We start from the raw sequence: 253,571 nt of genomic DNA, 5'->3' as shown, positions 1-253,571 counted from the left end.
AGGTCCCACAGTGGCCACCCCCCACCCCGGGGCCAGCCTCAAAGATGTCGGGGGGAGGATGGATCCCAGGCAGGTGAAGACTTCCCCACAATTCCAAGGGCTGTGAAGGCAGCTGAAGTAAGAGCTGCAGGCTGCTTAGAGCTTGATCAGACATTGTAGAATCCCAGCCCATCTTTGATCATCCTGACTTGTCTTGCCCTCTTCGGATTTCAATGACACTGGAAGAGAGAATGAGACATGACTGTGCAACTCTGCCTCACTTCGATTCACAGGAGTCAAGACATTATCCCATGATGTCTTTGGTCCTCTTGGAAAATGAAGGACAAACCACAATCACTACTATAGCTACTGCATTAGCCAGTTTCTTATACCTAATAGGTGCTTAAGGACTGTCAGTTGAAGTGAACTGCTTGCCTCCAAGTTCTCTGTAAGATGTTTGTTTGGGAGCCTTTACCCTTAGAAACCTCTGAGGAACAGAGCCCACTGGACAACCTGCAGGCTCTTCATTCTCATGGCCTTTTTGTTAATACCATTGAAAATGGCATTTCATTTCATTGAAAATGAAAGACACCCCTTTCTCCCCAATATGTTTCTTCTGTCTTCATCAGCTTTCTGTTTACACTATTGTCCCAGATGTTCTTTTTGGATAAAGAACAAGTGGTATATCCAGCTGTATTCCCAAAGACCAGCTGGTATAAGACCTGTATTTTTGTTAAATTATTATTTTAAAGGACTTCTTGTCAATGTGTATGCATGCCTATGTGTGTGAAGAGATGACCTAAATATACTTCCTCACTTGTTTAAATACAAAATAAATCCTATGATTGATAAATTCTTTTGATAAGCAAACTGTTCCCTGAGTGAAAGACATGAAAATCAATAGATCTTTTTTTTAAAAAAAAAGGAAAATGTATTTAGAATGTTCCTGTGTTAGCTGTAAGGACCTTCTAAGATGGACTAATGTGTTTTCAACAAGTGGAATAGAAGGAGGAAAGAAAAGCTTTCTTACTTGTTTTTGGTACTCTCAATAAAATCCCTTCAAAAGCTAAAAAAAAGAAAAAAATAAAATGAAAGACAACAAGGTTTTTATCAATAGCCAGAAACAAATTGAGTGATGACTATCCCCCACCCAAATACCTTCTTTAAACATGAAAATGTAATATAGGAAAATTTGGAAATAGCCAGAGCACCGTTGATTGGACAAAGAATGGGTGATTGTATGTGATATACTAATGTAATAAAATAGCATTACCCTGTAAGGAAAGAGGACCAAGGAATTCGGAAAAACATGGGAAGACTTGTATGAGGTGATGCAGAATGAAGAAAAACCCAGAACAACATTCAGAAGTGATCAGGATAATGCAAATGACAGCAGTGCAGAGTTGATCTTTAAATGCCATGACCATTCTTGGTTCCAGGGGATAGGTGTTGAAACAGACAGGTGAGGGATGGTGGGTGCAGAATGTAGTATACAATTGAGATGCGGTCATTGTAATATTAAGTTTGTTTTGCTTATTAGTTTTTATGTGTTGCAAATAATTGTAGGAGGTGGAACTGGAGCTAAACCTTGAAGGAAAGTAGCTCATTCTAGACTTGTGGGGACATCCTGTGTCATAAAATGGAGACAGAAAGTAAGTTACATGTTACGGGAACAGGAAATAGGTCAGTTTTAACTGTGATAAGGAATGTATGAAGGGGAGTAATGTGAAATTAGTCTGGAAAGTTTGGCAGGAGCCAGACTGTAAAGGTCTTTAAATACCAACCTGAGGAAGGAATTTATATTTTGTCCTGAAGGCAACAAGCCAACACTTAAAATTCTTGAGTAGGGGAGTGATGACATGCCTGTGCTTTAGGAATGTTATGTTGGCAGCTATGTGGAAGACAGATTGGAGGGTATATTGGAAGTATGTCAATTAAGAGGCTATTTAAATTTTCCAGGCAAAAGGTGTTGAAAGCGTGAACCGAGAGTGGTAGCTATATAAGTGGAGAGGGGGGGACAGATGCAAGGAGGAAATGAGAGTTTAACAGTCAAATAATTTTTCTAGGGTCACAATAAATGTCAAAGGCCTTATTGGGACCCAGATCCTCTATCTCCACATCCAATGCTCTTTTTATCACATAGTGCAGCATCAGTAAAGAGAACCATCAGGCTTTTCCTTCCTTCATTTCTACTGCTGTTGTCACTTCAGTCCCAACTCATGTCTTCCTTCACATAACTGGCTATCTTGCCTCCAGACTTACTTCTTCTGATCCATCCTGCAGAGTCATCTTCCTAAAACACCATTTTTATGAGGTCACTCACCCTTCTCACTGATGTTCAATCCCTCAGTTACTACAGAATATCAAACCCTCCCCCCACCACACACTATTTCCAACCTAGATCTCCAATCTTAGTTCCCAATGCTCAGAAAAGGTGTACCCCATTACAGCCCAATTGGTCTTCTCAATGTCCTCCAAACCTATAATACTTATTCCTTTCTCAATAATCTTGTTCCTTTATCCCATGAATTCTTTTATTTTTGTCTGTCCCTACGATCAGCAGCCTTTTAAGGGAGAAATGTCATTTTAACCAATACAAGCTACTAAAGTGCTACATTGTATTACATATATATATACACATACTTCTAATATTGATACAAATAAATTTTCCACTAACCTCATCTGTTTGACATCTATATATTCATATTATTTTATTTGATTCACAGATGTGTTGTTGCACTCAAAGAAGTCTATGACTTCAGGAAAGTGATGTCATGACTTGCAAGTGAACTGCGTTTAACTGAGGGGGAACCATGCAAATTCACCAGCCTCACTCTCTTCTCCAGAGCCATTTGGGTCCAGTGGTGAAATATAGATCAGGATGACTGGAGATGGCCCTGAATGTACTGGGAGACCTTGGCCTTTTTAAGCCAAAGTCTTTCCCTGGTCTTAGTTTGACTGAGGCACTGCCTATTAAGTGTTTAAGGTTAGGTGTATGTTCATCCTTCATTGCCGAAGAAGACCATGCCATCAGAGAAATGATGACATGACTTGCATTTGACTTTGTTTTGAGAGAGGGAGGGCTGTGCAGATCACCAGCCTCACTTCTCCTCCAGAGCCATCTGAATCCAGTGACCAGATATTCACCAGGATGACTGGAGATGACCCAGGATGAGGCAATTGGGGTTAAGTGACTTGCCCAAGGTCACACAGCTAGTGAGTGTCAAGTGTCTGAAGTGAGATTTGAACTCAGGTCCTTCTGTCTCCTGCACTGGTGCTCTATCCATTGCACCACCTAGCTGCCCCTTAAGGCTAGGTAAGAAATGAGGCAAAGAATGGCCTCATTTACCTAGTTTAAAAAAACCAACCTAGGAGTAGAAGACCCTCAGGGTTTCTGGCCAAAATAGAAACAATTGTTATGCACACACAAGTTATTACAATGTACTAGAAATATCAAGTATTTAATTTAATCTCCAGAATGCATTTCTTTTCTAGGCCTTTCTGTAACATAGGAACTAGTGGAGGTCTTTGAAGATTTCCTGTTGCCTTCTCTCAGAACGCATTCTTGGAGTGAATCAGCAGAGGTCATCTAGTCCATTTCAACAGGAATGAACAAGGGGATATCTAGTCTTCACCTGAAAACATCCAGTGATGGAGAACTCACTATAATGAAAACCCATTCAAACTTTTGAAATGCTCCGTTAAGAAGCTTTTCTTTATATCAGTTTGGAATCTGTCCACAACTTCCACCCAGAGTCCCTGGTTTTGCCCTCTGTGGCTAAAAAATCCAAATCCAATCTCTTTTACAAGACTTTCCTTCAAATATCAGAGTAACATAATCCTGCTCTTCCTAAGTCTTCTCCAGGTTGAATACCTCCAATTTCTTCAACTTTTTTCTGATATAATTTTGAATAACTCTACTATACATGTTCCAACTTCTCAGAAGAAAAACCTCCTATACAGAATCAAACAGCCAGAGAACCTAGGAGGTGAAGATGAAGAGAGAGAATTCTGGGCATGGGGGAGAGCCAGTGAAAATGTTCAAGGTAGATGGAGTATCTTGTGCAAGTATATCAGATAAGTTCTGACAGGGGCAGAGAACTGTGAGAACATCAGGGGATCATGGGTCTCTTTAGATCTGGAAGATTTTCTAGACCAGTGATGCCCAACTCAAATGGAAATGTGGCTCTAAACCACATATAAGCATCCCTGCCAACTGCATATTGACTTAGAAAACCAATGTTAGCTATAAGAAATAACAAGTGGGATGATTTCAGAAAAACCTAAAAAGACTTACATGAATTTCTGTAAAGTGAAGTGAGCAGAACCAGGAGAACATTGTACATAGTAACAGCAATATTGTAGAAAGAAGAACCGTGAATGACTTAGCTATTTTCAGCAATGGTCCAAGACAGTTCCAAAGGACTCATGATAAAAAATATCTACCTCCTGAGAAAGAACTGATGGAATCTGAACACAGATGGAAATATACTGTTTTTTACTTTATTTTTTCATGGGGTATTTTTTGTCTTTTTTTCTTTCACAACATGACTAATATGGAAATATCTTTTGCATAAATGCACATGTGTAACAATATAAAATTGCTTACCCTCTCAGGGAGGGGAAGGAAAAGGTGGGTTAGAGAGAATTTAGAACTCAAAAAAATTTTTAAATTAATGTTAAAAATTGTTTTTACATGTAACTGGGGAAAAAATAAAATATTCAAAAAGAAAAAAAAGAAAACCACATGTAGTCTTATCAATGTCCTACTGTCACCTGTGATCTAGACCTGATTTCTCATCTTAGAAAATCAGAGTTATGTCAAAGAGTTAAGTTACATACCCTCAGTCATGCAGGTAAGTGATAAAGACTAGCTAAAGTCAGGAAGACCTGAGTTTAAATCTGACCTCAAACACCAACTGTGTCATCCTAGGCTAGTGGCTTAACCTCTGCTTCAGTTTTCCCAACTGTAAAACAGGGATAACAGTTTCCATCAGTGTTGTGAGAATCAATGAGATAATGCAATTCCTGGCATTTAGTAGGCACTTAATAAGTGCTTGTTTCCTTCCTTTCTTTGAATATGTCTTCAGCCTCCAAATTCACATCTCTTTCCACTATACCACATTACCTCTGAATATTGTGCTTTTCTTGATGCAGCCTAAAATCATATTAGCATTTTTGGCTGCTATGTTGCATTCTTGACTCATTTAATTTGTCTTCCAGGCCTTACATATGGACTATTGTTTAGCCACGACTCTCTTATCTTGTACAATTCAATTTCTGAACCTAAAAATGGATGTTGAATTTATCCCTAAGTGCAGAGGATGCAAGAACAGCAAAAGAGTCTCTACTATCAAGGAGCTGACAGTCTAATGAGGGAAACAATATGCAAACAACTGTGTGCAAACAAAATATATACAGGATAAGCTAGAGACAATCTCAGAAGGAAAGCATTACAACTACAAAGGACAAGGAAAAGCTTCCTATAAAATGTAGGACTTCAGCAGAGATTCTAAAGAAGCCAAAGAACCTAGGAGGTGGAGATGAAGAGAGAGTTCTGGGCAAAGGAGACAGCCAATGAAAATGTTCAAGGTAGATGGAGTATCTTGTGCCCGGAATAGCAGGGTGGTCAGTGTCACTAAATTGCAGAGGACATGAAGGTGAATAAAGTGTAAGATGACTAGAGGGCAGATTTGCATTTGATTCTGGAAGTAATAGGGAGCCGCAGTGACATGGTCAGACATGCTCTTTAAGAAGATCAGTTTAATAGGTGAGGGGAGGACAAATTGGAGTGAGGAAAGACTTGAAACAGAGAGACCAACCAGCAGTCTATTGCAGTAGTCTAGGTGTAGGTTAATACCAAGCCAGTAAGTGTAAGAGCAAGTGTAAGAGCAAGAAAGGGGGCATACTCAAAAGATGTGAAGGACTTGGCAATAAATTGGATATGGGGTGAAAAAAGATCAAAAAGTCAAAGATAACATCGAGATTTTGAGCCTGGGTGACTGGAAAGATGGTGATAGAGAGTAATAGTAATAGGAAAGTTAGGAAAAAGGAACATTTTGCATGGGAAAATGATTTTCATTTTAGACATATTAAGTTTAAAATATCTACAGAACAATCCAGTTCAAGATGCCTCACAGACAGCTGGAAATTCAAGGCAGGAGGTCACTTCCCATGAGGTAAGGCACTAGTGAGATAGTGTATGCAAATTATTTTGTAACCATAAAGCATGTCATAAATGTAAGCTTGTTAGGCAAATATGCCAGACCAGACATTAAAAAAAAGAGCCCTGGAATCTAATCAAATCAGGTTTCATAGGAAGAAGTTGAGACCTTAGAGTTGACTGAATAAGGTTTCAGTGACTACTCCTGAGTTGATTTATCTACAATGTGAGTCAGTACATAGTATCTAAAATGTGAGTCAATACATAGTAACAACCTAGAAACTGACCACCCGTGATTTTCGGGTTCTGAAATCACCACATTTGTCCATAGTTAGGATGTTGCTCAGCAGGTTACAACTGGGCTAGGTTCGATGTCTCACCTCTTTCCTAAACACCAGAGCTTCCTCACATCCTTTAAAGGAAATTTCTGTTTCCTTCTTGATATAGTTATAATGGCCATAAAAGGTGACTTAAGATTAATGTGATTATGTAACTTGTCTAGACTTAATTGTTTCAATCTGGCTACAGTTGATTTCACTTTGGAAAGAAGTATAACCCATCCCTGGAATTTAACACCTCCCCAAATTCCACATTTCTGGCTGGCATTTTCTCTGCAAGCTAAAAAAGAATTTGGTTTTTTTCCTTGGCAATGGAGTTAATCCACACATCACCAGCTGCATTATAATACCACTTACTTCCCCTTTTTGGATGAAATCACAGTTGCACAGAATTTTAAGGTTAGGAAGGGACCTTAGTGGTCATTGGTCAAGCATTTGTTAGGATTTCTTAGGTGCCTACTATGCCTGTGTTAGGTACTGATGAAACAGAAGTTAAAACAGTCCATGCGCTCAAGAAGTTTACAATCTAGCCACAGGAAGCAAAATGAATATATGTAGACATATACAAAGTAGGTATAAGGTAGTTTTGATGGAAAGAGGAAACACCAGCAGCTGCTAGGGGAGAGAGAAATCTCTAAAGGTATTATGTAAAACATAGCTTGACCTGAAACTAGGTGTTACAGTGGATAGAATGCTGGAGCCACAGTTAAGAACTGCATTCAAATCTAGCTTCAGACACTTAGTTCTGTGATCCTGAGTAAGCCATGTATCCTCTGTTTGCCTCAGTTTCCTCATATTCAAATTGGGCATAATAACCCTACACCACAGATTGTCAGAAAGATCAAATGAGATATTTGCAAAAATGCTTGGCAAAGTTTGAAATGCTACACAAATATAAGCTATAATTAATAAAAAAAAACCAGGATTCTGAGAGAAAGAGGTGAAGAGGGAGTATATTATGGTCATTGCATTATTTTAGCCTTTACCTCCCAAATAATCTCACCTGCTATACAGTGGGTGTTTAATACATGTTAGTCAATTAGCTGACTTCAATATACAAAGGTCATCCAGCCTTTGCTCAAAGACCTAAAAAGATGGGGAACCCACAGCTGTGGAACTAGCCTATTCCAATTAAGGGATAAGTCCAATTGTTGGGAAGTTTTTCCTGGCATCAGGACTATATTTTCCTCTTTTAAACTACTACCCATTGCTGAAAACAAGTCATAGAATGGGGGATGAGAAATGGCCTAGGCATATCAATCAATCGATCAGTAAGCATGTATTAAGCACCTACTATGTTCCAGGAACTATACTAGGAACTAGAGATACTAATACATGAAATAGATTATACTCTCAAGGAGCTTATATTCCAAATGGAATTTTATATATATGGATACAGAATACATATAAAAAGAATCGTTACAAATACATAGTAGTGAATATAATAAATTCAAGATGATTACAGAGGAAGGGAACTAGCAATTAGGATTCGGAATAGTAATAGGAAGTAATAGGAAGGGTTTGAGCTGTGTCTTAAAATAAGAGGATTTGAGGAGGAGAGGGTGATGATATATTCACATATCTAGATTTCAATTTGGAATTTTTTTAGAACAATTACCAAGCTTTCCCTCTGCCCCTTTGTCATCTGGACATTGTACTCCAAGGAAATCAAAGATAGGCTCTCTCTTGGACCATCTTCTCTTTTCCTTCTTACTTACTGACCTCATCAGCTCCCAAAGGTTTAATTATCATCTCTATGCAGATGACTCCCAGATCTTTATATCAAGCAGTCAACAAGCATTGATTAAGCACTTACCCTTTGGTCAGGCTAGTGCTAAGCACTACTTACACAAAGGAAGAGAAAAGCAGTTCCTGCACACAAGTAGCTTACATTCTAACAAGGGGAAACTGAAATAAATAAGTACAGAAAAAAAGGTACATTCTGAATTGATAGAAGGTAACCATAGAGAGGAAGACTCAAGCATCTAAGAGACCCGGAAAGGCCTCCTGCAGAAAGTGGCATTTAAGCCTGAATTTTGAAAGGAGCTAAAGGATTCTGAGAGATGGAAGTGAAAAGGGAAAGCACTCTAAACAAGGTGGACAGCCTGTGCAAAAGCAAGGAGGTAGGAGATGGAAGACCATGCGCAAAGAATGACAAGTAGGCCACTTTGTTTCTGTCAGAGTTTTTGGAGAAGAGAGTGTAAGAAGACTGAAAAGGTGGAGAGGGGTGAGGTTTTGAAGAATGTTAAGTGACAAAGGACTTTTTTTTTTTTTAATCTTGTTAATTATGGAGAGCCACTGGAGTTTTGTTTTGTTTAGTAAAGGAGTGATGTGATCAGTCCTATGCATTAGAAAAATCATTTTGACAATTGAATAGTGGATAGAATAGAATGAGGAGAGGCTTGAAGCAGGGAAACCAATTATAAGGCTATTGCAATAGTCCAGGAAAGAGGTGGTGAGCATGAATTTTTGTTGTGTTGATACATGTCCAACTTGTCATGATCCTGTTTGGGGTTTCCTTGGCAAAGATACTGGAGTGGTTAGCCATTTCCTTCTCCACCTCATTTTACAGATGAGGAAATTGAGGCTAACAGGGTTAAGTGAATTGCCCAGCGTCATACAGCAAGTAAGGGAGCTTGTAGTCACTCTATCGCTTAGAGATAGTGAGTTTGTATTCATTCATTCACCAATCTGGACAACTCAGTCCTAAACTGGAGTTCCAAATCTAAGTGGATTAATGTTACTATGATCTCCAGAGACTATAATTTAGTTACTGAACACCTTGAGAAAGGAAGGAAGCCAACCTCCCTTTTCAGCTTTATTATATATGACCTTCACAACTTTCTCAATCTAGTAAAACTGACTTCCTTGCTGTTCCTCACCCATGAAAGTCTATCCTGTGCCAGATACACATTCCTATGTTTTTGCAGAAACTGCATTATAACCACTTACTGGACCCATTAGTCCAATATTGGACTAATAGATCCAATAGTCTTTGAGAGACTACATCCAGTTTCACCTTCTCTGTGAAGACTTCCATGACCACAATAAACTATAGTGATCTCTACCCCTTCTGATTTTCTACAGTACTTACTATCTATACCATATACTTATCACTTAAGATATTATGATAAGGCAGAGAATATATAAATTTATATAGTCTGTCTACCTTGTGTAGAATGCTTTCCCTTTTCACTTCCACCTCTCAGAATCCCTTAGTTCCTTTCAAAATTCAGGCTTAAATGCCACTTTCTATAGGAGGCCTTTCCTGATCCCTTAGCCACCTGAGTCTTTCTCTCCATGGTTACCTTCTACCACCTTAGCATGTACTTTTGTATATGTTGTGTGTTTTAAAGTGCTTTTATTTGTATGATCTCATTAGATTCTCACAACAGCTATGTAGACAGGCAGAGAATGTTTGATTATCCTCAAATACTTCATATTTTCAGTTCTCTTTTAATTTTAGTTTATTCATACCTGAATAGGCCTTAGCTGAAAAAGGTCAAGGTCTCCCATTGCATCTTGGACCATCTTCAGTCATCCTGATGAATATTTGGTCACTGGATCCAGATGGCTCAGGAGGAGAAAGTGAGGCTGGTGACCTTGTACAGCCCTCCCTCACTCAAAACAAAGTCAGTCTCTGATGGCATGGTCTTCTTCGAAGACAAAGGATGAACATAACACAATTCATGTAGATGTGGAGTGTAGCATGGTGGATAAAGCACTGGACTTTCAATCAGGAAGACCTGGGTTCAATCCTGACTTGAATACAAGTTTTGTAATTACAGGAGATATTTTTATGACATTCCTTTCTCTTTCTTTACACATAGTAGGTAATCACTTAGTAAATGCTCTTTTTTAAATTAATTCATGCTAGGTAGCACTGAGAATGGAACACTAGGCCTAGGGTTAGGAAGAACAAAGTTCAAATCCCACTGTGTAACCCTAGGAAAGCCACTTAACCTCTGTCTGCCTCAGTTTTCTCAGCTGTAAAATTAAGATTATAACCTTATAGGTTGTTGTGAAGATCAAATGAGATAATATTTGTAAAACACTTAGCACAGTGCCTGGCGCATAATATATCCTTAATAAATGTTTATTTTCTCCTTCTTCATTTCATTTATTCTTTGTCTATTCTCCTGCCTGTCTGACCACTCCTCACTTTCCTTTGATGGATCATCATCTCAGTCATTACTCCCAACTGTAGGTAATAAAAATCAATAATAACCATAATCACCTTGATCTTCCTTCCTCTATATACTCTCTTTTGCTAATGTCATCAGCTCAAATGGTTTAATTAATCATCTTGGTGCTGATTACTCAGATTTATGTACCTTAATCTTAGTCTCTCTCCTGATCCCTAGTCTTCACATCAATAACAACTATTGGACATTTTGAACTGGATGTTTCATAAGCATCTGAAATTCAAGATGTATAAAATCTAATTCATTATCAACCCTCACCATCAATCCCTGCTTCCCAAAATAAAAACAACATCCCCCCCCCCCAAAAAAAAACAAACCCAAAGCAAAAACAAAAACTCCTTGGTTCTGAATTTTCCTATTTCTATCCAGAATACCATCATTCTTCCAGTAACCCAAGTTTACTTTATTTTCATCCTGGACTCCTCACCTTCTATATTCAGTCTGTTACCAAATCTCATCATTTCTGTTTTCACATCTCATATCCATTCTTTCTGAGGAGAAAATACATATATGTGAAGGTTGATATGGTAAGATTGGACAATGGGTTGGACATGAGGAGTGAGAGACTGAAGAGTCAAAAATAATGCTCAAGTTATAAACTTGAACATGCTGACTTTGAAGTGTTCATTGAAATGTCCATTAGGCAGTTAGTGAAATGAGACTGAAGTCCAGGAGAGGAGGGATTAGTTTGACACAGGAGAGTAGAACCCAAAGAAACAGGTGGAAGTTTCTAAGAGGCAAATGTAGGCTGCATGTACAGGAAAGCCTCTTGATGAAGCTATCCCAGAGTGGGAGTCTTCAAGCAGAGGCTGGGTGATCACCTTAAGGGTATGGTGGTAGATATACCTAATGGTATACTCCAAAGAAAGTGGAGATTCATTTCATGTACAAGTTGGACTGGCTGGTTGTTGAGGTCCCTTCCAACTCAAATTCTGTGGTTCTGTGAACCTAGGAGACTGAAGGGATGGTAGCGCCTTCAACAGTAATGGTGAAATTTGGAAGAGGGATAGGTGGATAAAGAATTCTGTATTGGTGATATTTAATTTGAGATGTTTATGGACCATCCAGTTCAAAATGTAAGTTATTCATTTTTTCTGACTTTACTCTCTCTTTACGTCCCATAAACAGAAATGTGATGATTAGTCACTGTTGTTTCAGAATCTTTCATGTCTACCTTATGTAAAAAAGTGAATGCTTTGGCAACTAATGAACTCTGATATGTAGCACTTTATCTCTTTGGTTCTTTTACATGCCTTCTCAGTCTTTAAATCTTTATAGGCAGATTCTTCTTCCCCCTACCCCTCTGCTCATTTTGAAGAATGACTTTTCTGTGACTCATAAGTGACATCTACAGGATAAAATCTAAACTGCTTAGTCTGGTATACAAGTTACCTCAAGAACTGTTTCAAATCCCTATCTCCGGTCTCATTTCCCATTACATTCTGACGCAAATTCTTTACTTTAGCCAAACTGGTGATTCATGATCCCCACTTTCATTTCTGTCTCATGCCTTTGCTCATGACTGACCATCCCTATTCATAGGGTTAGTCATAAGATCATGTATTGGGAGGGATGTTAGAGGTCATCCAGTACACCCTCCTCACTTTAGAGGTATAGAAACTAAGACCCCAAAGAAATTAAGCCACTTGACTAAACTTACACAGATGGTTAGGGGTAAAGCCAGGTTAAGAACTCAGGTCCAAATCCAGTACTATGCAACAAACTACATTTCATTAATTCACTTATTCATTCATTAAACAAGTATTGATCAAGAACTTAATAGATGGGAGGCATTGAGGTGATTCAGAGATAAATAAGACATAATCTCCGCTCTCAAGGTCTAACATGTACCTGAAGATATAAAATTGGTACCAAGTTCTATAGGTGTTTGTTTAGAGGAGGGAAAATCCTATCTGGTTGGGCAGGATCAGAGATTTCATGAAGGTGGTGGCAACTGGACTAGCCTTAAAGTATGGATATGAATGACTTCAATAGGCAGAAAAGGGGGAGAAACCACTCAGCAAAGGAAACAGCATGAGCAAATGTGTAGAAGTGGGAGAGGGTGGGTTGTATTCAGGGAACAGGGGAATAGACCAATTTGGCTCAAGTATGGGATGGAGAAATATAGATGATTAGCAGGGAGGTTAAGTCTAGATAGACACATTCTCTTTCACCAACTAGATTATAAACTCTTCAATGGCAGGGACTATATCTTCTACTTTATTCCCCAGAGTAACCTAGCACAAATCTAAGTACATGAACAAACATTTGTTGAAAGAACATTCTGTCCTTGTATATGGATTGAGATATATCTCCGTTGTCTCCATATTGAGTCAATGAGCTAATTTGTACTTTCTGTAATAAAAATTTTTTGAGAGCAATAAAAGGAGTGTTGTCTGACTTCTATTTATATTTAATTTGGAGAAGTTTAAGGGCATACTCATAGTCAATTCAGTGTCAGTTTCCTCATCTATAAAATGAAGGGTTTCAAATCACCCTTTTAGATCCTTTCCAGCTCTAAGTCCCATGATTCTATTTTCCTAAAAATGTTGGAGCAGGAAGGGACCTTAGAAATGTATACAGAGAGCCTATATAGGCACAGGATCATAGATTTAGAACTGAGAAATGACCTAGAGGTCATTAGAGGTCAATCCTTTCATTTTACAGAAGAGGAAACTGAGGCTTAGAGAGGTTGTGGCTTACCCATAAGGCATACACAATGAGTGGCTGAGGCATTGTTCACACTCAAGACTCCTGACTCCCAGTTCATCATCCAATCCTGCCACAGAAGAGGGAATGGAGGATCAGAAAAGGGCTCTGACTTGCCCACTGTCCTGCAGCTATTTAGAAAACAAGATGACTTCTTTCAAATGAAGAGCTGTTATTCGGAAGAGGGAGCTCCGTGTTCTCTGTCACAGGACCAGAACTATGACTAATGAGTAAAAGGTACAAAAGCAGATTTTGACCTGGTACAAGTATAGCAAGACTCTGGGCTTAATCTCCCAATCAACTCAAGCATTAGCAGGTTGGATCCCCAAAGCAACCCAGTGGGCATCTAAGGAAAAGAACTTTCTAACATTTAAGGTTGCCACATAAGGTAGTAGATTCTCTGTCACTGGAAGTATTCAAGAAAAGACTGGAAAAACTCTCAAATAAGGAAACTGTTACAAAAGGGATTTCTTCATTAGGTGGGAAGTTAGACTATCTCCTATCAGGAATATTATAGAGAGGATTTACAGGGAAGTAAAACTAGAGTGACTACCTCTACATTTCCTTCTAATTCTAGACTGCAGGATTTGTGTATTTACTGTGTGATAGATTTGACTATCTTTTCTTTTTCCTCTCCTTAAGGATCTGTTGATCTATCCCTCAGTCTCTGGGCTTTGACTTCATACCATAAGCAAAAAGGCCAGTCTCAAAGTGACTCATTCCCTTTGGTAACATTCATCTGCTTCATTTTTCAATACTTTTTTGAAAGATGTCTTTACAATCATCCAAATTTGTGTGAAGGTCTGTTTCAATAGAAGATTAGCCCCCTAGTCTGCCAAAGAGCAAGAGGGATGGTTTGGGCCATCTGCTCCAGGACAGTACAGCTGAGTTTGTAAATGCACTATTTATCAGGGCCCTCTTAAAGGCCATCTGGACCTCTCTACCAAAAAAGTCGTCATTAGCCATATGATTTCAAACTTTCATGAGGCCACAGAGCAGAAGCCCAAGCAAGAGTACATCTGTGTTTAGGCTTTCTCAAGTAGGCTTTCTTGATTTGCTGGGAATCACAAAGCTAATTAATCTTTTTCCCACTATGATCATTTACATGAGTCCACAAACATGCCCAGTACATGTTATTCATCTTTCTATTTGTCAAATACTTATATCATACACTTTTCAACTTAAATCCAGGCCTTAAAGTTGAGTTGTTGGGGAACAGGATTGCGAATATTCCTCCATTGAGTTTTCATCCTTGTCAGGTATGGTGGGTGTCCTGTCCTTATTTTTACAGCAGGTTTTTTATGGATAGGACAGCTATCTATTCCAGCATGAGAGGAAGAATATAGAACTAGATCAGAGGAAAATCCTCTTAATAAAAGAATTTGTTTGAAGAACTTGGACTCAATTTAAAAGGCCACACTCATGGACCTAGAAGGTCATATGTGGCCTCAAGGCCACAGTTCCCTGTCCCTGAGCTAGATCATTGTGGACATCAAGAGACAATTTGGAAGTGGGGGAATTGAGAGTTCAGGACATTGGGGGTTGGGGATGGTGATTATAATTTCCTAAAACTTTTGGAATTTAGAAATTGCTTTAATGTTGGATTTTTAATAATTCCCTGGCTTATTATCTCTACTGTTTATGCCTTTATGACATTGCAACTAGATAGCTAAATGTTGTAGGCAATTCTGTTTTTGTTCACAAAGTATGGTGGGCATCTATAGGATTTCATATGGGTGAAGTACAATGAGTGACAACGGAACGTAACGAATAGAGAGTAGTCTTGGATTCAGGATCCTCACCTCTGACACATACTGGCTATGTGACCATATATGAAACAACCTCTCAGCGCTGCAGGCACTTACGAATTGCAAAAGTTACTGATTTGCAACAGGGGAGAGCATTTCCTTACCAGGATTTCTCTACATTGATGAAATCAGAGGTCCAGACAGAAAAAGAAAAAGCATATATGAAGCCTTCAAAGGTGGGATGTTTGGGAGTACTTCAAGTCCTGAGGCACTGTTCTTGGCAATATGTTAAATACTTGGACTGATCTATTGAATTAAAATCAAATTATCCAAAGCCAAATTTTGTTTCCTGTTGCAATATGGAGAAAAGAACACCTTGATTATGGAGGTAAGACTCAAAAGTCTCACCTTTGAGAATTCTGAGATTAGTCTTAAGTCTGGGTTTTGGAGTGTTGTCATTAACAGTGATAGGAAGATAGATAACCAAGCTCAGGAATTTGTGAATTTTTCATTCCTCAGTATGAATATCTCATTATTTATTAAGCAATTAAGAGGCCTTTGCAAATGATATTATTTAGATATTAGGAAATGGGGGGTGGAGGTGGGAAAATCTAGTCATTAACCTTTTAAATCAGTGAACATGCCAACTGTTTACCATATCACAAACTTTTTAATGCATATTATCAAAGCATTTATTGACTAAGCATTCTCTCTTCTGTGATCTTTTTATTTTATAAACCAGAGGAAATAATTTCCTCAAGTAAATCAGTGAGAGGTTAGAACTAAGTTCTGGGCTTGTATTCAGTACAAGAGGTTGGACATGTCCTCTTTAGAATGCATTCTTTCAGAGAACTGGCTATGGCATTTTAATACAATGAACAGCTTAGTTCAATGCTTTCAACTGAATTAAGATCAACAGTGCAGAGGTTAGAGTGAAGAGCAATGCCAAATGTAATCTTTAGCTAACTGATGATTCAATAGCTTTCTGCCCCATGGGAAAGCCAAACTGCTTATCCCATTACTATAGTCATGAAACAATTAGCTATTTCCTAATATAGGCATAAATTCTCATTTCTCATTATTTTTGGAAGTGAAGTCCTGTAAAAATATTTATACTTGAATAAGGAGCCGCTGGTTTTTACAAACTCCTTATATATCCTCTGTCTGTTGGTGCTGCATTGTGACTACTCACATAGCATGCTGCAGTGAAAGACTGGAGGACTTGGACACAGGGGACTTGGGTTTGAATACTGCCTTAGCTACTTCTTTCCTATGAGACCCCTGTCAAAATTATTTAGCTTCTCTGGCTAAGAATATAAATGATGGGACTCAGAGGAAGAAATTTTTGTTTACTTTGCCAATTAGTGCTAATATAACATGCTACAAAGAAAGATGCTACCTTAAGACAGTCTCACTTAAGGCCAGAGAGACCAGGAAGACACTCTGGGTCTGTCTCCTCATCTGTTAAAATGGGGGATGGAGAGTGGTTTGAGGGTTGGGCTAGCAGACACCTAAATTCTCTTCCATCTCTACACCTTAAAAATACCATAATTTTTAATATTACTCTCCATGCCACTGTATGCCTAGACTTCTCTTAAACAGGTGTCCCCTAAATCCAGGGTGGTAAAATGGATAGAGCTAGCCTTTTGTCAGGAAGACTTGGCATTTATACTTCACCTGACACTCTAAAATTATGAATCGCAGAGGTGCCAATCTGCCCTGGGACAGGGAGATTCCCCAACTAGGAGTTCCCTACAATCACAGATACAGACCCTGTCCCCTTTAAAACTCAATTCAAATTTCATATCCCTATGTAAAACATGTCCTTAACTTTTTTCCTTTGGAGTTCAACTTTGTTCTGCCTTTTCTGGTGAATTTATCATGTAACTGTTAATGACTTGTTTTACCCACCTAAATGGATCATACTTGAGGACAGTAAGCACTTTGTTCCATTTAGCTTGGCATCAATGTTGTTGCCTAGTTCAAAGCACTATGCATACAATGTTTGTTCAAGGAATGATGTATACTATTCCTATTACATTGACTTGGAAAATTTGGATGTATGCTAGAACTTGTAATTTATCTCAAGTAGGACAATTTCCTTTGTGGAAATTAATCACACATCCGGGAGTCAAAGGAAAAGGATAATCAGGAAGAACCCTTTTAGCTTTAGGCTCAGACCTAATTTTACATCAGGGTTAGCCAGCTGTTTATCAGAAATAATAATTAAAATTTTAAAATCCCCTCATAGGTTCTAAAAGTATTTCTTGAATCCTTAAAATGACTTCAAATTTTCATGTAATAAACTTAATTCTTTTAGGGGGGAAAAACATCTGTGACACCCTGCTATAATGGTAAATGTAGGCCAAACAGTACTTGTATTAAGGTAAATTGAGTCAGGAATTTGATTGGCAGGATACGAAAGACCATTTCCCTGCTAAAAGGTAAGGTTAAGGAGCTAAATTTTACTCCTTCCTTGCATTTATAGGGAAGCAGCTCAAGGAGTAAATACATATAATATCTAGAAAGAAATAGCTGGTTTTATCACTCTGGGCATTTTAGTGCTTCAGGTAACAACAATTTTATTTTGGCAGATTTTATGTAGGAATTAAAGTAGAAACTCCAAGGCTTAAGGCAGACCATGCACAAGTGGAATTTTTAATTGCAGAATTTTTATTTTGCATTAACAGAACAATGTTAATTACAGTTCTATTCAGAGCAGTATTATCTCCCACAGTCAAATCTAAGTTCCTGAAACTTCAGATGGCCAGGAGCAGCAGCACAAGCACATAACAAATTATTAACTTATCAACAAGACACAAAAGTTAAACTTGTAGTGTAAATAATCCACTTCTATTGGTATATTAAATGTATTTAAAAAGAAAACAAATATCACAAAAAAAATCAAATAAATAAAAACTTAACGGAAGGAGCTTTTCATAGGCATTTTCACAAACATTTGGTCCATTTGTGGTCTATGTAAACAGCTGACCTGACACATGTACACCTGCAAGTAACAAGGATCAGGGAATCAATAATTAATTAAAAGCATTTGCGGTGGACAATAGAAGGACCAGACTCATCATATTCTTGCTTGCTTATCCACATCTGCTGGAAAGTAGAGAGAGAAGCCAAAATGGAGCCTCCAATCCAGACAGAGTATTTTCTTTCGGGTGGGGCAATGATTTTGATTTTCATGGTGCTTGGAGCCAGGGCTGTGATCTCCTTCTGCATTCTGTCAGCAATGCCAGGATACATAGTGGTACCACCGGATAACACTGTATTAGCATATAGATCCTTTCGGATGTCAACATCACACTTCATGATGGAATTGTAGGTGGTCTCATGAATTCCACAGGACTCCATTCCCAGGAAAGAAGGCTGGAAGATTGATTCTGGGCATCGGAATCTCTCGTTGCCAATGGTAATGACTTGACCATCAGGTAGCTCATAGCTCTTCTCTAGGGAGGAGGAAGAAGCCGCAGTAGCCATTTCTTGCTCGAAGTCCAGGGCAACATAACACAGCTTCTCTTTGACATCCCTCACAATCTCCCTCTCAGCTGTTGTGGTGAAGCTGTAGCCTCTTTCAGTCAAAATCTTCATGAGGTAGTCGGTGAGGTCCCGACCAGCCAGGTCTAGACGCAGGATAGCATGTGGGAGAGCATAGCCTTCATAGATAGGGACAGTATGGGTGACCCCATCCCCAGAGTCCATCACGATACCCGTGGTACGACCAGAAGCATAGAGAGACAGCACTGCCTGGATGGCCACATACATTGCTGGAGTGTTGAAGGTCTCGAACATGATTTGTGTCATCTTCTCTCTATTGGCCTTTGGGTTCAGAGGAGCTTCGGTGAGCAGAACCGGGTGCTCCTCTGGGGCGACTCTGAGCTCGTTGTAGAAAGTGTGGTGCCAGATTTTTTCCATGTCATCCCAGTTGGTGACAATGCCATGCTCAATTGGATACTTCAGGGTAAGGATGCCCCTTTTGCTCTGGGCCTCATCACCCACATAGCTATCCTTCTGCCCCATGCCGACCATGACCCCTTGGTGCCTGGGGCGACCCACGATGGAAGGAAACACAGCCCGAGGGGCGTCATCTCCGGCAAAGCCAGCCTTGCACATGCCGGATCCGTTGTCTACCACAAGGGCAGCAATTTCTTCATCAGCCATTTTCAGATGCGCCTGTGAAACTAGGGTAGAGACGGTGGAGAACGCGTTAGGTTAGAGCCGAGGCTGGCACTTGCTCATCCGCTCATCCGCCCATCCCCTCCATCCCCTCCATCCCCTCCATCCCCTCCATCCCCTCCATCCCCTCCACCCCCTCCACCCCCCCCCCCACCCCCTCCACCCCACCCCCCGAGACAACGGCTGCTCAGGGTAGCTACCCGGATTCCCTCCCCCACCCTCCAGCTAGCCTGGATCAGAGGCCTGGGCAGAGGCCGGGGCCTCTGCTGAGAGCGGCCACGGAGGGCTCGGGCCTAGCGGCCCTCCGTGAAGGGGAGTAGAGCGCAGGCCTCGGGCTTGCCAGCTCCGCAGCGCAAGGCTGATGAGTCACCGGCTGCGGTGGCAGAGAGCACGCGAGCGCCGAGAGCCGGCGGAGCGGAGCTGTCCATTCTCGCCCTCCGCCCTCCGCCCTCCGTCCTCCGTCCTCCCACAGAACGTTCCTCGCCCTTCCCCTCCTTCCCCGGCCGCGCCCCGTCTCGGCCTGGACCCGTTTACCTCACGCTGGCACAGCTCTAGCTCCCCGTCTCGCTTCCGACTACGTCTGAGACTGGTGTGTCACTAAGCTAGGGCGCGCGCCCCGCTTTTAAACTCACCGCCGGGCGCGCTCACACCGGAACCGGAATTCCACCCTACCCGAGCCTCCCATTGGCCGAAGAATTTACCGTCCATTTCCTCCCTAGACCCCGCCCCCGTCCTGCTTCTCCCCTCCCTTTTTTCTTTCATTCCCTCCGGAGGAGGAGTCACTTCCGGCCAAGCCTCCATCTGCCCCCCCCTTCCGGCCTCGGGCCCCGCCTCCCCCCAACCCCGGTTCCCTCACTCCCTCGCCACGCCTCGCTCCTCCTCCCCGGCCTTCCCCTCCCGTCTTCTCCCCTTCCCTCTCCCTCCCTCTCCCCCACCTCTTCCTCCCTCTCCCTCCTTCCTTCCCCCGCCCCGCCCGCCTGCCCCCGCCCCGGCCCCCGGCGCCGCTTCCGGTGCGGGCCCCGCCTCGCTGTCCCAGCCGCCGCTGCCGCCTGCGGGGCTGGAGGAGGAGGTGGAGGAGGCAGAGCCCGGGCCGCTGCGGCAGCGGCGGCCGGACCGGGGTGCGGAGCTGCGGCAGGAGCGGGCCGGGCTGAGGCCGGAGCCGCCCGAGGTAACACCGCCCGCGGACTCAGTTTCCCCATCTGTAAAATGAGCTATTTAGAAGAAGTCAGGTTCAAAGGCCCCCCAGCCCCCTGCGACGAGGGAGGGAGGGAAGATAAAGGTGGAGCCTTGGGGAGTTAGCGGGGAGGGGACCAGATTGGAGGGGGCTGGAGGAGTAAGCGGGGAGGGGGGACCTTTAGGTGTCGCGGCGGGGAGGAAGATGTACACGGTAATTGCTTTAGGGATGAGGGGGAGATGAGGGGAGGGGAGGAGAGTGAATGGAGGATTTCCGAGACGGGTTGAGGGGGCAAGTTGGGGGGGCAGGGTTCAGGGGGGCGAATGAGGAAGGCTAAGACAGATGAAAGCCTCCTTCTGGAAGTGTGGTCCCAGAGACAGGTCTTCCAGGTCAGAACTATTTTCATGATACTACTGAAACTTGAAAATTTTTAATACAGTGAATATCTGTTGATATAACCCACAAAACAGTGGCTCTTTGGAGAGGTCCTCGGTAATTTAAGTTTTGTAACCACTGGATTAAAGGTTGGGGTATATGGGGGTGTATATTGTGTGAGCATTAGGGGTGACAGGAAGGCAGGGAGATTAGGAGAGTAAGTGGGGAGGGGCTGATGTAAGTTAAAACAGGGTTTAGCTTTAATTGTGAGGGGAACGATGGTGGAGATGTAGGACTAAAGGTAGGGGAATGAGAGGTATTAAATGGGGGGAGTCACACAGTAGGGTAAAGATAGGGCTGAGGGAGTCAAAGGGATCGGTAAAGTTGGGGTCCTGGGGTCAAAGTTAAGGTGGGGTGAGGTTATTAAAATAGAGGAGGATTGGAGGAGGGCAGGATGTGTGGGGGGGTCCAAAAATTCAGAGGTCCTCCAAGGGCTGGACAAAGAGAGAACGAAGTGGCTTAAAATGGGGGCTTCTGAGATTGTGAATTTGAGGAGATAAGGGAGTAAGAGGCTACAGATAGAATTGGATAACAGGATATAAGTGAGATATATATGGGGGTGGGGGTGGTGAGGAGTTGGAGTTATAAAGGGTGGGAAGGACCTGATGAGGAAGGACGTTCCCAAGGGTTGGGGAGGGTGGGGGTTGCCATGTAAGGAGGGATCTAGTGGGGGGGAGTGAAAGGATGGGTTGGAGAAATTAGAGGCTAAAGAATGGAGTAAAAAGATCAGTCAGAAATTAGTGTGTGTAGTGTGGGAGTTGGGGGTAAGGGGAAATTATGTGAAAATGGAGGTATTTGGATGTATGAAGAGGGTTTTGTTCTTAGATTTTAGAGCAGAATAAGTTCCCTAAATACAGTCGATATTGTTTTTCTGGACAGACTGGTTGTTTTCAAGGTGAGGGCTAGTAAAGCCTTCAGGCATCACAAGGCATCTACATTTTTTGTCATGTGGAGTCCCCCTCCAGGTGCCACTCTGTGTAAGGTGGGAGTTGTTAAATCCTTAGTAAGATGGAATAATTGAGTGGCAAATGAAGACAATTGCTTTATGGACAGTTCACTTGTCATTTTCTGCTGATATTAAAAGGAAATTTGAAGCACACCAATCCCATAACTTCTCCCCCCCTCCCCTCCATTGTTGAAGTTACTTCACTTCTGGATTTTAAATATCTTAAATCGCTTTTGTCTCCCAGATTCTGATGGGAACAGAAAACTCGTCATAATTATTTTTTTAAGTGAGAAATGAAGTGAAAACGATTATGCTTCTTTCTCTCTAAGCACCCAAAGCGGTGAGGGCTACGAGAAGCCACTTGGAATTTAAAGGCTCCATAGAATGTAAGAAGCAAAGGCACTATTCGTAAAATAAACGTAGAAAATGAGGATTCTTAATCCATCTCTAATCTTTTGCTTAGCTTTAAACATCCTCTTTTCTCACTCTAATCCATGAAGAATGCTTAGTGTCCTAGAAGGCTTCAGGGTTTTGGGGGATGCTAAAGACTTTGATTGGCCTGTCCAGCCCTCAAACATTAGCACGGTATCAAGTCACGACCTGTCCCAGGCTAACATACATGTGGAAGCAATGGTATGCCATCATGATAACTTTCATTTGCCTGAAGTGTCCATTATTCACTTACCAAGGCTTAGGTGAAGCATTATCCCATCTGAGGCTTATGAGCCTTTGTGTATCAGGACTGTAACCCATACGGTGTGTGTTATGGGGCTAGGCTGGGGGAATGGAGGGCGTGAAAGGGGGTGTGTGTTTGAAGAATGATTTGTAAAAGGAAGAATGCTGCTGAACCTGCCCCAGAAGCCTTTTTTCCTGAAAGGGCCCTTCATTTTGGGGCTGATCCTGCAGCATGAGAACAGTCATTGTGATTCTCAAAGAAAGGGAATGTGATGAAGATTACCTGGCAGTTATGACAAAAAAGGAGAAATTAGCTTGTGCTCTTTATAGACAATATTGATATTTGCTTCAGATTAATTAACTTTAAAATCTCCAGAGGAGTTTCTTCTCATTTGTTTTGAATGATGATTGCAATTTGAAACTCCTGCATGTTTCTTTCATGCTGTTGAAATTGGATTCTTTTTAAGGACTTAGTGTCCAGTTAACATTGTTCAGTCCACTGAACAAGCATGCTATCGCATCGTTGGCATTTTGCGAAGCTTAACCCCAAAGAGCAGCTTGTTTGGTTTTCCTTTCCTTCCAAAGGTGGGGGAGGTGGAGAGGGGGGAGTGGAATTCCTCTCTGCTTCCTATCTATATATGTCCACCTTGGCTGAGACATTCCTAGGGTTCTTTCAATTCTCTCTTCTTCAGTTTCACCCGCTCTTGCCTTCATGATTCTGGTTTTAAGAGTCACGGACTTTGTATACTACAGATCTAGATGCATTCCTGCCAATTAAAAAATATTAATATCTGGAAATGTTGAGGGGAAAAAGATCAGAACCCAGACATTAGGAGAATGGAACCTTTCGGAATTTATTTATTTTTAAATGTTTGGAAGGGAACAACTGCACTTCCCTTTCACCCTTGCTTCCCACCAATTAAGGGCATAATCTGAAAGCTCAGCGTGAGAGACTGAAAGTCTGCATTTACATTTAGTGTGAGTTCAGATATCAGATCAGGTTTGGATTTCTCATGGTCCTTTGCTGGAGAAAAGCTGTAAAGGAAAGCCTGTCAAGACATGTTTTATATGATTGTTTTTCCTTTGTAGCCAACCTGCAGGATTCAGTGTGGATCCCGTGTGCCTCCTTGGCAGGGCCCACCTTCCCAGCCATGCCAACCGGCGGATGAGGCTTGAGGCCCTGATGGAGCAGCTGCAGAAGCAACAGCAGCAGCAGCAGCAGCAACAGCAACAGCAGCATCCAGCTCCTGTACAGATGGATTCCCGAGAAAGGCAGGAGCGGCAGATGAGAGAAGCCCAGCTGCTGTATGCTCAGCAGCTGGCAGCCCAACAAGCCAGTCTCACTTCCCCATCTACCAAGGCTTCCGGGAGTCCCGCTCTGGGGTCGCTGGCCAGAATTCCACCAGCAACAGCAGCCTCTCGGGTCATGAACTCCGAAGCTGATGAAGAAGAGGAAGGTGCACTGGAAGAGGAGGACGGGGATGGGGAAGATGCAGAGATCACTGAGAAGGAAGCCCAGCATTCTTCCAAATATTTCCACATGCAGAAAGTGACTCGTCACGATCCCAGAGCTACCCCCACAGCAAATCCTCCCCCTGTTCTGCCCCCAGGGCTACAGAGGGGGATGCACATCAAAGATGATCATGCTGTAGATACTTCAAAAGCCCCTCCTCCAGTCTCAGCATCCGGCCGCCCAAACTGGACCCTGGAGGAACAGCTTAAGCAGGTCAGTGTCTATTCTGCTGGTGCTGTCCATGTGCCTTTATTCAGAGGGGCCCCAGACAGATTATTTGGGGGCTCCATGTTAATTTCTTGGATCTAGTGGTTTTCAGGTCCCCCTTCTCTCTCTCTTGTCTCCTCCTTTTGAGAAAAGAAGGAAAACCAACCTTTAGGGACTCTTTAAAGGCAGAACAGCAAGGCCATTTCTTCTTCTCTGCTGTAGTGAACAAAGGCTGGAAGTGTAAGGGCTATACGTTCGAATCCCATGTCTCTATGGACTTCCTTTGTGACCTCTCTTTTCCCACCTAAAAGGGAATAATGATAAATTAATGCAAGTTAAGTGACTTGTTAGTGCTTAAGAGGGAAGGGAATGGCATGAATGGTTGCCTAGGGCCCTCTGTATGCCAGGCCCTGAGCTAAGCATTTAACAAGTACCATTTCTTTGGATCCTCACACCAGCCCTTAGAGGTCAACACCATTATTATCATTCCCTTTTTATGGCTGAGGAAACTGAGGCAGACAGAGGTTAAATGACTTTGCCCAGGTCATAGGTCTAAGATGGGATATCTAAGATGGGATTTGAACTTGGTTTTTTCTGACTCTAGGCCCGGTGCTTTATTCACTGTACCCCCTAGCGGCCTCTAACAATGGATTCCACGGTGAAACTAGTAATGTTAGCCAGGTTCCCCATTCTACTGTATTTTCTTTTATGCATTCTTATAGAAGCATATTCAGAGCTGGATGGAACCTCAGCCATCATCTAGTTCACTCCTTTTATTTTACAGATGGGGAAACTGGACCTATGGAGGCTAAATGACTTGCCTGAGGTCACACAGTAGGAATTAGAGGCAGGATTTGAACCCAGGTCCCTTGATTCTGGAGCCTCTTTCTGCTGTACCACAGTGGCTTTCTCAGATTAAGTCGTATGTTGATATTTGTACACTAATAGGGAAGGACATGTCTTTGTGTAGGGCCAGGGATGGAGCAGAGGGGTTCATAAAGTTGGATCCTTGAATCACAAGCTTGTTCTGGATTTGGAGATGACTTCCTTTCCTGCCCCAACATTTCTGGACTGGTCTGTAGGATAATAGAATTAGAAGGTCTTCAAGTTCATCACCCTCATTTTTCAGGTGATAAAATGGGAGCCCTGGAAGTGATGGGGCCAAACCAAGGTTGCACAGGTCATAGCTAGCAAAGTGGAGATTCTAACCTAGGGAGTCCAGAGCCAGCATTCTTAAGACAGCACCTGTTGGGCCATCTCTTTCCTCTCCTTCGTCCACACACCATGTGAGAGAAATAAGAAAGGAGCCAAGGTACAGAAAGGCCAGCCCTCAAATCACTAAGTGATTCAGTAGCAGAGCTGGGACTGGGGCCAAGGAGTCTCGGCTCCCACAACAGTACCTTGGCCGCAAAGCCAGACCCTCCCAGTTGATTTAAATGTGATTTAGCACTCCATAGTTCTGAATTGCTAGCAGCCCCTCCATTACCATGTGGTTGGCAGAGTTCCATGTTGAGTCAGCATGAAAGAGGGATCCCTGACAGCAGTGGGGGGGGAGTTCAGGCAGGAGTCGACGGGGTCTTGGCGGCTGGCCAGCCTCTGCGCATGAGTCCTTATTCCTCGAAAGTAAAGCTCTGTGTGAGGAGTGGAGCTTCCCGTCCCGTCCTGGCCTGCTTGCCTGTCTGTCTTCAGGAAACTAGGCAGGTGTTGATGTCAGGCCACTGGGGTTTTAGAAAAAAGGCTCTTCAGAAGTGACTCATATTGGCATGGGAGAATTAATCAGGTGCCCTTGTGACAGGGCACCAGAGGGCACACAGTGACCCCGCTCCTGGAGTCTAAGACTGTTGGCCTAGATGTTCTTTAGGCTCCATCATTACCAAACCTAAGTCAAGATGTTCTTTGAATATTGGACCACTTTTCTAATTAGACACCCAAAGGGGTTGAGTTCCTTAGACTAAACCTCTCCCTTCCCTGGATTTGGACAGGAGTAGAATCAGGAAACAGCAGTCTTACCCCGACCAGTTTTACTTATGACTGAAAGAATTACTGACTTGAAAAACCCTGGTTTGTGTGTATAGTGCAGGTATAAAACCCACCTGTTTTCACATCCACTCCTCTTCTCATTTCTGATCATCTGAATAAAACTGGTTAGTATTGATCACTGTCACTTGTACCCTGCCAGGAGTAAAATTGTGTGTGTGTGTGTGTGTGTGTGTGTGTGTGTGTGTGTGTGTGTGTGTGTGTGTATGGGGCATAATAGTTTGGGGATATTTAGAGAAGTCTGTCTCTTGTAGATCATACAGAAAAGAACCACAAAGCCTTTTCTAAAGTTGCTTCACAGAGGTCATGGTCTTTTCTCCAGTGTTGTTAATAATATCTTGGAGATTGGGTGAAATTTGGGGGGGGGGAATGTAGCTGTTTGGCCTTGCCCTCTCTGAACTTGCTTCCTCTTTGTACACTGGAGAGAACAATGGCTGGGTTACCGCCTATACATGATTGTTTGGCAACTCAAATGAAATGATGTATGGAAAGTGACAGGAAGATTTAAAAATCCTAGATAAATGTCAGTTGTGATGTTTGTGTTGTTATTTCCTGGCTGCCAGCCAGGATGGTTTTTCCAAATCTAGCTCATTTTGTGGAGTGTCAGCCTAATTTCTGTTCAGGTAGGAGAACAAACATTATAAAATTGACTTTTGTTTAAAAAATATGCATAATGATCCACTTGACAAGTTACTTGTGTCTGGAACACTGAATAATTTGATAAACAAACATACCTGAAAAAACATTTCGAAAAGCAAGGTGCCTGCCATTGGCAACTGAACAAACATTTGGAAAGATTCTCGGGTTGTAGAGAAGGTGATTGAAAGTATATGCTGTAGAACATGGGGAGCCATACTTGCTTTTTTCTGCTTCTCTTCTCCTGAAAAATATTTGCTTCTCCCAAGTTGGGTATTTTTCGAGTAGAAGTGTGTGTGTGTGGGGGGGGGGGCACAGGGGAATGGTGGTTGTTTTGTTATTCCCAGTAACAGAGTTAGGAAGATGGATGACACCATTGAGCCTAGCTTTTGCACCCCATTGGGCTTGGATAGCTGAGGAAGTAATTGTAAAACCAGGCAACAGAGACAAAGGCCCTGAGCTAATTTTGACAACCAGAGGGGAGAACCCTGTCCACACACACACACACACACACACACACACACACACACACACACACACATATACACACATATACATACACGCAGCAACTGGGAGGTGTGAACCATTTGGAATGAGGCTTCAGGCTTCATTGTATGGCGGGGAAGAAAGGGCATTCCTGGTTATAGTTAAGGTATATAAAAGAACAGAAGAGAAGTAAGATTTTCAGACTAAATGTAGCAACTGAAGCCCCATGGGAACAAGAGGGTCTGTGTCTAGCGTTTTGCATCCTTGGACAGTCCCTTTGGTTCCTGGGAGTGGGGCACAGCTTGTACCAGCTAGCCATCACCACCTTGATTTCCCTGGTGTAGGACTGTATGGGAGAGATAGGCCCAGGGACCCAATAGAGAGCAAAAATTGCCCTTTCCCAGACAGGGCACTTTAAGAGGCAGAGAGCTTTCCTCACAACAGTTACAAGTGAGGTTATCTAAGCCATGGCAGAGCCAGCTAGTTACTTAGTTCTGTGGGCTAGGCCACTACTCTTTCTACTTTACCATCAACTGGATTTTTTTTCATGGGTGTTTATATTATCCATATTTGTGCAAAAATACTACAGAGAAAAGATGAAACTACCAAAGACCTTTTTTCTTTCTCTGTCCATGCTAGGGAAAGCGTGGAGGTCCCCTGGCTTCTGTATGGACCTAGAGTACTTCAGAAACTCTGGGATGGATGGATGGATGGACAGACAGTGTGCTAAAGCATTTGTTAAGCAATTTCTTTGTTCCAGGCACTGTGTGAAGTGCTGGGCTCACAAAAACAAGCCTCCAAAATGGTCTAGAGTCTCAAAGAACTTAGGTTCTAATGAGGAAGACAGTTCATTAGTGGGGGAGGGGAGTAGGAGAGAAGCAAAGGGACCCCTTAGATCTGGGGCAGTTCTGGGCCAGAACTTCCTGATCTCCTAATCCACCCCAAAGTGAAATCACCCTTAAGGGGCCAGATGGTCAGTGTGCAGGGGACAGAGCAGATCCGAGAGTGACCTTAGATTGTTTTGTCAATATTGGGGAGATGTGTGACTGCCTGTCTTTTATATATACTGACCAGAACAAGATAAGCTTCCTACATGCACTGACCCCTCAGAGCTACTCTGGGATGTCAGCCTCCTACCTCGCCCCCTTTTGCTTCCAGGGCGTGGAGCTCAGGAACAATTTGAAAAACTGGACAGGTTTGTACTTTATTGCTGCTATTGTCCACTTTCCCATTGAATTCAGTATGTCCCTTCAGCGGCTGACCAAGTAGACAACAGGAGAAGAAATGCTGAGATAGAGAGCCAAAGAGATGCTGTATTGAGTCAGACGAGTGGTCTTTCCATCCTAGTTTTCCATCTTTGATAATGCCACCAGGGGGATGGTTTAGGAAAGAGTATAGTTGCCCAGCTTTTGTGTCAGCCTGTATATGATCTAACTTTCTCCTGATAAAGTACACATAGAAAGCTGAGCCTCCCTTCCTTATGACCAACCTAATTAATTTCTTTGATCTAGTCATGCCATCTTTCTGAGCCTCAGTTTTCTCATTTGTAAGAAGGGGATTGGACCAGATATTCACTGAGATCTTTCTACTTCTAGAGCCTTAAGCCCTTGAAATCTGGTTTCTGTCCTAGGCCATTCTCTAAAAGGTCACCAATGTTACCACTTTACTTCTCATCATTGGCTTTTTTCAGTCTTCATCCATCTCCTTTTCTTATCCCATTTGATGCCTTTGACCATACCTTCTTCTTGGATTATCTTTTCTTCTGTATGTTCCAGAGTGCCACTAGCCTGTCCTCCTTTCTGTCTGACCTTATTCTCCTTTCTTGGTTCATCAAGCTTTTTCTACTGTCCAAGTTTGGGTGTTTCCAATCCTTGTTATATACCATGTTTTCTTTTCTCTTTATACTCTGCTGTGGTGATAGAGTTCCTTCATATGGGTCCAGTGACCACCTCTATTCAAAAGATGTCAGTCTCTTCTTGAGATCTAGTTCTGCATCTCCAGCTAAATGCTGAGATCCTGTTGCACTTCAAACTCAGCACTCTTATAGATAAATAAATACACCATCTATCCAAATGAAATATCAATAGAGAGGGGTTGAGGAAGTTTTTAGTGGCAATGCCTCCTTTAGGCTATTGACTCTCAGTAGACACACCTTTAAGAATCACCTGTATAGAGGTGGGAGATAAAGCCACAGAGCTAATGAGATTGCTAAGAAAGTAAAGGACAGCTTGGGGGGGGGGGGGACTTGGGGAAGCACAGAGAGCAAGCCTGACTGGAGGAGCTCTTACCTAAATGGGCTCGGGGGGGGGGGAACAAAAGAGAGTTTTAGAATGCTTGTGACAGAAGTAAAAGAACTGAGAGAATGGGATGTCTTTGAAATGAAGGGAAAAGAGAGCAGAGAATGTCCATAGTTGCCCTGCTATTAAGTGTTATACAGAACTCTAACCTGGATCTCCTGAGTGTGAAGGAAGAGGTTTAGCATTGAAAACAGGCCATTGAATTTGTTGATTGGCCTTCCATTGGCTATTGGTCCTGGAGGAATTGGTGACCTTTGAGAGAGCAGCTTCAGTGTGGTAGTAGGAAAGGAAACTGGATTGCAAAGAGTTAGAGATAGCCAGTCTTGTAGTGGATCTTTCATTTGTAAATTTATGTAAACCTTTTTTTTTTAAAAGCTGTTACATTTTTGGTCTGTCTTGCTTCTGGATAGCAGGTTTCATATTACACACTGGTAGGTTGTTTCAAATGATTGAAAGAGCATTTGATTTAGAGTCAAAGAATTTGGATTTGAATCCCAGATCTGTGGTTTTCTACTATTGTGATCTTAAGAAAGTGCCTTCTGAGCCTCAGTTCCCTCATTTATAAAATGAGATCGATGGACTGAATAATCTTGAAGATGTCTTTCAGTGACAGTCCTGTGCGTGTTTCCACTCACTGAGTGAATTCCTTTTTATTTGCCCTAAAATTCTTTTTCCAACGATGCATTTTGTTGTGGAATCTTGGAATTTCATGGATAGATTCCCTTCAGTGTAGCCATACATGTCATAATTTTATAAGCTATCTTTTCAGGACTGATAAATATTTGAACTCTTCAAACTGATTTGAAAATATACCTTACTGGTTTTTATAACTATTCTTCTAGGCCTGTGGTTTATTTGGTACAAGGAACTCTGATGAGGAAACTCCCTCTGCCAAGCCTGGTGACTGCAGCTCTACCACTTGACAGCTGGGAACCCTGAGAGGTTCAGTGACTTACTTAGGGTCACCCAGTTAGGGTATGTCAAAGATGGGGCTTAACCCTGGTCATTCTGACTTTAAGGCCAGTTCTCAAGCCACTAAACTGTGCTGCCTCTCCCTCTCTTCCTGTCCTTCCCTCTGTTACTCATTGATCCCCTTCCTCCTCCCTCTGCCTGCCCATCCACACCTTTAAAAAGTTTTATTGATGCTTTCACAGAAATCATAGTTGTTTCTGGAAAGAGCCCTGCCTCCCAATTCAAACCTTTCCTTGTAACAAAGAAAATTAGTTACAGGTTAGCAGCGCAGTAACCACATGTGACACCATATGCCTCATTATACCCTTAAGTGTCCCTTCTCTCTGACAAGAGGAAGTCAGTATGTTTCAGGATCCATGTGGGTTCTTGGGTTCCTCAGAGTTCTGCTTACGTTTAGTGGATCATTTGATTTATGTGGTTGTAGTCATTGCCCTCATTTCCTTTCTTTGTGCTGCATCAATTCTTACAAATCTCATGTTTCTCAGAATTTTTCATGTTTATCACTTATAACCACACAATAATACATTATTTATATTCACATATATTGAACCATTCTTCAGATTAAAAAAAAAGTTAATGTCCTTTGTTTTTATATTACCTTCATTTTCCCTTCTACCCAGAAAGCTACTACCCCTCATAACAAGGGTGTCAGGTTGGGGATAGGAACAGTTCAGCAAAACTGTCCAGCACATCCACGGAGTCATGAGTGCACAAGCAGCTGTCCACATGCCAAGTGTGGATCAGAAGGAAGTGCGTCACTGTCACTGTGGCTGTTGTTTTTCTGGTTCTGTTTACTTCATACTTTATCAGTTCATGTCAGTCATTGCATGCTTTTCTAAATTCTTTGTATTCTTCATTTCTTATTATGCAGGAAATATTCCATTACATTCATGTACCGCCTTTTGTTTAGCTGGTCCCTAATCAATAGATATTTACTTTGTTATAGTCCTTTTTTACTGCAGAAAAGAGCTATTATTGATTTATGTAGGACCTTTCTCTCTCAGACCCCCTGGGGATATGTTCCTAGCACAAGGTTCTCTAGGGCAAGGGATATGGACTTTTCATCAGTTTCTTAGCATAGTTCCAAATTGCTTTCCAGAATAGTTGGGCTGCTTCACAGCTCTACCAACAGTGTATTAGTGCTCCTGTCTTTCTTTGGCCCCTCCAACCCTGACTGTTCTTGTATTTTGTTATCTTTGCTAACTTACCATTGGGTGGGGAAACCAGTTAGTGTGAGCACTTTGAGCAGAAATCACCGTCTGAACTTATGTAGATTGCCCAGTGCCCATATCCCTTCTCCATCAAAAACTTGAAATTTGTAGCAGACCAAATAGTGGTCAGGAAATCCAGTGAGAAGTCTCTAGTAAGGGGCTTGTTTCACCTCCAAACTGTCCAAAAGGTCAGCGGAGGCCTGGGAGCAATAATAAAGGAATCTTCAGCTAGGCCAGTACAGGCAAGTAAGCCAGCAGCTTCCCAGCTTCTCCGGAGATGGAACAGAGACACATGTACCCTGCAGGGCTTCTGGCTCTGCAGCAGCAAGAGTGGATGGCTCCCTCTAGAAAGCCCCAGGAGGGTTGGAAGAGCCCCACTGTGGGCCTTGGAACCAGGAGAGCTGAAGGGACCAGTAGAGCAGGGTACCTCTTAGTCATGGACAGCCCAGAGGCACAGGGGCTAGGAGGTCCCTACCCTTCTAAGGCCCAGTGCTTTGAACTTCAGAGATCCAGGGGGATCTAAGGAACTTGGGGCAAGACTGCTCAGCAGGGGCTGAGGTGGCCCAGCACAGAGCCCCAAGTCTGGAACTAAAGCCAGAGACAGGAATAAACCAAAGAAGAGACTGACCAGCATAAATAATTATTGTAGAGCTAGAGATGCCCCATAATCTCGTCTAGAAAGAGACAGTAGCTTTGTGACAGCACAAGCCAAGACTCCAAGGAAAACATGCCTTGTAGGCAGCACAGTGAGCTGAGTGCCAGGCCTGAGTCAGGAGGGCCTGCTGGCTTCAAGTCTCAGTGCAAATCCCGATCGCTGTCAGTGTTAGCCCCTTCTGCTCTGTCGAGTATTTCCACTTTACGTTGTATATATCTTGTCTACACATAGTTATTTTCACATTGTCTCCCTTGTTAGATGATGAGCTCCTGAGAGTAGCAAATATTGTTTGCCAAAGCTGAGCACAGTGCTTGGCATATAATAGGTGTTTAATAAATTCTGAGTGACTAACTGGCCAATCAGCTGAGCTTCTTATCTAAAATTGTGGAGGAGGGGGAGGAACTAAACTTACACACTGTTTGGTGTAGAAAGAGATCAGATTCCAAGAGCATGATAAGGAAGGTGTGGTTTACTGGGAAGGAGAAGTCAAAAGCAAAACTAACTTCCTGGTCCCAAAAAGGAATGAAAAAGGGGAAAAAAAAAGCAAAGAACTAGGCTCCTACCTGTTGCCCATCCAGTAGGGACAGGCTGAACAAATTAAGTTATGTGAATATAGTGCAATATTATTGCATGAGAAACAAGGATAAAGATGATTACAGAGAATCTTGGGTCTCATGATCTGCTGCAGGGTGACAATTTCTACAAAGATGACAACATTATCAAGAGAAACAGCTTTGAAAGACTCGAATACAAGATCTGATGGGCATGGTGGTCAGCCATGTCTCTGCAGGCCCTGGGATGAAGAAGGTCGCCCACCTCCAGATGGGGCGGAGTCACCGTGTAGAAAGGCAGACTCAGCCACCGGGCTTATTTGTTCCTTCCTCCTCATTTTTAATTGGGTGGGAGAGAGGTTAACCATAGTGATGATTTTTTAAAAAGAGAGCCATTTAAGCCATTTTTAAATGGCCAGAAGAGAACAGAAGGAGGCACAGACAACAAGAAAGAGAGTTTTAGAAATAATGTGTGAAATGTATCCTATGCTTTCTTCATGAAACAGGTGGGATGAAATGGAGATTTCTCATTTTATCCACAATCCTCTTCTGATTTTATTTTTGTGGAAATGCTCATTTTGGGGAACATTGAATGTCAGAGTAAAAAAAAAATGGAAAAGAATTTTCATCCAATCAAGAAGCATTTATAAAGCAACTGTTTTGTGCCAGGCACAGTGCCAAGGGCTGGGGATCCAAGAATCAACCATATCAAAGGAACTTACATTCTAGTAGGGAGACATTATATACTTGTAGGGATGTGTAAAACATACAGAACAGCAGCCAGATAGCTTGAAGAGGGAACACGCTGGCTCCTTGACAAAGAGAGGACTAGAGAAGGTGGTGTTTGAGTCCAGTCTTCAAGGAAGCCAGAGACTCTAAGAGAGGAGCAGAGTTCCATTCCACGTATGGGAGGTTGGGGGCGGGGGGGGGGAGAGACTTGGCAGAATCAGGAGCTAGAACTGTAAAATGTGAGAAACAGCAGGTAGGTCACTGTGATTTTACCCTAGGGCAGAGAGGAGGTCATTGGGTTTAACAGTCGGGAGAGTAGTGGGTCAGTCTGAAGAAAGCAGTTTCAGTTTGGTGATGGGGTTGGAAACCAAATTGGGTTTGGAAGAGAGGTAAAGGATAGCAAATGGTGAATGTGGATAGTTTTTTTCCAGAAGTTTAGCTAAGAGAGGAGGAAAAAAGGAGGACAATGGCTACTTGGGACCTCTGAGGGTGTTTTTAATTGCATTAGTAGTTCCCTGTCCCATTAAAGTGATTTCCTTCAGTTCACTGGTATAAATTTCTCCCATACCTTCCATTTTTAAATAGCTATTTCTGACAGGGAGAGTGCCTAGACCTGTGATTTCCTCAGTGTAGGGAACTCCCAGATGAAGGAACTCTTACTTTTCTGCAGAAAGTTGCCTGAAGCACCAAAAACTTAATTGACTTTCCCAGGGTCATTTAGTCTATGTGTTAGAAGAGGGCCTTGAACTCAGGTCTTTCTATCTCCAAGGCCAGGTCTATATCTACTATGCTATACGGTCCCTCTTCTCCAGCTGTATTTGCTCTCAGGTAGAAGTCTTCCATCTCCTGAGTCTTTTTTTGGCCTTTCTCTTGACCTATTTCTAGAGAGAGTCACCATCAGTCCAGATGCCAAAGACACTGAGTTGTCCTGTGTGTCCTAGTGTTGCCTGGGGTTTCATTTGCTTTCTTGGCCATCCCACTGCACTGGTATCTTTAGGGAGTAATTCATGGGTCCTAACAGCCTGGAAATAGAATCAATTATTTTTTCCTGAATGCTTTATCTTGCACTTGCCCTTGTTGAAGCATTGACACTCCTGACTGTTCATACGACTGCCAAAGGTTCATCTTTAGACGTTTGGCATTTGGTTCCTGGCCATACTTTTGGTTCACTCAGATTTTTTTCTTTAAAATTTTTATTTTGCATTCCAAATCCCCTCCGTCCAGCCTCTCCCCCAGTCACTGAGAAAGCAAGAAATGACACCCATTACACACATAAAGTTGTGCAAAACATATTCCCACATTAGCTATGAGCAGCAGTGCCTTTTAAATAAGTTACAGTATTTCACCTCTTATTTCATCTGTGAAATGAGGAGATTCCATTCAGTAGCCTCTGAGGGCATTGTAGACCTGCTTTGGGTCTATAATCCTATGATCCTGAAGGTCCTTTTCACCCCTGAAGTTTTAGGATGCAGAAAAGATCTTTATTGTATGATGGCATATGCCACTATTACTTGTTGTTGGTAACCAGACGGGCAGGTGAGCTCTCTCCTGTGGCCTAGACGTGCTTCCCCCTAAAGAAAAGCAGCAGTGATTTTCCTGTATGTGGGTGGAAGAGTGACTTGTTGCTTCTTTAATTGGATCTCCATGTACTGATTCACTTCTAGGTATTTGGTCTTAGCCCCATCCTTTGCTTTAGTCTTTAAATGCAAACTCAGAGGAAGCTCCTCACTGTAGCTGCTAGACCTAGGAGATCCCAGGGCCAGGCCCTTTCTCTCTTTTCATAGGGGATCATCGAAGGAACAGGAGTTGCTTAATGTGAGGCTCCGAGAGGATGGGGTAGCTGTGTTCAAAGATTTGAAGGGGTTGCTGTGTGGAAGAGGAAATAATGGATGGATTTGATTTACTATGAGGGAACAGAACCAGGAGCCAACAGGTAGCAAATACTGAGGAACAAATTGTGGCTGGACATAAAGAAAATAAATTCTTACCAATTAGGGTTGTCTAAAGTGGAATGGGCTCCCAGAGGTTGAAGGTCTCAGAGCAGAGGCTAGAGGGGCCTCTCCAGGGGAATTCCTTTAGGGTCCATGTTGGCCTGGATGACCAGCTAGGTCCTTTTTCAATTAAAAAATTCTGTGATTGTGTGTATGCACTTAATGTAGTTGTTTGTGCTAAGCTGAGTTCCAGGAGAACAACTGCTCTGCTCCAGGGCTCTGCACATGGTAGGTAATTAAACATGTTCAGCACTGCTGTAGATTTTCCTGAGTAAAACGGAAGTGTTTTAGAAAGGCTGTTATCATGTAATCAAAATACAGGTTGTTTGAGCTGCCTGCCTTCCCTTCCCCAGCCCCCACCTGCTCATTTCTACCCCTCAGTTCAAGTGGTATTTTCCAAGCCACAGACTTTGAATTGATCTCTTGCTGGTCAAAGGTGGGCAGGATTGTTGCTAGTTCCTGCTTAGGTTACCTGACAAAGGAAGGTGTGCATCTGCTAATTATAACTCCTGTCCTCCCAAGCTTCAGAGCCTGCAGCAGAGCACTAAATCCCGATCTTATCAGGAGGCTTTTGGAGTCCTCCAGAGTCAGTTTATCAGCATCTGTTTCACTTCCTGGGCCTCCACTCCACCTACAGAAGGAATTTCTGTTGATTGTCCTGTAATCCCCATTCTGGCCCCTTTATACATCTCATTAACTCCAAGTGTTTGTGGTTGGAGCTGGTGGGAGAGCAAAGAGCATTCTTGTTTTTCTCTTCATACTAAGATTTGTAAAGTGGACTTTTGACATTGCAACATCAGACCAAGCCTGGGAGAACTGTAATAGATTAGACTTCCCTAACTATGTGCCTGGCTAAAGGCAAGCTAGTTTCTGAGCATCTGTAATTCCAGACATTCATCTAAGATATTAGTGAGATTTTAATTTCAGAGTTAATGCTCATCTTTCTAAACTTTTAGAGCCCCTTAGAAAATAGAAAAATAGAAAAAAGATAGAAAATAGAAATCCAGAAATGCTTTCTTTTCCTTCTGTCTAAGGGGGACTGTCCTGTAACTGAGGTTTAATGCCTAGAGATATTTGTAGCCTGGATCACAGGGTTTGAAAACTGTTTGTCTGAAGGGGATAGAAAGGAAGAAACCAAGCATTGTTCACATAGTGGCTTGAGTTTGGGATAAGAATTGCCAGAATGAAACCCAGTGTGATGACTTTTTCAGGATAGGGCAGGTTGATAGAGGTTGACAGACTAAAAGGAGATGACAGAAGGCACAAGAACCTTGAGTTGGTGACCTGTTTCTTTTATTTTCATAGAATTCTCGAGCTGGAGGGGACTTTAGAGGCCATCTAGTTCAGCTGCCTGCTTGAGGAATAATTGCCCTCGATATCAACATCCCCAAGAAATGGTCATCTCCTCTCTACTTGAATACCTTCACTGAGAGGAAACCCACTTGCTAAGGAGTCAGCCCATTCCCTCTATTAGACTATTCTAATCATTTAGCAACTTTATTCTTACAAGGATCCTCAAAGCAATCTTGTTGTTATTCGTCGTTTTTCATTCATGAGTCAAGTAGAAAAATACTAACCATGCTTCCAAATGTCAACCTTTCTTATACTTAGAAGAGAAGGATTGTGTTACCTCTGGCTTCTCCCTTTCAAATCAAACATCCTTTTAAGGAAAGGGTTAACTCTGTCTTGGGGAGAAGTGGGGAATGGGAAACTGAACTTGCTTTGGACATCTGAGCTGTGCTTTAATAAGATATTCCAGGTGGTCAGAATAATCCTAAAATAGGCTGGATTCTTAATTGCTTTTAAAGTCAGGCCCTCTTGTCTCCAGGGAGAGAGAGCTCTAGGGAATACTGACCCAGCTCCTGAGATTCTCAGAAGTATGGTAAGAATTTTTTTTTTAATTTTGTTTTTATTTTTAAATCACAGTAAAGAATAAGAACTGGAGGAATATTTAAACATCCATAAGCCGATGGATTTACTGCCAGCAGGAATCTAAGTGCCCATGTAGTCCAGCCCTCTCATTTTAAAAATGGGGAAACTGTGGCCCAGAAAGATGGAGCAGTTTGTCCATAGTCACACAGCAAAGTGCGTTAGAGAGCTGAGATTGGAATCCAGAGCCATTGGTCCTAAGCCCAGCATTCTTTCCACTGCACCAAGCTCCGGTAGAAAGCTATTAAAGAGAGGACTATCCTTTTACCACCTTTTCATGCCATTGGAATGTTGACACATCAACGTTTTAGATTCTCCTGCCAGATCCTTTCCAGTGCCAGAACTTCAGCTAACTTTGGGGCTGTGGAATTAGTTTCATCATCTTAGTCAGACAAGCACTGGATTGTGAGTGCATGTGTTCTTTTCTACCTAAGGCTTCCTGGGTGGACCATCTCTCAGTTTTCCTATTTTGATCACTGGCAGCAGCATCTCCCATTTTCCCAAGGCTCTAAACCTGAAGTTAGAATTTCTTCTTCCCTATTCTTCATCCTTGTTCCTTCAAAATGCCCGTTCTGTCCATCCCTCCTTTTCTTTTCCTGTTGTCCAGATGATGCTCTTTTTCCTGGCTAGCCTCCTGATTAGTGTCACTGTCCTTCTTCCTCCCTCCCATAAAATCCATTAGCCCCACCAGATTCATCTTTCCAGAGCAGCACACCCGTTTCCTAAGAAATCTCTACAGTAACTCTCACTGAACACCAGTCTTTCAGTGAACACGCCATGCTATTTCTCTTCTTTCAGGCCTTCATAATGTGTCCTGCCCTTCCCCATCCCAAATCCTCCACCCTCAAATGGCAGCCTAGGCCCACATCCAGAGGAGGCTGTGATGGCTAGCTTGCAGCTCTCCTTCCTGTACCCTGTCCTAGAACTTGGGATGGTATCGGAGCTGCTCTGGAGCTGAAGGGGAATGTTTTTTACAGCAGAGAGGCCTGATCCAGGATCAGGGCTCTTTTTTTTTCACTTAGCACAGGGCTGAGACTGAAAAAACCTTGTGTGGCTTTGGTCATGTCAGCCTTCTCGAGTCTCAGTTTTCTCATCTGCATAGTGAGGGAGATGAACTTGATTTCTACATCTCCTTTCCAGTTCTTCCTTCTAACATTCTGTGATTCTGTGAATAAGTAGTGACTAAAATTTAAATCTACGAAATTAAGGCATCAGAGTGCTAGGAACATACTTAAAAAAAAAAATACATGTTTTTGATAGCTTTTGTTTTTATACTGCCTAAATTTCCCCCAGGATCCCTTTCCCTGCCCTGTTCCCAGAGAGCTAGTCCTTATAATGACTTAAAAAAAAGGAAGAAGAGGAAGAAGGGACAAATCAGCAAAAACACCCACTACACTGAAGAAGTAAAAATATTTGCAATGTCCTGCACTTCTGCAAAGGGGCGGAGAAAGGAGTTTTCTCTTCATTGTGGCCAAGCTGGTTTTGGGACTTTTGTAACATTCATTTTCAGTTGTTCAGTGGTGTTGGTATTTTGCACTTAAATTATTGTCATCCTGTTTTCTCTGCTCTGCATCACTTGTAGGTTTTCCATACTTAGAAAAGCGGTTTTAATCAGGAGCAGTATTTTCATGAAAGATTTCCTTGACTAACTGTAGCATCATAATTAGTGAAACAAATGTTTGTACTTGTTAATTGTACTTTAAACACATTTCTAACATGATTTTTCAAACCAGGCCTCTCCTTACTTGGTGGGTGGGAGAAGCATTGATTTCTCCAGTTCTGCTAACACAAGAGTCATTTTCCCAGCTGGTGTGCCTGGAATAATTGGACTTTTCTTCCAGCAAAGTAGATTTCCCCACCTCCCAGCTGTAAAGCATAGTCTCATGATTTCACTCTCCCCAAACAAGAGTATTTGTCTTGTTGGGGTCTGGCAGAGAGGATTAAGGTTGGGTTCTGCTGAGGTAACTCTTGACCACAAGCCATTCTTCACTTATGGTTGAGTAAGAACCTTATTCCTGGAGTCTAGAAATTTAAAAGGCATTCTTGAATTCTAAATGAAAGAAAATAGGACCTCTGGATTTGGCCTGAGATTCACAAACTTTCTGGTCTCATATTCCTCATCTGATGAAGAGGTCAGACCCAGCAAGAACCATTAACCTTCTGATGTTCTGTGATTTGAGCCACTGTGTGGGAGAGACTCCCACTGACAGCCCATTTCTGGTTTGAATATTTATTTTGTGGAAAAAGCTGTTGATTCTGACTCCTTTCAGAATGCATCTAGATCCCCCAAGACCATAATGCACTCCCCACCCCCCAACACACACACACACACACACACACACACACACACACACACACACACACACACATTCCCTTGCCACGCGTGAAGCCTTTTCTTGCTGCATTATTTTGGAAAACAGTTCGTATCTCCCCTCCACAAACTAACTCTTGGTGCAGCTGAGCTGAATGGGCATACAGAAGCCAGGCCCAACTGCAGCTGGGGCCTGGGTGGGTATTTAGTGACAAACTGTCAGTTTCCTGTGGACTCCTGGTGAGATCAAAGATTTAGGAAGGGAGTTCTCAGGGAGGGAAGGCCAAAGGGTTGTAAATGGCAATAAGAGACCAGTCGGCGCTGTTGTTGGCTTCCCTCCTGCATTTCTAGGGTAATTCAATATTCTTGCTGACAGTGCATGAAAGGCTATTCCCTGGACTGGTTATACCTTGTGCTCAGTGGCCAATTCAGCTACACTCTCCTTCTTTTAGACCCCTTGATCTTTACAGTGTCCAGAGGCTTCTTGAGATTGCTTTTTCCCCAGCAGACTGAGAGCGAGGTATTTTGTTCCCTCTGCCTTCTCCACTACCCATCTGGCCCAGTCATCCTCATTATTCACTATTTCTCTGAGCTCGTAACTTTCTAGTAGTAGAATGTGCAGATCAGCCCCTGTCAAGGATTCCTCTTTCTTGTAAACTTGCATTGCACAAGTAGACCAACTCTTGTAAAAGTTGATCAGGGTGAAGAGCCAAGCAAATACTTGCTCAAACCAGTCATCCAGAAGTGGGGAAGTGGAATGGGGGGAACAGTCATAGAGAAGCTTTGGCTCTGAGAGGGTCCTAAGCCTTGTCTTTGCTCTTGGAGGTCACTGTTAATCCCGAGCTAGACAACAGCAAATATTTCACTGAGAATCAACGTTTATCCATATACCTAGTTACCTCTGAGGAAGAAGTTATACCCCCTCCCCCTCTACTTCCATCCTCAAACAGTGAAGATGATACATGGTGAAGCTTTTCCCACTATCTATTTATAGTATTTGGAATTTTGTAATATACAATCTTAGGATTTCAGTTGTCCATAGCCATGAGCAGTTACTCCTCTGTTTTGCTCTAGGCAAATAGCAGGCTGTTTTTTACTTTTCCTGGATGGGGCAAACAGTGAGATCATTCACAGAGCCCCCACCTCCTATTTCTTTGCAGTTGTTCTCCAGGCTTTGATAGACTGATTCCTGAGCTTATGGCATTTCAAGTTAAAAAATCCATTGTTTGACAGATTTTTAAGCCCCATAAACAATTGGCACTTAGTGGTGTATATTCAGGGACCAGACCATTCTTAAGAACTGATGCCATCCTAGGCTTAGGTGAAGCGGGGGGGAGCCATTGACTCTTGGGGGTCCAGGTGCCTCCAGCTTAAAGGATCTTCCCTTTCTGTCTCTCCTCAGCCAAGCCCTCTCACATGGGTGTTTGTTTTCTCACAAAGACCTGCAGCGCTCAGTCACACATACATGTTTATTTTTCTATGCAGTCTCCTGCTGTGGAAAGCTAGGTAGAAATATTCCAGTTTGTATATTGTGATCCCTCAACCCAGCTGAGTATTAAATGGTTTCTAAGTGGGCATTTCAGAGCAGCTGGAAGTTACTGTAATTAGCAAAAAGCTGGGTTTTAATCTCTCTTAGTGACAGCCACACAGAAAAATTCTCTTGTGAACAAAACCAGTGTTCAGGCCTCTTGCTAGAGCGAGTTAGAAATTGACCAGCCACAGTAAACAGCTGACTTAACAGAAGTGGCAGTAATCCCCCATTAAATGTCTTTCAGCTGATGGGGGCTCACAGGGTAATTGACTTTCCAGCAGGAATTACCAGCTCAACCAAAATTACTGGGCATTAGAGCAGCCCCCTGCCCTCTTGTGAAAAGACTGCTGCCGTTCAGCCTGCTTTTGCTGATGCTGTCCATCTTTATTATTCACTGTGTTTGTTACTACCAGATGACACCAGAATGCTGGTGACTGTGTGTATGTGTGTGTGTGTGTGTGTGTGTGTGTGTGTGTGTGTGTGTGTGTGTTTATGGGTTTCTTACTTGCTTAGTCATTGTCTTTCCTGAGCTTAGGGTGCTACAGTGGGGCTTATCACTAGGCCTGGCCAGTGTGATGAGCCACTTGAGCACATTTCATTCTACTAAGGGTGGTATTTGGGGCACTTTTTGCCTTGCTTTTTGTCTCACCACTACCCTGCCAGAAAGTGAGTGTGTGTATGTATGTATACATACCCACATATGTACTTTTATATGTGTATGTATGTATGTATAATATATACATATATCACATACATTATATACACAATGTATATATTTATATACATCTATGTATATATACAGATATATGCACCCCATATCTATATTTGTCTATTTCTCTATATAGCTATGTCTGTATGTCTCTCAAACTAGACTTCCTTTGAGGAGGCCAGAGAAGCCAAGCGACGAGAGTATCACCACAGGCTAGAATCTGATTCCTGTTTAGCATCTTAATCTCTTCTCACTCCTACTCACCTCACATTCGCCAATCTATTGTCAAACCTTGTTGTTTCTATCTTTATGACTTCTCTCATTTCTGTACCCTTCTCTTCATTCACATAGATGTTACCTAGTCCAGGCACTTGTCCCCTCTCACTTGGACTGTTATATCATAAATAGCATTCTTATTAATTAAACTTCCTGACTTCCAGTCCAGACCTCCTTCAAAAAACTGCCAAAATGATTTCCCAGCAGAGGCTACATGCCTCTCCTTCCCTCCACTCAGTAAAGTCCAATGGCTCCCTATTTTCTTTAGAATCAAATATAAAATGGAATCTCCTCTGTCTGGCCTTTCAAGCTCCTTACAACATGGCCTTCTTCTGTGTTCTTACACGTTTACTCCGTATGAAGTAACATATGAAGTTCAACCACATGAGCTTACTTGTTATTCCTCACACATGACACTATCCCTTCCATCGCCAAGTCTTTTCCCATGCCTAGAGTTCTTTCTCTCCTAACCTCTGCCTCTTAGAATTCCTGATTTCTTTAAAACTGGGCTCAAGCACCACCTCCTACAGAAGACTTTTTCTGGCCCAAGGTTACCCCATCCTCTGTATATATCAGTTTATCTAGATGTTCTGTCCTCCATTGGAAGGTAAGCTTTTAAGGATGGGATTTTTCTTGCTATCTTTAGGATCTAGCACAGTACTTGACACAGTGAGCACTTTTAAATGCTGATTGTTTGATTGATTGTCATGGTATTTACACCAGGGTTGTGGAGCTGCTCCCACTTAGAGGCATTTAGCTTCTCCCAGAAAATTCTGCTCCTTCCTCATAGATTGTATCACAGGCAGCAGCAGCAGTCTCTTGAGTGTGTGCCTGGGGTTAGTTTCGGGGTAGGAATTGCGGACTGGACAAGACACAGGAGAAAGAAAAGGAGACTCAGTTCAGCTGATCAGAATCAGTTAATCAGCATGTATTTATTAAGCACCTGTGGTATGCCAGGCATTGTGCTAGGTGCTGGGGAATCCAAATACCCCCAGCCCTCAACTTACATGGTACCAGAGGAGATGTGGATAGCACTTCTGACAGTGTGGCCAAGGTGCTGGGTTTGGAAGAAGGAAGCTTCAGGCTGGGGGGTCCTGGGCAAGTCATCCTCTCTGAGTCTCAACTTCTTCATCTGTCAAGTGGGGTTGATAATAGCACCTACTTCCCAAGGCCATTGTGCAGAACTAACAAGAGAAAATTTGTACAGTATTTTGCACATCATAATGCATTACATAAATGTTGTCATTCATTGTAGTTCTTCTTAATGATGATGATGATGATGATGCCAACTCCAGCCATTTTTGAGGAGGACTGCCCTAGCGCCTGGGGGTTGGGGTGAAGGGGGTTTATATGTGAGTGGAGAGAAGGGTGCAGAAATGAGAGATATCATAAAGATAGAAATGACAGGGTTTGATGACAGATTAGCTGCCTGAGGTAAACAAGAGTGAGAAGAGGAAGATGCTAAACCAGAAATCAGATTCTACCGCATTATGTTAGGGAAAGCCTCCTTTAGAAGGAGGTGCCCAAGTGATACTTGGAGGAGACTCAGGATTCTAAGAGGCAGAGGTGAGGAGGGAACCTATTCTAGGCCCAGGGACAGAAGATGGTGTGTGATTTGAAGGAACAGTGAGAAGTCCAGTATAGATAGACCGAAGAGTTACATGAAGGGCAGTATTAAAGGGAAGTTGGGGTCAGGTTATGAAGAACTTTGAAAACCAAGCAGAATTTTATCACTTTGGGCAAGTCACACCCCCACCCCCAGCCTCAGATTTCTCATCTGTAAAGTCAGAATCTCAGAGTTGGAAGGGACATCAGTGGCTGTGTAGTCTAATCTATCTTCAAAAATCAATCTCCTGCAAGATACATAGTATTGATCCAGCCCTTGTGTGAAGACCAACAGTGAGGGGTCTCCCATCACTTCCTGAGCCATTCCACTTCTGGAAAGCTCTAATATCTGACATCAGATGTAAATCTGCCTCCTCACAACTTCCTCCCATTAATGGCTCCTACTTCTTTCTCTGAGGCCAGGCAGAACAAGCCTATCCTCCAGAAAGGATAGAATCCAGGGATTGTTTTTCAGATTACACCCCCACCCCCAGTCAGCTTTTCTCCAGGTGTTGCTTGGGCTGATTCTACTCTAGCATCCTCCTGGTGCTCCTCTTTTGGATGCTCTTCTTTTTGTCAGTGGTCTTCCTAAAAAAAATTGTGTCTAGATCTGCTCACCTTGCCCTAAATGTGGTCTCAGGAGAAGAGAGGACATTAGAACTGGGGCCCCTTCTTTCTTCTTGCAGCTGATGACCCCACCACCTCCCCTACCTTGCACTTTCACGTGGAGATTTTTAATCCAATTTTAGGATTTTTTTTAAATTGAACTCTATTTAAATATTTGATTCTGACCAATGTTCTAACTTAAAATCTTTTTGAATCCTGACTCTTGTCATTTGGTATATTAGTTATCTTACCTAATTCTGGACAGATTTGATAAGCAAAGTATCTGTTATTAGTCCTTTGTTTTCAAAGAGGGTGGATACCTTCACAGGTGATGTCTTGACTAACTCATGAATTGGATTTAAGTGAGGCAGGACTGAGCAAAGTTGTCATCCTCACTCTCTTTTCCATTGAAGTCCAGTAGCATTGTAGCTGTACCTCTCTCCAAGTTTGTTACAGACTGAGCAAAGCACAGATCCCTTGGGCACTCCACTGAAGAACTCTTTGCCTGGTACTGATAGTACTACATTGAACTATTCAAGACAACTCTTTGGGGCTGGCTGTTCAACCAGTTCTGAAGGTACTCAATTGTGTGCCTGTCTAGTTCACATTTCTCTTTTTTCTATAAGACGAGTATGAGAGATTGTATTAGCTTCTTTGCTAAAATGTCACTAAAAGAGCATGTGATCATTCTCCTGATCTGCTAGTCTAGAAGCTCCATAAAAGATGGAAGCAGTGTTAGCCCAGCATAATCTGTTAGGATTCATTCCATGCTGGTTCTTTTTGCGTGTTACTTCTCTAGATGGATTTGACCTTAAAAGGTCAGCAAGGTGCCCTCTCACTGTGTCCTCCCTTCTTTTAGGCATCAACTCCCTTGCAGTTGTTTGTGTGGTGACCTTTCCAACCCAGAGATCATTCTCCTTGGCAGAGAAATGAGAATTGAAACCAAAGTGGAGCCACTCTGCTTTGTCTCACCAAGTTCAGAGTTCTCATCCTATCTGCTCTAAGCATTGATGCTGACCCTTCTTTGATATATAATTATATATATATATATATATATATATATGTATGTATATATATGTATGTATATATATATATATATATATATATATATATATATATATGTATGTATGTATGTGTGTGTGTATATATTTAGAACCCTTTGATGACAGATTGGCTATATATAGTTTTTAAAACCCTTTTTCTTATCCTTGGCTTACCTTTCCAGTTACTGGTCATAAACCATCTTTGAGCTTCCTCTTTCTCCTAATAAAGTGTAAAAACTAAAAAAATTTCTCTTTGTCATCCTGACTTTCCTCACCTTATTCTGACCCTCATGACCTGCTCTTATGGGGTTGAACTACATTTATGTTTTTTGTACCTGCCTTTAAAAAAAATTTAAATTGGTCAGTCATTTCCCTGAGCATCATATTCGTCTTCTTAAATATAACTCTCCCTTTTCCTCATTAGAGTTGTATCTTCAGATGTTCAACTTTGCACGCTCCCCAGGCTAACGTCTTCCTCATTTCTCAAGTTCCTTCTGGCTTTAAGATCCTGTGATATAAAGAGATCATAAACTCATGGATAGAGATAGAGATTGGGTGTATAGGTCTGTAGATACACATTGTTGTTTATAGACTGCCCATATACAGAGGATGACAATTTATTTGGGAAACATTTATTAAACACATTCTATGTACAGAGCACTATAGTAGGCACCAGGGAAGAGAGAGAATTTAGAAAAACTCCTTTTGAATGGGGATTCTTTTTCATTCATTGTATTTTACAACATCACCAAGTGCCTAGCTAGTCTGGAACACATTAGGTGTTTAATAAAGGCTTGTTTATGAAATTTATAATCTAGTAAGGAGATAAAAAATGCTTATGCAAATAACTGTAATGTTGGATAAGTGCATTAGAGAGGTACAAACAGTGGTTTGTAAGGTCCAGTTTGATTGTTCCTTACCTACCTTACCTTTCCACCCCTTCCCCCCCAAACTTTATTAAGAACAAAGTAATGGATGATTATCAGTTCTTTAAATAATAAAAATAAAATCACCTATATCTAGTTTTCTTTAAACTACAATGAACAGTTTCCACTGTAAATAGAAAGTGGATTTTAGCCTTACTGGTACCAAACAGATCTGTTGAAAAATGCAACATGTATTTAAATACTGTCTACTTGAAGGATAGATCACAAACCCTCAAATAAAAATTTCAATCACCACTGCCTCTTCCGTGGCCAGTTCTATGTTTCCTATTTGTAAATTCCCCCAGAGTCTCTTTTCTTCATTTCAAGATACATGATAGCCTTCTTCAGATCCTCTGTAATAACTCTGAATTTCTGTATCCTCTACTTCCATATCCCCTTCAGTAGGAGTGGAGTTACTAATCAGTCAAGTCAGCAGATGATGTAGTTTTACTTTCCCTGTCCTTTTAACAATGACATTCAGTTAGAAATTGAGAAGAAGCCCATCAATTGGGGAATGGCTGAACAAATTGTACTATGTGATTATGATGGAATACTATTGTGCTATAAGACATGATGAGCAGGATGCTCTCAGAAGATCCTGGGCTTACCTGAGCTGATGCAAAGTGAAATTTTCTATATACAAAGTAACAGCAATATTTTGCAGTTATCAGCTGTGAATGACTTAGCTGTTCTCAGCAATACACTGATCCAACAGAACTTTGAAGGACTTAGGGTGAAAAATGCTCTCCATTCCCAGACAAGGAACTGATGGTATCTGAATGCAGATTGAAGCATACTTTTTTTACTTTATTTTTCTTGAGGTCCCCTCCCCCCCGGTCTACGTTGTCTTTCAGAACATGACTATTATGGAAATGTTTTGCATGACTACACATGTATAACCTATATCAAATTGCCTGCTTTCTCAGTGTATGTGGGGGGGTGGGTAGGAAGGGAGAGAATTAGGAACTCAGAGTTTTAAAAATAAATATTAAAAAATTGTTTTTACATGTAACTGGGGAAAAATAAAATAATAAATAAATTAGTTTTAAAAAAAAAAACCCAGTGACATTCAAGCATAGATACATATCACCTTGGAACTGGAAGGTGCCTCCCTCAGTGGTCATGTGCTCTAACTTAGTACCTGAGTAGGAATCCACTCCCCAGCAGTTGGCTAGCTAGCTTTAGCTTGGCCTTAAAATGACCTTGAGACAACTCATTCTTACTTTTAGACAACTAAGTATTAGAAACATTTTCCTTACAATGAAAGGAAATTTATGCTGCTGCCCTATCTACCAGTTGCTCCTCTTGTGTCCTCTGAGGCCAAGTAGAGTAAGCCTTATGCCTTTTCCATAGCTCTTCAAATACTGAGAACAACTATCTTGTCTCTCCTAAATGTTCTTTTCTAGTTCCTTCGCCTTTTACTTCAGTGACCCAGCCTATCATCTCTCTCATTGACTTTCTCTACACTTACTCCATCTTGTCAATGATTTCCTAAAGTTTGGCACCCAGGACAGAACCAGGTCTCCAGATACAGAGCTTTAGGGTCATGTTCTGTGGGACTGATAGCTATGCACACTGCCTGAGATTTCAGCTTTTGGGGCTACTGTGGCACACTGTTGACTCAGCTTGAGCTGGTACTTCACCAAAAGCCAAGTTTTTTTTCTCATAAGCTGTTGCTTACCTGTGTCTTCCTTATCCTATACCTGTGTGGTTGGTTCTTTTAAACCCAAGTATAAGATTCTACAGTTGTCTGTTTTAAACTTCAGCCTATTAGATTTAGCCCGTTTATTCTAGTCTCTCAAGATTTTTTGGACCCTCAGGCTCCCTCTATCACATTAGCTGTTTTCCTACTTTTCATTTGAGTAATTGATGGCTTCCCTGAATTATAGCTTTTTTAATGAGAAAAAACTTTTCATTTTAGCAGCAAAGGCTGCTCTCTTCTTTTAAGTAATATAACTAGAAATTTCATACTTCCTAGGAATCCCGGCACTAGCTTCAAGGGTCTGACAGACTGGGTTTGAAGAGAGACGCCAGTTCCAGCTTCCTTTTACACCCTAGCCTTTTCTCTCCCATCTTTGTTCGTTTACAGAGATGGGTAGGAGGGCAAAGTGCATATTTTCCCAGGCTGCAGGATGATGGTGTTATTGTGATGGTGATGGGGGAAACAGCTAGAAGGATGTCTGGCTTCTTCCATGCGTTATACAACCTTTCTTGCCTTTGTCTTTGAGAAGCCCCCAGTCCTTTGATAATCATGTGTTACACCACTATCCTGCTGCAGTTTGAAAGCATTCTTTTCACCCTATTCCTTCCTATTTTTTTTTCAATCATGCCATGAAAACTAAAATGACTTCAATGTTAGATTTTAATGAGGAACTGTTTATTTTGGATGCTTTCTGACCAATATTTCATGTGAGCCAGAATAACTGAATTGCAGAAGACCTTTTTATCCTTACCTTAAATTATACCTTAGCCTTTCTACTTATCATCTTTCCCTTTCCCTTGTAAATTTCTTCTCTTTGTTCCTTTTCAGAATGGTGGTTTGACCTGGAGTGATGATGCTGATGGAGGACGGGGAAGAGAGATCTCTCGAGATTTTGCTAAGGTCTGTGCTATTTAGTATGGTGACAGAAATTCTTTGGGTTTAGAAAAAAGTTTATTTTCATGGATCATTTCTCTGGTATTCTACCCAAATCTCTCAAAGCTAAGGATAGGGGTGGGTCATGATTCCTAATTAGGAGGGTCCCCCAAATGGAAGCAGGTAACTATTTGTGTCCATGGCATTGTTCTACCAGCATGATGGTATTTGACATCATTTTTTTTTCTTGGGGGATGGGATTTGCAGTTGTATGAACTGGACAGTGACCCTGAACGGAAGGAGTTCCTGGATGACCTTTTTATCTTCATGCAGAAGAGGGGTGAGTACTCATATTGACCAGTCTCCTTCCAGAGTCCTAGCTCCAGAGTCCCACTGAGAGGGTCCTGCTGATCAAGGCTGGGAATTGTAGTAGAACCAGCCACCAAAGTAAGTATACAGGAGTCTTGGAGGAATCTGAATGGGACGTTCATACAAATCCTTCCCTGTCTGTTTTCACTCCAATTAACTGGTCCCAGGAGTCATTTCAAAATCGAATGTGGCCTCCATTTTATCATCCCAGCTGCTCTGTTGTTCGCTCTGACCATCGCCAGGGCCCCCTGCAGTCTCTCGTACATCCTGGAGAGTGAGAAAAGTAAGTGGAAGAATAAAAGCCCCTTAGGATTTGTAGCAGAGATCTGAAATAATCCATAGAAAAGAGAGGCCAACCCTTCTCTCTGTTCTCAAATGGCTCTTTGATCAATACTTCCATTCTCTTGGTTAGCACATTGTTACAGTTCAGTTGTGAAATGTGCCAGATTCTCCCTGACTCTTTATTCCTCCTTGCTCTCCATCCCTCCCCACCCCCTACCACTAGGGACCATGGCGTGACTGAGCCTGGAGCCTAGTGTGTTTCCTTCCTGCTTTACATCCTGTTAGAGGAACTGGGTCACTAACAAGGTCAGCTCTCAGGAAACACGGGCAGGAATCATGAACTCCCCACCATAGAGCTCCTTAGCTCCCCTTGCACTATCACCCTCAGTTACTCAAAGCCACAGGAAAGACTTATGCCTACCATGTTTCTTCTCATCCCCTTGCTTCAGTGCCACTACTGGGGTTCATCCATCAGTCTTTTTGTGGGCAGAGAAATCAGCATTTCCTGAAAACGGGAGGTTAAGAAATGCTGGTTCAGCCTGGGCTAAGATGTGTTAGCCATTCTTCCTAATTCTGCTCCCCTCGTCATCTTTTTTGCTTATGAGAATCATAACAGCCGCCTGGCTAGGATGTATGTAACCACAGGATTGTTTGAAGGCATTGGAAAGTTTGGAGTCATATTTTTCCCAGCCATCAATTTCTGTGAAAACAGGGTCTAGGAAGGCTAACTGGTTATGTTATCTGAAGCTGCACATATCAGTGTAAGTGAAGAAAGAAGGATATAATCCTGAAAATGTATGTGACTGCCAGCAGAAAACCTCCTGCTTACTCAGGGAGAGAGAGAGAAATCCACTTAATACTTTGGTCTCTCCTTCCAATTACCTTTTAATTATTTACAAGCTCCACAGGCCCAGCTGGTGCGAGCCAGGAGCTGATCCTGCTCGAAGGGGCTGCCATAGCAATATAGATTTTAATCAGCAGTGTATTTCTACTGTTTTATTTTCTTCTTTATTGCTGTGCTCATTTCCCAGAAGGATTTTAAAGGGAAATGGAGGAGTAGTATTGGCCCTGCCAAGACAGAAAAACAGTCAGGACAGCCTTACCAGACTATGGAGAAGCTGAGCAGGGAGACTGGAGACCTTGGGCGGGTGGGCCTGACTTAAACAAATCATCTCCTCATCAGAAGGCAACAGTGAAGAGTCAAGATTAGAGTTTGTTGGATTTCAGCTGTCACTTGGCAGACCAGGTTAATTGGCAACCTCTTTGGGTTTAGTGTAAAAATCTCAGCTTGGGTTGTTGGGAATTTGAGGCACTCTAGGGGCGGAAACACTGGATGTACTCATTTCTGTATGCCATTTGTTTGGGCAGTCAGTATTTATGAAGCATCTATTATATGCATAACACTTTGCTATAACTTGACTCTACCACTCAACTTGATCTGTCTAGCCTGGGGTCATGTTAGCCAACTCATGGAGTTGTTCAGCAAATTAGTCAACATGCAACATTCAATGCTTCTCTGTGCCAGGCACTGTCCTAGGTGCTGGGGATAGATACAGAGACCAAACATGAAACAATCCTTGCTGTCCAAGAGTTTACATTCTATCTGAGGAGGGGTGTGTGTGTGTGTGTGTGTGTGTGTGTGTGTGTGTGTGTGTGTGTGTGTGTGTGTGTACACACATACAGAATTAAGATGTACAGGGTATTCCAAAAGCTAAAAGCTGCACTAAGACACTTGGGACAGCCTATATAGAATAATACAAAATGCATATAAGAAAATTAAGTACGTGGTAATATAAGGGAGGGTGGCAGAGACTAGCAGCTGGGAGAGATCAGGAAAAGCTTCATGAGGAAGGTGATGCCTGAACTGAGAGGGAAGAAGGGAGACAATGCCAGACATTGGGAATGGCGAGGGTGAAGAGGTGGCAACTTGTATGTGAGGGACAGTGAGAGGATTGGTTTTTCTGAATCCCAACGTGCAGGGTGGGAGCCGCAAAGATTGATTGGGGCCAGGTCTTGAAGGGCTTTATAAGCCAAACAGGAGGTTAGTTTCTCCTAGAGGGAATGGGGAGTGGTATGGTCAGATCTGTGATGAAGGAAAGTCATGTTAGCAGTTGTGTGGCCGCTGGATTGGAGCCCCAGCAGCATCTGCCATAATGAGCACCATGATGACTGAAGCTGGTGCTGTACATGCACATAGAAGAGGTCAGATTTGAAAGACATGGAGGCAGAGACAAACTTTGGCAGTAGTGGCTTTGTCGGGGAGAGAGCAGAGGGTGTCCTGACCCCAGGCCTGGTGAGCAGGAGCTGAGACATCCAGGAGACGCAGTACTGGAGCCCAGCAGAGGCGACATTTGGTTTGTTCCATTTGGGCTCCAAAGGGTAGAACCAGGATTGGGGATAGGAGTTGACTTTGTGTCAGGACAACTTTGTGATTCTGGGGGATAGGCTGCCTCGAGGGGGTGGGGTCTCCCTCTGGGGAGGTCCTCAAACAGAGTCCACTTGTCAGGTGGCTCAGAGGAGGGATTCCTTTTGGATTGGACTAGATGGCCGTTGACATCTCCAACTGTCAGATTCTGTGACTGAGAGAGATTGGGGCGGCATGTAGGGAGATCTGGAGGTTATCCACATGAAGATAGGGAACCTATGGGAGCTGCTGAAATGACAGGAAGAGAAAAGAGGAGGGACTGATGAAGCAGCCCAGGGGACGGGGGCAGAGGCCTAGGAGAAAACTGGCCCAGAATGCCATGGGACAGAGTACTAAGATGAGGAAGGTGGTAGCAGCATCATGTAGGGTGCAGGCACCCAGAAGGAGAGCCCTAAGGAGCAGCTAGCTCCCTTGAGAGGCCTACTCTGACTCTTCCAGACCATAGTGACATCATCTTCTCTAAACTGGAACATTTACCTGTACATTGCACAAGGAGGCAAGAGGTCATCTTGCTCTGCAAGGTCCCTGCCTTTGACCAGGCAAGGATGTGCCCCCACCCAGCCTGTGAGTGGGCTGTCCCCAGCTGCAGGCACTGAGAGCAGTTCATCTGGTGGAGTTCCCTGCCAGCCTTTGTATTCCTCTCTTCCCTAGCTGCAGCCTTCACACTCTAATCTTACAGGATCTTGGTATCTTCAGATTGTTATGAGTTATCAGATGAGAAAGTATGTTTAAAATACTTAATAGACAGAGGGCACTATATAATGTGAGCTCTCATTTGGAAGGGCAAAGTGGTTGTATTGGAAAAAATGTAAGACTCAGAGCCATTTGAAGTGGGCAGGGTCACTTATCTTAGGCATTATCCTTATCCTTATATAAATGGGAATAATGAAGCTTGAATTGCCTGCATCCTAAGGATGTTTGGAGGAAAGTACTTGGTGAATGGTAAACCTGAGCTATTCTTACCTGAGATCTCTGTGATTACCACAGGTACCGGAGCATTGACTTTATCTGGCCTTTTTTTTTTTTTAAACTAATCTATGATTTCTTTGGTATAGAGAACTCCTGGTAAGGAAACTCCTAGCTATGCAAATTAACAGCTATTCTGCAAATTATAATCTTAGAGATTTGTCTGAGGCACTGAGAAGTTAAAGAATGTGCTCAGGATCCTCAACTAGTAGGGCAGAGAAGGCATGTGCTCAAGGTCATCAGCTTAGTAGGGCACAACAGGCATGTGCTCAGGGTCTTCCTGTCCCCAGGGCTGGCTCTGGTCCACTCTGCCAAGTGGCGTCTCATCCCTTTCCTAACCCAGTTACTCCTACAGTGGGGGTTGTTTTTCTGCAGCATCTCACCTATTCCAGCTTCTGTCCCTGTATGACAGCTCCCTCTCTCTTTTCAGTGCCAATGGCATGACTAGTACAGAGCAGCTCATTTATCTTTTCCTATCCTAGTAAGGGAAGAAGATGGTGATTACCATTATTCTCATTTTACAGATATGGAAACTGAAGTGCAGGATATGCAGGGTACTTTTGTACAAGGTGATGAGGTGAATCTAGGACTAGGAGCAGATTGATTCATTTAGTGGATATTTCTTTTTTAATTATTTTATTTGTTTTCAGTGTTCTGCAATCACTTCCATATAACTTAGATTTTTTTTTCCTCCTCTCTCTTCCTCCTTCCCCCCTCCCTCCTTCCCCCCTCCCTGATATGGCATACAATTTTATTTAGCAGATATTTCTTGAACCCCTGCTCTGGTATGTGCCAAGCTCTCTGCTGCACACTTTGAGGGGGCAGGGGCAAGGGTGCAAAAAAACAGATAATGCTCAATGATCCTTCACTTGAGACATTGACATTCTAGGTAGGGAGATGAGGTAGAGGCTTAGGAAAAGTTAGATGACATGAGACCTAGCATAATAAAAAAAAAAAAGAACTATATGGAAAGACAAGAGAGTTGAGTTCTAAACTCTGCCATTCACTAGCAATGTTTCTTTAACCTCTAGACAAGCCTCCATTGTCTTGCCTGTAAATGGGGCTGAGACCTTGCCTAGTCAAAGTGATTTCCTGACTCTTTGGTTAAATTTCGTATGACTATTTTATTGATGTTGGTGTCTGATCCTTCTGCTATATTGTAAAGGCCATGAGGAAGGGAATCATGTCTTATTTAAACTTGTATTGTCCCCAGCACCTAGCACAATGAGTGCTTTTATACGTATGTACACATGCACACACACACACATATTTTAGGGGAAGGGTATTCTAATGGAGAGTAGTAGGAGAGAAGTCTGGAAAGGAAGGTTGACCCACCATTATGGCAGTTCCTTAATGATGGGCCTAAGAGTCCTTTGTTCTATAGTCACACAGTCTAAATCATTAGAAAATTGTAAACAGGGGATTGACATGATCACTTAAAAATCATTTCTATAACACTTTTAAGGTTAAAAAAAAGTTTTTGTCTCATAACAACTCTATGGGTCAAGTAATAGTATTCTCAATTTAAAAATAAGGAATATGAAAATAAAAGAGGTTAAGTGAGACAATCCATAGGGAAGGCAGTGCTTTAGAAACATAACAACCAGGGGTATAAAGGACAAATTTGAGTGGAGAGAATGGAAGCCCAGTCGTGAGGCTATTTCCATTCTATTTGCCATGCCTGCTTTTTGAGAAAATACTCTCATTCTGAAAGTCTGTCAAGGAGACTGGGCATTCATTGTGTATCTTAGATGTGTGAAGCCTGGAATCTTTACATTTCACATGTGAGTGAGAATAAGGGCCCCTGCCATTTGTGACTTTCTTGTCATTTTAAATTGAACTTTCTGAGGTCCATGGGATAACACCAGCTCTTGGCTGGTGGGAAGAATAAATGGCAAATCTCACAAGAAGCTTCCAAAAATTCCCAGAGCTTGAAAGGTTGCAGGTCCTTGTCACTGGTGTCAGAATGCTGGGGCACAGTCTTAACGCAGGTTGAATAGATGAGGTTTATTTGCAGCAGGAGCACAGCAGGCTATCCCTGAATGATTGCAGCTGCAAGTGATAAAATGACTTTCCTGTGGCTAGAATGCCTAGAGAGGTAGAGAGAGGCTGTAACTCCCTTTTTGTGTTCCTGTATAGCTCTTCCCCTCTTTTAATTGTTTGGGTGAATTGGCTTCAAATGATGGATTTTTCAGCCTATAATCATTACCTTTGATTTCTAGGACAGACTTGTTTCTGCTTGTTTTTTCTTGCCCTCATGCTACTGGTCAGTTTTCTTTACCATCGGGGCAGCCTGCTTTTACACATTGGAAACTGGGCAGGGAGCCCCTGGGCTGTGGATCCTGCACTGTTCTTTCAACTTCTTGGCCCTTCTGGGGAGACCACATACCTCCTGTTCCGAACAGCCATGCTGTAGGGGAGTCTACATGGCTTAGTGTCTGGGGAGTTGAATTAGACTGAGAAATAGTGGATTCTAGGAGTGGAGCATGGACTGGAGGGAGGAAGAACAGTCAGTAGGCTTGTGTTCAGGCATGTGGTGACTGGACCTTCCTTGGTGTGGTGGCACTGTTGGAGAAGAGAAGGCAGTGTACTCGAGAGATGTTACAAAGATATACTTGACAAGGATTGGCCATAGATCACATAAGTTGGGGGCAGAGAATGTGAGGAGTTGAGGATGAAATGTTAGGGCTTGAATAACTGGGAAGATGATGGTGCCTTAGAAAGTAAGTAATAGGGAAGTTGGGAAGGGGACAGGGTTTAGGGGAAGAAATCATGAGTTCAATTTTGGGCATATCTACTGGACAAGTTCAAGATTTTTTTTTTAAATAATATTTTATTTTTTTCCCCAGTTACATGTTAAAATAATTCTGAAATGTCAAGCAATCTGATAATAGGTTATACATGTGCAAACATGTAAAACATTTCCGTGTTAGTCATTTTGTACATGGAGACTCGAACAAAAAAAAGAAAGTGGAAAAATAATATGCTTCGATCTGTATTCAGACAATATCAGTTCTTTTTCTGGAGGCACATAGCATGTTTCATTATTCATCCTTTGGGATTGTCTTGGATCACTGTATTGCTGAGAATAGCTAAATCATTCAGTTTTTCATCATGTACAGTATTGCTGTTACTGTATACAACGTTCTCCTGGTTCTGCTATCCAGGTTAGCAGAATTTTCCCAGAATGATAAGGTCTGTAGAGAAGGCATCAGGAGTAAAGGAAGTGGAGGCACTGACTGTAGAAGGCCTTCTCAGGGAGTTTAGCTACAGAAGGTAAGAGAGATGTGGGTGATAGCAGGGATGGATGGATGAAGTGAGGATGGGAGAGAAAAGGGCATGTAGGTAGTAGGGAAGCAGTCAGTAAACATGTATTAAGTGCCTACTTTGTGCCAGGCATTCTTCTAAGTGCCACTAGATAGGGAGAAATTGAAGATAAGGGAGAGAATGGGGATGATAGAGGAGACAATCTGTAGAAGAAGACAAACGGAATGAGATTACTTGTGAGTATAGAGGGAGTAGCCTTGGGAAGAAGGGTCAGTTCATTGTATGAAACGGGGTGAGAAGGAAGGTAGGGGCAGAAGGCTTCTATGTGATAGATGAGGAAGAGGGGATAAGGGGGAGCTCTTGACAAATTGCTTTAATTTTTTTTTGTAAGATATGAGACAAGGTTCTCAACTGAGAGGATGCAGGGACGGGGAGTCACTGGAGATTTGAGGACAGAGGAAAAGATTTGGAAAAGGCACTATGGTGAATGAAATAGTGAGTTAGTTAGGGAGATGTAAAAAGATTGCGTTGCAGCCGTGAGGGCTTAGTCAAAGTCAGGCAAAATGAATGGGATATGAAGCATGGTCTGTTCTGGTGATATGGGAGCAAATTGTGTACAGACACTTAGCAGTTAAAACAACTTGATCCAGGGTCGAGGCTGAGTGGATTAACTCCCCTGCTACCCAAGGTCATATTTTGTGTGGTGTAGTCCAGATATGTTTTTCCAGGTGGGGAGAAATGGAATAGCAGCACATCAGAGGGCAAGATGGCAGCAAGGGTGAGGAAGAGACTGGAAGCTATGTGAGTTATGAAAGCAGCGTAACCTGCTCCAGTGTATGCAGGTCTTTGTCATCGTTAGGTCCATCTTGAGGGGAGCTTTATTGGTAGTATCACTACTAAAGCACATTCTGTGTATGGCATTTGACTCCACAGATGCCAAAGCTGAAGCTCTCCCCATCCCCCAGGACACTCTTCCTCAGTTACTGGAAGCCAAACTGAGTTAAATAAGTCATTCTTGATGTTAATTATTTGAGAAGATCGTTGCTGGTTCTTAGAACCCTTTACTTTCTCAGCCCCACCCATACTTACATATATACATACACACACATTGGCTAACCAGTTCCATGTAGAATCCATGGGCTAATTAAACTCCCTAGTGGTTGTTTGTAAATTATTCCCTAACTTCATCAGCATGCATCTCAGGACCATCCAGTGTTCTTGTGTCCACTGAGGAGTCCTCTCGATTCCAGTGCCCTGAGACTGGTATAGACATAGAAATATAATCTCTTTACCTCTTTGTAAGGGAGAAAAAAGAGGGGCCTGTTCTTTTGGCAGTGGAGCAGAGCCTAAGGGTATTCAGGAAGCCTGGACTAGGGACCTCACAGCCCTATCCTATCTCAGTGGGCTAATCCCATGTAAATAATCTGAAATTACTTGTCCCAGTACAAAGACCTGGAGGCCAGACATGGTGCTCTGTGGCCTGTGAGCTTCATCCTTGTGTACAAGGAGGGTGTGATGAAGAGCCCCAGAGAGCATAAGGAAGTCTGTGCATGCTACTGCATTTTGTACTTGGGTTTCACAGCATTTAAAGAAAAATGTGCCCTTTGCCCAAAGGTCAGAGCAGGAACATCAAAGGCGCTGGTCCCCTGTGTAGGACTCTCACTGGCATTCTCTCCAAGCCAAAAAGCTTTGATGTGATTCATGTTCTACCAACTAGCTCTGCACGCACTTTGTAAGATAGTGGGAGGAGAGGGTCCCCTTATTCTGTTCAAAGTTTCAGACCAACATTGGTTTTCCCAAAAGGGCTGAAGGATCTGCTTTTGATGTGTGTGGACTAAGGCTTGACTGTGGGAAAGGGGCTTGGCTGAGGATGTTTCCTTGTGTTGTACGTTTATCAGTCCTTCACAGCCAAGGAAATGCTTGCTTGCCTGTGGCTTTGTCCCCGTGGCGGGAAAGTGCTTTGTGGTATGTCCTGTTAACACACAGCACAGCTCTGGCCCCAGAGGCCCATCAGCCCAGACTGGAACGGAGAGTCATCCTCAGGAGAATCCTTGTCTCCCTTCTGTTCTGCTGTAGCTTCTCCCAAAAGTTTAAGACGCAGACTTTGTGGCCTCAGACTCAGCCACTTTTTTAAGGGCATCAAGAGCTCAACTCTTGACTTGTTACCATTCTTCAGGCCACACAGCTGCTATTGCCACAGCATGTCTTCCTTTTCTGTATTGAGCAGTTATTTGATATCCTACAACTGGCTGTCAGTTATCCTTGGTGATGGGAGAACATGGGCCATTGAAAAACCACAGATGATTTAAATGATTCATTTTAGCCATTATAGTCAGCCTTCTCCCTTCCAAATCTTTTACCAGGGCTTATAACAAGTAGGCAAATGGGTTCATTTGAGTTTCCTCCATCTCTGCCAGTAATCTGGCACAAATGAGGAGGAGGAAGGCCAGGGGAGGGAGAACGAGCTCAGCAGTGCATCCATCTATGGGAATGGAATCTGGCATTCTGCTAGTGGCTTCAGTCAGAAAATGCTTGGAAGGGAAAATGTGCTGCAGGTGTGTAGATGTAGGGGAATGTTAGGATGGAAAAAAGGCCACTGTAACACACTGTGAGAATACATTCCAGTGCTGCAGATTCCAGAAGGCTGGTGCTGGAGAATCCAGCAAAGAGAGACCTGCAGAGAGATCTGCAGCTCCTGATAAGAGTCAGCTCTGCCCTAATGGTACAAGGTTCAAGTCTATGCTCCCTTGCTCGTTGGGTTTGTGACTTTGGGTAAAAATCATTTGGGATTTCTCTGACTCAGTTGCTGCCAACTAGCTGACAGATTGGATGGAGCTTTAGATTTGGAATCAGGGAACTCTGAGTTCAGAGGCTGCCGTAGACATTTTACTAGATGTATGACCCTGGGCAAGTCACTTACCCTTCTCAGCCTCAATTTCCTCATCTATAAAATGGGGATAAGAATAGCACTTTAAAAATGAGGAAGCCAAGGGTCCCAGGAGAGGGGACTTGCCAGTTAGTCTGTGAGCTTCTGCAGTTCAGGATCCTTTGGTTCTTTTTTTTTTTCTACTTTCCCCACCTTTGTGTCCTCAGATCTGAGCACAGGGCCTGATCCAAAGGAAATGCTTAACCAGAGCTTGTTGACCCAGTGCTTTCCTCAAAGCAGCACACAGTGGATCAGGATGGGACAGAGCAGGAGGGGGATTCACAGACAGCCACCCCTACTTTGAGGTGGAAGGACTGGGAGACAACTATCTTTTGGAATTGAGGGGACTTGGAGTGTTGGATAGTGTGCCAGACTTGGAAACAAGAAGTGAGTTCAGACATAGCAGTGCTTTCTGCACGGTATAAATGGTTTTGTTGGACATTTGCATCTTAATTACATCTCTTGCATTATGGAACAGTCCACCTAGCGTTTGCTTTGCAGACCACCTGGTCCTGTGGCCCAGTTGCTTTCAGGAAGGTATTTCCTACAAAAACAATTCAGAAGAATGTCCCCAGTCACCTTCCTGCCTGGTCCTAAAAACCAAAGTTTTGATAGTGGAAGAGTTAATCTGCAGAGGCATGGCTGGGAGTAGGGCCTGCCTTGGCGCTTCCCCCACTTCTGGGCTGTGTGTTTCCCTCTCCTCCTAGTGGACTTGACAGTTTTTCTGCCAAAATGATTAATGATCCTTTCTGAGCCAGGGGAAAAACAGTAAGGGTCCCTGGCAGGGCCATGCCCTGGGTCCAGGACTCCAGCCCTGCAGTGGTTGGCATGGAGGCTTATTTCTGAATTCATTTGTGTTCTCTGCTCCTGGATTGCTCCCATGGTCCCTGGAATATATATATATATATATATATATATATATATATATATATATATATATATATATATATATATATATATATATATATATATATATATACATATATATATATATATATATATATATATATATATATACACACACACACATATGTACACTTTCTGAGGGTGACGGTAAGTGGGCTTTCCCTCAACGTATTGCTCTTGTCCCACTCCCAGTTCTTTCCCTTGGGCCAAAGGGAGTCATCTCCTCTTCCACCCCACATTTGACATGTCACTTCAGTGTTTTCTCTTTAGGTGAATTGCCAAAATGTGTTTATTTGGTCCCCCATTGACTTCAATGGGAGAGAACCTAAAGATTGGAAAAATTTCTAGGCATAACTGAGGAGTTTCAGACCAATGATTTAGAGGGAGAAAATAGAGCTAGATAACCCCCCACCCCCAACAGAGCTGTTTTTCAGACTTCTTATCAAGTAATTATCCCATTTACAGCAACAGCCATGTTCAGTCCTGGGCTTGTGCCGTGCTCATGTTGGCCTCCAGTAGCATTCCTGCCAACAAGGGTTAAAGAATCTCGGCTTCTTTCAGTAGATTATGGTCCCCATGAAAGCCTTTCACATGGCTGCCCCTCAGGCTGCCTCCGGCTTCCAAGCTGAAATCTGATAAGAGGCTGCTTTGTTAGAACTGTCAGTCTCTTTTATTGAGGAGGGAACCCGAGCCCACTGGCATTTCTCGGGGTGCAGATAAGGCCCAGGACTCCTGTCAAAAAGAACATGATTAATTACCCTCAATTCCAACTCTTGCTTTGAGAGCAGTGACTGACAGTCCACAGGCTTACACATCAGGTGCTGATATCCTCCTCGGGGAGGTGGGATGAGACAGGCATTCTTCAGCACAGGCAATAGGAATGACTCACAGGAGTGCGACGGATTTCTGTTTATTTCTGTCCCACTAGCTATACATAGCTGATTAATATCAATCATAATGGGAGAAACTAGGCTGAATGGCATGTATTAGAAAAAGGGCCTTGTTAGGAGGATTAGTGGATTGGCCTAGGTGGCTGCTGAACTCCCTTCCACTCTGTGATTCTAGGGTTGGGAGTTCACGACACATAGGCCTAAGGCAGAAGCTTTTAGCCTGTGTTAAATAGATGGCACCTTTGCTGCTGCCTATCCTAAGCTAACACACAAGTTCCCCTCATGGGAGATTTGCCTGCTTGTCCTCTTTCTCATTTATTCTTCCCAGACCTCAGTTTCCTCATTTGTAAATTGGCTAAAATGAACCTTCTGCCCTTTGGCCTCTCTCTGCTTTATTGTGAATCTTTGTTTTACTGTAATGTCAGGATTTTCTGTGGTTGAGGGCAATTTGGTTTATCAACAAAAGACATAGGAATAGGTCTCCTTTTAGCATTGTACCCTCTACCTAGGTCCATGTGGCAGAAAAGGAGGTATGCCCCAGATCCCACCTTTCCATAAAACATAACTTCCATAAGACATAATTCCATGTCTCCAGGAATTGTCCAAAGCTCCCACGTCCAGCCAGCCACACTTAGCCTGCACCTTATTGGAGGGCCTGGGCTGGGTACTCTTGCTAGCTCTTCAGAAGAGCCCAAGAAAAGAGTCAGGCATCTTTTACTGACTTTTCTTGAGTCCTATTAATTAACCTGGACATGAGAACTACAAGTATGAGGAAAGTCAGAATAAAACTGACCCTGAGAGCGGGACCCTGGAATTTCAGTAGCTGGCTTTCAGCATTGGATTTCCCTTGCTAGTACCTGCCTCTTGCCTTCATCTGTGGCCTCATGAGAAACAGTCCTGTTTTCTAGTGTAGTACATACTGTGTCACAGAGTCAGAGAATACCACAGGTGGAAGGTTCATTTCCAGAGAGTTTATGTGTTTGATAGTTATTTTGAATGGAATTTCCTTTTCATTGATGACTCTTGGATTTTGTTATTCTGTAGAAGTGCCATTGATTTGTGGGTTTATTTTCTAGCCAGCAACTTGCTAAATCTCTTTTCTTGATTGGTTTCTTTGCTCATTCTATGGGATTTTCTAGATAAACCATCATATCATCAGCATGTAGGTGGAGTTTGGTCTCCACTTGGCCTGTGTTTGTGCCTTTCATTTCTTTCTTTTGGCCTGTTACTATCACTAACATTTCTAGAACAATATCCGATCAGAGTGGGAAGAGCATCCCTGCCTCCCTGCTGGGTGATCCACCTTCCTTTGCCCACAGCCCCCCCAGGGTTGAGGAGCAGTCTTCTGGGCTTACCCTCCTCTTCTAGGCAGCTCAGACATTTCTTGCCTATTATCTTTGTAGCTTCCAAGTGCCACGTCTCCCACTCCCCCTCACTTCTTTGGGGGGAGCATACCCTCCAGAAGCCAGGACATTCATTCTTTCTGCGTTGTCCTTTTGACTACTACCCTGTGCCTTTGGAGACATGGCACCTGTAGGTGGAGATGTGGGAGCTGGAGACAAAGGTTTGAAGTTGTGGGATGGAATAGCCTCACTGAGTTGAGTTTGTGCCAAGAACGGAAAACCCCTTCCTCCACGTTCATCATTCAGCAAATGTTGATCAATCAATCCTTCTCTGTCTGAGGTGCTGTATGTGCCACTGTGGGAGATGCCAAGTATAGACTGTCCTCTGGCAGCTTACAGCTTGTGGATGATAGAGCAAAAAGCCTTCATGAACAGCAGTCAGCTGTGTAGGGGAGACTTTGGGCCAATCACTGCAGGCCCTGCCCTTGGCTCCCAGTCGGATTCAGCTGTGTTATCCTGGTAGTTTGGTTGGCTTATGTGGAGAGAGAGGCAGAGATGGAGCTGTAGAAGGGAAAAGTTATTGAAGGTGCCTGACACTTCACCAAACATTCAGTGCTTACTGTGTGGAAGACCTTCTCCTTAGAAACGGGGCTGCACAGATGAACAAAACCACCATCCCTCTCCCAGAGATGCCCATGGCATGTACACAGGTAGATCTGGTGCAAGGCAGAATGTGATGGGGCCAGGAGAAACTAGACTTTGAGGATGGCTGGACATGTTACTTTCAGCTGATGAGGGAAGGAGAGGCGGGGAGGGAGATGTAAGGCATCAGCACAGAACTGGATGGTACACAGCTCAGCTGAGGACATGGAGAAGGCCAGTTTTCTCATTGCATGTGGACTTCCCAATCAAAATGATTTTCTGTTTTAGTTTTGACTTTCCAGAAAGAGCAAAGAAATATCTCTTGGTCTGGAGCAGAAGACCAGAATTCCTGTATTGTCCCTTTGTTTCACTTCATTCAAATGTCTGAGACCCCCATTTAACTTGAATTAACCTGTTTAAAAAAAAAAAAAAACAACCACCACCAGCTAGAGCTGGTGGGGCTGAGGTTCCAGGACATAGAAGGAAAATGCCATTCTCTTAAAATTTTGAGGGGAGGAAACTGGAGTTGAGACACACTACCCTTATCTGATTAGGACAAGGTTTCCAGCCTACAGGGCAGCTCAAAAAGAGATCTCAGCAAGACTTGGGGGTGGGGGAAAGGATGGAGGAGAGGCTAGCTTGTGTACAGTAAAATGAATTTGCCATCAAAAGGCAACAAGTCTTATACCATGACCTGGACAGTGACCCTTCCCTCTGGAATTCTCCCCTCTGACCTCTGGATCATTAATCCCAAGGCTGCCAGATGACAGTAATCCATCATGTGCTCTGACAGGCATCACAGCCGGCTGTGAAAGGATCCACTGGGTCCAGGCCCCTGCCCCCCTCCTCCCTGCCCTGTCCCCTGGTGCTCATTAGCAGTCCTTCCTGCCTGGTGCCAGGTTTCCTAATAAAGTCCCTGGCTCCTCTCTCTCCCCATCATGGCCCGTTGGCGGAAGCTTGTCCAGCCTTTCTCTCATCCAGGGGCCCGCAGGGGGCAAAGAGATTAGGAAGAGGGACCTCGTTAGCTGCTTCTCTGGCCTTTCAAGACCTGCCGGTCAAGCAGCTTCTTTAACATGCCATGGTGTCGACAGAAATGCCAGAGGGATCTGAGAGCAGAGCTGTAGCAGAACCAGCATGGGAAAAGACAGGAGGAGGAGAGAACACGCTAGTTCTTTGTTTCACATTCTAGAACCCTGTTAGTGGCTGGGAAAACCAGGTCCCTGCTTGGATTGATCTTCAGACCTTTCAGATTGTTGCTTAGAATTACAGGATGGTAAATCTGGGAGGGGACTCACTGCAGAGGGAAGTACAGCCAGAGAGGGGAAGGCATTTTGGGTCACATTTTTATTAGGTACCTACTGGGGGCAGAATGTTGTGCAGTGTGAGACAGCATGAAGAGACATGGACTGACCTGTGAGGAGTTTGTGGTGATGACAGATATTGATTACTATAGTCTGGATCATTCAACCAGGCAGAGAAGGGAGGTGAGAGCAGAGCCTGGGGAAAGGCTCGGGAGGAAAGAAGCCATCGGGCCTGGAAGGCTTCCTCGAGGAAGGTGCATCTGAACCGGCTGCTAAAGGAGTCCACCAGATCCCTGATAAAAAGGGGAGAGACAGCAAAGGACCACAGATATCTGGGACAAGGCAGCCAGTCCAGTTTGGTTGGAGCATAGAAGCAATCACGTGACAAACGTGGACAAGTAGGGCAGCCCCAGACTGGAGTTAAGGTGTTTGGATATCACTCGGGAGGGGGCTGCTGGAGGAGTGCCAGGTAGCCAGAAGCTGGACCAGTGCTCCTTTCTCTCACACCACGGCCCAAAAGGCCAACTCTGTCCCTTCTGCTGTTTGCTACACACAGCTCTTGGGGCAGCCAGTGTGTGAGCAGAACGCCCTCTTGTCCAAGTGTAGGTTCTGGTAGCATTGCTGCTTTTCCTTCCTGCTTCATCCTACCCTAAGGATCCTCCTCTCTGCTACCCATCTATTCCTCCTCTTGGGAGAACAAATTCTATTCACAAAAAGATAGGGGAGCCAGACTCTTGTGGGTCCTGTTTCTTTCTTGGAATCTTAGGGTTTCATCCAGATAACAGAGAGATAGATGGGGATTTGGCAGCTGTCCAGTTCATCTTGTCAAGGTTGGCCCGGCCAGCCCAGAAGCAGCCAGTTTGTCTCTTTTATCAGCTGCCACTCATATTGTAGGCAAGGACTATGTAACTGCCAAGCTGAAAAGGAATTGGACAGTCCTTTCGTGCCCATCTGGCTTGGGAGGGGAAGGGTCACAGAGATAAATCTAACACGGCTGCCATGCTGATGAAGCCCTCCTCACCTCTCAGCTGGATTATTGGAATTGCTTCCTAATTGTTCTCCCTGTTTCCAGTTTTCCCTTTTCAAACAGTTTTCCATACTGTTGTCATTCCAGTTGTCTTCCTGATCCAACCATGTTAGTCCCTGGCTCAAAAGTCTGCGGTGGTTCACTATTTCTTCCAGGACAAAATAAAATCTCCTTAGCGTGGTGAGATATAGCTTCAGCCTGCCTTTACAGGTCTATTTTACATTATTCCCCTCTTGATGTCCTGACCAACCTGGCCTCCTCAGTGTGTGCCCCATGAACCCACCCCTCCCTCTCTTCTCTCTGCCTTCGTGCAGGCTGTCCCTCATGTGCAGAGGTCACTCCTCCTCACATCACTTCTTGTAGCTCAATTGCCACCTTCCACCTTCTCTGTGCAGGCAGGTGTCATCCACACCCCTGACCTAGGTTTATTTGAATCCCTCTCCCTAGACACAAGCTCAGTGACTCTGGATGGGACCTTGGTTTCCTTCTCTCTTCATTGAGGGGCTGGACTTGGCCTCCCAGGGGCTTTGATCCTTTTCTGATCCCCCTAGCAGTTAGTGTTTCTCCATCCTCTTCAGATTACTTGATATTTTTGTATCTGGGCACATTCCACCCCAATAGAACATCAGCACCTTGAGAATAAGTAGTGTTTCTGTTTTGTTTTTGTATGCACATAATTGGTGCTTAATAGATGCATATACAATCAAATTGAATTGAGTAGTGTTGCCTTTCTATGTAATGATCAGCAAGCTGATCCATTGAGGCTCCCAGACGGACAGAATTTGGGATCCGAGTGTTTAGATTAATTAGCATTTATTCCTAACTCATCAAAAGTCCTCTTTCAGGGTTTTCATATTGTGTTTTCTTTCTTTGTTGTCCTTGGGGGGCAATTTTAGGGACTCCTATCAACCGGATCCCCATCATGGCCAAGCAGATCCTGGACCTCTACATGCTGTACAAGCTGGTCACTGAGAAGGGCGGCTTGGTGGAAATCATCAACAAGAAGATCTGGAGAGAGATCACCAAGGGCCTGAACCTGCCCACGTCTATCACCAGTGCAGCCTTCACTCTGCGCACCCAGTGAGTGCCTGGCTCCTTGGGGAGGAAGGGGGCGGGTGAGGAAATAGGGCCCCAAGGCCAGCTCCTGTGCCAGCAGGCTGAGGAGGGAGGGTGGAGCATGCTGTCACAGGGGCTGAGCTGGGTGCCCCGCTCCTCTGAATCTTTCTACCAGGTACATGAAGTACTTGTACGCCTATGAATGTGAGAAGAAGGCTCTGAGCTCCCCTGCGGAGCTCCAGGCTGCCATAGATGGCAACCGGCGGGAAGGCCGGCGGCCCAGCTACAGCTCCTCCCTCTTTAGCTACTCCCCCACCACCCCTTCTGGGCCTGCCTCCCTGCTCTCCCCGCCAAAGATGCGCTTCCCTATCCTGGGACTTACCCCCAGCAGTGGCGGGGGGACTAATGGTCCTCGGCTGCCTCCAGCAGCAGCTCTCAGGAAAGGTCAGTGGCTTCTCGGTGCCCAGGCTGGGGGAGGAGAGGATATGGGGGTGGGGGGGTGTATCATGGAGAAGCATAAAGCCAGAATTACATTTGGGTGCAGCGGTGAGGGGGGTATTTATCTCAGAGCCCCCTAGCCTTATTCTGATCCCATTAACAGGTGATGGAGTTGCCATGACCGTACCCATGCCCAACCGGCTGGCTGTGCCAGTGACCTTGGCAGGAGGCCAGCAAGCAGGCCCCCGCACCGCTACCCTGGAGCAGCTGCGAGAACGGCTTGAGGCTGGGGAGCCTCCTGAGAAGAAGGTGTCAAGGATGACTGAGGAGGAGCAGCGGTTCATGCAGCAAGCTTTCCATCGAAACCTGTTAAGCGTGGCCCGGCAGCTCCCCATGAAAGTCAAAATCAACGGCAGGGGTGAGGAAGCAAGAGCCGGGTGTCCTGCCCTTTAATCAAGGGCCTCAGGGACGGGGACACTGACCACTGGGCATGGAGGGAGAAGGGGCTTGGCTGGGGAAGAAGAGGGTACCAGAGAGAAGCAGCTGCTGCCCAGGCTCTTCTAGCAAGGGCCCCGAGGATGTTGTCAGCTCACGGTGTCCTACCTCCTCCTGCCCCTCTGGCAAATCCGGAGGTGGGGCACAGACTGTCAAAGGCAACAGCTGCTGTTTCTTTCCCCCCATCCCTTTTGATCTAGCTAAATTAAAGGGCTCAGCCTTCTTTCCAGATGTAGGCAAGGCCAGGGCAGGTTTAGGGAGGAAGGGACGACTATCATTCCAGGGACCTGGCCAAGGGGGCAGTTAGCCTGAGGCTGGGCCATTAGAAAACATCTTACTCATATGATGGCATGATTGACCTCCTTCCTTCTAGCCCCGCCCTCTCCCCGTATTCCTCCCCTTTCCTGCTTGTTTCAGGGACTGGACTCTGGACCAAACTGATCAGTCATGTGTACTAGGGGCCTTTGGGAAAGACCCAAAAGGCCTTTCTAGAGAGCTCCCACTGTGCCCATATTGACCCAGAGTGTAGGACACAGAGAGACTGAGCAGGGAGCTCAAAAGTCCCGGACAACCAGGGTCATCACTTGGGCCTTTGAATTCCCCTTTCTGCTTTATGGCTGAGGCTGGTCCTGAATTTTAACTTGAGCTACCAAGCATTGCCCCTCCCCTCCTCCTGGTTAACTCTCCCAGGACCTGGGAAAGACCAGGGGAAAGCTTTGTTTTGAGAAAGGTGGGGATAGGGTTGGAGTGGAGAAAGAGACTTGCCCAGCAGTATTTCTCTAACTGAGGGAAAAACCTGTTTCTTTGGGGTTTGTGTATAGAGTGAAGGAAGTCACAGTCCTGCTCTGCTCAGTCAAACTACAGTAGAAATGAACTGGGCTGGGTATTGGCTTAGAAAAACCACAAATTAGCATCATTCATGTTTCACATTTTATTTATTTTGTTAAACATTTCCTGATTACATTTTAATCTGATTGGAGTTTGATACCTCTCCTCTAGAGGATTGGGCCTTATGCTTCGAAGGTTGTTATAGAGATGAGACATCAGACTTCTAGGGGGGCTCCAGATGATGGGGCCTTGAACCAGTGAGAGAAAGTCCAGGGAGGCAGATTATTTGTGTTTGTTTCTAACAATGAGAGCATTTTGAAATAGAAGAGGATGTCTTGTGAGCTCTATCAAAAGGGTCACACAAATGAAATGGCCTTTGCTTCCATTCGCTAGGGAGAGAGGGCTTGTGCACACAGAAGTATTTATACAAAATCGAAGGCAATTGATAGAGGAAGAGGAGGGCTTGTGCAGGACATAGTGCCAAATGTGTGAGGAGGGCATGGGGGCAGGGCACAGAAACACGAGTCTGTGCAAAGGCTACTTTGGTTGAATTGTAGGAACTGAGAAGGGGAGTCCTGTATCAAAAGATCGGAGAGGTGGGCTGGATCCAGGGTGTGGAGAGCTTGAAATGGTTCCTGTTTTATTCTAGGAGAGATGGGGGCCACAGTGACACAGTCAGACGTGTGCTTTAGGAACATCCCCACCTGGTCAACTTCATGGATAGCTTGAAGGACAGTTGGCCAGGTGTCAGAGAGGAGCAAGATTCCTGGGGACGAATAAATGACCTCAGGATTCTTTTCAACTGAAGATTCTGCAAATGCCCATCCTTGGAAATGATAGAAACTGCTCTCTGATGGTTTAGGGATAGACCTGTTTGAGAGTCAGGTAATCTAGGGTGCCAGGATTTGGTGGCAAAAGAGATATATTTAGTCTTATTCTGTCTTGGCCTTAGATTAGCAGAGATCTAGGCTTCCAGCTGCCCAGTTCTTCCAGAAATTCGAGACTGTCTGGGTATGTCATCAGGAATGGGTTTGGGGTGAAAGTATGTGCTGGGGAAGGGAGCAGTGGAGAGTGTGTGAAACAACCGTGTTGTTTGGATTAATGGCCATTCTGAAGGGAGAGGAGCTGGGGAGCTGGAGGGTCTGTGGGGTAAGGGAGCCATGGAGAAAATAAGATGGCTTTCCGTGACCACTGCTGTACTCTGAGCTCTCGGAAAGGGCTTTTTCACTGTTCTGGCTAATCCCTAGAGCAGTTCCTTTGAGAAATTCTCCCACAGAACCAGAAAGATGGCAGAAGGTGAAACTCCAGCCTAACTAAGCCCCAATTTTTCCATGTCTTGCAGCCGAAGATCGCTCCGAGGCAGCGGCAGCACTGAACTTGTCCACTAGTGGCATCGGCAGCATCAACATGTCTGTAGAGATCAACGGCACCATCTATGCAGGTGAAGGGAGCAGTGCTGGGTAGTTCCTCTGGCCCTTGCCCAAGGCAGCACCCTTGGGGTCTGCCCTGCTCCTTCACGTCCACAGGCAGGAAGTGGTCTGTGGGACACTGAGGCAAGGGATGGAGCTGGCTGGCGTCAGGAAGCCTGAGGCCACACCTGTACTTGGAAGCTTTGGTCCCCTCAGCTCTTACATGGAGGCAATGATATTTGATCTCTGAGCTCACACAATGGTTGGGAGCCAAAGGGCAGCTGAACGGCCTCTTGCAAGCAGTGATAGCTCAGTTTTCCCCTTTAGATAGAGACCCATTGACGAGACCTTCAGTTAAAAGCATGGACATATTTCCAGGGCATTTAGGGCAATGGGGACGTGCCCAAGTTTCTTAAAATGGTCGGTGTTCTCCCTGTCACTGGTCACAAGCCTCTCCAGCTCACTATGGGAGGAGTAACCAAGGGAAAACTTGAGGGGGACAAAGAGGCTGGTCTTTACAAGCAGTCCATCTGGCCCTAGACATACCTGATGTCTCTTTTTGGTGTGACAGGGAGCACAGGGTAGAGGAGGGCAGGCACCAGGTGGGCACCAGAGCCTCTGGCAGGCTGGTCATTTGGGCAGCGGGGGAGGGAAAGTCGGGACTTCTGGGTTCATGGCCTTGATGTCACTTCTGTCAGCACTGCAGCAGGCCCCTCTGAGAAGGCCAGGATCCCCGAGTGGGATTGACAAGGTAAAACACCAACTTTGACCTCCTAACGTGTCTTCTCTTTGCCCCAGGTGTGCTGTTTGCCCAGAAGCCTGTGGTCCACCTCATTGCCAGCCCAGCCCCACAGAGTACCTGTAGCAGCAGCAGCAGCAGCGTCAGCTCCCACTGTTCCCCGAGTCCTACCTCATCACAGGGCACCCCCAACGCAGAGCCCTCAACCAGCTGGGCCCTCTGATGGGCCAGGAGGCCCAGCTCCCCACCTCAAGAGCCAGGAAAGGAGTCGAACAGTTTTTACCTCATCTCCCAACACCTACTTCCAAGACCATCCAGCTGGACAGCACGGGACCTGGATGGCCCATCTGTCCAGCCCCATTCAAGTCCTGCTGTGCCCCTGGGGAGGGAGAGGCCTGAAGGGGAGGGGGCAGTGCTGTCGGATCAGCCGCTGTCTTAGTTGATGGGGTGGGGGTGGTCCCTGGTGACTGGTGTCTCCCAACCTGGAGCAGCACAGTGTATCGACAATCTGAGAGCCGGCAGGGGATTGGATTCCCCTCCATGCGCCTTCCCCTTAATTTATTTCCCTTCCCATTTGCTCATCACCTCTCCATTGTTACTGACTCATCCTGCCAGCTGTGTCCTTAAACTTCATTCCTCCCTCCAATCACGTGGGAAAGATGATCTCTAAGGTGCCCTGTCACCTCCCCCTCTGCCTCTTCTTGGGGTGAAGGCTGGGCATCTCCCTTCTCTCCATTCCCTCCCCCGCAGTCCCCTGGAGTTCTGGGGTTACCTGGTATGGACCACATCCCCAGTGAGCCCCAGGGCAGTGCCTGCTCCATTTTTAAGTGGCACAGAATGGGGCCTGAGCATAGCCTTGAGGTGCCCCAAGCATTGCTGAGTTGTCTTCTGAGGGAAGGGGATCGCTTCTCAGGGTCTTGTACAGTCCAAGGTCACCCAAGGGTACTCACCTCATCCCATCCCAAGGAATCCCTATCCCCCATAGTCCTTCACGTTCACATGCCCCACACTCCACTGGCCAGGCCTGGCCTTCCCCTTGGCCCTTTCCACTCCCACACTTCCTTCTCCGCTCCGTCCATCTCTAGGGGCCAACTCAGCACCCCAACCCCCAAGTCCCCTAATCTGCCTGCATCGGGTTCTTTGAAATACCTCAATTTGTAATTGTTGATGTTTGATTCTTCAGGAAGTATTTGCATCTCTGAAATCTTTTTATATGTGTTTTGCTGACTTTGTTTTTTATTTTTATTATAATAATTATAATGATTATTATTGTAGCACCAAAGATGAAAAAAGCACCCCATCCCCAAAGCTAAGCAAATAGCTTTGTATCCCAACCCTAAAGACCCTCCCTAGCACCACAGAGAGGGGGCAGGGAAGGCAGGAAGCAGATGACTCAGGGATAGGAGCCAGAGAGAGGCAATGGGCAGCGAGACTCATTCCTTATATGCCTCCCCTAGGAGATCAAGGCCCCTTTCCTGCCAAAATGGGGCTTGTCACAACTCCTCTTCCAACCCCACCATCCTGCATCTGGGGGAACATGGGCCCACTACATAGCATCATCGGGTCTTTGGGGACCTTGTTGGTTGGAGCCAAAGAGCAGGGTTTTCTAGCTGTTCCAAGGTTTCCTCTTCCCCCGTGGTCTGGAGCCAGTTCTTGCACAGAGATCCATGAGCACCTCCCATCCTGTCATTCTCTCTAGACCAGGTGGAGAGCACAGACATGGTCAGTCTGACTCAGGAAAGGAAAACTGCTAAGGAACACGAGCACACAATAGATCCAAGTAGCTTGTCTCTTGTCTTCAGCTGAGGCTCTTCTCCTGGCACTCAGAGATCCCACCCATGAGTCAGACCTTGTGGAATGGAACTGGCATCTCTAGAAACCAGCATCACAAGATGGGAGTCAGACTAAGGTTGGAAGCAACTAGGCCTTCCTCACTGGCTTATCCTGGGCCCCTGGCTCAGCCTCAGCTCATGTAAGCAGCATGTTGTTCTCAGTGGTTTGGTTGTGCTGGATGAACTTTACACCTGGAGGAAGTGGGAATAGCGGATATCTCTTCCAGTCACTCAGTCCTTCCCCCGGTAAAGTCAACCTGTCTTCACCTCATCTGAGCAAGACTTCCAGCCAGATGGCAAAGTGTGGGGGGTGCCTGTGGAGTAGGATGCAGGCCGAGGGCCCTGGCTCCAAGATCTGCTTCCCCAGAAAGGACCTTTTTTTAACCAAACAGTGAGGGTAGCCTTGCTCCCTCCTTCCCCTCCCCCTTATCTTATATATTCTAATAAGAAAATGTGATAGCACATGGGTAGCCTAGGCGGTGGATGAATACCTCAAATGTCTTCTTACAGCAAGGGTCTGTATATGTTGTTATTTTCTATCTTACACGTTCTCTGAATGTTTATATTCCAATAAACTTCTACCTCTTCACAAGAACAGGCCACTGCCTCTTTGCCGCTATTTCTGTATTAGATTCTGTTTTTTGGTGAGAGGGCAGTGTTCCTGGAACAGATGGTTACCTCAGTGTCTATCAGCACATTGATGCAAATGAGTGTGTTCTCACTAGTCATTTCATGGGTGGGGGAAGCTGGAGCTCAGCCGGCCACCAATAATGTAGGTATTTGGAAGCAGCAACTCGAGAGCACGTCATGGTGAACATGGTAAAGGGTCTGCTCTCCTTGGGTGACCTGGAATCAGGCTTCAATGGCCTTTATCAGAGGGAATTTTTCTTGCTGTGTAATTGGCTGCATCACTCTAGGGATGTTAGCTCTCCAAGATGATGACTCAGAGGCAACATGTTCTTGCCTGTGTGAGCTCTTGAATGGAGTTTTCTAAAGAGACTTGAGTACAGAAGGCCAGTCCAGATCATTCCTCTTACCCGGGCTATGGGATTGTCATTCTGCATGAACAGTGGGAGCTCCCCCATACTTAAGCCACAAGGCATGGTATTATAGACTCAGAACTGAAAGGGTCTTTAGGATCATCTGTACCAACCCCTCCCCCATTTCACTGTTGAGAGAACAAATCTGGAGAAGTTAGGAGCCAGGACCCCCCCTTCCCCCAGGTCATTTCAGTTCAGTCTTACTGAATGCCTCATGGGGCTTGGCTCCAACAGTGAGAGGAATAAACCCTTTTCTGAGGAACAGCACTGAACTTTCCTCTAAGCTAGTCAGTGACAGAACAGAGAGAATGAGGATTCTTTTCAGACCCTGTGTCTCTCCTCACCAAACCCTTACTGGCTTACATGGGACCCATGGTGCTGTCCAACTGCCACAGGCTTGACTTGGAGCCACCAGGGGGCAGTCTAAGAAGGGCTGTAGTGGAGAGGACCTCTTTCCATGATTTTGTCTTCAGCTGTGTGTTCTAGTAAAGGGTGAGAGATGGGAGAATTTCAGTAACCTTTTCACCCCTTAGCATGGCCAGAGCCCTGGCTTGCCCTGTGTTAATCGAGCCTTCTCCATCCCTCAGACACCAAAGAAGGTGCTCATCCACTACTCCTTGCTGATGAGTTCCTGATAGGAACATTAAGATCAACCAAGACGCTAATAGATTAGTGACAGAAGATACAGTTCCCTGAGCCAAAGTTATTCAGTGGCCTTATGTTACCCAAGAGGAATTCAGTGGCTCGGCCTCTCTGGAAGGTTTGGGTTAAGAAAACTCCGCTTTGGACTCCAACATCTATCCTAGTTAGAATTCCTTTCTGATAACAGCCACTATTCAACACTTTAGGGATGGGTGGAGGTGGAGGTCTATACTCCATACATGTTGAGTAAGCTAACCCATGTACCTGGGAGTTGAAGACACACACCTTTGATTTTGGAACAGTATCATGGATCTGGAGCTCAGAAGGCCATCAGATACCATAATTCCAACCAACCCTTTCATTTTACAGATTGAGAAACTGAGGCCCAGGTTATACAGATAGTTTCAGAGATGGGATTTGAACTCACACCTTCTGACTCCAGAACAGTTCTTTTCTACCATACCATCTCACTTTCCCCTCTGTTCCTGGACTGGATAGTTCACACTTGGAGTTGTATGCTTTTGTAGTGGGGTTTATATGAAACATTAGGCCTTTATCCTGGCTAATGCTGAAATTGGAGGTGAGATTTTACACCTTTGCAATGCATTATGGCTCAGGAGTCTTCCACTTGCCAGACCTTTTCGATTCAGGCAGTATAGTCTAAGTCCTTAAATAACTTTATTTCAGGTCTGTTGAAAGTGAGTCCTGCCCCAAGGATAAGGGGAAGACATGTCAGGAGGAAGGGAAAGGGAGGCAGAAGAGGGATCAAGTGTCTACTAGGACCCCCAGCCCAGTGCTTGGCACTATGGGAGAGGCATAAAGGTGCTGGCCTTGCTGGAGGAGGGCATATCTACAGTTAGACAAGTGGTACCTACATAGTACTGGACAGTCTTATCAGCGTGTTCTAGCAGCTCAGTGGTGGGGAAAGCAGCACATTTGAGGCAGCAAGGTGGTTCAGTGGATAGAGAGCTGTATTTGGAGTGAGGAAGAGCAGAAATAGAACCCAACATCAGACACTGACCGGATGACCAGATGACCCTGGGCAAGTCACTTAACCTTTATTGGTGTCTGTTTCCTCATCTGTAAAATGGGGGGGGGAATACCTCCCGTGGCTGTTTTGAGGTTCAAATGAGGTGATATTTGTCAAGTGCTTTGCAAATATTAAAGTGCTATATAAAAGCTATAACAATTATGATTATTTGGGGTCAGACACATGGATTCCAGTCTTGATTTTAAAATTTAAATGAATAATTAATATTAAATATAGTTGTTAACATCACTATAAATAATAAAAAGATAAGCATAAAATTTAAAATTAATGTAAATTTAAAGTTTTAAAATTTACTAGCTGTGGGACCACAGGACAATTCATTTAGCTTCTGAGTCTCAGTTTCCTCAACCAGAAAATGGAGTAGCAGTATTTGCACTACCTACCTCAGTGTTGTGTAAGCCTAAATGCCATGTGAGTGTGAATTGTTATAATTAAGTACTACAATACACTGGGCTTCCAGTCAGAATGATCTGGGTCACACTTGCTTAGGTGAGTTAGCTCTATCTACACCTCCATTTCCTCATCTCTAATATGAAGGGGATTGGTACCTCTCCCCTCTGATGGCTGCCTCTGGGTGGCTTAGGGATCCAACTGCTGTAGGAAGACACTGCAGCATCTTATGGCCCAGGTGGCCTCATTATCATGCAGAGAGGGATGGAAACATGCCCCAGAGATTCCTTTGGAAGAGAGTTTTTTCTATCCAACCTTCTCTTTTTCCCTGAAGGGAACCTGCACAAAATTAGTGAAAGGTCTGGAGAACAAAGCCTGAGACCCTGAAGCCCAGAGATAGAGGACTGTGAGCCCTCAGGTCTGACTCAGTTTCTGACCACACCAGCCTTGCCAATAAAAGACCAGATTCTTGGCTTCTTCAGGGGCTGCTTCAGGAAATGGGCTAACTAGTTCCTTCTTCAGCCTTGGCATTGGCACCCCTGAGGATCCCTTCATTCAACTAGCACATCTTCTTTCGTGGTCTATGCAACTCCCATGATGGGTCCTGGAGAGAGAGGGGAGAGAAAGGAGAGGATGACCTGAATCTTGTTCTGGGTTATGTCATAGTCTAGTTGGGGATACGAGACTCAAATTCATGAGAAAAAATAAAGGAAAATATAGGATAGATAGTTGATGATGGGGTTAATTGTGAAACATGTCTCTGATTAAAGGCAAATTCAGTAAGGGCTGGGATGGCCAAAGAAGACTTCCTGGAGGGCATGGAAACTTGAGTTTGGCCTTGAGAGATACCTTGGATAGATGCTGAGGAAGGAAGATGAGGCCATGTTTAAGGGAGATGCAGCCTGATAAAATGAACAGAGCGCTGGTCTAAAGTAGTAAAACCTTTTTTCTAGTCCTTTCTAGTTTTAGTCACTTTTGTCTCTGGGCTTCAGGTTCCTCATCTGTAACATGAGGCTGCTGGACTAGATGTATCTTTAAGGTCTCACCCAGTTCTAACATAGGAATCTATGATCATGGAGAGTGAAATCAACCGTCCCTCTCCCTCCTTTTGATGGAGGATGTGAGGGAGAGTCACAGAGCAAGCCCTGTACTACCCAGTTAGCCCTCCCTGATATCTGAACCTGGGGTAAAGAAGGCTAGAGCCCGAAGGAGGGCTTTACTTAAACCAAACTTACTGATAGCAAAATAAGAGCTAGTGGAATAAAAAAAACCTAGCCTATGTTTACCCAGGTAGTAAGAGGCAGAGCTAGGATCTGAACCCAGATTTTCTGAGTCCATTGTTCTGCCCATTGGAGTCGTCCTTGCACAACTTAGCCCCCAGAAAAAAACGGGGGGTGGGACTTTTTTCTCCTGGGAGGCCCCACCTCTAATCAGCCTCCGCCCCGACCAAGGATGGAACAGAGCAGCAGCCGACTGTCTGCTCAACCTCAGAAGACACCCGCGGAGGTGGTATCAAACTGGAGCCAGGGGCTCCTGCTCTCCAGTCTTCTGCCCCCTGACCGAGGCACCTGAAATCCAGGAGCTCTGCGGCAGGCAAAGCGCTAGGAGGGGTAGGTTGTGGAAGCTCCAGGGATGCCTCAACTGGCCCTTGGTCTATCCATTCTGGGAGAAGCATCCATGCCTGCATCAGGGAGCTCCTCCCGGGCACCCCAAGCTTTTGGTAGTCCCCTCCATGAACAGGAAGCAGGTAATCCTGAGGTGGGGCTGGGACGTGGGGGTGTCAGCACCTGGTCAGGGTGGACAGCTGTTCCCTAGCGCTGGGGTAGGCGGAGCAGCCCAGAGACTGTGGAAGACTGGGGTCCAGAAAGAAGATAAGGAAGACTCTTAAAGGTGGACAAATTCAGGGGGCAAAGGAGGGGGTTCTAATACTGGGAGGTTTCATTCTTTCCTGCCATGGAAGTCACTTCCTTGGGCACTAATAACTCACATTCTAAAAATGTTTATTCTGAACTTAAAAACACCAAATGAAATGAGCATTTCTCAAGCAGATCTCAGTTATGTATCCCTTGCTTTTCTTTTTAAGTCAGTTCAACCAGTAGCTTTCAAAGCTGTCCTACTGATCTGTTTCTTTTCTTATCTTCGCATTAAAAAAAAAAAAACACAACCCTGTGATAACCCTCTCTTTTTTCATTTTCGTTTTTGCTACCGTATCTCTATCCCTATTTCTTCCAACCCCATCCAACCCTCTGGGATATAGGGGGGAAGGAAAAAGAAAATAACAGCCTTGTGTCATACACACAGTAAAACAAACCTAATTAATTTATTGGCTGCATCTGAAAGCGTATATTTTAGCATCTTGATTTCATCATTGCTCTGTTGAGAGGTGGATAGATGGTATTTCTATCCTCTTCAAGCTTACAGGGTGTTTTCCTTGTGAAATAGGGAGTGCAAGTATTAATGGTTCCATTTTACAGAAGTGGAAACAGAGGCTCAGAGAGATGTCGTGGATTGTTCATAGGTACAAAACTAAGAAGTGTTTGAGCCAAGATTCAAAACCAGCTCCCTTCTGACTCCAAGTCCAATGATCTTTTCTCTACTCCATAGTGATTTTCTGAGTTACCCTCCCTCTTCCTGTTCCTGCTAGTAGTGAGGAAATCTGATGCATACAAACACATTTACATACGCAAATATGTATAAAGAAGATATAAAGACTCCTTAGAGACAGCAGAGCTGAGTTTTATTTTCAGGCTCTCCACTGCTGCCCTGCCTGGTGGGAGAGTAACCAACGTTCTGATTGGTCCCTTGGAGTGCTTTGCCCACATTTTCTCATGTGCTTCTCATGACATCTCCATGAAGTAAGTAGTCATAGATTATCCCCATTTTAGAGATGAGGAAACTGAGGCTTGGGGTTTTGAAGTGATTTACCCAGGGTCACAAAAGTGCTCAAGAGCTTTCCTTTGCACCTCAGTTTTCCCAGCCTGAAGAATGGAGACAAGTCTTCTCTCAGTCCTTTCTATGCAGAGTAAGCATATCAGTAAAAATATCTTTTTTCAAAGATATCACCATTCATATTAATGCAATAGCCAGAAAGCCAGAAAAATAGGCAACAGGACCTATTAGGAGACCAGGTCTGAAATGACTGGGGGGTTTCTGCTTTCTTTCTGTCCAGCCCTTGAAGGTACAGGCACATCACCTCTACAGCCCAGGCTCCAAGAAGCAAGCAGCTTCCTAGAAAGTCTAATTCTCTGCCTCCCTTGTACCTTCATCTTCAGGGAGATGCAGCCACCACTCCTAGGGCATCCACCCTTCCCCTCCCCTCCATCTCTTCTCCTTCAGGTGCAGCCTGTTTACTGTCCTGTTCATCTTTCTTCCTTCTGGAATTCATTTCTAAGTCCTCACAAAAGTGTTTTATGTCTGAGAGACCAAGTCCTCACATGTACTTGCCCTATCCCTTCTGACTTCTCACCTATTAACAATCATTTAAAAGCCCTTAGTCTTTTATTAAACACCTGGAGGGAGATAGAGATGTTGAAAAAAGACTCTAAGAATACTTACAATGTTCATGGGAAACTTTGTCCTTCTGACAGTTTTTCTGAGTTTTTCTGGTCCCTAGCTCTTGGAGCTGAGATTTTGGGTCTCTGAGGTTTCTGGGGTCCTTCGTGCTCCCTCCCTCTTCCCATTAGCTGGGCCTCTCACTCCCCTCCCCCTTTCCTGTGGCAGGGACTGGGGGTGCTAGCAGTGGGTGTGAATAGGAATGAAGAAAAGAATGCGGACACAGTGACCTTCACTCCGCCCCCACCCCCCACTCCATGTGGCAGACAAGATTAAACAGCAGTTGCTAAAAGTCAAATGCAAATCACACGCAAACCACATGTAAATACCTCTGCAGCCCAGGCTCGTTTCCCTATCCCAAGTTCTACCTTCAGACTCCTTGGGCTAAGAGCTCTGCCTCCCCCTCCTCTGGCCTCAGTTCTTCCCACCCCCACCTCCCACACCTAGCCCAGACTGCAGCTCACATCCCTGGCTCAGCCTTCTCAGCAGGAGGCAAGAACAGCCTTGAACAGGTGAAAGCTGCTGAACCTCCACCAAGCCTGATTTTCCCTGGGCCTGGGGCCAGCCCCCCTCCAGCCTTGTGACCTGGAGCAGCTTTCTGAAGTCTCCAGTCAGACCTACCTGCCCCAGGTGGTCCAACTGGTCATCCAGCATGGATGGTCAAGACACTGGAGAAAGTAGAGGCAGGCAGGGATCATTGAGTCTCTCATCCAGAGCCGGGGGGGCCTTAGAGCTGATTTAGCCCACCCCTCTCTTTTTATTGTTTTTTTTTATCAATTCTTTTTTTACATCGCAGTAATGTAGCTACAACCCAACTCCCTCAATAATAGCCTCCCTTGTAACCAAGAAATGCAGATAAGCAAAACAAATGGAAACACAGACCATGGCTGACAACACGTCTCATTCTACACCTCTTTACTAAGAGGAGGGGGCATCAGTCTTCTGCAGTCAAAAATGGCCATTGCATTGATCTGAATTCTCATGTCTTTTTAAAAATAAATTTGTCCTGATATCTTTTGATTTTAATTACCTTAATGTGTCCCTGTATGCCTCCCCTTCCTCCTTCCAGAGCCATGCCATCCCACAGAGCAAAGAGTATAAATCTGGTGCCTTCTGGTGTTATTTTCCTTTATATTTTATGTATCATCTATATTATATAATTTATGTATTTGATTCTAATTGCCATCATCCACATTATTTCACAGAAATATCAAGTTTCTCAGAACTCTCCAAATTCATCCTCTCTTAGGGTAAAACAATAATAATACATTCCGTCCATAGACCACCTTCATGCAACCATTTGACAATCTGTGGGCATCTGCTTTGTTTCCAGATATTTACTGCTGCAAATATTTTCAGCCTCTTCATTTTCCAGGACAGGGCTCAATGACTTGCCACACAGGTAGTAAGTGGCAAAGGCAGAATTTGAACCCAGGACTGTGAGCTTCAAATCTGGAGCTCAGCCCAACATCCTATGACACTGACCTGACTTAGATGGGGAAAAGGTGACTGGCCCCACGGTTTGATTTGAGAAGTGCTGGGGAAAAAACCCCTGTGGCAGGAACTGCCCCACTGGATGCCTGAAGTTTTAAATTAAAATTGCATTCCTTTGGAAAAGCCCTTGTCCTATCCTCTTTTACAAAGTACAAGCTACTGGCTTTCAGACATCCTAATTTCTTCTTCAAGGGCAGTCCTGTCACCTGGAAAGGAGTTTATCACATCTATGAGGCTTAAACAGGCCTAAGGAATGGAGATCTTTAATTAGGGTAGGAGCCAGGGAAGGCAAGCCAAGGTTGGGTGCTCTGGTAGAAGGAGGGCATGGGCTAGGCAGTGCAATGGATAGAGTGCTAGTCCTGGAGTTAGAAAGGTCTGAGTTCGAATCTGAACTCAGACACTAGCTACGTAACCTTGGGCAAGTCATTTAACTTGTTTGCCTCAGATTCCTCATCTGTAAAATGGGGATAATCATAGCACCCATCTCCCAGGATTGTTGTGAGGGATTAAAGAATTGTAAAGCACTTGGCACATAGTCAGCATTATATAAATGTTAGCTATTAAAGGTATTCTAGGTAAGGGGAAAGGGACAGCAAAGAGCATAATAATATGTAGAACTAGGAGAGATGACAAATGTGTAGTCCAGCAGCTGGCAAACATTGACCTAAAGTCCAAATCTGACAGCCTCTTTTTTGTAGGAGCTAAGGATGGTGTTCACATTTTAAAAATAGAACTTTATTTATAGGACTAGACTCTAGTCTCATTTTACAAATGGGGAAACTGAGGAACATAGAAAGTGACTAGGATCACACAGTTTGGTAGCAGAGCTAGAAAGACTTGAGTTCAAATGATGCTTCAGCCACTAACAAGCTGTGTGACCCTAGGCAAGTCATTTAACCTCTGTCTGCCTCAGTTTCTTCCTCTGTAAAATGGGGATAATAATAGCACCTACCTTCAGGGTTGTTGTGAGAACAAAATGAGATAATATTTTTTGATAAAGCACTTGGTAAACCTTAAAGCTCTATGTAAATGATAACTCTTCATTATTATTATTTCTATTATTATTATTATGATATCCAGACTGTGAAGTTAACAAGAGTAGAAAAATCCAAAGGTGGGGCCCTGTTTCATTGGTCAGAACCACTAAGATTCCTCTTTGAGCTAATCCCATTCTCAGCTGACTATTTACACACAACAGGTATAGACCACCTGTCTGCCAGTAAACCTCACCAAGCTTTTTCTTAATCATCTTGGTGGGAGCCTGGCTCTGCTACCTGCTCTCCCTTTGCAGGAAAGAACCCACAAGGATCACTGTGGTCCAGTGATTCTCAACGTGTCCTGGGGGCAGTGAATGTCTGCCCCAAATCATGAGAAGCTCATGTTTGCATTCACAGATGTCTGCTTTGAGTCTCCCAATTTTCCCATATTACACCCCCAAAACCTCATGGCAAAGGATAATATTGTATTTGGCTGTGAACAAAAAAAATTGAGAATCACTGCTGGGGTGAGAGCTATAATTTTGGCTGTCATCCAAATCCTGGACAGGGAAAAGGAAGCCTACCCTGAATGGATGAAGGGGTGGGACTTAGGGGAGCATAGGACATTTTGGGAGAAGTGGTCATGCTATGAGACATGGGGTCAAGCGAGGGTGTTTGCTCCCTACATGTTGGCCATCCTCAGTGCCCCGTGACAAAGCCCCTGACCTCCATCCTGATTCTGGCAATGAGGCCCCCTGTGGGTAATGGGCTCCTCTTCCTATCATTCCTTCCACTGGGGGCTGCCATTCTATTTAAGCAGACACACAGCAGAAAGGGAGCTGGATCTCAGGTCTGAGGTCCCAGGTCCAAATCTCACCTGTGACACCATCTATGTTATTTTATTTCCCTGGGCCTCATTTTCATTATCTTTAAAAATTGAAAAGCCTCTCAGATTGAATCCAGCTCTGACTGTCCAGCTGAGATTCTATCTGCCTTGCTTGTCAATTTGTCAGTCACAAATGGCAAGGCTCCTTAAGAGTCAACCCAATATGGCGAACCTTTAATAAACTTTGTTTTACTTTGGCTGGAAGAAATCTTGAGTTGAATTCATCTGGCAGGACTCATTGTCTTTATATTTTGGGATCCCGAGAACCCCAAACTTCAACATTTTGGTTCCCTGACCATGAAGAACTGCTAATCTCAAGTTCTCCTGCCAAGACCAGAAGAGCAGCAGAAGCCACAAAACAACAGAGTGAAAGAGATTTCCAGCCCAAGGCAGCCTAGAAGGCTGACAGTAAGGGTCTATTGCACAGGGTGTGGAGGGCAGCACAATGTGGGCTGTGCCGCTGCAAGGCCAGGACTGGAGCAAGCTTCAAGGCACTACCTGCAGCAGCTGTGGGTCCAAGATTCTTCAACCCATAAACACCAAAGACAGCTTCAGAGGTCAGTGGGAAAACTCTTTCACTTGGGTGAGAAGGGAACACAGCAGTCTAGCCCTGACCTCAGGCAGTAGCAGCTTCCACTGTTGGAGCCCTGGCCTAAAGCCCCTGGGGGGATTGAGCAGTAGATCTGGATCTCAGCTCTGAGTGGCTGCCCTGAGTGCTGGCATGGTGGAACTGGTGGAGGTTTTGGAGCGGGAATCCTGTGCACAGACCAGAGTGCAGGCCAGGAGAGGAATAAACTCCTCTCCTTTGATTGTGCCACCTTGGAGGAACTGAAAACTTACAGGCCCCCGGAGTATACCCTCCCCTTGACAAAGAACTCAAAAGTCAAGTGACTGACTGGGAAGATGTCCAAAAAAGGGAAAAAGAATAAGACAATAGAAGGTTACTTTCTTGGTGAGCAGGTATTTTCTGCCATCCTTTCGGATGAAGTGATGCATGCCCACAGAGGAAGACCTAGGAGTCAGGGCTTCTGCATTCAAAATCTCCAAAGTGGATGTGCAGTGGTCTCAGGCCATGGAAGAGCTCAAAAAGGATTGTGAAAATCAAGTAAGAGAGGTGGAGGAAAAGTTGGGAGGAGAAATGAGAGTGATGCAAGAAAATCATGAAAAGTGAGTCAACAGCTTGCTAAAAGAGACCCAAAAAATGCTGAAGAAATTAGCATCTTTAAAAATAGACTAACTCAAATGGCAAAAGACGCCCAAAAAGCCAATGAGGAGAAGAATGCTTTAAAGAGCAGAATTAGCTAAATGGTAAAGGAGGTTCAAAAGCTCACTGAAGAAAGTAGTTCTTTAAAAATTAGAACAGAGTAGATGGAAGCTAATGACTTTATGAGAAACCAAGACATTACAAAACAAAACCAAAAGAATGAAAAAAAATAGAAGACAATGTGAAATATCTCATTGGAAAAACAACTGACCTGGAAAATTGATCCAGGAGAGACAATTTAAAAATTATGGGGCTACCTGAAAGCCATGATCATAAAAAAGAACCTAGGCATCATCTTTCATGAAATTATCAAGGAAAACTGCCCTGATATTCTAGAGCCACAGGGTAAAATAAATATTGAAAGAATCTACTGCTCACCTTCTGAAAGAGATCTAAAAAGAAAAACTCCTAGGAATATTGTAGCCAAATGCCAGAGTTCCCAGCTCAAGGAGAAAATATTGCAAGCAGCCAGAAAGAAACAATTTGAGTATTGTGGAAATACAATCAGGATAACACAGGATCTGGCAGCGTCTACATTAAGGGATTGAAAGGTGTGGAATATGATATTCCAGAAGTCAAAGGAGCTAGGACTAAAACCAAGAATCACCTACTCAGCAAAACTGAGTATAATATTTCAGGGGAAAAAATGGTCATTCAACAAAATAGAGGACTTGCAAGCATTCTTAATGAAAAGATTAGAACTGAATAGAAAATTTGACTTTCAAACACAAGAATCAAGAGAAGCATGAAAAGGTAAACAGGAAACAGAAAATCATAAGAGACTTACTAAAGTTGAAATGTTTACATTTCTACATGGAAAGATAATATTTATAACTCAAGACTTTTCCCAGTATTTGGGTAGTTGAAGGGATTATATACATATAGACAGAGGGCACAGGGTGAGTTGAATAGGAAGAGATAATATCTAAATAAATAAAATTAAGGGGTGAGAGAGGAATATATTGGAAGGAGAAAGGAAGAAATGGAATGGGGCAAATTATCTCTCATAAAAAAGACAAGACAAAGCTTTTTCAATGGAGGGGAAAAGGGGAAGGTGAGAGGGAAAAAGTGAAGGAAAAAGAGAAGATGGGGATAAGGGAAGGAGGGGTGTGATAGAAAGGAGGGTAGATTGAAAGAAGGGGTAATTAGAATGCATGGTGTTTTGGGGTGGGGGGAGGAGAGAGATGGGGAGAAAATTTGAAACTCAAAATCCTGTGGAAATGAATGTTGAAAGCTAAAAATAAATAAATAAATGGAAAAAAATTGAGAAGATTGGACTAGATGGTATCAGAGGTCTCTCCCGGCTCCCTGACTTCATCCTATGATGTCCACTTGTGGACAAATTCTCCCAAAGTACACAAGAAAAACATCTTCTTTATAAACCAGAATGGGTGTTCATAACTAGGAAAAACTTAGTAGGGGCAGAGAATGTCTCCAAATGCTTAAAGGGCTACTGTAGGAGGGAAGAATCAAATTCCAATTTGATTCCATTCAGTAAGCATCTATTTAGTGCCTACTATGTCCCAGGCACTGTGGGAGGTCATGGTCCTTACCCTTGAGGAGCCTATATCCTATGGAGGATGGAGAGGGATTTGGGGGGGAAGGGATTAGTCACATGTACAGATAAAAAAGAAATACCATTATATATTAAATGCAAAGATTGCCTGTGGGGGCAGAAAAGAGCATAGTGTGTTCCCTGAGGGCAAAAAAAAGGAGTAATAGGTGGAAGATGTACAGATGGAGATTTTGGCCCTAGGTGGGGGGAACCTCCTACCAATTAGAGCTGTCTCAAACTAGAATGGGCAGCCCATGGAGGAAGTGAGCTTTCTGTCCCTGGGAGTCTTCAAGCAGAGACTCGATGACTGCTGATTAGGGAAGTTGTGGATGGGATTCCTGGACAGCGGCAGGTTGGACTAGTTGACTTCTGAGGCCTTTTCTGTTGGTGCAGTAGAGACAGCACTGAACATGGAGTCAAAAGACCTGAGTTCAAATTCTGCTCAACCTCTTCCAGCCTCAGTTTCCTCATCTGTAAAATAGGAGGGAATTGGGCTTGACAGCCTCAACTGTCCCTTCTGGCTTTAAATCTATAATCTTGCTTAGTCCTACTTTGCCCTTTCCCCTCCCCCTGTCCCTCTCTAGTTCCTGGGAAAGAACTATAGATAGATATTTCTGAAACAGTAGAAGTGAGGAAGCTGAACAAGACCCAGTAGTCTGACAGAAGGAAACTAGCTAGTACTTAACACTCATGCAGGCTACTATGGAGCAGTGGAAAGAGCCCTGGTCTGGGAGCCGTCAGAATCAGGTTGTAGCTCTGTCTCTGTCACTGATGACATGCAACCATGCTCCTCAGTCTCCTCATCCACAAAATGGAGATAATAAACCCTCCCTCCTGGGCTCTCCAGTTACATTAGCGAGAATCCTTTGAAGCATATTAAGCATGTTACTCTCATTAAAGAGGCATTCATTACTCTCTATGTTCTCATTATTCACACGAATGAAAATGGGTTTATCTAACTGCTCAGTTCATCATGGGTCCCCCTCCTCCCAGGCCCCCTCCATGGGGGCAGCCCAACAGCCGAGACCTAGAAGGGAAGATGGGTTAGGAAGAGACCCAGCTTTGTCCTCACCACCAAGCCTGCTGAGGAGGAGGGGGAAAGTACAGAGACTGAGTGGCTGCAACCCCCCATGGAATCATGGACTGTGCTGTGATATATTATATCACCAGTCCTGATATAATATATGTGAAATACTTTGCAAACCTGAAACTGCTCTTACTGTTATTATCATTCCAGGAAGTGATATTAGAGGAGGGACCTAAAGGATGGGGGTTTGGGGAGATAGCTTGGCATTAGAAGACAGACAGAGACAGAGAGAGAAGAGAGACAGAACAACAGAAACACAGAGATGGAAAAACAGAAACAGAGAAAGAGACACAGAGATAGGACAGACATACATAGACAGAAAGGAAGACAGAGATAGATACAGAGAGAGAGAGAGGCAGGGAGGGAGAGAGAGAGAGAAGGGCAGGGTGGTAGGTGCTGAGAGAGACAGAAGAAGCAGATTCCTGCCCATCCCCCTGGGCTTAGAATTGAGGGAGGTGACACCCCTCTCCCCACACCCCTGATTCCAGTCTCTTCTCAGTGTCTCCACAGATCTTCCTGGGAGTTGGCTGCACTGTCCTCTTCTCCAGCCTCCTCCTGGGCTGTGCCTTCTGTTGGCGCTGGAGACAACTGCGGTCCAAGCTGCCCACCCCAGCTGTGGTTCTGGCCCTGAAAGCTGTGACCCCTAGAGAACCCCTGGCTGAGTCTGTCCAGCCTCAATACCAGGCCCTCCAGGCCTGGGAGCCCCCCTCCCAGGTCTCTCCCTCTCCACAACCTCCTAATTTCCCATCTATATTAAAGAAGAAGCGGCAAAGGTCCATCGCTAGATCCAGCTCCCTGGGGTGGCTCAGCTCTCCCTTGGCCTCCCACAGCACCCCCTGGTCGCCTGCAGCCTCATCTCAGCTTCTCCCTGGGCTATTCACCAGTGGAGGAAGAACTGATCGTGACAAACATCCGGGCATCGGAGCTGCCCCAGGGTCTCCTGCCTGGCAGAGGATTCTATGTCAAACTGCACCTGGTCCCTACCAGGACTGGGCACTGAAAAACAGCCCTGCAGCCTTCCGGCCCTACTATGGAATTTCATGAGAGGTTCTGCTTCCAAGGCTGCACATCCCAGCTTGTGGGGGCACAGGTTCTGCGGATGGCTCTCTACAGCTGGGACTTCCCCAGACTCAGAAACAACTTTGTGGGTGAAGTATTCTTTCCCTGTGCTCAGGTGGCCTCAGATTCTTTCTCTGGCTACCTGGTCAACTACACCCGAGAGCTGTCCACCACCAAGAGCAAACTGCAAAAGGTCAGGGAGCCATGCGAATCAATAACTTCTGAGAGCAGAACCTCTGTTATTTCTGAGTAGTAGAGCCTACTAGGCCGGGGGTGGGGGAGAGGGAGGAAGAATAATGAGCCTCTGGACCCTTAGGGCTATTTTGGAGTCATCCTCCATTCCTAGGAATCCCCCCCATCCTTGGAGATCACCTCCCAGTAACCCTGTTATCCCTCTTACATCCCTAGAATTCATCTCCTTAATCTGGCATTCAGAGATGCCTCCATCCTACAGTGGTGGCACTCCATCCCCACCCATCACTGATACCGTGAATTATGAGACTCAGCTGTCATAACTGGATTTCACCTCTATCCTGGTACTCACCTCCATTCCTAATATTCACCTTCAATATCTCTAGCTCTCAACTCCTATCTCTGCTACTTGTCCCTCCATCCCTGGCATTCAAATTTGCTTCCCTTCCTCTACTACTGGTACTTAGTTCCCACTTCATCACTGATACACTCATTTCTGATCTCTACCCCATATTTAGTATTTACCTACAGCCCTGGGACTCACTTCCCATATCTGGTGATTAGGGCTCCTCCCATAAAGGGAATCAATCACCCTCTTTGGTACTCACCATCCCATCCTAAGCCTCAGTAGTAATTCCACTCCTACTTCGGGCAGCCAAGTCCTAGAAAAGGCACATTGGGCACATTCTCAGAGTCAGCCCAGAGCTACACTCCACTGACCACCTCATAAATGACTCACCTGTGGTCACATTTGCTCACCCTCTGCATTCACCTTCACTCACCCTGTCCAGTAAGCACCTCCAAATCCTCCACCATAGGTATGACTCCATGGACATTGCGTCCTCCTACTGCCTAGGTGGTTCACAGCTTCTTCACAACTCTTCCCACTGGAGAGATTTCCAGCACCCTATTTCCAAAGGAGGCAGGGTCCTGGGATATGGGGGTGTGACTCTGGGAGATAAGGGGGGGGAGTTAAGGGCTTTGGTGGCATGGCCACCAGGCTATGGAATGAGGGGCAGGCACTATAAGAAGGGACTGTGGAGAGAGAGGCAGGGCCAAGGAGTTGAGGGAGTACAGTCATAGGATCTAGGAGTAGGACTGCAAAGTTTGAGACTGGTAGTGAGATTGCTTAAAGCAGAGAGAAGGCTGGGCTTAGGTGGGATGGTCTATAGTCAATGGGGGCACCCTCACAATATGAATAGAAACTTTTCTGCCTCTTGCAGAGCCATAACTCCCAGCGACTTGCTGGCTCCAGGTCTTGAACCTGCCTGGATTGGGTCCCAGGGCCAGCTCTTCCTCCTTCTTCAGTATCAGGCTTCTGCCCATCGCATCAAGGTGCTGGTCCACAAGGCAGAAAACTTGCGCAGCCTGGACCGACTACCAGGACAGCGGGGTATGAAGAAACTGGGAATGGGAAGGCAGGGAAGACCCAGGGTCAAGGGTGGCAAAGAAGGGGCTATGGATTAATTAACCTCAACCCTTGCTCTGGCCCAAATCTAACTCTTCAAATCCCTCCTAATGATCTCAAGGGTTTGAAGAGGGACAAGCTAGCTCTACTAATACAGCTAGTGACCATTTGTTCAGTCCAACAGATCATGATTAAGCACCTACTGTATACCAGACACTCTTTACCAGTGGATGGTTCCTAGAATGACTGAGCTGAAAGTATCCTTAGAAACCACCTGGTTTAAACCCTTAGAAGAGTTAACTGAGGCCCAGAGAAGTGACTTGTGCAAAGTCACACAACTACAGTGAAACCAGGATAGGAGACCAAGAGTTCTATCCAGACCAAGCAGTCTTTTCTTCCTGGAGAATGGCCCTCCTTCCTCACAGGTCTCCAAACTCTTTAGGGGGCTTTCTTCATCTCTTTCATCTCTCTGCCATCCAGACCCCTATCAATGGTGCTGTGGAAAGGCCACAGGATTGATGATGATGATGATGAATGATGAAGAACCTACTATATGCCAGGCACCATGCTAACTGCTTCATAAATATCTAATTTGATTTGGATTCCTGTACTACCACTAGCTTGCTGTAGGACCATAAGCAAATCAATCCCTTCTTTTCTTTGAACCTCAGTTTCTTTATCTGAAAAAATAAGGAGGTTGGACTAGGTCAGGGGTTCTTGAAGGTCCATGGTCAGATTTCACGGGGTCCATGAAGTGGTGAAAAAATGACAATTTTCATTGACCTCTAACTGAAATTTAGGATTTCCTTCAATGACTTCAGAACATGGTTCTGAGAAGGGGTCCATGGGCTTTGGTTGTTGTCCTTCGTTTCCGAAGAGGAAGAAAATGACAGCACCATTGTAAAGTGAAGTTTCAGTGTGTCCAACTATGGCTGATCAGACCAATACAAGCTTGGAATGCTCTACCACAGGTTGGGCACAGATAGTCTGTTTGAATATTTGGGGTGGATATCCCAAATTTGTGCGTTCTGTGTTTATTTTGTGCTGTCTCAATTTTGCTTTGCTCAAAGAGCATAGCACCTTTTCTTAGGTGGGCACACCATGCTCAGCAGTCCTGAGCCAGTGTCTCCCATATTGCACAGTCAAATCCAAAGTTCTTGAGAGACACCTTGAGAGTGTCCTTGTATCATTTCTTCTGGCCACCATGTGATCGCTTGCCCCATGCAAGTTCTCCATAAAATAGTCTTTTTGGCAAGCGTACATTTGGCATTCAAACAACGTGGTCAGCCCATTGGAGTTGCGCTCTCTGAAGCATAGTTTGAATACTTGGCAGTTCAGCTCAAGCAAGGACTTCAGTGTCTGGTACCTTATCCTGCCAGATGATCCTCAGAATCCTTCTAAGACATGGGCTTTATGAAGCTACTAAAAGGATCCTGGTTCAAAGATAAAATAAATAAAAAGACAACCTTTCACTCCAAAACTGCTAAGATTGCTATGAGAAGTACCCCCTCAAATGTCCCCTTTCCCAGGGTTAGCAACTCATATTTAGGGGGTTCTGTCCTGGATTCTGAATACCAGAGTTACTTAAAGGGGATGTACCTAAGATTGCTGAGTGGGGTCCTTCACTTGAGAGCCCCCCAAAGTACTGTGTAGATGAGAGAAGATTTGCTCTGTTGGTCCTGAGAGGACTAGGACTAATGAGTGAAATTAATAAGGAGGTTAATTTTGGTGCAGAATGAGAACTTTCTAACATAGACTGGTTCAGTGGTGGAGTGGTTTATCCTGGGAGGGAGGGAGCCCTCTGTCACTGAAGGCATTCAAATGAAAGCTGATGAATCACTTGTCAAGGGCATTCCTTTGTTGGAAGAGAGGTTGGATTTGGTGACTTCTTTAGCACTTTTTACCTCGAAGATGCTATGATTTTCTAGCTTCTGTTAATGCCTTGGCAGCTCAGAGAAAAACCTCAGTTTGTCCCAGGTTGCAGAACCATCCATGTCCCCAGCACCCTCCCCTTTCCACCTTTGCTGCCTCATCTCTGTTCTCCATGCTTCTCCTCAGAGCACTCTGTGGTGATCGGCCTGTACCAGGCTGGCCAGCTGCTGGATTCCCGAGAGACTCGGGCTGTGGTGGGACGCAGCCCAGTGTGGAATGCTCCCTTCCTCTTCAGTCTCCCTGCTGGAGACCTGCATGAGCCGAGCCTCTTCCTGCAGTTCACTATAATGCAGGTAAGGATAGGAGAGGGGGTCTGGGGAACATTAGGAGAGGCTGCTCCAGCTTCAGAGTCCAGATATCTCATGACCTAAACCATCTGGGGCTTGTGGTCCTTCCTGAAGACAGGTTCTCCTGCTGCCCAGTTATTATTCCTTAGGGATCTAAGTTCTCTCCAGGAAGGGGTTTATACTTAGATTCCATAGCACTGGTTTTCATTGTCATTCTAAGTATTTTATTTTAGGCACTTAAAATATTATTCTGAATTGTCCCTAAACAAGCAAAGGGGACCATGACACAAAAAAGGTGAAGAACTCTTATTTCAGAGAGAGGGTATGTGTGGGCTAGCGAGCCGAATCCCACATCTGGTATCTTCTGACACCAAATCTAACATCTAGCCATGGGATCTTGAGCAGATTGATTCCCCTCTTGGGGAGTTAATGTCCTCACCTGTAAATGGGAGATGATAATTGTCATCCTTTCTGCCTGGGATGGGTACAGATCCCCTGGGAAGATACTCTGGCAAACTGCTGGGAATGATGGGAAACTCCTCTGGAATGTAGGTAGACACTTGTGCTAGATACCTGTGAAATGTCATCATGGCTCCCTGCACATCTCTCCCTCTCCCAATATCTCTCCCCAGGTGCAAAAACAAGGTAGCTTAAGGGACTCGTTATGCAAAGGGAGTTCTCCCTAACCCTACCTCCTGTACTCATCTCTAGAGCCACCTGTTGACCCGAACTCTCACCCTGGGCTGGGTCTGAATTGGTCCAGAAGCTCCACCCACTGGGCGTGCACATTGCTGGGACATGTGCCAACAGAGCCTCCAGGAATCTAGCCAGTGGCACCCCCTCTGCCCAGGCAAGCCAGACCCTCCCCAGGTCAGCAGCCTTTGGATCTGGGATAAGAAACAGTTGATGCTGAAGAAGGCCCCCAAGCAGGAGGGGCTGGCCAGAAGTTTCAAGGGATAAAGGACAGAGGTGCTTAGGCAGCCCTCTTCTGAGCCACTAATTGGTGCCTCAGTTGTTTCATCTGTATAATGGATGATCTGCCCTGCCCCACCTATCTCAATGGAGCTGAGGATCCAACAGGAAAATGTGCTAGGTACATGTAAGGTCCTCATAAATCATGATGCATTGGTTGGACATAATCAACTCTCTGAACCAGAGGGCCAAGGAGCTGGGAGTTTTGTCTGCTTTACAGGCCTCACAGTATGATTGTGGGGAAAACACTTTGTAACCAATTAGATAGAACTTAAAACCTTTCTAAGTCACACCTTCTGCAAGAGGCCTTTCTGGTCCCCCTGCTTCTGCCGTCTCTTCCTCCTTCCCACTAATTTACATCTACTTTTTGTATGTACCTAGTTAAGGCATTGTCTCTGTGTTGGACTTTTTGCTTCTTGGGGTCAGGGACCATGCTTTTGCCTTTCTTTGTATCCCCAGCATTGAGTATACTGCCTGACACATAATAAGTGATCCATAAATGCTTGTTGACTGACTAAAGAACTGTAAATCTAAAACCACTTCAAAAACCTTCAAATGTGAATAATTAGTCAATCCCTATTAACTCCCATACTCCATCCAGACATTATCTTGGTACCTTTGATCTTCACTGTTCCAGGCTAAACAGTCCACATCTTTTCTTTAGCCAATCCTCAATCTTCTGGTTCTCAAGGCCAGTACTTGGACGAGTGGAAGAGGGACTGACTAGCTTCTCTCTGTGACCCAAAGGCTATCATTAGATGTCATGGATAGAATTTACAAACTGGAAGATTTAGGCTCCTTCTCTAGGAAAACTTCCTAAACACCAGAGCAGTCCAAAAGTGGAATGGGCCACCTCCAGGGGAAATGACTTTTCTACCACTGAAGGTTTGCAGAAAAAGACTGAGTGAACTCTTGTCTAGCATGGGCTAGTGTCTATTTCAGGTAGAAATGGATCCTTGCCAGGATGCAGATTGACTTAGACAAACACAAATTAACACTATCTATGTTGTACCATTTAAAAATTTATTTTGTTAAATAGTTCTCAATTACATTTTAATCTGGTTTGAGGTCCACTTGGGAATTTTACAGGCTGATGTTGTGAGTAGGCTCTGATACACTGTGATTCCAGGGACCAGATTTCTTTCAAGCCTTCTCACTTCCTCAAGGGAGTGGGAGGTAGCCAGAAGAGCTAGCAGGACTGAGGGAGGGGATGCTGGTTTCTAAAGAAATCTTGGGCAGCCAGGTGGTACAATGGGTGTAGTGCTAGACCTGAAGTCACAAAGACCTAAGTTCAAAGCTAAATTCAGGCACTGCTTCAATGCTGTGGGACCTTGGACAAGTCACTTAATCTCTGTCTGTCTCAGCTTTCCTGTATGTAAAAATGGGAATAATTATAGTACTCTCTTTCCAGGGTGGTTGTGACAATAAAATGAAAAGTGCTGTATAAATGCTAACAATTGTTACTATTATTACTGGGGTATTGGAATGGAGGTAGAAGAAAGAACGTCAAGGAGAAAGCATATAAGAAGGTAGACAAATAGATTTCCATGTATTGGAACTGTACCTTGATGAGGACAGCCTAGACAAATCCTGAAGGCATGACTTTTCTGCATAGAACTTGTTCCATCTCACCCCAGCCAAAGAGTTTCTCTCCTCACTCTCACCCCTGAGGCCTGGGTACCACCTCTCATCGCTTCTGTCTATACTCTAAACTCTTTCCCCAAGGCAGCAGGTCAATGGGGCTCTGGCACCTTTCAAACCTGATGATGAGGGTATATTTGAGGGGGGTCACATTACTCTATTTGGAGATCCAAATTGGAAGTCTTCTTCCCACCCCAAACTGCATCACACAGTTGTCCTTATGACCTATAACTATTTCTGGGGGCAGCCAGGTAGAAAGCACTGGGCCTAGAGCTAGAAAGACCCCTGGAAAAGTCACCTAATTCTTGTCTTTTGGTAAATCTTCCCTAGAAGATTTGCCTAGGTCTCAGAGTCTTTCCTCTGAGTCTTTCCCTTTCTTTGAATGGATCATCAGTTGACTCTAGCTTGATACATGATTGGCTTCCTTTCTCTTCCAGTCATAGAACACTCTTTTAGAGACTTCTGCCCAAATCCTCATTTAATAAAGCCTGCTTATAAGATCACAGGGCTGCTTAGAAGACCACAAAGCTCTCAGGTTCCCCTCATACTCACCAAAATGGCAAAGTTAAAACTGACAAAAAAATTAGAAAATAACAAATGCTGGGAGAAACATGGGAAAAACGTACATTAATACACTCTTGGTGGAGCTATGAACTGGTCCAGCCATTCTGGAAGGCAATCTGGAACTATACTCCCAAAACTATTAAACTCTGTGTCCCCTTTGAGTCATAGATATTGCTACTACTAGATCTATATCCCAAAGAGATCAAAGAAAGAGGAAAGACACATAAATGTATCAAAATATTAATAGCAGCTCTTTTTATGGTGGCAAAGAATTGGAAATTGGAAGAGTACCCATCCACTAGGAAATGTCTAAGCCAGTTATTGTATATAAATGAAATGAAAAACTATTGTGCTTTAAGAAATGATGAAGGGGATGGTTTCACTGAAACCTGGGGAAATCTGTATGAGCTCACTGATTCAGAATGAAGTGAGCTGAACCAAGAGAGGAATTTAAATAGTAACAACGGTATTGTAAAAACAACTTTGAAAGACTTAGGAATGCTGACCAAAACAATGACCAACCACAATTCCAGAGGACTTATGATGAAATATCTACCTACCTCCAGACAGGGAGGGGGTGAACTCAGAGATCAGGTTGAGGCATATTTTTTAAGACATGACCAATGAAGGGATTTGTTTCTCTTGACTACACATTTGTAGCTGAGGTTTTGTTTTTCTTGTTTTCTCAGTGGGGGAAGAGGGAGAGAATTCAAACCTGAAGATAAAATCTAATTGGATTTAAAGAAAAAAATATAAACTCTCAGACTTTAAAGGTCATTTAGTTCAGATGAGGAAACTGATGCCCAGGAGAGTGACTTGGCCAAAGTCACTCCAGGAAGTACAGAGTTCAGATTTCAACCCAGATCCCAAGACTCCAATGTCAACATTCTCTCCCCAATTCCAGTCAAGGCACCTCCCAGATGCTTTTGAATTGTGATGCTGGAAAAGACTTTTGAGAGTCCCTTGGAAAGCAAAGAGATCAAATCAATCAATACTTAGAGAAATTAATTCAGATTATTCACTGGAAGATCAAATACTGAGGCCAAAGCTTAAATACTTTGGCCACATAATGAAAAGATGACTCTTTGGAAAAGACCATGATGTTGGGAAAGAATGAAGCCAAAAGGAGAAGAAGGCAGAGGATGAGGTGGAAAGATAGTGCCACAGCAGCAACAAACATGAGCTTGGACAGACTTTGGAGAAGTTAGGATAGAAGGGCTGGGTACGCTACAGTCTGTGGGGTCACATAGAGTCAGACATGCGTGAGCGACTGAACAACAAAAATCCCTGACCAGTGGGCCATTCAATCTTTGTTTGAAAACCCTTTATTAAGAGGACCCTCACTGCCCAGCACAGGGCCCTTTCTACTTTGGAATTTCTCTATTAAGGTTTTAATTTTTTTCTGACATCAAGCTTGAACTTGCTTCTGCAATTTTCACTTGTTTCTAGTTCTGCCCTCAGAGGTCAAGCAGAAAAGGCTAGTCCCTCTTCCAGAGGACAGCAATGGCATCCTTCTTCACAAACTTATCCTGGGTCCTTACCAGCATCAACTGATCATGGGATGGTGGGAGTGGGGCAAGGGGTAGGATGAGAACCTGCACTTCTTTAGGGGCCCAAAGGAACTGAACAGGATGGTATGGGCTTATGCCTGGGAAGAGAATCACTCCAACTGTGGCATAAGTCTTGGGGGAATTTTAGGGATACAGGAGACATTCAAAGAATGAAAACCACCTGGTTGGACTATGTTTTTCTTTGATACTTTAAATACTTTTTAATTGATATCTTTTGTTTTTCCATCACCTTCATTTCCAAATAAATCCCTTTCCCACCCCCATCCAAAGATCTATTTGTAACTCTCCCCCAAATATAATATTTTTAAAAGTCTTTCAGGAAATTAAGCAACATCTCACCTGAGTGTCACCATACCTGCAGTGCCCCATACCCAGAGTCCCCCTCTTCTGCACAGGATGTGGGGAAGTGCATTTTCTTAGCTTTTCTTTTTCTCCAGGGACTGCTTTGCTCACAATTACCAGCATTCTGTTGTTTCATTTTGGGGGTGCTCTCTATTGCAATCATTGTGGCTACTAAGGACAAGACTTCCTTCATGTTGATCAGTTCAGGGGAGTCTTCCCAATTACCTGTCCCTGAAACATTCTCCTGAATTGATCATCTCTTGTCCTTTGTGAAATCCAGGATGGCTAGGATGGCAGAAGGGAAAGAGGGGCTGCTGCCAGAAATGACCAGCTGGTCACAGCAGCAGAAGAGACCAAGTGTGTGTGAGTCCCAGACCCGAGGGAGGCAAGCAAGCTCAGGAATGGAGAAGATGCTCCTGGATGTGTTCCTGTTATCTTCCCCTCTAGAATGGAAACTTCTCGATTTCACTAGCACCTAGAACAAAGCCTGGCACATATTAAATAATTGCTTGTTGATTCACTGGTCAGTTACTTGTAATGGAAAGTTGACTTAGAAGACCAGGGTTCTAATCCTGCCTCTTCTGCTTGCCACCTGTGAGACCTTGGACCAGTCTCTGACTTCTCAGCTGCAAAATGAGGAGATGCATCTAGCAGAGGTCCCTCCCTTCTGGCTCTTAATTTATTTTCTATGATCCTTGAGTCAGGGATGAGAGATTAGATGATTTTAGAAGGCAGCATGTAATCGGGAAAAGAACTCTGGATGGGGTCAGATGATCTGAGTTCCAATCCTGCCTCAGACACTTACTAGCTGTGTCACTTTTGATGTCATTTACCCTCTGTCTCAGTTTCCTTATCTGTAAGATGGGGATATCATCTCCCCTACCAAGTTGAAGTGAAGAAAGTGCTTGGTAACTATTAAGACAATATGCAAGCAGGTATTATTATTTTCATAGGGATTAGTAAAGGAGAAAGTCCTGGGGCTGGAGACAAAGGGCCCTTGGACCATTTCTGAGGAAGATCTGGAGCCCTGGCAAATTGAAGTGAAACCAGATTCCTGAGCAAGTCCATGGCCAGTACCTGCCAATTCCACTCCAGACTATTCCAGTAAGATCCTTCCAAGTCTGGTCTGTCTTGAGGCCAGGAAAGAATGTGACTGAACCCTTTCTGCAACACCTCCTGCAGCTGAGGAAGGCTGTAGAACTCCTGGGTTTGCCAGTGGAACCTCAGTTTAGCTGCAGGGAGAATGGGAGGAGGAATGTCACTGAGCAGGCCTAGTCTTGGCATGATTCTAGGAAACTTGGGGAAGATTCCTCCCCATTGACTCCTCTCCAATCCTCCTTTATGCTGGTGGAGGCCTGAGATTGCTTCATCCCAAGGAGAGAGCTGAGGCTTAGAAAGTGCATCCCTCTAGGGGAGGGAACCCAGAGATTGAGAAATATCTGGCGGAAGGGTTCTTAACCCAAGGTCCGTGAACTTAAAGTAAACGTTTTTTATAACTATTTTGGTATAATTGGTTTCCTCTGTAGTCCTATGTATTTTATTTAATGCATTTGACACCCCAATTCTGAGAAGGGATCCACAGGCTTAACCAAAGGCAAAGATCATCAGACTTGCCCGAAGGGTCCATAACATAAAAAGGTTGAGAATCCCTTCCCCTGCACAGGGTTGGTGAAGGATCCCAGAGGCTTTCCTGGGCCCTGTGCTGATGGGAGAGGGAGACAGAGAACAGAGTCCTGAAGGCTTAGGGGAGCAGAAGGAAAAACTGTGGCATAGATAAAGAGGCATACACACACAAAAAATCTTAGCTTCCCCTGGACTTCCTGAGCTGAGGGCTAAACTTCTTGCCTATATCCTCACTGATCAGTCTGGCTGGGGGTCCCCCTTCAGGCCCTCTTCCCATCTCTCTTAGGATATTGAGGAGGCCCTCCTAAGTATCATCCTTTCCTGCCTCCCTGAATCTTGGAATCTTGAAGTTGGGTGGAACCTCAGAGGTATTTTAGTTAGGGACTCCCTCTTCTCTGTTAATAACTGGAACACTTTCTGCCCAGAGAGTGGGTACCTTCCCAGCATAATCAGCCCAGGAGAGAAGCAGGGGTTTGGGAATCAGTACCCTACCACAAGCTACCAAAAAGAGGGGGCCCTCCAAGGATAGGAGCAGGGTGGCCCCCAGAAGGGGGAGCTGCCTCTTTGCAAATCTGTCCAGTCCAGAGTGGGGGCGATGCAGCTTCTGACAGTCCCAGGGAGGAGCTCTATTTCTCATCCCCCCATATCTAATCTGTTGCCAAAGTTTGTGCCCCCTTTTCTCTTCTGAAGCTGCCCCTCACTCTAGTGCAGACTCTCATCACTTCACACTTAGACTATTGCAATAGCTGTAGGTGGGGTCTGCCTGCATCCATTCTCCATGCAGCCACCAAAGTGACAGTCTTGAATGCAGACCTGACTAAGTTACTCCCCTACTCAATAAACTCCAGTGGTTCCCTATTGCCCCCAGGATCAAAAACAAAATGCTGTATTGGGCATTCATCATGTGCCTCCCCTCCTACATTTCTAGTCTTCTTCCACCTTACTCCTTTTGGTCTAGTGACACTGGCTTTCAGCTGTTCTAAGGATAAAACACTGTCTCTTGGCTCTGGGCATTTTCCATGCCTGGAATGTTCTCCCTCCTCATCTCTGCCTCCAGGAAGCCTTTCCCAAACTCTTAATTCTTCTGGCTTCCCTCTCTTAATTGTTGGAGAACCTGGCCTGGGTTTTGCCACTCTGAGGCAAGTCATTTCCTTATTCTGGGTCTCGATCACCTCATCTATAAAATGTCAGGGATGGATCAAATAGTATCTATGGTCCCTTTTCATTATATGTGGAACCAATGACTTGTTGATTCAAACTGGATTAAACCTTGACTTTTCTGCATGACTGGGAGCAAGCTCCCATCCCTCCCAAGTAAAACCACCAAGCAAAACTACCAAGCATGATGTCATCTCTGTCTTGGAGCTGTGTTTGGGAATAGCCTCAAGACCGTTCTTCTAGTAGGATGTTGGGCAGATCCAAGGGTCAGGCAAGAGCATAGAGGATTGGATTTGGGGTACAGCTGGAGATACTGGGGAGAGGGACTGGTTCTTACCTGCTCTACTGGTGACTTCTTGATCCCCTGATCCCCAGAACTTCCCTCTGGCCACTCCCTGAGGGGCTGCTCTGCCTTGCTGGTCCTTTTCCGCCTCTCCCCAAACAGATCCTGCAACTGAATTGTAAAAGAAAGATAGGGCTGAATGGGGAGACTGCAGTGAGTGGTTTGGATGATAAGGGCATCCCTAAGAACAGCTCTGAATTCTTTACCCAAAGGGATGCTCTATAAGGAGCCAGGATTTCTGGCCAGGGTGGGACTTGGGGATAGGAGACATCATTTATGTCAGCCCCATTGTAGGACTACTCAAAATGTACTGGTAATCCTTGGAAGTGTAGGCAACTTGGTCTCTGATTTCTTATTCCCCTTTCTGGGCTGGCTGTCTTTCAGTTCACTGCAGCCAGGGAGGCAAGTGTGTCTGATTTCCTCCTTCTTCTCTTCGTAGGCTGGGAGGGGTTAAGTCTGTTCTCCATCCTTGGGAGCCTAGAAGGCCAATGCTGAACTGAGAAGGGTTAAGCTCTAATGGGGGCATTTCAGTTTCTATATTAGGTCCTCGGGGAGGCTACTTCAGAATGAAGCCTTACAGGTAAGGCCAGCTAGAGCCGGAAAGCCCTTTGCTTTCTTTCCCAGCCCCATGACTCCTCCACCTCCAAGCAGGCTTACCCCGTACCTGCTCAGTCACCAGCCGATGCTGCTGTTTGACCCGCTCAACATCCCTCAGGTCACTCCGGGCAGCTCGGCCCCCCTTTGGGGCATGCTTGTTGGGACCCTTGGATTGAAGATCACATGATCACAGATTTAGAGCTGGGAGGGTTCTTATGAGGCACTGAGCAAACCCCTGTCCCACCCCCTCAGTTAAAGCTAACAGATGAAATGACCTGCCCATGGTCCCATGAGGCAACTAGGTGGTAAAAGGGATAGAGAGTCTTGAAGTCAGGGAAACCTGAGTTCAAATACTCCCTCATACTGTACTAGCTGTGTATCCCAGGTCAAGTCATTTAACTCCTCAGTCTCAGTTTTCTCATCTGTAAATGAGAATAACAGCACTGACATCATGGGGTTGGTGTGAGAATCAGGGGAGACAGCACATGTACAACATCACATGATGATGATTAGCAGTAATGAGCATCTCAGGAAGGATGTGAGCTCAGGTCTAGCTGACTCCAAGGCCTTTGGTGTTCTAGCCATTGCTCTACCCAGCCACCTCTTGGGGAGGAGGCAGGGAGAAGACCAATGAAGGGGGTGAGTGCTGGGATCATCAAAGGCACTTGAGAGCCCAGCCAATCCATTCCTGTTCCATGCTGTTCCCTCCCATCCTACTGCTGGCCCATCCTTAGATCCTGGAAGGAAAAGTTTGAGACATTCCCGTTCTGGGAGGAAGGACCTCAGTGCTCTGAGTGGGGAAAGGGGACACTTACCTCCAAGACTTTCTGAAGCTGCCTCAGTGCCTGTGGTTTCTCCTCTGCTGGTTTGGAAGACGCTTCCCAACCTGGAGACATTCCAGGGTCCAGAAGTTAGAAGCTCATAGTCCATCCGGGTCAGCCCCTGCCCCTCATCCCAGCCCTGGTTACCCCCTGCCCCTCATCCCAGCCCTGGTCACCCCCTGCCCCTCATCCCAAACCTGGCACTGCCTGCCCAGGGGGACTTAGGTCAGGGAAGGGGCCAAGAAGAGACATCCACACCCTTAGAGAAACAAGGATCCTGAATTATCTCAAAAGGAGTGATAGAGCCTGATTTGTAAGTGACGTAAAAACCCATGTCCATTTGCAAAGCATATGCAAAACAGGAAAGTCTAGGGCCCAAGGGGCAGCTCAGGAACCAGGAGTCAGGGTTCTCATTCTCTTGGCATAACCTTTCTGAGCCATGTTAGACAAGTCACAGTCTCTCTGGGCCTCAGTTTTCTTAAAAAACAGTTGATCCTTTCTGGCTCCAACTCCCTATGGTTCTATAAGACTACAAACCATTGCCAATAAAACTCTGCTCAGGCATCACACTGAAAATGGACCCAGTCTCCTCTCCCAGCCCCAGGCAGAGGTCAAAGGGAACTCACCTTGAAGCACTTTGTCCAGTTGTTCCAGGAAGGCATTACAGTGAGTGCAGTGACTCTGTGGAACCCCCTCCCAGCCAGTTTGGGGACCCCTCTTCAGTTCTTCTGGAACCAACTGGCTGAAGCCCGATGGGGAGTTAAGGGACAGTTTCTAGGTACAAGGACATTGGCATTCCATGAACCATGTTGTCAAAGCCACTTTGGGTCAGTTTCCAATAACTAAGTAATTTGAGCCCAAGATCAATCTATGTTTCTGAAACTTCTCCTCTTCAACCTGTGTAGGAACTCCATCCCTGTCCCCATTCCTGTCCCTTTGGCCAGTCCTCCCACCCCAGCCTGGCTCCAGTCTCCCGCCCTATTCCCTCCCCTACAGTTGTGTCCTTGGCAGCTACCTTAAGCAGGGAGGAGGGTGTCATCTCTGTCTGCCCCTGCTCAGAGACCCTTGGGGTCTGGAGCTCCCTCAGTGCTTTCTCCCTGTAAACATAGATTTTCATTTAAAATTTCAAATGCCCAACTGCTCTAGTAAAGGCTCACAGCCCTCCTCCTCCTCAGGGTCTCTAAATGGTAACAAAAATAGCCTGAAGAACCAGTGCATCAGGTACTAACTGTCATTACCAGCAGTGTAACTTTGAACTTTAGAGATCATCTCTAGCATAACTTGGAGAAACTGAGGTCCAGATTGGTGAACACTATCCATAGATGAATCCCTAACCCCAGGCAGAGAGACCCTTAGATCAGCCACTCACTTGACTCTTAACCCTGGCCTCATTTTCCTTATCTGTAAAATTGAGGGGGTTGGAATAGATGTCCAGCACTATATGAGCCTACCTAGGTCACTTCCACCAGATAGCTCCTTCTAAAGGAGTAAAAGGAGGGGCCAGCAAGGTAGAGCCAAGATCATTCTCCATTACTCCAGTCCCAACTGTCCAAAGATGACCGTGCTAACCACTTTCCACAATCCCACTTCCACAATTCTAACTCTTGTGAGTAACTGTCTCTGAAAGCTGGCTTGTTTAGTTAAGGGTCATCATGTTGGGGCCAAGGTTAAGGATCAGTCTATGCCTAGGCTTAGGGGTCAGTTTGTGGATGGAATAAGGCTCCAAAGTACATGGAGAAGCTGACCTTCTCACATAAGACTGAACCAGAAATCACATGCTAACTCCTGGTCCCACATTTCATGCGTACTTGGGAGCATGGCGGGGGGGGGGGGGACTTTGGAGGAGATGCTGGGCCTGAGAACTTGAGGAGTGTGGATTCCTTGCATACTGGGGCTGACTGGACTCTCTTCAGATCAAGTGTGAAAGGAGGATGTGAGCCCCTCTGGTGTAGATCCTCCCTCCCTCCTACCCCACCTCCTTTCTGGTCTCTGGTGCCAAGTGCATAATGCCCTGGGGCTCTTGGACCAGAGTGTGCCCATGAGGCAAGGCTGCTCAGAGCAGGTTTGTTCTAGGCACAAGGGGAATGCAGACAGTTCCTTCTCTGTGCCTGAACCCTTGTGCTCACCCCTACCCAGGAACACTCAGGATGTGCCAACTTGGCTGGAGAGTGCCCTTTTCTTTCCCAAGAAACAAGAGAAGCCTTGGGGGCAGGGATAGGACAATGCCTGTTCTGTAGCTTCCCAAGACCAAGAGTCACTTTTCCCCATTAGATGAGGAGCTCTCTAAGGGCAGAGACCGAGTGTCCAGGCCTCTTTGCTTCTATTCACACAGTGCCTAGTCCTGGGTCCATGATGCAGATGGATCAAAGCATTAGCTCTCTGGCCATCCTATCACCTATCCACCTTCACTTCCTTCTCTACTCTTGATTCTTCTAGAAAGAAGAAACCTTCCCAGCCTTGCCTCAGACAGATGATGAAGATGACAACTGTCTGGTAATGGTGGGCAGCCCTCTGCTTCTACCACCCCAGACCCTTGGCTCTAGTAGGAAAAGAGTCTGCTGGCTCTGTGTTCTGTGTCCCCCCTGGGAATGAGGAGGTGCCCATAGGATACAGAGTATGTCTGTATGTGTGTATGTGTTTGTGGGTGAGTGTGTCTGTGCGTCTATGGGTGTCTACGTATGTGTGTGGAGGGGAGGTAGGAGGACACTGGCTCCTGAGAAGCATGGTTTCTATGCCCTTTGGGGATAGGTTAAAAGAACTGGGATTGTTTAGTGTTGAGGAAACTGAAGAGAATGAGTGTTAGATCAGAGGACCCGAGGTCCAATCTTGTCTCTTCTACCTGTGGTCAACTAGAACCTAAGGCCACATTCTTTAGCCTCTCTGGACCTTAATTTCTCCATCTTTAAAATGGAGTGATTATTTTAGAGGATCTTTCAGCTCCTTTCCAGTGAGGATCCTATGACAGCAGCAACCTTCAAATATCCGAAGGCTTTCACATGAAGGAGGGAGGAAAAATATCCTGACTCTCCCTACAATTAGAGCCAGTGGGCAGAAGGAAGATTTGGCTTAAGTTAAAAAGAAATTTAAATATGTTTCTAGCAATTTTGAAAATGCCCTGAGTTGCTCTAGTAAGTGGCAAGTCCTTATCACTTGTGACTCATTGCAGGCAGAGGCTGGTGGAGCCCTCCTGGGATGGCCCTGGAAGGTCCTGCCCTGAATGGAAGGCTGGGTTTCTGTGTTCAGACACTGCATGAGAGAGGACTGAAGAAAAGAGAAAGGCTCGCTGGGGCTTTCCTATGAGCAGAAGCAGCTTAACTGACTGGCCCATCATCCCTTTGGAAGACAGAGAACCTGGTCCCAGGTACCGCAGAGAGAGGGGAAGTTTGGCAGAGGCAGGCCTCAGTGGGTAGCATAGGAGAGATGAACCAAAGCCTGTTTTGTCCTTTCTTGTCTCCCTGGCCTGTCTTCCTTCCTCTCCGCCCTCCTGGACTGAGTCAGTGGCCCCGGTTCCTTACTTCTCCTCCAGCTTCTGCCGTAGAGATGACACCAGGAGCTCCAGCCTTAGGTTTTCCTGTCTGCTCTCCCTGAGCTAGAGAGAGAGAAGAGGGGAGGGTGAGCAGGTGGGCCAGGGGCCTAGGAGGGCAAGAACATTTAACCTTCAGGCCTCCCTTTGCCTCCACTTCCTGCCATGCCAGGTGCCAGCCTGGAAGAAATAACCCCTGAAGTCTTCCTCATGAGAGAGTCTCTCCTCTTTGGGCTTTATTTTCCTCATCTGTAAAATGGACTGACAGGCATCCCATGGGCCTTCCTGATCTCCCTATCATCCATGCCACATTGTGGAGGCCAGACTTCTCCCAAGGCCCTTCCACCTAATCCTTTGGAATGTCGACTCCAACCTCGCCCCTCTGTCTGGATGCCTGCCTCTCTCCCACTTGAACCTGGCTAGTTCAGTCACACTTTTTCTTGCCTTGAACCACACCCCACCTGCCCTCCTCTGTCCATTCTCTGAGCCCCTCCAGACATCAGATTCTACAAACTCCCTGAAACTTTGAGGCATTTTGATATAGTGGATTGGATTTGAAGTCAGGAATACTTGGGTTAGAGTCCCACCTCTGACACTTAACTAGTTGTGTGAACCAGGGAAAGTCACTTAACCTTGTTGATCACCTGTAAAATGGGAGTGACCCAGACCACAGGGTGACGAGGATACTGAGGAGAGATAAAGCACTTCATGAACACCAATGTGCTATGTAAATGTCAGTTAATTCTGCTTCCATTATTCTTATTTTCATTATTGTGGCCATAGGGACAGCAGAATTGTTCTCTTATCAGCTCCTGTCTCTCTCTTTCTAAGTAGACTAAGAGTTTTCCCAAGGACAAGATCTGACACATCACTGGAGACCCAGAAGGTCCCTGGAAAGACAGTGACTTGAAGTGTAGGACGCAAGATGTCCACACGTGGCCAGAGAATATGGAAATGACCCACCCCAGGAGCAATGCTACCGAGCCCCTGGGTTCCCAGCCCTGTCAAGGAGCTTTGGAAGAAAGGAGAGACTTCCTCACCCCCACAACCCTGGAGGAGTGTTCAAGTGTGAATGTCTCCATTTTGTAGAGGAGTCCGAGAATTTAGGTAATTTGTTGGTGGAGTAGGAATTCAAGCCCAGGCCCTAGGACTCCAAACCCAAGGTTCCTTCCACTTCACTAAATTATCTCAAGGGAACTTGAAGAAAGATGAGATCTCTGGGGATGGAGCAGGCCAGGGGTGACTCCAGAACCAGGGAAAGGGTTGCCTCTTAGATGTTTTTCTGGTCAGTCACCCAATGTAGCAGTTCCTTGGCTCCTTCCTACCTGCCCTCTGATTCCCCACACCATCCCATGCCCAGTCATCTCACTTGGGTCTCACAAAGGCCCAGCCATCCCTCCCCAAAGCCTGGAACCACATGGGGCCCTGCTTCTTGGGGGGGGGGGAAGTTGCCCAGCTTAGGAGAGAGATTTTGGAAATGCAGAGGCATGGAGGGGGCAGGGAGAGTTGGGAGTACCTGATTCTCGGCAGTCTCCAACCCCTGTCGTCCAGAGTCCTGGGTGGTGAGCAGAAGAGCCTGGAGACAGACAGACACAGGAGGACAAAGTCTGGAGACAAGCTGACCCAGAAAAGGAGTTGACTCTAGCTAGTGGTGAATCTGTCAGGATCTCAGGTACACTGATGGAAGAGAGTTGGTGTGACAAGGAAGTCTTTTAGGTATCATTGAGTCTGCCTCCCACCTCTCAGGATTCTCCTCTGACTGATTCAGCTCGGATTGAACTCCTTTGGGAAGATTTGGGTGCTCTCCTATGTTCTAATGGCTAAGATTCCTGGGTGTGACTCCTGGAATGGGAATCCCTTAGTTTCTTGGAGAGGCATCATGGTACAATGGAAAGTGTGCTAGATATGAAGTCAGATCTTGTCCCAGACGCTTACTAGCTGTGACTTTGGACAAAATATTTAATCCCTCTGTGTCTCAGTTTTCCTATAAAATGAAAATGGTTGGAGTAGAAGGCTACTAAGGTCCTTTTCAACTCTAAATATAAGATTTTATTTGAATTCCTACAGAATATAATCAGATTCCCAGGTCTGAACTGTTCTCTAATTGATACATCTGTGGACCTTGCCTCCCCAACCAGACTGGGAGCTTCTTGGGAAAAGAAACCCTTTATCTCTTCTAGTCTCAACAAGTGTAGATGAGTATGGAACTCAGTGAAAATGAGTTGAACTTGACTTTGAAATTAATGGTGGTTGATAGAAACTGCACTGTCTAGGGTTCAGAGACTCAGGGGATCTGAGACTTGAAAAGGTCTTGGGCCTTGTCTCCATCCCCTAAGGGAGGCCCCAGAATTCATCTCTGTGATCCACCATCATGTTAGCTGGGGCCTGAGGCCTCTAAAAAGGGGACTCTTCCTCTGTCCAAGGTCCTGATTCTAGGACCATTAAGTGAGTGCTCCTTGATATATTGTCTAGGATTGACCCAACTGATTCCTTTTAGGTGTAGTGAGTGCTCCCTGGGAGAAAGGCCCAGGACAAGATGCCCTCTCACTCCCCAGGATCCCAGGACCCTACCTTGTGTTCTTCTGGCTTCCTCAGCTTCAGTTCCTGAAGCTCCTGCAAAGAAATCCTCATGTTCTAAAAGTTTGGGCTGGGAGGAGAGGGCAGGAGGACACTGACCCTGGACCTTAGACTTTCCATCCCCAACTATCCTCAAGGACATCCTCCAGAGGCAGAGGCTGGAGATTTGAGGGTGTGGGAGTGAGTGAAGGAGAGACAGACCAACTGAGGGCCAGCAATATACCCAGGAAACAAATCTTGTGGTTAGTAGGTGGGCAGGGTCCCTTACTGAGATAAGGTTCTGAAGGTGCTGCTCCTGCTCTTGCCCCAACATTCTCTCCTTCTGCAGCTGCTGTCTTAAGATTTCTGCCTCTGACAAGGACGCAGGAGCTCCTGCTTCCTGGCCCCCTTGAGTGTCTCTCTGAAATGACTGAAGCAACTCTGGCACCTGAGGACTAAGAGGGTGAGAGGATTCCAGTGGGTTTCTCCCACCTGGCATTCAGAGGTACCACCGGAGCTGGGAGCGATATGGATGATCCACTCTTTTCCATCTCCCTGAACATACACAGTGCACATATGAGAAGAATAGGAAGGAGACGCCCAAGGAGCTCATAGCCCACTGACAGCACCAATCCAATCAATGAATGCTAGAGGTGGCAAAGTGGATACAGTGCCAGGTCTAGAGTCAGGAAGACTCATCTTCCTGAGTTCGAATCTGGCCTCAGACATTTCCTAGCTGTGTAAGCCTCGGCGAGCCACTTAATCCTATTTGCCTCAATTTCCTCATTTGTAGAATGAGCTAGAGAAGGAAATGGCAAAGCACTCTGGGACCTTTACCAAGAAAACCCCAAATGGCATTAGAAAGAGTTGGACACAACTGAAATGACTGAACAACTGGAGAAGGAAGGAAACTTAGAATCATTTAGTTCAACTGCCTCATTTTATAGATAAGGAAACCGAGGCCTAGAGATCAAGGAATAGAAGCTACAAAGAGGCAAATTTGGGCTTGATATCAGGGGAAACTTCCTAACAACTAAGCAACAATCTTAAACTAAGTGAACTTAAAAAAAATTGGTTAGCTATTTCAATATAGTTTTCTTTATAATTCTGTGTATCTTACTGTATGTATTTAACAACATGATTCAGCAAAGGGGACCATAGGCTCCATGATACACCAAAGGTAAAACCCCCTGAATTTTGGGGTATCCTAAAGTGAGATGGGTGGCCTCAAGAGATCCAGATCACCTTCCCACGGGAAGCAGAGGCTGGATGACAACTTGTCTGATGGGACAGCAAGGCCATTCTTGTTCAGGGATGGGTCAGACTAGGGGGCCTCTGAGGTCCATCCTGTCAGGTGACTCGCTCAAGATCACTTGGAGAGGCAGCATGATACTTATTCTCTCTTGGTCTCTTTTTCCTCATGTATCAGATGGAGAGGAGCAAATGAGCTAGCTCATTTATGGAAGGTGCTCTGTAAAGCAAGGAGAGCGACAAGAAGGGGAGATGGTCTTCACTTTTTCTGTGTCCCAGACCCCTGGGCAGTGTCCAGAGAAGCCCAAGGACCCCATCATGTTTTTAAAGGCGTAAAATAAAACACAGAGTATTATAAAGGAAAGCAAAGGTCAGTGAAGACAAAGATGAAAATGTTCTTTTTTTTCCATCCAGGTTCATGGACCTCTGGAAATCTCTGCAAGTTCACAGATTCCTTGGTATAGTGGGAAGAACCTTGGATCAAGAGGATCTGGGTTCAAGTCCTGTTGTTGACACTTTCTACCTGTGTGGTCTCAGTTTCTTCATCTGTAAATGAGAAGGGTTAGACTCTGAGGGGCCTTCCCGCTCCACATCTGTGGTGCCCAGCACTCAGTCACTGTTAAGTGCTTATTGACTGACTGACCGACCAAGGGCAAATTCTTCCCTTTTATATGTTGCCTTGGGAGAATGCCTTCTTTCCTCTAAGAACCTCCATTTCCTTGTCTGTAAAATAAAGTGCGTAGCCTGGATGGCCTCTAGGGTTCATTCCAGCACTAACCCAGGACGACTTCAGCTGTTGTTAATAGTAGAGTCAGGACCACAGTTGGTGTTCCACAGCTACCACCTGGTCATCTAAGAATCCTTCTGTTATACCAACCTACCCCCTGGTGGAGACATGGGGTGGTGCACACAATCCAAACGATTCAGGGATCATCATTCCTGCTTGGCTGTGGAATGACTTCGATAGCCCCAGCAGCTGCGTTTGGGATGGATGGAGGGGAGTGGGGTGGGGGAAGATTGCTAGGAGGAAGCTGGGAACAGGCAAAGTTGGCCAAGGGTTAAATACCAAACCCAGGCTGCCTTCCTAGCACCGTTGTTATGACTGCTGTTCATCCTTCCTTCTGCTAGTCACAAAGGAGACACTACAAATCCATCCATTAAGGGTCTGAGACTGTGTTTCTCCAGGCTTACCTCCTTCTCCCTGTCATATCTAGTGTGAACCACTTGACCCCGAGGCACAGCCTCATCTGCCAAATGAGAAGGTGACACTAGATGATTGGGCTCAGGAGCCTCTGAGGTTCTGGGAGGCAGCATGGGACATACAACAGAAAAGAGTGAGTCAGCTCCAGGTCTGTCGCTTACTACCTGTGTGACCTTAATCAAGTCACTTAACTCTATGAGTCTCAGCTTCCTCATCTGTAAAATGATGCCCTTTGAGTCCCCTTTTAGCACTAAATCTATGATCCTATATGGTCAAAAGAGCATGATAATGGCAGGCAGGGGACAGGGAAGCATGAGGAGCAATAAATAAAGATGCCCTCCCTCATCCTATTTTCAGTCATTACACCTGATTTATGATTATTTGTATCCTGTGTTTCTAACTTATTTTTCCACAAGTACTTTCATTTGATTCCCCCAGAACTCCTGTGAGGCAGTTAGGGCAAATGCTATTGTCCCCCTTTTACCAATGAAGGAACTGAGGTTCAAGGAGGGAAGAGACTGAGAAACAAAGAGGAAGATGTCCTGGAGCACTCAAGGGTACACTGTCACATGTGTGCCCTGTGGGGCCAGAAGGGAAGAAACAGGAAAAAATGAAGTCTTGTATCCAAAAGAAGTTGGGATGGTGACTCTGGGTTAATCCAGAATCAGAATTGTCTAGAATTAGAAGGTATCTCTGCCACCATCTAGTCCAACCAGGACAAGAATCCTCTCTACTACACCCCTGACAGGAGGTCATCCAGCCTTTACCTGCATATCACCAGTAAAGGAGGGATCTGGTAAGTCCCAAGGCATCCCTTCCTGCTCCTCTATGGACAGCTCCGATTGTTAGGACAATTATCCTGACCTCAAGCCTAAAGTTGCCTCCTTACAACTTCTCCTCCTTGTTCTTGGTTCTGCCCTTGGGACCAAGTAGAAAAGGCAGCTGTCACTGAGTCCTCTCCAAGCTAAACATCCCCAGTTCCTTCCATTGGTGCTCACATGGCATGAACTCAAAGCCTTTTGCCATGGTAGACACCTTTTCTCTGGACAGTCTCCAGGGTACCAATGTTCTCCCTAAACCATGGCCCCGTGAACCAAACACAATGCTCCAGATGGAGTAGAACACTATGGATGATCCCCTCCCTACCTTGGGTGCTCTGTCTCCCATAATGCAGTCCCAAATCATGGTTAGTTTTTTGGTCACCACATTGCATTGTCAACACATCTTTGTCCCCTTATTCCCAAAGGCTTCCCGAAGAAGATGGGTATAGGGCGCGAGTTTACCAAGTGTGAAGGTATAGGCAATGGAAAGCATGTGGAGTAACTTTGGTTGTAGGAGACCCAGGATGGTCAAAGTATCCACCCAAAGGGTTAGGCCAGATAGAGGGGACGAGCTCAGACAAAATGGGAGAGGAAAGCTTACCTTCCCGATGAAGATCCTTGAAGTTCCTGGAGGGTTCTCTGAGGCTCTGCTTTGGACTGGAACTGCTGAGAGAGAAGGATGTTGCTGGTTGGGTGACCCCATGGCAAATCCAATGGCTGCATAGAGCAGGGTCTAGAATGGAACTGGAGAGGCTGAAGGGAAGGATGCCCAAGGGTACCGCTCCTACCCTTTAAGTCTCAAAGGACTCTAATAGTTTTTTCTTCTTTTTCATTCCTTGGTTTAGCCTTGTGATTTCAACTGTTTAAAGGGAATTTCTGGTGTGAAAACTCCCTTCACCACTGCAGATCAGTCATTAGTCTGCAACTTAGAACCATGGAGAATTTTCTAGGACCACTGATAAGTTAAGTGACTTGCCCAGCATCCCACAGCTAGTATTAATATCAATATCAGTAACCTGATTCCAAGATTTTTCCTCTGTCTACCATACAGCTAGGGATTCCGTTCCTCAGGGTAAATGAAGAAAACCCTTATGTACAGTCCTACTGTCTAGAAGAGACAAAGAAAGGTAGAGAGCTCCAGATATGAGGGGAAGACACTCACCTACCCTCTGGAGGCCTCTAGTCTGATACTGGAGACATAATTCTACTCTCAGAGAGACTCTACTCTGTCATAGGCTGTCACAGGCTCCCAGGCTGCCTTCAAAGGTCTCCTGAGGAGGCAGGGGGGACATTAGTCCTGCCCCAAGAAGCCCCTATTCTGATGCATATGACATGACTGCCCTCAAAGACTTCATTATCCCCTTCACCCAATCACACACAGGTACTCGCTATGGGCTTTTACCATGTCCCATTGGGACTGGACTTCCACCCCCTTCAGGGTCCCAGGGGAGCATGGTCCTGGCCCTGGCACTGTCTGTGGGGGCTCTGTCCTCTGGGGGGAACCCCGAAGCTGATGCTGCAGGGCCAGGCACAAGTTTTGTTCTAGTTCCAATTCCTGCTTGCAGGCACCCAGCTTGATCTGAAGCATCGGGGCCTTGTCCAGCTGGGGACAGAAGTGAAGGGAGGCATCAGTCAGGTGTCAGGGCTGGTGGGCTGAGATCATGGAGGACCAAGAGCCTGAGGAGGCTCAGTTCTCCTAAACCAGAGAGAAGGAATCCCAAACCCTGGACCTGTGCTGTCCATGTACAAAACCATGGGCTTTGTACTTTGTGCATTATCTCACTGGAGCTTCTGGGAGGGAGGCCCATAGGGACTATTCTACTCATTTTACAAATTGGAAAATGGAGGTCCAGATTGGTGAAGTGATGTTCTCTTAAGTCAAACAGCATGTTTGTGACTGAACCAGTGCCAGAACCCAGATGACCTGCCTTCCAGTCAATGGCCTCTTCTATTAGAAAATGCTGCTACTCAAAATCTCTTGGACACCTGGTTACAGAGATTATGAACCTTCTGATGAGCAGGGATTCTGGATTTGGCGAATTGATAGACTCCCAATTTTTGGAATCCTGGAGCCCAGACCACAGCTACTTGGCAATAGAGGGGCCAGAAAGGGTAGATCCTAGAAACCAGGCTGGGTCCCTTTGCTAGGCACTGGCATCCTGACTCTCCCCACAAACTCTGCTCTCTTCAAACCCTAAAGGAAGATGGAAGTAGACTGCCAAGCTGTGTCTCCATCAGCACCTTCCACCTTCGGATCTCCAGTGCCATCTGAGCATTTTCCTGCTCCAGCATTTTCATCCTGCTTCTATTGGAGGGGAAGGGAGAAGACAGAAAAAGATTCATGAATGTGAGAAGTCTGGGGATCCGGCTTCTGAAGAAGTTTCACCATCTTCTCCTCCCCAATTCTGAGATGGCTCCTGTCTTCTTTGAGGGCCTTCTTTGTAGTGACCCAAACTCCCCAAGACACGCTTTTCTTTTCTCCCCACTCCCCACTTACTGGAGATCTTTCTGATATTCTATCTTCTCTGTTAGTGAGCTTGAGTCCTGGGAGAAATCAGGAGCAAGGGAGGAAAAGTTGAAGCTGATTCTTCCCCTTCTGGTTCCCTTCACTTTTTCAGCTTGACCCCAGGGGTCTCCACCTCCACCCTTCAAGCCATCCAACACTGGTCCCTAGCGGGAACCCTGGCCCAGACTTTCATGTCACAAGAAGGGTCAGATGTTTAACAGAAATTTCATGAGACCCTGATACAGAGGAGAACATACTGACTAGAGAGAAGACCAGAAAAATGGGGTTTAATCGATAAACAGATTTGAGTTAGATACAATGAAAGATTTTCCCTCAATTAGGGCTGTTAGATATTGAACTAAAATTGAAGGGAGACAAAGAGAGACACAGAAATAGAAGCAGAGAGCAGAGGAGAGACAGAAAGAAGCAGGAGAGGACAGAAGCAAGGCCAGAGGAGAGGCAGAAGAATCGTCCTCTTTCTCATTTCCCCAGAAGAAAGACATCAATTCATCTTCACCTGCTGGGTTCCTTCCAGCTCACCAGTCTCATTTGTCCTGAAAGAAAGATACTGTCAGTTTCCTACATTAAGCTCTCCTTTCTCCTCCTTTTTTCTTTCTTTTCTTCTACTCTTCACTCTGGATTCTTTACCTTCCTCTTCCAGTCTAACCTCACTACAATTCTGATCCTTAAGGCTCATGAAGACCCATTAACCAATGTGAGGATTATTCCTTCCATCAACGAGACACAAGGAAATCTTTCTCCACCCTTCCTCCCAGACAGCTTCCAAATAAGTCTCCCCCAACCCTCCATTCCCTAGAGAACCAAACACCATCAGGCAGCCACTGGAGTCCAGAGGTCACTTACCTGCCCATGGGGTCTTTCTCAGTCAGATCTTCCTCTTCCCCTGAGAGAAGCTCTTGGACCCAGGGGATCTGGGAAAGAGAAGAGAGGAAATTGGAAAAGAAGAATGGATAGAGCAGGGTGGAGAATTATTGAGAGCATTAGAGAGTCCTGAGCAAGGAAGAGTTCACAATGGCCAGTCAGGTGGGCAGGGAGAAGTGCTTGAAAGTCTGATTGACATTGTGCCAATGAGTATTCATTTGCATATACAATATGCATATGTTTTGCATGGCATTGGAGTCATAGACTGCTACAGTCTCTGAACAATTAAAATTGAGTTCAAAGGTCAGTGAAAATGCCCAGGCTAGGAGGGAGTTGATTGCATCACATTACAAGTGAGGATTTATTCCAAGAAATCTATGTTCTGAAAAGAAAATGGGCCAATTACATGAGGAAAACAAAGTATAACCAATGGGCAGCCCATGTGTTCCATAGGCATCCTTGAGATGTCAAGAGAAAGTGAGGAAGGTGATGATCTGCATTGGCCTGTTCAAAATATACCTCCCTCCCTTCCTGGAGGAGGTAGGAGACTAAGCATGTACAATGTTGTATACACTGTCACATGGGGTTGATATGGTGGTTAGTTTTGCTAAACTGCTTTTTTCTTTTTCTTTTTTGTCATTTTTTATTCTGTGTTACAAGGAATGTCTGGATAGAGCTAGGGTGATATTTGGAAATGAAGGTGACATAAAAAAAAGGAATTAATAGTTTTTTTAAGAAAGTAAGGAAGGCCCCAAGGACACTGGGTTGACCCCTTTTGGCAAACTTATGGTATGGGTATGGGCATGGGTAGGTAATTATTCATAGGAGGAAAGGAGCACGTTCCAATGGGAAAGACAGGAGTACAAGGGGATTCTGGGGAGTGGAGGAAAGGGGGGAATCTTAGAGAAGTGGCACTGGGTGGGAGAACCATAAAGGGCGTGCAAGGAAAGCCCACCTTGCATGACCAGTCTCTCCTCTGCCTCTGGACCATCTCCAGTTCCTCCTCCTTGAATTTCAACTCATTTGCCACCTGGCGCCAGCGTGCTTTCCAATACTGAACTACCTCCTGATGGGTCCTGGGGCATGATCTTTCCTCCTCTTGCTCTTCATGGGGAATTGCCAACCCCTTTTGGAACCAAGGATGGCTAGGGAAAGAAGAAGGACAAGGAGTCCTCTATGCACATCTCATAGCTTGGGAACTACTCTCTTGCCTTTTGTAGCAGCTCATATTTATCATTTTCTGAAGTTGCCCATGTGGCTCTCAACTTGGGAGGACTGAGCCTTCTCCGCTGTGACTCCTCAGCTTGTCTGAATTAACCCCCTCTCTACCCTGAGCATCTTGAGGTAGGGTCTGAGCCATGCCACCTCTCTTCCATTGAAATAGGATATCCCTTAAATAGATCTGCAGTACTTAATTGGGATTGCATTTAAATGGGCCATTGCTAAATAGGCCAAAAAACATTTGGTTATCAGAAGGTTCTATGGGGCTTCAAGAAGGAGAATGAGTCTGTGATATGACAGTCTCGATTAGGATTTACTAGACTGGATACTTTCACCCATTCTGTCCCTAAACTGGCAAGTCTGGGCCTTCTCTTTTCATTGGGTCTCTCTTCTGTGATGGTGATGTTTTCTGTTGCTTCTTGAATCAGCTGAGGTTTAGGGCTTAGAACATCATAACAAAGAGCTTTGAGATCCCTAAAGGGAAAGAGTCACTTACCCACTGGCCTCACTATTCTGCCAGGCAGCTGGCCCCAGTTCAGTGCTTCCCCTTTGCTCCTGGAGCACAGACAACAGCACCAAGTTCTCCCCCACCAGTTGGGCTCTCTCGGTCTCTAGGGTCTGGAGCCAGCTGTGGGAAATCTTCTTCTCTGCCTGCAGCTGGTAGAGCTGGTCCAGACAGGTCCTCAATTGCTGGTGGCTTTGGCCTAGCTCTGAGGAGAGCTGCTCATTCATCTAGGGAGGATCCCATACCCAGCCCAAGAACTGTGGGTCATTCTCCACTGCTTTGGGGTTGGCCTCTCACCAGTCCCACTCATGTCCATCTAACTTAGGGCCCAGCACATAGCAGGCCTGGCACAATCAATTGACTGTTTGGTTCTTGGACAAAAGATGTAAAGTTAATCACCAGATCTGTCCCCCAACCTCTTCCTGCTCAGTAGGACCATCCAAAGCACACTCTGCCAGTATGACCTTTGAGACCCCAAGGTCACATCCATAAGGTGACTAGGCATTAGATGAGGTCTTTAGGGTAGGATTATTGTTGTTATTATTTCATTGTAGAGGCATAGTGGAACAGGCACTGGGCCTGGGGTCAAGAAGCTTAATGTGAGTTCCTATTCTACCCTGGACACTAGCTGGACACTTTGAGCAAGTCACCTAAGTTCAGGCAAGCTCCTAGGACTTTGGCTTTGCACCAATGGAAGGAGGGCCTTTGAACATTATTCTTATTATCATTAATTATTACTATTAAATAGATGTTAAAAAAAACCCAAGTTGAATGCCAGGGACAGCACGATATGGGATGCAGATGACCTTGGTGTCAGGTCTGAATCTTTCCACTGGCCACATCCTGGCTAGGGAACCATCTGAGACAGAGGGGATGTCCTGATCCAGAAAAGTTGATGTCTTACTTTGGTAAGTAAAAGGTGGGCTCCCTGAGGTCAGGGATCATTTCAGGAATTTTTTTTGTCTTTATGTACCCTTGTATTGAACTCTTGTATATATTTGCATTTATTACCTATATACATGTATATATAAAACCATATATTTACACATTTGCATATATCAACTACACATATATCTTATATCGGCTTCCTATTTCCCCAGTGGAATATAAGCTCATTAAGAGTAGAAAACGTTTCATTCTCTGTCCACGAATCAAGAGTATCTGCCACTTGTTAGTATTCAGCAGGCATTTAATAAATGTTTGCTGATCAATTCAGTATTAAAGAGGCTTAGTATATGGTTTTTCTAATCAAGTTGGGGGCACATGAGTCAAAGACTTAGAGACATTAGTAAAGCAGCATTGGAGCAGGTTTGTGTGGTTAGACCATTCTAAGATACATGAGTCTCCTTGGAAGTTAGGGAACCTGCTGAGAAGCTGGCCTCACTGCTTACATATACAATTATACAAGATATCTTGAGATTGGGTGTGTGTGTGAGGGGTGTGGGGAAGGAATGCACAAAGTCCCAGTGGGGCCTGTAGGGCTCCCTCATTATCTCCCTCTGTACTCAGGCCCCATCTGGGTCAGAGTTCTCCTGGAAGAGGAAGACCGAGACACATTCTACCACTTTTCCCTTCCTTTCCTCCAGTGCAAAGGATGCTGGGCTACCTTCCAGAGAGCCTGAGGCTTGGCTCTGGCTCTACCAATAATTTACTGTGAGACTTTGGGGAAGCATATATGCCTCTCCTCCCACCCATCATCTCCACCTATCTACTGAGAGAATTGGATCAGCTGCTCTCTAAGGCCTGCTGCGGCTGTGAGATTCTAGGATTCTGACCTGAATTCTCAGAAGTTAAAGTTCCAAGAAGGGCTGGGACAGGGGGGGGTGACCCAGGAAGAGGGAGTCAGGACAAAGTTACCTCTTTAATGATCACCAGCTCCTCTTGGAGAAAGGTCATATCCTGGGACTCCTGGGGGATAAAGGCTTTTGGGCCCTCAAGTGGTACTTCCCCCTGGCCTTCTAGAGTCTCATTGGCATCAGAGCTCAGTTCCTGTTGTGGCTTCTCCTGGAAATAAAAACCAGCCTTAAATTCCATCAGCATCCCTCTGTCCCAGAGATTTTCATCCTTCTTGTGTCATGGACCCCTTGGGTAGTCTGGTGAAACCTTTGGAGCCTTTCTTAGAACAATCTTTTCAAATGCGTAAAAATACACAGGATCACAAAGGAAATCAACTATATTGCAATTCAATTACAAAAATATATATTTTTAAGAACAAGGTCACAGACACTAAATTAAGAACCCCTGGTCTACACTGACCAAGTGGCCTACTTTTGGGCCATTAACCTATCGATCTCTGTGGTGAGCCTCACTCTTTGTCTCCCATTCTTAAGTAGGAGTCTGCTCACTAAAGTCCTCCACATCCCCTCATTGGAGGTCCCAGCAATGACCTTGCAAAGAAGAATTGACGCCAGATAGGCTGACCTGGGAAAGGGACACATCTCTGCCATTTCATGGTACCTGAGGGATGGAGTTCTAGTTGGTCAACAATGTCTGGAGCTTGACCTTGAGGTTAGTTCCCTGACCCTCAAGTCTAAGGCTGGACTCCTTCTGCTCAGAGAATACAGACAGCCTCTAGTCAAAGGACATCATCTTTCACTATGTTCTTGAGCCATCCCAAGGTTCCTAAGACTAACCTAACCACACAGAGAGTTTTCCAGAATTCTACCTGGTCCACAAATTTGTCCAGAGCCTACACTTCCTTGCCTAGATTTCAAGGGCATTCAAGGCCTGCACCTCTCTACCCATTTAGCCTTATCTCTCATCACTCCCCAACAAACAGTCTCTGCTCCAGCCACTCTGAGATCTTCACTCCCTTCCACACAGCCCATGCCTGCTTCCAGAGCCATAACTAGAATGGGACACAAGTGCAGGAAGACATTGGTTCAAACCATCTTGGACACATACTGACTGTGTGATCCTGGGCAGGTCAATGAACCTTTGAGAGAGTAAGGCCACTCTCTCAGACTAGAAGGTGCCAACTTGCATCATTAAGAGAGGGAGTTTCTCTCACCAGGGAGTTCTCTATGCCAGAGGAATGAACTCACTGGTCCATTCCTTCTCTTTCTAGGAGAATTAGTTCACATAAGAGGCATGGCATACTTCCTTTTTCACCCCAATCAATCAATCACCATTTATTAAGGGCTTACAAGGTACCAAGCACTCTGCTAAGCTAACCCCACTGCCCCCCAGGCTATATCCTATGGTCTCCCCCACTCACAACTGAACTTCTCTGAGAAAGTTAACTAAGGGTATATTTCAAGATGCCTGCTCCAAGCGAACTTTGCCCTTGGCACCAAAATTGCTAGTTAATGACTGCTCATTCTTTCTTCTGAATCTTTTTCTATGCTGTTGCCCTATCAAAGCCTTCTCTTCTCCTCTCCAAATCCTTCAGGGCCCACAGCCTCCAAGGCACCTTCCCTGATTCCTCCAACCTCCTTGCTCTACCTCCTATATTGAACAAGGCTTCATGACTCCCATTGACCCTTGACTTTATACCATCCCCTATTCTTTAATTATTTAATTCATGTGACTCTTCTCCCATTGGAAGATGAACTGAGTTAGAGATGGGTCCTTCTTTTTCCTCTGCCTCCCCCACGCACAGTGCTGGGTACTCGGGGTAACTCAAGAAGGTTTGCTGGCTGACAGCTGTCACTGCCCATCCTTCCACCCCACCCTACCCCATCCTTTCCAGTCTCTTCCTGACCCTCTTGCTTTGGTGTCTAGACCCAGGGATCAGGTGCAGGCTTCCCTGGAGTAGGAGGTGAGGTCCTCAGGTTGCCTTCTGTCCATCCTCACCTCTGGGTCCTCTACAAACAGGGGCTGCTGGCTCATTCTGTCCAAACACAGCTTGACTTTCATCACTTCTGCCTGCAGATGCAGGATTCTGGAGGAGAGAATGGGAGGAGGGGAGGAAGGGAGGAGGGTCCTTCCCTCCTGCTGCCCATTTCCCCCACCCTTCTCCCTCTGCCCTCACCACCTTCTGGTCCCACCCTCCTCACTTGCTGTATAGCTCTCTGTCCTGCTGTTGCTCCTGTCTTCTGGATCTCTTCAGTTCTCTTCTCTCCCACTCCAGGCGAAAAAGAGAGCGTTCCATCTGCTGCCCCAAAAGGAGAAGTGGAAGGAAACAAGAAGAGATGTTTTCTGGCCTTCCTTCCTCTCATCCCCTGACTTTTATCCCTGGCAGGGGGCAGAGTAAGGGGCTTACATACTTGGGGCTGCCACCTGGGGCCACTGATGAGAGAGGAACGCTGTCCAATGCCTGTCCCAAAGATCTATTTCTGGACCTTCCAGAGATGATAACCCTAGATTTGGAGGTATCTCATTCTGGGTATCCAGGAGCATATTTCCAAATGTCATGGGTGTGCAGTCTGGGCCTTCCATGCATGATCTACCAGAGATGTCTTGAAGACCCTCACCCTCCTGCACCTTTCCCACCCCCTTTGACCTGCCTAGATAAGTTTCCTTTCTCCCAAGTCCTTCAGTGTGTCCTGATCTCAGGATTTAAAGTACTCCAGTGCCTGAAGGGAGGCACCCCAGCCTGGGACAAAGGAGACCCAAAGAGAAAAGTAGCATTAGTTACAAATCAAACTGGCACCCACATCCTGACAGCTCCCTTCTTTAATTACAGCTTCTCTTATCACATGGGTAAATTACTGGAATATGGCTGGGAAGAGTCATGAAGCCAGTTGAAAAATCACTTTGGAAATTGATAAATGGGAAGAGCTCACAGCTGGGCCCAGGACAGAGGTGTTCATCAAACCCAAGGATCAGCCTTTGCAGCCCTGAAGTTGGGCTGAGAACTAACAGAAATTGGGATCACAAAAAACAGAAGCTTATTTGGAAGCCTAGAGACAACCAATACTCAAAGCCTTGCCAAGGGGAAAAGGAATCAGACTTTGCTGTGCTGGATCCCGGAGGGCAGACCCAGGAACACTAGGGCAAAAGCCTTTGGGGGTAGTGTGCCAGGAGAGCAGAGGACAGTCTATCATGCTGGCAGAGAAGCCATCTGTTCCCATATTGGAGGAGTGGTTCAGAAATGTGTGAAGAGGTCACTCACAACTCAGGGCCACAGTTCTTTCCAGGCCTTTAAGTAGAAGCCATATGCTGCTCCTCAAAATCCTCATGCATGGGAGAAAGCCTCTGTCACCTCCTTCCTCCCACCAAACTCCAGGAATTGCCAAGAGGCCAAACAGCCTGCCCTGGGAGGTCATGCCATCGCTCTGCCTGGACTCTTCAAGCAAAGGTTGCATGACCCCCTGTTGAGTTGGAAGTAGGGGAGATGCTTGAAGGGTTTGCATAAGATGGTTGCTAAGATTCTTTCCTTCTGTGGAACTCTGGAATTCTGGGAAGCTCGAGAACTAAAAAGCTGCACAACTTTTTCAGTTAGTAGTTAGGGACCTTGGTTAATCTGAGATATGTGTCGGAGGCACAGAAGCTGAGATTTACTCAGGATGAGAACAAGCCTGGGCTAGGCCTGAGGAGGAATACTGGTCCCAACGGAGGAAGAGCAAGAACGTCACTTTGGAGATGTCAGCCAGGCTTGACTCCAAGAATATTGCTTCCTTACCACACAGAGTTCCAGGGCCTCTCCACTTAATTTTAATTCAATTTATTTCCTCTCTTTAATTTTCTTAGCAAAGATATTTTAACACTGTCCCTACTTTGTTTGAACTAAGGGAAGGAAGATTTGCTGACAAAGCCCAGAGAAGTAAGACCATGTAGAGAAGACTGGATCTGGAGTTAGAGAACCTGGGTTCAAACCCCACCCCTCAAATTCACTATTTGTGTGACTTTGGGCAAATCACTCCTCATCTGTAAAAAGATGAGGCTAAACTAGATGGCCTCTGAGGTTCCTCTGACAATCTCTCTCAGATCAGAGCTAGATAGAAGGCTCTTTGGAAAAAAGAAAGGGTCAGCCCCCTTCCTGTCCCATCTGGGGGCTTGCTGCATGGATCAGTACCCCTCTTTCATCTTGAATCTCTTCCCGTTTCCTGCCTATGCACTCGCTCACCATATTTATCTCGTTCTTAAAAACCATTACTCAATCCTCAAGCCAGTGGTTTGCTAGCAAATGTTTAACAATCAGACCTCTGAGGGGAAAAATACATCTAGGACACACCTTTTAGTTGAATCTCTATCATTAACATTTTCTCCAATACTTTCTCAAGTCTAGACAATCAACAGAACAATACAGCAAGCCCTGTTTTGTGGTGTTAGCCGATTTCCAAGATGTAAATGCTTTCACAAAAAATTTTATAATCAGCTCTCAAGAGTCCTCCTCTCCAGCTGGCTCCACCACCCTACTCGCTCAGGCTGGTTTCTGTCCCTCTTCCCTTTCACTGCCAAACTGAGCTTCATTTCCCAATCTCCTATTCACATGTTAGTCCTTAGCAGTCTGGCTCCCAGTTCTAGTTCTTTTTTTTTTTTTTTATTTAACTTTTAACATTCATTTTCACAAAATTTTGGGTTCCAAATTTTCTCCCCATTTGTCCCCTCCCCCCACCCCAAAACACAGAGCATTCTAATTGCCCCTATCACCAATCTGCCCTCTCTTCTATCATCCCTCCCTTCCCCTGTCCCTATCTTCTCTTTTGTCCTGTAGGGCCAGATAACTTTCTATACTCCGTTACCTGTATTTCTTGTTCCCTAGTAGCAAGAACAGTACTCGACAGTTGTTTCTAAAACTTTGAGTTCCAACTTCTTTACCTCCCTCCCTCCCCACCCATTCCCTTTGGGGAGGCAAGCAATTCAATATAGGCCATATCTGTGTAGTTTTGCAAATGACTTCCATAATAGTGTTGTGTAAGACTAACTATATTTCCCTCCATCCTATCCTGCCCCCCATTGCTTTTATTCTCTCTTTTGATCCTGTCCCTCCCCAAGAGTGCTGACTTCTAATTGCTCCCTCCTCCCACTGCCCTTCCTTCCATCATCTCCCCCACCCTGCTTATCCCCTTCTCCCCCACTTTCCTGTATTGTAAGATAGGTTTTCATACCAAAATGAGTGTGCATATTATTTCTTCCTTTAGTCGAATGTGATGAGAGTAAACTTCATGTTTTTCTCTCACCTCCCCTCTTTTTCCCTCCACTAAAAAGCCTTTTGCTTGCCTCTTTTATGAGAGATAATTTGCCCCATTCCATTTCTCCCTTTCTCCTCCCAATATATTTCTCTCTCACTGCTTAATTTCATTTTTTTAAGATATGATCCCATCCTATTCAATTCACTCTGTTCTCTTTGTCTGTGTGTGTGTGTGTGTGTGTGTGTGTGTGTGTGTGTGTGTGTAATCCCACCAACTACCCAGATACTGAAAAGTTTCAAGAGTTACAAATGTTGTCTTTCCATGTAGGAATATAAACAGTTCAACTTTAGTAAGTCCCTTATGACTTCTCATTACTGTTTACCTTTTCATGCTTCTCTTCATTCTTGTGTTTGAAAGTCAAATTTTCTTTTCAGCTCTGGTCTTTTCATCAAGAATGCTTGAAAGTCCTCTATTTCATTGAAAGACCATTTTTTTCCCCTGAAGTATTATACTCAGTTTTGCTGGGTAGGTGATTCTTGGTTTTAGTTCTAGTTCCTTTGACTTCTGGAATATCATATTCCTTTGATCCTTCAATGTAGAAACTGCTAGATCTTGTGTTATCGTGATTGTATTTCCACAGTACTTGAATTGTTTCTTTCTAGCTGCTTGCAATATTTTCTCCTTGACCAGGGAACTCTGGAGTTTGGCCACAATGTTCCTAGGAGTTTCTCTTTTTGGGTCTCTTTCAGGCGGTGATCAGTGAATTCCTTGAATACTTATTTTGCCCTCTAGTTCTAGAATATCAGGGCAGTTTTCCTTGATAATTTCACAAAAGATGATGTCTAGGCTCTTTTTTTGATCATGGCTTTCAGGTTGTCCCATAATTTTTAAATGATCTCTCCTGGATCTATTTTCCAGGTCAGCTATTTTTCCAATGAGATATTTCACATTATCTTCCATTTTTTCATTCTTTTGGTTTTGTTTTGTGATTTCTTGGTTTCTCATAAAGTCATTAGCCTCCATCTGTTCCATTCTAATTCTGAAAGAACTGTTTTCTTCAGTGAGCTTTTGAACCTCCTTTTCCATTTGGCTAATTCTGCTTTTTAAAGCATTCTTCTCCTCATTGGCTTTTTGAACCTCTTTTGCCAGTTGTTAGCCTATTTTTCAAGGTGTTATTTTCTTCAGCATTTTTTTGCGTCTCCTTGAGCAAGGTGTTGACCTGCTTTTCATGCTTTTCTAGCATCTCTCTCATTTCTCTTCCCAGTTTTTCCTCCACCTCTCTAAATTGATTTTCAAAATCCTTTTTGAGCTCTTCCATAGCCTGAGCCCATTGAATATTTATTCTGGATGTTTGGGATACAGAAGCCTTGACTTCTGCATCTTTCCCTGATGGTAAGCATTGTTCTTCCTCATCAGAAAGGATGGGAGGAGATATCTGTTCACCCAGAAAGTAACCTTCTATAGCCTTATTTTTTTTTCCCTTTTCTGGGCATTTTCCCAGACAGTGACTTGACTTCTGAGTTTCCTTTCCACACCCACCACGCCTCCAGATCCACCCAGCCAGCGCTTGGGATCTGAGATTCAAATGCTGCTTCCCAGCCTCAGGGCTTTTGGCGGGGGTGGGGCTGCTATTCAGTGTGAGATTAAGTTCAGGTGCTTGGGTGGAGGCAGGGCTGCTACACAGGGCTCAGTTCTCTCAGGGGGTTTATGCAGAGACCTTCAACAATGGATCCAAGCTCCTGCCTGCTTTGGGAGCCCTTGTCTGCTGCTGCCTGAGCTGCTGCCTCCCAAGGGGGGCTGAGTTATGGGGACAACCTGCTCCCCTCTCAGCGAGCCAAAAAGACTCTCTCACTGACCTTTAGTGCCTGTGGGTGGAGGGACCTGCGCGGTTGCTGGAGATTCTGTCCCTGAAGCCTGCTCGGATCTGCTCCTCTCGGTGCCACGCAGCCAAGGCAGTGCTGGGCTCTGCTCTGGATCTGGTGTGTGACGGATCTTTCGTGTCAGTTTTTCAGGTCTCTCTGGAACAGAAATCTCCTCCACTCTGTTGTTCTGTGGCTTCCACTGCTCCAGAATTTGTTGGGAATTCTTCTTTACAGGTATTTTATGGGCTGTGGGTTTCGGAGCTAGCATATATATGTCTTTCTACTCCGCCATCTTGGCTCCTCCCCCGCCAGTTCTAGTTCTAAATTGATTGACAATCTTTTAACTGTTAAATCCAACCATCTTTTCTCAGTCGTCATCCTCCTTGACCATCCTGCAACTTCTGATAAGGTTGAGTATCCATTCCTCCCAGACACTCTCTCTTGCCTTGGTTTTCGTAATAATTCTTTCATGCTTCTCCTCTTAGATCCTTCTCTATCTCCCTTAGGGGCCTATTCTAGGCCCTCTTCTCTCCTGTCTCAGTAATTTCTCTCTTTGGTTGACTCCCAGATGCATAAATTTATTCACCCTTAATCTCAATCTCTCTCTCTCTCTCTCTCTCTCTCTCTCTCTTTCTCTCTCTCTCTCTCTTTCTGTCTCTCTGTGTTTGTCTGTCTCCCATCAATTCCTTTAGAAAATGTCACATAGTTATCTCAAACTCAGCATGTCCAAAACAGCATCTTCCCACCTTAAACCACCAATCCTCTAAACTTGTCCATCTCTTTTAAGGGCACTACTATCTTCCCAGTTCCCCAATTTCTCCTTCTTAACTCTTCCCCCTTTTTTATTCCCACATCAAATCAATTCTACTGTTATGTCATATCTGGTACCCATTCCCTTCTCATCATTCACAGATTTACTGCCTTAGTTCAAGTCTTTATTACCTCTTACCTGACTACTTAAATAGCCTCCTAATTGGCCTTCCTTCTAATCTTTCCTCTTTGTAACCCATCCTCCACAAACTGCCTACAACTGCTCTGTCCATGTTATTCCAGTACTCAAGAGCCTTTCATGGCTCCCTGTTGCTTTAGTAAAAAAATACAAATTCCTTAGCATAATATTTAAAGTTCTCCACAGTGTGGCTCTCATTTACCTTATAGTCTTATTTCACATTATTCGGCTTCATAAATTCTGCATTTTAACTAAACAGGATTACTAGTTTTTTTCTCCCTGAACTTGGTATTCCATTTCCCATCTCCATGCATTTGAACAAACTCTTCCCTTTTCCTGAAATGTATTCATAGAATGATAGCATCACATTCAAAACTGGATGGTATCTTAGTCATCATTAAATCCAACCCTCTCCTTTTTCCTATGATGAGACTAAGGACAAGAACGGTTATGGGATTTGTCCAAAGTCACAGAGGTAGTAAGCAGCAAAGGTGGTATTTGAACCCAGGACTACGTCAGATCTAGCCCTGTACCCATCTGCACCAACCAACCAATTTAAAAGGCACATATTAAATGTCTCTTCTGTGCCAGGCACTGTGTTAGGTACTGAGGAGAGATCGAAAGACAAAAATGAGATGGCCTGTACTGTCAAGGAGACCTGCCACAGGGAGGTGATGAGCATATACAGAGGTGTAGACAGAATCAATAAAGGTTGTTTAGGGATGGGGTTCACTAGCAGCTGAGGGGCATGAGGAAAGGCATTGGGTAGAAGATGGATGTGAAGCTGAGCCTGGAAAGGAATAAGGGAGAAAAGCAAAGATGAAGAGGGAGAACATACTAGGTATGAGAGGAGAGAGAGATGAAGAGTGAGGAATAAACATTTGTACAGCCCCTACTATATGCCAGACATTGTGCTAAGGGCCAGTGCAGAGGGAGGCAGTGGAGGGCTATGTGAGGATTAGCAAGGAAGCCATTGCAGCTGAACCAGAGTGCAGGAAGGGCAGCAAGACATCATGGAACTAGAACAGAGCCACCACGTGACTTTCTCCCTGCTCATCTCAAAGAAGGCTTACCTTCCTGCCAGGTCCAGTTTGGGCAGCGCCTTCTCCCTTCCTTGATTCCCCTGCCCAAGTTATTAACACTCTTTTTCCCTCCCTCCTCCATTTTCCTTGTACTCCATTTGTGCACATAGCCCACCTATAATATAAGCTCTTTAAGGGCAGGGACTACAGTATTTCAATTTTTTTCTTTGAATTCCCAGAACCTAGGAATGCCCCTTAGATAGGGCAAATGCTTAATGTGTGTTTGTTGAACAGAATTAACATGAATGGGGCCCTGGGTTTTCAAGTGTTGTGTTTTGTTTTTCCACACAATCACAGGCAGGTAAAGGCAAAGTCTATTCTCCCCTGTCAGAGGCAGGCAAAGGCAGGATCTCCATGCCAACATCGGGCCCAGTGCCAACGCGGCCAGGCTTACAATGTATCTGGATCTTTAGGGGAGGATTCTTTGCAGAGATGGGGTACTATAAGTGTGACACTGCAGGTACTGTCAGAATCTGATGGGTTTTATTGAACTGATTTTTTGGGGGGGAGTCTTTCTTATTCTTTTATTATAGGGGATGGCTCTCTGGGTGGGAATAGGGATATAATTGGAAATGAAGGTGATATGAAAACAAAAGATATCAATGGTTTTTTTCAAAGCTGACTCTCTTATCTTACTAGTCTCTGTTTTCCACCATTTGCCATCTGATTTCTATCACTACTAACCCACTGGAACTGCTCTCTCTAAAGTCACCAGTGATCTACTAATCTCTCGCCACTCCTCTTACTCCTTAATCTCTCTGTAGAATTGGACCGCTGGCCAAACCCTCCTTTTCTTCATCTTCCTGCTTTACAGACACCACACTCTCCTTGGACTGCTCTGACCTTCCTGGATAGCCTTTCTCTGCCTCCACTACTGGCTCATCTTCTTCCCATGTTCTTAAATATGATATTCTCCAAGGTTCTTTCCTTAGCTCTGTTCTCTGTTCTCTCCACACTCTTCCTTGGCAATCTCACTCACTCCCAGGCCTTCAGCTACCATTGGGGATGTTTCTCAAATCTATGTCTCTAGTCCTGCCCTCAACCCAAATTTCCAGAACCTAGTAAAGTCACTTAACATCTCCAGCCTTCAGGTGCCTCATTCAGAAAATGAAAGTGTAGGATTAAGTGGTTTCTAAGGTCCTTTTCAGCTTGAATCTATGACCCTATGATCTTCATCAAGATGTCTCAGTTGCATCTACAATTTAGTATGGACTCACACAGCTTTTTATGTTTCCCACTAAAACCCTGATTCTATTTCTGATTTTACGGTTGCTGGGCACCAGGTTCTAAATCTTGTGGAAGAGAACCATCCTTAACTCAAGAGGACAGGATGGCCATGTTTCCACAGGGCTTTGAGGGCCAGAGTTACAAGGTAATTGGAGAAGGTTCTGGACATCAAGACCCTGAGGACTTGCATGGGTACAGAGGGCAACAACACCTGAGTTTAGGTGATTATAATGGAGAGGGAACTGGCAAAGATAGAGAGAAAAATGTGGTGGTGGCATTTAGACAAAAGTGCAGTTTAGGTGGGACTAGACAGAGCTGGGGGCCACAGTGGGAATGCCCCAGCAGCAGCACAGAGGAAGGAAATAGGAAGGCAGAGGGTAAAAGGCAGTATAGAAATTCCTTTACTCTCTAGACAGTGTTCCCTAAGCAGCAAGAAGCAAAGATGCTAGCACCTGCTAGATTGTGATAGCAAGGGCACCAGGAAGAGACTGCTGCCAACACTGACCTATACGCTGTACTCCTTTGCTTCCCCACCCCTCCCCACTGACTGCCTCAGTCCTATTCCTTTGGGTTGAGGATGGGGGCAATGTTTATGTGGAAGGGGGATGGGGATTCAGTAGGAATAAGAGTTCAGCTTCCAGGAGATGTTAGGGTTGGGGGGGGGGGGGGTCTTGCAGTCATGGGGTAGGAGTGCCAAGAATGTCTCTTGCTTACTTTAATTCTGAATCCTTTTTCTTGAATTTTATTCTAAATAAATATTCTTTCACAGTACCTTATGTCTCCTGATTACTCCTGGATGCTCTGGGTGGGATGTGATTCAGAGAGGAAAAAATGGGGATTTGTGAGCCAACCCAAAACAAGCAGTTGGCAGTTGAAATGTATGTGGTATGTAGAGGGGCAATGCCCTGCCTATTCTGTGACTCTTCACCCTCCCTCCCTTCTCATGGCTAAACCATGCTCATTCTTCTTCTTCTTCAAAAATCTGTTTTATGGGATCCCTCCTCTCTATTCCTGCTGCCACCATCCAGGACATGTCACCATCACTGTCTGTCCCAAGTCCTAGACTCACATTCATAAGCTTACATAGTAATTTCTTCGCAACAATCCAGTGAGGCAGTAGTATATTATTATCCCCTATTTTTAACAAGTGAGAAAGCTGAACTTCTAAGAGGTTAAATGCCTTGCCTGTGATCACGCAGAGAATAAACCTTTGATGTGGAATTCAAACCCAGATCTCCTTTCTTTACTATGACACACAGTAAGTCTTCTGACTATACTCTCTTCCCCCTTAAATTCATCCTTCTAGCCACTGTTAGTCCAATCTTCCTTACACACAGCCTTGCCCAAGCTACTCCTCTGCTCAATACCCCTCAGTGGTTCCCTGTTCCTTACTGAGAAAGATTCAAGCTCCTGTGTGGCACGAAAGGGCCTCTATAATGCTTTGCCATCTTACTTCCAGCCTTTCGGAATATCTGTCACTTTCCCTTACTCATTTACTCAGCCGCAGTTCCTCAGTAATTGAGTACTTTAGTCAAACTGAAATACTTACTGACTCTCATCTCCTACAAGCCCCCTTCCCCTGCCCAAAGGCATCTTTTCTTTTTAAATCACGGCACCAAAATTTTAGGAAAGGCATTAGAGGATGTCATTGGAGAGTGCCCAGGGGAATTGAGAGCAACTTGGTCAAGATCACTTGTGGATTGGTTGAAGGAAATAGGATGGTTAGCCTGGTCAAACTTTAGAGGGCCATAATGGTGGTCTAGAAGGATTTAGCGGGCTGTGATGTGAAAGAGGGATTCAGTTTGTTCTGTTTGACCCCAGACAGCAGAGCAAGGAGCAATCCATAGAGGATACTAAGATGAAGATTTGGGGAAGGAAAAATTTCCTAACACTTAATGATGTCCCAAAGTGGCAGGTACTGTGGGTAGCGAGCTCCCCATTCACTGAAGATCTCCAACTGAGGTCTGAAGGACTTCTTATTAGGGATATTGTTAAGAGCATTTGGGGCCAGGTACAAAATGGACCAGAAAACCTTGGAAATTTCATCAAACTCAGAAATTCTGCTGTCTTACAGAGGTCTATTCTTTCTACAGTCTCTGTAATGACAAGATTTCCAGATCCAGGCAGCTATCATTAGCTTGAATTTCTGGGAAATCTTCGATCATATTGACCTCAAATAACTAACTTGTACCTTCTGGTCCTAATACTGTTTGTGGGAGTTACTTAGAATACATCTCATCCCTTGTGCACACAACAATGTTTCAAATCCTTGAATAACAGTATCTGGTACCATAAGAGTTGCCAAGTGCTATCACATATGTAGCAGTGGGGTTGTAAGAAACACTTTTACGTGGTTCTCCTAACAATCCTATTAGGTAAATAGGATAAGTATTATTGTCCTCGTTTTACAAATAGATAAATGATGCTCAGAGAGTTCTAGTGACTTGCACAGGGTCACACAGACAATGTCAGTGGTGAGCATCTCCTGATGCTGAACGCACTGCCTCCCTGATCCCAGTTCTTGTGGTTCCCATAAAGAATCCCCAATTACTTCCATTTTTCCTACTGGATCAGGTGTCTAGGATCTCTCACTTGGACACTTCAGTTGGTCAATAGTGAATGCGTCTCTTATCCCACATCACCCTGAATTGTACGTGATAATCCAGAGATGTACTATATTCTAGGTAAAGTTCAATGCAGATTTGGGGGAAGAGCTGGGAAAAAGAAGCAGAATCCAGGCTCTGGTTCAGGAAGACTCCTGGGTCTAAGGACAGACCATGACAGGCAGGGAGCTGCTTAGTGCAGAGTAGACATCTACGAGTCACTTTGGCCTGAACTCAAGGCAGTGCCTGGAATACTAGCCAGAAAAGACTATGACCCATTAGTACCACTTAGGAAGAGACACTGGCTGGCAGGGAGGTGGAGCAGGGTAGGGCAAGAAAGAAAACCCAGCATTTTCAAGAAGCCAGATAAGAAAAGAGCTAAAGGAAAAGCATCCCAGGCCGGGAAGGAGGCAGACTTTATAACTAAGGTGAGCATAAATGATGTATTGACCAGGGCAGTCTGTGCCCTTTGTGACTGGCTGAGGATGAGGTTAGAGTAGGATGCAGAAGAATTCAGCAGAGCAATCACGGAGGGAGGTCCTGAGGCTCTTGTTCAAAGAGAAGAGTTCAGAAAACCCCAGATTAGGCTGGAGACCCTAGTTCTAGGCCTCATGCTCCTGCTGCACTTCATACTGCTCTGCATGATCTTGAGCAGCTAGATCTGCCTCTGACGTTTATTAGTCGTGTTACTTTGGGTATATTCAACTTCTATGAGGTTCAGTTTCTTAATCTGTAGAGAGGGGGTTAGATTAGATCAGGGGTTCTTAAACTGTGGTGCATGGACTCCATGGATGTCAGTGAGTCTAAAGGGAAAAAAACAACAAATCTGACATCTTTATTTTCACTAACCTCTAACTAAAATTGAGCATTTCCTTCAATTACTATTATTTCTTTGGTGAGGCAATCAGGGTTAAGAGACTTGCCCAGGGTCACACAGCTAATAAATGTTAAATGTCTGAGACCACATTTGAACTCAGGGCCTCCTAACTCCAGGGCTGGTACTCTATCTACTGTGCCACCTAGCTGCTTCTCTTTCATCTATCTTTAAAAAAATGATTCTGAGAAAGGGATCCACAGGCTTTGTCACACTGCCAAAATGGGGCCATGACACACAAAAAGTTAAGAATTCCATGGACTAGAGACTAGATAGAACTAAGGATCACTTTCAGATCAAAATCTGATATCCTATGACACTATGACCTTACCTCTCTGGGCCTCAGTTTCCTCCTCTCTAAAAAGAGATGATGATTTTTCTGCCTTGCTGACCTGCCATGACTATCACAAGTATCCTCTGAGAGGATGGATGAGAAAGTGCTTTGGAAAACAGGAAGCAAACAGGAGGAATTATTGTCCAAAGGCTTTCCCTTGAAGCTGCTTGTGATGACAGCAGACACACCCTCCATGAAGTTAGCTCTTCCTTCCTCCTTTGGTCACCTTCATGTGACCCTCTCAGTAGCATGGACACCTCAGAGAGGACATGGGGCTTGGGCTCAGACTGGGGGCCTAGATCATGAGAGTGCCAGGGGCAGACAGTAGAGGTTCCCTATCCCGTCCATCCCCTTTCCTCTTGAGGGCCTCATGGGAGGCATACATTATGGAACTGTACCTTCTGCCTCAGGTCAAGCAGCTCATACTTCATTTGGCTGAGCTCCAGAGCCTTCTCCTGCCTTTGGATCTCCTGTGCCTGCTCCTTCAGGGTCCCACGGGCTGTCGGCAGATGGCCCACCAGCTCTATCCCCTGAGGAACACTTTCTAACAAAGATGACCGAAGGTCTTGTTCTGACCTGCTCCAGCCCTGGAAGGCCAAGGCTCTGCTGTCGACCCCACTGCCTGTCAGGTCCAGAAGGTGGGGTAGAGAAGCCCGACGTCTGATGAGTGGGTTTGAGCCTTTGTCAAAGGGGCCACAGGATGACGGACTATAGAGGAGAAAAGAGGTAAATGGGGAGAGGAGTCAATGCTCAAGGTTTGTGTCTCCTGGCCTCCCCTTCCAAGCCATACCTCCTTTGATAACACTCACCTGGCCTCAGTGGGATGGATGCCTCTCAGGAGGCTTGGTGATTGTGATCTGTCTAGGTGCCTGGGATTGTGGGAGGGCCATAGGCAGGAGAGGTTCCCAGACTCCAGAAATCCAGAGGTGGCTCTCAGAGGGCCCTGCATGAGGGGAAGAAAACCAAGTATCATTAATGTTCATCAATATCATCATCGCAGCTCCTAGCATATATATTTCTGAGGGATTCAAGAAGGAATTATTGTGCCCATTTCACAGATGAGGAAACTAGGGGCCTGAGGGTTTAAGTAATTTTCTCATCATCACATAGCAAATCAGGACTGGGGTCCAGGTCTCCAGAGTCTCTTGAGCTTCAGTCACAGGATTCCCTTGGGGAAAGGAGTCTGGTAGGGCTGAGGTTGGGCCCAGTCCAGGGACTTATCTGGGGTCCTGAATTGGTCAGTCAGGACTTCTGTAGCCTGGAAAGGAAGATTAAATGCTAACAAGGTTAGAAAGGAGGGAGAGGAAAAGGGAGAGGGAATGTCAGAGCTGCAATTTTAGTTAAAAGTCAGTCCTGGAATTTTAGCTATAAATGCCAATGGTGGGGACGTGGCCAGCCCTGAGGGGGCAAAACTGGGAAGTCCTGAAGTTTCCTGTCCCTTTCAGAGGGTTCGGGGCTCCTCTGCAGACAGCAAACATCTGATTTCCCTCAGGCAGGTCGAAGAGCGATGGGATCAGAGAAGGCAAAGCTGAGCCCAGTGGGAGGAATGGGGGGGGGGGGGAACAATCTGTGGGCTAGGAAGCCACCTCCCACTACACCAAGAGCTGCTCTGGAAAGTCCCTTACAGAACCCACCCCTCATCTCTACCTGAAGAGAGTCTCTGGAAGATGGGCAGACCTTGGAGTGACCTCCAGGCATCTCCAGTGACCTGGCCCTAGGATAGCCCTGAAGCCTCCCCAGGAACAGAGAGCCCTTGGTCAGGCCTTGGCAAAAGCTGCCATTCTTGACGACATGGGAGGGCAAGCTGGGATAGGTGGTCCAGCCTTGGAAGGACATGCTTCAGGGGGAGCCAGGAGAGGAGAGAGTAAGGCCTCTGAGGCAGCCAGGTGCCCACGGATATCTGGTCTAGACCCAATTCAGGCACCTTCAAACCTGCCAGGAGAAAAAACAAACAAAAAACCAAACCCCACTATGAGTGAGGTGATGACTGAGGGGCCAGCAAGCAAAGTGCCCCTCCCCCCTTCCTAGCCCACCCACAAGGGTGCAGCAACGTTGCCATCCATCCAGGCCTCTGAGTTCATTGGCATAAGGAAGAACTCTCTCTGCCAAGGCAGATCAGCACCTGCCCTGCCACAACTGGCTTCGAGAGTTGCCGGGGACAGTCAGTAAATATTAAGACCCTACTACGTGCCAGGCACTGTGCTAAATCCAGGGGACAAAAAGAAAGGCCAAAGAGAGTCGGGGCTCCCAAGGAACTCACAGTCCAATGCTGGGAGACAACATGCAAATAGATCTGTGTGAACAAGTCCTTGGGAGCTCCAGAGCTTCCTGATGCCAAGACTGCCTCACTCCCCAGACACTAGGCTGCTTCTCAGGTGGGCCAGGGTCAGATAATGTGTGTCTGAGATGAGACAAGAAGCCAGGAGATCTAAGCCAGGGAGCAGATGCTTTCTGAGAGCTTAGGGGACCCATGGAGGGAGTTCTGAAGCTTAGGCATTGGAGAAAACCATGGGTTCAAAGAAGATCAAAAACCAAAAACTTGGAGGGCAGGGGTACCTCAAGGATGCTGAGCAGAAACTGTGTCCCCAGAACACAGAAGGGGCCAGTTCAGGGAGTTTTTGTGAGCAGAGTCCAAACACACCACCAAGTCTGGGTTCAGGTGACCATGAGGAGAATAGTATTCATCTGGAATCAAGGAGCACTGATTTCCCCAAGGTCAAAGTATCTGGGCCATGAACTGGAAATGAAAGTAGGTGTCCATAGATTGGGGAATGGCTCAGCATAAAAGAAGATACTATTTCTAAAGTATTTTGAAAACCTTAAAGCACTATAGAAATGCTAGCTATCATTGTTATCACTGAACAAATTGGGATCTATGAAGGCAAGGTAACATTATATCACAGGAAACAAGGAATGTGAGGAATGCAAAGAAACATGGGAAGATTTGTATCAACTGATGAAAAACCAAGAAAACACATTGATCATAACAATGTAAACAAATGGGACAATAAAGGAAAGCCATGTTATAGTAATGACTAACCTTGGTCCCAGAGAAAAAAATGAGGAAATGTATCTTCCTCTTTTTCTTGAAAAAGTAGGGGACTCAGGCTAGGGAATTCTGTAAATAATATTAGATGTGGTCACTGCTACTGTCAGTTTTGCTTAACTGTTTTCCCTTTGACCTTGGGAGGGGAGAGAGCTGAGAGGAAGGAGGTCTACTCACAAACAACTATGATATAAAAACCAAAGGCATCAGGGAAACTTTAAAAAAAAAAAGAAAAGAAATAGGTCAACATTCAGCTGTAAGGTGAGCCCCAAACACTTGCTTACAGAAAAAAATCCAACCAATCTGGGGCACCAAACAGGGACATTTTGAAGTAACACCAGCTCCCATTTTTCTAGTATTTTAAGCCTTGCAAAAACCTTTCCTCATAACAAACCTGTGAGGGAAGTGGCGCAGGTTATTTTTATGCCCATTTTGCACAGAGGTTGAGTGATTTGTCCAGGGTCACCCAGACACGAATTATGAAAGTTAGGGTTTGAATCTAGATCTAATGCTCTTTCTATTATGCCACACTGGTCCCTAGGTTCTGCAATGCTTCCAGCTGAGCCAAGTTAATTTAGGGGTATAATACTACCCCCATACAGGGAGACCTCTAACAAGCTATTTTGGGACCAGGGGCAAGCAGCACAAAGCATGCCCTCAGGTCAACTCTTGAAGATGAATTGGATTAAAGGGAAGTAGAGACTCTAGGATGAAAGGTCCCTTGGGTGGAAAGTTCCTCAAAGCCACTGATGGGGGTGGGGGTGTGGGAGGCAGAATGGAGCCTGGGCAAAGAGAATCTCACCCAAGGGCAGCCTTCTGTTAGTTTCTGATCCTAATGAATTGTTCTCAATGATGAGGTATTATGTTTAGTTCTTTCCTCATTATTAAAGGGGTATCAGTGCAATCAGCACCCTCCAAATATTGGTACCCTGGGACAAGAACCCTGTTGGACCACCTTAGTCAGAGTTTTATATATAAAGTGTGTGCCCAGGGAGTGGAGCCTCCCTCCATGCACTCTTGCAGCCCAAGGGAATGGGTGTGGGTTAAAGTAGTCTCTTTTCTTTACACATCTGGCTCTATGTCTTTGTGGTCCTGTGGGAAAAGTGATGGGGAGGAGGATGGACTAAATAATCTTTAAAGTCCCTTCATGCCCTATACCTAACATACCAATCTCTGAAGAAAAAAAAAAGAAAGACATGGAATCAATATTTAGAGAAAGTCATCCTTTGGAGGCACTGGATAGAGAATTGGGCCTAGAGTCAGAAAGATCTGAGTTCAAATCCCATCTGAGACACATACTACCTATGACCCTGGGCAAAGTCATTTAACCTCTGCCTGTTTCCTTAACTGTAAAATGGGGATCATAACAGCACTTACCTAACAGGGTTATTGTGAGGATCAACAGATATTATTTGTAATGTGCTTAGTGTGGTACCTGGTGCATAATAGGCACTTAAATAATGTGTGTTCCCTCCCTTTCCCTTCTTCATCCATCTCTAGTAGAGGCAGTGGAAAGGAAACTAGCCAGTCAGCTAGATTTACATGTAAGGGGAACAGTTATCTGCTTAACTGTGTAATTTTTCAGGGACTCAGGGAAATTCACCCTGCTCCTCATCCCATCAAAGCCTTTTAGACCTTGGAAGGAGTTTAGAGATCATGCAGTCAATCAATCACCTCAATCGACAGGGAACTAAGGCTCAGAGAAGGAAGGGGACTTAGAACCACAGATCTAGAACCAGAAGGGACCTCAGACGCTGGCTACTTTGGTCCTGTGGTTTAACAGATCAGGAAACTGAGGTTCAGGAAGATTACTTGCTTCTAAGGTAACACAGGCAGTGACTGGCAGAGATCTGCCTTACAATCTAGGGTGTTTTTCATCACAAGACATTCCCTCCCATCTCAGCTGCCTGCTACCTCAAATGGTACTGACCCTCAAGGCTTCTTCCCTGGAACCTCTGACATGCTAAGGTGCCCAGAAAAGCTCATGCTTGAAACGGTTCTCTGGCACATCTCTCCTAGTGAAGGAGTATCACAGCAGGATTTGCTGACAGTCACAAAAAACGCTGGTGTATGTATGGGTGGGGAGTTGGGGAAGACTGAAAAGGGGGAAGGTGGGGAGCTGTCTAGCAGGCAGGGATCCACTTCAAAGGTTCATCCTCCCCAAGAGCCCAGGGAGAAAAGTCAGATTCCAGCCACACAATGATGGGAGAATCTAGATCTTTGCTTGGGAACCAGAAGACAATGGACTTAATGGGGAAAAGAGGAGGGCTTGAGAACTGGGTTTCTGCCCATCCCCATTTCCCTTTCTTGCCCTTGTATATCTGCCATTTTCTTCATTCCATTTAGGCCCACTAGGCCTGTGCCTCTCTCCTCCCTTCCCCCCCCCCCCCCCCAAGCCCTGCTCTTAGAAGAGACTTTGATATCATTTGAGATCAATTATTATAATGTCTCAAAAGAATCTTGGTCCTGGTCTCAGGAAATCTGGGTTTATATCCCAGAACCAACACTTACTAGCTGTGCTAACTTGTGAAAATCACAACCTCTCTAAGCCTCAGTTTCTTTATCTGAAAAAAATGGGGACACTATTCCTGCCTAACAGGTTTCTTATAAGGCAAGGACTTTGTAAGGCAGATAGGCTATGCAGTGAATAGAACACAGAGCTTAGAGTCAGAGAGACCTGAGTTCAAATCCAGCCTCACACTTACTAACTGTGTGATCCTAAGCAAGTCACCTAACCCTATTTCCCTGTTTCCTCATCTATACAATGAGCTGGGGAAAGAAATGGCAAATCACTCCAGTATCTTTGCCTAGAAAACCCCACGAAGAGTTTGAACATGACGGAAAGGACTGAATGACAAACAACAAGGACTTTGTAAAGTTTAAAGTACTATTACAAGTGAGTTATTAGTCAATGACCTCTTAGTGTGACTCAGTCAGTCCCTAGGCTCCCCCACCTCAGGGCCTTGTAAATCCTAAACTGAGCCTTCCCTTGATGAAGAAAAGTTCCTTTCCATGGAAAGGGGATCACAAACCTGGGAAGGACTTGGGAGGCAGCCTTCTCCAGCTATCATATGTTTCACTTCATGGCAGGTTTTGCTCTTGTCAATCCCTTCCAAGCTATTGACTGATCAGGACTTAAGGTATTATCCCTTTCAAAGTATTTGATTTTAAAAGGGGAATTTTGAAGGTCTGAAGGAAGAAAGCTCTAATATTGGAATCCAGTAACATATTAAACCAATAGGAGAGATATTTGAATCACAGAATCTCAGAATTGGAGGGGATCTCAGAGGCCTTTTTACCATATATCCAATAAATACTCACCTAGCCATTGCTTGAAGACCTACAGTGATGAGGAATTCATTGCTGCCCACAGCAGCCCATTCCACCTTTGACCAGCTCTCATTGTTAGGAGTGTTTCTTTCATATTGACTCTCAAACTGTCTCCACAGGCCAAACTTTTTCCACTTGACAGCTCTTCAAATATAGGAAGGCTGTTCTATCAGATTCCATCAGTCTTTTCTTCTCCAGGGTAAATGTTTCTAGTTCCTTCAAAATGACTCTTAAAGGGTTTCATCTCCAGTCCTCTAGCCACCCTGACTGCCCTTTCCTGGGCATGTTGCAGCTTTTCAATGCCCTTCGTAGAATGCGGTGCCCAGAGCTGGACCCAATACATCAGGTACACTCTGGCCAGGGCAAAAGACAGGGGGACAATGACCTCCTGTGGCCTGAATTCTCTGACCTTCTCCATGGAGCCAAGAATCACACTGTCTTTTTCAGGGAGGAATTATGAGAATGGGGGCCCTTACATCATAACATACAGTACACTACTTGCTGGAAGACTGACCCAACTAAGAGAGAAGTTCATTTGGAATTAGAGTCACCAATGGACTTCTTCAGCTTTTGGGTCTTACCCATAAGCTCCCAGTGATTGTTCAGGGATGTGCCAGGGCTGAGGATGGGTGGGTAAGAGAATGGCATAGACCCAGGCTTACCTTCTCCTGGATTTAGCTCCTTGGGGTTAGAGGGTTCAGGTCTCTTAGAGTGGAAGCTTCTGAGCCTTCCCAGCTCTCACAATGCTCAGGCATTCAGGAAGCCATAGTAACCCCAGGCAACAAGCTCCATGTAAACTGTCCTCTCCCATTGGGATGTGGAACTACAGCAAAGGGGGAGGGATCAAGGAAGAGGAAGAGAAAGAGACAAATAAATCCAGAAGTAGGTCCTGCCCTCCCGCAGCCTGGGTCTGACTTGATAGAGCTATTTTTACTGCCAGTAGTGCCTGCCAAGGTCGCCCTGAGAGGCCCTGGTCAGGGACGACATTTCTGAGTGGGCTGGAAGAGTCACTTTTTGCCTGAGGATTTAAAAGTTGTGTGGAAGAAGGTGACTGGATTCAGAGTCACATCCGAGGTTCAAATCCCTGTTCTTACCTCTTGTGAGCCTGTGGACAAACTATCCCCCCTCTCCAGGCCTCAGTTTCTTCATTTGTAAAATGGAGGGACTAATTCTCCTCCAGTCTAAATTTTATGATGTGATCCTATGATCTATTCTGAACTTCAGTTCATTTTAGATGAGTTACTTCTTGAAGGAACTGGGGAAATTTAGCCTGTACAAAAGAAGATTTAGGGGAATATGATAACTGTCTTTGTATTTGAAATGCTGTCTGTACAGAAGAGGGACTGGACTTTTCCCACTTAGTCCAAGAAAGGCAGAATTAGGAGCAATTAGTGGGAGCTATAAGGGGGCAGGATGCTTTAGGATGGAATCAGGACTATAATGATTATAGCAACAAAATGCTAGATTCCCAGAATCACAGATTATAGGGACTAAAGAGATCATCCCCACCCCACCTCCATTTTGCAGAGGAGAAACCTGAGGCCCAAAGAGATCCACTGACTTGCCTAAGGTCACGTGGGGACATTGTGGCAGAGCCAGAATTAGAAATCAGGTCTCTGGAGCCCCATTGCAAAGTTTACTTTAGTCACCTGACTATAAGAATGGCCAAAGTTAGATCAGCAGCCTGAGGCTGCCTCCTGGAAGATATTGAAAAGAACAGTGTCCTGAGAGTCAGGAGTCCTGGCTTCAAGCCTCACCTCTGCCTCTTGCAAGTATTTGAGTTTGGGGAAGTTTCAGTTTTTCACAGTGAGACAGCTCATCTCCCCTTTACATTCCCATGGCCACTACCCTCTTTTAGGACTTTCCATCTCACCTAGACTGTTACAATCACCTTCCAATTGGAATCCCTGCCTCAAGTCTCTCCCTAGCTGCAGTCCATGCTCCCCTGGGCTGAGTTGCCAACTTGATTTTTCTATTTCTGAATAGGTCTGGCTCGGTCAAGTACCTGCTTCAGAACCTTTGGGGCTTCTGGAGGAAAATGCAAACTGGTTTGTTTGACGTTGGAAGCCTTTCACAATCTGGCTCCAGTCCACCCTGACAGGCTTACGCATGGTTTGGTGCTTCATATATCTGTTGTTCTGGGTGAACTGACTTAATTTGCTCAGACCAACCATCCTCTCCCCACCCACTTGGGTGCTTCTGTAACCCTGTGTTACTCCATGCCTAGAAGGCACTTGTCCCTCGCCTCTCAGACTCCCCAGCTTGCTAAAGGGCTCAGTCTAAGGGTGGCCTCCTCCAGAAGCTTACTCTGAGGCCTCAGGTCACTGGTTGTGCCTTCCCCAGCTCTGTTGCTCACCCCTGGAAATGACTTTGCCTTTTCTTCTTGTAGATGTCATTCCATTCTCTTTCCTTAAAAAAATGTAAGCTTCTTGATGGCAGGTACTGGTTTTGTCTTCCCATCCTCAGTGTCTAGCAAGGCCTGGCTTCAAGTTGGCTTTTGGTAAATGCTTATTGAATCTCTACTGAATATAGGGGAGTTATAATTTCTATAATCTCATATTCTAAGAAATAATTCCACCAAGAGACTTCTGGCTTCAGGAGGAGACATGGGTATCTATGGTATGCCCTCTGCAGACCTAAGGTGTAGTAAGAAATCCCTTCCAAATCAAGGCATGCATACTGGCTGGGAGGGAGGGAGGGCCACAGCCCAGGGACAGGACTCTGGGGAAGGAAACTCCAGAGGCTGGGGGAAAGAACAGCTGCCACCCCTAAGGATATGCATCCTGCCTCTTTCCAAAGGGCCTCTGGAACGGAGCTGAACAGTAGCAATTACCTCTACTCAACCTTCTGCTGAACTCTTCCCGGAGCCTAAGGAGTAAGTAGGGAAGCAGAGGGAGGACAATGTGTCATCCCTTGCATGTCCCTCCTCCATGTTTTAAGAAAGTATCTTTTTTGATATCTTTTGTTTTTATATCAACTAGAATTCCTCTTGTGACCTTTTCTCCTTCTCCTCAGAGGGCCATCTCTGTAGGAAGAAAGAGGGGAAGGAAGGAAGGAAGGAAGGAAGGAAGGAAAGAAGGAAGGAAGGAAGGAAGGAAGGAAGGAAGGAAGGAAGGAAGGAAGGAAGGGAGGAAGGAAGGAAGGAAAGAAGGAAGAAATTTTAGAAAAGCCCATCAGCATTGAATTGAAAAAACTAACAAATATACTGCTCTACACCCATGATTCCTGATCCCTGTGAAGGATAAGGAAGTGATTTGTGATATCTCTTCTTTTGGAACCAGGCTTGCTCTATAATTCTGCAGCCTCCAATTTTCATTTCTATTTCTATTTACATTGTTGCAGTCCTTATATCTACTCTTTTCTGAGCTCTGTTTCATTTTGCTTCAATTCACGTAAGACTTTTCCATGCTTTTCTGTATCCTTCTTGCTGTTATCTCTTACAGCACAGTTGTATTCTACTACATTCACGTACCACAGCCTTGCCCCACCACCTTTAACCTGGAGAAGAAAGGGTTCAAGGAGAGTCGATAACTGTCTTCAAGGGCTGTCACCTAGAAGAAGAATTGGATTTGTTCCCCTTGAGCCCAACGGGCAAAGCTAGGTTAGATGGGGTATGACTTACAAAAGATTAAATTTAGGTTTGATGCTGGAAACCACCCCCCCCCAACACACACACAACTTCCTAAAAATCAGAGATTTAGCAACTAATTGGATACAAGAGTTGAGTTGAAGGAAAGGCAACAGTTGAAGATGACTGTGCTTGTGAATCTGGACAAATAATAATATTAGCTAATATTTATATAGCCCTTTAAGGTTTGAAAATCACTTTGTAGGTATTTTCTCATCTGAACCTTACCATAACCCTGTGAAGCTGAAGCCAAGCAGAGTTAAATGACTTGCCCAGGGTCACACAGCTAGTCAGTAATGAAGACAGGATTTGAACTCAGATCTTCCAAGTCCAGCATGCTATCCTTTATTCTACCTGTTATTATTGCTGTTCATCCTTCATTCTCAAAGAGGACCAAAGACACAAGCTGCCTCAAAGAAGGGCAGTGGTATGCTCACAGAAATAAGGAAGTTTAGAAGACGGGTAGGAAAGATGATGAACTTTGTTTTAGACACGTTAAGATTGGGTTGCCTATGGAACATTCCATTTGAAATGTCAATTAGGCAGCTGGTGATGGGGGAACTAAAGGTCCACAGAGAGACAGGGACTGGCTACATGGGGACTCATCTTCAGAGAGAAGATAACTGAGCCGGTGGAAGCTGATGAGGTCACAAAGAGAGAGAAGAGAGAGAGTCTTGGAGTCCACCACAGTTGGGAGGGAGGGGTGTGACATGGATGATGGCTGACAAGTAATAATCAGAGAAGAAGGAGGGCAACCAAGAGAGCACAGTGTGACAAAACCTCAGAGAATTATCCAAAAGGAGAGTTATGGGATTTTAGAGTTGGAAAGAATCCCAGGGGCCATCAACCTTATCCAAGCAGAGATCATTTCTATATCCCTGACAATTCTTCAGACAGCTTCTGGTACATAAAGCTCATTGACCGGTTGATTTACTGACTTAAAGTTTTCATCAGTAGTAAACCCACTACCTTCTCAGGCAGGTTTATCTATTTTGAAACAGCTCTAATTATTAGGAAGCTATTCCTTTCATTGAACTTAATTCTGCCTCTCTGAAGCTTCTAATCATGTGTTTTGTTCTGCCCTCTGGGGTCAGGCAGAACAAGTCTAGTCCATCTTCCACATGACAGCCTACTAAATAATTGAAAATGATTACAATGTCCCTCCCAAAGCTGTTCTTTGCTGAGTTAAACATTCCCAGTTCTTTCATGTGATCCTCACATGGCATGATTTCCAATGCCCTCACCATCCTACTTGTGATTCTTGGGATGCTCTCTTCAGTTTACCAATGTCTTTCCTAAAATGTGGTGACCTAAACTAAACATAGTCTCCATATGAATTCTGACCAGAGTACAGTGGAATGGAGTACAAGGACTTTACCCATTTGCATTTGGGATACCATAATTAGTGTTGCTGAAAATACATTAGCTTTGGGAGCAGCCATGTTGGTTTTCATTGTGCTTCAGTTCCACTGAGACTGGTATATTTTTTACATAACCAGTTCTCTAGTCACATTTCCCCCTCTAGTGGGAGTGGGGGATCATATTTCATCTTTTATACAGAGTAAATGTGTGACCCCAAGCCTAGTTTTGTGACCTCAAAATCTGGTTTTTTCCAATGGAAAATGGGGAATAATAACCCTGGTATTACTGTCTATTTCTATTTCTACGAACCAAGTCCTTGGTAAGCCTGAAGGTGATATATATAATTGTGAAACATATAATGTTGTACATTTTAGTTCATCAATCCAACTGCATAAGCACAGAATTTGAGAAAGCAGAAGTGGAGGCTACTCACCAAGAGGTCCTTCCTCTCACATCTCATCTCACATTAGTCAAATACCTTCCCCACTATCTCCCTCCTTTGCCCATCACATAAAAAGGTGACCTCTGTCCTTGTCAAGCACAACCCTTTTACAAGTACCCTCCTGCCTTGTACTACTACACCTATCTCTATAATTCTATAGGAGTCCTTAAACACCTCCCTTCCTTCAGATACTAGTGCCTTCCCTCTGAGATGACCTTCCTTTTACACCATATCTTCCTTTTTATTTCTAGTTGTTTTCTCCCCTGGTAGATTGTGAGGTACCTGAGAGCAAAGACTGATTTTTGCCTTTCTCTTAATCCCCAATTGATGGGCATCCCCTCAGTTTCTAATTCTCTGCCACCACAAAAAGAGCAGCTATGAATACTTTTGTCCTTTCTCTGTTTCTTTGATGCACAGTTAGTAGTCTGTTGGGCATAATTCCAAATTGCTTTCCAGAATGATCAGACTAGTTCACAGATACAACTGTGCATGAGTGTACTAATGCCTCTCTACCATTTACCATTTTCCTTTCCTGTCATCTTAGTTAATCAGATGAGTAAGAGATAGTGCCACAGAGTTGTTTTGATTTGTATTTCTCTAATTTTTAGTAATTTAGAGCATTTTATATAACTGTTGATAGCTTTAATTTCTTCCTCTGAAACCTATGTCTTTATATCCTTTAACCATTTGTTAATTGAGAAATGGCTATTATCCCTGTAAATTTGACTCAATTCCTATATATTCTAGAAACAAGACTTTTACTAGGGAAACCTGTTGCAAAGATTTTTTCTTCCAGCTTCCTGCTTTTCTTCTAATTTAAGTTGCATTGATTTTGTTTATGCAAAAAACATCTTAATTTCATATTATTAAAATTACCTATTTTACCTCCTATGAACCTCTCTATCTCTTCTGGCAACTACTTCTACAGGTCCTTCAACCCCTGTCCCCTCAGTAGCCACAGCTACCGACGACCCAAAAAATAAATTTTCCATGATCAAAGTTGTTGTTACTGTCATGTGATTCAAGATCTGGAATGAGTATGGTTTTTATCTGTGGAAATAATAATGCATTACCATTTGCTTTGTTGCCATACCCTAAGAATCATTAGACCTTTACATATGAAATTTCCCATGCATGCTGTCTCTCTCACAATTTTTTGAAGGAAAGGGCTATCTTGCTTTACTATTTATATTCCTAATGCTTAGCACTTGGCACATTGCTCTTAAAAAGCAATTTTTCACTCCTTCATTCCTTTCTTGCTGTGCTTCTGACTCTATGGACTTCATCACCTGACTCCCTCCCCACCAGCCTTTCAGCTGTCTTGAGTGTGTTGTTTTCTCCCACTAAAATGTAGTCTCCCTGAGGCTAAGGACTATTTTTCTTTTTATTTGAATACTCAGAATTAAGCACAGTGCCTGGCACACAGTGAGTATTTAATAAATGTCTGTTAACTGTTGTTAACCTCATTCATTTGTCAACTGCAACTTACAGTTTTAAAGAGTTGCCTAGACCCTATAACAGCAAGCAAAGTAGGATTTGTTTGTTTGGAGTTGTTTTCCAGGCTCAGGCTAAATTGTGAGCACCTTTGAACTCTAAGAGTTCACAACTGTGCTGAGTCATGTAGGTTTCATGCCTATTGATTCTGAGTCAATCAGGATCCGAGTCTTCATTATATATACTGGGAGGTTAGTATTTTACTGGGGGGGGGGGGATGGAGGATGGATTATGAATTATGAATTATGAGAAGGATCTTGTGATTGCCTGGTCGAGACTCTGAGTGGTTGTATGTTCAGCGCCCCCTCCCGTACTCCCACTGCTTAGATGTAAAAGCTCTCTGGATCTAGGAATGTATGTAAAGCGTATAGCAGTGTTGCTTTGATTCAGGCAGTAAGAGCCCTGTCAGTTTTTATTTCTCTGTATTTTCTCTGTTTGTTGAATAGATAGGAGGTGTGGTAGCTTTGGAAATGTAAAAGATAAAAAGATGTGTCTCGAAGCATTTGGTTGAACTAATTAAAGTGATTGTTGACCCCTCAAATTGCCTTTCCTTTTATAAATGCAGATCTAAGAACCCCCCCACCCCATATGTCAGAGTGCTCACTGATACAGACCCATGGTGTCAAACTCAAATAGAACCAGGGACCACTGATCCATATAGGATCCCTGCAGGCCACATATTGATTTAGCTTTAAAATCTAATATTATTGGTACTTTTTATTTATTGAATATTTCCTAATTACATTTTAATCAGGCTCTAGCCACACTCAGGAGTGTTAGGGCTACCTGGGATCAGTGGCTCACATGTTTGAATACCTCTGGTCTAGAGCATTGGAAAGTTAAGTGACTTTTCCAGAGTTTCTATGCCTTGAACTCAGGTCTTCCTGACTTTGAAGCAAGTGAGTGATCTACTATGCCTTGCTGTCTCTGACATAGTACAAAATAGATACAAGAATACTGGATTTGGAACTAGAGGTCCTGGGTTCAAATCTTGATTCTGTATGACCTTAGGCAAGTCTTTAACTGATGTAAGCCTCAATTCTTTCAGACCAGAAAACTTGTAAGCTCTAAATCTATAATCCTGCGACCCTGTGAGATCCTTTGTGTTAGTGCCAGTCACAGCTTGACAAATTCCACCCCCAGGTTACTATTGTCATCATCTATCTCCACTCATTCTTGTGTCCTGCTGAAGAATGTCACACTACAATGTCCACCAGGTCTGCTAAAAATTTATATTATCTATTCTTTATTGCATCCCACCTGTTGTGATGCAATTTATTTTGTTCTTTCATGACTGCCTCCTTCTAAGGCTCATCGCAGCAACTATTCCAAACTTTTTCTTTTCTCAAATCCATAGTAACCACTCCTCTCTCTCTCTCTCTCTCTCTCTCTCTCTCTCTCTCTCTCTCTCTCTCCCCCCCCCCTTCCTCTCTTCCTCCCCCCCTCCCCAAAGGACCCAACCACTAACCATGACTTCTGTGTTTCCATCTCATCAATGGCTCATAACCCCCTTACCCCATTCTCTATTCTCTCCTGAGAAGTAGAGGTCTCTGCTACTTTGGCTCTTGGTTCCTTCTTTCCAAGTCTCTACTAGGAGCTTGCCACCTTGATCATTCCCTCTCTCTGGTCCATTGGCTCCTTCCCTGCCACCTACAATGATGCCCAGGTCCTCCCATCCCACTCTCACAATTTTGTCACTTGACCCTCTAATTCTCTCAAACTTTCTTCCTCCATCTCTCCTCCCTTCCATAGCCAAGTTCCAGGAAAAGATTGTTACATTCTTTGCTGTAATTACGTTTTTATTTCCCAGTCACTTGTCAAACCCCTTGTAATCTGATTTCAGATCCTGTCACTCAACTAAAAATGTTTCATATTTTATTGATATTTTTTAAAGCATCACTTTTATTTCAAATATGTCCCTTCCTCCCCTCTCCATAAAGATAGGTTGTGCAACAAAGAGTAAAAAAGAAAAAAAAAGTTCATCAAAATTAACCAATACAGGAATCTAGTTTGATAGTAGATATGTTCCATGCCCACAGTCCTTCACCTATCCTAAGGAGAGAGGGAGAAAGGTGTATTTTTTCACAATGTTTTGGAAATGTTATTGATCATAGTATTCCAGAAATCTTTTTGGTTGTTCTCTACACTTGCATGGCTACAGTCATACCAATGATCTTTTAAGCCCCAACTCTAGTTCTCATTTAACTTAACCTCTGCAGCTTTTGACATTGTCAACTCCTTCCCCCTCTTCCTGAATTCTCTCTCCTTTCTTGGCTTTTGGGAGGCTGCTGTATTTGTTTCCTCCTACCTGTCTGAGGGCTCCTTCTTAATCGCCTTTGTTGTACTATATCATCCGTTTGCCAACAACAAGCTTCAGTGTCCTTGAAGGCTCTGCCTTCAGCTCTCTTCTCTACTCTCTGTACACACTCTTCCTCTTCCTCTTGATGATCTCAATCTATTCCCATGGGTTCAATTATTATCTCCATGCAAATAACTCTTGGCCCTCAAGTCTCTCTTGAGCCCCAGTCCCACACTGCCAACTAGAGTGGGGAGGAAGAATGGTATAGTGGAGAGCACATTGACTCTGGAGTTATAAGACGGGTTCAAATCCTTACACCTACTATCTGTGTGACCTTGGTCACCACATTTTAATTCTCTAGGCCTCAGTTTCTTTCATCTCTATAATAAGGGGGTTGGACTAAATGATGTCTAAGGTTCTTTTCAACTGTATATCTATGAACTGTAAGATGACCATAGCTACACTGCCCATCAGTTCAAACTCTATGTGTCTAAAATGGAGCTCATTATAGATTACTCCCCAAACCATCCTTCCTCCAAACTTCCCTGTTTCTGCTAAGGACACCACCAACTATCCAGTCACCCTGTTTTCTATTTCTGTATTCCCAGTCCCAAACATAATGACTGGCAAATATTAGTCACTTAAACACTTGTTGACTTCTTGAACGTTCTGTAGAGTGCCCCCTGGCTCCCCTTCTTGGCATTATGCTTCATATTGCAGGGGTGCTCTAGGCAAGGGGAGCATAATCTACCACCCTTCTCTGTTTGCTCCCTACCCATCAAAATATACTCTGAGTGAGAGAATGAATAAATCAAGACTTGGCAGGTCGCCTCTCAAAGGGTGCTGGCCCATTGTTTCAGCCTTGTTAGCCCCCCAAAGGGAGGGACAAGATCTATTTATAACTCCTAGCTCAGGCTCTCTGGCAAACAGGACCCAAATACAAATTTTTGAATGACAATAAAAATAATGTTATTGCTGAGGGGTGGAATGTTTGTACAGGCCATTTGCATAGGGCCTTACAGCTCACCAAAATTTTCACACCTTCTCTCCTTAGAAAAATAATAGCCCTTCAAGCATTAAAAACTCTGATGACAACGCAGTTCCAGAAAAAGAAGCCTGACATCTTGCCAGAGAAAGGGATGGACTTGAAATATAGAATGAGACATGCATTTTGGACATGGCCCTAATGTGGGAATTTGTTTTGTTTAACTTTGCATATGTATCACAAGCATTTTTTTCTTTATTGTTCAATAGGTAGGGATGGGAGAGAAAATATATTCTTATTAATAAGAAAAAACAAAGGGAGAATGGCCCTTTAAATTAGATCAGGGATTATTATACCCATTTTAAAGATGAGGAAATGGTTTTGACCAAAGATAAGTACGTACTAAGGGGTAGAATAAAGATTCAAATCTAGGTCTTCTGATCTCTAGACCAGAATTTTGTGGATTATTTTTTTCACTAAATCACCCTGATGCAATTCTTCCCTGGGCAGGACTCAGCTCCCTCAGAAAGACAGCATGTCAGGGTGTCAGAGCACAGGAAAATACCTGGTACCTGGAGATGGAAGCCTTTCTGCAGTTCTTACAGCCGGTTGAGGACGGTGTTTCCTCCAGAAGACCCTCCCTCTCTAGATGCTTAGTGACAGTTCCCCATTGGCACAATCCCTAGTCACTGTGATATGTGAAGAATCAGCAGGAGTTGCTGCATCATCTTAGCAAAGTGAAGCCCATGCAAGAGTATAAAACAAGGGTCATGGGAAGAAATGACTCCACAACTGAAGGGGTCAGGAAAAAGGAAGGGGACATTTGGGCTGATTGCTAAAGGATACAAAGGATTCCAAGAGACAGAGATGAGAGCAGATTGCCTCTGCAAAGGCTTGGAGATGGGAGATACACACAGGCACTCATCTACTCACACATACAGGATGATGAGATACAGGCTGGTGACTCAGAGGACAGAATAATCACCCAGGGCTTGGCTAGTATTGCATGTGTTTTCAAAAGCCCTGGCATTCTGAAGCCTATTTGAGGAGTCAGTCAGACAAAGAACCCCATTTCTCAGACAGCAGCTGAGGTTCCATGAAGGGGTGACTGGCTCCAGCTGGCACACAGCTAGCTGCTCTGGCAGTGGTAAGAGGCCTTTGGGTTTCGTGGCAGAGGAAAGGGGGCTTAGCTTCTTGGGGCCAAGGCTTTACATCAGCCTCAAGCCTAGAGCAGTTTCTAACATTTCTTTTCTCCTTTCACCTCCTCTTCTGGACCAGGGGAAACATCCTTCCTCCTTTCTCCCCACCCCGATCAGTTCCAGATGGGGGCACCTGGCAAGGTTGGTGTTTCTCTCCTTTCTTATGCTCAGCCACCACTGTGGACAAGGTGGTTGGGGCTTCTTGGCCTGAGTCCTTCAGGATGAGAAGGACTAACAAGGAGAGAGGGGCTAATTCCTACTGGTAGGAAAATGCAGCATCACAAAGTGGCCCCGTGTAATCAGTGTATGGAGTGGGTTATGCCAAGGCTGTGGGTGAACCGGACAGGCTGGCACATGAGGGCGTTCTGCTCAGCTAGAGATTAACTATAGAGATCTTTGTTGAAATCCAGGTGCTTTCTTTTATCTGCTTCAAGTATTTGGTGAGAGGTAGTGGTTGTGCTGTGGGAAGAGCCATTAGGCTTGGAGTCAGGACTGAGTGGTGGCAACTGTGTAGCTCGGGGCAAAGTTCTGGGCCCCGTTTCCACCTCCTTGAGGGGTTGGTCTAGACTAGCTTCCTGTGTGGGGCTAGGATGGGTCTTGGGGAGCCTTTAGTTAGCGAGGCCACTTGTTTCCCCAAGTCTTCAGGGCCGGACAGAGAGCCGAACTGGCTTCCTCTTCTGGTCAGTCTGGAGAGGTCCCCGAACGGCGGCCCCGAGGCAGCCTTACCTAGCAGGCTTAAGAGTCAGAGGCTTGGCAGAAGCACAGGCAGGTGCCCAGGGCTCCCCAATTGTCTCCGTGGGTGCAGCCAGCTGCCCTGAGAGATGGTGAGCTCCCCATCCTTGCAGGTATTCAACCAGGAGACTGACGACCCAAGAAGGGACTGATTCCTTTTAAACTAGTAAGGAGGTGGCTTCGGAAGCCTCTTGGGGGGTCTTTGTGTGGCAGGGCAGGGAAGGGCTCCAATCGCTATGAGTCACACACAACCCAACCAGGTCTGGGGGGTGTCTGGGGGGATCCTGCAGGTGGGGATCGCAGTCCCGCTCAGGTATGTCGCCACGTGGGGAGGGGAGGGCCACGGAGGTGGGCCCAGGAGCGGACGTTTGGGGAGCCGGGCCGCCGGAGGACCGGCCAGTCCTCCAGGAACAACGAATGCCAGCCTAGAGCGGCGGCGAAGAAGCGCTGCGGAGCCACTCTAGGGGCGGGGGCGGGGGCGGGGAGGAGGCGAGAGGGGGTGTGTACCGGGCCGTGGCGTCGGCACGCAGGGCGGGCCAGGAAATTAGAGGGCGGGGCCTCGGGGGCCCGAACGAAGGGACGGAGGGGGCGGGGCCTCGGCGGCACGCAGGGCCCGGCGGGGCGGGGCCGCAGCTGCGGCGGGGGGAGGGGAGCCCAGGGCAGGGGAGGGGCGGGGCCGCCGCGGGCGGAGGCCGCAGCCCGGAGCCGGAAGCGGAAGAGGCGCCAGGAGCTGGGAGCGGGGCCTAGCTGGAGCTGGAGCGCCCGGGAGACGGTGAGAGCACCCCCCTCCCGCCGTCATCGGCATCCCCTTCCCCTCCTCCGCCCTTCCCTCCGGCCTGGTGCGTGGGTTGCGAGCGGGGATGGCGGGAGGCCGCGGCTCCTCCCCCTTTGGGCGCCCTCCCTTACTCCTGACCTCTCACCCCTGACCCCGCCAACCCCTATTGGGCCCTCCGACCCCACCTCGACACTACCCTCCCGAGGACCTCGGCTCGGGCCTGGGGGCGGCGGGAGACCACGACCTTTAAAGCCCTCCCGCGCCCTAAAAGTCCCACCCTCTGGAAGTCGCCTTCCGTTCTTAAAAGTCCTCCCTCCGCTGCCCGTCACCCCCATTCCCTTCTCCACCCAAATCCGCCCCGCTATTAAAGTCGCCCCCCGCCCTCAAGATTCTCCCCCGCCCTTACTCCCCCACTCCCTGACCCCGTCAGGCTTCCACCTTAGACTCCCCCATAACATTTGCCGTTAACTCCTTCCTTTCTCCCCCTTAAATCCCCCCAGGCTCTTAAAAGCCCCCCGCCCTAAATGGCCAAGCCCCCCTGCTAAAACTCTTAAAATTAATTCCCCCCGTGTCTCCCCCCATGGACATGCCCAAGGTGGCTCCAGCTGAAGTCTCCCCTCCCCCATTGTGGATGCCCTAAACCCGGTCCACTTATCTTTGAAAATCTCCGTTTTCTCCTAAAATCCCCACCCTCTTCTGCCCCTAATCCTTCCTCCCCCTCCTAAAATCCGAGCTCCGTCCGGATCAATGCGGGGCCTCGCCTCCCTGCCCCCCATCCCCCCCACCTCCGTCACCGCCCCCCCCCACCCTTCCCAGATGGGCCACCCGGGCTAAAATGCCCCGCCCCTTTGCCAATATCGCGGCCCCTGGAATCCCACCCACTAGATACATTTCACCCTGGAAATACAATTATACCTTCCCTCTTCCTTCCGAAATTAACGTGTGGGAAAGATCCGCGCTCCCCAGTGCCCCTTTCCTCAGGCTGGCCCCCCCACCCAAGTTGTTAGCCTGCTGAGCCCACTGCCAGGTGTGCCCGGGGCTCCGGCAGATGTTTGGCTTGGTCTCCCTTATGCCGCCACGCCCACCCCCTTGCTCTGGCCTGGTACCGTATGGCAGCCCGTGGAAACTGAGACTGTGGGTTGGGGGGCGGGGTGACCCACAGAAAGATATGCTGCAGAACCCCGGTGAAGGTATCTCAGCTATTCCAGGAAAGCAAGGCTGGGGAGTCCCCAAAGTAAGATAAGTATTCACAGCTGGGCCCCAGCTGGGTCCTGGGCTGAGGAAAAGAGCAGTGTTTTTGTTGTGATAATTCCAGTCCTGAAAATGAAAGAGATACTTGAGGCTGCAGCCCGGGACTTGAACCTGGTGTTTTCTTACTTGGGGTATGAACACCTCATATCTTTTGCTTTGCCGCTTTTCTCACCTTTGACTATGTGGTTTGACCTCCCCCTCACTCAGCCTGGGTAGAGCAGAACTGGGGTAGGACTTTATAGAGACAACCCCTTTGGCAAAGCAGAATTGGCTGCCTTTCATCTTCCTTCCTCTGGCCCGTTTTCCAGTGCCCTTGAAAAGAAAAATGTTCAACCTCTGTGGTGTGGATTTGAGAGATGGGGGGAGATGAAGTGCCAGCAGTAGTGGCACCAGCAGCCCTCCAGCATAACTGTGGGGATCCTGGGGGAGGGGAGAGGGCAGGTGCTAGCCGTGGCTCAGCTAGATGTTCTCGTTGGCCCAGTTTTCCTAATGCCAGCAACATGTGAAAACTGACAAGAAGGCTGTGCCCTGAGTACCTCTGAACAGACAGCTGGCATCTTAACAGCGTGGCATCTGGACTTGGTTTGACTTTTCCCATTCCTCAGCATGCGGTAGGAAAACTAGAGCAGGTTTGGAAGTACTTTTAAAAGCTGTTCTATTCCATAGCTCACCTCAGAAACTTGGTATTTTAATCTGTTGGGCCCTCCTGGGGTGTTAATGAGTCTGAGAAATGGGCCTTAAGGCTAGCAGACTTTTGGAGGGAGGTGAACCTGGAAATCTTTCATGTCAGATCGAGCCATGGGCAGCTTTCCACCCACTTTTTTGGAAGTGAGTTTTAAAATTCTGTATTCCTCTGAATAAGACTACCCCTAACCAGGTTTTTACCTCTAAAATGAAATCTCTTCGAAAGGAATATACATACACACACACAAACTCACATACTCTCTGTGTGTATACACATATATATGTATGATTATTTTTCATTATTAATTCCTTTTGGATGCTAAGATTTAAGGAGACTTTTGGGTGTGTGTTGCCAAAGGGAGGCTAACAGGCTCTGTATGCTGTTGCCATATGGTTTCTCTCTGTCTGCTTTTCTGTTCTGGGTCATTTGAGTTCCATAGAGCCACTTTGGCAGTTGAAACCCAGCAGCCTGGGTTTTAGTGGGCAGCTGAGAGAGAGATAGCCCTATCTTTGTGGAGGTAGGATCTCCTCCTGCCTAAGCCACCCTCCCTCCCAGTGGTCCTGCCCAGCCTGGGCAGTGAGGAGAAGGCAAAGAGAGTCGTTGGGCTTTGCAGTAAGATTACCTCTCTAACGTAAGGGCTGGCCCGCAGGTAGGAACTTTCAAGGGATTCCACCACCTTACCAGTTTCAGGGGCATCCACTGCAGACTCTTCTAGCTCTTAATACCATCTGAGAGACCAGGAAGAGTTTAACTATGTGTATGGAACTAAGAATATTATTATAACCTACATAGGTTTGTTATAAACTAGATTTGGGGGGAAACCTAGCAGTGTTATTGGAATCCATTCTGTACTTAGGAATAGAGCTGGCCATTGATTTAATGGACAGCAGGATGTCATTTTGGACTGTACAAGACATTTCTCTAAAAACTCCATCTAGGACTTGGAGTCAAGAAGACCAGAATTCAAACTCTTGTCTCAGTCACTATGTGTGACCTTGGTGAGGCATTTCACCTCAGCCTTAGTTTCCTCATCAGTAAGATTGGGATAATAATAGCATTTACCTCCCAGAGTTGAGGATAAAATGAGAAAATGTGTAAAGCACTTTGTAAACCTTAAAGAGTTATATAAATACAAATTACATCACCATTATCATAATCATTATTCCTGGACTCCTCTGATATCTTGCTATGGCCTGGAGGTGAACCAGGTCCTTCAAAACTGTGCTCATGAAACTCCAACTCTGGCCACGTCTTTCTAAGTTGAAGAGTCTTCAAGGACAAGGCCAGGGACAGACTTTATGTCAGAGGACCAGTCTAGTTAAATGTGAAGAGGCTTGTCACTGGGGTAGCCATAGGATGGCAAATATTCTTTGGCACCTTGCCAATAGGGGTTTTGCTCAGTATAAATAATCATAAGATTACCATATCAATGAAACCAGATTTTTAAAAGCACAAAAGAAACACTCTACAGTCTACCGGGACATGAATGAGGGGATGATCTTAGAGGCTCAGATAGTAATCTTTAGCCTAAAGCAGATTCCTAAATCATTTCAAATCCTGTGATTCAGAATGAGAACCTGCGTTAAAATGTCAAATTGAATCAGGCCTGGCCCCTACTCTGGCCACAGTGAAGCATTCTTGGTGGCTATTAGATACATATTTTTATTCCCTAGCTTGGTTGCTTAGCCTTGGGGATAATTACAGGAAACCAACATAAAATTAGTCAGCTGATCTTAAAAGGCATTTTAAACGTAAAGCATTAACCCAAACTCAATCTGAAGTTGTTAGCAGTGCCTCTATAGAATAGTTATCCACCTGGAGTTCTACTTTTGAGGTACCTTTTCAGCCTCATAAGGTAGGAGTTGTGAAAGGGATGGAAAATCATCAGTGAGCATTGTGAGGCACAAAGCTACTTTTTCTCGGTCATTTGGAAAAGTCTGTGCAGTCACCCAGGCCACAGCTTCAGTTTTAGTCACTGTTCTCTTTAGTAAGCAATACAGTTAGTACAGAACTGACCAGCCAGTTGGAGGATTGTTGTAAGTGGTGAGGAGAGGGAGGACAGGACAGGGGTGGATGGAATGAATTAATATTGTATGCCTGTCAAGCTAACAAAAAGGTATATTCCATGAGTGGGCCTCCACGTTCAGTGCTTCAGAGCTGGTGGAATATGGAGCTCTCCTGAAGTCCATCTCATTTTTTCTTGGATCATGAGTGGTGATTTCATTGGAGTAGTAGAGAGATCTTGGTACTGTGCAAACCAGGGACTTCACCATTAGTAGCCAAACTTTAGGGGCCAGGTTTGTGTTGTGAGGTGATTGGCTCTTTTCCAGTCCGGCTGGTGAAGACCACCCCATCCTGCTGCTCCTTCATCTAGGAAAGAGAGATTGGGAGCCACCTCCTTTGCCAGGCAGGACTTGAAGGTAGATAGGAGTAGAGCTTTGAAGTTCAGTTTGGTACTAAAGCGCCGTCTGGTTGGCACACTTTTGGGATACGCAGTGCTCCCAAGCAGTGAAGGTAGAACAAGGTGCAGGAGATAGGTGCTAGAGCTGGACTGGTTCACTAGAGCAACCTGCAGACACCTTACACAGAAGGGACAGTGGGAAAGGTCACCAGGATCAGGGTCACACAAAGGTCAGTAGGACTAGTTTTATGGCTGCCTATCTGCCAGATTTCTATCCGGCATCTACCCAGAATGAGGTGCCCAGTCTAGGTGGTGTTTTGCTGTCTTCTTTCCTCATCATTAATTCAAGATTTGTCACTGTTCATTATGCCTCCATGTCCTTTTTCCCTACATGACCTCCTGCCTTAGAAGAAGTAGTGGAGTCTAGGTTTGGGACAGCAGAGAACTAATGCAGAGAACTGAACAACTTTTTGTTTCCTCACCATCATCAGTAACCGTTAACATGCCCCCATCTCCCTACTTTCTTTGGATCTTACCTAGATGATACCTGCCTTTATCTCCCTCTCCGGACTGGGCTCTGTGGGATAGAGCCAGAGCTACAGAACCTGTTTACCTTACTAAACTCCTTCCCAAGTCAGACTAGGCCTTCAGTCCTAGGTTGTTGGTATCCACCACCAGGCTTATACATGGAAGAAATCTGTTTGTTGTTCTTCAGCAGGAAAGTGTTACTCGTTAGCTGCAGTACACAGGAGGTTTGGCCTGTCTGTCGGTTACAGCCTTAATTTTTTTCTTGATTAATAGCCATGCTTGGGGAGAGGGGAACTTGTTCTCAGAGCTAGAACAATAGGCCCGCTCTTTAATATGCCCCCTGACATGGCTCCACATTGGCTAGGTTGGGAACCTGGTCCCTCAAGTCAGCAGCCTCTGTTTCTGATGGAACCTGCTAGCATTTCCATCAAGTCTCTCTCTTGTGTCCTAGATGCATCACTGTAAAAGATACCGCTCCCCTGAGCAGGACTCTTACCTAAGTCACAGATGGAAGAGGAGGAGGTCTTACAGCCGGGAACATGAGGGCAGACTTCGATACCCATCTCGAAGGGAACCGCTTCCTCCCAGAAGATCTCGATCCAGAAGGTGAGAGCCAGTCAGGAAGGAGGATGGTGGGGAGAGCACTGGGCACCATTTGATTGTGACTCTTAGCTCCCCAGGAGGCCTTTGGGCTTGCTCCCATCATCTTCCTGCCTCCTTGCTATGTCCATTCTTATTCAGCTCCTCCACCAGCCCTTCCTTTCTTTCTCTGATGAATTTAGGTGCATCATCCTTGGTTTCCATATCTTGTCCTCCCGCCCTTTGCTTACCTTGGAGGGCCAGGCTTACTGGTATGACTCCATTCTGTTACTACTGTTCTTTTCCTTCCTTTTTTTTCCCTCCCCTAAATTATCATTTAATGCCACATTTTTGTTTACTCATTATGACCAGGGGGAGAGTTCTTAACCAAATAAGGAAAAGAAAAAAATCACAAAAAGACAAAATAAATAATTTTGATTACTTGAATTTGAAAAAAAATTATGCAGATCAATTTGGTGTAGTTAGGTAAGAAGGTAAGTGGTTGATTAGGAAAACAATTTGTATCAGCTCTCACTAATATTTGATATTAAATTATAATTATATTGACATAAACACTACATGGGGAATTAACACAAATATATAAGACCAAGAGCATTCCTGGTTGCTAAAGTGTATGAACAAAAAGTTCTTCAAAGAAGAATTACACATCATTAAAAGATGTGAAAGATTGCTTCATTTTCACTGATAGAGTCCAAACAACTAAGACCTCATACTCAGCAAATTGGGCAAGAGATGACAAAAAAACTGAAATAGCCATTGTTGGAGGAGCTTCAGAAATCCAGGAGCAGCAAGACATTCTGTTGGTGGAGTGTCCATGGGTCCAACTGTTTTGGAAGTGAGGAAAATGTCTGTTCCTTTGGTTCAGATCTTCCATTGCTAGGCCCACACACTAAGGAGTCAGAAAGAGGGGACCACTGTTCACCCAGATAGAAGAATCAGGAACAGTAAAAAATGCCATGGCTCTGGTAAACAAATTGTAATGCTTCGACTGTAATGTAGACTGGAGTATTACCCTGCATTGGGAATGGTAAATGTGAAGAGTTCAGAGAAGCAGGCAGAAAATTCAGACTGACAGAGAGAGCTGAGCAGAGCCAGGAAAGCAGCGTACAAAGTGAGTACGGCCATGGAAGTGGAGAGAACAAGCCAGACAGATGGAACGCTGTGGTCACCATGACCAAAAAGCTCAGCCCTGAAGAAGAGGCCACAAAACACATGCTTGCTCTGCAGCAGTGTGGGCAAAGGCCTTTGAGTGTTACAGGTGCTGGCAGATGTGGTTGAACTGTGAGGTTCTGTTGAGCTGCCTTTTCCACCCCTCTGTTTTAATTCATTGCTGCATGAAATGGTGGTCTGGCTGGGGTAGGGAGGAGGGAGACATTTGGAAATGAGCAAGATATAAAAAACAAGATATTAGTATATTTTAAAGAGCCATGTCTTTCTGCTCCAAGTTTACCACTACAGCTGTCATTACCTGTTTTTTACCTGTTTTGAAAGTGTCATTGATTTCTTTTGTTTTTGCATCACAGTTGTTTTAGGATATCCCCACCTCACCTTCAACTACCTTTATGAAAAAAGAAACAAACCAAACCAGCTGATAAAGCTCCAATGTGTTTTATTCTGTACTCATAGTCCCTCACCTCTCCAAGGAAAAGAGGGAGGTGCCCTTATGTAGTGAGCCAAGAATGGCCGTCACTATCACAGAGCATTCACCTTTGTTTTAGTCGTCTTGGGAGGCCTTGTCTGTGTTGTTTCCTGATATGCTTTCTTTATTCTGTGCGCCCACGTCTCTGAATTTCTCATTTTTATGTTTTTTTACTGTCTTACTATTATGTTCATTTACCCCAATTTGTTTAGGCATTCCCTAATCCATGGACATTTTTTTGGTTTGTTTATAGTTTTTTGCTATCCCCTCTACCCCCAAATGAATATTTTCCTCTCTTCTGGGGCCTTTCTTGTTGCTTGTTCTTACATGTCTGTAACATCCTTGGGGTATATTGCCAGCAAAAGACTGTCTAGATCAAAGAGTATGTGTGAACAATTCAGTAATTTTTTTTCTCTTTTTCCATTGGGTAGTTTTAGTTTTAGTGTTAAAAAACCAGTTTTTTCAATTAAAAAATCCATTTTCCCTTCCTTCTACCTCACCTCTTGATTTTTTTTGAAATTAATTTTTATTTTTTTCAATCAGCAAAAATCTGCCTTCTCTTCCACTTCCCCACCCACCCCCCAACCTGAGGAAAAAAAGAAAAACCAAACATCCATTACAAATCTAAATAAATAAATAGATTCCTGCACTGATCATGTCTGGCTCTCCACTCTTGAGCCCTTCCCACCTAGAATCATAGTGGATTGTTAACGTTGATCAGTCATGAGTCTTTCTGAGTTGATTGTCCTTATAGTGTTGTTGTGATTCTATAAATTACTCTCTTGGCTGCACTCGCTTCACTCTGCTTTGGTTCCATTAAGTCCTTCCAGGTTATCGAGCCCTCCCTTCATCATTTCTTATATCTCTGTCACACTTACATACCACAGCTTGTTTTGCCATTCTCCAATTCAGAGGAGCATCCCAGTTTCCAGTTCTTAGCCACCACAAAAAGAGCTCCTATAAATATTTTTACATCCTGGAGTACGGTTTATTTTGCTTAAGACTAATCCCTCACTTAATCTATCATTTCTTGTAGTCCCTCACCCACTTTCTCTCTTTGCCCTCCAGTTTTGTTTAGTGAAGTGTATTTCTATACCCAGTTCTGTGTGTCTGCACGTATACTCATCATCCTTTTGACCGATTCAGTAGATAATGAAGTTTGGGTGTCCCCCTCCCCCTTCGTCCTCCTTGTTCGGCTTTTAGTTGTATCCCCCATGAAATGAGCTAATTTTCCCCATCTTTGCTCTTCCTTCCCCTCCCTTAAGTATTCTTCTTCCTCTCCCTTTCCATGATGCTTTGAAGATCATCAAAACATAACAAAACCACTCCCAGGCCCTCTGTCTAATTAGACTTCCTTTATGACTTCTGATAATGATAGGGTTCTGAGAGGATGCACGTATGAGAGTGTAAACAGCTTCTCCTTGTTTGTCCCTATGGATTGTTTACTCATGTCTACGCTTAGATTTCTCTTGACTTCTATATTTGCACTTCAGAGTTTCAGTGCAGCTCTGGTCATTTCACTAGGAATGTTTAGAAGGAAGTCCTCTTTCATTAAAGGTCCACTTTTTCCCCAGTAATAGACTCAGTTTTGCTGGGTTAGTTATTCTTGACTATTTGCCTTATGGAGTGTATTCTGACCTCTCTGCTTCTTTATAGTGACAGCTGCTGAATCTTGTGTGGTCCTGACTATGACTTCTTGGTACTGAATTTTTTCTTTCTGGCTACTTATAATATTTTTCCTTTGATCTGGAAACTTTGAATTTTGTCTGTGATGTTTCTTTTTGAGGTTTCTTTTGGGTGGTTCTTGATGAAGCCTTTCCTCTTCTACATTGCCTTCAGGTTCCAGGAGAATCTGGCCAATAGTTTATGATTTTTAAAAATATCATGTCTAGGTTCTTTTTTTGATCATGACTTTCAGGTAGAACGGTGATTCTTTAAATTTTCTCTCCTTGATCTGTTTTCCATTTCATTTACTTTAGCTGTTTAATACCTCACATTTTGCTCTATATTTTCAGTCTTTTGATTTTATTTTACTATTTCTTGTTGTCTGATGGAGTTATTAACCTCTATTCAATTCATTCTGCTTGTTTATTGCTTGGGCAAGGTTTTGTACCTCATTTCTTTTCTAATTTTTTCTTCTCAATCCATCTATAAAAATATTTTTAACTCTTAAAAAACAAAACAAAACTCTTCTTCTGTCCCAGGACTTCTAGTTGAACCCTTGTGCATGCTCTGTATTTCTTTGAGGCTTTGCTTGTAGGTGCACTGGAGTCATTCTCTCCTTCTGGGTCTGTGTCTTGAGTGTCCTTGTCATTATAATAGCTTTTTATGATGGGATTCTTTTTTTGATTGCTCATTCTTTCATCTTTCTTCTTGACTTTGGACTTTACTGGGACTAGGCTCCATGCTCTTCTAGAAGAGATGTCTGGGTCCATTCTGCTGCTGCTTTCTTGTGGGTATAGTGTTGTGTTATTGTAGCACAGGGACATCTCATGCTGGGGAACTGCAAGGCTTCACTAAGCCCAAAGTATTCTGATCCAGGGCAAAGCCTGTTTTCCAACCTCTTGACCTGGGTTTGGTTCTAAGAAGCCTACCTGAGGACGTGCCACGTCTGGAGTTCTAGCGGACTACTGCTGGACTCACTCATATCAGAGAGCTGGGCAGTTCTGCTTGCTCTGAGGCACAGGACCAGAGACTGTCTTTGGTCTGAGATTCCTTTCCCTTTTATGTGGGTCCTTCTATGTGCTTCTGAACCTCTGCTCACTCTGTGCTCACGCCAGGGCCTGTGGCTGGTCCTGACTGGAATGGCATTCTTAGGCACAGCGACCTCCCCCTCTGTCCCATGTGATTTGTGACTCAGAGCTGAGCAGTGAGCTCCAGGACCAGTAGGGTGCTCTTCCTCCACCCCACACAAGGTCCGGCCTCTGCACTGGGTCTGGGGCTCCTTTTCCCCCTGCTCCCCAGCCTTTCCTGCATTGGAGTGCTCTGCACAGCAGTCCTTGGCTCCACTACCTCCACATGCCTCTGGACCCCATGTAATTTTTTTTTTCTTGAGTTTCCCTCAGGATTTTGGTCTGGTCTAGATCTCTTTGGAGGAATTGTGGGAGATGCTCCTAGCCCTGCATCCTGCTGCTCTGCTGTCTTATCCAGGGGCTTTTCTCATGTCATTCCAAACGTTTTCCAGAATGGTCAGGGTGAGCCACAGCTGTGCGGATGGTGTATTGGTTCACTCATCTCCCCATATTCATGCTTATATCAGCCATCTCCTTTTCAGCTTTGCTAGTTTGCTATTTGATTCCTCCCGTTTTGGGGTGAAGCAAACCCTCTGAGTTATTATTTCCATTTTTCTTACTTGTGATCTAAGCTGTCTCTCATGTGGTTGCTAATAGTTTCTTTTAGAAACGTTTTTCTTATTCTTTGACTAGTTATGTCTCCTTTTTCTTCTCAGGGAACATTTTCTTCCTCACTTGACAGATTGTTTCACTTGTCCTTTGGCTCTCTTCCCTCTGACCTGGGAGAACTCTGAAGTTCATCCTTGCTCTTTAGGCAAGGCCCAGTGCTGTCCAGCCAGTTCTAGAAGAGCACCCCTGGTTGCCCATTTGGGTGGACGGTGACAGAGCCATACCTTCAGGTCCCTGTTTGTCCTTTGTCTAGTGTCTGCCTATTTCTCCCAGGGATACATCCTGTTGCCTTCCCTGTCTTTTGCAAAGGAATGACATTCATGGGCAGTAGGTACAAGCATAGAGGAGAGCCTGGAAACCTTTCTCATCTAATACTAGGTACCTCAGCCCCTGCAGTGGGCAGGACACAGCCTCCTGGCTAAGCAAGGACATCTCCCTACCTTTGGAAGGCCCCACAGGAAGCGAATATGACTGTCTCTCAGGCATTCCATATGCTTCCTCGTGGGCTAGCCTTTGTCTGTAGAGATCTGTTTAGCTCCAACCTCGTTGTATGCCAGATTTCAGGCTGTTTGAGGGGTTGTTTCCCTGGGCCCTGGCATAGGATGGAATTCAGTAGTGCCCCCTAGTTCTCCTTTCCTCACCTCACCTTTCCCCATCATACAGCCATGACCGCCTGCCCTACCAAAGGAGATACCGGGAGCGTCGGGACAGTGACAACTACAGGTTTGAGGAGCGAAGCCCATCCTTTGGAGAGGATTATTACTCAGCCCGCTCGCACCACCGAAGGAGGTCACGGGAGAGGGACCAGCATCGGACCCGCAAACACCCCCATCACTGCCGCAAACGCCGCACCAGGTCTTGTAGCAGCGCCTCCTCGGTGAGTAGTGGCCAGAGCGAGCTGGTCATTGTTTGGTATCCTCACCTTTCTTTAGCCTCCTTTCAGGTGTATTTGACCTGGGTGAGTACCTCTGAACCCTCCTGTGTGTCCTTTGTTTGGTCCGTCGCTGACATAGCAGGTGTAAGCCTGATACTTCGGCCTTCTCCATGGGCAGCAGCAGCAGCACTTGTCTCGACCTCTGGCTCCGGCACCCCGTTTGGCACCTGGGCCTGTCTCTGTATCTGAATTTTGATCTGGGCATTGGGGGTGTTCAGTGAAATCAGACTGGGGAGACTTTTTGTGATTTGGGTCAGCATCACCAGACAGAGTATCTGGAGTTGGTTTCTCTTTTCCTTTGCTCCCAGATGGTGAATGGGAGCTGTTTGGTTTATAACTTATCTGTCCTCAGACCTGATTGTTGCCTCCACTCCACAAACTCATTCCCTTTCCCCAAGCCCCAGTTTTTCAAGACAGAGAATGTTGTCCCTGAGAGGCAGGGACTTTCTCCATGTGTGGACAAGAGTTTGGCTGTCTCTGCAGCCGTCCTTCCTCCGGGAGTCACTCCTTCCAGCCTTAACCCCTACGAGATTTTCTTCTGCTCTTCTTTTAAATGAGTAAGAGGCAGCATTTATTTGTATCACACTGAGGTTTTACAGTGTAAATGGGGTAGATCACACAGTTTGGAAATAATTTCCAGAAATGAATGAATTGACAGCAAAGACTATCAGGAATTACCAGAATAGAGATTTTTTTATTACCTCTGTTGGTTGGCAAGATAAAGTGTGTTGTATAGCCCCAGTAAGTCAAAAATCACGAGTGAAATGGCTTCAGGCTTGGCTACTTTCATCCTCTTCTTCCTCCGTCCCTTCTCTTTGCCAATCCATTTCTCCCCACTCAGTCTGTAAGTGCCTTGAGAAATGATTGTTTTAGTGGAGGGAATGAAGTCCCTTCTTTGCCTTATGTGTAAACATAGGAAATACTGAATAACCACATGTGTGTGCACATGTATGTGTGTACATGTATGTGCGTGCGCACGTGTATGTGTGCAGGTGTGTGTGTGTGTGTGTGTGTGTGTGTGTGTGACATTAAAAGGATTTCCTCTGGCGCGGTCTTGCGGCTTGTCTACTCCAAGGCAGCCTTTAGGATCTGCGACTTCATTTCTGATCGTCCCATCGCACATGTATCTCCCTTGCCCTTCCTTCTGTTGTGGGGGGAGGGGATCGGCTCAGGGATGGCTCCTCCATACCTTCTGACCCTTAGCCAGCACAGAGATCCAATGCCCTCTGAGTGTTTCTTGGACTGGGGCTCCAGCGACTCCTTTTGTCCTTGGGAAGGGCACAGCTGGAGCAGGACTAGTGTGGGTCTGCTTGGCATCTGGAAGCCCTTTGGCTAGTGTCAAGGGCCCATTGGACACAGGAGGATTAGGGTTGCTTTTGAACTGTGGTTTCTTGATAGCAGAGGTAGCATGTGGCAGAAGGAGTAGCCATACTGTAAGTCATCCCGCTGTAGTTTTGGAGGCAGGCTCTGGATCAAGGAGCAGGTCAGGGAGGAAGGGCCTTCGTTTGCTGTGCTTGGTAGTCTGGGCTTGGAAGAGCAGAGCAGAAGCAGGGGAGGGGCAGGATGGGAACCCCCTGGGAGCACAGCAGTAGCTGAAGACTTTCCCGCCCCACCCTGCTGGCCAGCGGCTGCTTCTGGGCCTTATTCCACGCACAGGGCGCTACACCAGGCTAAGCACCTTTCCTGCGCCGCTCTCAAAGTGTGTCATCGCCATGGGGTGACGTCCTTGGGCTAGAGGAAGCTAAGCTGCCACCTGGCCCCCCAGTGGCAAAGATGGAGGGACGTGGGGGGAGGAAGCTTGGTGGTGGGAACCCTGGGGCTGTGGCACTCTCACACCAGCATCCTGAGGAGCAGAGGCTGGTCTTTCCTTCCTATCGGCTGCGACATCCCACCTTATAGATAATGCCAGTTTTCTTTACATACCTGTAGCTGTTTTTTACTTTTCTGTTTTTGAAGTCAGTTTGTGTCTTGACGTGTCCCTTGCAATATCCCTATCGTTATATATGCTGTGTGCCTTATGAAATGCTGGGATCTGGAAAATCCAACCAACCAACCAACCACCGGCCGCCTGTCTCATCACCGTCTCCGCCCGCCTCTGCCTTTGACCGACACCTCCGTCTGCCAATCGGAACCGCCCACCATGCAATTGGTCGGATGGCGTTTCGTTCTGGGGGGCGGTCCTCGCAGAGAAGCCAACAGAGCAGTAAGCGCAGCAGCAGGAGTGTGGAAGATGACAAGGAAGGCCACCTGGTGTGCCGGATCGGCGATTGGCTCCAAGAGCGATGTACAGCCACCTTTCGTAAAACTTTACCTCTCTACTTTCTTACCCCCCTGTTAGACGAGCCCTCTCTGGTTGTCCTGGAGGGGCCTCTAGTGCTTGGGGCTCGCTAGCGGGCCCACCAGTAATTGCCTGAATGAAGCAAACACTAGCAACTTCTGTTTTTAAAGAGTGTAGCAGTGAGAGAGAAACCTTTTTTGTTTTTGAGAATTGAATGCTGTGATCTTACAGGAGCTGCCAGCCCCATCTACTCAGGGTCCTTATGCTTATCTTCTTTTCTCTCCTAGATGAGATTGTGGGAAGCCTCGGAGAAGGCACCTTTGGCAAAGTAGTGGAGTGTCTGGACCATGCCAGGTAAGTGAGTGTTTGCCTCTCTGGGCCCAGGGAACGTGGGCAAGACTGGAGTTGGAATTTGGTTTCAGTGGGGAGACAGTCTTGGTTCTCGATACCCAGCCCACAAGGGTGGGCCCTTGTAGACTTAGAGGTTCTGCCTCCAGGCTTCCTGTTTGTCAGGCAGTGGCAGTGGGGTGCTTCCAGTCCTTGCTGTGCCCCAGGCATACCAGGAGAGTTTAGTTGTCCCCTTGTGCACCAATGCTGGCTTGCCTCCTTTTGCTTCCTAGCCCTGAACAGCCTTTGGGGCCTCCCTCACTCTTCCCTTCCCAGTTCACAGTACCTGTGCACTAGAGAAGCCAGACAGTTTCCAGAGTTACCAGTGTCTTAGCAGGGAGACTTCTGGTAGCAGTAGCTTTCCAGAGTCTGAAGAAATACAAAACCTGTGCTCTGAGTTAGATTTCTACTTTTTATTAAAAGCATATATTTGCCTGCAGCTGGTTTCTTTCAGGCTTACATGTATGGTGTTTACTGCCAGGTGTTTACTTACTCTTGGTTTCCTTTGCCCGCTTTGTGAACCCCCTAGATGATGTGTTTCCCTTGTTTCTCTGGGAGATGCCACTTGGCAGAATCAGACTCTGTACCCAGGAACCAGGGCCACAAGAAGCAAACTTCTTATTCAGCCCTGTGTATAAGTAAGTGCCAGTTTGGCAAGGCTAGGGGCAAATCCTGAGAGTACAGAAATGGCCCTGGGAATTGGGCCACAATGTGTGTTTTCTCTGTGGTTTTAATCAGCAATGATGGTCTCAGGAGTGTGTCCTCACTGATGTTGGAGGCACCTACTCTGCATGCTGCTAGTGAACCCTGTGATCGTGGAAGGTAAAGGCAAGGTGATCTCCTCTCCGTGGGTAATGGTCCTTGTGCCAGCGGCCCCAGTAGTTCTTCTTTCCCTCCCCTCCCTCAGTCTTCTGACACCTGGGCCTTGCCTCCTCCTTGCCCTTACCCATTGAGCTTCAGGGGGGCTTCCTTTGGGAAACTGATGCACAGGCTCACACAGAGGAATGGTTTCATCTTTGGAGCTGAGGTCTTACTACAAACAAGCCAGTAGTGAGCAGCAGGCAGAAGCCCCTGCTGCCATTCATTGAATCTTTGTGGAAATGAGCACAGAGTGAGAGAAATCAGTGGTGGGGCAGCCCTTGGATCAAGGAAACCTCCTTCAGCAGCCTCCTTGATCCTAAGTACTTGTGATCATGGCTCTCCTTTGATTTAGCACCTGCTAAAGCCTATGAGGTGGGTGCTCTTAGGGATACCCAGAGGAGGGAGCAGAGGCCCAGAACAGCTACTGCTTGTCCTGGCACAGACCTAGTAAATGTCAAGAGTGAAATTTGATCCTTGTCTTAGAGCCTTGCACTCTCTGCACGAGCTGTTCTCATGAACAGCTAAAGGTGAGCACATGAATATTCACCTGGTAGGAATCCTGTGGAGGGCATTTCTGCTCAACTAACAGAGCCTCTTAGGATCACCCATTTAGAGCTGAAAGGGGCCTTGGAAACCATCTCACCCAGTCCATCTGCCTAGTTTTCCAGAGGAGTTACATGACGTGTCCAAGGAAGCCCCAGTGTTATAGTGTGAATCCTGGCCTGAGGCCCAAGGGCCCTGCCTTTCTGGCTCAGAGAGCAGCGGATGAGCATGGGGATGACTTGCTAAATGGTTATTGCTGCTTCAGACTCTCACTCATCACCTCCAGGGCCTCATCCTGTAGTTCCCAGACCCAGCCCAGCCCTGTACCTTTGCTCTGTAGGATTCATCCAGGCTCAGGGCCTGGTTCATTTCTCTCATGGCACCATTCCCACCTTCCTGTGGTGCTAGCCATGTTTGTTTGAAGGCCCTAACTCTCTTACCACAGCTCTTGGCACCTTTCAGGGGCTTAAAGCCTTGTGGGACAAGACCCCCTTGCTATAACATTTAGAAGCTTTAATGTGCATTATGCCACTCCTGTCTGCATGGCAAGCCTTGTGAGATAGAGAATCCCAGGATTTAGAGCTGGAAGGGACTGTCTCAGGCCTCGTTGGACTGAATGCCCTCTTTTTATAGGCACAGAGGAGTGACATGACTTGGCCAAAGTCTCCCATTTAATAAGTGGCAGAGTAGGAACTGTGACTCAGGTGTCCTGACTCCTGGGCCACTTGACTATAGGGACCTAACAAGATGGTGCATCTCATCCAAGTATCCTTATTTGACAGGCGAGGAAACTGAAATTTCCTATTTAATAAGCAATGTTAAGTGATTTAACTGTATCACTTGTAAGTAGTAAGTCAGCTGAAGTTGGAACCCAGGCTCTCTGACTCCAGATGCAGGGCTCTTTCCAACAGATCTTTCTTTTTTTGACAGATGGCCTAGTGGGGTGAAAAGTTGCCCAAGGTCACAGACTAAATTCAGGCTCTTACACACACTCACACATGCCTCAGCTCAGTCCTCATCTCTCTTTTCACCAAGTGTGACTTGAATGACCCACTTGCAAAGGAGGAGAGTCCAGGAACAATCTGATTCCCATGGAAGTCTGTTCCCTTCATTTTTGAAAAGTTGAATTAGTTTGCTTTTTCTGGCCCAAAGCCAGAAAAGGACTTTTCTTCTGCACTGAGCAGCATCTTGTCTGAGTCAGGGGATGGGAGGGACGGGGGGGAATAAGAGGCACAGGCTCCTCTTGCTGTAGGGTATTTCACAGATCAGTTATTGCTGAGGAATTGAGGAGCTTGACTAGCCAGGGCTATTTGTCTTCTAAATGATGGAACCAGGACTTGAACCAGGTCTTCCAGCTGAATCCAGTGTTCCCTCTCCTAGACTATGTTCTCTCTGGTTTGGAACAGATAGAAAAGAAATTGTCCAGTGATAAATGCTGAACCAGTGGCTTCAGCTCGAACTGGGCTTCTCTAACCAAGATTAGATAGTCTATAATTCTCCTTGGACTTGAGCCTATGGGTGGAGGACTAGGCTCTTGGCTAGGACAGCTGGGTTAATTGTAAGGCTGGATTAGCCAGTGCCTGACAGCTGTAGGTGAGACTTCTAAAGGAGAAGCTGGTTCAGCTGCCTCTTCTGATGGTAATTTCTTAATAATTTAACTTTAGGCTGGGCAGGTGAAGAAAGATCAAAAATTTGAGTGCATCCCTGTCTGTTAAGAACAGGGTGTGACTGAGGCTGGAGTGGGGTGCTGTGGAAACTCATTGCTATAAAATTGGGATCTCACAGGAATCTAGTGAGAGGGGTCAAATGATAGCTGGGTACAGCCAGGGGGAAGACAGGAGACAGCAGTTTGGAAGAGTCTGTTGAGTTTCTGAGCAGAAGCCAGACCTCTGACACCTTACCAAGCCTGGAGCAGACAGGACTGAGAAATCGTCCTGGGAGTGGGGTAGAGGGAAGGGAGGAGTAGGGCATGGTCTAGATCCTGACCTCTCACTGTGCCCACAGAGGCAAGTCACAGGTCGCCCTGAAGATCATTCGAAATGTGGGCAAGTACCGGGAGGCGGCCCGGCTGGAAATCAACGTGCTCAAGAAAATCAAGGAGAAGGACAAAGAGAACAAATTGTGAGTGTCTCTTAAAGGTCAGGAAGGAAGGAGAGTTAGGGACGGGCAGCCACCCTTTAGTCTGACTTATTAGTCACTAAAGCTTTATCCTGTGTCTTCCGTGGCCTGAGCCAGACCTTCTGCACAGACATGTGCACAAGACCAGACAGCCCTTTCTACTCCCCATCGATCTTTAACCCTAACAGGGGAATCCAGAGAGTTGAGTCTTCCCCTTTGTTCTGACTGCTGCCAGGGAATTCCTCTTAGGGGTGAGTTGGGGATGGTGAAGAGAGATACATTTGTAGAAATGAAGTCTGGGGGCTTACTGAAGGGTCTCACAGTATCATGTCATGTACATGCTGCCCCAAGAGATATTCCGTAAGCATTAGGTAGGAGGTTGCTTAGAAGAAGTTCTGTCTCAGCCAGGACACTTGGGTTCTAATCCAGACTTCACCATCGCCACTGTGTATTCTTGGCCAAGGCATTTCACTTTGGACCCAGGGAGAGGACAGTACTCATCATCCCTCTTTTCACTGGATTATGAGGATGAAACAAAATGCCAAATTTGAAAATACTTTGAAACTTTGGATATTAGAGAAACCCCTAATGTGGTGAGAGGGGGTTCATTGAGTTGTTCAGCCTTCGGTAGTGGGTTTTAGTGCTCTTGGCTCACATATTGAGGGCCCCAGCTTTCTTCTCTGGTGCATTGGCTTGGATGAAACTAACCCATAAAGGAAGGAGGACAGGACAGGTGGAAAGGTAGTGGTCCAGACTAACGTTTTCTCCCCTTTCCCCCAGCCTGTGTGTTCTGATGTCTGACTGGTTCAACTTCCACGGCCACATGTGCATTGCCTTTGAGCTCCTGGGCAAGAACACTTTTGAGTTCCTGAAGGAGAACAACTTCCAGCCCTATCCCCTGCCTCATGTTCGGCACATGGCGTACCAGCTGTGTCATGCCTTACGATGTAAGTTGGTGCCTGCCTTGGGGTCCACCTTTGGGATCCCAACAAATGGTCCAGCCTCAGCAATTTGTTGTTTAGCTGTTGGCATGATGTATGTATGTACATATGTATGTATGTACCTGTTGGGCAGAAGGGGCTTTTTAGGTGTTTTGCACCTCTTACTAATAATAGTGAGAAGAAACCAACATTTGCTGAGCGTTGGTAACTAGAAGCTGCCCAAAAAATAAAATTCGGCATGGCATATATATACGTATTGCCATCATAACATCTCTGATGCCCAAGGGATAGAATCCTTAGGGAGAGAGCCAGGCTTTAGACTTGGGATAAACTGACTTGATCAGGGCAGAAGCATTGCCCTTTTCATTGGCTCTGCACCCCCCTACCCTCCAACCCCACCCCCATCAGTCAGGCTCTGAGTATCCCTGGGCTTGGTGGTGTTGGATGCAAGAGGAGCAGAGAGCCCCTGCAGGGGAGCTCCCAGCCTCTCTGGGGAACATATGACACATTCCACAAGACAACCAGAGAGTGTGTGACCAGGTGCTGCTTTCTGTGATGTGAGAGTTTGAAGTGTTTTGAGAGTTTAGAGGGGAGTGCTCAGTGTTTGCTAGAGTTTGCTGAAAGGGATCTTGAAGGATGAGTATGATCTAGAAAGCAGAAAGAAAGAAGGGCTTTTCAAATGAGGGAACAGCCCAAGCAAAGACAAAGTCTGAGCACACATAGAAGTTAGTTGAAAAGCAGTGAAGAGTCTGGTTAGACATAGGTTGGGCGAAGCCTGATTACAGAGGGCCTTGAATGTCAAATGGAGAGGTTTCCATTTGTTTTAGCAGACAGCCATTTTAGGACCTCAGAGTAGGGGAAATAGTGTGACGAAAGCTGCCTGAGGAAAACTACAGTGGTCCAGGCAGTATTGGAGAAGTGTGTTGTGCATGTCAGCCCAGTCTGAAGTGATGAGGGCCTGGCTGAGGGGACAGAAACCAAGAGGTAGAAATCTTCCTTTGTGAAAGAGATTGATCAGATCACTCTCCCCTGCTCAGAGAGAATAGCACATCCTGAGCCCTCACTTCAAAGCCCTGGGGAAGGAACCGGGAGGGCACAGGTGCCCTAATTTTAATTCCTGTGGCTTCAGATTTCTTTGACATTTTAGAAACGTGTGACTTGTGTCCCATGATGGCCCTGCTTGTGTCGAGCACCTTGGTGGGGTTCCTACAGCAGATCAGGAAACCCCAGGGAAGGATCAGGGCTGAAGTGAGGGACAGGGCAGGCTCCCAGAGGTGCCTCCTCTGCCCTCTCTCCATCTCTTCCCTTTTCTCATCATGCCACCTCCATCTTTTATCTTCCCTCCTCAGTTCTGCATGAAAACCAGTTGACCCACACAGACCTCAAGCCTGAGAACATCTTGTTTGTGAATTCTGACTTTGATACCCTGTACAATGAGAACAAGGTACAGTAGGGGAGCAAGACACCCTCAGGGAGTGGGGAAGGGTGGTGAAGAGGGGCTGAAGGAGGCCCCTGACAATGGGGTCTGTGCCTCCCAGAGCTGTGAGGAGAAGTCCGTGAAGAATACCAGCATCCGAGTCGCTGACTTTGGTAGTGCCACCTTTGACCACGAGCACCACACCACCATTGTGGCCACCCGCCACTATCGCCCGCCTGAGGTGATCCTGGGTGAGTGGCCCTAGGATTCCCACTTCCCTGGCCACCTGGCGTTGTGGGAGATGGGGGTGGGGTGGAGATTGGCAGGAGGCATGTGCGCGAATTGGGTCGCCATAGTTAATGCATCTGGGTGGATGTCCCAGTGAATCTGAGTATAGTGTGAGACACCCTCCCCCAGAACACACCTGGAAAGCATTGCAAGGTTCAGCTGTCCATTTACATCGCTCCAGCAGCAGCAGTTTTGTAGACTGTCATGTAAACCCCAAAGCAAACAAAGAACCACACCCAACTCCTAATGGTGGACTTGCTGCTGATGAGCCAGTCCCATTTCAGAAAAGCAAGTATCTCTGGATGCACATTTTGTTAAAATGCCCAGGACAGTGGCGCCTCCTTGTGTCTGCCTGGCTCCAAGCACAGCAGCATTATAGCAGGGAGCAAGGGGAACAGAGGACAGGTCCTGGCCTCCAAGAACAGCATGTACTTGAGGAGCTAGGTCTGAGGTCCCAGCTTAGCATGGAGCAGCTGTCAGAGCCTTCTCACACAAAGCTGGCCACCTGAGCCAAGCAGGGACCTTGAGGGCCTTTGGACCCTACCCAGCTTGGCAGGGTCATACTAAGGGACATTTCTTTTGTGAATTTCCTGTTGTGTTCTAGGATTGCGAAGATCTGCCAGGTGCTCCTGACAGGATTGTGGGCAGGGAGAAGGATGGGTGGGGGGTCCTGAGGGTGTGGGAGTGTGGGGTGGAAATATCACCAAGTGATTTTCTGCCACAATTTATTAAGCAAGCACTGACTGGGTAGAGCCTTATACTGGGCGCTGAGGCAGTAACAGAGACAATGTCTTTGCTCGTGGGGCTTTGAGTTTCATGGGGGAATAATACAGATGTACAAGAGTAAAGTGTGGTGTTGGGAGCCAGAAGGTCTGGGTTCAAGTCTGGGCTCCACCTCATATGACCCTGGGACTTTGAGTGAGGCCTCACTTTCCTCATGTGTTAAATGGGAAGGCTGGATCCTCTGACCTTCGAGGTGCCTTTGAGTTCTAGCAGTCTGTGGCATCCCTTGGGCTACCATGTGGGACACGTTCTCATGGCATCTTTTCCTCTGTCATTTCAGAGCTGGGCTGGGCGCAGCCCTGCGACGTCTGGAGCATTGGCTGCATTCTCTTTGAGTACTATCGGGGCTTCACACTCTTCCAGGTATTCCCCCCACCTCCTCCTTCCCTGCTCCTTTTTCCCCACCAGGCACCTCTTCTGTATCTACCCGATATTGTTTTTGTCAGTCGTCAGGCATTGATTGAGCACCTCTTGTATACTCAGGCCTGTTCTAGGTGCTGTGGGGGAAACTAGAGAAAGAGAAGACATTGTGTGTCCTAAAGAAATTCCTAGTCTGGCCAGGGAGATTGGACCATGGGATTCAGACTATGGATGTAGGAAATCAGAAAAGAGATTTTCATAGACTAGAGTAAGCAGGAGAAGGATGAAGTATCTGGCAGACCAGTCCAGGGAAGGCTCCCTGGAGGAAATTGCCATAGAGGCAACTGGTGGGGCATTTATAGAGGGCAGGGCCTAATCAGGGAGACCCAAGGTCAAAGTTGGTCTCAGACACTGTAGCTGTGAGACCCTGGGCAAGTCACTTGACTTCTATTGCCTCAGTTTTTCTCATCTGTAAAAGGAGGATAATAATGGTATGTTATCTTCTAGACTTGTTGTGAGGACCAAATGAGATATTTGTACAGTGCATAGCACAGTTCCTAACACATGGTAGGTGTTGTATAAATGTTCATTCCACCCTACCTCCCCATCCCAACCCTGGGGAGTACAACTTGGACTAGGCCTTGAAAGGATGTTTTGATAGGGAAGGAGTGGGTTCCTGGTAGAAAATTTCATGACAAAAGGTGCAGAGGGGGCAAACTTGGTACACATCTACAAGTGATTCTAGCTTGTTCTCACATCTGAGGGTCCCACCACCCAAGTCCTCCTGAGTCTCAGTGAGTTTTGAGGAAAAGTGGTAGAGCCAGCAAAAATGTTTGAAAACCATTCTGGGGCAAAACTAGTATTTCATTATTGCTTTTTGGGGGGTATCAAAGTGTGATAGCAGCTAACTAGGGTAGGTGACCAATAGGACTTGCTGAAGAGAGAACTGTCCCTTACCACTGAGGGTCCTGACCAGGCTAGAGTGTTGGAGGATAAGTTTGTAGGGGAGAAGGGCGTAGATTGTGTAGGCCTGGAATCCCACAGTGGCCGAGGAATTTGGACTTGATTTTGGGATTGGTGAGGATCCTTTGTAGCTTTTCAAGGAAGTGAATGGTCTGGTGAAAGTGGTACTTACCGAAGATTAATCTGGCAGTGCAGTGTGTACAGCGAAAGCTTGGAGGAAAAGGAGAGTTAGGGGCTGAATGCAGCTGATGAACTCGAATTTTGTCCATAGAGGACAAAGTCTTGTCCAGTTGAGCACCCAGAGCAGGCATGTCCTCATCCCCAGCCTCCCACTTGGCCTTCAGGAGCCTTATAAAGCAGCTTGTTCCGTTGTGGGACAGCCCTCAGGCTGATCTTTGGCTAACTTCTACCCTTGGGCTGTGGTTCCCTGATCCACAGATCTCTCCCCTAAGTCTCTTCTCTTCACACTAAACATCCTCCGTCACATTGTCCATTTTTCCTTCACTCTCCTCTGAGAGATTCCTGTGATGTGGTACCCAGCTGTGGCCTGAGTGTGTGTGATAATAGTCCTCTGTCCTGGTATTCTCCTGCTGTCAGTTCAGGGTTAGATGCCATTAATTTTGAGAGCAGCTTTCACACTGTTGGCTTGTTCAGTTTTTTTTATATTAATGCCTATACTTACGCAATTAACTTATTTTTAATGTAAGTGCAGAATATTTATATTTAATCTTTTTTTAAATTCTCCTGTTTTTGGTTTGTTGTGGGTTTTTTTGCCCATTAGCCCAATCTTGGGATTTTTCTGAGTCCTGATTCTGCTGTTCATTACATTGGCCATGCCTTTCTGAAGCTTCAGAGTGCATGAGCAGGGAGAGGGAGGTGATGCAGTGGGGAAGAGTACTAGGTTTGGAGTCTTGGGTTTCAGATCCTGACTCTGCCACCTGTGTGACCTTGGATAAGTCACCTAACCTCTCTAGGCCTCATTATCCTTAACTGTTAAAACAAGGGGTTTGGACTAGATAGATGATCTTGAAAGGCTGTGATTGTTTTCATCTGAGGTGCTGATAAAAGTGTTGTACAGAACAGGGCTTTGAGTATGCCCTTATTTGTTTTTCAGGTTGGTAATTAGGATCTATCAGTGCTCTTTGAGTCCAAGTGTTCAGTCCATCAGGAAAATGTCAGATGTTTAGCTAAAATCTAGGTAGTAATGTTGGTGGTATTCCCATGATCTGCTAGTTAAGTAACCCTATTATACAAAAGGAAATGAGAAGGTAGTAGGATTGAAGGGTTATTGGTATTTCAAATCTGAGATGCCATGAAGGAAGTCAAGACTTATCAACAAACTGGCCACAGAAGAGAGCAGAGAAAGTGTTTTGGATGCTTTGAAGTTGATTGACTGGTGGAAGATGGTTCCTGGGACAAAAATAGGGGTTTGGAGAAAGAATTTGACTCAGGTTTATTCTATCTCGAACAGGCCTTTCTTCTGTTCTCCCTTCTCCTGGGTCATTAATTGGTTCTCAGGAGCCTTAGAATGTCTTGTCTGGTTCCTGTGGACCACTATTCTTGGAAGCCAGAGGGGTTGAGGATTTGTTAGTGCAAAAAGCCCTCACTCCATCAGTCTGGTGGAATGCCCTTCCTAAAAGGCAAAGGGGCTATCAACAGTCCACTCCTTAGACTGCCTTTGGGGAAGGAGTAAGAACTGGAACCTCACACTTTTCTGTTTTGACACCCCCTCCTCCCAGACCCATGAAAACCGGGAACACCTTGTGATGATGGAGAAGATTCTGGGGCCCATCCCCTCTCACATGATTCATCGAACCAGGTAAGAAGTCTCCAACAGATATCTAAGGAATTACTGGTTTACATTGGGAGTAGTGGACTTTGATGAGTCCGGGTTTATGTTTGAAACCTGACTCAGGCACATGTTGTGCGAATATTTCACCCATCTATAAAATGAGGATGCTGTTACTTTATAACCCCCTATCACCAGGTGACATCAGGCTGGTGGAGTGAGAATAGTTATTTGGCCCCAGGGGCTCTTGGATTGATTTAAGATGAAATCTTAAAATCATATCTGTCCACAAAAGCATTCTTAATGTATAAACATCCACTGGCAGTCATCCAGCCTCTCCCTGAAGACCCCCGTGAAGGGGGAGCCCCTCCCCTTTTAGGGCAGTTCTGCCTACATCTTGATCTCTGTACCACTGCCCCTCCTTCTGCCTTCTGGGGCCTACAGAACAAGCCTACTCTCTTCCATGTACAATTCTCAGGACCCTGAGTCTTCCCAGGTGGATCATATTCCCCAGTTTCTGCATCTGATTCTTACATGATGTGGACCAAAGGCCCTTCTGGTCACCTTCTGGATGCTTTCCAGCTTATGAAATGGCCTCTTTCAAGTGGGATGCCCAGAACTGAACATGAAGTAGTGTGGCCAGGGCAGACCAACACCTCCTTCTTCCTGGAAGTTACACCTTACTTGATGCAGCTCTATTTAGGATTAGCTTTTAGGGCTGCCATAGCATAGTGCTGACTCAGAATTTTCAGAGCTCTTTTCAGAATGGTCTTATGGCCACACTTCCCGTCTTGTATTGTGAAGCCGATTTTGTCGTACCCACATGTGAGACTTGGTATTTATTAACCCTGTTGACTTTCATCTTCTTAGACTGAGCCCAATGTTCTCACCTGATGCTATTGGACAGAGCCAAACCCAGGTTGTGTGAGGGCCACAGGGTCCCTAGGTGGACACAGGCAGTCGTGTTTGGAGCCTTTCAGGCGAAACCCTGCATTTTGTAGCCTGCCTGCACTCCATTCTCTACCCAGAGGGTTGGAGGTGGGCATCCTAACCCTGCTGTTGTGCTTCCAGACTAGGGCCCCAAACGAAGCCTCTCATTCTCCTCCTGCCCCACTTTTCTTGAATCATATATGGTTTGATCTGTCTGAACTGGCTTCTTCTCTAGCTCTGTGGTGCCCTTCCACCCAGCCCCATTTTCCCTTCAATACCTCCTGGCTTCCTTTTTTCCAGAAGAGGTAGCCTGGCAAAGTGGGCAAATCACTAATCCTGAGTCAAGTGTCCTCACCAGTAAAGGAATAATGATAGCAGTAACGCTTAGCCCACAAGTGACAATCTGTGCGCCAACCTTAAAGCCCTCTCTAATGTCATCTGTTATACTCCAGGAAACAGAAATACTTCTATAAGGGAGGCCTGGTTTGGGATGAAAACACGTCTGATGGCAGATACGTCAAAGAGAACTGCAAACCTCTGAGGGTGAGTGACCTAGTCCAGAAGTTGGGGCAAGGACAGGCAGGATTTAGAGCAAGGGCTTCTGAAGAACTTGGGTTGAAGCCTGGTTATCCTGCTCATTCTTTGTGTGGCTTGAGACAAGTCATGGCCCATCTGGTTCTGTGTCCTCATCTGTCAGATGAGTGGCTCAGACTTCCAAACCTCAGCTAAAATTCAGGGAGGTAGGTAGGAAGCATAAGGAATAATCTTTGTTTCAAAGTGCTTCATTTCTGGAGGGGCTGGCAGGGAAGAGAGGCTTCCTGCTGTGGAGGATGGAGTGTCCTGAGGCAGGGGTTGGCCATAGTTGCTGACAGACTGGCCCTTCTTTGCCTCCCCTCCTCAGAGTTACATGCTCCATGACTCCCTGGAACACGTCCAGCTCTTCGACTTGATGAGGAGGATGTTAGAGTTTGATCCTGCTCAGAGGATCACATTGGCTGAAGCCCTGCTCCACCCATTCTTTGCTGGCCTGACACCCGAGGAGAGGACCTTCCGATGTAGCCGAAACCTGAGCAGATGACAGGTGTCCAGCCACCCGGCCTAGGGATGGGGGGAGGGCAACAAAGGGAGGGGGCCTGGGGCCCATGGGGATGTCTGTACCTCCCCCCCCTCCATCCTTTGTCATCAGGGCTTCCTCGTGCTTACAGAGCCCCAGAGGGGAGGAAGAGCAGACGCTTACCAGAAAGCACAGATTTGACCCAAGATATTTATATGTTGTAAAGTTAAATAAAGTGTTTCTTACTGTTTGATAACTTCCTTGTACATGTGTCTGTCTTCCAGGGCTCAGTGTCCTGCCCTGTCCTGTTTCCAGAGCTGGCTCTACTCCCCACTTCACTTTACAGACCATACTGCCCATCCCACAGAGAGGCCAAGGTGACACTGGCACCCAGGTTTTCTGTGCTACAAAGTGCTGCCCAGCTGTTCTTCTGTGTGTACACTAGATGAAATTCTTCCAGGGCAGCCGTTGGTACCATTGAAGTCACTGGAGCTGTCATTTTCTAATTCAAAAATCACAACAACTTTTCAGATCTTAATAGTTTGTCAGCAAACTGTATAATGGAAAGAACTGGAGTCTGTCCCTCCTAAGATCCTTTCCAGCCCTGTCTGGGGTGTTCTCAGCTGTCTTGCGCAGACTTGCTTTGTTTTGGCCCCCAGCAAGAACTAAGAATAATGGGTGCCAACTTCAGCTTGAGATAAGGAAGAGCTGCCCAGTGTGAGGCAATGGAGTATCAAAGAGGGGCGTCTTCCCTCAGTAGGAGCTGGACTAGAGCAGGCAGAGGCTTCTCACGTTTCATGCTATCATGGTTGGTTGTAGGCTCTTGAGAATGGATCAGGCCTTGAAGAAATAGGGTATCTTTACTAGATACTCCTCAAAGTCTGCTTAACCACTTCTCTCAAACCTCACTGACTGTGCCTGTGACTAACTAGTCAAGGTCAGGTGGGCTCTTTGATTGACCAGAGCACTCAGGGACTCCATGAAATTCTCTGCAGGCCTGGCTTACTGCAGAACACCACACACACCAGCCCTCAGGCTCCATCAATTCAGCTTTATTTTAGTGCTGGTTTTTTGTCACCCCCTATCCCCATTTCAACAGCTGCACTAGTGATAATCCCAACAGTTGTTACGAGGTCTCCTCTTGTCCTCCCTGGCAAGGGGTAATGACATAGCCAAGGCCAGGTGGCAGAATCAACAGCTTTTATTTAGCTGCCAGAGGGAGAGGAAGAAAGACCTCTAAAGGGCTAGCTTTTGTTTTTAAGAGTCAAATTCTCCTGGGGAAAAAGGAGAAAATCAAGGGCTACTTTCCTTTTAACACAACTTATAGCAGGTAACAACCTAAAGAGGACTGAGGAGGAATAAGGAAACGATTATATTCCTCAACCTGCCAAGGATGGAGTACAAAATGCTGCTAAGAAAACAAGGCTGTCCCACCCCTCTCCCCAGGAAGCCACACTGGTCCTGTGGATCTCCACCTTAGCTTTCTGGCTAAGCACAGATAGGGGGCCAGACTCTCCCCACTGCCATTTCCTCAGCAAGAAGAGCAGGCAAGTAAGGAGACTCCCCCATCCTTCTCAAACCCAAACTCTTCCTTCCCAGGGTAGCTCATCTTACTGTCTGTTTAGACCCTTCAAAGGGGTTTAAACTCAAACTTCCACACCATCTACATCTGTAAAAGAAACCCACACTTTCATTTGTCACGCACAGGATGGCTAAAGCCCTTCCTGGGAAGGACTGTTGTTTTCTAAGGGGCCTGCAACCAGCCTGGAAGCTTCCGCACAGGCCCTCTTCTCCACACCAGATAAGGGACAGGCCATGTGGAAGCCAGGTTTGCTAATCCACAGAATCAGGAGCTAGGGCAGGGGGAGAACTCTGGAACCCTGAGCAGGATACCCTTTCCAGGAAGGGAAGGGAGAGACCAGGCTGGTGGTTCACAGCCCTGGCTCCATTAGTGCCATTCACTAGGGAGAGGACCCCTCTCCCTGGCAGAGGATCATTACCTCTTGGGTGTTACAGGAAAGAGAGAAAAATTTTTCACCATCAACACTAAGGTCCCCTACTCTGCCCACAGCATAGCCTAGGGACTTAAAAAACCCAGAGGGGCATTGTCTACCCTGAATACCGAAAAATGGAGCTTGGACCAAAATGACAACTGAGTCCGTCTGGCTCTGTGAAATCTCATTCCCCTTCAAAGGCACCAAATATCAAGCTCTTTGGGACTTTTCCCCCAGCTGCTGGGACAGGATAGGACAGGAGGCCTCTCCGATCAGCATCCATGGGAGAAAGTGCAAAAGCCAGGGGTCATCATGCTGGAATAGTCCATGGAATCCTTAGGAAACCCTGCATGGCAAAAGGCTGCCCCCAGCAGACTTCCTCTAGTTGGAGCAATACTCTTTTTTTTGGCACCTCCGAGACAAGAGGCCTGTCTGAAAGGGCCAGAGAGATGAGGGCACCATCTCACACCAATAGCCTGCCAGGCAGCCAGGCTGTACCTGGGTGGCCCCAGATATTGGGTAGGAGAGAAGAAAGGCCACTTGGCCAAGGTGAAAGTTGGAGTAGCTCATGTGTGGTCCGGTCCCCAAACTTCCCCCAGCTGCTAGGCCTCCCTCCTCTTGGATAAAATAGCCGCTGTATTCACCCCAAGAGAGAACTCAGGGAGGCAGGTGCTGAAGAGCAGACAACCTGGCAAACTTAGGGAAGAAAATAGCCTAATGACTGGAATTAGGAATGGTGCCTTTAACCTCAACTTCAGCCTCAATTCCTCAAGCCCCTCAGAACATACCTCCCTGTACTGGAATCAAAACGGGAACCCCGAGAGGCTCAGCACCAAGCTTCCCACAAGGGAACTCCCAATACTGAACAAGAACTATGCCCCTTCTCTGTATATGTACTAAGATCCTCTGTACAGGATGAGACATGACCTCATCCGTCCACCACCAGGACATTCCAGCCAACATGGCAGGTGAGGAAGGAACCCCAGGGACATGGCAGTGGAAGCAACAGTTCACTTTAGCCTGTGGTCTCAATAGAAACGATGGCACAGTCTATGGAACCTATGAGCACTGGGGGAGCAGGAGGGAGTACTGCTGGCAAGGTGGATGGGCACTGTGGCTTTACAGTATTATGTCCCAAAACTACCTGTGCTGAAAACAGGAGAATCAAAGGGGTCAAACCAAACACAGGAAACATCAGCCTGACAGGACACACAATATTCCCTTCCCCGAGAGTTGGCTTGGGAGGGGTAGAAGTAAAAGGTTGGACTGACTGCTTGAGAAAAAAATGTCTACTGGGTACCCGGATCAGATCAAGGGCAAAATGAAAAAATTAACACCAAAGAATAACAAAATCCCCACAAACTGGTGCTCAGTTGTTGCTCCAACAGAGCAGACAGATAAGCGCTGGCCAAGCTTCCTCCTGGACACCAGCTTTCTGCATGGGCCATGTGGCTCAGGACTGAGGAAAGGCGGAAAGAAAACTCAACTCTGGCTACAATTATAAGCATAAAAGCAACAGGAAAATGAAATCAGCCCCAACAACCGCACCCCAGCATATCTGACATGATTAGAGGGAGGGCTGCTTATTGGAAGAAAAAAAAAAAGGACTGGGGATAGGGGCAGAGAAAAAGCCAGAGGAGAAAGAGGAAAATAAAGAGTTGCTGGGGTGCCCTGCCCCTCCCCCCAAGTCCGGGTCTGGTGGCTGTTAACCTCAAACCCAGTCCAAAAGCTGCCTGTGTCTGTAAACAAAAACCCTCCACTGAGAAACAGGCCACCTGGCCAGATTGGGGGGGACCTGGGCGGCAGGCCTGGCCCCACCTTGGCCCTAAGGGACAGTCTCATACTGAGATGTCTCTCCCCTTCAAAGGGCAGTTACTCTTCAGTTTTAAATATGTTGTTTCTTGCAGAAGAAACAAACCTTAAAGGAAACAAAACAAAACAAACAAAACACAAACTGTCCATGGGGCTTCACATCCTTAAGGCGTTCTCTTAAGTGTCAGCGTCTGGCTCCAGAGGGTCTGGGCCATCCCAGGACGCCCTTGCCAGGGCCAGCACCTCTACGTTGAGTGCAGCGGGATGACAAATTTGCAGCCGAAGGGTGAGCGGTAGTTGATGCCCACCTCCTGGAACACCTGCTGAGGGATGCCGATATCACACAGGTAAACGCGTCCCGCACGCTCACCAAGGGGCAAGGGCAGGCCCAGGGCCAGGGACCACTTGGCATCGATGCCCAGCTCAGCCTCGCACATTGGTGGGTCTATGCTAAGGACAGGTGCCCGGTTCTGATTAGCCCAGTCCACAGCTGCTTTGTACCAGGGCTGGTCCCGGAGGAAGGCATTCTCGTGACAATCCAGGCAATTGATCACCAGGTCCACAGGGCTGGTGGGGAGATCTGCAAGTGAAAACCGTCAAGTCTAACTCTGGCTTTAAAGACTGCCCTGCCTTATTCTACCCTCAGTTTCTGTAAACACCAATCATTCTTGTGCCTGACCACATACTCTCCCAAGTGACAGGCTGTCCCGGTGCTTTAACATCCAGATGTCTAGTGTGAACTCACACCCCGAACAAACAGCAGCCAACAGCTCTGCTTTGGGAAGGTGATGTTTAAGGGAGTCCAGCTATCAATGTGACCCCATGAAGGCAGCGTGCAGAAAGAGGGCTGTGCTTGGTGCGGCCAGGGCACCCTGGGCAAGGCAGTTAATCACTTGGTGCTGCAGCTTCCTCATCTGCAAGATGAAGGGCTCTAAGAGAGGCTCTCCAAGGTCTCTTCTAGTCATAAAATCCTAAATAGGATTGATACAATGTAATGGGATAGGGACAAGCATTTCAAGTGGAACTAAATGGATTAGACCTTAAGGTTTACCCACAACCAAACCCTAAGGCAGACTTAGAATGTCTTCGGTTGTAAAAGCTGCTCTATGAAAGGGAGCTAACATTCCAACCCATTCTAGGGACCCCAATCCAGGCTTTAAGCTGGGCTTGTTCTCCCTTTAGTCAGAGAGTGGCCTCCAAGCCACCATTCTGAACACAAAGGGAGGCTGAATTCTCCTCCTACTACTACCACTGCAGTTAAGACTGAATCTCCCCTCAGGCTTGGGCAGAAAAGGAAGATTTCTGAGAGAGGTGGCTTGTCTAACTAAGGTTACACTACCACCACCACCATCATCATGATCATCATAACATTTTTACAGCACTTCAAGGTTTCTAAAGTTCTTTACAAAAATTATTTTGTCATAACCATCTTGGGAAGTAGGTGCTATTATTCTTCCCATTTTGCAGATGAGGAAACTGAGGCAGAGAGGTGCTGTGCCTTGCCCAGGGTCACAATAAACCTGGATCTGAGGCCAGAGTTGAACCAAAGTCTTCCTAGCTCTGTCAGCCTCCAAGACTCTCAATGCTCCTCCCCTGCCCACTGTCTAACAACACCCAGATGGACAGTCACAGGTTTACAAAGCACTTTCCTCACAATCAGCTGCTGAAGCAAGTGGTATAAGGATCACTGTTCTGTTTTTGCAACTGAGAAAACAGGCTCAGAGAGACTCAGTGGCTTCTCTGAAATCACACAGCTGATGCTGGAATCCTCTAAGCTGGGGCTTTTTGATCATTTCTATGTTGGTATCTGGTACAGTCTATGTATCTTTTCTTAGAATAGTGTTTTTTTATGCATAAAACAAAATACAAAAGAAATAAATTCTACTGAAGTACAGTTATCAAAATTGTTTTTATAAGTTCATGGACCCCAGGTTAAGAATCTCTGATCTAGATCAACCCCTTCAGAAACTGAGGCTCAGGTCACCAAAGTAAGTATCAAAGCAATAACTCAAAGCCAAGGCTCTGCTCTCTCCGTTATCTACGGCTCCTTCCTGGGAGGGGGACACAGGTTCCTCTGTTCCACTGTCCCAGGCTGGGGAGCTCACTGAGATAGCCTCCAGCCATCAGGGATTTGCTGGCCTCAGAACGAAAGTCAGCTTTCTTTGAAACATCCCTTACCCCAGGCCTAGCAGATTCTATTCTCTATGGGGGGGAAGCGTCATCTTTTGAGAAAGTCTGCTTACCTTTCCACCTGGGCTGAACTTTGTACTTCTTCAGATCCCCAGGGTCCTGCCCAGTAGGCGAGGGACCCTGGCCTTTGAGAAGAGTCAGCACCTGATTCACTGTGCACCTTAAGGTAGTGGCTTCCACCTTCTTAGCCTCAGTTTCCTCTGGTGTAAAACAGAGGGCTTCCTTCCACCAGTAATATCCTATAAGAACTGGCAGTCCTGTGAAGGATGCTCGCTTTCTAAGTATCACTGTTTCTACTTGCTGCCACCAGATGGCAGAAACACACTGCAAAAATCAGCTCCAAGGAACCCAATGAACCTCCAGCAAGGCTCATAGAAAGTTACCTGGCTGGGAAAGGACCTTGCCAGGGGTCACATAGCAAATAAGAGGCAGAGCTAGGACCAGAGTCCAGGTCTCTGGCCTCTCAGTCTGCAGCAGAGTAATGCGAGAAAGGATGGGGAAGGGAATGGGAACCTTACCCACCTCAGTACTGCCCCGTTTTGGGGTCCAATGCTCTCACTCACCTTTGAGACTGGATACCTGCTGGCCCTGTGTCTTGCTGAAGAGGGAAAGTTCATTGGTGATGGACTCTAACATCTTGACAAAGTTAGGTAGGAAGAGGATGACATGGACATCATGGTTGGCAAGGTGTCGCCCACAGCTTATGCCCTGAGCCCCCTTCACATGGGGACCGCAAAGTAGGGCTACTGTAGGCCTTTGGTGGACATTCTTGGGATTCAATCTGCAAAGGATGGATGGGGGAGGATATAAGCTACTAGTTCATCAGATCAAGCCACCCAGAACTAGTCAAACATCCTGAAGAAGGAATTATCTTCTACTCGCATCTCCTTAGCAGGCTGCTTCCTCATGTTGCTACAGCTGGTCATATTTATGCTAGCAAAATACACATAGACTAAAAGACTGGCATTCCCATTTACCCCCAACTTGATGCTGTGTGATCCAGACTAACACCTGAACATATTCCTGCCATCTCATCACCCTAATGCAAGAACCTTCAATGGTTCCCCAACTGCTTATAGCACCAAGGCCAAAGCCTCCATATTACTTTCCATTTCCTGCATTCCCCACTCCCCCCCACCTTAATTTTCTAGCCTTCCCACTCCTCAGAATACAGAATGACTCCAGCTAGGTCATCTCTCCTTGGTCCCTGCCCAAGTTACATTCAATCCCAACCTTGTTCTTGCTCCATGTGGAAAGCCCTTAACTAAAACCTGACCTCCTGGCATGGCCCACCCTCAAGCTCTACCTTCTTTAGGAAGTCTTCTCTGCCCAAGGTGATCACTCTCTTTTCTGACTCTATATCATTTCATTTAGCATTTGTTTCATGTATATTTTCTTACCTCAATAAAATGCATAATCTCAAGGGGGAGGGGGGAGGAGCTAACCTGGAAATTTCTAAAATTTACATAAAGATTGAGAAGCATTTACACAAAGGGCCTAAGTTAGAGGTTGTCAACAAATGCCTCTTTAGGCCTCTGGTTCACAAAATGTTCATTTAGTCATGGGATCCCAGCCTTAGAACTGGAAGGAACCTTAAGACTTAAGAGACCACCCAGTCCAATCCCTTCATTTCAAAGATGAAATGAGAGTTAATGAGAGGAAGAGCCTGCCTGGGACCACGGAACGTCACAGTTGTGACTCAAATCAGGTCTTCTAGAGCCTCATCCAATGCTTTTCTTATTACCATGTTCTGCCTCCCAACCCAAAGTGTATTAAAGACCAGGGAAATAATTCTACTTTCTATCTCCGCAACAGACTGAGTGCAGTGGTTCTTGGGAAGTTCAGAGGTGAAGACAACCAAGACAGAGACCACAGCAGACATGGTTACAGAGAAAGACAGGCAAGGAGGGAGGGAAGACAGCCAGTGAGGGAAAGAAGCTAAGAGAGGGACAAACAAGGAGCAGGGTCCAGAGATGGGAAGAGAGACAGACGGTAGGGGCCGCTCTGGAATAACGTGTCAGACACTTCTCCCACTTCTAACCCATGACCCCTCTGTGCCTTTGGCAGTGCTTGCTGGCACTGTGCTGGGCAAAGTGTGTATGCTTTGTATTCAGAACCAAGGCTGAAGGAAAGTTGCCTGATGTAACACAGGCAAGAGCTGCCAGAAACATCTTAGATTCATTATGCATTTGATTTTTAATTAAATTTTGGTAAGGCAATTCAGAAATCTTTTCCTGTTGCCAAATTTTTCATGATCCCATATGGGGTCAAGACCCACAGTTTCAGAAGCACTGCTCTAGATAAAGAGTTCTATGTGGGTTCTGAGAAGCAACTTCACCTCAAATCCTCTCCAGGGATGCTATCTTTCTTTAGGCCTCAGTTCTCAGTTCTCTCTCCCTCCTCAAAGTGAGGGAGTTGGCCTTAATCTCCCAGGTCCCATGAGGTGCCCTTCTAACTCTTAAGATTCATGCAATCATATATCCTCTGTTCTTTACTTCTTTGGGATGCTGATGCTTCTTTTGATGAAATGGAGTCTCACTGGGTCACTGATAACATTGGGAGGATCTAGAAATGCTGTGGGACAAGAGTAAAAGAGACCTCACAGGTCCCCAAGGAAGGCTTCAAGATCCTTGGATTCTGTTTCTCCATGACAAAATGCACCTGGGTGAAGCCTAGGCTTTTGGAAGTGGTTGGGCAAATTGCTCTTGGGCTCTCTGAGGGGAATATAACTGTTTTTATGTGAAGACTGATCCTATGGATTTTATCTAAAGAAGTCAGAATCCCTTCTCCCCCAAAGTTAGCAATGTCATTCATGAATCCTTAGGAACAGTATGTTGTTTCTGACAGGACAAGGGAGGGAAAGCAGTTAAAGCTAAACTCATTTTATTCACATCTGTCTTACCTTGTGCTTAGAACAGGGAGGGTAGAGGTACCCAAGTCCAGTGGACACTATATTGGGGAATCTTGGGTGATTACTTGGGACAAGGGCACAAACAGAATGTCACAATATCCTAGAGGGCAGCCTTGAGGCCAGAGATTTTAGTCATGAAAGGTTGCTGTTGTTGTGTTTGTCCTTTGTTGCTGAAGAAGACCATGCCATGAAAGGACAGACTGAAGGAATGATAACTGGGTGATGGAGAGGCAGAGAGACAGTAGATGGAAGGAAAGGCCTTGGGAATACCATAAAAGAAAAGCAACTCTGATATGGGACATAAGGAAGAACCAAACTAACTCCTTGGCTGCAAAGTGAGTGGCTATTCCAGTCATTTAGTACGATTCTGTCAGGTCAGAGTGTCTCTTTGGTGCAAGGCACTATGTGGAGGTGAAACTTCAAAGATGCTGATCTCCAAATCTCAAGCCCCATCCTTCCCCTAAACCCCCAGCTCCAACATACATTACTCACCTGTTAGGTCCTCCCAGCAGGGTCAGAGCCATCTGACTGGCACATACTCCAGTCATCTCCAGCCGTCGTTCCAGTGTAAGACCGTGCTTCTCAGCTACCGATAGCAGCTTCTTGTGCAGCTCATAGGAGACACTCGGGACAACCAGCCCAGAGTCTGTGACTCAGAAAGGAAATGGAGAGGAGGGAGAAAGAAATGAGTGAGGGCAAAGGATTCAAAATGGGCCCTGAATATTTGGGCACAATTTTCTCATCTTCTGAGCCTAGGAATAAGTTATGTTTTGATATTTTCTGAAAGCTCAAGAAGCTAAAGTAGAAGTGACTTTCAGCTCTGGCTGTTTCATTGAGAATAACAATTTAGTGGTCCAAATACAGACCAGGCCCCAAATAGATCTCTTAGAAATCTGACATATAGACACAGAAGCACACACCCAGAGGTATCTTCTGAAAAATTATACCAAAGTGCCATATAAATATATATACACATGAAAGGTTCTCTTTTTAACATTTATTCCAACTCATCATGGACAGTTCTTCATTTTCATTCTTTGTGCTTTTTTCATCTTCTTTGTTCATTTTTTTCACTTCTGTTGCACCTCAATAACAAGTGTGAACATAGGTTTTTAAACAAGCTTGATTTAGAAAAGAAATTCAGTCTATTGAGGACCAAAACATTATGATGAGGAAAAACAGTCCATATTTACTGAGTGCCATTAGTAGCACAAATACAATCCCCCTCATTTTACCAATGACAAATGGAGACACAGGGAGGTGATGAACTCTGTCCCCAGTCATACAGTAAGGGGCAGAAGTCAAACTCAGGTTTTCTGATTCCAAGCCTCATACTTTTCCCGCAATGCATAAACTGTTCCATGAAGAATCTGAGATCTCAATGAATGTGGGGGTCCACTTCATACTCAAATTCACTGTTGAGGTATCTATCCAAACAACTTCCAGGGCACATTTCTGACAGTGAGAAGTGGAGAGAGACTTTTCCACTGAGAAATGAAAATCAGTCCACCTCCACAGTATCAAACAATGGTCCTTTTTTACCCTTTTCTGGGCCTCACTCCCCATCTTAAACTGTCAGAAGATTCTTAGGGATACAGTGGATCCTCAAATATCTTCCAAGCCTGTGTTACTGAATGGCAGTGCTAGGTCATTTGTTCATCTTCCTCTCACCCTGCCAAGTCTTGGTCCATATTTTTTCTTTTCTAATAAGAAACTGAGCTAGGCTTTACATTTTCAAGCAATTTTTTTTCAGTCCTGCTTTTCTGAGGTCAGTGAAGATTAGACTCAGAATTTAACTTAGCTATCAAAAAATATTGAATATATTTTCTCTAACAGAATTGGAAATAAATGTGTAGAGAATGGCAGGATGGTATTCCTGTTACTCCCAAAGCAAAACATTTATTTCAATCATTTATTCAACAAACATTATGTACCTAAAATGAGAAGTATACTGTTACATACTGGGAAGAAAAAAAGATAAATAATAAATGATACCTACCACTTTCCTCTAGAGAAGGGTGGAGAGGGAGGTGTTTATCCCATATATACAAATACATAGGTTAGACCAGAATTTCCCAAACTTATTTGTTCTACCGACCCCTTTTCAAAAAAATTAAAAAAAAAACCACATCTCAAATTCAATAATTTATTGTAAATCTGTGGAACTTTTCCTGCATAGAAATTTTGATTATACCATACTGTGTCATGTAACCATATAGTATCATATTGTAAACAAGTCACTACACGCACATATTCCTGCCCATGCATGCTCGACTTCCTAACAACACACAGCATGCTCATCTGCCAAAACTTACTTGTTATGACCTGTTGGTGGATTTGATCACTGATCAATTATAGCTTGCATTTTATGTGTTTATTTAAAAAATAACGTAATTACTATTATTTTAACTCTGTTACAAACCAGATGAAACATGCACAGTTTTTTAAAATTTTCTTCTCTTCTCTTCCTTATGTTTCCACCACCCTCTTATTTTTACTCAACACCTCCAACTGCATCAGAGGCTGCTACTGTCCCTCTGGCTTGTTGCAGTGCCCTCAGGGGGTCATATTGCTCACTTTGAGAACCTCTGGGTTAGACTATAATAAATCTACAAGGCTATAAAATGATGAAATTAGATGAGGATGAAAAAGATTTCCAGCTATGGGAAGTAGGAAAGACTTCCTCAAGGAGATGGTACTTAAATTGACCTTTAAAGGATGAGCAGATGTACTTCTAGACATAACCAAAAGGGGAATCTGTTTAATTTTATTATGCATACATATTTGCTACAAAGATTTTCTTTCTATTGGCGGGGATGGGGGGAACAGATGACAGAAGTGAGTAATGTGGTGAGGAGAAAAAATATATAATAGAAAAAAAATTTAATTTACAAAAATTACTGAAAAAAGATCTCTCAAATCTCACCTTTTCTAAGTCTTTCTAGTCTGTCCCACCTCCACTGCTAGTGCCTTCCATCTCAGATTACCTTTCATTTACACTATTATCTTGTATGTTGTCTTCCCCACTGGAATGAGTTTCTTGAGGGCAAAGGTCCTTGCCTTTCTTTTTAGTCCCCAAATCTGACACATAGTTAAGCACTTAAACATTATTTCATTTGATCCTTACAACAATGGGAAGTAGGTGCTATTATCATCTCCATTTTACAGATGAGGAAACTGAGGTTCAGAGAGTCCCATAGTCACACAGTTAGGATGTATATGAGGCAGGATTTCAACTTATCTTCCTGATTTCAGGGGCAGAGCTGGAAGGGTAAAAAGTCAACAGGGTGATGGGGTTTGGAAGGGAACAAATCTGAGATTATGAATAACTTGAATAAAGTCATGGAACTGAAAGTGTGGTGAATCATCACTTTCCAGATGGCTGGAATACAGAAAAGAAGTGGGGAATAGTGAGAGAGATGGCAAGAAATTTAACATCCCCTCATTTCCATTTTATTTTGAAACATCAGAAAAAAGCCACACACAAAAAATGAAGACTCAGATTTTCCTAGATAACAAAGGCAAGAACAGTAACATCGAAAGTGAGTAGTCTGAATTCTATATATTTCACACACTAGTATCCAATGACTATTCCTGGGCCTTAAACAACCAAGAAAGAAAAGTAACTAGCAGACTTATGTCAGATTCTGTAAGCAACTTTAATTGCTTGGTCATCTGAAGTCCTCCATACCCCACCACAGGCCAATACTACTTTTAAAATATCAGAACTGGCTGGTGATCAGCAGAGTAAGAGCCAGAAAGCTGTTACGGTACAGACTGATAAAACAAGAGAGGTTTCAATTGGACTTCGAGGATATATCATCTCATTGGTATGATATTAATTTGTAAATGAAACTAGAATGACAACAAACATGAAATGGAACAGATCAGCTGGCATTTCTATGGGGACCTATTTTCATGAACAGTGACAACGGAAGCACCATATTTGGACACCACTCATTTATCAGTGGCATTAGCATTTATAAAGTTGGAAAAAGTAGCAGGACAGAAATAGATGTAGAAGAAACCCAAGCTCAAAGTAACACAATTTACAAAATTAAATTTTATTTTTTATCCCACCATCATGTTTAGATATACAAAATGAACGTCCCTTCCTAACAGAGAAAACAACCAACGCAGTGAATGGGGCTCACACTGTATGCAATATGCTGCCTTCACAGTCCCTGACTTCTCTTAAGAGAAGGTAGAGATGTTTTATTCCCTCTTCTCCAGGCCCTTGGTTAGTTGTTAAATTAATCTAAGTTCAACCTCCTTTTTCAGGGTTTTTTTTTGGGTTTAAATGTTTCAGTCTCTACGTATGAATGCTTACCATTCTTCCGATTCTATTTATCTCAGAGCATCAGTCCCTAAAAATCTTCTCCATGCTTCTCTGAATTCTTCCCATTTCTATGCCACAGTGGGGGCTGGGGGGGGGGGGGGGGAGGGGTGTTTAGAGTCATTCCCCTAGCAATCAACATTCATTTTGTTTCCAATTCTTTGCTACTATTTGCATTTAGTAGAACTTTGTTTCTGTCTTTGATCTCCTTAGAGAAGATACATGCCAGGCAGAAGCATGGGTCAAGGGGTCAAATGGGGTTTTTTTTGAACATTTCCAAATTATCATACAGAGCAGGAGGTTAACCAAAAGTGTATTAATGTAAGAGAACAAGTGTAAGACTACTTGCGGACCAAGCTATCTCAAAGAGAAGCAAATTCAAAAAGAACATATGGTACTATTACCCCCAAAAAGCAAACTGAGAACACAGACAACAATAGAATGAGTCAACTGTCTGCTCTCATCTGGATAAAATCCTCTTAATAGACAGTCTATGAATATGTGCAATATTCTTGATGAAAACACAAGAAGGAAATGAAGGCTTTCACAGTTCACCATCTCAATGTCTACTGATGACAAAGAAGCAATTGATGATACAAAACAAAATGCAAAGGTCTGCTAGAATGAGCCATTTCCCAGAGTACATTATCATGTAATTCCATGACAGACTTACAGAGTAAACTTTGTTCAGTGATTCACTCTTGACATTCAGCAATGATCACCAAAAATCTTCAACAATATAATGAAGACGCCCTGCCCCAAGTTCACACAGAGGTATTCTCTATTCCCAGAGAGGTGGTACAGGCACTCTTATTTATAGCAGGCATTTTACTAACTGTATTGAGCATGGAAACACTAGGACTTGCCAATGAGATCCATATTGATACAAAAGGAAAACCAAGAGAATGAAGAACAGATACTGTGCAAATCATGTAAATGAGTTGAACAGACAACCCACTGAGAGTCCATCGCTATATTTTGGGAGGCCCACAACTGAATAGGAGGTGGTGATGGGGCTGTATCACATTGGGAAAACTATACTGAACTTCATAAGTAACTGAACGCCACCAAAGGCCCTATTTTTAACACCAATATTCTCCATATGACTGCAATTGTGGAACACCATGAAGAGTTACAATTATAGGTGATGCAAAAGGCAATGAGGAATTACCATCTTCTCTGAGGCATCTAAGAGAATCAAGCACATCATATGGCCAGGAGCAATATATATTAACATTATATTTAAGTACATATAATGTATTAATATATATTACATACATTTATTAAAATGACAACCATTCCCTTATAGATGAATGGTCAGAGGAAATAAACAGGCTGTCCTCAAAGGAAGAAATCTAAGCAATGAACAGACATAAAAAAACTCCAAATAATAATTAGAGAAGCATAAATTAAAACAATTCTGAGATCTACCTCAAGTCTATCAGACTGACGAAGAAAACAAAAAAGGAAAATGACAATTGCTGGAGAAGCTGTGGGAAGGCAGGCAAAGTGATACATTGTTGGTGGAGCTATAATTGGTCCAGTCACTCTGGAAAGCAACTTGAAACTATGTCCCAAAAGTTACTAAACTATGTCATACTCTTGTGATATCACTACTAGACCATACTCCAAAGAGATAAAAGAAAAAGGAATACATCCTCTGTGTACAAACACTTGTACAGCCATTCTTTTTTTGTAGTGTTGAAGAAATGGAAACAAAAGGATACTCATCAACTAGAGAACAGCTGAACAAGTCAGGGTAGAATAATGTAACACATTATGTGAGAAATGGAAATGGGGCAGGTCAGAGTGAACCTCAGTGTCCAATTCCTAGCACTCAGCACTTCCTGGAAAGCCACAATATGCAAAGTGATAGGGAGAATCTTCAATTTCAACTGGCCTTGATATGGAAAAAAGACAACTCTGAGAAGACCTAGACTGTAATTTTCACCTTTAATTTCCAGGACAGCCAAGTATTCTACCCTTCCAGTCTCTCTGGGGAAGCTGCCATTAATGGTGCAGCAGGTGTAGCCTAACCTTGCATGTTAACAGCTGATTAAAAAATCACCTTTTTATAGCAGGCCCTATATGTGCACACATGTAACACATTATCAGGACTAATTAGTAACTGTTGGAAGCTGTGTGAAAAAGTCAATGAACGCTCTGACTCACAAGGCGACCTCTAAACCTGTCAGACAAGTCACGCACCTGCTGGTCTCTTTCCTAGGAAGTCACTCAAGGTTCAGCTTTCACTATGCTCCATTCATTTCTTTCCTCATTTATCCCACGTCATTTTAAATCCCACAGCTGATGGTGAATGTGAAGTGGGTGGGTGTCCATGTTCCCTGACTAGGGCAGTCCAGAGTTCCATAGCTCTGGGATTTGCACTGCCCAATCCCCCCCCCCCCTCCATCCCTGCCCCTTCTGGTAGCAAAAGCTTAAGTGTTCCTTTCATTCCTAAAGACTTCAAGAGGAAGGATTCAAGGCTGACCCTGAGATCTGCTATGAAGTGCTCCCTCCTCTAACCCCTGGGGAAGACTGGCTGCCCTCGCTGGATCTTACAGCTACAGGGTACCTGCCTGTGACCAATTCATTCATCTATGTCTACTGGCAGCCAACCAACTCAGAGGTAGGGAGCAGGAGAGCAGGGTGCATACACACAGGGTATGTTTTCATAGTCTACAGAAAGAAGCAAACACACCCCTATAATGTTGTAGCATGCAAACTACAGGTCCATAACAACCTTACCCTAATTGCTGTCTGACAGGAATGTACAAGCACCCAAAATGCTTCTCTTCCAATTCTACATGCAAGGAGCAACTAGTCAGACTGGCTTATCCCAATCAGACCAAGGGAGTGAGATCTACCCCAACAGTATCAGGAATCAAGGATCTAGTGGGTATAACTTACCAATAATGCCACCAAAACAAAAAAGAGCTTAAGATTAACCAAGTCTAATGATGTCTGGGTTGGAATTTTGGTGGATTTTCATTTCATTGTTTGGAAATTAAAGGAGATCCCATGGCTTTTGTTAACAACACATTTTACAGCTGCCTGAGAAGAAAAGGCAATATAATTATAAGTATTTCATGACTTGCACAGCATTTCTGGAGCGCTGATTAACTCCAGGATATCACAAACATTTCCTAAACACATTCAAAATAGAATTTTATAAACAAATTTTATAAACCTGTGCAGATCATTCCCACAGTATGAATTAAGTGCCTTACTGATTCATGACACACCACCTTCTATTCCTGCCATTACATGTGCCCAAACATTCCCTACAATGTACAATTCTGCATGTGACTTTTCTCACGCCTTTTCCCCCATCCCAGAATAATCCTGCACTTTCTCACATCCTTCTCTTTTATGTTCACTCTTCAGCTTCCTCTCATGCTGCTGTGCAAGACAAGCTACTACTTTGATTTCTCCATCTCACCAGGTATCAGGAGGCAAGCTGCCCATGAGGAAGTGTGCCTGCTTAGATTCCAAAACCATCTGGATATGCCCAAGTCAGCTTAGATCACTATCTACAACACAGTACAAAGGAAGGTGGGTCAGTCCTAGGTTGTATTCGAGGGTATTTAATTCCAAAAAAACAACAAAAGGACATGGTTGGAATGCTAAGGGTCCTAAAGATGCATTATATATCAAGGCCCTAAAGTTTTCTAATTCTGCAATGGGATGACAGTGCACCAACCACCAATGTAGCTGAAACTGTAGCTCTCGAGGGACAGACAGGAGGCAGCCTGTGCCAGACAAGTCTAATCACCATCTCCCCTCAGATCCTAATGGGGACAGCCCAGGAACCTGAGCCCAAGAGCTGTAGGAAGAGCATTCCTCCTAGCGCAACTCCCTCAGCCATCATATTAAAAAGCAATCCTATGGAGATGTAGCCTGGCAACAGCTACAACTCCTCAACAGCCAAAAAGGAAAGTTGTTGCCACCAAAGTCCTCCCACACCGTCAAGTAATTCAACTTGAGGAACTAACATTAGTGGAATTAACATCTACTTTGCTGCTACACTCTAAGAGTCAATAGCCTTCATCTGATGCACACCTGAAAACCTTTCAGATGTGTCAGTCTCCTCCATCAGAAAAGGGGCAGGGATGGTCTTATTTTTTTCTTTGTATCACCAGCATTTTGCATATAATAAGCACTCCATAATATTTTATTCATCCATATACTCATTTAACATAGAATCAACATAAATGAAGTACCAAAAGTAAGTGCAGCTATGGGATCCTCCAGTCCATATTTATACTAATTATACAAAGTACTAACTAGAAATACTAACATATTTACATTAACTAAACTGACTAAACTTCTGCCACATTCAGAGATCTCACTCCTCCCCATTAAAATTCTACTTAAATAGACTAGCCAAGTAGGAAAAAGTTCGTCTTATTCCGGCCCAAACTTATTTCTGTTTTTGTGTAGAGTCATCTCTTTGGGCTTGTATTAGGTCCTTAAAGTTTGGACACTCCAAATACATATGACCAGTTGGTAAATATTCACATTTGTTGTTCAGTCATTTTCAGTCGTATGTGACTCCCTGTGGTCCCACTTTGAGTTTTCTTGGCAGACATACTAGAGTGGTTTGCCATTTCCTCTTCCAGCTCATTTTACAGATGAGGAAACTGAGGCAAACAGGGTGAAATGACCTGTCCAGGGTCACACAGCTAGTAAATGTCTTAGGCCAAATTTGAACTCAGGAAGATGAGTCTTCCTGACTTCCACAGTGCCAAGTGCTCTATCCTAGCTGCCCATGATTTACATGTGCTATAAGAGAAAAAAAGGAAGTAGAAGGCCTGGTCTATGCATTCAAGGAGTTTACAAATCTAATCAAAAAGATAACATAAATGACAGAATTAGGAAACAATTACCATACTGGTATCAACTGATCTACAGGTATTAACAAAGCACCTACTATGTGCCCAAAAGTGTGCTAGGAGTCAGGGATACAAGTATAAAAAATGAGTCTTTCCACTCACCAATGCTGCCTCTCTGATAGTTTTTTCTCTCTCCACTTTAAGGACACAGCTTACATTCTAACACATGCACTAAACTGTGTGGTTATGATTATGGGCATAATGTGGTTGTCCAGCCTTTGTTTTCAAAGAGCACCAATGATATTATGTGTAATGTCTTAACTTGCATGTTAATTGGATTTACGTGAGGCAGAGTTGCACAAAGTCATCTGCTTCACTCTCTCTTCCAGGATCAGTAAAATCCGGTGGCAGAACAAAAGTCAGGATGATTGGCAATGGCTTGGGATTCGTTGGATGACCTTGGCATCTTTGATACCTAACCAAGCTCTAAGCATTCCACAACACCTAGCAGTCACCTTCATGACCACTGGAAGAAATTGTTCTCATTTACCCATTCCACCAGCTGAAGTCTTCACATGCTTGGGGTAGACATCCTCAAAAGTCACTGACAGGTATGAAGCCTGTCGGTTACCTTCAACCTAGTTTAGCCCATCTGCCAAGACGGTTTTATTGGGGTGTGGCCACTATGGCACTATGCTTCTTGGAGCCACAGGTGAGAGACAATGGGCATAACAAGAAGGAGTTCAAAGAAGAGAGACAGTGCTGTGGGTTGAAGTAGTTAGAGAAGCCAGGACTTAGGCTGAGTCAAAGTATAAGCATGAACAAAACACACAAAAGTGAGAACCCTAATGTGTGCAGATGATAAGGTTGTCTGATCTGAGGGACCTGGGTAAGGAACTAGTAGGAAATGAGGTGCTCTAAGTAGGATGGGGGCAGATTATGGAGGGCTTGAAAGCCAGACAGAAAAGTTTGGATCTGGTATGGAAGATAACTGATAATTAATTATTTCAGTTCTTCAGCAGAAGAGTAGCACAAAAATAGCATTTGGGGGAAATTAGTTTCAAAGTGGTGAAAAGGGAGGATTGTAAGAAAGAGAAACCAGCCAACACAATACTGAAATAACCCAGAGATAAAAGTCATCAGTGTCTAGACTGGCATAAATAGGGAAAAAAAGAACTCAAGACATATTATGAAAGAAAAAACAGAATAGGATGATATAAATCAATTACATACATGACTGCAAAGTACTCAAGGTTTTAAACCTGTAAGATTGGTGCACAGAGGCAGTATCATGGCCAAGAGGTGTACGCTAGGCATAGCTACTACTAACTGAAAACACTGAAAGAAGAGAATAGTTGGGAAGGGGAAGCATTTAGGGCTAGTAAAGAAGGTTAAGATGATAATGAACTCAATAGAGTTTGAGGTAACAGATAACTAAATCAAATTCCTTTCCTGACTATTTATCTACACAGATCTGTTGCCAGTCATCTTGACTTATTTCCTGCCACTGGACTTCAATTACTCTGGAGGAGTGAGGTTGATGACTTTGCCCACTTCTGTCTCACTTAAATCCAATTCACAAGCAAATCAAGACATCACCCTGCTGATGTCATTGGTCTTCTTTGCAAAAGGATGAATAACAGTTACCTACAACCATAAAACTGAAGAGGATCTCAGGTTCCTGGAGCAATTATTATCAGCAGGAATCCCTTCTGTTTTGGAAATAGGAACTCCTCAACTTTATTAAGTAACACTCAAAGCATGTGAGACACTAGACATCTTTATATCCTTCCATTCTAGGACTTAATTACTAAATGGGAAATACATCAATAATTTGTCAACAACATCACAAAGACTTTTTCAGTTACAAATAATGGAAAGACTAGAAAGAATGCAATCCCTGGGACTAGAATCTAAGCCAAGATACCTGCTTTAATAGTTCTCCTTTTACCTAACATATAATGAAATTTAATGATATGTGGTCAGGACTTTCAGCTCTGTGTCAACCAAGAGATTTAAGCTAAAATCTACTTTTTAAAAAATTCTGAACCTAAAATGTCATATTAAAGTGGATGTTTCCATATACAGTGTAGAACAGGACCATATATGAAACTGTAGATATGTATTATGTAGAGCTGGCTTTTCTTTTAGGTTTATAATAACTTCAACCTGTGGCTTTCAAAGCTGCCCTGATTGTGCTTCTTCTGACCATCATTCTGTTCTCTGTATTTAAAAAGATTCCTCAGGGAGGAGCCAAGATGGTGGAGCAGAAAGACACACACATGCTAGCTTCCAACCCACAGCCCATAAAATACCTGTAAAGAAGAACTCCCAATAAAATCTGGAGCAGCAGAAGCCACAGAACAATGGAGTGGAGGAGATTTCTGTTCCAGAGGGACCTGAAAAACTGAAGCCAAAAGTCCGTCATGCACTGGACCCGGAGCAAAGCCCAGCACTGCCTTGGCTGCTCGGCACCAAGAGGAGCAGATCTGAGCAGGCTTCAGGGATAGAATCTCCAGCAGCTGCGCAGGTCCCTCCACCCACAGGCGCCAAAGGTCAGTGAGAGAGTCTTTTTGGCTTGCCGAGAGGGGAGTGGGGTATCCCCATAACTCAGGCCCCCTGGGGAGGCAGCATGGGACAGGGGCTCCCAAAGCAGGCAGGAGCTTGGATCCATTGTTGAAGGTCTCTACATAAACCCCCTGAGGGAACTGAGCCCCTAGTGGTGGCCCTGCCCCCACCTAAGCACCTGAACTTAATCTCACACTGAATAGCTGCCTCTACCCCACCAAAAGCCCTGAGGCTGGGAAGCAGCATTTGAATCTCAGCCCCTAAGCACTAGCTGGGCGGATCTGGAGATGAGGTGGGTGTGGAAAGGAAACTCAGAAGTCAAATAACTGGCTGGGAAAATGCCCAGAAAAGGGAAAAAAAATAAGACTATAGAAGGTTACCTTCTTGGTGAACAGATATCTCCTCCCATCCTTTCTGATGAGGAAGAACAATGCTTACCATCAGAGAAAGACACAGAAGTCAAGGCTTCTGTATCCCAAACATCCAAAATTAATATTCAATGGGCTCAGGCTATGGAAGAGCTCTAAAAGGATTTTGAAAATCAAGTTAGAGAGGTGGAGGAAAAACTGGGAAGAGAAATGAGAGAGATGCAAGAAAAGCATGAAAAGCAGGTCAACACCTTGTTCAAGGAGACCCAAAAAAATGCTGAAGAAAATAATATCTTGAAAAATAGGCTAACTCAACTGGCAAAAGAGGTTCAAAAAGCCAATGAGGAGAAGAATGCTTTCAAAAGCAGAATTAGCCAAATGGAAAAGGAGGTTCAAAAGCTCACTGAAGAAAGTAGTTCTTTCAAAATTAGAATGGAACAGATGGAGGCTAATGACTTTATGAGAAACCAAGAAATCACAAAACAAAACCAAAAGAATGAAAAAATGGAAGATCATGTGAAATATCTCATTGGAGAAACAACTGACCTGGAAAATAGATCCAGGAGAGACAATTTAAAAATTATGGGACTACCTGAAAGCCATGATCAAAAAAAGAGCCCAGACATCATCTTTCATGAAATTATCAAAGAAAACTGACTGCCCTGAGATTCTAGAACCAGAGGGCAAAATAAGTATTCAAGGAATTCACCGATTACTGCCTGAAAGAGATCCAAAAAGAGAAACTCCTAGGAACATTGTGGCCAAATTCCAGAGTTCCCTGGTCAAGGAGAAAATATTGCAAGCAGCTAGAAAGAAACAATTCAAGTACTGTGGAAATACAATCAGGATAACACAAGATCTAGCAGCTTCTACGTTAAGGTATCAAAGGGCGTGGAATATGATATTCCAGAAGTCAAAGAAACTAGGACTAAAACCAAGAATCACCTACCCAGCAAAACTGAGTATAATACTTCAGGGGAAAAAATGGTCTTTCAATGAAATTGGGGACTTTCAAGCATTCTTGATGAAAAGACCAGAGCTGAAAAGAAAATTTGACTTTCAAACACAAGAATGAAGAGAAGCATGAAAAGGTAAACAGTAATGAGAAGTCATAAGGGACTTACTAAAGTTGAACTGTTTACATTCCTACACACACACACACACACACACACACACACACACACACAGCACAGAGTGAACTGAATAGGATGGGATCATATCTTAAAAAATGAAATTAAGTGGTGAGAGAGAAATATATTGGGAGGAGAAAGGGAGAAATGGAATGGGGCAAATTATCTCTCATAAAAGAGGCAAGCAAAAGACTTTTTAGTGGAGGGAAAAAGAGGGGAGGTGAGAGCAAAGCATGAAGTTTACTTTCATCCCATTCAACTAAAGGAAGGAATAAAATGCACACTCATTTTGGTATGAAAACATGTCTTACAATATAGGAGAGTGGGGGAGAAGGGGATAAGCAGGGTGGGGGGAATGATGGAAGGGAGGTCAATGGGAGGAGGGAACAATTTGAAGTCAACACTTGGGGAGGGACAGGATCAAAAGAGAGAATAGAAGCAATGGGGGGCAGGATAGGATGGAGGGAAATATAGTTAGTCTTACACAACATGACTATTATGGAAGTCATTTGCAAAACTACACAGATATGGCCTATATTGAACTGCTTGCCTTCCCAAAGAGAATGGGTGGGGAGGGAGGGATGAAGAGAAGTTGGAACTCAAAGTTTTAGGAAGAACTGTCGAGTACTGTTCTTGCTACTAGGAAATAAGAAATACAGGTAATGGAGTATAGAAAGTTATCTGGCCCTACAGGACAAAAGAAAAGATGGGGACAAGGGAAGGGAGGGATGATAGAAGAGAGGGCAAATTGGTGATAGGGGCAATTAGAATGCTCTGTGTTTTGGGGTGGGGGGAGGGGACAAATGGGGAAAAAATTTGGAACCCAAAATTTTGTGAAAATGAATGTTAAAAGTTGAATAAATAAATTAAAAAAAATAAAAAATAAATAAAAAGATTCCTCAATGACCCCCCCCACACACACTTTTGCTATTCTACTCTGCTTATGACCATCCCCATGTCCCCTTTGTTTTAAAAAAAGCAAAACAAATCCCTACACTGGCTGTGCCCAAAAACATGTCTCATTGTGCATCCTGATTTTATCACTTCTCTGTTAGGAGGTGGCCCTCTATAGCTGGTCACTACATTGATCAAAGTTCTTTCTCAAGTCTTTTGAAATTGTTTTTCTTTACAACTTGTTATTTATTTTTCTAGTGTCTGATACCATCTCCTCCCCCTCAGACTCTACACCCAGAAAACTACTCTTCTGCTTGTCAGAAGTGCAAGATGACTTCCCAATGAAGTTGTCTATAAAGGCAAATTTTCAAGAACTAGAGGCATTCAAATTTGTGTGAGTTTTCATGAGAGAGTAGGATGGGTATTAACACAGGTGTTCTGGCCAAACCCCAACTCCTGTCAAGTACATTCCATTCACATAATACCTCTCATTTCCATGTCTCAAATAATGAAATTTTCTGATCTCCCCCAAAATAGTGCAACTGATAAGAGAATGGCTGCTTAGTCTACTCCTCCCAGGAGCAATACTTTAGTCACACTTTCTAGGGCGGGGCTTAATTCGAAAGAAAAAGTGACACTCCCTGGAATGGTATCTTAAAGGGTATTAGAATAAGTGATTGCCCTCAGGTTTAAAAACTAATCACAATCTTGAAAAATCCCACTGTGACAGCAAATAGTTCTTCTTAATGACAGTAATCTAACTGAGAAGTATCTAAATAGGTAAAACTTTGCCATCAAAAGAGTAAAATTCTTCAATGGTCATTTCCAAGCTAAAAGATTTTACTTCTTCCAAAATGACCCTGTGCAAAAAAAAAAAAAAATACCTGCTGACCTTAAACATAACTAAAGAGCTACTTGGGGGAGTTCACCCTGGAGCCTTCCAAGAGACAAGAGCAGGAAGGAGAAGATAGGGAAGGAAAAAATGCTGACTCTTCCAAGTAGGCACAAAGTCAAAAGTCAGAGTTATAGGGACACACTGATTTTATCAACTTGGCCACCTACACTATCTAATAAAAAACAGGTATCCCACATTATATAGTAGAGAACAAAAGGAAGAAGTTAAACAGAAGCCTGACTGGAGTGAAGAATAATTACATACTCATGAGGCAATTCATATGAGAAGCCTGGTAGGGAAATTCAAGTGACTTTCAAGTATCTCAAGATCAATAGCTTTAGCCTTCTTTTCACTTTGGAACAGCTCCCCAACCCACAGCTTCCCCTAGCTTTCCCCCTACTAGATGTACTAAATTTGCTCCCAACTTCCAGGGTACCCCTCATGGTTATTTTACTATTACAACACTGTTACTCCCTTGAAATTTTTCCATGTCTTTAGCACCTTCAATGGACTTTCCCACCTACCTCTGAATCAGCTACTAAAGGAAGGAATCTTCTTTACAATATGCCTAACAAGATAACTGATCACCTTGAATTTGGTTGAATACTTCAGATGACAAGGAATTTGATTTTGGGCCAGTCCCAATTATTTCCTTATAACTGATCTAAAACTGCCTCCCAGCAGAGGGGTTCCCAACCCTTTTTTGTCCCCATAGTCCATGGCTTTCAGCAAATCTTCCCATTCCCTTTGTTCAAAATGAAAGGAAATAAACTTACCATGCATGTGCACATAAATAAAACACAACAATATTTCATAAAGGAAACAATTTAGGACTCATTTTTTTGTTCATAAAGTTTTCTCCAACACAAATCTTTTCACTAACACGTTACTTTCGGACTATTTCAACACAACAGTTACTACTAAAAATTTCCCACATCCCTTTGATAAGTTTTCCTTACACTCTGACTTACTAATGGGCTTCCCCACTTCAAGACTGCACCCTTACCAGTTCTCCACACTGCAACCAAAAATGACTCTCTCATTTCCTTATTCAAATTTCAAAGACTCTAGATTGCCTCTAGGATAACATCCACTCTTGGCTTTAGTTTTTAAAGCCCTTCCCAACTTGTCTTTCCAGGTTCACTATATATTCCCTCCCATACTGCAATCCAGGTCTCCCTTCCTCTCAGTTTCTCCATACTCCACCGGGATGCCTTTGCTTGCACTGGCTGTCCACTATGCACCCCTTTCTCCTCACTTCTGCCTCACAGAAGCCCTATTTTCCTTTCCATTGCAGCTCAACCACTGCCTTCTACAGGAATCCTTTCCTGATCTCCCCAGCTGCTATGCCTACCCTCCCAAACTTCCTCTTATTTAACTAGCTGATATTTATTTATATCTGTTTTCTAAAAAATTTATTCTTACATTTTCATTATTAAACACATACACACATACGCACACACACACGCTTTTTAATCTCCCCAGTTTGAACATAACTTCTTCAATAGTTTTCATTCTTGGTACTTGAATCCCTAGGACAGTGACTGGTACACAGTAGGAGCTTAATAAATGCCTGTTGAATGATTTGATTGATCCTCAACTCTTCATTCTGACTGCATCTAGCCTATCAGCTGTCAGATGTTTTTGCTTTTTCTTCTTCCCATCTCTCAGACCTATCTCCTTTTCACTCACAGTTATCCATCTAGATCAGTCCCTTATCACCTTTCACCTGGACTACCCAAGAGTCTTCTGATTGTTGTCCCTGACCCAAGCTGCTCCCCACTCCAGTCCATCCTCCTCACAGCTGCCAAAATGATTTTTTTATAGTAGAGGTGTAACTCTACTCCACAAAATCCAGTGGCCTCCACCTGAACTTCTAAAGATCAAATATCAACTCCTCTGCCTGGCATTTAAGGCTCCTCACAACCTGGGCCCTTCCTATATTTCCAATATGTTGATACAGTACTTCCTTCCAGGAATCAGCCCTACATGCCACATTTTACACAAGTGCTTCATCCTCCTTTTGGGTACCTTGACAATGACTGCTCCCCATGCCCAGAATGACGTCCCTCTTCAATGATGGCTTCCTTAAAGACACAGATTAAATGCCATCTTCTACAGGAGGACCTTTCTAGTGCCCTTTCAGTCTTGCTACTTGTGTTTTTCTGTTAGGTTCTATCTATTCTGTATGTCTTGTACAACTATTTTCATACATGTCACCTCTCTCATTCAAATAAAAGAAAGTTCCTGCCTTCAAGGAACTCACATTCTTAGAGGAATGCAAAACATAATAATAGCTAGCATAACAGGAAAGGAAGCTAAGCCCTTCATCATGAGCTTCTGTGAATTTGCACAAGCTGACCCTGTGTGCAGAATTCACTCTCTTCTCATCTGTCTCTTAAAATTCTCTGAAGCCCACCTTGATGCCCCTAAATGTTAATGATCTCTCTCCTCATACTGTCTTGTATTATACTGATTTGTGAATACAGAGTTTAAGTGTGGTGCAATGCAAAATACTAAAATGGGAGATCCAGAACCTGAGGTCAAACCCTATTCTACCATGAAATACCCACTGCTCTTCAGGAAAGCTATTTAACTATCCTAGGGGTTGGTTTTCTCAGTTATAAAATGGAGGAGCTCAACTAGAGAAAATAATATTCTCAAATAAGTTATAAAGACATGGAGTTAGGTGAGAGGGGAGGAATCACAGGAAAGGTGGAAAGGTCAGCCACTAGGAAGGAAAGAGCAAGTCTCCTACTCTATAGCAAGCCTATATCCCTCTTCTGTTTCCAGTATCTTCATGTTCCCTCACATCAAAAATGTACCAGTATACAACAGAACAATGCACAGTAAATAATTCAAAGAATACGAACAAATGATGCTTAGAATTGTAAATTACTAATAATCATTTGAAAGAATGCTCCAAATTACTAATAAGAGAAATACAAATCAGAAACAATGCTGAGGTTTCACCTCAGACTCAGTAAATTGGCAAAGATGACAAAAAATAATGGAGGTATCGAAGAAAGAAAAGCACATGCACTTGTAGAAGAGTTGTGAATTGTGCTAACCACTTGGGAAAGCAATTTGGATTGTACAAAGTACTTAAAGTGCCCATGCCCTTTGACCCAAATATTTCACTGCTAAGGATAAACCTACTCCAAGGAGGCCAATGATAGAAAGAAAAGCCTCATATTCACCAAAAGATCTGCAGCATCACTTCTCATAGCAGAAAGAGCAAAGTACCTACTCCATCAACTGGAGAATGGTTAATCAAGGTGTGGTACAAGAATGTAATCAAATGAGATAAAAGAAGCAAAACACTTTGCAAATCTTCAAGCTCAATACAAACATTAGGCATTATCACTATTATTAATGGAATACTACAGTTCTGTAAAGAACAATATGGTTGATACAAAGAAGCGTATAAAGCCTTATATAAATTAATGCAAGGTGAAATAAGCAAAATCAGAAAAACAATAACAAATTTACAAATAAAAGAACAACAATATAACAATCAAAACTGAATGATGGGACATTACCAGAACCAGGCAAGACCCCAAAGCACAGATATGGGAAGGTACTTCTCTTCTGCTTTGCTAAACAATTTTTTCCCCTCTTTTTTATTCTTTGTTACAGGATATATAGCTCTTTAGGAAGGAAGGAGAGGTTAGGGAATGTGGATGATATAAAAAAAAAAATCAACAAAAATTTGTTTGAAAAAAATGTTAAAGTATCAGTCTTCCTTCTTGCTTTTACTCTATTTCATTTTGAACTTAATTTAATTTTGAACACACCAAAAAGGAGCATTTTCATGGGCACAACAGAACATAATAGAGGACAGCTTTAAAAAAAAATATATATATATATATATATATACAAAAAAAAAAAAATTTGCAATAGCTTAGATTCTAGTTATTTTCTTTTCTACTCCCCCTCGCCCCCATCCATCCACCTCAGGATCGGTAAGTTTATTTTGTTTCTACCTAGTCCCTCCTGCTTATACCACTTTCCTCCTTCTATCCCCACTTGTTTCTCTTTTGAATTTGATGTGTTTGTACACCAAAATCTGTGTGTATTTATGTGTAAGTACTCACCCTTCCCTTGTACATTTCAGACAAGAGTTGAGGGTCATCTGATACCCACTCCTCACATCTCTTCCTCCAAGTTTGTATCTCTTCTCTAGCATCTCAACAATGAAAAATAGGAAGTTCCACTCTGCTCCTTCTTCCTCCTTTCTACACTAGCACATAATCCAGGCCCTCTACCTTGTTTTTCTTATTTAACTCCCTGAATACCCTTCGAAGGCATTCGGGTTCTGAATGGACACTTGTTTCAAGAGATCTCTTATTATAATACCACTACATCATCATCCCACTCCTTCCAATCATCAAATAAATTTACCTAAGTTTCTCTTGACGCCTATATTTTCAATTTCTACTCGGCTTTGGTCTTTTTGCTCAAAGTGCGTGAAAGTTTCTGCTCCCTTAAAGTTCAATTTCCTATTCTATGTGATTATACTTAAGTTTTGCAGGGTAAGTCATTCTTGATTTTAAGACTACATCTTTTGCCCTTTGGAATATATTCCAGGATCTCCTTTCATTTTTAGTAGAAGCTACCAGGTCTTATGAGCCTGGTTGTATTTCCGTGGTACTTTCATTGCTTTCTTCTGGTTGACTGCATTTTTTCTTTGATGTGGGGGCTCTAGATTTTGGCCTTGACATTCTTGGATCTCCTTTCTGGGTTTCTTTTAGGAGGTGAACAGTGGATTCTTTCTATCTTTGCCCTCTGCCTCCAATAATTCGTGGCAATTTATATTTACAATTTCTAGAAATATAATGTCCAGGATTTTTTTTTCTTGCCAGGATGAGCCTGTGATTATTATTATTTTAGGGGATTATCCTTATTTAATCTTTAATAAGTTTCTCTCTCACTCTCACTTCTCCTTTTCATAAATGTATAATAAACAAAGGAATAAACCTCACAACAAATATGCAGAACTAAGCAAAATAAATTTGGCCATGTCCAAAGATGTGTGTCTCATTTTAAGTTCATCACCTCTTGCAGGAAGTGGGTAGCATGCTTCATGTTCAGTTCTATGCAATCATGCTTTGTCACTGCATTGACTATAGTTCTAAAGTCTTTCAAGGTGTTTTTTCTTTATAATGTTGTCATTATACAAATTGTTCTGGTTCGGCTCCCTCCACCGTGCATCAGTTCACAAAAGTCTTCCCACTTTCCTCAGAAGGGTCCTTTTTTTTTTAATTTTTCATGGTGTAATAATAGGCCTTGCAGGTGTCCTGTCTTTGGTTATGTTGACTCACTTTGCTTGAGTTCCTTGACCCCTCCTTACCCTACAGTTCTGGGTAAGAAGATGTCACTGTAGTTTCTCAATGGGTTTCGTGTTTATTGTTAGATCTGGTGCAAGCTTCTGGATTTTGCTGGAGTCAGTGAAGGTTAGCCATCAGCGAGCCATCTTGGTAGGAAGTCAGTCTCCTCTCTTGAAAAAAATCTTGACTTGAGCCTGTTGTCCCCTCTAATGACTCTATGCTTTTTCCCTTTCCTTTCTTCCCCTACCAAGCCCTTCCAACAACTGGTCTATGTCAATTGTCTCTATTTCCTGATTCCTTAACCAGTGAAAAGAGCACTGGCTCCAGACTCGAAGGACCTGGAGCTCTTATCTCTGATGCTCACTTCTACGTAGCCTTGGGTGCCTCCTTGGGCCTCAGTTTCTTCACCTATAAAATGAGGGAACTGGATTAGAGGCCACCTCAGATCCCTTTCAGCTCTAGAGTTAGGATCCTATGACCTCCTGCAACCTGGTGTCTGCCTCTTCCATCTTCATGAAACTGTACTCTTGAGGAACATCAATAACTTCTTAATTACCACACCTAATGGACTTTTCTTAGTCTTCCTTCAAGAACCATAGAATGCTAGTGATGGAAGGAGCCTGAGATCATTTAATCCACTGCCCCTTATTTTACAGATGAAGAAGTCAGGGTCCAAAGAGGCTAACAGGGACTCATCTAAAGTCACCTAGGAAAAGAGTGGCAGAACTAGAATTTCAACCTAGATCTTCTGCCAGTCCAGTTTCTTTTCCACTATCCTATGACTTCTCTGCAACAGATGACAACACCAGCCACATCTTTAAAAGTTCTCTTCTTGTCTTCTCTGATAGCCTTGATCTCCTACTTCATCTTGGCTCATTCCTTTACCCCTCTTCTGTCCATCTTCTTGATTCTCCTGTGTTCAGTCCTTTGTTCTTCTATCTCTACAGTCTCTTCTGGGAGATCGTTGACTGCTGTAGCTTTAGGGGGTGTCTGATGAACACTCCCACTTGGAGATCCCCCCCTCCCTTCAAACCCCACATCTTTTCTCATTCCAAACTAGTTTTCCCTCCTGACCTTTATGTTTGTGTCAGATACCACTGGCCCTCTTACAATCCACACAGGCTTCGTCAAAATTTGGGAGCAATCTTTGGTTCTTTTCTTCCTCTTTCAAATCCATTCTTTTCTTTCCACTCTGACAATCACTACTAAAGCTATGCCCTTAACATCTCAACCTAAACCAGTATAAATAACAGCCACTGGTTTCCCAGTTTCTAGTTTCTCTCTACCCCCAATTCATCCTTCATATCTCTGCCAGATTAACACTAGTTCTTAAACTACTCTGATCATATCATTTAGATTAGAAAACCTCCAATGGTTCCTTACTGCCTAATGAATAAAGCCTGAATTCCTTGACCTGGGCATCTAAGGTTTTCTACAATGGTTTTAATATCATTTTTTAATCTTGTTACTCTCTGACAAAGACCTTTAACTCCAGTCAAACTAATTTATTCAGTATCTATTGAAGACAATTTTGTATATTCATATTTCCCTGCTTTTGTTCATGCAGTCTACACCCTTTCTCCTAATTCTTCTCTATTCCTAAAAATCATAACTCTTTGACTACTGAAATCCTTCAAGGCCCAACTCAAATCCTTCCTATTTCATAAGCTGACCACCCTAACTAGAAGTAATTCCTTTTTCTTACAGCCTTCTCTGTACTACTCATATGATATGGCATTGGTCCTTCACTGCATTCTATTTTATTGTTGATGCAAGGGGAAGTAGTGGGAAAAGTGCTGGACTTACAGTCAGAGGATCTGGGTTCAAATCCTGGCTCCAATGCTTACTAGGTACATGGTCTCAGGCAAGCCATTTAACTTTGGGGAGCTTCAGTTAACTCATTTGTAAAATGGGAGCAATAATATTTGCACTATCTAGCCCAGAAAGTTGTTGTGAGGTAAGTCCTAAATAAAGGTGGGCCATCACAACAGGCTATTTTTTGTATGTCACATCATTCATAATAGTCTGGATAAGAATCAGTGGGTGTGCTTTTTCACTCATTCATTCATACAGAAGGAGTAAAAAAAAAAGAGTTTAATTACTTTAAAATATAAACAGCTTTATATGTGTATATAAGTCATTAATGTTTAAAGTTCATAGGATCTGGAGCTGAATTCATTCTGAACTGTGGCGCTTGGAATTCATTCAGTACAACTCCTCTTTTTATAGAGAAGCTAATATACAATAAATCATTTGGGTACAAGAGAACAACATAGATTTAGACATGATCTTTCTTTCTTAAAAGCTGAGGCAGGTCTGACCCAGTGGAAAGACAGGAATCTGGGGTTAGAAGACTAGCACCTAAGGCTCCCCTCCACCACCCACCCTCTAGGGGGGAACTCAAGACAATCTCTTCATTTTTCTGGGCCTTCCTAAAAGGAAGGGGTCTTCTACAGTTTAGACATTTTCTGAGTCTGTACTGCCCTTCAGATGTCCCATTCAACAGGCTGACTTATAATCCTCCCAACAGCTCTGAATCAAACTGGATATGAAGTCCCATCAGGAAGTTTTTATCCCCAGGCTCTGACCTTTGCTCAGTTTCCTCTAAGAAAGGCCTGGAATTCATTGTGCCAAGAGGTCTTTGGGCTCTGAGCAGAGAAGACATCATTTCTAGAAGCAGCAAGCCAGGTGACTGCTTAGTGACAGCAAGCACTGTTACCAGAGGCTCTGCCAGTCAACATTATTTCTTTTTTACTCTGCTCCGCTGATGATCAACCAGAAAACCAGAGTGGCCAAGTAAGTCAATCTGTGACTTGCACCATCTTGTGCATCCTGGGCCAAGCTAAGTATTGTTGTGAAGTTACTCAGGCCTATAGATACCATTCTCAGAAAGGACTCTCACAGTTTGCTCAATGCAAACACCAAGGCCCTCACTTTTCAGAAAGGTCTGGATCTATTTCCTGGATGATATCCAACATATCTGTATTTTAATGTTCCCTATCAACAGATTTTTTAATTATGCAAATGAAAAAGATAAGAAAATACGAAAGAAGACTAGAACTTATCCACCTCTCCACTTGTCTAGAGGGAAACACAAGCTATTTGATGGCAGAACCCCTTTCCTACGTCCTTACAACAGTTCTCAACCCGAGCCACTTCATTCCACGGCAAGGCTGTCCTCTTACCATGCCCAAAACATTCCTGTCATTTTTCTGAAAAATTACATCCTGTATTATCCCACAATCATGGATTTTGAGTTACTGTCCAGAGCATATTATCTTGAAACAGAGGGGAGAAGAAAAATAAACTAAACACACTTGTACTTCAAAAATCAGCCTCAAAAGTATAGGATTGGGGAAAAGTAGCAAATAGCAGGCTGTGTGAAGAAAGCTGTGGGTATTTTAGGGGGCCACAAGTTCAGTAAGTGAAAAGAGGACAACAATGCCACCCTCCCGGACAATGAAGCATTTCTATAGCACCTACCCAGACAGATGACACTGCTAGGTCAGAGAGCAGAGGACTTTGAAGATAGTAAAACTGAGGGATCATTCTAGAGCTCTTAGGAAAACAAACACTAGCAGCTTCAGTTACAGTTGGTGGCCCACCACAAGGAGCAGGGCCTGGAGTCAGGAATCTAGCCTTAGATACTAGCTGTCTGCCCCAGTTTCCTCAACTGTAAAATGGGGAGAGTAACAGCACCCACCTTGAGAGGCTGTTGTGACAATCAAATGAAAAGATCTTTGTAAAGCACTTAGCACAGTGGCTGGCACATAGTAGATGCTGTATAAATATAAGTTTCCTTCTCTGCTTCTCCCACTTAACTTTGAGCTGTGCACATGATTTTATTTAGGACCAAAGACTGCAAGGGGACACAGCAAGCCACATTTTGAGCCCCATAAAGAAATAATTAAGTTCTTTCTTCTAGTTCAAAAATAACCCAAGCTATCTCCATAAATGACGACAATGAATCAGCTCTTGGCCAATAATTTATCATGAATACTTCTACTGTGCTAACTAACTTGTATTATATTTATTAGCACGAGTAAAATGCACATCAAGAAAAATAAACAATGTATTAACAATGCCAAACCGAAATCCCTGGCAAGAACCTTGGTCATGTTAGCAAAATGTTTTTGCCTGAGCGACTGAATAACTAACAAAACAGAGTGATGAGTCTGATATCCTAGGTTCCCTCTTTTGATGAAATAAGCAAAGGTCAGGCAATTACTCATTCATTGCAACAAGTATTTCTAAGTGACTAGATGCTAGATGCTACACTTTTCATCCCGATAATCCTACAGGCATTTCAAATTCAAAAGAACCCATAATCCTTCCCCCAACCCAACTCTGCTGCCCAGTTTGCAAATTGCAGTTGAGGGCCCCCCCATCCTTTCAGTCACTCAGGTCTCCAACCTCAAAGCCACAACTCTATCACTTTTACTCAGTCCACATTCAAGTCTTAGTGACCCATCAACTTTTTCAGACTTGCCTCCTTTTCCTTCCCCACAAGGCTACTGCCCTAGGTCAGGCCCTTTTCCCCTCTCCCCCAGATGACCATAAGAGCCTGGTCTCCCTGCATCCAGTCTCTCCCCCTCCAGGCCTCCTTCCACAAAGCTACCAAACTGATATTCTGAAAGCACAAGCATGAGCAGGTCAGCTCCATGCCCAAGAAGCTTCTGTAGCTGTCTCTTACCTCTAGGGTAAAACACTAACTCCTTTGTTTGGCACTTAAAGGCCCTTCACAATTTGATTCTAGCCTGTCTTTCCAGGCTTATTTACTCAATACACTCCATTATTCTGCACTCCAGCCAAACCAGCCCACTTGCTGTTCCCTGTTCTCTATGTTCTATCTCCCATCTCCAGTCCTTTGCCCAGGCTGATCCCTATACCTGAAATTACACTCCCTTCCTCACTTCAGCCTTATAAAATGCCTGCATTCCTTCAAAGGTCAGCTGAAGTGACAGCTCCAAAATGAAACCTTTCCTGCTCCCCTCTCCCCCCATTATTAGTACTCTTCTCCCACAATGCACTGTATACAGTGTAACTGTACTTTGATTTTACTTATCTTGGGGCCTTACTTTCCCTAATCAAAGCACAAGCTCTTCAAGGGTGAGGATTGTTTACATTTTGTCCCTGTTATCTCTAGGGCCTAGCATAGAACATGGCCCAGAAGACATTAAGTAAATGAAAACAAAATCCTGGCCTTCATGACCTTATAATCTTATATCGGTAGATAAGAAATATACACAGAATACAAAGCAAATGAGAAGATAAGCATGCTCAGTGAATGTACAATGGAGTTCTTATATCAGAAGAGGGAGAAATGAGAAAATGTCTGCATAAACCTTTCTGTACAGCTCTCACTTAAATTCAGAGACAGCTAGGTAGCAACAGCATGGGACCTGGAGTCAGGAAGACCTGAGTTTAAATCCAGCCTCACAGACACTTACTAGTTGTATAACCCTGGGCAAATTACTTAACCTGTTTGCCTTAGTTTCCTCAACTGTAAGATGCAGATAACAATAGTACCTTCCTTCCAAGAACACTGCAAGGATCAGATGAGAAAATATTTATAAAGTGCTTAGCACAGAGTCTGGCACACAGCAGGTGCTTAATAAGTGCTTGTTTCCTTCCTTCCTGAATACTCCAGAGCTGATTCTAAATTTAAGGCACTCCAAAACATCAAGGATGTGATCTCACCAATGTAGGTTCTCCCTCAGTTAAAAGAGATGAACCTCCACTAGATTGTGAGGCAGTTCTCCAGGGCTGCTATGGCTTAAACATGCATCCCTGCATAAGCAGTCTGAGGATAAGCCCCTCTGCTTCTAACTGGAGAGCCAGGGCGCCCCCACGGCCCTTCCAGGATTGGCCACAGTCAGAGCAGCCTAAGTTGTCTCTCAGCTGGCATCCCCTTCAGGATCCCTGAGAAACCTTCATTCTGTGATGTGGCCGTGGAATCAGACTTTCCTGAAAGGAATTGATAAAGGCTATGATAAAGAGCAGGCCAAATTCTGCCAGGCAAATAACTCCAGGCACATAAGTACCCCATTAGACAAATTAATGCCTTGAAATCAGCTCAAGGCAACCAGAGAATAGTGGAAAGAGCAACTGATTCAGTGAGAAGACTTAGATTGAGTTTTGTTACCTACAGATTGTGAGTAAATCAGTTAACCTCTCGGAGCCTCAGTCTCCTCCACCACACAATGGAAATCTTTGTAAAGACACCTATGAGGGCAGCAGGAGGGGCTCTACTTGCTCATATGCAACATGACAATAGTGATACTTGCACAGAATATTGCCCAGGATTGTCAGGATGATCAGATGAAATTATGGAGGATGAATTTCCTCATCTGTAAAATAAAGAGATGAAGTGGCCTCTAAGGTGCTTTTTCTGGTTCTAAATGCTAAGATCCTACATATATGTACAGGATTTGTAAATCACGAACATCAGTCATTTTTACTTTCCTTCTAAGAAGGCCATGGTATCCTGATTACTTGGAAAAAATAAATAAATGTACCGTAAAATCCCTTCCTAAATAAATCACTTTGCAGGAATAAGCTATTTTGAAGGCTCTAGTCCATTCTATAGTTTTCACATAAAGACTTTCAAATAAATAGTTTTTACTATTTTATATACACCAAGAAAGGAAAGCTATTCAACAAAATCCAGGAAATCAGGGAACCAGAACTGAATAGAAAAGGAAGTGACTGACTCACCAGTACAGAATTCTTTGCTGGCATTCTGGGGCACCATAATCCGCCGGTAGACAATAGGTTCAGATTCTAGTATATTTTCATCATGCCGGTATCGAGTGGGTCTTTCATTTGGGGTGCCCCGGGAGCGAGTGCCACTCCTTCTCTCGTAAGTGTCGATCTCTTCAAATACAGCTGCTTTGTCAAAAAGGGCCAGGTTCCCTTCAAAGTCAAAGTCTGTGTCTGGGATCTCTTCAATGTCATCCCCAAAACATTCATCATCTTTGTTCTTCATCTGGCCATTCTTTATTCCACTTTTCTTTGGAGTTGCTTGATTTGGATGTCGACTGCTAGAAGACCCTAGAGGAAAAACAAAACCCATCAAATCAATGTGGCTAACTGGTCAATCTTCTGGCCTATCCTTTCAACTGTGACATTGCTACACAAATTGAAGCCAAGAAACAACTAAGCAGGAATAGTTGCTATAGACAGTTCTCATGTTACATAAAATTCACATTATGCAAAATGGACTTTACTTAAGGAATTCTGAAAGAAATCCACATTCCAAAAAAAACTTACTTAACTTCACTGTACAGAACTGTGCTCTCGCTCTTCACTCCTGCTCCCTGGCTAGGAGGTTCATGGCCTTTCACCCCCCAAAACTCCCCTTACAATCAAAACAAAACCTTCCAAGTAAAAGCAAAAAGGACACAGGAGAGACTGCCATGGCTGATGCCTCCTCCCCAACTTTGCTGTAGATCTCCTTCAACGAGAGACCTTTGCCATGCTCCCCTTACCTGTGTCCAGGCTTGGGTGCTACATGTCTGCACCTCCCCCCCCCCAGTCACTTGTCCTCTTCTGTCTGTCCACGTCTAGCCCCTACATGTTTGCCTCCCATGTGTTCTTCCTCTCAGTTCTGAGCAAACCCCCCTGCAGCTGGTCCCAGCCCCCAAGCATTCCTGCTCTTGCTTCTCTGACTGTGACCCCATGGAACCCCCTCCACAGGACTCTCTTCCTGCCTCCCTCCCTCCATGTCTGTGGGCAAATGTGCATTAGGTAAAAATCACTTAACAGAGGTCTGCAGAATGGTCCACTTATATAAAGCAAGAACTATCTGTATAGTCAAGTATTATTCATCTTTCCAACAGGGTCTCTACTTAGCAAATCTAGAACCTTTTTTTAACATTCAAAGAGAATTTGTACAAAGTAGATGTAGCTCTCAGGGTAACAGTAACTGAGTAACAAAATGTGAACTGAGGAGTAATCGTAGTTCTGTCCTCTGGAACCAAGTAGCTCAACTACACGCTGACTGTCCTTCAAAGCTTAAAAGCAACTATACCACCCCACTCTATCTTCCAAGGGCTAACAACATCATCTGTCTCCAACTGATGGACACACGGCATGATCTCAAGGCCCCTCAGGATGTTTCCCCAAGATAGCTGCTTGTTTAAGCACATCCTCCCATATATCTGGAGCCCAAAACAGTGCATCCCCTCCCTCCTCTCCCCCCCCCCCCCTCCACTGTTGGGTACTGGCCTCCTTCAGAGCAAGGGAGCTTCCTGCTGCCATATCACACATACTCACTGCCAATCACTCACACACCCCATACTCTCTCAGAAAGGCAGGGCTCCCCAGCCACACCTTCCCTGTCTGGTCCTTGAAAAACTGGCTTTTTGAACCCCAGTATCAGACTACACATTATCTTTATATGTTTGTTCATTCAATATGCATTTATTAAGTGCTGACTAAGGCACTGGGAATACAAAGACAAAATATAACTCTTGCCCTCAAGAAGCCAATGTTCTAATAAGGGGAAAACTCCAAGTATGGAGATAAAGGAAATTATGTACAAAATATATGCAAAGTACATACAAATCATTCCCAGGGGGCCCTAGTAGCAGCGGACTGGCGGGCAATGGGGAGAACTTGGCTTGGCTTCTTGTAGGAGGCACTCAGAGTTGAGCCTTGAAGGAATTCAAGCATTTTATGAGGCTGAGGTGAGGAAGTGAGTGTATTCCAAGCATAGGGATCAGTCTGGGCACGCAAAGGACTGGAGATGGGAGATGGAACATAGAGAACAGGAAACAGCAAGTGGGTCAATTTGGCTGGAGTGAAGAATAATGGAGTGTATTGAATAAATAAGCCTGGAAAGACAGGCTAGAATCAAATTGTGAAGGGTTTTAAGTGCCAAACAGAGGAGTTTGCGTTTTATCCTAGAGGTAAGAGACAGCTACAGAAACTTCTTGAGCTGGGAGCTGACCTGCTCATGCTTGTGCTTTCAGAATATCAGTTTGGTAGCTTTGTGGAAGGAGGCCTGGAGGGGGAGAGACTGGATGCAGGGAGACCAGGCTCTCATGGTCATCTCAGGGAGAGAGGAGAAGCCTGACCTAGGTCTGTGAGGTGGTGGAGCAAGGTGGAAAGGCTCAAGGCCTACTTGGAGGCATCTGAAGGGATAATGGTGACTGTGTCTAGATGATCTCTCTTCAGCAGAAACAAAGATCACTTTCACAGGACGACTGCCTTTCTATCATAAAGAAGAGTCAGCGGTTAAGCTGAGTCCCTTAGTTCTGATCTCAATAAGAACAGGAGGGAACCACCAGTCCAAGGTACTTAAAACTGAGTCTCTAACTCACCCTGATTGTCCTGTGACCTATCTGGGCTAGACATTCTGCTCTGAGTTTCCTTTCTCTGTTTTGTTTTCCTTCTTATGTTTTACCATCTAGCTATGGCAACACAGAAGCACTGAAGCTCATTAAAAAGGGACCAGGGAGGAGCTCTCCTCCAACAGGTGATCCAAGAACTGGAAGGGTTCTTATGGGTCACTGAGTTCAACAGACTCTTCCTTTCCAAGTTCTTCAGATAGGGAGGGGAAGATCTGAACTAAGAGGAAAACAAACTAAGGGACAACAAATTGTACAATCCTGATGAGTCTGCATGACCCAGATCTCCAATAAGCCTAGTATTAAATGCCAGATGCTTAAACTTCAACAGATTTAGTGGCAGTTTCCTGACTCTAAATCAAAGATGAATTTCAAGACTTCTGGCTGTCAAGATGGCAGCTTCCTGCTGGATGACTAATTATGTTTTTCAGCTCCTTGAGAATTTAAGTGTTTTGCTCTTTATACTTCCAATGGAAGGATTCCAAATATTTACACTATAACTATGATATCTGTACTTTGGAAATTCACTCAGAGGCTATGTAGGATACTACAAAGGTTGCTGGAGTTGGAACTAGAGGATCTCAGTTCAGATCTCACCTTTGCTATTTACTACCTGTTTGACCCTGGGAAATTCACCTAAGATTTCCTCACTTTCCTCATTTATAAATAAGAAAGTTGGAACGGATAACTGCTAACTATAGGTTTAATGCATAATATGCCTTACCATATACATAGATGGTGGTCACAAATACAATGGTTTAAAAATTATTCTAATCATCGCCTATATTTTTTGAGCTGCATCAAAAACTGAAAAATACAATCAAGTACAATGTTCCCAACTAACATTCAACATTCCAACAAATGGTACAAATGGAGCCGCAAGCCACCTGCTCCTGAATTCACACACTTCACAAATGACTGACAGAGCAGTGTAAACTCTCAGCAAGGCAGGTACATGTGCCTCACTTGGAGTCAGAGGTCCTGGCCTGGCTATTTACCACCCCAGTGACTCTGGACAAGTCTCTTCTCTCTGGGTCTCAGTTTCTTGGACAAGATGATCTCTGAGACTGCTCCGACTCTAACTATTAAGAACTTAATGTCCACTTCTTTTTACCAAAAGTCCTTCCTAGCACCCAGAAGACTCACATCCCGTCCCACTACTGCAAATGTAGGGGAGGAAGAAGAGAAAAGACCAGTGCTTCGGGATTTCCTGGATATAACTGAAAAAGCATTTTCCACAGCAAATGTAGTATAAATGTGACTATTGTATTTTGTTAAATAGAATAGTTAGTACCATTTTTCTGGCACACAATGGGTTAAATGGGCTTTGGTACACGGTCTGAACTACTAAGTTCTATTTGTAACAGTTTCTATGGGAAACTACATTCATCAATTTATAGAGAATCTTTTAGAACTCCATTGTTAGTAAGCTAGAGACTGCCTACATTTAGAGTCTATCATAAATAACAATATAAAACTGGTGACAAGCTAACAATGCCAGAAAAAAATTCGTCAGTAAGGCATTTCCTAACCCAAGGAATAGCTAGATCTGGTCAGCATGTCCTGAAGGATGTGTGGTAGTAATCTGGGGTTGAATTCAAAGAAATATAGCATCTAGAAACAGCAAGGTAATACTAATTTCACTGTACAGTGCTTATCACTCCACAGGCTCAGAACCAGTCATGTGCTCCATAAATGAAAAAGGGTTTTGTCAAAATAATAGGTTCAGAGGAAGAGTGGCTAAGGCTGCTGAAGGGGGACCAACATCTATTTTATTTGGAATAGTTGAAGAAACTGGGAATGTTTGATCAGAAGAGAAGACCTAAGGGGACAATTACTTGAAAAGCTGCTATGTGGAAAAGAGATTAGATTTATTCTATGTAATAACAAACTCTTCCCATCCCTCCCCAAAACAAATAAGAACAATAACTAGAAACAACAGAGTCTGAGTTTGGTTTACCATAAGAAGGCACTTCCATCAACAATGGAAACGTAGAGCTGATCCAACCATTCTGGAGAGCAATTTGGAACTATGCCCAAAGGGCTACAAAAATGTGCATACCCTTTGACCCAGCAATATCGCTTCTAGGACTGTATCCCCAAGAGATCATAAAAATGGGAAAGGGTTCCACATGTACAAAAATATTTATAGCAGCACTCTTTGTGGTGGCCAAAAACTGGAAATCAAGGGGATGCCCATCAATTGGGTAATGGTTGAATGAATTGTGGTGTATGAATGTAATGGAATACTGCTGCACTAAAGGAAATGATGAACAGGAAGACTTAGGGGAGGCCTGGAAAGACTTATATGGTCAGATGCTGAGGAGGGGAGCAGAGCCAGGAGAACTTTGTGCACAGCAACAACCACAGTGTGTGAGAGTTTTTTCTGGTAGACTTGGAACTTTGTAGTAATGCAAGGACTTAAAAAAGGTTCCCAATAGTCTTCTGGGATGGAATGCCTTCCACATCCAAAGGGGGAACTGTGGAATTCAATCGCGGAATGTAGCAGATCATTTTTTTGTGTGTGTATTACATTTTGGTTTGTTGTATGATTTCTCCCATTCAGTTTAATTCTTTTACACAGCATGACTATGGTGAAAGTATATTTAGTAGGAATGTTTATGTGGAACTTATATGAAGTTGTGTGCCGTCTCAGGGAGGGAGGGGGAACATGAAGGGGAGGGAGGGAAAAATAATAATCTAAGTTGTATGGTAGTGATTGTGGAACATTAAAAATAAATAAAATTAATTAAAAAAAGAAAATTTAAATTTCCTTGTATTGCAACACATGGTTTGTTTCTACTGTAATTTATTAATAAACATCTATCCTAATAATAACAATTTCATTTCAAGTAAAAAAACCCAATGGAAACATTAACCTTATGAAATAAAGAGGTCCTATGGTATGGATGATGATTTGCCAGGGTATCATCAGGGTGAGGCACCTGTACCAGGTGGGAAGTCAGGTTAGATGACTGTGGGATCCCTTTCCATTGTAAGAGTCTCTCTGAAACTTATAGTGCCACCTATATGAGCTGTGATTATTTTTTACTCTAGCAGAGACATAAGTGTTATAATGGATAGAGAGATGACTAGGAGTTGGAAAGACACAGGGTTCACTCCTGCTTCTGCCATTCAGTTTCTCAGAGCTTCAGGGAACTCTCTGGGATAAGCTGCACTGGAAGAGGGAATTTCCTCACTAGTTCCCTACAGCAACAAAACTGGGGAGAAAGAGATCTTTAAGAGGTAAAAATACATTGACATTAACTTCTACTACAAGCAAGTAAAGCACTGTCTGGACAAAGGTTCAATGGTGTCACAAGGTAAAATAGTAAAATCTACATCTTATTCATCCTATAGCAAGTCAAATCAACAAGCACTGATTAAGCACCACTATATGCTAAACACTATGCTAAAACAGTCCCTGCTCTCCAGGAGCTCAGTCTGGAGATGACAACATGAAAACAAGATATAAATAGAATAAACTGAAGATAATCAACAAAGAGAAATGTATTACATGCATTAGGAGAAATAGGAAAGGCTTCTTATAGAAGGTAGGATCTTGGCTGGGCCTTGAAGGAAGACAGGGAAGCCACAAGGCAGAGAAAAGGAGAAGGAGAATTCCAGGCTTGGCAGACAAGCTGGTGCAAATGCCTGTGTGTCCTGTGTGAGGAACAGCAAGGTCAGTGTATTGGATTGCAGGGTGCGGCAAGGGGAACAGGTATAAGAAGGCTGGAAGGGTCAGGTTATGAAGGGCTTTAAAAGCCAAACTGTAGAGCCACTGGAGCTGAATGAATGTGGGAGGTCATAGGGGCAGATTTTCCCTTTAGGAAGGATGATCTGACAGCCAGCTAGAAGACTGATTGGAACAAAGAAGGCAGCTGAGGCAGGCAGACTGCCTAGCATCTGCTACAGCATGAAGAGAAGTGGGCCTATTCCAGGGGTTGTCACTGTCAGAGCAAAGAAGGAGTGTACACAGACGCTGTGAAGCTATGTAGATCAAACAGAATCTGACAAGGCATTGGCTATGGTAACATGGTGGAGTGGGGGAGCAAAGGGGAAGAGATGAGAGTTAAGAGTAGCAGATATCACCTAGGTTGTAATCCTGGGAGACCTGGAGGGTGGTGGTACTCTTGACAGGAAGAGGAGAAGGGAGTGGGAGGGAAGATAAAAGTTCAGTTTGGGATATGCTGACTTTTGGGACTATGGGATATGTAGTTTGAGGTTGATCTCTGGTTCAAGTGCTATATAAACCTGAGTCTTTTTCACCAGTCAGTCTTGATTTACACTTACGTAATAAGCAAATTGCATTGTACATTACCCTAAATTATCCAACACATTTCTCAGACAAGTTGAGATAGCTTACTAAATCATCACTGATTTTGAAATCATACCAATGATGTTAAACTAGGGCAGCTAAGTAGCACCAGCCTGGAGTCATAAAGATAAGTCTTCCTGAGTTCAACTCTGGCCTCAGGCACTTAATAGCTGTAAGTCCTTGATCCTGTTTGCCACAGTTTCCTCATCTGTAAAATGAGGTGGAGAAGGAAATAGCAGATCACTCCAGTATCCCAAATGGGGTCACAAACAATTGGACACAACTGAAACAACTGAAGAACAACAATGGTGTTAAAAGTTTATTTCTGGTAAGCCCTGGGAACCAAAAAACAAACCTCCCAAAGCACCCAATCTGTTACAAAGATAAAAGGGTTTGGACACACTACAGGGGTGGGGGTGTTCCTACAGCTTCTCACTAGTACTAGAAACTTTCTACCTCACAAATATAACTGCCTGAAATCAGTCCCTGTTTGACTTACCTCACAGTGATGAGAAAGGATAAAGTCACTCATTCTGAAATTCCTCAATGTGATCCAAGCTGCTGGATAAATAGGTTTTAGAAAAATCTGAAAATTTAGAAAAATTTGAAAACCCTCTGGACCAAGGGTTGTTCCCAAGTTGTTCACTGCATAACCTGCTTACAATTCCTGAATTGGTAGTGTCTCTCTCAGCATGGTGAGAGCTGATACAACATCCCACAATTACTGCCGCATGGAACAGGCACAAGAGCACAGTCTCAGGCAATTATTAGTGCTCCTTTAAGCTGCAAAAGGCTGTGAACTTGCTTACCCATCATTCAAGCAACAATAGAAGGAGGAGGGAATTTCTAAGAGAATGAGAAGGCCAGAAAGCCCCAATGAGTCATTTCACCCTTCCCTCAAGCAGCCAAAGGCAAAAATCCATCAGTATTTTAAAAAGAGATAATCATGTCTGCCTACCTACCTTAGGGCTGTAGGAAAGAGCAAATTAAACATGTAAGTAAAAGAATTTGTAAATCAAGAAGTATGAAAAAAATGAATAAATTAACAACATATACTTAGACATCTGCCTCCTGCAGAAAATGGTACAGGAAACGAAGGCAGAGATTCAGTTTATGCTCCTAGAAAGAATAAGCTTGAGAAAAGAAACAAAGCAGAGACTGCTGAACTTTGCTAAGAGTCAAGTCCACTTGTGGCAAGCCCTGATAAAGGGTGCATGGTCTAATGCTAAGAAGATAAGCAGAGGTGGAAGAGAAGGCTGAAGAGCCAGGGAAGTAAGACTGCTGAGAAGTGGGCCATGCCAAGGCAGATCCAGAGCTGAAGGGGAAGCAGCAGATCTAACTTCCTGACAGCCTGGGATAAGTCATAATTATATCCGTCAAATGAAGCATAGGATTCACCCTGGCAAGTGCTTAGCAAAACAGCTACAGAAGGAACGGGACAGTCCAAAGCCCACGTATCATCAGCTCTGTAGGTCAGAGCATCGCCAGCCAGCCTACCTCAAGTGGATAGCGAGGAGTGCCATGGCCCTAAGCTCTCAGCCAACACAAACTCAATCTAGGCTTCTACAGCTGAACCAATAACCACCCAGCAGCAGACAAGGGTGAATTCCTGGCATCCTGGGCTAGGCCCCAGTAGAGAAGGGAAGAAGACACAAGAGAGGAAAACTCGAAGACTGGGCCACACTTCAGTTTACTCATTCAGTGAGGGTTTCATACTGGTCTGGCTCATCCCCAAAGAATGCACTCGCCACAAAAGGAATCAGCAATGTGTGCATTGTTTTGTTTTTAAACCCCAGTTACCCTGAAAAAGTTTAGGGGCAGTTACATAATGGTAACAATGGTTGAATAAGCTCAAGAAAACAAATTAAACATTTCACAAGTTATATTATTGTCATCTACAACCATAAATGGCTGAGACTAGTTCAAACACTGTACAATGAACCAAACCAGCAGCACAGGGAGAGTCAGGAAAGACTGAGGTCAGGGAAGCCCTACTCTAATACCAGTTCTGCCCAAAGTTCTGCCTAAGTCATTCTCCTCTCTTGGCCTCAGCCTCCTCAACTATTTGTAGGCATTTCTATTTATGCTATTTAATTTTTATTTAATATTTAAATTATTTATATTATAAGGGTAGATTCTTGTTTTTCTTTTTAAAAACACCACAGTCTTAAAACAGCTTTAAAAATATTGTCTATAGGCATCCTAAGAACTGAGCATGTGATGACTACCAGAAACCTAAAGAAATATACTCTCTGTATCACAAGCCAAATATTCCATTTTTATCGTTTCTTGGTTCTAAGCCTAGGTTTTTTGACTTGCTTTAGACTCTGCAGACTATGATGATTTCAGAGACTCCTTTAATCCCAGCCAGGTATACTGTGCACTGAATCCAAAGGGCTATTTCACCCACAACAATAAATACACTTATGTGCCTGCATTGATCCTACCATTCCCACTCCCACCAGCCTTCATTCTATATTCAACTCCATCATAAGCAACAGGCAACAAACTGCCTATAAATCTATTTAATAAAACTGCTCACAGTTCTTTAAATTGATTTGGGTTCTCCAGGAACCTTGTCTCATTTAAATTCCATATACCCCCTAGTTCCTAGAATAATACATAGGCAATGCTTAATAAAGGTTTATGAAATCAAATGGCTTCTCCTGAAATTATGCACTCCTAATTCTTCCCTCTGATTAGAGGAAGGAAACAAGTGTTTATTAATTGCCTACTATGTGCCAGTCACTGTAATAAATGCTTTACAAACATAATCTCATTTGATCCTTGCAACAACCCTGTGAACAGCACTAGTGATCCTAGACAGTGCTAGAAATGAAGGTTTCCACCTAACTATGAAGAGGAAAGCAAAGAAGGCTCCCACCATTTATACCACTCATCTGACACTAATACACTATTCATACTATGGTTATTCATGTATATGTTTTATCATCCCTACTGGACCGTGAGCTGAGTAAGGACCTGTACATGCACAAGCACACCTTTAGAGCTAATCACAGCACCTTCCATATTACAGACATTCAATAAACATTTGTGGAATGAACGAATAAAAACAGGTGTGGGAAAGAAAGGAAAGGATAAAGCCTAAAGAAGCTGTAAAAGAAACTTCAGTCCCTCGGTGGGAGAAGTCAAAAATTGGGCTTACAAAATGACATGGGAGAGAAGAGCTATCAACGCTAACCAAAGAGATGGTGTAGAGTAAAGGCCTGAGAAGTGATGAGTTTGGCCACATTAAGCATGAGCTAGAAACAAGAACATCTTGAGAAAATAATGGAAATGAATGAAAAGAGGCGATTAAGTGATTAGCGCAGTGCCTGGTACGAAGAAAGGGTTTAATAAATATTAAATTGAACTGAACTGAAATAGAGGGACATAAGTGAAAAGGTAATTCAGGATGTTGCCACCATATAAATGAAAATGGAAACTATGAGACCATGAGAATAAGCAATCACTCTCCTAAGGAGATGATAGAGAGAAAAGGTTGAAGATCATGAACAACTGGAAGCAAATCAAATACATGATGAGATAAAAATGAATAACAACCTAAATTCTCTGCAGACAAGTGGTGCACCCCAAAACTATGAGGAAATTTAAGTGATAAGCTGGAAATCCTGATCTCACTGGAACCAAAAGTCTAGTCTATAATCAACAAATATTATTCTTTTTCACATAAGCAAATATTAGTTATTTCTTCAAACCGAAAGCTGGCTAATTGGTTCAGAAAAACAAACCCTGGGTAATAAGGTGTCCTGCCTCACCACACAGCATTACGGGACAGAGCAGCTCTGAAAACAATTCCACGTAGGACAGAAAATAGCACTGGCAAAGCAAAGTCACCATAGCTGGAAAGCTTTCCTCCCAGAGCTAAGTCTTTGTCCCAGCAATGGTTTAAAAAAATAATAACATTAAAAACCTGGGGTTTGAAAGAGAGCCCTTTGATGGGCCCCAAAGATATCCAGGCAAGAAGCAGTTTTGGTTTAGGGATCAGCAAGCAAAACTTGCTTATGTTGTGGTCACCCAAGTATGGAGTTATGTCCTTCTAGGTCCTCTGCCATCCCAATCTCCTTCAGAAGACAGGTTCTATACCAGGAATGGGGAACCTTCGGCCTTGAGACCTCATGTGGCCTTCTAGGTCCTCGGACGCAGCTTTTTGACTGAGTCCAAGTTTCACAGAAGACTGAACTTTTATCTTTTTATCTTTTATGAAAGAGATTTGTTCTGTAAAGTTTGGATTCAGTCAAAGGGCTGCACTTGAGGACCTACAGGGCCACATGTGGCCTTGAGGCCTCAAGTTTCCCACCCCTGCTCTATACTCTCTTAGGGAAGACAGATATCTGAGGAATTGTTACCAAAACAAGAGGTGATATTAGAGGGGTAGAAAGAGGTGAGTTGTCAGAGATCACTAAGAGAAGGATCAGTGGAATAAAAAAGATGGTGGCAAATATTTTCATCTCATTCTTCATGCCTTGCAACTTAACAAAACTCTGGACAGTTTTAACTCGGCTGACGTCCCTGTATTTAACTAATTAAGCAGAATGATGTCTGGCTCTGCACCAGTTTGGCTGGGTGCCATAGGATAAAAAAGTACCTCCCTTGGAAAAGGTACACAATTCTTTCCAGAGAACCTTTCAATTAGAGGAGTTAGGCACGTGTAAAGTTATGGAGGACAAGCCTTCCTATGTCCACTCCTTGCCAACTACTGGCACCAATGGCCCCTCTGCCAGGGGTATATGTAACCCATTGTTATGTAACTCTTGTTGGTAACTGTTTATTGATTTCTGTCATACTAGGATTGTAAAGGGGAACTTTGTTCTACACTTAGCACGCTAAATGGTATCTGAAGGTCAAGCAGCCATTGTTTTAACCCAGCCTTGATGGTTTTCATAAGAAAACACCTGCTACCATCTGGGATATTCCTCACTAGGCTCCCTCACTCTCAGCTCCTATAATCAACCAGTTTCTTTGATCCCTGCTGCTGAGATTCCTGCTTTGTTTAACCTGAAGCAAATCCAAGTGAGGTATCATAAGATCAGAGAACCTTTACAAAAATCAACTACAGCCCCAGGCTAAAGACGCCACCCATTTGTTCCAGTATCCAAGGCAATGAGATCACATGAGTTCCCACTGTAACACAGGAAGTCAAATCACACTGAAATAGGAAGATAAATAGTATCTCTTCAATTCATGCGGGTATAAAACTTTTTCCTTAACTCTATCCATACTTATAAACTGGAAGGAAAGGGAATGAAAAACAAAGGCAAATATGGGCAATGCCAAGCCTCTGTGATCATCTAACCCTAGATTCCTGTCCATAAGACAGTCTGAGACCAGGCTTCCTTTTTTCAGACTCTATAGATAAAAGGGCCTTATATATCACCCCCTTAAATCTGTATTCAATTAAATCCCCTAGGTAATTGTATTCAGTAACATAAGAACTACTGGGTGAGATTGGTTCAATACCTGGGCTCTTAGTACCTTTAGTTCCATCACTTCAGTACTCTAGCAAAGAGACCCAGAATTGTGTATGTGAAGCCAAAGGGAAACAACACTTGACGAGGAAGTCCTGGTTCAGTTACTAATGGGCAACTCACCTCATTTCCCTGAGGCTGAGATTCCTATCTGCAAAATAAAGGGGTTGGAAAAAAAGTGATCTCCAAGGACTATTCTAAATCTAAATTCCTATGCTTCTATGCAGCATCACTATCAATGAAGTTAACTCACCTCAACTGTTCCCTGTCTAGTTCCTCCTAGACACTAGACTAACCTACTGATGAGCAGGGCCATGGAAAGTTTTAAATCTATCCATCAACATATATAAATTTATATATAAAATAGGTACTGATACATAAAATAAACGGGTATATAACATATACACACATAATACAGGTTTAGCTACATATACATAGAAATACATATATACATACAACATGAAAGCAACAACATATATCACTATGAAAAAAGAAGACAATAACCTTCTGGAACACCTTTAAGATGCTAAAGAATGCTAGAGTAATTAACATCCTTGTCAATCCCAACACAGCAACATCTTTCTCATGGGGTCATTAAACAGAGAGGCACTACAGTAGCACAGGTCAGGTGCTAACTTACCAACCAATCCATTAGGCCCCAAATATTTTCCATCAACAACTACATTCACAGTTGGTAGAAAGGAAATAGAGGTCCCTGAAAAGATGAACATTTTACTATCACAAACTCTGCCCCAATCATAACTGTCATCCTCTAGAGCAAGGTGTCAAACATGCAGCCCACAACACTAAGGAGTGTGGCCCAAACCAGATTAAAATGCAATTGGGAAATATCTGGCAAAATAAATCAGTTAACTTTAAAAAAGAAATCTATAAATCTGTATGGTTTTCTAAGTTAATATGCAGCCTTCATGGATTCTCGTAGACAGTAGGGTGGCCTCTGTTTCTATTTGAGTTTGAAACCACAGATCTACAGCACTAGTTCAACCGACTTTCATAATCTCTCCCTCATCTGACCTTGTAGAACCATATGCTCCTTTCCTGTTATTACCTTTAGCCAATACAGAAAGCAGGAGGGGCCTGCTCCACATAATGGTAATCTAGCAGTAGAAGCAGTAACCTGGTCAAGCCCTGGAGTTCACATTCACAACACTCCACTGCTCCCACAAGCAGCAAACTATTTGTTATTGTTCAGTTGTGCCCAACTGGGGTTTTCTTAGCAAAGATACCAGTTTGCCACTTCCTTCTCCGGTGGAATGAGGTAAACAGAGGTTCAGTGATTTGCCCACGGTCACACTGCCAGTGAGTGTCTGAGGTAGATATGAACTCAGGTCTTTCTGATTCCAGGCCCAGCGCTCTACCCACTGAGCCACCTCACTGCCTATATTTGTAGTTAGAGCTTGAAAAGTCAGAAATTAATCAGTACTCTGACAGCATTCAACAAATTTGATCTCAGAGTCCTTGGAACTACTCTTGGACACTTATGTTTGAAAAGTTGAGTAGGCCAGAGGATAGAGAACTGGTCTCAGGAGTCAGGATCCTGCCTTAAATTCTTAGCTATAACAGATATGTGAATATGAACACTCACTATCTTCTCTGTAAAATGAGGATATGTTAGGAGTATCAAGCAAGTATTCTTACACTAGCTATCGCAGTGTCACTTCTGGGAAAGCCTTTGTAAAATCTAAAAATAGTTGTATAAGTTTGAATTTCTTTTTGTACTGGTGCATTAATTAGGGTTGGCGGGAAGTGTGTTCATTCCCTCCACCAACCCAGATTACAACCATTCTGTCTATAATTTTGTATACTGTTTTAGGAGTTGCTTTAGCCAAAATAATTAAAATAATACAAAAAAAGATCCATTGGTGGCTAATCTGCTGATGCGCCATGTGCTTCTCTGAACTTAAGACAGGCTGGTCCTCAGGTGACAAGCAATCTACTGATAGACATGTCCTGGAGCCTTTCTACCTAACTAAGCCATGCCAGAAATTGAACATGGCTGGCACAGGCTTCAGAAAATCACAAGCTAGGCCCATACCAATGAAATCATTGACTTTTTGAAATACTGACAACTAAAGACCCTTCGAGCCCCTACTCTATGATACTACTTTATACTGACACACACATCTTATCATTCCTGAGGGCAGAGGCCTTGTCTTCTTTATTGGTGAATTTCCACCAAAGCCTATAGGGCAGGCTATGTAGGACAAAGCAGGCTCTAAATAAATGTCTGTATCTGAATAAATTAAGGTGATAATTTGGGTTTCAAAACAAGCCAAGGAAGATATAAATAAGTTATAATATATGTTTGCTATATATGAATTATTTTGTGTAAGTGTATGTACATATATTATAAATGAGTCTGATAAATGAAGTGATTTGCCCTTCGTTATACAGATATTAAGTGATAAAATCAGAACTTCCAATCTTTAAAGTTCAGAGTTGTTAGAGTTAGAATTTAAGCATCTCTTCTAACTTCTTCAATTACCTAAACTCAATGGGAAGGAAATTAGTTATCTCCCCAAACTTTCAGCTGGAGGTTACTAATAAAGAACAGTTACAATGCCAGAAGGAAAATGCACCAGTTTTATTAAAGCTATGGATCCTAGCCCACACAGAGACTGGAGTCAAAAGGAACTAAGGTATTGCTTCCAAATACTGGTCACACTCAGGTTTGTGCAAATCAAATTTAGGAGGGAGTACAGCTACATGACAACATGTGGAGGCAACCAGGTAGCTCAGGGATAGATAGAGTGCTGGGCCTGGAATCAGGAAAACTCACGTTCAGATCTGGCCTCAGACACATGCTACATGTGTGACCCTAGGCAAATCACTTAACCTCTGTTTGCCTTAATCTACTGGAGAAGGAAATGGCAAACCACTCCAGTATCTCTGCCAAGAAAATCCCAGATGGGGTCATAAACAGTCAGACATGACTGAGCAACTAAACAGTAACAACATATGACAACCATGATTAAACTTTCCATTTCTAATGAAAGCCCCAGATGGTTTTTCTGAGATCACAAAGGAAATCATGAATTCACATTTGTCACGACCAACACAAACAACCATGAAAAGACTAAAGTAGCAGCACTGATTTCAATCTGAACACCAAATGTGAACTGCCTTGAAGAGGTCAACATTAACAGTCAAGGGTACTACCTCCCTCCAAGTCAGCTCAACCTATGGAGCCCTCACTTCAAGCCTTGGCCAGAGGGCTCAATAAGGCTATAGGTACAATCGACCCAATGCAGCTGACTGCTGGTGGTTCTAAGAACAGCTGGCACCAAGCAGCCTTTTAAGGCTAACAGGGCACTTTCAGTAACAACCTGGAAGGGAAGGATGAGGAATGTTCATACAAAGCTGCTCAAAGCAGTAAATGGTATGCCCATGGTCATAAAGCTAGCTTCAGAGAGGCTGGATCTAAGTTCAAGTCTCTCCAGAACATCTTAACAAATCACTAAAGGTATATCAATTACAAGATTAAAAACTGTAACAATTCTCTGGGACCATTTATTTATTATGACAGTGTCCAGTAGGAGCCTGACTTGGATGAAATTCTTTTTAGCAGAGAATACCTTAATTTGGCTCATTTATAACATTGTAAATATTACTTAAAATAAGTAGAAAATTCTCTATCATGGTCCATGAGTACAAAACATCTATATTCAAAGACCAAAATAAAATTACCTGTTCTATGAGAAAAATTTAAGAATGGGCATGAGAAATAAAAGATATCTTTAAAATGTTTTCACAACCAGTAGAAGAAAAGCAATCTGTAAATGCATTAGCCAAACTAGATAACAGAGCAGCTAGGTGGCATGATGGAAAGGGCACTCAGCTTGGAATCAGGAAGACTTCTCTTCTTGAGTTCAAATCTGGCCTCAGACTCTTCCTAGCTATGTGACCCTGGTTGCTGTTTGCTTCAGTTTCTTATCTGTAAAATGAGCTGGACAAGGAAATGGCAAACCACTCCAGTGTCTTTGCCAAGAAACTCTAAATGGGGTCACTGAGTTGGACATGACTGAAACAACTCAACAACAATAAACTGAACACCTAAAATATGCTGTTACCAAGATACTCATTGCTATTCTTTCAGGGTTATAATAAAATTGGAAGTCTGCCAATGCAGCGAATAGGCTTTGACCAGCACCTACTATTGCCTAACATTTTAAGTAGTACTGTACAGCTGCTTTGCATAAATTACTTCATTTGATCCTCATGGCTCTGTGACATAGGTTCTATAATCATCTTCATTTTTCAGACGAGGAAACTAAGTCTCAGAGAGATTAAGCAACTTACCCCAGGCCACACAGAGAATATCAGAGGAGAGATTCAAACCCAGCCTTCCCAAGACCAAGTCAAGCACCCTCCCCACCGAACCACACACCTCATCTAGTAATGCTTGTAGTATTATACCCATTCCTACTCCATTCTCTGTTCTGATCCCAACCAGCTGTGTGACTCTGGGTGAGTCACAACTTCCTAAGGCTGCAGGCAATCCCTAGAACTATCTGCCGCCGAGAAGGTGCTGCCCTGCACTGGTGGAGATATTTTCTTCACACAGGAGTTCAGTCATGAATAAAATCATATTCTACACCCAATCTCCATCCTGTCCCTGTACTAGCTGGAGACTACACCAGTGCAGCTGCTGGTACTAATGTAATCCCTGCAGCTCCATCAACTGACAGCCAAAAAGTCATGGCAAGTCTCTGTGACCATTTATTTCCAACTTGTCCTCAATGTAAAGGCACAAAAAGCTTAAATTTCCAAACAAGTCAGACGGTGAGTGTGACTCCAGTATACAGGAAGGACAGAGGAAATATGTAACAGAATACATCTGAAGCCTTGGGCTCCAGTCAGCTCTGTGCCATACTACATTGGGCCCCAAGGGCCTCCTCGTCCATTAAACAAAGGAGTCAAACTAGAGGGTGACCAAGGAGGGAGCAGAGTGGGGTGAAGCAGGGCTGGGGGGGTGTCTATATAACAGTTGACTCCCCTTCCCTTAAAAAGTTGGAAATGAGGAAACTGGAAGGAAAGCCAAAGCCAAAGAACCCTTCAGAGTTGGGCGAAGTCTTTTCTGCCAGCATCCTTTTTTTACTGCTGTGATAAGTCTTCTTTTCACGGCCCAGGGTCATCAGGTTAAAAGGAAAATGCCAACAGGAAAATACTTACAAGAGTTGTGTCGACGACGGAAGCTTCTGGACTGATTCAAAGATTCCATGTGCCTGTCCACATAGCTCTTTGAGCATGGCTGCTGTGGTGAAATGGCAACGTCCTGGGTCTTCATCTCTGCTCTCTTGGGGATATTCTGGGGAGCACTGGAGGATGTGGACTTCTTGAGCAGTTTGCCTGTGCCATTCTGATTAATTCCCACCTGACAGCCAACACCAGGTAGGCCTAATTCTGTCTGTTGTGGGTCTCCACACTGCTGGCTGTCCCCAGAACCTGGTATCTCCAGAATCTTCAACTCTGTAATGTCACCTGCCCTGAAATAGACAAAATGAGCCCCAATCTCAAAACCAAAATCCTGGGAGATAGCAATGAAAAGCAATGCTATTATCCATCAGAAGCACCCATTTAACTCAATGAGGCTCAGGAACAAAAGAATTACGGAAATGTTGTACCCTTCTGGAAGAAGAGAGCTCATCCGTTGATTTACAGTTAATTTAAAATTAGAATAGAAAAAATAAACCCAAGTAAAATGATATAGGCCACATTAAAAATTCTCAAATCCATTTAACAAATACTTACTGAGCACCTGCTATATGCACAACCTCATAGTAGGCTCAGTGCAGGACAAGGTGTGCCTCTGACTGATCACCGAGGACCTCATGAGCTAGCTTAGAGGCCCTTTGGCTTTTCATTTCCTCCACATGACAGTCTCTACTAGCAGAAGAGCAAAAGGATGGTGTCCTGAGCTAGAGGGAACAAACTGATGGCACAGGGGCAAAATAAGCAGTTAGCAGTTCAGGGCAGGTGAGAAGAAGGCATACTGGAAGTCTGACCATTCAGGACACTGGAAAGTCTCTGAAGAGGGACAGCACTGGACCAAAAGAAAAGGCAGGCATGATGACCAAAGAAAGAAATCATTTCCAAATGTGGGGCCTACAGACTGTACCCATTCTTCCTTCAGAGTTCCATTTTCTAATACTCCTGTCCATACAAACCTTGGGAGTAAGAGGAGCATAGTGGTTGTGATGTAGCTCTGTAATGGTATCATCTGTAGACTCACTGTATTGTTCTCACATACCTCTAACCACACACAAGGATTTTTCCTGTCACACAAAGTCTAGTTGTTAATGTCCAGGGATATATACAGAGAAAAGACACAGACTAAAACCCCAAGAAAGACCAAGAAAGGCTGATGAAGGGTGAGGCTTGTCATGCTACTGGAGATGAAAACAATTCTGACTTTCCCAAAGCTAGTACAACCATTTTGTTTCAAGGATGACTATATAAAAAGAAAGTTTATTAATGAATTAATAGATCATACCTTAATACAAATTACTAAGTACAAAGAGTATAATGTATATTTTTTAAAAAGCTATACCGTATCCATAGGTTGAAGTGAATATAAAAACTGTATACTGAGTTTGGGAGGATGTGTGTGTGTATGAGGGTATCTATCATAAAAATACAAATTATTTAAAAAATTAGTATACAGGGACACTGCCTTATTTATAAAAAGGATCTCAGTAACATGATTGAATGTCAGAGCTCTGAAATGTTTTTTCCTGTATTCTGTTTCAAATTCCTTTTCTTGTTAAGATAAATACATGGATTTGAAATGCTTACGCAATAAACAGTTCTATCCTTTTGCCTGAAGATAGTTCTAATAAATCCAAATTGAAAAACAACAACAAACCACCTTGATAACACTCATCAGAGGAAAGAAAAGAGACCCAGGGGTGCTAATGGCCACGGCCACAGCTCATGTGCCAGCCATGCTCCAGCAAAGGGCCAAGAGGTGCATGGGGTGGCAACATCTAGTGTAGAGATCTACTAGAAGACAGATGCCAATAGAGTGAATAGGAACTCCTGACCAATTTAGAAGGTCCAAAAATAAAAAAAAAATCACAACAAACTTTATATAAATGATTCCACCATTACATAGAAGCTTCTCCTACTTTGAAGTCCACAGTATCAAAACTGTGCACTCAATTGAGATGCTGGTGGTGACTGCATCCCAAGTTGCTCTCCCTCCTTCCTCACCTGGCTCACCATCTTCCTTTCCTCCCCAGGTTCTGCGCTTTTACTAAAGGACTTCTGCATCTGTGCAGATGACCTCTCCTAGTCTCTAATCTCAAAATCCCTCAAGGGACTTAAATCCCATCACTTACTCTCCCAGCTACTCTGTCCTCTACTACACAGGAGGCTGGTCTTCACCCACAAGAGTTCTACTTTCCAGATTAACTATTTCTTTGCCTAACCAAAACTGCCCACTGTTCGGCGTCTCTATGTCTTGCACTCAGTGAGCCCTCATTTATAACCTGTTCACCTCTTGGTACTTTTTCAGAAAAGTACAGGTACAGAAATGGGAATAAGCAACAGAAAACATATTTTATTAATAACAATACCTCACATTTATATAGTACTTGTGTGTGTCTGAGTTGGTTCTTCCAGGCCCTGAGATATCACTGTACTGAAGCAGGACAGTGGGCAGAATGCTTGACTTGAGGTCAGGAAGAACTGAATTCCAATGCAGCGTGCGCCATTGCTAGTCTGGGCAAAGTTATTGTGAGGATCAAGTGAGATGACACACTTTTACTGGTAAAGTGCTGGGCCATCTTCAGGTGTCACTAGGTGGCTCTGACCATTTCCTGCTGCTGCCTCCAGAGCCCCACACGGTAAGCCCAGCTCGGCTTCACTGGTCCATGCCCACGGCCTCTGGGCCTTGGTGCCTCTAGCCCTGCCTCACAGCATGCCTCTTCCCACTCTTCCATCATCATCTTGTTGGAGATAGCCCTTCCTCTGCCTGGCGTCTTCCTCATACTCCTGCTACCCATCACGTCTACTGCACTTAGACTTTATTATCATATGAGACTACTCAACTGCCAAGACTGGAAACTAAGATTTCTCTCCGGACTCTATCTTCTTTCTTCCAGTTTCTCTGTCCCTTCCCACTCTCTCAGTCCCCTGACCTCAACCCTGGTTCAGTTCCCTATAGCTATAGTCCTGACATTCTGGCATCCTCACAACAGCACACTTTCCACAACCCCAGAATTGCTCAACTCCTTGATCTTTCGTTGTTGCCACCCCAGCAATCCACAGCCCTAAATAACAATTATCACCCACCTTTTCCCCTTTTACTCTTCAGAAGAACCATGCTCTAAGTCACAATCAAGTCCACTATAAATGGACACTAACTGAAACTCAAGTCTCATGGCTCAGGCTCAGTTTACCTCACTGCCTCCTGTCATACTCTCCGCAGCAGCCACTAAATCCTTCTCTTTCCCAACAACATCTAAATGCCACACTGGCCTCTTGGCTGCTTCTCACACCTGACATTTTTCTCCATACTCCAGGCCTTTTCACAGACTGTCTTCTACCTGGAGTATTCTCCCTTTTCACCTCAGCCTCCTGGCTTTCCTGGCTTCTTTCAAGATTCAGCTCAAATTTCACTTTCTGCGGAAGGTTTTCCCACTAGCCCAACCTCCTTACCCTAGTGCCTTCTCTGAGATCTTCTAAAATTTACACTATATTTTTGTGTCTTGGTATCCCCAAAACTTAGCACAGTGCCATGCAGATACGATATGTAGATATGATCAAGATGTATGTAAATATGACAGTAGATATGACCAAGAAAGGGAGGCAAAAAAGTGGACTTGTAAAGATACTCACCTAAAGGTGACTTCTGGCACTACACACTTCACTCCATTGTGGAAAGGTCGGGTCAAAGAGATAGTCTGGCTGACCTGGTCCACTGCTGATACTCTTCCCTGATAGACTCCCAGACTGTCCCCACAGTTGATGGATACAATGCTGCCCAGCCAGTCTGAAGCCATGTTTCTGATATGGGATTACTGTAACAGAGAGGGTCAAAGCAATGGGTCAAGTATATTCTGGAAGGCTGAACACTGGGGCAAATGCTAACTGTTAATGAGTCCCTGCATATCTTTAAGAAGCTAACTGAACATAAGAAGTCATCATTAAAACATCTGGTTTTGTCTTTTTTTTCAGGTGACACATACAAATAGTTAAAAGAACCCTGAACTTAAAAATCAGGAGTCATCCTTGGTTCTCACCTGCTGTTATTAACTTGATATAATACCACAGGCAAGTAATGTTAACCTTTTAGGCCTCAGTTTCCTCATCTGTAAAATGAAGGGGGTGAACTCAGAGGTGTCAAACACATGGCCTTCATACTGCAGTACACTCACAAGTGAAGCTCAAACCAGATTACAATGTAACTGGAAAATATTTATCAAAATAAATAAAAATACAACAAAACAGAGATAATATTCTATTTTAAAAACAAGTCCATGTGAAGCTGCAGAGATCTGTAGGGGCCCCACTTCTATCTAGTTTGATGCTACTGGACTAGATCATCACTCAAGTACCTTCCAGACAGTAAAAGGACCTTCCTCTATAATCTTAAATCAAATCAACAACAGGGTAGAAAATAAATTTTAATTCATTATTTCACAACAAGTTCATCAGATGTGCACCAATACATAATCAAGCAATTCTAATTATACATTTTAATATATGTCACCAAGACTCTCAAAAATAATTCATAAAGAAAAGCATGCCTGTCCTTTACAAGTCCATGAGAACGATCAACTTGAGCTCACCTTTTTCTTAAGGAAAGTTACAAGTTCCTAAAAATGGTTTTTCAACTTGGAGAATAAATACATCCTTTGGCAGGACATAATAAATTTTCCACAAAGTCCAAAAATATTTTGGCTTTTTCTGTGGGAAGCTTTTAAACTGCTGTTTAATGCAATCTCTATACATATTTACATAAGACATTAAACATAAGAATAATATATTTGATACTCAACAAATGTTTGTTAAGTGGATAATAAAAAAATGTCAGAAACTCGATTAGGGCTGGCCTGGCATTTTCCAAAAGAACAGAAAGGGGTGAAAGATAATCTCACTGTTTAAATCATTATTCTGGAGGTGTCTGCATAAAGAAATTACAGGAAAAGTGACAAGAAAATAAATCTTACAATTCTAAAAACCTCCAGTGACACAACTACCATAAAACAAGTGAAAAGGCTGCTAGCCAAAGCCTGGCTTCTTCTGGTCACTTGCACTAAGTGATTATAATGTCCAACCTTGGCTTTGGAGAAGAAATGATGAAAGCACCTTCTTCCCTTCAGTTGGGAAACTAGAAGTCGAAGATGCTGCCAAAGAGAATTGCTTTGTCAGCTGATTTTAACTACTTTTTACTACAAATGAAAGCATATCAGGAAATGACTATGATAGGACAAAACTTTCAAAAATTCGAATGTTTACAAAAATGCTGATGGATTGCTCAATCTTTGCTTAGGAGCCTAAGGGATTTTCACTCTGAGAGGAGAGAACTCCAAAGATGCAAAGAACAGTATTTTTCAGCAGCTTCTCTGACTAGGTAAGTTCCAAGAGCAAAGAAGGAAGGAAGAGAAACTGACGTACAATAAAAGGCCCCACATAACTCTTTGTGCTGAAAGGGACCTTAAAAATAATCTAATCAAGCCTCTCATCTGAAGGTGAGGAAACAGAGCCCTTGTTGGAGGGGTAAAATGACCAGTTTCCATTAGAGAACAACTCTCCCAGGCCAATGCACTGGAGTATACAGTCCCCTGAGTATATAGTGAGTCCTACACAGGCACAAAAATGCTACAAAAGGAGTTCTCAAAATAATAGTGATGGCCTGAGATACTTTGGTAGAAAGTAGAAGGAATACATGCCAGACATCTCACTCCCTATTCAGTCTTTCAGTTTTGCTTTTAAGGTAGAAAAACCAAGATTTCCTATTACTTCTGGTCTATCATATACCCGCCCAACCTACCCCCACTGTCTTACCAAGTTTGACATTTTAGGCAAAGTCATGGAATAATATAAAAGAAGAAGCAAGAATTTAATGAACTCTAGTATAGTCAAATATGAAGAGGAAGAACATTCAGGAAATTTAAAAATGGAAAAAAATGTAAGGTTTTCATTTCTTTTTTTCAAACAAAAATCTTTTTATAACCTTTTAAAGTGTTAAATGTTTTTTCATTTGCACCATGAAAATTGTTTTCACATGGAGTGATAGTAAATAATTCTAATACTGAAATATTCTTACATCATGTAAAGGAAAAGACTTTTCCTCCCTCCCTATTTTTCTCCGAATATGAAGACAAATACCTTACTCTACCCTATTATTCAGCTTCTTTTTCTCATCCCTAATTCTCTAATTTCACTTTAAAAAAAGTCACCTCTTCCCCAATTGATAAATGGTCAAAGGATATGAACAGGCAATTTTCAGAGGAAGAAATTAAAGATATCTATAATCATATGAAAAAATGCTCTAAATCACTATTGATTAGAGAGATGCAAATCAAAACAACTCTGAGGTACCACATCACACCTATAAGATTGGCAAACATGACAGAACAAGAAAATGATAAATGCTGGAGAGGATGTGGGAGAGTTGGAACACTAATTCATTGTTGGTGGAGCTGCGAGCGCATCCAACCATTCTGGAGAGCAATTTGGAACTATGCCCAAAGGGCTACAAAAATGTGCATACCCTTTGACCCAGCAATATCGCTACTAGGACTATATCCCCAAGAGATCATAAAAATGGGAAAGGGTTCCACATGTACAAAAATATTTATAGCAGCACTCTATGTGGTTGCCAAAAACTGGAAGTCAAGGGGATGTCCATCAATTGGGGAATGGCTGAATAAATTATGGTATATGAATGTAATGGAGTACTATTGTGCCATAAGAAATGATGAACAAGAAGACTTCAGGGAGGCCTGGAAGGACTTATATGACCTGATGCTGAGTGAAAGGAGCAGAACCAGGAGAACTTTGTGCACAGCAACGACCACAGTGCGTGAGAGTTTTTTCTGGTAGACTTGGAATTTTGTAATAACGCAAAAACTTCTTATAAAAAAAAAAAATCCCAAAGGTGGTTCTCAAGGCAAAATGCCTTTCACACTCAGAGAAAGAAATATGGAAGTCACTCACAAAATGTAGCAGATCATGTTTGTGTATGTGTATGTGTTTGTGTATCATGTTCTGATTTGTTATACGATTTCTTTCATTTATTTTAGTCTGACTACATAGCATGACTATAGTGAAAATATACTCAATAGGAAAGTATATGTAGAATCTATACAGAATTGTATGCAGTCGTGGGGAGGGAGGGGGGTAGTGGGGGGTAGGTGGGGGGGGATAAAATCTCAATTGTATGGCAGTGATTGTTAAACATTAAAAAATAAAAAAATAAAAAAAAAAAGTCACCTCTATTGACCTCCAAAGACAAAACTGAAGGACTCTGAGTATAGACTGAAGTTTACTTTTTTCACTTTCTTTTTCTTGCTTTTTTTATTTTCTTTTGCAACACGGCTACATGACTTCACAGGTATAACTGATATCATTTGCCTGGGGGAGTAGGAGGGAGAGAATTTGGAACTCAAATTTAAAAAAAATGAATGTTAAAAATATTTTAAAATGTAATTGAGAAGTATTTAATGAAATAAAAATAAACAATTTTTTTTAAAAAGCCACCTTAAAACCTGACCAGCCTAGGCAGATTTTAGAGCAATTTTTTAAAAAATTATCCTTTCAAATGTCCACGTTATGATCTCTGTTAATGCATTCTCCCCCCTTTTTTCTGGAGGGGGGAAGGCAAGGCAACTGGGGTTAAGTGACTTGCCCAAGGTCCCACAGCTAGTAAGTATCAGAGACCATATTTTAACTCAGATCCTCCTGACTCCAGGGCCAGTGCTCTATTCACTGTACCACCTAACTGCCCCTACCTTTTCTATATTATTTGTTTCTACCGCTTCAGTCAAGTTAACAAACATTTATTAAGCACCTACCATGTACTAGTCACCATGGTAAGCACTAGGGATACATAGACCATGAATTCTGGGACAGCAGGGGCTGTTTTTGTTTCCTGTCCCCAGAACTTGGGGGGATAGGATGAACCACAATTAGACCAACTCCCTCATTTTACAGAAGAGAACTGAGGTCCATGGAGACTAAATTACTCTAGTCACTTAATAAATGTCAGGGTTTAAACCTAGATCCTGATAACTAGATAGCACTCCCTCTACCAGTCTCTGTGGTCGATAGGTCAATCAGTCAGTAATCAAGCATTTATCAAGGACCACCAGCACTGACCACTCCTCAGGTGTCAGTCTGGAAACTCGCTGCCGATGTCCCTCCCCTCCCCCCACTACCCTAGTTAAAACACTCAGGCTCCACAGGATGTGATGTATCACAACAGCCTGTTCAGGAAGAGCACCCTGAGGTAAACTCAGGGAGGACAAAGAATATGCAACTACCTTCCTTGTTTCAGCAAATGCTTAGTGAGCCCCTCTCTGCTCCATTCCACAGTGACAGAAATGCCTTCTAACTGGCCGTCTGGCCCCTACTTCCAAATCATACTCCAGGTACGATTTCAGCCACTGTTGATGCTACCCCAATCTAAACACTCTCATTGAGGAGATAGGACACACACAAATCACTACCACCCTGGGCACTTGCTGTAGGACATGTATCATATAAATGGTATTAACTATACATGATCTAGGAATCAAGAGGAAAGAACCCTGTGAATGCCAGGAGTCATAAAAGGTTGAAGGGATACAGTAGGTAGCTGGATTTCAGCTCAAAGACTAAGCCAACTTGGGAGGAGGCTCAAATTCCAAGGAAGGGAAAAAAGATGAGCAAACCTGGAGGTGGGAAACAGAAAAACCAGAGCCTTGTTACTTGGTATAAAGTACTATTAAGTGGATATGGACTTCACTCTACATGGTAGCTGTATTCACCCCTTGTAAACAAGTGGAGGCCATCAGTCTATCATAGACCTTGCAAGGGGCAATCTGTACTCCTGGGATAGATAGGTTCTAGAGACACAAAATCAATACTGACAGAAGGGATCTGAGTAGAAACTAGACATGGGAAGAAATCATATCCTGAGTCTTTCAGTACTGTATCCACTAATGAAACAAAACAAAGCACATGGAATACTTTGTTTATTTTAAAGTAGTCACATTCCTTTCCAATCTAAAACACAACTTCAAAGACTACAAAGTACTCAACAGTCATAATCCTACTTTTTAGCTTAAGTAATTTCAGAAATGATGCTATGTTATAAACAATAACAGAACCTGCAAACTGGAGGCAGGACAGGACCTGAGGGTAGAGATCCATGATACTTGTGTAGTCCACACAGAAAAAATATACAAGTCACAAATTTGCTGCTTCTTCATCACAACTAGGACAAATATCTGACCATGTGTCTTTCATGCTCAAAAACCTTAGGGGTTCCTAGTGCCCATAGGCAAAAGCACAAACTTCTGGCCAGGCATTTATACCCTCCACAGTCTTGCTCCCATCCAGCCTTCTCAGCTTTATTTTGTACAAACCCTTTCAAGAACTCTACATTCTAGCCAAACTAGTGTTGCTCCCTTCACTTGATCCCTTCTCTCTTCTGTGCATTCATTGCCTCAGAATTTGGCATTCTCCAAGACTTAGTTAATGCGCCAGTTCCTCATGAAGCCTTCCATGATGCCTTTGCTCCCTGGATTTCTTTGCCTCCTCAATTTTCCTCTACACTTATCTGTGTACAAGCTGGAAGATAGAACATAAGCTTGAGGGGAGAGATTGTTTTATTGTCTCGAACATACTAGGCACTTCAGGTCTACACAAACAGCAGCATAATTAGCTGCACCATCTTGGACTACCAAGGACTATATAGAGACCAAACAGAGACTTGCTCCTGTATATATAATATGTAGCACATAGTGGTCTTCTTTGGAAAAATCATGTATTTTCCACTCATCTGGAAATCTGTTTCTCTAGCTAAGAAGAGAAAGATAACATCCTGAATGTCATTACTTTCAGTTTCACGGATTCGCAAACTGTAAAAATTATCTCATAATCCACTGCTGGACAGCTGGTTATTAGGAAATCCTTCATTACAATGAGCTGCTATCTGCCTTTGATAGACCCAGATGCTTTAGAAATGGAAAAGACTGTAGAAATCATGTAGTTCAACTCCCTGAATTTTGCAGATCAAAGATTTCAGAGAGTTTAAGTGACCTGCCTACTTTAAGCCACACAGTCCTCCCAAAATGTAAAGGGTCATAGTTACAGCTCCTCCCTCCCCCCCAAAAAATGAAACCTCATTTTCACTTCAAACTGAGAAAACCTCTATTAAGGAGCTAACTAACAATGCTTAAAGCCACACTTCATAAAACAGGAATGACTTAATTTCATAATAGTGACAACAGGCTCTGATTAATGTGCATATAAAAGACAGCTAGTCAGCTAGTGGTGCAGTACATCGCTGTGGAATAAGGCAGAGCTAATGAAAAATTAACTGGCCCCTGTCAAATACAAACTCTGGTGTGAATATCAGTCACCACGATCAAATAAAGTGTCCAGTTTAGTCATCCCTTTAATTCTACAATAAATTTCCTAAGAAAGCTGGAATCATATCTTTCATAATTTAGGAATAAACTATTTCACGAGTGAGAGGATAATATGGAATAACACACCCAACCACTATGGAGTCAAACAAGAATCTCAGATCTGAGCAAAACTTTGGAGATGCTTCATCAGTACCACGTCAGGAAGGGAGCAGGGAAACTGTTTGGGGGGGAGGGGTGTCCACATGGAGCGGGCCCAGCCCCTTCCCCACCCCGCCCCAGGTGTTAGGAATTTCACGAGTAACTTCTCCCCTCCTCGGTCCTCGCCCGGCATGGGTGCAAGGACCTATCCCTTCCGAAAGGAGTGCGTGGTTCAGGGTTGGGAACCCCAGGGCCCTTGGGGATCTCTGGCTCCCATTCCAGCCTCCGGGCCCCCCCGCAAGCACCCCTGCTCAGCCCACGGGGCCACGGGCGGCTAGGGCTGGAAGGAGGGGCCACAGAGAGAAACTCGAGCCCCTCGCTGGGGAGATAAGGACACCGACGGTCGTAGAGGAGCAGCCACCCGCCCAGGTCTCGCAGCAAGACGCCCCCCTCGCAGCCCAAGCCTCGGGTGCTGCGCCCCTCCCCCCGTCCCCCGAGGCCCGCGGGCAGGAGGGAGGCGGGCTTGGTTCAGTACGGTCGGTCGCTCTCGCGCGGCCTGCCCGCACCTGAGGTCCGGCCACCGCGCCGGACTGGGCCGGGCCTGGGGCCCAGGCGGGGGGAGCCCGAGGGGCAGGGAAGAAGGGAGGGCGGGAGAGAGAGCGAGCCGAGGAGGCCGCTGCCTCCGCACCGCCCCACACACTTACAGACCCCAGCGCCGCCGCCGCCCGCCGTCGGCCGGAAGTGCCCGAGCGTCCCCACGCCGACGTCATGCCGTCACATCCGCCGCGTCGCCGGGGCAACCGGGACAACGGCCGCCGGGAGCGGGGAGGGCTACGGGGGCGGGGCCGGGGGCGGGGCTAGACGAGCGGCGTGGATCCCAAAACCTTCCCGGTCGGTTGACCCCATCTTCTACGTGCTTCGTGTTTCTTCATCTACCAAATGGGCGCAGTAACCTCCTAGCGTGGTTGTGGGAACCAAACGAGAGACTCTAAAGTGCTTCCAGAGCAGTGGAAACGGTGATGAGCGTGATGGTCTATGTGGGGGAGGAAGAGGATAGAGCTGGGCGAGACCTAACAGAGTCCTGAGTTCAAATCCAGCCTGGGCTTGAGGAGTGATGGGATGAACTCTATTCCCTACAGAGCCCCCTCCCCGCACCCCATTCCACTTTGTGACAGCTCTAATGTTTATATATGTGTTTACATAATGTATAGTCCTAGTGGTGATGAAATTTTTCTTTACATTTGCCTTAATATACCTCTTTGCAACTTTTACGCCCTGCTTCTAGTTCTGCCTTTTAGGGAAAAGAAAAGTCAAATCCTTATTCCTTGAGATAGCCCTTTCCAAAACTCCCTACCCCACCCCCAGTCTTCTATAGTCTAAGCACTTCTAATTCCTTCGGTCTATCCTCATATGGCATTTTCCTTTTTAAAAAACATTTTATTTTACTATTTTAAACATTTAAAAAAATTTGAGTTCCAAATTATCTCACTCCCACCTCCTCTACCACTCACTGGGAGGACAATCATGATATCAATTATATGTTTGAAATCATGCAAACCTTTCCATATGAGCCTTATCACAAAAGGAAAAAAAAAGAAAGCAAGAAAATTATACTTCAATTTGCCTCAGAGTTCATCAGTTCTCTTTCTGGAGTTAGTATTTTTCTTCATGAATTCTTTGGAATTGTCTTGGAACATTGTAATGATCAGAGTGGCCAACTTTTTCAAAGCTGATCAACATTACAACGTGTAGCATGACTGTGAGAAATTAATATTTCTCATATTTAATTATTATATTAGGACCAGGGTTTTTCCCCTTTTCTACTTCCTCATCCAGAAACCAACCAGTGTGGGAAATCCCTCTTAGAGATTTACCGAGGCCAAGATTTAATCAGACAGTAAAAGAAATTCTAAGTTTGGGCTGATAGATGCATTTTTGCTCACTGTGTTTGCTCTGACAGATCTAGGGAAAGGTTGAGTCCCCCTATTATCAAGACAGGTGATATGGAAATTGATATATCTTTGACCAAGATTTGAGTGAACTTTTACCCCCAAGATTTTCATTTTAATATAGCCCATACCTCCCATTGTGTTAACCAAACAGAGCTGATTAGGCACCCCCTCAAGAACACTGATTCTTCAAAGGGCATGTAAACTGTGAGCCTACCACCATGAGGGATCTTTGGTCTAAGAGAGCTGGCCAAATGGCCATCCTTTTATTTTTTTATTTATATTATTAAATTTATTATTACTTTATTCATTACACCTTAAAGGAACCCTTGTCAGGACACTCTTCGGCTTATCATCCATCCTATATTGTGGTGCCAGTACTGCAGACACAGTCTCTCCTGGCTCCATTGCCTCCAATAATTCAGGGTGCTAGCCTGCTGGTCATTGACACTGAGCTTGTAGTTCACCAAAACCCTTAGATCTTTCTCAGACAGACTCTGCCTAATCTTGTCTTTCCAGTGTATATCAGAGGCAGAATTGGAACCCAGTTGTTCCTGTCTTTGAGGTGGTTCTCTCTCCACTACACCATACTGCCTCTCCTGACACACAGTAGGAGCTTAATAAAGTCTTGTTTGTTGATTAATGATACTTTCAGGAACCCATGGTCATATCTTTGTATACACAGAAGCCTTAACAAGTGAAAATTGTCTTAAAACTGGAGGAAGTTACATTGTTTTCATTGAGAGAAAACAAACACTAGACTGAGCAAATAATGGAAAGGTGTGGAGTTTCCATCTCTGAATATATCCAAGAAGAATCCAGACAGTGAGACACATATTCCCTTTCCAAGAGAGTCAAAGAGGTCTGAGATGGCTGATGCGCAGAGGCTTCCCAGCTCCAAGGATTCTGTATGATGTCTGCCTTGCAGTGATGATATATTCCTGCTTTGATCAGTTTCACACTCCTCTTTCCCACCTGGGATTTCCATTCCCCCTGACAGATCAAGCTGCTAGGTAACACTACACCTTTTTCTATGATACTCCCAGACTTATGCTTTACCCCTGTCCTGGGGCTTAAACAGTTCCATGAATCCTGAAGAATCCAAGTCCCTAGTTCTCAGGCAGGCCTAGGGACTTGCATGCAGACTTGGGAGTCTCCCATGCTAATGATTTATGTGCCTCTGTCCTGCAAACTAGTAATTAAAACTTGCATAACAGTGATCTTACCCTAACTAGCACCTCAACTGGACAAAGCATCAGCCTGGTTGTCTGTAATCTAAGTGTTCCAGATAACTTGACCTATGTCCAGTTTTATCCCAGTTCCCTGTGGTTATAGTTCACTGTTCAAAAAACAGGGACCAGCAAAATGGGTACATGATTTAGATATAAAGAGTGATGCCATAAGCAATTTAGGAGAGCTGGGAATAGTTTACCTGTCAGGTCTTATGAACAAACAAGAAATAGAAAGCATTCCAAGATGTAAAATGGATAATTTTGATTATATTAAATTTAAAAAGTTTTGCACAAAACCAATGCAAGCAAGATTAGAAGGAAAGCAGAAAGCTGGGAAACAATTTTTACAGCAAGTGTTTCTGAAAAAAGGCTCATTTCTGAAATACATAGAGAACTGAGTCAAATTTATAGAAATACAAGTCATTCTCCAATTGATAAGTGGTCAAAGGATATGAACAGGCAGTTTTCAGATGAAGAAATCAAAGCTGTAGTCCTATAAAAATGCTGTAAATCATTATTAGAGAAATGCAAATTAAAACAGTTCTGAGGTACTACCTCACACCTATCAGATTGGCTAATATGACAGAAAAGGAAAATGATGAATGTTGGAAAGGTCATGGGGAAAAAGGAACACTAATGCACTATTGGTGGAGTTGTGAACTGATCCAGTCTTTCTGAAGAGCACTTTGGAACTATGCTTCAAGGGCTATAAAACTGTGCATACCCTTTGACCCAGCAGTACCACTTCCAGGTCTGTATCCCAAAGAGATAAAAATGGAAAAAGGATCCATGTTTACAAATGTATAGCAGCCCTTTTTGTGATGGCAAAGAATTGGAAATTCAGAGGATTTCCATCAATTGGGGAATGGCTGAACAAGCTGTGGTATATGAATGTAATGGAATACTATTGTGCTATAGGAAATGATGAGCAGGCAGATTTCAGAAAAACCTGGAAAGACTTACTTGAACTGATGCTGAGTAAAGTGAACAAAACCAGGAGAACGTTGTACACAGTAAGAGCAACATTGTGGAATGATCAACTGTGATGGACTTAGCTCTTCTTGGCAATACAATGATCCAAGACAATTCCAAAGGACTAAGGAAGGAAAATGCTATCCATATCCAGAGAAAGAACTATGGAGATAGAAGCATACTATTTTCACTTGTGTGTGTGTACTTTTTTACAGATTGTTTCTTCTTTCACAATATGACTAATATGAAAATAGGTTTTACATGATTGCATATATAATCTATATCAAATTGCTTACCATTTTAGGGAGGGGGGAGAATAGGGAAGTAGGGAGAAAATTTAGAGCTCAAAATTTTATTTTAAAAAATGTTAAAAATTGCTTTTACATGTAGTTAGGAAAAAAAACTATTAAAAAAAACCAAATCAGGTTATAAAGCAAAGGGAATGGGAATGAGATATCATTCCATAAGCCAACTCCTCCTTTCCCTGTAGCCACCAGAAAAGAGAAACTGCAAATGGTCAAGTGCCTCCTGATCCCTGTGTCTTGCGCTTGAGCAGCATCATGTTCTCCAAGACTGACCACATCACTGTCAAGCTTTAGACCTATCAGTGGCTCCCTGTTATCCCTAGGATAAAATACGAAGTCTCTGGTCATGGTGGACATTGAAAGGCTATGTGCCTTTCTAGATTTGTTTCATATTTCTTCCTTTCACGTGCTCTATCTGAGCCAAACTGGCCCATTCAGGTCCCTGAACTCAATATTCCACCTCCAGTATCTCTTGCCTTTGCACAGACTACTCTGCTTGCCTGGAATCTGCTTCTGCCTCACCTCTCTACCTCATCAAAACAATAGCTTCTTTCAAGGGCCATCTTGGATTACTTGAACTTACTCCCACTTCCAGAGCTCTGAGATCAAGCTCACCTGCCTTCTTTCTGTTGCTCATACCTGACATTTGAAGGTCCCTTTGTACAAGTTCTACCTGCTTCCCCCAATACACGTACAGAGAGACACACACTTAGTAGAAAGTAAGCCTTTTGAGAATGAGAACTTTCATTTAGTACCTTATATGGTTGTTTTCTATGTATGTATGTGTGTGTTTGACTAAACCTTTAGTTTCATTAGTGAAGGAAATTCCTAGGGAAGGAATTCCTTCTACTAACACAGCAACCGGTCAGCAAGTTATAGTCTTTGAGAGTAGCCAGAACCAATAGAAATATAACTGGCTTGCTAGGATCAGCTAGACGGTATGAGTCAGAGATTGTGGTGGTTGTTTGTTGTCATTGTTTGTCCTTCATTTCAAAGACAACCAGTGATATCACAGGTGATTTCTTGACTGATTTGTGAATTGGATTTAAGTGAGGCAGAGTTGCACAAAGCCTCCAAAAAGCCTTACTCTCTCTTCCTGGGTCACTGAAGTCCAGTGGCAAGACAAAAGTTAAGATGACTGGTGATGACCAGGGATGTCTGACTAAGCTCTAAGTGCTCCACAGTGCCTACTTCAGCTGCTTTCATGTTCATCAGGACAAATTGTATATACTAGACTGCAGCCTATGCTCACACTACAACTTCTTGGAGTCACAGATGAGAACTGGGTGACCAGAGTGGCTAGTCCTTCCTGAACACCCCACATACCCCAGAGTCAGAGATGAGATTTGAACCTAGCTATAACTGGCCAGCTCTCTACCACCACATAGCACTGCCTTTCATAGTAGTGTTTAATAAATGTGCATTAAATTGAACTGAATTAGCAGGATAACAAAGGTATTTCTTTCTACATATTCTCAGTAATTATAGTTGTAGGACCACTATGACTTCTTCCTTCTGCAGGTCTATTTTTCTACAGCTCATGAACCCTCATCAGCGCATTCACTTTTAATAGTTAAGCAACTGGAAAACAAAGTTGATGCTCATGATTGGGAAATGGCTAAACAAGTTGTGGTCCATGAACATAATGGAATATTGCTGTGCTGTAAGAAGCAATATAATGAATACAGTGAAGGTGGAGGAAGGGAATAAGCGTTTATATAGTGTCTACTATGTGCTAGGCACTGTGCTCGATGCTTTTTATAAATACGATCTCATTTGATCTTTAGAGATAGGTATTGTTATTATCACCATTTTACAGATGAGGAAACTGAGGCAAACAGAGGTTAAGTAACTTGCCCAAGGTCAGACAGCTAGTTAAGTATCCGAGGTAAGATTTGAACTTGGGTCTTCCTGACTCCAGACCCAGCAGTCTATCCTCCTGTACCACCTAGCTGCCCCTGAGAAGCATAGGAAGTCTTCTCTAAACTGATACAAAGTAAAGGGAACCAGTAAAACAGTATACGTGTGTATATATGAGTGTACATATACATAGATAGAATACTATAAATAAGGACAAAAAAACAAAACCAAGTGCTACAGAATTATCCTAAGTGTGGTCCCACAGAGGAGATATAAGAAGCAACCTCCCTCTGCTCCTTCTATACTCTTTAGATGTTGGCTAGTTTCGCTCAACATTTTTCTCCCTCTTTTTTATTCTTTGGGGACAAGGAAGCACTAAGTATTTGTTTAGCCCTACTATGTGCCAGGTATTGTACTAAATGCTTTAAAAATATTGTCTCACTTGTTCACAAGTTATTCCCATTTTACAGCTAGGAAAAAGAAGGCAAATAAAGGTGAACTGATTTGCCCAGGGTCACACAGCTAGTAAGTATAGGAGAGTGGATTCAAAACCAGGTCTTCCTGACTGTAGGCCCAGTACACTGTGTCACCAAATGCCACTAGCGGGTTGTTATGTAAGAGGGGGAAGGGGAAAGGATCATTGGGAAGCAAAAGTTATGTAAAAGTTAAAGGTGTCAATAAAATGGATATTAAAAAAGCAGTCCTCAGTTGACAGAATAAGCTCAAAGAAAAGGCATTTGCTGAAATCCCATAACATGAAGAATAAGAAAACATTCTCCTCATAAACTTAGGGTACAGCCTATAAACACAAATGTTGTCAGTGGAAGAGTGGGCACACACACAGACCTCACTAGGAGGAAGACATACACCCTGACACCTCTACACACAAAAATCCCCTGTGACTCAGTTCTTTCCTTTAGCAGATGCACAAACCGTTTTAGGCGCCCTGGGTACATGAGAGTCACTCAAATTCCTAGTTTTACCCACATGGAGTTTACCCCTTTTGGGGACATTTTGTGGCATCATGTTTAATTTAAGACTGACTTCCCTTTATACTCTCAGAGTGTTCGGGGGCATTTTCACCCTTCCCTGGCAGGTGTATGCTTAAGACACACAGACTCGTTTTACTATTATTTATTTACTATTGCTAAATGGCAAAATTAGCATACTTCATGATTTTATGTAAAGGTAGGCAAAAGGATGACACCAAAAAAAATGGTGGAAAATATGGTTTGGGATTAGGAAATTGTTTGGGAGGCAATCAAGGGTTAAGTGAGTTGCCCAGGATCATATAGCTAGTAAGTATTTGAGGCTAGATTTGAACTCGGGTCCTACCAGTTTTCAGGGCTGGTGTTTTATCGATTTCACCACTGAGCTGCCCCTAGGATTAGCAAATTAACAAGGCCAAAGGTTTGCAAGTTATTCAGAAACATATATGTTGCAGAAGTTCCTGCTCTTGAGGACACGTTGAAAGACACAGGCAAGAATTAACACAGAATCAGAAGGTCTGAATGGGTTTCTGATGGAGGGAAAAACAATATCCATGGGATGATTCCATGTGAATATTTAATTGGGAAAGTAAGTCCCTTGCCAGTCTTTCCAAGGTAAGAAACATACAAAAGCCAAGTAAAAGTGACTTCTGGACATGTTACTGGTTTGTTTGGTTTTTTTTTAATGCTCTCAGGTTTGAATGATCTATAGTTTAGGAATTTTCTCCTTTAGTGTACTAATTACATCTGTAGTGTAATTAGTGAACTAATTACATTTAGTATGTTTTAATTAACAGCTGGTTGGCCTTATTCACATCATTCCTTGATGCAAAAGTAAGGCTAAGGGTTATTTTACAAGTTAAGATGGCTGACGAAGTTATAGGTTTTTGGTCTATGCTGTCGAAATTGTGGCCTTGTAATTAAAGCTTGCTGTCTCTCCTCTATATTCTATAATGGATGGGTAGGAATGAAAAAGAGAAAGGTCAAGCTATGAAAAGATATAGGAAAAATAGGATCTTGTATATAAAAGAACAATAAGTTGCATGTTTTCAGGGTATAGCCAGTATAGCTACTGTTGGTTCATTCAAACGAAACCTCTCATGGGGTAAGTTAACCTTTCCCACAAGTTGTATTGGATCTCACCCCAAAATGCTATGTCATTGGTCACTGTCTAAAACCCAGACCCCCTTCTTCCTATACCTTTGTTGTTGTTGAGTAATTTTTCAGGCATGTCCAATTCTTTATGACCCCAACTGGGGTTTTCTTGGTGAGGATACTGGAGTGGTTGGCCATTTCCTTCACCAACTCATTTTGCATATGAGGAAACTGAGGCAAACAGAGTTTGTGATTTGTTAAGTGGGGTGCCAGGGTTAAGTGACTTGTCCAGGGTCACACAGCTAATAAATTTCTGAGGTTGAATTTGTACTCAAGTCTTCCTGAGTCCAATCTAAGCACTCTATCCACTGTGCCACCTATCTGCCCTTCCTATATCTTCTTCCCTAAAAAAATGTAGAAAAAGGGCAATTTCCAACCAAGCACTTCCTTTCTTCATCCTAACTTCAACACAGACACACAGACACACAGACACACACACACACACACACACACACACACACACACACACACACACCCCTACACCCCTTCAATTTTGTCTTCAAAAGAATTTGTACTCCATCTGCCTCTCTTCCTAACCTCTTGATTATTTAATGAACCAGCCCCTCAGGAAAATCATAATAAAGATCATTGAGAAAAGCAGATTTGTGAGTGCGTGAGTTCTGCCTTACTCCTCTGTGAAAAATCTCTAGCTTTACTAGTCCCTGGGCAGTTAAGTGGTACCATGGTGCACAAAGCACTGGGCTTGGAATCAGGAAGACTCATCTTCATGAGTTCAAATCTATTCTAGTCACAAATCTAGTCTCAGACACTTATAACTTTGTGACCCTGGGCAAGTCACTTAGCACTGTTTGCATCAGTTTCCTCATCAGTCAAATGATCTGGAGAAGGAAGTGGCAAACCATTTTAGTATCTTTGCCAAGAAAACCCCAATAGGGGTCATAACGAGTTGGACGTGACTGAAATGACTGAACAACACTAGGTCTAGTCCTGGCTCTATCATCAATTGCAAATTCAGCCAAGTCAGGATTAGTGCAAATAATGACTTGGAAAGTGGTCACATTATTTGAATTTGCACTGTCCATTGTCTTCAGGCTAGAATCGGTCACCACATTTTACATAATTATAACTCAGAATAATGTGAATTAGTGTATGGTCTTTAGACAGCCATCCTTTGGGGGCTTCTGTCTCCTAATTTACAAAGCAGAGAGATTAGACTAACTGATTTTTAAGGTGCTTCTCACCCTTAATATACTGGGCATCTTTAATCCTTGTCGTCCCCATATTCTTGCAGAAGCACTTGCCTGACCCTGTTTTGAATGTCTAGACTATATCTCATACCTCTGTAACTAGGCTTCCAATAAAGCAGGGGTTGTTCTGCATGTGTTTTCATAGTGGATTCCTGGCTGGACTAACCGGCTAAATGAGCCTACAATGTGTACCAATGAGGGGGGAGGGGGAGAGAGAGAGAGAGAGATTTGTAGTTCCAGAGACTCTTGGGACAAAGGACATTTCAAGGAAACAGAGTCTCTGAGGTATCTTCCCCAAAGCTTGGTGTGATGTATTGTATGTGGTATGTATATGGTATGATCTAAATAAATGTTGGCTGATGGTTAAAGACACAGACATTTCATTTCTCATTTTATCCTTAGAAGAGAGGTAGGCTTGGCTGGAGTCAGAAGATTTAGATTCAAGTCCTGGTTCAAGCACTTACTAGCTATGGGATCTTGAGCAAATCACCAACTTTCTGGGCCTTATCATCCCCATTTGTAACTCAAGGAGATTGGATTAGATAAGTGTTATCATTCTTTCAGCATTCTTTGATGGAAAAACTGTTGCAGTAATAATCCACACATAGTTCATTGTAAATTGACTATAATAGCTACTTTGAGCTTATTTATGTCTTTTCCCCAAACTTCTAAGCAACTTATTTTCCTTTCCTTCCCAGCATCCTTTTGAAAGGTGAACCAAGGTCACCATGAACTTATTGCAGCTTAAAAAGTCATGATTCAGAAAGGCAGGGGGAGGAAGGAATCAGACTTAAAAGCTGGATCGGACCACTAGAAGTAATTTGGTCCAAAACATTCATTTTATACATAAGAAAATTGAGTCCCTGAGAAACTTGCCCCAGCTCACAAAGTAGAAGTGAAGGAGATGAAAGACAAAACCAAGTCTTTGAACTCCAAATCCAATGCTCTTGCTACCATACCCTCTTGTTACTTATATTCCCCTCTTCTGTCCCATAACTTCAGTAACCAACCATTCACCCCCAAAACCTCTGGGCTTCTTTTCATTGAAAGGACCATTACTGAATGTAGGCCAGTTGGGTCCCTTGGTCAGGGCAGACCTGCCTGACCCACTGCCCAATGTTGGGGGTGTAAGCTCAGTTTCACGTGGACAGTCTCGGGCAGGTAAAGGTGAGGACTTCGAAACCTCAGAGTTCTCATGAGGCCCCCCAGGGAATAGCTGGGAATTGAGGCGTGAGACACGGGCTATCTCGTGCATCTCCGCCTCTTCTCTGTGGGATACGTGCTGGGGAGAGCATCCCACCCTTGAGATTGGCCCGGGGTCTGAGCACACCTGTTGTTGACTAGCTAAAGGCTGAGAGCACACCCAGCATTCACATGCAAACTATGCGGTAGGAGAGCTTAAGTAGGGTCAGGAAAGCCTGAAGGCTCTCTTTGCGCTGAGGGGCCCTTAGAAGGCAGAGGGTCCCTCCCCTCTCCCGCTCCCATTCTCTTGCTGTACGATCTTTGCTCCTTGGGAGGAGGAGGATTCCTCTCTCCTGAGGAAGAATTCACCCTGCACATGTAACTAAGACCCTGAACAAAGCCTAACCCTTGTTCGACTCTGGAAAGTCTCTTCTCTCAATACGTTTATCCGGTTGGCCACCAAAGACCTGCGAAGGTGAAAGGTAAGACGGGTAGCCCTTTGGCCTCTAGGCCAAACAGCCCAAGCACGTCGCTGCTGGTGAAACACATCTTGCTGGGTCTTGCAGGACATTTGTCCAGGCACTGCTTATTGACCTACTGGTGCCCCTAAAAGCTTATACGGTTCTGTATTCCTGCTCTACCTAGGATATAAAATAGAATAAAGAGTTTGAAGCCCAGCAAGGTCAGTAAGCTTGCCAGGCAAGCCTCATTGAGAAGCCATAGAATGAGAAGAAAACTAATGAGGAGGAAGACTTTCTTCCTTCCCTCCTTTACTTTCTGCATGCTTCTTCTCATTCCTTTTTTCATCCCTCTCCCAGATCAAGTTTTGAAAAGAAATTTTTGTTTCTATCCAGGTTTGCCAGTAGTCAAAACTAGTTTGTCTCCCCCTTCAACCCTGGGTCTGTCTGGTTTTTATGGAAATGTAGAAGGAGAAAAATAAGTGATTCTCATCATATGGTGACCTAGGCTAGGGTTTGAACTATAGGGATTATTTTAAGCCTTTTCAATCCTCCTTTACCCTCCCATAGTACCCTTTCCCCCACTTTAGTACCTCAGTTCATATTTCACTGAAAAAATTGGGACCACTTGCCAAGAGCTCCCCTTCTGTTTTCATATCACTCAGACATCTTCCCCCACTATCTCCTTTACCTATGACCCACATGAAGAGATGACCATTCTTCTTGAGAAACCTAGCCCTTGCAATAGACAGCATTGTTCTCTCTCTCCCTACCTCCCTCCCTCTCTCTCTTTCTCTCTCTCTTTCTCTCTCTCTCTCTCTCTCTCTCTCTCTCTCCCCAGAGTCTCCTTATTTCTTTCTAACTGTTCCTTCTCAATCTGCTTTACTGGTTTTTCACCCAGATCATGCCCCCTAACAGTGAATATCCCCTAAAACTCTGTCCTAGGCCCTCTTTTCTCTTTGTATCATCTTCCTTGGAGATTTCATCAGTTTCCATGGGTTCAATCATCCTTTATATATAGATAGATTCTAGATTTATATATCCAGTCCTAATCTCTCCCCAGAGCTTGAGTCCTCCATCAGTAACTATCTTTTGTATATCTCAGATTAGATGTCCTGAAAGTATCTCAACATATCCAAAACAGAACATATCCTTTTTCCTCTTCCCAAATTCCCTATCACTGTCAAAGTCACCATCATCCTTTCAATCACCCAAACTCACAACTACAGAGTCATCCTTGTCTCTTGACTGGTTCTTAATCCACATATCCAATCTCTTGTCAAATCTT

General features: G+C 44.3%; 5 protein-coding genes, 2 long non-coding RNA genes and 1 pseudogene across 21 annotated transcripts; 5 read left to right on the top strand and 3 right to left on the bottom strand.

The window, feature by feature from the left end:
* Positions 1 to 17,797: 17,797 nt before the first annotated feature.
* LOC140517262 (actin, cytoplasmic type 5) lies at positions 17,798 to 20,060 on the bottom strand. 2 transcript variants are annotated; one of them, XM_072628368.1, is made up of 2 exons: positions 19,865 to 20,060; positions 17,798 to 19,335 (listed from the first exon to the last, which is right to left on the bottom strand). In XM_072628368.1, the coding sequence occupies exon 2, from the start codon at positions 19,313 to 19,315 to the stop codon at positions 18,185 to 18,187; it is 1,131 nt and encodes a 376-aa protein (XP_072484469.1). In that variant the 5' UTR covers positions 19,316 to 19,335; positions 19,865 to 20,060; the 3' UTR covers positions 17,798 to 18,184. The 2 variants fall into 2 exon arrangements, with proteins under 2 accessions (XP_072484469.1, XP_072484470.1); XM_072628369.1 differs by lacking the exon at positions 19,865 to 20,060 and adding an exon at positions 19,561 to 19,661.
* Positions 20,061 to 20,333: 273 nt separating this feature from the next.
* ARID3B (AT-rich interaction domain 3B) lies at positions 20,334 to 73,092 on the top strand. The gene is made up of 9 exons (XM_072628367.1): positions 20,334 to 20,498; positions 23,650 to 24,286; positions 49,312 to 49,383; positions 49,624 to 49,696; positions 66,597 to 66,780; positions 66,932 to 67,200; positions 67,358 to 67,612; positions 69,860 to 69,958; positions 70,725 to 73,092. The coding sequence occupies exons 2-9, from the start codon at positions 23,726 to 23,728 to the stop codon at positions 70,886 to 70,888; spliced, it is 1,677 nt and encodes a 558-aa protein (XP_072484468.1). The 5' UTR covers positions 20,334 to 20,498; positions 23,650 to 23,725; the 3' UTR covers positions 70,889 to 73,092.
* Positions 73,093 to 77,297: 4,205 nt separating this feature from the next.
* LOC140517259 (synaptotagmin-7-like) lies at positions 77,298 to 92,220 on the top strand (annotated as a pseudogene).
* Positions 92,221 to 96,235: 4,015 nt separating this feature from the next.
* Positions 96,236 to 138,576, bottom strand: LOC140517257 (uncharacterized). Of its 8 annotated transcripts, XM_072628361.1 has the most exons (25): positions 138,400 to 138,576; positions 133,918 to 134,098; positions 133,009 to 133,293; positions 132,171 to 132,304; positions 131,760 to 132,069; positions 119,410 to 119,507; positions 119,207 to 119,294; positions 117,269 to 117,415; positions 115,403 to 115,638; positions 114,641 to 114,830; positions 113,668 to 113,735; positions 113,321 to 113,357; positions 112,795 to 112,841; positions 112,539 to 112,602; positions 110,899 to 110,963; positions 107,314 to 107,479; positions 107,040 to 107,081; positions 105,985 to 106,044; positions 104,461 to 104,534; positions 101,961 to 102,042; positions 101,572 to 101,719; positions 100,940 to 101,010; positions 100,185 to 100,290; positions 99,522 to 99,638; positions 96,236 to 97,635 (listed from the first exon to the last, which is right to left on the bottom strand). In XM_072628361.1, the coding sequence occupies exons 3-25, from the start codon at positions 133,195 to 133,197 to the stop codon at positions 97,319 to 97,321; spliced, it is 2,856 nt and encodes a 951-aa protein (XP_072484462.1). In that variant the 5' UTR covers positions 133,198 to 133,293; positions 133,918 to 134,098; positions 138,400 to 138,576; the 3' UTR covers positions 96,236 to 97,318. The 8 variants fall into 8 exon arrangements, with proteins under 8 accessions (XP_072484462.1, XP_072484460.1, XP_072484464.1 ...); XM_072628359.1 differs by lacking the exon at positions 133,918 to 134,098 and having other exon boundaries at positions 138,400 to 138,575; XM_072628363.1 differs by lacking the exon at positions 133,918 to 134,098 and having other exon boundaries at positions 110,899 to 110,960; positions 138,400 to 138,575.
* On the top strand, positions 105,970 to 109,024 carry LOC140517260 (uncharacterized). The gene is made up of 2 exons (XR_011971523.1): positions 105,970 to 106,140; positions 107,374 to 109,024. It is a non-coding gene; the product is annotated as an uncharacterized lncRNA (long non-coding RNA).
* Positions 138,577 to 144,804: 6,228 nt separating the features above from the next.
* Positions 144,805 to 148,491, top strand: LOC140517256 (uncharacterized). Its single transcript, XR_011971522.1, has 3 exons — positions 144,805 to 144,854; positions 145,807 to 145,880; positions 148,017 to 148,491. It is a non-coding gene; the product is annotated as an uncharacterized lncRNA (long non-coding RNA).
* Positions 148,492 to 149,697: 1,206 nt separating this feature from the next.
* CLK3 (CDC like kinase 3) lies at positions 149,698 to 177,342 on the top strand. Of its 4 annotated transcripts, none has more exons than XM_072628352.1 (14): positions 149,698 to 149,991; positions 155,970 to 156,124; positions 161,822 to 162,035; positions 164,280 to 164,376; positions 164,658 to 164,724; positions 168,166 to 168,282; positions 169,060 to 169,226; positions 170,570 to 170,664; positions 170,759 to 170,888; positions 171,989 to 172,071; positions 174,771 to 174,850; positions 176,203 to 176,293; positions 176,652 to 176,831; positions 177,089 to 177,342. In XM_072628352.1, exons 1-13 carry the CDS (start codon positions 149,968 to 149,970, stop codon positions 176,826 to 176,828), a joined length of 1,497 nt encoding a protein of 498 aa, XP_072484453.1. In that variant the 5' UTR covers positions 149,698 to 149,967; the 3' UTR covers positions 176,829 to 176,831; positions 177,089 to 177,342. The 4 variants fall into 4 exon arrangements, with proteins under 4 accessions (XP_072484453.1, XP_072484452.1, XP_072484455.1 ...); XM_072628354.1 differs by lacking the exon at positions 149,698 to 149,991 and adding an exon at positions 150,545 to 150,650; XM_072628351.1 differs by lacking the exon at positions 177,089 to 177,342 and having other exon boundaries at positions 149,760 to 149,991; positions 176,652 to 177,060.
* A 499-nt stretch (positions 177,343 to 177,841) lies between these two features.
* Positions 177,842 to 241,763, bottom strand: EDC3 (enhancer of mRNA decapping 3). 4 transcript variants are annotated; one of them, XM_072628350.1, is made up of 7 exons: positions 241,682 to 241,763; positions 234,090 to 234,271; positions 230,421 to 230,734; positions 212,785 to 213,120; positions 186,204 to 186,357; positions 183,364 to 183,581; positions 177,842 to 181,190 (listed from the first exon to the last, which is right to left on the bottom strand). In XM_072628350.1, the coding sequence occupies exons 2-7, from the start codon at positions 234,251 to 234,253 to the stop codon at positions 180,856 to 180,858; spliced, it is 1,521 nt and encodes a 506-aa protein (XP_072484451.1). In that variant the 5' UTR covers positions 234,254 to 234,271; positions 241,682 to 241,763; the 3' UTR covers positions 177,842 to 180,855. The 4 variants fall into 4 exon arrangements, with proteins under 4 accessions (XP_072484451.1, XP_072484450.1, XP_072484449.1 ...); XM_072628349.1 differs by having other exon boundaries at positions 241,678 to 241,761; XM_072628348.1 differs by lacking the exon at positions 241,682 to 241,763 and adding an exon at positions 237,693 to 240,955.
* Positions 241,764 to 253,571: the final 11,808 nt, after the last annotated feature.

This window comes from Notamacropus eugenii, chromosome 1 (genome assembly GCF_028372415.1).
Source record: "Notamacropus eugenii isolate mMacEug1 chromosome 1, mMacEug1.pri_v2, whole genome shotgun sequence".
Lineage (NCBI taxonomy): Eukaryota > Metazoa > Chordata > Mammalia > Diprotodontia > Macropodidae > Notamacropus > Notamacropus eugenii.
The sequence above is the reverse complement of the archived record's forward strand: the minus strand, read 5'-3'. Positions and strand labels throughout refer to the sequence as shown.

What these genes read in the sequence shown, in the direction of transcription:
- LOC140517262 (XM_072628368.1), bottom strand. Translation starts at nt 19,315, where the DNA reads ATGGCTGATGAAGAAATTGCTGCCCTTGTGGTAGACAACGGATCCGGC.
- ARID3B (XM_072628367.1), top strand. Translation starts at nt 23,726, where the DNA reads ATGAGGCTTGAGGCCCTGATGGAGCAGCTGCAGAAGCAACAGCAGCAG. An exon ending in TCTCTCGAGATTTTGCTAAG is followed by an intron (nt 49,384 to 49,623) that starts GTCTGTGCTATT and finishes TGGGATTTGCAG; the next exon opens with TTGTATGAACTGGACAGTGA. An exon ending in AGTCAAAATCAACGGCAGGG is followed by an intron (nt 67,613 to 69,859) that starts GTGAGGAAGCAA and finishes CATGTCTTGCAG; the next exon opens with CCGAAGATCGCTCCGAGGCA.
- LOC140517257 (XM_072628361.1), bottom strand. Translation starts at nt 133,197, where the DNA reads ATGTCCTTCCAAGGCTGGACCACCTATCCCAGCTTGCCCTCCCATGTC. An exon ending in TGGAGACTGCCGAGAATCAG is followed by an intron (nt 104,535 to 105,984) that starts GTACTCCCAACT and finishes CTCTCTCTCTAG; the next exon opens with CTCAGGGAGAGCAGACAGGA. An exon ending in AGCTTCAGAAAGTCTTGGAG is followed by an intron (nt 100,291 to 100,939) that starts GTAAGTGTCCCC and finishes CTTCAATCCAAG; the next exon opens with GGTCCCAACAAGCATGCCCC.
- CLK3 (XM_072628352.1), top strand. Translation starts at nt 149,968, where the DNA reads ATGGTGAGCTCCCCATCCTTGCAG. An exon ending in AGAAGATCTCGATCCAGAAG is followed by an intron (nt 156,125 to 161,821) that starts GTGAGAGCCAGT and finishes CCCATCATACAG; the next exon opens with CCATGACCGCCTGCCCTACC. An exon ending in CCCGCCTGAGGTGATCCTGG is followed by an intron (nt 170,889 to 171,988) that starts GTGAGTGGCCCT and finishes CTGTCATTTCAG; the next exon opens with AGCTGGGCTGGGCGCAGCCC.
- EDC3 (XM_072628350.1), bottom strand. Translation starts at nt 234,253, where the DNA reads ATGGCTTCAGACTGGCTGGGCAGCATTGTATCCATCAACTGTGGGGAC. An exon ending in CCGTCGTCGACACAACTCTT is followed by an intron (nt 213,121 to 230,420) that starts GTAAGTATTTTC and finishes TTTTTCCTCTAG; the next exon opens with GGTCTTCTAGCAGTCGACAT. An exon ending in CTGCTGGGAGGACCTAACAG is followed by an intron (nt 183,582 to 186,203) that starts GTGAGTAATGTA and finishes CATCCTTTGCAG; the next exon opens with ATTGAATCCCAAGAATGTCC.